We start from the raw sequence: 288,358 nt of genomic DNA on the forward strand, positions 1-288,358 counted from the left end.
CAAATGCAGCAAAAGGGTAAGGTTTCAGAGAGGGGAATGATTCAAGGCAGCCTAAGCAGCAAGGAGTATTATATCCAATATTTCCCAGTGTAATGGCGAGTGGCTTATTTAAATTACTTATTCAAAGTGCAAATCACTGGCAAACATCCCACGGCAGGTTTGCTGAGTGTTTTAGCTGCAGGAGAAACTCATCTCTTTGGTGATTCCAGACCAGCAAGCAGAAGATGTAAAAAGATAACTTTCATTATTACAACAGAATGTTTTTTCATAGCAGTTGTTACCCCATTTGGAAAATACTGCTTGATATCCTGTAATCCCTCTGCATCTGTCATTTCAGTTTATTAGTTCCCTGAGTATATTCAAAGCTGTAAATGGAGAAACTGAGCTGTCCAGGTTTCAAATTGAAGATGGGAGCCAACTGACAAAAATACCATGTAGCTGTTTCAGTTTAATAATCCCACATGGACAGACGATGCATCTACTATTCCTTCAGAAGCTTATTCCCCAAACTTGGTTATCATGCAGATGGTAAAATCTATTCTTTGAGGGTCAGGATTAAAGCCAATGGAAAGTACAATGTAATTCATTGAGGAAAAATAGCTATTACTGCTACCTGGAAGGTAATATCTATTTCCAATACAAAACACCGTATATTTTATGACAGCTAACATTTTCCAAAACCTTCCTAAGAACCTAAACTTTAAAAATAATCTAATTTCAGACACTGTACAGAAGCAGCAATCAAGTACAGTTCGATATAACCACAAATGTTTTCCAGGCTATGTAATCCAAACAAGCAGATGCCCCACATGAAGAGCATTATCTCTCCTTTGAATCCAAACTGCCCCAGTACCCAAAGCAGGACTTACACACCCAGTCTGTCAAAACCGAAAAGGGAATGAAGATCTTCTGCACATGCCAAAGCTTCCCCAGCACAAGAAATCAAACACCTTCCCCACCCAGACTTCACAAGGACTCAGCATAGATGGAGTGATGCCTATGTCCTGTGGAAGGTCCTGGCATCCTTACAGTAGCCAGAGAAGTGGATGTATCTGCTGAGGCTTGCTGTTGTGAGGTATAAATCAAGCAATGCCATTGATCTAACAGCTGCACTAGAAAAAAATACAGGCACCTCTATGGCATCTCTACAGCATGCCAGAGAGAGCATATGTAAAAATTGGCTAATGGTCTAAAACCAGAAAAATATTATCCCAGCATGTCTTAGAATAAGTTCATAATATTTATTACTTTGGAAATTATTAATTCATACAGCTGGTGCACTTTATTTTTACTGGGAAGAAAAGGCATTTAATTTAACCCTAGCATTAAGATATACTTGCTAAATGTAGCAGTAGTGCATTGTCAAAGACAAATTAATTTAAACATGAGGCTGACTCTATAAAACATCAGAATCACCCTTCCAAAGCAAAAAATATTTTAAGGACATTTAGGTCTTTACAAATAATTAGTCAGTGACTTAAAACATCTTCTCTTGGTCACAATAAAATGCAATTCTCTCGCTCAGCTACATTTCCACTATTTATATACCTGCAAAACAGGCACAAGCCAAACAAAGTTCCACTTTTTGGTATTCCCCTCATCTACAGAACTGGTTAATACTCAGTTTTACCTGGAGGCATTTGCAGTCTTAAGAAGGGGCATAGTGAGCTAAAAGAGGTATAACATGCCCATGGAAGCAAACTGTGATTATCATAGGAAAAGTCACAGGGCAATAATCATTAAAAATTGAATTAACAAGGCATTCTGCATTTCCTCCATAGAGTTTTCTCTGAGGAAGGATTTAAGGGATGCTATGGATTCAGGAGCTCAACAAATACATTGGAGTGTTGTGGCAAACCTTCTAAAGCACATGCTGACCCACACATTGGCATGGTATCACACCAAGGCAGGCATGTAGCACTCGTCAGCAAGGAACAGTACAACACAAGACAAAGCTTTGAAGTCTTCCTCAAAATCTGGACCTTGGTCAATTTGTCCAGGTAAACCAAACACTGCTTTGAGCAGCAGGACAGGGAGATCCTCCATACAGGCTACCATCAGGCATACTTGCCTCCTAGACTGTCACAAGGAGCTCAGTTTGGACAACAGACCAGTACTTTGTCAGGTCTCAGCAGGGACAGGTGGAGGCATTAATGTGGGTTTTCTCTTACAGTACAGCATAGCATTAATCTGAACACTCATTCCCACTAGCAGGGCTAGTTTAGAGTCCGCCAGCTTTTTTTGTGGATTCTTTGTACAATCCAGCTTTTTCCCAAAGTTAATGCACTCCACAAAGACCTTTTTGACTAGAAGGTATTGCGGTTTTAATCTAAACTCTCTGTAGAGGGACACATGCTATCAATATCTTTGAGCAACTCTCCACTGCAGTCAGCAGGGAATTCTGCTCAGAAAAATCAATGGGACAGTCAAGCCTATGGTTGTTGGGACTTTGTTTCACATATTGTGTGTTACAGATTTTAAATGAATACTGGCATTGGTCCTTAGAAAAATTAATGAAAAAATAAATGAAAAGGAGAAAAAGATGACAAAATACTTGATGCAGTCAAAAGGCTGGTAAGGGCAAAGACAGTAGCATATTGTGCTGCTAGAATATTAGATGTAGAACCTTGATAATGTCATAAAATAACTTTGCTGTAAGCCTGGCAGGTGTTTGTGGGATCTATCTACATCATTTGACTATTTATTGCAGAAGCAGCCAAAAAAGCAGAGTAGGGCTACCACTCAGAAGTGAAGGACTACAAAAACCTGCCCAAAGGCAGGATGTTCAACAGCATGTTAAATCCTTCAAGCACATCTTTACCACTAAAAGGAAAGGGACTAGCTCTCCTAAATACTTAGTATTAACTATTAGGTGCAAAAAACCGTAGGAGAGTGCAGAAGCTTTGTCAACATGTACCAGCCCCACTAGCTACAAAAAAGATCCAGTTTTACTAGCTAAGAAGCCACCCCCACCTCTCCAATCTTTAATGGAGTTGTGATTAATTGCACCAAAGTGGATCTGGACCAGTCCTTTCAATGCAACACTATTGATTTACTCCTGCAGCACGAGTAGCCCACCAGATTTTGACATTGAAATATGATCTCCTTTAATGACACCATCTCTTAGTAATAACTTCCAGCTTTCTCTGTTATTCATTCTGGGATTTAGATTTAATTTGGGTGCTGTTATGTTGCATATACTTTTATTGTGCTCTGTTTACAAAACGATTCTTGCAATTAATTACGGTAATGAGATCATGGCTAAAAGACTCAGAATCAGAATGCTGATTAGATAATTAATGATTGGTTGTTGTTTGTAGCATTTTATTGAATATACACTCCAGGTTGGTCTCTCCCCTTTCCTTTTTTGGTCTTTCTTGCCTGCCTTGTAATAGGTAATTGAATAAATGATTAGTGGGAAAGTAGATTACATGAATCATATTTAACCCCTCGGCACTTAGACAGGAATCCAGAGTAATATAATGTGAGGAATATAAGAAATCAATTTCTTTGGTATTTTCATTGTAGTAATTACAGGCTGAAAATAGTTTTAAATCAGACATTAGTTCAAAATTGGCAGATAGGCTGGACCTGACATAAGGAACGCCTCTGCAGGAGCAAGTGATGTTAGAATAGCTGTCTGCCAACAAGGACAGGACTGATGATACTGCAAAGGGGCTGGCCAGGACACAGCAATCTTGACCATGAAACCTAGTGTGGCCAATTTTGGAGTCAAATGGCTGACCATGGAAAAAACACTTCCTTTCAGGGCCTGGAATGGAGACAAGAGATCAGGTCATCCTTCCCCTGCTCTCAGTAAGTTCCTGTGAAACCCTTCAGCCAAGCCAAAGCCCTATCTCTCTTCAGGGCCAAGCCATACCACAGACAACAACATACTACCACTATGAGCTGGACAACCAACTGGTGCAGCCAAATTCCAGACTGACTAAAAGTCACACATCAAAATACCATTGACTCTATCTGGTTTGCTTTCAAAAGACTATAAATAGAGGCATAAAGTCAAAGGTGAGCACTTTATATGTGCATGCTATGATACAGTCTAATTAAGAGAGCTCCCACTGACTTCAATCTCAGCAATTCCAAGAGTCAGACCCCCAGATCTCCAGTCAGCATACAGAAAATGAGGAATCTATTCAGGCCAGTGAAGAAAAGGTCCTTCCAGCTGTCTTCCCTTGACCAAGCACAGGAGAAAGTCTGTTCTGTGTCTTAGCAGAAGTAGGGACCTCATGGCAAAAACCAGTCAGTATTTAGATAATTGATCAAATTTCATATGTAAAAACTGGTCAAGTTAAAGTTGCTGGGCAGCCTTAATTACTGCCTTCTTGGCTTGTTTCTTTCCTCAAGTCCAAAAGCTCTTTCTCAAGTATTTAATTAAAAAGGTTTTTTTCAGAGCTTTGTTGAAGTGTTTAGGTTTTCTTAACTAACAGAAAAGAATGAGCAAGAAAAGCTAGTGCAGTCTACTCTCAGCTTCTAATGTTGCCAACCAGATGAAATACAGAATAAGTATCACCCATCATGACTGATAAGTTACATTTATTCATGGGGACCAAGGTAACTCTAAAATATAAGTTATATTGTCAGAAAAGGAATTATGGTAGTTTCCAACCATTCTATAGAAAAAAACATCAAGCCATGATCAACATCTAACTGTCCCAAAATGACTTCCATATAATTTTTTACCCTAATAAAGTAACCTAGTATTCCCAGCAAAACAGGATGCACAAGACCAGATACAACATTTGAGTCTGGTCCTGCAGTTGCAGGCAGTTTCAACATTGTGTCATGTAGAAGAGGTCTTTTTCCCTGAAAAAAAATGTCTTTTTCCTGTGCCTAATCCCAGAATAGGCCCATCTCAGGCCTGAAGATGCAGAATTTTCTCCCAGTGCTTTGGCCTAAGAAAAAAACATGTCACTGCCCTGCAAAGGACAAGATCATCTCAAGACATCACCTTTTCACTCTTCTTTCTGACCTTAAGCAGTCCTTGAACCGCAGCTTATCATACAAAACAGATGTAAGCATTTAAACAATTATTTCCCTGCCTTAGGACCTGTGCAATTGTGTCCAGATGTGCAGACTTTTCTAAAATCCTTCTGAAGGGTGCAGAACCTGCTTGTGCTCAGCCTCCTGGGAAAACCCAGGCTTTCACATACCTGTTTCATATGTGAAAGCCTTTGAAAGTCACACTTCAGCCCCAGGTGCTGGGAAGTAGACCACCTTGCTCATAGTAGTTCAGATGTCAGCCTTCACAGGTGAGGTGGAAACAAGCATAAGCTTCAAAAGGATGCAAAAACACAGACTTCAGAAGCGTGCCTTTGACACATATCACTATTTTACCAGTCACATGACAGATTGCGAGATTCACTCAGATAAGTTTCATGCATTAACATCCATCTGAACCTGGCTATCCTGCAATCAGCATTATTCCACTACCAAGTCAAACCACCCAGATTACAGCAGATGACATACCAGCCTATTCTGAACACACCGTCACATTGATTTAATGAATGAAGATGAATTATCTTTCCTCTATCTACTACCAAAGACACAGGCCTCCATAGATAAATTCTTGCAAGACAGACCTATTCACTCATGGAAGAACAGATTAAGCTATCATATGCCCAAGGCACATAACTTTCTCATTATCTTCCTGTATTTCTTCAGCTGTCAGTTCAGTAGTTTTCCAATGAAACACAGATATCTCACAATTCATTTTCAGAAGACAAAGAAACCTAGTAGGGAGGAAAGTGGACGAGATTTCTCTCCACCCACCACCAAAAAAAACATTACCAACTGACTATGATAGCCATACGTTTGAGGAAGTTACATATTAGGCACAATTTTCTTCTACACAGCATGATCATAGATAATTAACATACATGATTGCTAAGAACACAATGACAACCCCTGGCTAGAACCTGACTTTGCAAGAATCACATTCAAATCAGGGGGTAGGAGGGTCACAATCTGTTCTGATTATATCATATGTTCTAGATGCTTCCAATATGCTTAAGACAAGGAACAGGATTGCTACTAATACAACACAAGCTTTTTCATAAACTTCAGAAGCCGGTTGTCTTGCAGTAAAATCAAAGTCTAGCAATGCTGCTGGTTTGTGTGAGCACAGTCAACAACAAAGTTGCTTAAGATGCTTTTTGTTAACCTGTGTACAGCACCTAACACCTGATCAGTCGCTGTTTTAAGATCTTAAGGGATTAGCAGCTATGTTGAATGAGAAAACTCATAGAAAGGATTTTTATTACAAGTATGTCCTGCAGTTACACTTATACACCAGCCTGTGGCAGCCCTCAGGCTGCTGGCAGCTTGCCTGCACTCTTAACAGACATTTATCTTGTACTCCTGCAAAGCAGTTTTTTGCATACAAGGTTTAAATGCCTTCTACAGTTCCCAACTAAGAGCTAGACCCCTGCAGCTTAACTCACCTTCTATGACCAAGGTCTGAATGAACTGCACAGCAAGCCAGAATTCAGTTTAAGTAGTTTTATTTTGAAGTTTCTGGCTGTTCCTCATTTCATGCAATACCTGCTTGAAGACTACAAGGGAAGCCACTGCTGCTTTGGAGAAGGGAAAAGCAAGATTATTAAAGCACTCTATCTCTGGCCCCTCATTCATACAATGAAATTCAAGAGGCCCATTGTCAAAAATACAGCATCTTCCTGAAAATTCACAGCATGGACACCAAATTCAGAAATATACTGGTGCCACAGAACAAAGCCTGAGCTGCAGGTAGCACAAGTGCTGTTGTACCCTCACAGCAGCACCAAGAAGCTCAGCTTCTCCAAGAAAGCAGCAGCTTCAATCTGCACTCCTTCCCAAATATCAGCTCAGCATGTACCACCGGTTATTTCCCAACACATCACTAATGCACAAAATAAAGTTCAAGTTCCTGATGCAAGTGCTGATATGACAGTTTGAGGCAACCATTAGAACTTGTTACATTAATAATGGACAGGCATTAGGTTGTTGTATATTTTAAACATGTTTTAAAACTTCAGAATAGTGAGGAAGCAAGTTTTGTCATAATTTTACTCTTGATAGCATTGACGACCTTGCAAGAGAGGGCAGGTCCTTCACCAGTCCAGGCAGCAAACAAGATAGATCAGAAAAGACAGTTACAGTTGAACTCTTGCTGAAGGTCCCAGAGGATAAGTTGAAACTCAAGTAGGTGCTGCACTTGACTCCTTTTCCAGCCTTAACTATACACAGCAAACACTTCAGAAAACTTGGGATTGTTGTCCAAACAGATGTACAGGCAGGTTAGGGACCCTGGACAGCACAACCAAGTGAGCTATATCAAATGGCCTCATACAATTTCTACACCAGCCTTCATTCAGCTTCTACTTCTTGAGGTCAAGAACCCAAGGTCATATTAATGTTCATTTGATATTTGCCTTATTGGGTCACATTTGCCATGTTAATTGTAGAACAGTCTAGTACAAATTATAGTATCTAACTTTATTCCAACTCTGAGCCGCAGCTTATTTTTTTTTTAAATCATGAGAAGCCAGTGACCCTTGAATTGTATCATGGTACAGAAAAGCTGTCAGCTTTGCAGTGGGCATTTAAGCAAGTGTCGCTTTTAGGGTGCATATTGTCAGCAGTGCCAAAGCTACCTTATTTAAGCAATAATCACTGATCAAAAGTTGCCTCTTGAATAAATAGCTCAGAGAAACTAAGATGAAATATTCAAGTTCCAGTGTCCTCTTCTGCAAGAGATTAGAAATGCAAAAATTTCAACAGGAAGAAATGGAAACCTTCCAACTCTGAAACAGCCTGTTGGGCAAACCAAAGGCCAGTTGCTTGCTCTAGTTACGAATCCAGTTCCTGCACACTCTGGATGCCCCTGAACTGCTAACCACAGCACACATATGGTCCAGGCTTGCAATTGAGGATCAAAATACCTTTTAACTCACCATATCCAGAATTCCCTCTAGACCAAAACAAGTGCATTTAATTTCATCAGGAAGAAGACATCCTCGCTTCTGCTTAAGACAGATATTTCACAGCAAGCAGTTTCAGTCAGCCTCCATTTTGGAAAACCACATGAGTGTTTGGGTCAACTATTGAACAATTAGAGTAAGAGTGTCAGTCCATTGAATTGCCAAACCAATATTTACCTCAGGCAAACCTCCTACACCAAGGTCAACTTCTCACTTCACTAAGAAGTATATTGTACAGTTACCACCAGCTCTGAAATTTCCCTCAAGTTGGAGTATATAGTTGTGCAAAACCCATGAGCATTCTCATCATCTGAGATGAAAGTTACTGAATATTTTGCCCTGGAGCCAGACTGCAAAGTGCTATAGAAGCAAGAAAAAATCATAAGCTTGACAGGAGGAAATACTTGCAACTAGTTTTTTTATAAAGAACGCTGTACATCAGACACCATGATAGCAACTTCTGTTTTTCTTGGCCACAAAGCAAGGAACCCAATACCACCCAAACACGCATTCAACTTCCACAAAGCAGTGAAAACACCTGCCATACATAGACATATACACCAACTTCAGTCATACTACTGCTTAACTACCTGTTCTCTCCTGAGTTGTCCCCATGTGACTTTGGTCCCTTGATGGACAGTTAAATGTAATATAAACAGAGCAAGTAGAGCCAGACAGTTATATTAAACTGAAAAGCAGGACTTCAGTTGAAGGAAGTTATTCCCCATCCACATATGCCAGGTGAATGTGTCAAGTTTGCTTGACAAATATGACATGATTAATTTTTTTATTACTGGGCATCTGAGATGGAAATCATACTCCTTTCTCATACCTTTTATATGCCCAGATCTAAATAGAAGAGATTAAGTTAGGTGGTCATTTGACACAGGACTCAGACTTCACACTCATAGGCCATGAGGCATCTTCCATCTGTGCCATGTTTGACTGTGATCAGCTGTGATCAGCTAACTCCCAAATTGGTATTTCTTAGTTCGATTAAAAAGATACAAGTTAGTACTCAATAACATGCTACAGGAATTAAATGCTTTTTAAAATTATTTAATTTAAAAAACATAGAATTTTAAACCATATTTATACTATCAGATACAGCACTAGTATGAGGAAGAAAAAAATCTGTAGTCCCTAGGACCAGTACCAAATGGTGAGACCATAAAAATCAACTGGACATTACAGCTTTATGTTAAGGGACATTAATCAGTCAATTATTTTTTCATTAGGGCAGCTTCTATAAATTAGTGTCTGAAATAATTCCTTTGTACAAAAGACTATGGAAACATTACCAGCAAGGAAAGTGAAATTGCCAAAGAAAAACCCAGGCATAACTTTAGTTTCTTGAAGTTAAACCTGTGAAGGGGTTGGGTTTTCCAGCATTAACAAGCACTGCAGTGAAGTGAAGATTTCCTTAGATACTGCACATTACACACTTAAGGCACCAAAAATCACTTTTAAGTAGTCTTACATAGCTCCTATATGTTGCCTTTTTAAATCCTTCAGGTACAGCCATACTTGTCTTTTGCAAGTTTCAGAGAAGTTTCCATTTGGAAAGCCTTAATTTCAACTCTAAACTCAACAGCTATGGAGACAATAAGTCTTCAGATGTATGTGAAAGTTGCCTTCTGTGCCCATCACTCCTGTTTAACATATATATGCATAGTTAAGCAGAAAAAGTCCATCCCTGCTGTAGTACAACCTCCACACATCCTATCATACCACTGGTGAGACAAGTAAATTCTTAAACCTTGCATTTGGCCAAGAAAAATTTTTCCCTACTGGGGAACTATGGGCCCCATCCTTCCCATGTATATACCCTCACCCTCCCCACCCAGGAGCATATAACTCATGGAGCAGTTTAAAGCACTTACCAATTATTGTCAGTATGGCACAAGTCCTTAGGGATCCTAGCAAGGAAGTACCTCATCACACACACTGCATAAAAAGAGCAAGGAATCAATCTCTAGAGACTTAATCCAAATGCCTTTATCCACATCTAGATGGAGATCTTGACGTATACAGATTAAAAATAGAATAAAATGAAGTGAAAGTGTTAAGCAGTATTGAACAGACTTCAAAAATAGCACACAAGTGGCAAAAGGAAAGCCCTTCAGTTCTGTGCAACTGTATCTGTGAGAAACTATTTGCACTATTTTGTTTAGGAAAGATCATACATGAAGTCCGGGTGGCAGTCTCTGTTTTACACATAATAAAAACCAGGAAAGTGAAAGTTAGCATACAGACCATCAAGGATTTAAACAGTCCTTACAGGCTTATAAGTATGAGCACATGCACCTTAAGACTCCTTGGTTCTGCACTCAAAAGCTAGCTCACAAATAGAACATGACTGAAGTCTCTAGGTCATATCACAATGTGATAAACAGACTGAATCACTGATATCTGTAAGTTTCTGGGAGCAAAAACATACATCATATAAATTAATCACATCAAGTGTTACTGACAGACCACATTTCTTTTTCACTCACTGTAGAACCAGGTCTATTTTCTGCTATTTCTTGCATATGCTTATTTCTATGCATCTGAAACAGCCTCAAACATGTCAGCAAAATTACCCACAGCATGAAGTTCAGCATATGCTTAAACAGAGAAACAAAACTTGATCAATATGTTAGCAGCTGTGCATAGAAGCAGCCTGCACTGAACAGGCATATAGCTTTCACCTGTACCTAGCAGGCAAAGCTTAACTAACCCAGCTGAGACAGTCAGGTTTCAGACTATCTAAGGAAGACCCAAAGTTAGTTTAACAATTTTAACTATTTTCTGAAACAGCAATTACCACAGGGAGCCCCAGTAACCACCCTCTCCCCTCTCCAGTATCCCAGGGAAAGAAAGCTACTACATAAAAAGAAACACATACATAGGGTGAAGAGTGGCGCAGGAAGAAAAAGCTACAATACTCCTCAGGGATAAACTGAAAAGAGAGAAAAAGTCTCTACTTCTTACTAGAGTAAGAAAAAAGGTTTCTTCAGCTCCCAAAACTGAGAATCATAGAATGGTTTGGATTTGAAAGGACCTTAAAGATCATCTAGTTCCAGCCCCCCTGCCATGGGCAGGGACACCTTCCACTAGACCAGGTTGCTCAAAGCCCCGTCCAACCTGGCCTTGAACACTCCCAGGGAGGGGGCAGCCACAGCTTCTCTGGGCAACCTGTTCCAGTGTCTCACCATCCTAACAGTAAAGAATTTCTTCCTTACATCTAATCTGAATCTACCTTCTTTCAACTTAAAACCATTACCCCTCATCCTATCATTACACTCCCTGATAAAGAGTCCCTCCCCATCTTTCCTGCAGGCCCCCTTTAGGTACTATAAGGCCACTATAAAGTCTGCCTGGAACCTTCTCTTCTCTGGGCTGAACAACTGCAACTCTCTCAGCCTGTCCTCATAAGGGAGGTGCTCCAGCCCCCTGATCACCTTCATGGTCCTCCTCTGGACCCACTTATAGTTGGGGCCCCAGAGCTGGGCACAGTACTCCAGGTGGGGTCTCACAAGAGCAGAGCAGAGGGGGAGAATCCCCTCCCTTGACCTGCTGGCCACACTTCTCTTGATGCAGCCCAGGATACTGTTGGCTTTCTGGGCTGTGAGTGCACATTGCTGGCTCACAGTCAGTTTTCCATCCACTAATACCCCAAGTCCTTCTCCACAGGGCTGCTCTCAATCCACTCATCGCCCAGCCTGTATTTGTGCTTGGGATTGCCCCGACCCACGTGCAGGACCTTGCACTTGGCCTTGTTGAACTTCATGAGGTTTGCACAAGCTCACCTCTCAAGCCTGTCCAGGTCCCTCTGGATGGCACATCCCTGCCCTCCAGCGTGTTGACCGCACCACACAGCTTGGTGTTGTTGGCAAACTTGCTGAGGGTGCACTTGATCCCACTGTCCATGTCTCCAACAAAGATGTTAAATAAACAGCGCTGGTCCCAACACCGACCCCTGAGGAGCTCATCACCACTCTCCACGTGGACACTGAGCTGTTAGCTGCAAGTCTTTGAGTGCAACCATCCAGTCAATTCCTTATCCACCAAGTGGTCCACCTATCAAATCCATGTCTCTCCAATTTAGAGACAAGGATATCGTGTGGGACAGCGTCAAATTCTTTGCACAAGTCCAGGTAGATGACGTCAGTTTCTCTTCGCTTATCCACCAAGGTTGCAACCCCACCAAATTTGTCAGGCATAATTTGCCCTTAGTGCAACCATGTTGGCTGTCACCAATCACCTCCTTATTTTCCATGTGCCCTCGCATAGTTTCCAGGAGGATCGTCTCCATGATCTTGCTGGGCACAGAGGTGAGTCTGACTGGCCTGTAGTTCCCTGAGTCTTCTTTTTTTCACTTTTTAAAAATGGGAGTTATGTTTCCCCTTTTCCAGTGAGGGAAAGGGGAAACATCCCCTTTCATCAGACTTCCAGGACCACTGAATCATGATGGATAGTGACTTATCTACTTCATCCACCAGTGCCCTCAGGACCCATGGATGGATCTCATCAGGTCCCATGGACTTGTGCACCTTCAGTTTCCTTAGATGGTCTCAAACCTGATCTTCTCCAACAGTGGGCAGTTCTTCCTTCTCCCAGTCCTCACCTTTATCTTCTGTGTCTTGGGCGGCTTGGCTGGAGCCCTTGCCAGTGAAGACTGAGGCAAAAAAGTCATTGAGTACCTCAGCCTTCTCCATATCCTGGGTGACCAATTCTCCCTTTTCCTTCCAGAGAGGACCCACATTTTCCCTAGTTTTCCTTTTATCATCAATGTACTGTAAAAGCTTTTCTTGTTGCCCTTGACATCCCTGGCCAGATTTAATTCTATCAGGGTTTTCGCCTTCCTAACCTGATCCCTGGCTACCCAGACAGTTTCTCTGTACTCCTCCCAGGCTACCTGTCCTTGCTTCCACCCTGTGTAGGCTTCTTTTTTGTGTTTGAGCTTGTCCAGGAGCTCCTTGTTCATCCATTCAGGCCTCCTTGCAGTCTTACCTGACTTCCTCTTTGCCAGGATGCATCGCTCCTGAGCTTGGAGGAGGTGATCCTTGAATATTAACCAGCTCTTTTGGGCCCCTCTTTCCTCTAGGGCCTTATCCCATGCTACTCTGCCAAGCAGATCCCTGAAGAGGCCAAAACCTGCTCTCCTGAAGTCCAAGGTAGCAAGTTTGCTGTGCTCCCTCCTTGCTGCCCTAAGGATCCTGAACTCCACCATTTCATGGTCATTGCAGCCAAGGCTGTCCTTGAGGTTCGCACTCCCCACCAGCACCTCCTTGTTGGTAAAAACAAGGTCCAGTATAGCACCTCTCCTCATTGGCTCCTCTGTCACTTGGAGAAGGAAATTGTCATCAACACATTCCAGAAACCTCCTGGATTGCTTATGCCCTGCTGTGTTGTCCCACCAACAGATATCGGCATGGCTGAAGTCCCCCATGAGGACCAGGGCTTGTGCACATGAGGCTGCTCCTATCTGTCTATAGCAGGCCTCATCCACTCAGTCTTCCAGGTCAGGTGGCCTGTAGCAGCTCCCCACTATAACATTCCCCTGCGCTTCCTTTAATCCTGACCCTCTCAGCTCTCAGTTGACTCCTCATCCATCCCCAGGCAGAGCTCCATGTACTCCAGCTGGTCATTGACATGGAGGGCGACACCCTCTCCTTGTCTCCCCTGCCTGTCTTTCCTAAAGAGCCTGTATCCTTCCATTCCAGCACTCCGGAATCCTTATTCTCTACATGTTTTAAACACGCTGTAGTTACAGAGCTCACCTACACAGCTGAGAAGCCCCAAGCTACTCATGAACAAGGGCTGCTTATGGAAAAGGCACAATTATTTAGTTGACAAGAAAAGAAACCAAAGGGCTTAGTAACATGACTGCCACCAACCAGAGATGACTTGTAAAGGTCTCCATACTGCCTAAAACCACAATAAGATACCATCCACAGCTCATAAGCATCTCTGTAGGCTTTCAGACCCCTAGCTCACTGCTTCCTAGCCCGTTATTTTTAATAAAACAAATATTTCTTACCACAAATCTTGAGTTGAAAACACATCACCTTTCCAGAATAAACTACAGCCTACCCCTTCCAACTCCCTTACCAACAGTCCAACTCCATCTCACAGGCAAAAAATCCCTCCACATGCAGACCTTATAGCAATCGTGTCTAACTGCTGCTTGGTCACAGGTGGGGAAAGATCTATTGCTTGGGTGCATAATGGAGGCTCTTTTTTGTTCCTTATAGAACAGTTGTAGAATAAAAGGTGGTTTGTTGCTATTTTTGTATACAGTGTTGGGGTAGGTCATGTTTATCAGCTTTTTCAACGTATTGAAGAAAATGCTGGTTTAATTTGAAGCCTTTGGATTTCAGCACTTTGATTTTATTCTTTTGGTTTTATTTATCTTGTGTTAGTTTATGATACAAAAGACTGAAGCTGGTTCGGTATTTCTTGTGGAAAAGGCATTGTAGGCATATCTAGCAGTGTGGTTTCATGGATGCATTCCAAATGTATGTTATGTTATTAACTGATACCAGTCTTTGATTACAGAGGAAAAGAGGCTACTCTTAATCATGGCTTATAATATTTCTAATACTTCTAGCTGTTTTACTTACCTTTTTTTAATTTCTTGCTCATGCCTGCAAGAGGCTTACAGAAGCTATTGATAGCTTATTAATAATTTATAAAGTGAATGTTTTTTCAGAGGACTGAATTTATGTTTGCTTAAAATAAAAGTAATAACTGACTAAACTTGTTTTCAAACACAGTCTCTGAAACATCTCAGTTCCTTTAATATTTCCTTTTATAATTCTAGTTTCCTAGCTGAGAATATTATAGAAGGTATTAATTGAGATTTTAATGAAGGCTGATATTTTCCAATGCAGGGAAATTAATGGACAGGAAAAAAAGATTCTAAAACTTGGCTTTATCCGGCACTATGGAAGGAGATTGCTCTGACTGTAGGCGGTGTTATGTTTAAAAACATAATTTTAATTGTTTTCTTGAAGGTTTTAAATTTCCTTAGCCTAGATGATGGTCTTAATAGTGTTTTAAATGGATTAGAAGGATTAATGATAATTAACTGGGGAAAATTTTAGTACTATTTTAACCTTTTGAAAGGATCAGTCTGAGCATCTCCAGATCTACATGGGCAAGCTGTAGACAACAATTTGGTACTAAATCAGGATTTTTTAATTACATTTGTGTTTAGAAAAAGTACTGGAGGGGATTTAAGTCCAGGTAACAGCTTTCTGCTCTATAGCATACTTGCTATATACATGTTGCTCAATTTCTAGTTTGACCAGAGTAGCAGGATAAAAAAAAGCTTTCAGTAGCTAGTGATGCATGTGGTTTCTTAGTTACAGTATCTCTGGTTCTTTTACGTTCTAACATTAAATAGGATTCTTTTGGAATGCAAAAGTGAGAGGGACTGAGACTGTTGGGCAGCTCTTGGTTGACTCCCTTCTACTTGAATGAGAATTCCACTTCTAGTAGCCTAAAAATGATGCTTTGCCAAATGCTGTATCTCTAACCTGGCGTGTCAGTGCAATGTGATTTCCAGTTTGCTGGCAGCCCATCTTGCTCAGAGTAGTTGTAAACAGTGATGCTGGTATTTTTATTGGCTAATTTTACAAGCTGGCATCTGCTGTCAGCAGCTTCATGTAAACACACTCCTGCCATAGCATCTGTTCTGCTGCATATTGCCCTTACCCTAGCACTCGCGTGGAGCTGGGGAGGGAGTGATGAAGCTCTCTTCTGAAGAGATATGTGTTGAAAAATGGGAGCTGAATAAGGGGCTCAGACCTTGTCCTGGGACTGAATTTCTGGAAATGGACTACTTGAGTCAATTCAAGGACACATTTTTCTAAAAGGCTTTGAAGCCTCCACTTAAGAGTCTGACCCTGCTTGGTGTGTGAGCAAGCACACTCCTAATGTGAAATCAGGAAAAGTGACAATGATCAGAAGAGTAGACTTTTGTATAGAGTGGAAGATGATTTTTTTGTGAATAAAACTTGACTGAGATGACAGGACTGAGTTTCTAGCCAAACGCAACTAAGCTAAAACTTATCTCGTGGAACCCAGACATAACCTAGATGGGTATGAGTATCAGGAGGGAACAGATCTCAGTCAAAGCAAGGATTGTTGTGCAAGGAGCTGGGTATACACATGGAGACAAACCTTTGGTCTCAACGGAGAAGGTAAAAGGTAACTATGACCTGCAGTTTGCCAATGGATTATCAAGCTATCTATGTATAGCTACATATATTAAGAGCAGAGCAAATCAGTGACAATGCCACAGCAAGTCTGTCTTGCTTTGGTATCTGGGCAAAGAAAGAACAGACCTAAGCAAAACCTGCATAACTGCATTCAGTGTAGTATGTTATGAGGTATTACCATGCTTAAGTGACCGCATGTGTCTTCTACTGCTTCTAGTGTAAACATAGTTGCTTTGTTTGAGTGCCTAGGATTTTTTCTGTGCTTGTCATCATTAGCTTTCCTTCCAGCAGAGCACTGAATCAGATAGGGATGGTAGAGAAAAAATGACAGAAGCTGGCTTTGTATTTTTATAGGGAGGTGTTGAGGTTTTTTGGTTTTAGAAGTTCATGTAAGGTCTTGGATCAGTTCTAGGAAAAAGGTCAATTGCAGAGTGGAGAGAGTTGTATTGCTTTATAATCATGGCCTAGGAAGCAGGAGTCTCTTCTCCCATGTTCAACAGTGTTCAAGTGAGATCTTATGGCTGGTCAATTTTCTCCACTCAGTATATTTTCCTGCCTCCAGTGTTTGTGGGGGGATGACACCCAAATACTGAGAAAGCAGCTACTAATCAAAAAATAAACTAAAGCTGCTTCTCCTGGAGCTGTGGGCATACCTGCAGCAGCCTCTTATCCATGGATGTTGACATGATGTGAATGTGCTCCCACCTTCCAGATTAGGGGCTAACCCAGAACATGTACGTAATGTGTAGATGCCCAGTTCCTGGGGTGGTGGTTGTAAAGAGAATTAATGGGATGGATTTTGCTGCAAACAAAATGGGGAGTGGTATGGAGGAAATGAATTCACAACACCCACCAGCAACAAAGCAGCAGAGAACAGAAGTGTCAGCTGCTATCTTGTGCAATGATCAGCCCCCTTGGATAGCATTTTAGTAAATACTCACCTTTGGTGCAGATGCTTGTGCTGGCCAGGGGATAATGCATGTTGAAAATTCCTGCCTTTCTCCTGGATGCTTCTCTGCAGCTCTGAGGCGCTCATATTTTCTGTATAACTGCCCTTTGGTTAGGGGACTTGTCCAGAAAGGAGGGACTGTGGATTTAATGCTTTCCTCAAAACACAGAGAAAGTTTATTATTTAGTACTGAAATGTTTGTTTGGCATGGAATACTTCTATCTGAATTGGTCCAGAAAGATGAAACATGTAAATGACTGGTCAACTAGTTAGGTTAGCAAGACAGAGAGGTAGATTTGCACCTCCTCCTGACTGGACTCTTCCCTTCCCTGTAAATGCTTTTTTAATCTTTTTTTTTTTTTTTTTTTAATTCTGTGGGCAGAGTCATGTACGTCCCTTGAAATATGACAAGTTAGCTTGCCATATTTAAACACAACTTGCTTGTTAGTGTCAGTGGTTCTGAGCATGTGCAGAAACAACTTGTAGCCCCACAAAAATATGATGTTGTTTTAATGTTACATTGAGATGTGTAAGGGGTCTGAATACTGTGAATATGAAATGGGAGTGAAAATACTGACTCTTGATTTCACTTCTTTAAATACACTGATCTGCAGAGGACAATGTGTGTCTAAGATGGGATATGTTTTAAGATGGTTGTTGTTCCATGACTAGTTCTTGGGTATGGATAATGCATTGATCAAAAGCCATACTAAGGCTGAGTCTTCAGTAAATCTTTATGTAAATGGCCTGATAATGACTTCTGTTCACCTTGCTTATTTTATTATTCACTTCCCTATGTAGCTTCACTGTCTAAAGAAGCTAAGCAATCAGTGCATCTGTAATGGTTTTATTAAAGTTTAAATGTTTATACCAGGCTCGGTATTTCTTGAAGTAAATGTCTTTGGGTGACTATTGTATTCTGGGTAAAATGTCTATTATGTGCCCTAGACCAGAGACCCATTATAAGTTCACATTATGAAGTATTCTGCCCTAGGCTATAGTTGTAATCTGATTGCCACTCCTTTCTTGACTTGCTGTGCATGTGCCCCCATCTCCTTCACCTCCTGATTGAATGAAATTGTAATCACCTACTCTTCTGTTTAGCTGGGGGCAGAATTAAAGGCAGAAAACAGAGGCAGCCAGAAGTGTCTGGGAGGGCACACGTGGGAAGGCAGAACCTACCAAAGGGCAAATTGAGTGGAGATTAAGCAAAGGTGCCACAGCCCAGAAGGTCTTACGAGAGACAGAAAGGGGAATGAAGTTTAGAGAGCAAGGAGGAGAAACTATAAAAGGCGAAATAACTGGTAACAAGCTGCCAGTTCTCATTTATAACCATGTCATGATGCATGGTGTGTTTACATCCCAGTACTGTCCAGTACACTGGTAATACTTCAGTGAAATCTGAGGAATACAAACACACTGTCTGAGCATGCAGAGATGAGGTTAGAAAATTCAATGTCCAACTGGAATTGGATTTGGCAAGTGATGTCAAAGGTAATGAGAAGGGTCTTCTATGAGGAGATGGGTGACAAGTAGGCATGGCCAATGGTTATGTTAAAAGGCACTCCTGCTTGAAAGAGAAGGCAAAGGGTGTCCGGCAGGAGAAGGGGTGAACTCAGAAGAATAGGGAGGTGAAGCACACCAGTGTTTGCAAGCATTGGATTTGGCTTGTCTGGTTTCCAGGATACTGCTTGGTTCTTAAACCACACTGCCAATGAAGAGTAATGCAAAAATACTACTGTGATAGCCATGGTGCAAGAGCCAGGCTGGATGGTGATCCCCTTGAGCCTCACCTCAGGTGTAATGCTGACCCTTTAAAGCATGTCTTCGTTAACAGAAGGCTTTACTTGCACCTCATTTGGGATCCTGTAACTGAGCATTGAGTAAAGTGATATTCTCAACTGAGAAGTAGCTTCCTCAGGATCACTCAGGGTGGCTGTGTCAGAAGCAAAACTTTTATCAATGCAGCTGAGTCTTGTAGCTTGATTGCAATACCACCTAACTGGTCCGGCTCTTCTGGTATGGAAGGAACAGTTTTCCCTAGTAATGAGCAGAAGTCTGTCTGGAAGGCTTGACTCTCTATGATAGCTACACCCTCAATTTAAGAAGTTTGTGTATAAAAGGTGGCTGCTGGATTTTTTGCCTTTTCTTTCCATTTTTCAAAATCTAGCACAGGTAAGCCTTTTGAGTAGTATTTTGTTTGTAACTCTTGGATGGGATAGGGGAAGAAACACTAAGCTAAGAGTGACAGTGGGAAACTCATGGATTATATGTCACTGGGCAATATTTGCGACACTATTTGTCACATGAGGCAGTCTGTCCCAGAAATCTGGCCCTGATCCTACTTTGTCACTCTGTTGTTTAAAATTACTTACCAAAGCACATGACAAAAAAAAATATTTATACTTGCTGAAGCACTTCTCTGAGTAGACACTGGAGTTTTGCAAGCTAAGTATTTCTGAGGTTGGAACACAAGGCCTACCTAAAGGCACAACTTGAACACTGCAAGGGAAGGAGAGAAATAAATATGCTCCTGCATTTCAAAACCAGTTGCAATTAGCTGATGGAAAGGACTCAAAAGACTATAGCTGTGATCCAGATGCCATCTTACAAGAACATAAATGAATGTGTTGGCAGCTGAAATTGCTAAGCATTTGCAAGTATTTGAGATATGAAGTGACTGACAATGATGTGATTTATTTAGGAAATCATTAGGGGTTGGTTAAAATAGAGAAGTCTCTATCAAGCAGCTCTGCGTGGAGCAGCGAGACGAGATGAAATGGATTTGCCTTCCTCAAACAAAAGAACAGTCACAGTTGGCCTTGGTGTGGAATACAGGGCAGTAGCTTGAGTTAGCAAAACCAGTCTGTCAATAATCAAAGAAATTCAGGGTAGCCATCCAGACTGCTCTTAGAAATTAAAGAAGGCATTATTGACCTTATGAAACATAGTTCAGAAAGGAACTGAGTTCTGGACAGTACTGTATGCAGGAGATTAATGTACTTCACTATTAAATGATACACTAATATAGTGATTTTCATCATTATATCCATTATTGTGTTTGTACCTTGAAAGAATGCGCATTTAATGAGTGAAGTGCTGAATGTGAACCCTTGAACTACAGTAATGTTCACATTTGCTAGTGTGGATCCTGATCCAAAATGACATGCTGGAAAAGGAAAAGTGAGAATGAAAAGCAAATGGATGTTCTAATAGCTTTTGAGCTTGATTCAGGTCCACCACACACTTTCTGTGTGACCTTGAGCAAGTTACTCAAGGGCTAGGTTTTCACAAAGCACTCTGGTACTTGCAAATGTACCCAAGTCACTTGCTAGAGCTTGTGCAGTGTCTGCTAAAGCTCATGACTGAACATCCTGATGAGATAAGCCAGTTCCTTTTAATATCTGCTGATTCTTACTCTGATACAAGAATAAGATAATTTCATTAATATTTTAGAATCATAGAATCATAGAATCATTCAGGTTGGAAAAGACCCTTGGGATCATCGAGTCCAACCATCAGCCCTACTCTGTGAAGTTCTCCCCTGCACCATATGCCCCAACATCTCATCTAAACAACCCTTAATCACATCCAGGGATGGTGACTCCACCACCTCCCTGGGCAGCCTATTCCACTGTCTAACCACTCTTTCTGTGAAAAATTTTTTTCTAAGATGTTTTAAGAACATTGTCCCTGATCTAGAGGAGCCATAATCAATTCAGTAATTTTTATCTGGATCTTTAACATCTCCTTTGCTTCTGTCTGTACAAGGTGTAGTAACACTCCTCTTCCTCAGAGGGGTGGGTTGGGAAGTCTCAAGAGCATGAGGTGCTGAGATATTGCAGTTAGTGGATGCATGTAAATAGCTTACGATGAGAAATGTGGGAGCGAGTCCATTATTAAATTTATACAGGGCTAACAGTGTAATCAAATTAGCCTTTGCACTTTCTCCTGTGCTCCACTTTCTGCATTAGAAAATCTCCATAAATCTCTGCAAAGCCATTTCATTTGTTCCCTTTAATGCTCTCCTCTGGTGTGATGCTAAGAAACACCAGAATACTTGCTAAGTAGTGGATGGGCTGCAAGTACTGCCAGCTGTATCTGCTGCTGCTCTTGGTGCTCACAAGCGTGTGTTTCCATGTCTGACCTGTACTATTTTATGATCAGTCTAATCCAGATTGGCATGTGAAGTGATATACATCAAGCCTGCCGAGCCAGGGACCATTCCTTTGCTTGCAGATGGTGGGTTTTTAAACACGTGAGATCTGGCTCCATGGGGTTGCTACAGGGCAGTGAGAGAGGGAAGTAGTGACACAGCATTTGCAAATGGGAGAGTGTGCTGCCAGATTGGGGGCCTTTGGAAGAACTGTTACCAGGACCAAGGGCTGGTGATGAAGTGCTCCAAAATAAAATTCCAGGCTGAAATGTCATGCGTTCTCTAAGCCTTTTCTGACTGAAACAATTATTCACATGTTTTTCCCATGGATTTTCATGGCATTGGATCTAATTTCAGGCTGTAAACGAAGTGAGCAGATTTTCCTAAGTGCACAGTTGCCAGCAGCTCCTGTGTTTTGTGGGGGTGGCAAAAGACAAATCGGTGCTGAGACCATACAAGTGGCTGGGTTGTGAACTTGCACAGGCAATGCTTTATTTACCACTTGCTCATTTTTCTTCATGCAAATGCTGGTTCGTTGGTTAACATCTTTCTCTGCACTGAAGTATGAAGATTTCAGCAGTGGCTGAGGGGCACAATCACTGATATACCGCGTCTGGCCAAAGGGTGGCCCACCTGCACTTGATGTTTAACTTCCCTGTCCCTGCCGGCTCTTGGTACGGATTTTTCAGTTTGCTGGGGCTCTGACTATTGCTTTCTACAGTCCTACGCAGGCTGCTGTGGTGTTTGTTGAACACAGCCATTTTGTGTTAAAATTGTAGTTGCGTTCATGGTACAAATCCAAATATATCTACTATGCAAAGCTGCTTAGCTGGTCCCAGATTGCTTTTGCTTTTAATATGCATTTAGTTTTTGAATAGAAGGTAATTCTTCTGCTTCAAAGGCTTGTGGAGAAAAAACAAAAACTAATTACTAAATTTCATGAGGTTGTTCCTTAAAGGTGTCATCTTCTCTGACTCTTTTGAAAGAAAAGGACTTTTCAAAGGGAAATGGAAATGCTTATATGCCTAACTAATTAAACAGTTTGTTGCATTACAGTGGGGCTTCTATTCCATTATTGCAATGAAGACATGGCTTTAGTGGGACTGTTTACACTTAAATTTAAAGTATGAAATTGAATCTTTTCTCAGATGGTGGCCCTATTGAATATGGAGATGCAGTAAACATTATGCCCTTACACTTCAGTAAAGGATAATGATAGAGGGAGTGGATTTGGTTAACAGTTTTTGGTTCCTGAAATAATCTGAAGGATGGGATAGACTCATTTATTGTTCAAGTGTATCCTGTTGATGATAGGATAAACAGCACGCTAACAAAATGAATTGGCAATGCAAAATTAGAAGCCAGTCAGAACGCAGAAATTATATGAAGGGAACTGTATACACGGGAGAGAAATAGAATTAAACTTGGAAAAATGACCTTTTGCATATCTAAGTGAAATAATCCAAAATGCACTAACTCAAAAGATGTCTGGTTTAATAAATAGTTTAAAATATGTGTAATAGCTGACAGCAAATTAGATATGAAGTGGCAAGTTACATGAGGCAAAGCTATCATTTCAGTTTCAGACACTATATGCAAAAGTATTTTAGAGATAGTTGATTATTATGGCTTTAGTATGATTACACTTCTGGGCAAACTGTTATGAGGGAGATGTTGGGAAAACTGGAGGGAGTTTTAGTAATACTGTTATACTCCACACTTTGTAGGAATGACTCATGAGAAAAAGATATAAAGGATGAAATACAGACCTTAACTGAGAGATGATTAAGAGGGAATACTGTTTGCATAGGTGAAAAGGCATAAACATAACGAGCAGAAAATAATTAATGAGATGCAGGAAGAAAAATTTGAAACTAGCACAAAATACAGGCTGGATATGGGGAGAAATGGCACGAGCCTGAGATGGTTTAGGTTCCTGAATAGTTTGTGACCCACACCGTGTGATTTTTGCAATGAATTTACTCAAAGATATACTCTTTGGGAGATAGGAAGGGAGCCCATCAGATTGTCCAGCTTCTCTCTGATTACCCATCAAGCCTACCAAGAATGCTGTAGCACTTTATTTCTGTCCTCTCTAAGAGCCCACTGGGTGCACTGATGAGGCAAAAGGCAGGAGAGAATTGCCTGCTGCAGATTACTAATAATATTGGTGGCAAAACCAGGAGGGGAGTTGGAGAAGACTGAGCCCCCAGCAAATAGGATCCACTAGACAATGCATAAAGTTGCAGTACCCTCCATTTGGGGATAAGGCAATAACCCTTTTATAAGGCTGCTTTTAGTTTTTTAACAGTACTAGATGTCCTGGGAGATGAGGTTGGGACACTCTTCCTGTGTCACAATCAGGGTGGAGAACAAACCACATGTCTTGGAATAAGAGCTGATTTTCTGCGGGAAAAAAAGGCAGCTAGGATGACACCTAGAGCATGGTGGCTATTCTTAAATACCTTATGAATCATATGAAACTCATCTCAGTGTTTCCTAGAAAATTAAGATGTCACTAACATATCATCTGAAATGCCTCTAAATTATAAGCCTGGCAGTCCAAACAGCGGTTAATGACTGTCAAATAGCAGCTGAAAATCGGGAGCAAACAGTTTGACGTGAGATTGTGGTAAGAGACTTGTCTAGCTCCAGCAGTCTTGCCCCTTCGCCAGCCGAGGCTCCCATCCAGCTTGGCATTTTACTTGTTCTTTGCCATCTGATCCTTTTTACTATGCTAGCAGGGTGCTGTTTCTGGTGACGTTTTCCTGCGTTGCCCTGATTTCTGGGTGGCAAAACTTACCACTGCTTCTGCAGATGGCAAATCCCTAGAAATGAGTATACTACATGGTGCCACTCCCATCTTAAATCTGATGCAGGCTTGGGGTGAGATGTTCTCAGCTGTGATTTATCCCAGCTGAGGTTCTGGCCATGCAGCTTCATGCAGGGGTGGTCTGAGGGCAAACCTTAGTGCCTTTTGAACTACAGACTAGTAGGATATTTAAATAGTGAAGATCTGATGCGCTGCTGTAAACAGATGCACGCCATTCTTTTCATTTGGCTGGCAACTTTACTGACGTACCTCATATTGTAAAGCAAAGCCCCTTCCTTGTCCTCCTGGTGGCAGTAAAAATGTTGAATAGCTCAAGGTAGAAAACCCTCTTGCAAAAGGAGCAAACACTTTTGAAAATAATATGCATGTACAGCTCAGGACTATGTTTATATTTTGGCAGTAGCTGAGGTTTGTATATGGTGCAGTGGCACAGAGAAACACATTGTCCATCTACTTATGAATAAAAAATGAGCAATGGTGGTGTAGAGAGCTGTGTTAGTGGCAGTTCCCCAACTGAAGACTACTTGTCCTCTTAAAATTGTCTTTGGCGATTTTGTAATTTTAATTGCGTCTTGTTTGAAGCCCTGGTCCAGAGCCCTGGAGAGCTTTTTGCAGGTGCTCAATCTTCAGTTATTGCTTTTATAATATAAATGAACGGGCCAAAATCTTGACAGTGGGGTGCAATGGAGGAGGCAGCACCAGGTGACAAGGGTTTTTGTCAACCTTGACTTGCTGCTTGTGCACCTGCAAAGCTGGGTGTTTGCCTTTATTGGCTTACCCAGAGGTAGTCTCCTTAGGGGAGTAACTGATGCGGGTGACTAAACCTCCAAGAATTTCTGATACTTTGAGGTTTTTTTTTTTTTTTTTTTTTTTTAGGAAGATGAAGCGGGGTAAAAAAAAACCTTAGTGAAAACTTGTAGAGAAACTAGTCGTCAGTGCTGGATTCAAAGCTGTGCTCTGGTGGTGACCTGAGGTAAAATACACCTAGAAATCATCTTTCTATTGGCTCCATTAGGGAGTTTCTGGCATCTTTGCTTCCCTGGCTGGAGACGAGCCTTCCCCTCAGGCTTACCCGCCCCGGGAAATCGCGGCTTCCCGGCTCTGCGGGCTGTGTGTGTGGGGTGGTAGTTTTGGGGACCGTGACCCGTGGCGGCTGCGGGCAGCACTGGGGCTCCCCGGCCCCCCTCAGCGAGCTCCCCGGGGCCCGAGGGACGCCTCACAGGAACAGCGCTGCCGCCCGCTCTCCCCCGCGGGCAGCGCGGGTCTGAGGGGGCTTTCCCGCAGGGCGGCCATTTTAGGTGCGGTCCCCGCTGCGCCCCGGGGGGCCCTGAGCCGCGGCGGGCGCCGTGCCCCGCACGGGATGGCGGCGGCGGCGGCGGCGGGTCCGCCCCGTCGGGGGCGTCTCCGCGGCGGCGCGGGGCCGCCTCCCCCATCCCCGCCCCCCGGCTCCCCAGTCGCGTCGGTGGCTGGACGGGAGCGGAGCTGAGCTGAGCAGCGCTGCCCGCCCGCCCCGTCCCGTCCTGAGCCGACCCGAGCGGGCAGCGCCGGGGGGGAGCCGCCGCCCCATGCGCTGAGGGGCGGCGGGATGGGGCCGTGGGGCGCTGGCGGCTGGGCCGGCCGCGCCGGGGCCCCGGCTCCCGGTTGGACGTGCCTCCTGCCGTTGCTGCTGTGCGCCGCGCTCCGGAGCCTGCTAGCCAGCCCCGGCAGCGAGGGTGAGCGGGGGACAGGGCGGCCGGGCCGTCGGGGCAGCGCCCGCCGAGGAAGGGGGGCGGCCGGCCCGGCGGTGCGCTGCTTCGGGTCATCCGACTCCATTCTGGAACGTTTTGAGGAGGTGGAGGGGGGGGCTCTGCCTGCGGAGAGGCGGATGCTGCGCTGGGGCAGCGGCCGGCATTGGCCGGTGAGGCTGGGGGGGTCCCGGGCAAGGGAGGCGGCAGCGCTGCCTCGGGGCGCGGGCGGGCTTGCACGGGTGGGTTTGCACAGATGCCTTGGCACGGGCGCGTTTGGCAGTGGGTTGGGTGGGTTTTTTTTGGGGGGGGGCGGGGTGGGGTGGGTTGGTGTTGCACGGGTGGGTTTGCTAGCGGTTTGCACCAGGGGAGTTGCACAGGTGCGTTGGCGCGGGTGGGTTTGCCAGGCACCGCGCCGGGCGGGTTGTACCGGCTGTAAATGCGGGGCTTTGCACGGGGGAGTTTGCACGGGTGGGGGGGGGCGGTCTTGCGGGGGTGCGCGGGGCGGGAGCGGCGCCGGCCGGGGCTCGGCGGGGCCGGGGCGGGCTGGGGAGGCTCCGGGGGGGAGCCCTGCAAGCGCTGGCCGCAGTGCGCTTACTTCGTGGCTTAAAATATATCTATATAAAAAGGAGGGGAAGCGGCGGAGGTGCTGGTATTTAACCCGCAGCGGAGCGCGGCCGCTGGGGACGGATTTTTTTATACGTTTAATCTCGGTGAGACCAACAGCCAAAAAACATGTGTCCAGGCTTCTTGTCTCTCAGGGTACTTCCAGACTTTCAAACCGAACTGTTTTTTTCTCTATACGTGGTGTGGGCACTGCTTGGGGCTTTTTATTATTATTTTTGGATCCGCGGGCAGGCTGTAATGTGAAAGCGATGGGTGGAGAGAAGTTCAGCATCTGAAGGGGATGCTGGCGGCTCGTTCCAGGCTGGCTTCGTGATGCACCGTAATTATTTGTGAAACTCCTTTAGAGGGAGGAGGTGTGCAGGGTTGGTGAAGGAAAACAGTACTAGAATTTCAAAGATGTGGCCCGAGGTAACTAGCTAGCTGTAATTTATTTTGGAGAGCGAGAATAATGTGAATCGCAGTTCTCTTAAAAAAAAAAAAAAAAGTGCAGAGGAAGGGGAAAATACTGAGCCTTTGTGTGTGAAGATATCTGATGTTCAGGAAGGTTTGGGGGGGTGATGGAAGCGGCTTTGGCTTTGCCTTGGTTAGATAACGGTGGGCCCGATCCTTCTGCCCCACGCGATTTCGGATGGTTTCACCCGTGGGAGCGGTGCTGGGGAGGTGGTGTGGCGGCTTTCGGGGGGCCTTCCCGGTTACCCTCCCGGCGCTCGGCAGTCCCCCTGTCCTGGGCCAGGGGCCGGCGGCCACTCGGAGCCCCGGCTCGGTGAACCTCGCCCGTTCTTGGAAAACCGGGACAGATGGTGCTGAGGGGAATCAACGGGACCGTTCGCCGAGCGTGAGCGGGCGGCTGCAGAGTAGGACTTCTACCCGATAGGAGACGGTGCTGGAAAGGTTTAATGAAGCTGCCGAGCAAACGGGTTCAGTGGCTTCTTTACAGGGAGGTGTCAGGGCAGTATTACAGTAATGATGAGCAGCGTGAACGCTTGCTTCGTGGTCTCCCTCCCCCTACTTTTCAGACTGCTTCTCTCTAATTTCTGTCTCTTCGGTAAATGTAAAGCTCAAAGACTGCTGGTAGGAGGGGTCTGACTGTGGACCTGAACTTATTCAATAACCGCTGTCTCTCGCTGCTCCGAGATTTATTTGTAAACAAGCATTATTTGACAAGTGCTCCTCGCAGCATGTCTCCTTTGGCAATTACTACGGAACAGCTCCGCTTCTGGGAGCGGCTCACCCTGCAGTCTGCCAAGCCTGATGCGTGAGAAACCTCAGCCGCTGAAGTCCGCATGCCGCTGACACTTGTCACCGGTTTGGGTTTGAAAAGTTCAGTTTGGCTGCGTCGGGGCTCCGATGGGAGAGATCCTCCCCTGGGGTTAGTTGTCATATTCAGCTGGTTGGGAACTTTGCTTTACTTGGATGGAGGTAGCCATCTTAGACCTGTGAATAAAATTTTCAAAAGTTGGTGGTATTGGTTTTTCTGGGTTTTGTTTTTTATTACCCCTCATCCTAATCACTATGGTTAAACAACTAGCCGATACCCTGTGCTGTGTAGGTGACACTTATGTGACACATATGTAGTTGCATAGAGGATAACAAATTCTCATAATTACTTTTTTTAACCCTGCATCACATTTTTTTTTTATTTCTCTAAATCTTACTGTAATACAGTGACTTCGTAGGATAAGATATATGCAGTTGTTAATTCACAGTTCCTGATTTTCCGTTTTACCTTCTAGTGGAGGGGCACTTAGGGGAAAATGCTTTTAAAATCTAGGTTAAGATTTGGAGGGGAGAAAAGGTAAATTCAGTGTTTGGGTTCCTTAGCATGGAAATAGCTTTTTACAAGGCCATCTGAGTTTCAGGAGCACCTGCCATTTTTATGGGGAAGTATTGAGTGCCTAGCCTGCATCACAGACCTGGTCACCTTCATAGATATCTCCAGTTACGGATTGAAGGATATAAATTGGGAAAATGGATTATTTTTTTCTCCAGATTTTGCTGTAATAGGAAAATAAAGCAGATTTTTATTTCAAGCACCTTTTCTCAGTTTATATATTAAAAGCAAAATATGTAGTGAAGGATGAAGGCTCAATGTTATTTCATGCATTTTCAAGTATTATTTAGCAGAGTTCATTGATTAGAACCAGAGATTTCCTTCTTCCCTTTGACTACTTTTACAAATTCAGAAATTGGTTACACAGAAAATATTCCAAAGAGTGCACTGAAAGTATTACACAATTTTGAAGTGCTGGTATTTCAGAAGTGCGTTATTACTTTAAAACCATTCCTTATGACGATAGGGTGTGAGAAGCAGCCCTGCAGTATGTGACTGGGATTCCTGCACCTCCTTGAGTTTAAAAATGCCTGTGTTTTTAATCTTTCTGTTGTAAGTACTAGAGTTTGGGAAGTGGCTTATATAAATTATTTACGTAAAACACAGAATGAATGAAGAAATTGTTTAAAGGACCCCCCTCCTCCACCCTGAACTTCATGATTTGTTATGCATCACCTGTGGGTTGGGATTGGTTTGCAGATCTCATTCTGATGTCACCCAGGTGACCTTAAAAAGTGTCATGCCAGCAAATTATTAAAACAGTGGAGTATATTACATCTGTTTACTTGTAACAAAGTAACTCCACAACATACTTGTGTAATGGTCATTAAATACAAAGTATATTTCATTTTAGGGCTTTTCAGCAGAAGTAAGTGCTGATGAGGCAGTGCTGTAACAACAAAGTATGTTGTTACACAAATCAAAAGAAATACACAAATAGACAAAGATAAGAAAGACAAAATTAGTCTGACTTTGTAATGTGTTGTATTTAAGACAAGAAGGATATTCTTTAGTTAAAACTCTTGCATTCGGTCCTCTTAATTCTTCCAGGTTTTTTTGAAGCTTGGGTTATCTTAATGTATCATTTTTAATTTGAATGGATGAATAAATGAGTACAATTAAAGGGGTGGGTCTGGTGCAGGCAGAAATAAAGGAAGGTTGTAATTTGCAGATTATTCATGCTAGAGCCTGGAATAAGCCTACCTGTTCTCAGTGCGTTGACTTCTGTGTGTGTTGTTTCATACTGACATATAATTTCTGTGTTATGGCGCACTGGATAAATGCATATTTAGGTATAACATCACAATGTTTATCTTTAATCAGTGAATGAAGTCTTTTTCAAGAAGGGTTTTTTGTATATGTAGTAGAAGCAGGTGTCAAAATAGTCTTAATTTTCATATCAGTGTATTTCAATTAGTCTAATGGTTTGGGTAAAAATACACATGATCAGAACATTTTGCTTATTAGGTTGCTCCTAGCTTGGCTTCGTATGCCATGCATTCACACAGCTATTGCATTTTGTGTAATTCTGTAGGTATTGAGTACTGCTAGCATGTACATACCTGGTGTACGCAGAATGGGAAAGTTTGGACACATTTCAGTTTGCTCACAGTGCTTTCTAAGGAGGCTTTGAGGAGTTATCTGTTCTTTACTTCATGTATTGGAATGGTTTTCGGTGTGCTTTCCGTGATAGCAGAGTGTAGCCTCAGTGCCCTGTGTTTATTTTACTCACAGGAGTAATCCCATTAACTTTTAAATTTACTGCAGTGGAATTACTGGTATGAGGAAGGACAGATCATGTCTAATGGTCTTTTTGGGATCAGTCTGATGTGTGATGTATGGCTTTTCAAGAGGTTTAGAATGACTCAATCATGGTTTTAAAATGGAAACTATTATCGTTTTGACAGTAAAACAACATTTGAAACGCAGCACTTTTAAGTCTATGACTAAAAGCATTGCTGCCTAATGACACATTTTAAAAAAGGGAAATAAACAATAGCAAAGATTGACTCCAAGATAGTATCTGTTTCCTTTCGAAGCTTGTCTTAAAAATTGTAATAAATAGTGGAAAACAGGCAAACTGTCTTAAACTGAACCGCTGACAGACTGTCTGCTTATAGTATTGTAAATCTCGACACCATAATTTGGTGTATAAAGCAGCTATTTGCACATCAATTTACAGATGGGTAAACTGGCTGGTACCATGGGAGAAAGGGAAGAGTTAGTGGGCTTGTCTGACAGCTGCTTCCCCCTCCACCATGAACTCTCCCACCGTTACCTCACTTTTTAGCTCCAGTATACAGTCCATCTCCACGTCTGTTGTTCTCTTTCTGTTAAGAAAAGAATCTTGTCCATAAAGAAATGTTTATTCTTTGCACTAAAATACAAAGTGTTTTGCAGCAGGCTCTGGCAGGGAAGGTGGGAACAGGATTTTGTAAAATCTGGCAGAAATTGCAAAGCCAGGACAGTTTATCATGTGTTGCCTTGACCTCTGATTCGTTGGTTTTATGCTTTATTGTTCTGAGGATTTCTGTGCCGCTTCTGCGAGAATCCTTGTTTCCAGCACGTGCTGAGTGAGCGCAGAGCCCTTGACCTGGGAAAGTCCAGCTGAGATTGCTCAGCTGAACGATGGTGTTGGACCCTGTTGACTTTATGGTCTTAGATCCCCACAGTCTTTCTGACTTGGAGATATGTTTTTAGTGGTTTGTTCTGTAAGTGTACAGCTATGTATATTCTTGAATAGATGAGCTTTAAACATCGCTCAGGGATGTCAGGGAAGTGAGACCCTGCCCCAAAATAAAAAGAAAAAAAATTTTGGCAATTTTTTTTAATATTCTTCCTTTTTAGGAAATAAATCTAAATCTATATGTGGCTCAAGGGCAAAATGAGATGTAAAAAACCTAAATGCACACAGATCGGTCACTTTGTAGAAGCACTGAATTTCTTAGTTAAGTGCTCATTTCTGTGGAGGAACGAGTGTTCAGTGCAGCTCTTCAGCAGATAGTTGGCCTACTAACCATTAAAAAGGTTTTAAAAAAATGGAATATTGTGCTTATAGTAAAACATCTAAACACAGAATTGAAATATCTGTCATAAGTGCACCTTTCTCACTGACCATAAGTGCTGGGGAGATGGGGCCTCATTTCAACCAGGATGAACTTGAGCTAGGTATTTTTCTTTACTGAGAGAATGTTGCAGAAATACTGTGTTAATGATTGCATTGGAATGAACAACTTGTTTTATAACTTACTCTTTACTGAACTCATTTTCTTTGATCTCTGCTGTAAAATTGCTGCATATTTCAAAAGGTGGTAGAGAATCCTTTTTTCCTTTGAAAATATATTTTATTCTTAAGATGCCTCTGATTTTTGGCACAGGTAGAACAGAGATGGATATTCCTCTGTGTTCACCTCGTGCCTGTCCCTCACTCTGCTCTGCAACCAGTTGGACATTGAGGTGACAGGTTTTGCTGAGGTGAAAGCATTTGCTGCCCCAGTTGCTTTGAGAGGCAGCTGTATTGGCAAACTTGAGCACTAGCCTTCAGTAGCTTAGGTCTCTCTAGTGATCTGTTACCCTTTTAGTTGTCTCTTTGACCTAGTATATCTCTTACAGTCTCAGTTTTGGTATTTGCTGTGGCTTTGGTCAGTGCAGTATCTGAGCCTCTCCAAAGGTTTAATGTACTTATCTTCTTGGAGGTAGAAAGCAATTATTCTTGTCTTCTGTGAGGAAGCTAGTCAAGAGGGGACAGTTGGGAGGAGATGTAAGCACTGTGATTTGCAATACTTATGGATTTGGGAGGTGATGAGTGACTGTTTGCAGAGGTCCAGCAGCACGTTGCCTGCTATGGGCAAGGGTGCTGGGCCCTGCAGGCTGCCCTAGGCTGTGTGTATGAGTATAGCCTTCCTGCTTCTGCCTTGTAAAGAGGACTAAAGATGCTTTGGGCCAGAATCATTGCCATGGGAGCGTTCAGTGCATGCTGTGACTGTCTCACTGGGGGTGTTGGTAGTGGGAAACACTCTCCTTTTCTCTCCCTCTTCCCTGGTGTTTTAAGTTGTGCAAGAGGTATGTTAGGAGGACTTTGACCATGTAGAGCTGCTCAGGTGACCACTAGCTGGAAGGATGAGATGCCTCCTGGAGAAGGTGATGTAGCATGTACTATCACAGCAGATCGGGGAATACCTGCATGAGCTGGTCTGGCATCGCTGAGGGAGAAGGTGACTCCTGCCCCTTGTCTTCCCCCGGCAAGCTCCTGAGCATCACTGGGGGTTCAGCTGGCGTGCTCCTGAGCAAACTGTGCCTTGGGGGTGTGCATGGAGACAAAACGTTCCCCTGCAAAAGTTGAGAGCTTCTAGGTTTAGGTGGCTGTGTAGCAGGTATTGAGCCTGTAGGAGAGAGGGTAGGACCCTGGGCTTGCAGGCTTTCATGCCAGCTACTTCATTTTGGTGCAGGGGGCAGTACTGAAGTGTCTTGCTGAGGTATTAGCTCCTGGGTTCTCTAACCTGGATCACTTAAATGTTAGAAGGAGGTCAGAACAACCAGTTGGAACTTTTTAATTCCCTGAGGGATGGAGAAACACCTGGAGGAAATTAATTATTTAGCATCAGTAATGTGCATTTCATGATGTTGCTGGGTGGACTTCATAACTTTAACTGTTTCGCATGTCCCAAAACAGTGAAACTGCTTGTGGAAATTATTTACATACTTGCCTTTGTAAGTTGATTTCTTAAAAAAACCCAGTCATTTTGGTTTATCCATCTTTGCCTTACTAATGTTCACATGCAATTTCTTCCTAAAATGTGTTGGCAATGTGCTGTTCCCACTAGCAACCTCCACCCCCTTCTCTCAACAGAAATAGAAAGGATAAACTGTCAACCCCCCTGAAAAGCCAATAGATCATCTTAAACATATTTTTGCTCCCGAATGCTATCTAAGCATTATGTCAGTTCCTTTTTTTTCTGCTTGAGTGAACTCAGTGGCAGCAGAGTAGTCATTATTGTCAACAGGAAGGCTTTATTGGTGCTGGACAGTGAGGTCTTGCAAGTCCAGTGGTAGTGAAAGCTGGCAGGCTTGACACTCTGTGTGTCTGTGCCAAGTTTCCTTCCTTTTGTTGAGTTCAGTTATATGCGTAACAGAATTTAATCTCCATGTCTTTTAGGATACCTTTTAGGAATGGAGACCATATTGCTTTTAGTTGGCAATGCTCTGATTTAGGGAAGAAGGTGAGATTTTATCTCAGCACTGCCAGCAGGTGTTTTGATTGCATTGGGAAGCTGTTCGGATTTTAGGGCTTGACTTTGTGTGTGCAGAATAAGGTGCTTGCTTTAAGTAGGGTCTTGAAGAAACTGTCTGCCTCCTTCAACGGCTTGCAGATGTCTTGGCAGTGGTTGGAGACCCTGGGTCTGCATGCAGCACTGGTATTTTGTTTCTCCACGCAGGCTGGTTTTCAAGTTGCTGGTTGCAGATGCTGGTTGTATCTTGCCTTCAGTGGAAGCTTCTTTTTCATTCTTAATGGCAGGGTGATACTTGCCCAGATGGTTTCCCCAAAAGATTTGTGCTGCAGCCAGCTTGGAGATCTGCTATTGTGTTGGTACAGCATTGTTTCCAGTGGATATTATGAGTGAGGCTGGAAGCATTTTACTGACTTTCTTCACAGGGAATAAATTATTTTCAATTAAATGATGATTTTTGGTGGGAATGGAAGTGTTTGCCATTAAAGAAAAGAGGCAAGCCATACTGGAGTTTTTAAGTTTCCAGGCACTTTGGTGTCAAGCTAATAATCTCCTGACCACTTCTGCTTTTAAGTTATGTATGGTGGGAAGACCAAACAGCTGCCTCTTGTCTTGATTGCAAATCCTTGTAAGGAAAAAATCTGCAGTTTCCTATTTGTCTTAGTGGGTCTGGTTATCGAAGTGAGCTCTGGGTCCCACTCCCTGGTGCTATGGCTGGTGGTGTGCCTGCAGGGAAAAAAATGCAGCCAACCCAAAGAACTTTGTCAAAGGGCCATATCACACCCCTCGTAAACAGTGTGTTCAGACAAATTACAGATGTAATGCAGAAATTACTGGGTAAAATTCTCTGGCTGATGTTATGATTGCAGTTGTCCATCTGGCCTTAAAAACCTATGAATCTGTGATGCAGATTCTAGCATTTTGGCTCTTGCTATAAAAGGGAATCATGAGAAAACTTGGAGCAGAATGAAGCCAACATAATAAAATATAAATTTGCAGTTAATACTAGTTTGCGAGTTCATTAAGTAGTGTATATTTTCTTCCTCCAGTGGGCTATAAATAATAGGTACTGCTACAGCTTGCACTCTGCTGTAGCTTGTTTCTACCAGTGGAAATGTTTCAGAGCTTCTTGCCTGTGTTTTGTCCCAACTCAGTGTAGCTAATTAATTAAAAACATCTGCTCCCTGATGACTTTGATTTCTTTCAAGAGTTTATTTTCTTAATTTGTTTTTGCTTTCTTGGATTATTTTTGACTGTCACTTGTTAAAGTGCTTTGGATTTATACTTTTTGAAGAAATACTTGGCACAACAGGGAAAACAGTTGGAGAATGAATGGTAACAATACTTCAATAAAACCAGTGAAGATTTATGAAGCAGGAAAACTTCGACTCATGATGATGAAGAGTCCTCTGCAGTCAGTATGTCTTGGTAGTGCTGTGAACTCCGGGAGTGCAGGAGGAAGGATGGGGAGGTATGCCCTGTAAGGGGGAACCAACTCCGTTAATGATGATGTGTTTGGCAGCTCTGCCCCCTGCCTCGGGCAGAGGGAAAGAAGGAGGAGAGCAGAGGCGTGAAGCTTGGTGGAAAGTCTGTGATGCTATTCAGAAGACCTCCCGATGAGGGTTCCGTCCAAAGCACTGCTGTTGCACCTTGTCGTGAGTGCACCTTGACCCCCATCCAGCAGAGGGTTTCACCTCATGCTTAATTGGCGGTGTGCGAGTACTCCCATGAGCAGTTTCTTAGAAGTACTTTAAATGTAGTTGCTCCCTCAAGCGCTGAGTGTTGGGTCAGAGCTGGGTTTACCTTGATGTAGCGCCGACCCTCCTGTGGGTGGCGATGTCCTGTGGAGTGCTGTCTGCAGGAGGAGACTTGAGGAGGATGTAGGAGCACGATTCACACTTTTTTGTATATGGGAGTTCAGATTTAGGCTACCCAAAACAATGTTCAGATTCCTGTTCAATTTGTAACAAATACATTAAAGCAGAGTTTTGTTTCAGTTGTTTAAAACAAAGCATTTTGATTCAAATGTTACTGTTTAAAAATGTGCTACTTTAGAAATCAGGTGAGGTTTTAAAATATTTATGCAGGCTTTAAGGAAGGTTTATTTACTCCTGTTTGTTTTGTGATGGAAACTGTAGTTATGGGGTATTGATTTGGTCAAAGAGGATGTTCTTTTCCTCCTGCTTTAGGTGTATTTCAGTGAAATAAAAAAAAGATTCATATGGCTTTACAGCTTCATGGCATAAACCCCATCAGCTTTTGCTATCCTGACCATTTTGCCTGTTCTGGAGTGATTTATCAGGATAAACTATACTAGTGTGCCCTGTGGTAAACCTTAGCTTACAAATGGTGCTGCTGAAGAGCAGGACTACTCTGGTGTATAAGGATCTATTGGAAGTCAGCTCAAAGACCATACCAACCCAGAAGAGTTCAGTCTTTTGTGTGCCTGCAGGGACTTTGCCCTGGTGTGAGCAATGAAGGTTTTTCTGGAAGATCCTTGGATACCAAAATGGCAGGAGGACATGTGGCTGGTAGGATCAGAAGTGGTCAGTGTTTTAGCCTGTTGGTGGGGTTGTTTTGGGTTTTTTTTAGCTTGTTTTTTTTTTCCCCATCTGAAATTGGAGAGAAGAAGATGAAGCTGCTCCAGCTGCTCCTGCTTCAGACCTGAGCCAGAGGAGCCATCTTGCTTCAGTGGTATGACCAAAAAAAAATCCATGGATCAGTGGCTTCTACTTCAGGCATGGTACCATCATGACAGACCTGCCCTGCTGTTGCCTGGGCAAGCTAATGCTGCCACATGGCACTGTTTTAGATGGCTGTGTCAGATGGGGTGCTCTGCTGTGTGGGCAGCAATGTTGGTTTAAGTCAATGTTAAATACCATCGGTCCTGACATTTCTTGTGCTGTGCTTCCTTCCAGCCACAATCCCTGTGTAGCCATGGTGAAGCCGCTAAATGCTGGTTATATGAACGTGACAGGGACATTTGAGTAAAAAGCCATATCTAGTCTCCCTGTCAGATTCCTGAGTGAAAAAACACTGTTAATTCACCAGCTAGAGTTCAGGGCAAAGGTTTCAATCACTTCTGGTTTCATTCTAACTTGATTGCTCACCTTTAGTAACCAGCCTGTCTGAGAACAAGAGTGTATGCAAATTCCCCGAGCTATTATTCTTTATTAAAAAAAAAAAAAAAGCTGTGGTATGACTTTAGACTTAATCATCATTTATCCTACCCTGAAGGCATGGAAGTTAATGATGATATAGATCTGTGGTTTTGTGTTCCCCTTGACTGAGCATTAGAAATAATTAGGGCTTGTGGGATGGATGCACTGATGGTGGAGATGAGCAGAAAACATTTTTGAATGTGTGTATGTACCTCTTCCAAGTTTGCTGGCAAAGATACAGGCGCTAAGTGCGTGCTTATGGGCTCTGAGGTTTCTTGCTTGTTCGTTGAGACTTAGCTAGCTGGTGCTGAAGGAGAAGTGGGAATAAATGAGTTCTGTTATTTTGGAGGCTTTTAAGATTATGGGCCAAGCAGAGTTGCTAGCGATTTCTGGAGATATTTCTTCAGCAGAGTAAGCTCTCCTGCATCCCAGGTGCTGCTCAGTACAGCTCTGGATTATGCCTGTGCAGTATCTACAGCACTGGGGCTAGTCTAGGAGTCCCAAGCTATACAGGAGATGGCACTAGACCTCTTGAAGTACAGAAACCTTAAGCATATAGTTGGAGGTTTTCCTGAATTACCTCCTTCAGTAACCTGAGTGTTTGGGTTAGTTGGTTATTAGACAGCCATGGCCAAATGCGTGCTGATGCTCATCACAGGTTGGATGGGGAGGAACTGGTTCTGCTCTGGAGAAGACTTCTGGTCTCTGTCTTGCTGTGGGTCAAAAAAAAAAAAGACAGTTTTGAGGTTTTTTTATTCAGGTGCAAAAAAGCTTCATCTCTTTCCAGGTAGGCATGTGGTGAGTTATGGAAGCTCTTTTTGGGATCTGATTGGGATGGTGGCAGCTCTTCTAGAAAGTCTCTGCTAAGGTACCTACTTACCTGCTGTTTGCCCACTGTTTCTTTCCCAACCTGGCCAATCTGCAGTTTTTTTATAAAAGCCATTTCAGCAAAAATAATGTTCCTGTCAGGTTGGAAGGTGGTGGGAAGAGAGGTGGTGCCAAGCCTGTATGGACTTGTGTAGTGGGACTGTGTGCTGGTGGCATCTGTGGCAGTGCAGGATGGGAAGGCTGCCTCAGGGAGTGTCCCGAAAGTGTTGGAACTGTCACCCTGCATGGGGAGCTCTTGCAGCTGGGCCATTGGAGGGGCCACCCCCTTGGAGAGGGGATGCTGGGGCTCTGGCCTGGTTTGAGGCTGAATTGGGGTGGGGTAGGGACCTGGCTGTGGTGCAAGTAAATGGCAAGTGTACTGGAAATGACTGGGTAGGGTGCTGACGGGGAAGGTGCAGGTACTTGTATCTAGATGGAGCAGTAGTAATATGTGTTTATACCAGAATTTGGGGATTCTCAAACCAAAACATTTCAGTCCTTGCTGGCAATTTAGAATAACTGCTGGCTAAATATATTCCTCAGAGCAGACTCATGTAGTGCAGTATTTTAGAAGATACACTGTGAAAACAGTTCTGGGCAGAAACTCATGGGGCAACCAGAGTCTGCTGTGCCTTAGCTGCCCCTCAGAGCTGTCTGAGCTGTGCTGGGAGCCCCGCTGGTCTCCAGAACAGCCCAGGCACAAGGAGAACTTAAAGTCACTTGTCACTTTTTGTCTTCCTGGCATGTGAATTTTGGGTTACTGTGTGGTGCCTGTCAAAAGGTGTATCCTGTCCTCTCCTATTTATTTTGCTCTATGCAGAATTATACTAAGGGAGGAATTGAGTCTTTTCTAACTGGAGATTTAGTATTCAGCTCTGCTGGCTGACTCACCGGTAGGAAAATTCCCACTGACTTGAGTTAGAATTGAATGGGTTGTATTATCTTTTCATATGCTGAAAATTATTTTGAAATTGAAGTTAATAACAGCAATTTAAAAATTGTCATTGATAGAAAGATAATACAATATTTAGTTGTATCGTGTTCTTTTTATGATCTGATGTTCGAATAAAAGCACTTTTTCTGCTTTTTCCTTAATTAGCATGTCACAAAGAAGTTTGTGGCATCAAACACACCATCTAATTATATTCATTAGTAGCATCTTCAGGACAAGTTTTAATTAAGTTGTACAATGTAGATCAATACTTCTTTTGCATCCATTGCAACTTACGACAGGAATATACTGTTCTGCACAGTTTAATTACAGTGATTGTAATAGAAGAAATTTTAGTAAATCTGCCATTTTGGCAACAGCACTCCTGTCTCTTGCTTTTTAAAATAGTGTACAGTTATAATAGGAGATGTTATTTATGTGTCCTATTTTGAAGAATATTTTAAGATCACTCTTTTATCCCATTAAAAAGAAAACACAGTGTAGTTCAGGGTACTAGTGCTTGACTTCAGCTGGAGCAGGAGAAATTAATGAGCATTTACATGAAGACTTCAGTAGGGAAAAGGCTGGCCATCACGAGGTGACATATCTAGTGGTAGATGATAGCAATACTTTTATTTTGCTTAGACTGTGGGGTGGAAAGCCACCTAATTGTATGTTTACTTACTGTGAATATAGTTCAGTGTAGTCTCTGAGTATTGCTTCCACCAAATGTCCTGTAGTTCAGCGGCATTGCCAGCTCCCAACTGTTTTCTGTTTTGGCAGGAAAAAACAATCCAGGCATGAAAACTGAGGTACCAAATGTTTTTGCTCAACATCATGAAAATGTACTTGACCGGACAGAACACTTATGTACCTTATAGTGTCCTGCATTAATACTTGAATACATTGTGAAAATATCTGGATAGACAAATCTTTTTTTTTTTTTAAGATAAGTGTTTGATGTCAGAGCTGAGAACTGATTTTTTTCTTGTACCTCAGCATTGCATTTTTGCATTTTGGGCTGGTTTTGTGTACAAGAGACTACCGTAGTCAGCCTTCAGTACAGTACAATGATTAAGACCAAACTGGCTCAGAGAACTTTGTCCTTTCAAACTAAATATGTTGTTTAATCGTCTTTTGCTTTTTAAATGTCCCTTAAGATTTTAAAGGAGCATCCCTTTGAGTATAGTGTACTTCTGGGTTTTCTTACTGTGCCTCTGTAAATAGTGTAATCCTGATATGAGGTACTCAGTTCGCAGCATTTATGATTTTGTCTGCAGTGCCCTGCAGTGGGGTGACCTGGGCTGGTGTAAGGAAGGATCTGTATGACTCCTAAGTGTTTGCACTGGTGGATTTGGCTGTGCAGAGACAGCAAAGCAGCCTGATATGAGTACCAAGGGTGAGGGCTGTGATACTCAGATCCTTTATACTTGTGCATGCAACCCGTTTCTTTCTCTTCTCTAGCAATCTTTAAGTACCTACATGGTTTCATTTCTAAAGGAGTGAACACAAAGCCTCCTCCACCTGTTTCAAGCTAGTTCTTGGGCTAGATCATCACAGGTTGGAAAGTCTTGAAAGTCCAATTGTGAAAACTTTCAGTGGGATTTTTAAAGAGCACGTAGGGTGGAGATCAGGAATTAAAGACCCAGGGAAATTGCTTCCTTTTCAGGAAAGACACGAGTACAAAAAAGGTATTATGCAGACAAATATACTGTGATAAGTGAGTGTTGTAATCTGCAGAGAAGGAAGTGTGCTTTTAAAATAGAAGAAAGTTCCTACTAGGGATTTTGGATGGCAACTGTTGATTCAGAGACAAGCTTTTAACTTGGAGATTTAAAGCCTTGGGTACAGGAGGTGAAAGCTCAGCGCTAGAACTTGCTATAATTTTTCTTAACTGAATTAAAGTGTATGTAGGTTTAATTACTTCACACTTTTTACTCAGTATTTCAGGTAATATGAGGGGAAAAAATGTCGTAAGCTTGGTAATAGGTTTTTGCTGTTTAATGTAAATTGTTGATTGCTTATGTGACAAAGCTACTCCAAATTTTTTTTTTTTGGCGGGGGGGAGAAGATCCCTTGGCTATCTTATAATGAAGTTGTCAAAATCTTGTGGAAAAATGTGGGAGAGGGAGAAAATAATAGATTCCTGATAACAGTAATATTTGCACATAAAATACTTTAAAAATTGAATTCATGATAATCAAGAAACGCTGCACGTTGTTTCTTGTTTCATTTTTGTCTTAAAGGCCTGATTATGCTAAAAAGATATGCCACCTTAGAAGAAATGTGTATAAACATGCATAGATGTTTGAGTGTGTATCTATATACTGTATGTCTTACATATACACATAAACACGGTGTCCATTATGTATTTATCCCCCCTAAAAGACCAGATCCCAAGAACATGAAGTATCTGGATCTTACAGAAGTTTAATGCATTTCCAACTTGGTTTCAGTGTCAGATCTCAAAGGAATAAAGTAATGCACACATAGAATTGTTTTCAGTGTATGACCTCATTGTTAGAGGAGTTATTGCATTGTTATTCTGATTTAAAAAAATCCAACTTCCTTGGTTAATTATAAACAGCCTGTTTACCATAGCCACCCAAGCCTTGAAATATTTACTGAAGTTTGTAATCCATCCATCTTCTTTAACAGCTTTTTTCCTCTTATTTCAGTGAATTTACTGGACTCACGCACAGTAATGGGGGATCTAGGATGGATAGCCTACCCAAAAAATGGGGTAAGTCTCTGTTGTTGTTTGCTTTTTCTCTCACAAATTATACTAATCGTTTCCATTCGGAAAGTAGACTACTGGGTTTAAAAACTCCCTGGAGTGATTTGTCGGCAATGGAGGGAAAAATATAAATAAAACAATAAGCTGTGACTGGAAAAATGGAGCTTGTGTGGCTAGGGGATTGATTTATTTATGCAGTAGAGCCAGCCACAAGTATTAAAACAAAAAATCATGAGTCAGCCCCCTTACTCCTCCCTTCACCAAGAAAATCCATGAGGTTATTTAAACTTTTTTTTAAATAATGAATTCCTGCTCTTCTTGAGCCTTTGGGGTAAATGTAAAACACAATTTTCTGGAAGTTTTCTTCTGAAACACAGGGTCTGGGACATTGTTGTTAGCTTTAAATGAACAGGGCTGTTCTGAAATACTTCTCAGGCTCATGATAAAATTCTGGGAGCTTATAACACTGAAACAGGAGCTGAGTTTTAAGCATCTTGAAGAGCCTCTGTCCCTTACCATTACCTATACTGACAACTGAGAGAACCTGGCCTCCTAATGTGATACCTGAAATAAGTGCTGCTCGCGTCATGTGAGCAATCATTGCTGTGACTTTTGGTCTTTGGTTTGACTGGGGCATCCTCGATGCTGTACTGTAACAGAGCTTTGGTACAGTCTCAAAAGGTTGACTTCTGCATGGTGCTGAGTATTCCTGTCAGTTCTCAGGAGCCATGAGGTGAGAAAGCATCCCAAGACAGAAATGCTGCATGACTGAGCCCTCCAACAGAGCAGCTCTCAGGAATGTGTTATTCCAGGGTTTTAGTCCCCAGCTAAAATGGGCTGCAGAATTGTCTTGGACTCCAGTTGGATTGTCATAAAAATGGTGGCAATGTTTCTATAAAATGCATCCAACCCTGCATATATATATTACACAGTGAATTAAAATCTGGTTTTCCATATAATCTGTGTGGATGAAAAGTTGGAGAAACGGCAGCCACACTCAGACAAGCTGCGTGTTTGCAGGCACTGGTTATGGCAGGGATGTAAAAGCTGCATGGGGAGCTGAGTTTATCCTCAGCTCAGTTCCAGATCTAATCCTGTTGCGGTCAGAGCCTATAGTAATACTTTTTATTTATTGATTTGAAGCCGAGAACTAAACTTGCTCCCCTTGCGTGTGTGGGCATCAATAACTAGTGCCACATGTGCTGGCAGAGCAGTGTGGTGGTGCCATGGGATACCATAAAGATCCCAATGTCTACTTATCAATGGAAGATTTTTCCTTTTTGAACAGCTCTTGGTATTTTTCCTGTGGTATAAAGCACAGTTGCTATATATCCCAATGTCCTTACAGGAACGTCAATAGAAAAATAACTAAGCCTGAGGAGTTCAGAAGACTTCTGACTCTGTATATGTAGATGAGTAAATGAAAAGCTAAATATCTTATGCGTAGGCCTCAGTTGTCTTTTTGTAATTTAGAGAGACCTTTCTATATTTACAAGCTCAGTTTCCAAACAGCATCTGGAAGTGCACTCATGAATGCCATATTAATGGTTACCGACTCAATAAGGAGAATTTTTTCCTTACATTAACTTCCACAAATAAAAAGTGAATCAGGCAGTTGGTTTTTGAATTTCCAGAAGTCTCCTCTTAATATTCTTTGTTTTCATGGGACATCATAAAATTTTGGGAGGTTAGTCCAATTGTCTCTCTTCTGGCCTAATATTTTCAGTATTTTACAAGTACTGAAAAGAGTCTTGCCAGACATACTTCTCAAACTGCTTTTTCTGCTCTGCAGTCATACTCTGTTTGCTTAATTTTTTTAAAAGGTCTACCTTGTATAAATATTTTAAGTAACTCTCACTTAAAGATTTGAATTTGGAGAAGGGAGCTTTAATTGAGATACGCAAGCTGTTTTCTGAGGTACCCTCATACAAATTTGTCTCAGGATGTCCTCTTAGGGAAAATTTTGGAAGGTCTATGTATCTGTCTGCACAGTCCCCCATCAAGGAAAGGAGCAGAAATGTCATAATGCGTCACACTTTGCAACACTACAGTGTGTAGATAAAGACCATGTGCTGAAGTAAGCTTTTTTGATGCAGTGTATTTTATTTTTATTGCTATTAACAGTCCCCTATAGAGTCTAATCACTTTTCAAGTACTTGGTAGAAATTTCAATGGTGATACAGTTCCAACTGAAGATATGTTAGCTTTTGAAGCAGCCTTCAACTCTTCTAGTGTTGCTGCTTCTCCACTTGATTTTTATTATGAATCTTAAGGAAACTTAGTATTTTTTCTAGAACCACATCTGCTAGAAGTAGGAGATTGCATAGCTGCTGTTAAAGAAAGCAAGTGTTTAGTCTTTGTAGTTGTATGGGAATGCTTGGGAGAAGTTATCCGTATATCACAAAGGCTCAAGGTGGTAGGTTTTGAAACCAGATCTCCATTTATTTAAAAAAATCCCAACAAAACAAAAAACCCCACAAAACCCCACCAAAACAATGGGGGTGAGAGGTCCAGTCAAGCTAAATGAGCTTGCTTTTGGCAGATCCTTTGTAGGTGTCATAGTATAAATTTTTATTATAGCTGTGTGCCATGGTAATTTTTGTGTATTAAAACTTTAAGACATTCCATGTTCCAGGGAGGTCTGTCCAGCTGCCCTCATTTAGCCTGTTGCTCACCTTATTTCTACTGAACACAATGTGAAAATGTAATCTAAGTTGGGAAATGAAAACCGCTGTATATGAGGAGACTGACCCTCCAGTCTAGAGACGCATTAGGCTTAGAGGTAGACCTGTTTCATGTCTGTAATTCCAAATACAGCACCGTAGCTGCTTTAGTCCCCACAAGATCAGACCTTGGTCCACTGATGTAGCATGCACCAGCTCATCTTGTGAGTAGTGGGTTTTAGGGGAAGGGAGAGGAGCGCTTTAGCCAGGGGTTGCCTCTGCAGAGCTTCAGCTAGGTGCTTATTTGGTACAGGTTTTGGTGGTGACCCATATCCTTGCACCCTGGCTGTCCTTCATTTCCCCCATGCATATAGATGGTAAGAAAAATTCCCCTCTTCTTTCACATGGACTTTTGAGGGACCAGTGAAAATGAAATGATGTGACTGAAATATGCAGTGGCCAAGAAGGGGTTGAAACAATGTCTCCTGCTATGAAGAACTGGTTGTTGCGCAGGAAGAGGTGCTGCCTTCTTTTTGCTGCTTTGCTCTGAAGGATTCATGAATCGTGGTAGTGTAGCTTCCAGGCTGCCCCGGGGAGGCCTTCCCTGGCTGTGCAGGTTCAGCAGCTTGCAGCAGTTGTGCAGTCAGCTCCTAAACCTGCAGTTAAATCTGTCGGAGCATGAGCAAAGTCCTTGTGAGGTCTGCATGGCCATGGAGCTTGGAAAAGGGACTCTCTCCCTGCCAGTGGAGTGTGGTCAGCATGGAAATGCTGCCGCTTTTGCAGCTCAAGTCAGGAATTGATCCTGTGCTACATGCCAAAGGGACAGTTTGGACTTTGTTTTGCAGCTCATGTAAGTTTTTCTTTAACCTGAAGGAGGTTATTGGAATTACCAGAGGCTATATCAGAAAAGTCTGGTCCCTCTTGTCCTGTAGGAAGCCCTCCAAGCACATCAACAAAAACAGTCAGGTTTTTTATTAAAGCCTATGCTTGTACAGCAGGTTTGCAAAGTCTTTTACCTCTGGACTGATTCCTGGGGTGCTGCTTAGGATTGCCCAAACTGGGCACATCAGAGGTTTATGCGTGCATTATATATGACTGTGACGCCAACTAGCTTTCACCTACAGAAACTGCCTGCACGTGCCTGTGCTAAACATGTATTTTTATCATATGGAAACTCACAGAAGTAGGAAAAATGGTAAGTGCTGTAAGAGAAATAGCTGGGTCAGGTCAGACAGTGTTTCTAGGCTGTATTGCCTCCTCTCCTCCCTTGATTTGGCAGGAGATTGTATGATATATTTTGATGCCCTGCAAAGTTCTAACAGGGGGAGAAGCTACAAAGAGCTCCCTGTAAACCTGTGACTTTTCAGTCTTGTTTGGTCTGGCCAAGTAAAAAGCCAGCCACTTTTAACAATATCCAGATAATTGCAAAAGTTGTTGATTAAAATAAATGCTTTCTTTTAGCTGGCTTGATTTATTCAGCGATTATGTCTGATTTTTGTTTCAGTGGCTATAATAGCGCTGATTTACTTTTTTCAGACCCTTCTTCCTTTTAGGGTTTATTTTAAAACTTAATTTTGTTGTGGCTTAGAAGCACTCTTTTTCTGTCCAAATTGGAGCACTCACACCTGCTTTTGTGTAACGGGTCCTCTCCCATCTCCTCCACTTCCCATTGATTTCCCTGACCTTCCTGTGGCACAGAACAGGAAGCCTCTGTGGCCCTTGGGGTATTGACTGTGTGCTGTGGCTCATTGCACAGCTCCATGTACTGGGATTTTTTTCTTTTTCAGTTCAGACAGGAAAATAAACATGTACTAAGGAGCCTGGTCCTATGGAGATGTTCATAATTCATAATTGGAGAAAATGAGCTACATAACATCTTGCATGCGAATGGCAAGAGGGAAAGCAATTGCCCCTGCTTTTGGTGGTTAATAAGGCCAAATACCAAATGTCAGGGGGGTAAATTCAGCAAGGTGCTTTTCATTTATGTAGGACATTGGTTTGTTTTTTCTTTTCTTTTTTTTTTTTTTTTCCCCGAGCAGCATTTCTGGCTCATTCTTTTGAGGACAGGTATCCTAGGGTGCCTCTTTGAAGTTAAAAATAACAGTGGTTTAGATTACTCAGCATGGTTTGTGAATAGATTCATGTTGCTCTCTGTTGATCTTAGTTCAGATAGAGATTTCATACAGGAATCCTGGATTGGAGGCAGTGTTTGCCCTCAGGGATAGAAATAAAATAAAGAGGGAGGGATAGGGGGTAGTGAAAGGAGGATTCTTGGCACCATTGAGCTGTGTCATGTAGCTATGATTATAATTGGCGTTTTCAGGGCAGTACTTTTGGCAGCCTGTGGGGTTTTTTCTTTTTTCCTGCAAATGCTGCTGCTTGGCTGTGACCAGTGTAGAAGAGGAATCAGGGGGATATGCTGATGTGGTTTAACCCCAGCTGGCAACTAAGCACCACACAGCTGCTTGCTCACTCCCCCTCAGTGAGATGGAGAAGAAAATCAGAATGGTAAAAGTGAGAAAATTTGTGTGTTGAGATAAAGACAGTTTAATAGGTAAAGCAAAAGCTGCATGTGCAAGAAAGCAAAACAAAGAATTCATTCACCACTTCCCATCAGCAGGCAGGTGTCCAGCCACCTCCAGGAAAGCAGGGCTCCATCACACGTGACCATTACATGAAGACAAACACTATGACTCCAAATGTCCCCCCTTCCTCCTTATTGCCCTAGCTTTTATTGCTGAGCATGACGTCATATGGTCTGGGATATCCCTTTGGCCAGTTGGGGTCAGATGTCCCGGCTGTGTCCCCTCCCAACTTCTTGTGCATCCTCAGCCCACTTGCTGGTGGGGTGGTGTGAGGAGCAGAAAAGGCCTTGAGCTGTGTAAGCACTGCTCAGCAGTAAGGAAAACATCCCTGTATTTTCAACACTGTTTCCAGCACAAATCCAAAGCTACATGCAAGCTACTATGAAGAAAATTAACTCTGTCCCAGCCAAAACCATCACATAGGCTAACATGACAAGAATGCAATTCATACTGCAGCAGGGAGCATGATGGAAATAAGTAATACCTGAGCAGATGAAAAAATGTATTAATGACACCCTAAAAACCTGCAGTTCAGATGCTTTATGTGTACATGCTTTTGTGCATGCACAGGTTAGTAAGAAACAGACTGCACATCTAAGTATTTGAAGTAAATTGAGTAATCCAAAACTGTACTTAAAATTTTCCATTATATACTGAATAAAGGAATTTTACATTAATAATCTATGGGATGATGTGTTCAATAGATTTGAAATATATGGGGGATTGGTTTTCCCCTAGGATTCCTTAAGGTAAAATGCGGTATCTGTATATATGTAAACTTCTGTCCTCTGTGACTCTCCCCCTGGTTCTTCATGTGCTTTCATGGTCATTGTTGCTCATATCCCATGGGGCCATGATGATGTGTTTTCTTTTGGTTATGCTGCCTGTTTTAGTGTGCCAGAGTGATTCATGCACGCTTGTATTGTACAACATAATTGTAATAAAATAACTTGAGCTTTGGGTCTGAAAAGACACCAGAGGTTAATAATGCAGTTGTGCAGGACCCTTGTAGTAACTGAACTAAACTGTTTTAAATCAGTGCTGAGTTCATGTTTCAAAATCTGAAAGCCCTAGAGTGAGACTGAAGGTGCTGGAGTTAATGGGAGTAGGGCCACTGACATGAGAGCTGAATTTGGCCAGCCAACTACAGTTTAAATTGGTGGATTTCCCTGGTGAGTTGGTGGCCTTGCCAGTGCTTGTAGAGCTGCATTTGTTTCACATCACTTGAATATATCAGTCAAAATCTAAAGAGATCAGCTCTGCAGTGGAGAGATGTGTCTTGTTTAATGTTGGACTAGGTGATCTTCAAGGTCTTTTCCAACCTAGATGATTCTGTGATTCTGTGGAAAGGCTGGTGGAGTTGGATGTATCATAGAGTATTGCACTGGCCCACAACCACCTTGAGGGATGCAGAGAAGAAAGGAATAACCTCTTGCCCAGGTCTGCAATGGGTAGGATGAGAAAAACAGGATTCGTTTGCTAAGCTGATTCAGGTTAAATCTGACTGAAAGTACTTTCTATTGGTGTGTCTTTGGGGCAGCTGTGGGGTTTCTTTCACAGGAGGTTTCTGACAGTGGGTCAGACCATCATCTCCATTACTCTGGACAAGCAGAGTTCATCTCTTCTGGGGGAACAAACCAGGTGATCTGTTCTGGCCTCTTCCAGCCCTAGATCTGAAGCCCTGCTGTCTGAAAGCTTGTTCTGACTCTGTCTAGGGTGAGATCTGTTTTTGTTTCTCTGAGATATCTTTTTTTTTTTTAATCTTGCCCTGCTTAAAGCCACATCACTGTTACTCATTTGACACCCTGTATTTAAGATCCACTCCTCTGATACTTGCAGCGTATTAGCTATGGTATGTAGCTGCTTTTAAACCAGAGTATCTCATGCTAGGCAACAGTTCTCATTGAATAGCCTCCCCATTTTATTCATGTCCTTTCTTATATCTTTCCTATCTGAAGTTAAATCTTCTCACTCTATTTGAGAATGCTCTTAAACTTGTTGTCCTGGACTCACAGCTAGCTGCCCTTTGGTTTGTACGCTGTTGACATGAATCAAGCCTTTATTTGGGAGCAGCATCTGGCGAGGCGTAGGTCTTATTAAAAGGAGATCTAAAATGCCTAGAGTACTCTAAGGTACTGTAAAATAAATTAATGCTAGTAAGATTAACCGTAAAGCAAATCTTTATCTCAGCTAGAACTGTATTATTGGAATAACATATTACTATCCTGGTCTTGAAAATCCGCCACAGAAAAAATAAAGGCTGATCCTTCAGTATATCATTTTGTAAATACAGTTGTCAGCATTAGGTTCCTCCACACAGGCTCATTGGGCAAACAATAATCTCCTTTCATGCTGAAAAGTCTTTTTTTTTTTTTTTTTCCTCTAGCGTCTAGGAATTACGTTTGGGGATAAAAGAGCTTTGAAGAGCTTTATCTTCTAAACCCATTGTTTTCTCTGTTACTTTTGTGCCGATTTCAGAAATATTGGTATCCAGTAGTTAAGAACTGTACAATTAAAATGTATAAATGTAGTGCTGCCATGGAGAATCTGAAACTTTGCAGAACAAAATATTACCATTACAGAATGCATATGCAACAGCCCAGGGTTTATACAATGTGCATTAGGATTTTATAGCTTGTATCAATGAATTTTTGTAGTATATTACTACTTCATATGCTAAATATATGCATCAGTGGGCTACTTATCACTTAATTGCATAATCCTTTTATAAGACTTAAAATGCATTGCCCTTGCTCTTGCACCATTTGCTGGCATATATTTTTCTTCAGGTTAATGGCTTTTTTGGGTAACTATATTCAAGAATGCAGTCCTGTTTGGTTTTCTTCTCGTGTAACTCATTCAGGAAAGTCAGCTCAAAAACCATGACATAAAATTAATGCTGACTTCAGAAAGGGAAATGCATGGTAGGTTTGTCTAGAAGGAGAAAATTTTAAATGCAAAATTCCTGAAAATAGTGTTAAGATGGAAGCTGCTATTTTGTCTTTGACCAGTGGTTGCCTTGTGTATTGCACAGTGAATGAAGGCAATAAAAATTAGAGGGCTTTTTTGAAGACCCGTCACCTAGTTTAATTAAAACCAGTAAGGGATATCTTTTTGATTGACTGCTGTTTTACTGCAAAGTCCTGATATGTGGCTATTCAAGAAATAGTTCAGCAGCTGAACATCTAGGACTGTTAGAACAAACTTTCATCCATTTTTTCAAGTTATTAATGGAAATGGTTCAGGATTTTCAGAGACTGAAAATGGTGGCATCGTGTTCTCTGTTTGCTTGTCCTGGTCTCAAAATCAGGGTGTTTTTCAGCTGCTGAAGGATATGTGCATACAAAAGGAGAGGGTAGGACTGGGTTTTTGGCTATTGAAAGAAAATGCCAATATTTTAGTTGGAAGCTTTTTTTGCCTCAAAATATTTTGGTTTTATGGTCTTAATTTATCTTAAGATGTCATCATTTGGAGGGAAAAAGCATGCAGAGCTATATGATTTACTACATTTGACTAAAGCAGGCAGTAATCACAAGGTCTGTTGGTTTAATATTGAAAATATTGTGGCAAAACAGATCAGAGATTAAGTACCAGGAGTACATATGGATGCAAACACATCCTTTTGAGGGTTGTGTGTTAACTCTTCTCCAAAGAGAAGTGGTAGCTCCTCTCATCAGTTTTTAGGCTCTTCCCAACGTGAATGATGAAGCATTGTTGAAGGGGAACATGGGTGACACCTCACTATCAGTCATCTCTGCGTTACCACTGTGACGCTGTATGATGCCAAGCTGCCATGATTGATTGTCTGTACCCCGTGGGCTGAACAGTGAGTATAAAAGAATTGCAGAACATGGTTTGGCTGCTGCTTCCTCTGCCTGGTCAGAGGGTTTGGGGGGAAAAAAAACCCAAACACCAAAACACCCTCAAAAAAATAAAGATCCTGCCATCCTGGGGGAAGTTGTGAGTATTTTGGGGAGAGAGAATTTATTTTTTTAATGTACAATGGGAAATTACTGTTCTTTATTTCTATTTCAAGATGGTTTACTGAAAACACATCAGTGATGTAGTAGTGATTTAGAGGTAGGAGTGAAGTGACGCTTGCATGTTAGTTTGATCCTCACCTACCCCTGTATGATCTTAGTTACGAGTAGTCCATGGACGAGTTACCAGATAGCTGTGAGGGGGTCAGGATCAGGCCCTGGGGGTTGGTAGGAAGCAAGCCCTCCAAGAAGAGTGGGGGCTGTGCATCAGCATGTTGATGAAAGAGGAGGACAGGAATTGCCTGCTGAGCTGGGTGCTTCTGGGGCAGCTCCCAGGAAGAGGGGTGGTGATGGCGAGTAGTAGAGATTGCTAATGGCTTTCTAAAAACTGCATCTGTCAGACCAGGCTGAAACACCTCCAGCACAGCCCTTGATTTGCCTGTTGCTGCTTTCCAAGTAGGAAGGTATTATTAGATACCTGGTTCTTGACAAAATGCTCTGATAAGCATTTAACTTGTGTATTCTTGCTTATTTCTCTTTTGTGTTCATTATTCCAGCAAGTGCCAGGTCACTGCTTTGATTATATTAAATTTTTGATTTAACAAAATGAACAGTAGACAAAAATCAACTTACTCTACTTTAAGCAGATGTGTTTAAATTGTTAGGAAAGTTATCCATTCTAAAGCCTGGTTTCACTTTAAGTCTGTGCATCTTACTGCTGATTTTGGTGTATATGAACTACCTATGTACTGAAGCACAGAAAATAGCATCCTGTAGATCTTTCAGCACATTAACTGTGCTGAAATAAGATAATCCAGAAGCTTGTGAAGATGTGTGCTTTCTGTGGTTAATTATCCTCTTTGGCATGCTTTCTTGTAGTATCAAAGATGAGAACTTTTGGCTCTGAAGCAGGAGAAGGATTGAACCTTTATTCTGCAAAAATTCTCATTTGACTTCAGCAAAAATATTTTGGGGCAAGTAACCTGGCCCTCATCTTCAAAGGTCTTCCTATAACAGCAAGGATTCTTCCTGTAATATTGACAGTCCATAATGTTGTACAGAAGATGCAGTTGGCAGGAGAAGATATCACAGAGTATTTCTTAATGCAATTTGAGATGTTGGTGTACACCGTTAATCCCTTTGCAGTTCTGTTCTAGTTGCAAGGAAGAGCTGCAGGCGTGGCGGTGGTGGTGGTGTTCAAGTTAGCCCCTTCCCTGCCTTGCCTTTGGCTGTGCACTAGACCAAGAACTAGTGAGGACAGAGTGGGAGGGAACATGATAACTTTGTATTTTAAATTTCTAGTTATTGAAAGTGATGTTTCAGAATTAATTGATTTTTTTAGGTGCTTGAGTTTCTCTGTGATGCAGATGTGCCGCTCATAGGGAGCAGTCCTGCTGGGATGATATCTCCAAGACCCAACTGTACCCAGCAAATACCAAATGGGGTGGAAAAATTGCCTGTTTCTGAAAAGGAGAACTTAGACCTGTTATTTTTTTCCTCCAGCTGCTTACAAAAACTAGCACCTTCTGCCTGTGCTGGCAGCCTTTTTCATTGGGACCTCAACTTCTTTTTGGGGGGGGGGGCGGGGTTGGTGGTGTATGTCTTTGCATATTCAGCCTGCAAATGGCAGTTACAGGACTGATGATGTGATTCTTCTTGTTTTCTGCTGGAGCCTGGAGGTCATTCCTGAAGTTTGTCACTTGAAGTTGAGGGCCATCAAAACAACTTCTGCTCTGTATGATGTCTGCTCAGCATTGCTTGCTCCTGATTTAGTAGTAAAGGATAGCAAAAATGTGGCCTTTAGTCTTCTGTTCAGAAACCTTGAGGGCGTGTTCAGTTTTGTTTTGTTTTACCTTTATTTTCTTCAAAAATTGGGAAGATTCACACTTGAGAGCTTGCCTTTGTTTCAAACCTCCAAACTGTTTGACTGGGCAGCTGTTGGAGCTCCTCGCAAGACATAATTTTAAATCCTGTTACAAATTGTAGGGCATTCACTGACTGTTTTAGTTGATTGCAATGCAAATAATAAACCCATAAATTGTGGCCAGTGTTGTGATTACAAATCATTACAATAATGCCAGATTATTCAGTTTCTTGCAAATCCTTCTAGACTACACAATTAAAGTTATAACCACAAGTATAATCCTGTGAGATAAAGTCATTTCATTACACAATCTCCTTCTGGTTTACTGTTTGCTTTATTTTGATGCCAGATTGAATAACTGAATATTCCTGTGTATTTAACTTCAATGGCAGCATGTATGCGTTTTGTGTGTCTGCTAATTCTGGAGTTTATTTTACATTCTTAAAAATATGGCTACTGATTAATACAATAGTTGGGGAAAGCCCTGATGATTTCAGTTCTAGCACTGGAAAAAACAACCTAAAAAAGATGAAATTTTAGAAAAGAATTGCTAGTTATGTCAATCATTATAGATGTCTTGTCAGATGATCAGAAAATGAGTTGCAGGCATTGATATGTGGGTTAGGTGATGGGGTGGGTGACCACAAGCAGGTCAGTGCCTCCCTGCAAAAGCGGTGGCTGCAGTCACTGCTGCAGAATTACAGCGAGGCAGAGTACAGATGCTGAACAGGAACGAAATTAATAGTTCGCTTGGAAACAGATTTCAGACCAAATCAAACCTTTTTTGTAGAGTTTCAGATATCCATCTCCTTTCTTGTGTGGTACTTGTCTTCTCCTGATGTTGGATGTCATGATGCTTCCAGTGCAAGGGAAACTGCGGTGGGCTAAGTAGTGACTTGTGCTCATCGGCCAGAGGCCAGTGACTCAGTGTGTCAGAGTAATTCTGATAAATACCCAGACTGAGATAATCAAAACCCGTCAGGGGATTTGGTTGTTGCCCTACTTAATAATTTTAATGATAATTGAATATCTGTGCTGACTATGCAGGCTGTAAACTCAGGTTCCCAAGCCCTCTATATTCAATTTCAAAATGCTGCCTATTCAGAGTCTGGCATATTTAACTCAGAGGAGTGGTCTTGATGTAGACAGGGAGTACAGACCAGCAGGAGCTACTGTGTTGTTTGCAGTTGCAGTAACTAAGTCTGGCAGAGCCTGTTTCTCAGAGCCCTATAAGTGTACTGAACTGGCAAATGTCTTTAGCCCCCAGGGGATTTGGTTATGATGCTGCCTATATAATGTTTGTAAAAGGCTTTTGCTGTGGAGGTGTTGGAGAGAAAGCAGGGAATCAAGCAGTCCTTGCTCAGTGTTTGCAAAGCTATTGTGTTTGATGCCATTAGCCCAGGTAAACCTTTTGGACTCCTCTCTTCTCTGCCCTTTCTGAGCACAGCGCTACTCCTGAGGTTTTCTGCTTGCCGGGTTAGCTTCTCAGGTGCTAACCTGGGTGTTTTCCCCCAACCCTGCTGTTTGCAGAGGCTGACCTCGCTGAAGCTGGATGTGCACAAGTCTCTGCATCTCTCCAGGTGTTGCAGAGGGTCTTTGGCAGAAGCCAGAATCTGTGTTTTTTGTATGAGGGCCTTTTCCCAGATGAATTCCCTGGTGCATCTGTCCTTGCTGGAAGACCACATAGTGTCCCCATTGATCAAGGATAAAGCAAGCAACTGGGACCCAAAATGGGTGCTAGTGCCATATGTGTCCTGTTTTCTTGAACGGGGAATGAGTCTAAGTTAGCAGCAGCGTCTTGATTGTTGCTTTTAAAAAAAACAGGCTGTCCCTTTTTTCTCACTTTTGTTTTGTCTGTTCAAAAATAAAGCAGCAAAGAGAGAAAATAGTGGAAACAATATTTTCATACACGATGCTGTGACCAAAGCTATTATTTGGCAAATTTCCTTTCTTCTCTGCTCTGCACAGTTTTAAATCTGAGAACTGAACTAGTTTACTCCCATATTACAGTAAATACATAAGTAATCAAAATGATATTAAGAAAGGAAGTTGGGCAACTGCCTGCTGTTCAAATATGTTAATTGCAAATCATTGCCATTCTAGACATGCTGTTTCTTATTGAGTTATAGTTTCCTTGCTGGTGAAGTAAAACAATCAATTGGAAAAAAGCACAATATTACAGTATTTGCTAGTTCTCGTTATTTAAAAATAAGAGCAGATTTGTGAATGTGAGCTGAAGTTAATGGTGGTGTAGCTTCATAGGATTTAAGGCCTATGGGTCTGTTAACATTATGTAGTTGAATCTCCTGTGGTACATATAGTGTAGAAACTTGTTCAGGGGTCCTTGCAGCAGGTCTGTAACCTTGATTTAACCTATAGTGCATCTTCTGGAGAGAGATTTCTTCTTTGATTCAGTCTTCCTCTTATGGTGAGTCCACCTTTTGTAGCGTGTGCCAACAGTAAACTGTCCTTGTTATAAGAAAAACTAATCTTTCTAGCTTGAATTGGTCAAACTTCAGTTCTCAGTCAATGGATCTTGCTATGCCTCTTCTTGCTAACTTTACAGATATGTACTAGTCATCTCTTTCTTTCTCCTTCCCACACCCTGTTTCAGGCAAATAGAGTCCACAAGCAAATTAGCCACATCACAGCCTTCTCTTCAAATCTTTTTACAGATTTTTGTGGTGTAGGTTTTTGATCTCTCAAGTAGCTGTGGGCTCTCTTTTCTGGGATCTTTACAGTTTGTCCTAGCGGAAGTGTTGCCATTTGAAATGAAAGTGGTTTTTCTCGAAGTGGTCTTAGTAAAGTGTTGCATTATATTTTTGTTTGCTCTGTGAGGCAAATGGATCAGGAGAAGAAAATCATCCTTGTGATGGAAGCCAGGTAGAAGGGGGGAATCTTAGTGGCTGCTCAGCTGGATGCTGTGGCAGGGAGATGTTGGGGTGCAGTGCCAGATGTAGCTATGACCAGAAACTGTGTGCTGGATCTGTGCTATGCAGTTGACTTGGATGCTTGGTTATTTGGTAAGGGGAGTCCGTGGGAGATGGACGTGCTACTACATGAGTGCCTCATGTACATAGTCTTTGATGGGAAGACAGGTTCCTGTTACAGGGGAAGATACGATGCTGCAGCCTCTTAAAGCCCTAGGAAAGGTAGGATTCAGTCCTGGCTCAGCATCAACTGTAGTGCAAGTAAAGGCTTCATGCCTGCAAAGCCAAAAACCTTGCAGCATCTCAGGGTTCTGCATCCCTGAGTGGGGGAGACTGCATGGAAATCACCTATATGCTTGGATGGCCTGTCTCTGATTCAGTCCACACAAATATGAAAATTCCCCTTTCGTGAGTATGAGTGATAGAGTTCTTTGGGTCTAGTCCTATGTTGCTTGCAACCATGGCAAGGGGAAGTTATGAAGATGCAACAACACATTTTTGTGTCTTTCTAAATGGCTTATTCCTTTACTTAATATGAAATTTCTTTCACTGCTTACTGTTTTAAGTTTCTTTGTGGACAATAATTTATGGATGAGAGCACACATTATTAGAAAGTTTTATGTATTGTGCACTATGGGGGCAACTTTTCAACATCAGAGTGCCATTTTTTTCAGGTGCCTAACTTCCAGTGGATGGGTATGTGTTTTGGTAAGAAGAACAATGCCAATTAGCCACATAACTTGTAGAAGTGCTGTTTCCTATGCTAGTTAGTTCTTCCTCTGAGAATTGTACTTTTTATTTTTTAAAGTGTATTCATTCATCCTTTTCCTTTCAAACTTCAACACTTTGTGAAACACACATCCAGTTGCACTGGAAATCTGAAGCTGAAGAGACAAAGATTGAAAGCGGGTGGATTTCATGGTTTAACTGCTAAATAATGATGAAACTGGGTTTGTAACTTCGTGTTTGTGTGAAGTGGTCAATCAGTCCATTTTATAGAGTGAGTGTAAGACCTAGAATAGGGGTGGATAAATAATCATCTGTAGTTTCTGTGCTGAGTAGTGCCTTTCTTCCTGAGGACTCCTGAAGATTATTTAAAACTTTTTTTACCAGAAATTGAGGCCACAGATGAGGACTATCTTGCCTAGTAGTAAAGTGCTGTTGCTGCGGTTCGGCTGTGTTATGTCCATAAACTGCACAAAACTGAGAGAAGCTTGCATTCTGTGATGGGCCTCCTGTGAAAGTGTCTCTTTTATACACAAGTCCAAGGGAGGTCTTTGCTCATGATTTTCTGACTGGCCCTGGGCTGGTGGGGGAGAAGAATCGCTGAAAGGAAACACCAAAGGCTGGAGCTGCACAGGATGGCAGATCAGAGTGTGTGTGGTGGCCAAACCCAACAGGTCCATCACCACCTGTGATGGACAGACTGTGGCTCTGTGCACTTCTCTTCATTTCCCATTTTAACCTGAATCTTGTGCTGCTGGAGGAAGGGTTGGTTGATGGCAGTCTCTTCTCATAAAGAAACATAGGCCCTTTCCATGTCTCTGTTTTTACCTATTCCTTCTACTCTACTGCTCCAAGTTCTAACCCACCATTAATCCCAGTATACCCTGGATGGAAAATAACAGTAGTATGAGTTTGTAGCTTAATTGAGCAGGCAAAGACCTAACAATAGACCAATTCCTTCCTTTTCTGCTTCAACTTTTTAAAATAGTTTTTACTCTGAGGAAATGTATGTCCTCCAGCATTTCTGTGTTCTTCCCCTCTGTGATTCAAGGACATGGGCCTGGAACCAGACCCTTATAACTTGGTGAGAGGAACATATATGAACCTTTAATATCTATATATTCAATCTCTACTCCCACATGACATAGGCATGTTGGTGCTAGTTTTAAGCCACTTTTCTTAGGTGATGGATACATGTGGCTTGCTATGGGCTAGGCTGCCTGAGCAGATATTTTCTTCTGAAACTTCTCCAGATGCCCCTTGAAGGTTTCAAATGATGGAGGTTTAACTCCTGTGGCCAGTTCTCCCTATGGTTGATCCCCCACCCTGCCACTTAAAATAACTAAGTTATCTTACCTTCTCTTCAAAAGTGTTTAGTTTCAATTCCTGGATATTTTGTTGGTTAGATGAAAAGCAATCTAATAACAGAAATTTTCTCTTCATGTAGGTGTTACAGTATTACCATCAAGTTAACACATGGTTTACCTCTTGGTTAAGTAAATAACTTGAGATTTTTCAGTTCCTTCTGAAAACTTCAACAGCTTTTCTAGACTTCGCATTGTCGCAGCTGGTTGCTGAAGCAGCATTTATTTTTGCATTGCAGGCAGCTCAGTATTTAGCGCATGACTGTATTTGCTTTCCTAGCCGTGACATGCTGACGTTCAGTTGGTTCTTCAGTGGTTGTCAGATGCCCGAAGAGAGTGTGGAGTAGCAGGAGGCGAGGCGAGGAAAAATAGCTGAAGTATGGAACATCTCCAGAAATATATCCATTCTGAGATGGTTAGGATATAGGACAGCCATTGTAAACAAATAAGCACTTCCATGTTTATTCAATTCCAGATTTAAAGAAACATAAAGGTCCAGGTTGCATCTTTGTCTGACAGATTTATGTCCTTATAATTCTGGTGCCATATTTAAATAGTAACATAAGCCTGACGCAGTGGGAATTAAATCCCATAGAATAAAAAGTAACTAGAAGTTTCATTATGTTGTGGAATAAGCATAACAAGCAATCCACATGTATAATTTATTACCTATAGTGGGTAAGTACTTAACAACAGTCATAATAAACTCATTCTGTTCATTCACTTTTAGATCTTAGCATACTGATTCAGACCTTAACTGAAAGTGAATATACAATCAATGTGAGGCTTTTTATGCTGGTTTAATAATGTAGGCCTGTGAGGATCTTTAATTAAATAATTATTCTTTGTTCAGTCAGGATAGATTGCTTCACTATAGGGATTGCAGGAGAACATGCAAAATCCGTCCCAAACTGATCATGTTTTAGCTGCTTACTGTAATCCTATGTAAGTGATAGTCTTTGTCACACAAAGCAACAAGAGCAACTGAAAACCAGGAAAAAAATGTAGTCAGATATTAAAAATGCAATGCCTAATTCTGAGGTGATCAAAGAAAAGCATGCCAAGACCCAATTTGGTGGTGCTGTGAATAAAGTTACAGCTGTCTGTCAAATGGGAAAACTTAGTTTTCTACAGGGTTCAGCTTCAACAGCTTGCTTTGGTTTTGGTGACAGCTGTAAGGTGGTCAGAGCTTCTACGGAATCAGAAAATCTGGGTTTTGGTTTTCTTACTGGTAACCTCATGTATTCAAGAGGTGACAAATGGAGCTGTTAAAAGGTGCAATAAATTGCATGGTGTATGTGCCTGCTGTGCACACCAGTTCGCATAAGAGAGTCTGCACAGGCAGAGCAGCCTTCTCATTTCTCTGAGTGTACTAGAAAGGTAAAAAATCTGTTTGGCATGGGGGCTGCTGCTTGTAGCATCGCACAAAGCTGACTTCAGATGGCCCCTGCTGCCACGGCATGTCATTAATGCAGTTCACAGCCACTGGACAGAGAGGACTTCAGTCTTTATTAGGGGAATATAATCATTTAAGCCTGAATAAGCTCCAAAGCGCTAATGTGGCTGTTTGGCCAACAGAAATGAGATGTAAATTTGTGCTGAATAGCCACTGATTACAGAAAGATGATTAATGCAAGATTTAAAATTGATTTATGGATGCAGTTGTCAAGGCCTGAGACATGAATGTAATATTATCTCTATGAAAAGCTTTGGGTAGATTAGAGACCAGGGAGCAGGGGCAAAATAATGCATTTGCTGGAGGGGCTGATATGGTGTATGGGCCATCAATAATCTTATCAAATTTGGTACATGCCTGGGAGATTAGGCTTTGCCAGTGCAGCACATGGGTAATTGTATCACTTTGCCTGAAATACTAGGAAACTGAGAAGTTTAATCTGTTCTAATTTTATTAAATGCACTTTTTGATCAAGTGTTTTTTTTCCTTTTACTGGAAACTTAAAAAATGTTGCCACTTTCATGAAATTATAGATAGCCAATGACAAGGATAAAGATTAAGGATTTAGTTTAGTTTTTGCAAATTTTCACTGTTGTGTGCATTAAAAATAAGACAAATGCTTTGTGTTCTTCCAATTGTAGTGAACAGTTAGAAGCCCCAAATAAACTGATTGATTTAAGTATTAGAACAATGTTAAAGTAACAAGGAAAACTTCCTTTCTTGCTGCTTTTGAAAATTGTTCTGTGACTCTCTTGGTATCATCAGATGATGAGTAACATGAACAATATCCCAAAAGCGTTGAAAATCCAGGCAGTTGGTTATACACCTAAAATGTATGTCATACTGTGAGTCCTTCTGAAAATCTGGCCCTGTTGGTCTTCCAGTGTTAAACTGTGTGGTGTCAACACTGTTTGTTATGGCATTTGTTAATGTAACACCCATTGCAGAACAATTTCAACAGTGAAAAATGATTTAATGGTATTGTGTTTCTTCATTGCTTCTTTCATGCTCATCTCTCTTACCCTCAATTGCTGGACTGCGGTTTGAAATGGATGTTTTAATTCAGATGTACAGAGAATTTCAAACCTTGAAAAAAAACAAAAAAGAAATAGAATTGGAGGTGGGGAGGCAGGGTTTGCAAATAACACATTGCTTTGTTCTGGTAAGGGGTCAGAGCAGTCTCTGATTAGGCATGCTGGAGATGGGCTGATGCTCCTTTTCATTTCAGTTGCACTAACCTCCAGCTGGGTACTCCTTCCATTTGGATTCTGGTCCTGACATCTTTCATTGATCACGCAAATGATCAAAGTCTGAGCAAAACTTCTGTCCCATTTTCATCTTTTTCTATTGCATCTTGGTGTGCAGCACTGAAAAGTCTAGGTGACTTTGTCCTGATGTTTCTTCAGTTTTTCAACAGCTTGAGTTGTGCAGGTCTCTGAACAGACAATATATTTCATTGTAAGCATGTACTACAAATAATTTTCAAGGTTTTAATTGCTCTTCTTTCTAACAGGCTTGCTTGGGTGACACTTAGTTTAGCAAATTGCTGCTCGTGTTTTGAGATGCTATCTCAGCTTTCCAGAAATCTGCTTTGTTTCTTGTCACTAGTGCAGAGCAATCCAGGAATTGTCAGAACTTTTGCATTATGTTGCACCAAGGCAGTTTTGCTGAGATGTTTCCTGCACAGCCTGTTGCAGAAATAGAAGGTGTGGCAGCAAACTTTACATGCATATTACAAATATAAAAGAATATCGAAGAATTGTTCAAGTAGCAAATTCAAATGTTTAAAGAATAGGAACTGATGATTATGAAGTTCTCCAGGTAACTTTAAGTGACTCTAATATGTCTTCACATCTAGCACTTCTTGAGAGGAGCAGTCATGCTTTGTCTCACAGTTTCAGCATGGATCTTTCCTGTTTGGTGTTTTTCCTCAGCTCTGAGCAGTGTGACGGTGTGAGAACCTTACTTGGCATTACTCTGTGAAGGATGATTTCTAGCAGTCCTGACTGTCCACGGGACTTTGAAAGTTTGACCTGAGTGGAATTAAAAAAGATCCAAACCACTGTAAGATACGGAAGTATCCACCAGATGCTTAAGTTCTCACTTCTAAAAATTGCATTTGCTGCTGATAAATTGTTCTGAGTATTGGACTTTTTCAGTGACTTTTTAAGTCTGCTTTCTGCTAGGCAGGTATCACATGTGGGATAGCAGGGAATATGTGAACGTTTGGTTCATATAAAGATGGAAGAAAATAATGTTCACTAGTCAGATGTGGCATGTCTTAAAAAGCTGCTTTAAACTTCCAGTTCATACCTCTTTGCAATTTACTTCCCCTACTTATGTATTAGTTTATGAAAAATGATCCTCAGCTTCTGGCTGGGAAACTTCCTGTAATGAGTGAGGAAACTCGTATTTACTTCAGGTAATTAACTTCAGGATATTCTGAGGCTGTGTTAACTGGCCTATGCAGCTTAGTAGCCAGAGTAAAGTGGCGTTGTAAAAAACAGCAGGAAACTGCAATCGAGTAGTAAAGTGAGAAGTGTAGCCCAAAAGTTGTGGTATTCTTATTTGGTTTTATTTATTTTCCTAGTTGGACAAATTGAGGGGAATGTGCCAAACCACCAGAAAACGTTAAGTTCCTTCTTTGGAAACTCAGCTTTTTTAATTAAATTCATTAGACCAGATTTCTGCCTGAGTAGGGAGATTAATCAGATCCTCTCTATCCTCTGTGTCTGTTATCCATTATGTTTTTTGCTTGACTAGTAACTGCTGTCAGCAGGAATGTATGTCTGTATGTATAAATGTCTTGGTTGTAAAATCACCATCCAAATGAGGCTTGAGTCTTGGGTGGGGCAAGTATCAGATGTATGGAAATGGTAAGATCCCTGGCAGTTGCAACTGCTTCTAGTATTTAAAGGTTGTAGTAAACACTGGGCCGAATATTGTTTGTTTTGAACTCGCTGCAGTTTCCTTTTGACATTGGCTCCTGTCCTTTAAATAAGCTCCAAAACCCCCAAAACAGGCTGAGGCTGTGTAGGAATCTCATCACCTTTTGAATTATAAAAGTGGATGTTGGTATTGGAAAAGAAAAGTTTGTCTGTACAAGTAATAAGGGTGGTGGTGGTGTTTTGGTAGCCAATTTAAAAAAGTGTGTTTGAGGTTGACAGAACTAGTTTGGGTTACTCTAGAAAAGTTTTCATAATAATTGCTTTTTTTCCCTGCCCTCTACTTTGTTTATGTTCAGGAAGAGAAGATGGTAAACACATGGTTTGGGAGGCTGTCAAAATCACTGGTTTCCCTTTTAATGAAATTTTTTTTTTTTTTGTCCCCTCCCCTCCTTTCTTAACTTGATCCAAGTACATGACTTGCTTTGGTTTCCTGATTATTTTTTATTTCAAATTTGTGATTTACTGGAAAAAGTTACATGGCTGTGGTTGGTGTTCTTCCACTGTCTGGTGGGTGCAGGGCAGGAGGGGGGATGCAGGGGGCTGTCCCAGTGAGCAAACATCCTGCCCTGAAGCAGAATTTGAACTTAAAGTCTGAGTTGTCACACTGACACAAATGCTTAAAAATTGTTGCCTAAGAGACAGAATCCAGTGACCTGGCAGTGGTGGAGGAGAGCTGGGCAAAGCTGTTTTGCCTTCCGTTCTGTCTGGATGTGGCAGGTAGTAGACACCATTTATCCAGTAGGTCTTGAGCTGCTTGCCTTGTGTCCGCTCTGCTCCTGCCACTGCTCCTCCATTGGGCAGAGCAGACTTGCAGCATTGTGTCAGGTTACTGCATTTTTTCTTCTGCTTGAGAGTGGTTTGGATTGTTGTCCCTTGCTGCTAGAGGGGACTAGACTTCCCATGTGGAAATGGAGCCATCAGGTGCTGGTAGACTCTGCCATGATCAGTAGATCACATAGGTTATACGTATATGTCTTGCCCATGCCAGTGTTAGAAATAGAACTGTTTTGCTCCTGCCAATCCTGAGATCAGCATCACTTTAGAGGGGGCTGCAAATAAGGTACTTAAAGACTTTTGGGTACTTTCTATTTTGTGTTCTTGTTCTTTGAGCAGGAAAGACCCTTTTAATGAAGACTGAAACACCCCCAGCAAAAGCAAAGATTCTCCTTTAATCATATGGCTCCAGAGCCAAAAATCTGAGCAATGCCGTGCATTGCAGGGTGTGTTGATAAATCTGGCAATATTGGTGGCAGGCTTTGAAGTAGTTGAATTTTGGGACGGGCATGTCCTGTAAGTGGTGTTTTGCAACAGGGAAGATGGTGACACAGTCAGCCTTATTTTACAGCAAGCACAGCCCTGCAAAACCTTCTGCAGTGCAGAAAAAGATGCGTAGTGCTCTGCCTGGCTTTCACTAGAGATTTAGCCTTACGTGACCTCACTGAAGTCATTGAAACTGCGCAGAGGAGAGCCTGCTTCTTATTTGCTTTGACTTTGTAGTATGATAGCAGGTGGAAAGCTGGCAGGCAGAAGAAAGAAAGAAAAAAAAAAAAAAACAAAACCGAAAAACAAAACACCCAAGTGTTTGGGTTTTGTGATGGGAGGAGAGCACAAAGGGAGGGAAGGAGCAGGTTGTGAGATTAAGTTGAGTAGCAGGAGGGAATGTGTGTGGGAGCTGAGCTGGAGGCTATTGATTGACAGCCAGGTCTTAACATCAGCTGCATAAAAGGAAATCGAAGAGACTGCCCAAATATTACCAGGATGAAAGGCAGGATAAATAGCACAGAGATGAATGCCGGGCTGGTCTGCCCTTCTGGAAGGGCGGCAGGTCTCTGCTTTTAACTTGGCATAGGAATTGCATAGCCCCATGCTGCGCGCTCCTCTGCACCAGTGTGTGCTTGTGTGCTGAGTTTGACAGCAGGATTTTGGGGTAAAATTACACTCCTCTGTCTGTGGGCAAAGCATGTGAAGTATCTCAGATGCTTCCATACATTCAAAGCCTGGATCTGAGATCTGTGCCAGACTTGCCTTTCTCCAAAAGAAAAAAAGGTGAAAATACCTAAATCCTTTTCTGATTTTACATCTCTGTGCCAGCAGATACCTGAATTAACATGCATATCTTGCAGAGCTCAAAGTGGTGGGGTGGGAAATTAAATGGGAGAGGATGAGGCTTCTTGTACCCAGGGAGTCTGTGAAATAAGGAGTGGGAACAGAGGCAGGTTGCACAGTCCTTGGAGAGAGAGAGTCCTGCTGGGCAGGTTCCAGGTAAGTCTTAGGAGCCCCCTTGCTTAATGCTTTTAAGCCCCCTTTCCCTCTTAAGACTCCTAGGATTTTGCTAAATGCCTTGTTTCTCTTTCAGCAGTGGTAGGATGTGTGGAATTAAGAAAGAGGCTTGAAGCTTCCACACCATCTTTAATGGCTGCTAAAGAGTGAGTCAGTTACTGAAGACCAGTAACAAAAATTCTCCTTGCAAAAAACTCCCCAAACCAAATAAACAAAAGCTCTGAAATTTCCTCCCCCCCCGCCCCCCGTCAGTATTTGGTTTTGGGGCAGCAGCCTTTCACTGTGCTGTGATAGCAAATTGCAGTCCTGGAATCCCAGAGATTAGAAACAAGCCTGAGTAGCAGACAGCTGGTGAATGTGTTTTAAAATTGTCTGTTTAACCCAAGGCTGCTCCACTGAATGCTTTTCTAGCTCTTATATTTTTAGTTAGATGTGTGATATCTTTGGCCTTTCTATAGGCAGACAGCCTGCATGAATTGCATGTTTCCTATTGATGGAGCAGAGTGCAGTCTTTAGCGTCTGTTAACTCACCAGCAGTAGTGTACTGGAAATTTCTGATTCAGAAATAGGTCTTCTATAAATGATTGAACATCAGGCCGTTGAAATGCATTTGTGTTTTTCTTCTTAGCGCTATTAAAGACAGAGAAAACATTTAGCACCAAATTAATGGTTGCATTTTTGTTTTAATCCTGCAGATGGGGTTGATTTATATCTCAAAAATATGTGCTGCAGAGAGAAATTATAATATTACACAATTTTTCAGTTGTACTTAATTTTTTTTTTAATGCCAATATTTTCAGCTAGATGCTGTCTCTTTAATGTGGTGAGTTTTCTTTTTCAGTAACCATAAGGTGCTGCATTTCATCCTCTAGTTTGTATTCCGTTGTTGGTTGAAATCCTTGTCTGAGGTCTAGAGTGCCTGGGAAGCTGGGACCAGGCAGAAGGTGCAGGAGCTCTTACCCCCATCCCCTGCTCGTGGAGGGATGTAAAAGTGGAAGGGTGGCAGGCTGCCTGCAGTCCCTGGGGGGAGGCAGACCCCGCTGAAGAGAAAGAAATGGTACACTCCTACATGCAGATAGGAGAGAAGATGGGATTAAATGACAGAGCAGAGATTTTGCACAGTAGTGGCCGGTTTGATAAAATCTGGTTGCTTTTTCCTTGAGGATTATACAGAGATAAGCAGCTTTAGCTCATTAGCACCTCCCTTTCCTCTTGCTCTCTGATGGCTTTAGGTTTGATGGCAGGTGGTGATGGCAGGACTTGCTGTGATCCGGGGTGCAGTGCTTGGAAGTGCAGCACATCCTGAAGCCTGAGATGTTAGGTCATGTGCCATTTCTTGCAGCTGAGATTAGACTCTAGCTCAGTTGATGTATTTATGCTTGGACCTTCCTCTTCATGGTGTTTAGTGCTCTCAGTGGATGAAAGCAATCATTGGAATCAATGGATTTAGTTTTTGAAAAAAATGAGCTTTCTTATACTCTCACTAACACAACTCCTGGAGCAGCAATGGAAATGAGCTTAACTTCATAACTCTGGAGAGCATGATGGTCGGGTCTTTGAAAATTGATCTGGCAAGTATTGAAAAAGAGAAGTGATGTGTTTTTATATGCCTTCAAGTTAGGTCACTAATGATATTACAGCAACATCACAGTCATTGCCAACGTCAGTTCTCTGAAAGAAATACACATTAGATGCTCCCTAAATGTTGTACAGAGTTACACTTGTACCTTGTGGTCATCCATACACATCCCCACTTGCTGAAACTGGTCTGAGCAATCTCCAGCCCTCAAATGCATTTCACCACCTCCTGCTGGAGGTTAACACTTCTCTTTATCTGCTGGTTGATGCGTGTAATTGTTCAAGAGATCCTCTGACCTTCAGCCAGAAAAAGCAAAGGTTTAACGTCATTAAGATCTTTCCTGGGCTATATTGGGATGTGCTTACCTGTCTCTCAGGCTGATTTGGCAGGGACCTCTGCCTGGTTCAGGGGAAGTGGAGGGATACCCTCTCTTTTCATCAAATAGAGAATCACCACTGTGATAAAAATAAGACTTTGCATTTGTATAATGTAATGTTAAATGAATCCACGTGGAAGCATGGATGTACATCATGTTTAGCACTTAAATTAACCACAGTAGTTGAAGAATGGTGTTTTTCTGCTTTTTAATTTCATGTAGCTAAACCCACCCTATTTATTGGAATGTAAAGAAAAAGAAACTAGGTGCAGATTTGTGCTATCTTGCATACTTCTCCTGTGTGTTTTCTCAATGGCTCTGCTCTTCATAACTGTTAATTGCCTCTCCTCAAAGTTAGGCATAAATGCTGCACAGATCTGCCTAGCTTTTACTGCAGGCATACCTCCAGCTTACTCTGTGGCACTACCAGGAAGGGGGAATTGACAAGTACATGTTAACCACGGTAGGGTCATGGCCTCTTTAACCCCAGGGACACAAAAAGGGTTTAGAAATGAAAATACTGCTTAGCATGACAAAAATGTCTTCAGGTTATGTTCCTCACTCGGAAGACTGTGGTGGTACGTGTGAACCTCGCGCATCGCAGCGGTCATGTCTTGCTGAAATTGAAGAAGTCCCCATTTTCACATCCCAGGTCAGGGAGGAAAGGAAATGCTTTTCTGCTGGTGGCATTTATAACTTATTTTGGACTGTAGCATCAGGTTATGTTTTCATGCCACTTGCTGCCATTTTAATTTAAAATTTAAGAACAGCATTTCCTCTGAAAAAACTTCATCGTTATGTTGGCTCTGAGGGTGTTCCCTGTCAGCTCTGCAATAATGACATCTGGGTTGAGAAGGCTCTCAACTTCATCTCAGGCTGTATTTCCAATGAAAAAAACCCTGACCTTTGGCCTTAGATATGCAGCTTGGAATATAGCTATTGCCTTGTACCGGAGCACCTTTAATTTATGCTCTGTGCGTTTGCTTTGTGCTGTGTCTGCAGCCGTGACTAGATGCAGGCAGCAATGCTGAGCAGAGGATGGAAGAGGCTTTGGGAATTAAGCCCTTGCAGATGAGCAAGTGTGTGGCCAAAATGAAATGAAGAAACAGTTACTACAATTACCACAAACAGCTGTGAGAAGTTATCTGGAGCACTGCTTAAAAACCTGTGTAGCACACAAACAGTTTGAGATTTGCGGATCCCTGTAACCTTTATTGGAAGTAATCTTCTCTTTGCATGAGCAGGAATTCCTCTGACTAGCATGCTTGGGGAGAGCAAAGGCCCATTTATTTCATATATCACTACTGATTTTCTGGCAGGCTGTTTGGTGGGGGAGAATAGCTTGGAGAAATGTGGTTGTCCTTATTGTGGTGGGCAGTGATTTGAGGAGGTAGTAGAAAGGAGCCTGGGGGAGTGGGGACAGATGGACTGTAAATAGCTTTTTTTCTCCTGTGTGGATGAATTGGAAAAGGTCAGCTCATGCCCCCATCTGCTTTTGTTCCCTAACAAAGTACTAGTGGACAAACCCAGCAGTGTGTTTTCCCACTTCTGAAATGTCTGAAACAAAAGGTTTTAATTAGCATCCTTTTGTATTTCTAAATGTCCTTTTATCTGACTTTAACAGGAATGTATCAAGCCTCTGATATGGAAAACTTTGACAGTTAAAACATCTTTTTCCCCTAAAAGTCCTCATGAAACTCTGAAGCCTAAGGTGCTCTTAGATGGGGAAACTAAGATTTTGCGGGAGCTGTAACTCTTAAAGTAATACTTTTCCTTTTTATACAGTGGGAAGAGATTGGTGAGGTGGATGAAAACTATGCTCCGATACACACATACCAAGTATGCAAGGTAATGGAACAGAATCAGAACAACTGGCTTCTGACCAGCTGGATCTCTAATGAAGGGGCATCCCGCATCTTCATTGAGCTCAAATTCACCCTGAGGGACTGTAACAGCCTTCCAGGAGGACTTGGAACTTGCAAAGAGACTTTTAACATGTATTACTTCGAATCAGATGATGAAGATGGGAGGAACATCAAAGAAAACCAATACATTAAGATCGATACCATCGCTGCTGATGAAAGCTTCACAGAGTTAGACCTTGGCGACAGAGTTATGAAGCTAAACACAGAGGTGAGAGATGTTGGGCCCCTAACAAAAAAGGGATTTTACCTTGCTTTCCAGGACGTGGGTGCCTGTATTGCCTTGGTCTCTGTGCGTGTGTACTACAAGAAATGCCCATCGGTGATCCGCAACCTGGCGCGCTTTCCTGACACCATCACAGGAGCGGATTCCTCGCAGCTGCTAGAGGTGTCAGGCATCTGCATCAACCACTCTGTGACCGACGAGGCACCGAAGATGCACTGCAGTGCTGAGGGGGAATGGCTGGTGCCCATCGGGAAGTGCTTGTGCAAGGCAGGGTATGAGGAGAAGAACAACACCTGCCAAGGTAAGAGTTTGCAGGAAGGGTGCTGTGCTGAGGCTGCCAAGATGATGTGCAGTCTTGGCTTTCTTTTCTTCCATGTCCTTCATAACAGGTTGAATTGACAATGGTAGGTTGGGTTCTTACTTCCATTAAGGTCCTTTGGATGACTGTGACAGCTTGGAGAGAGGCCTTGGCTGGGTGTAGTGGAACTTGACAGCTACGTACAGGTCCTTCTGGTGCTTACAGGGCAGAGCACAAGGAGAATCTAGCATGCCACTATTATCTTTGGAGCACTGTTCTGTTGGGTCCATGAGATGATTGCAATCTTATCTGCTACTTAAAACTTAACATTAGTTTTCCTCAGTATCAGAGTTTTCTTATGAATTTTAGAAGCTTGGTTTCTTTTTTCTGGACTGTACCAGGGAATGTTTGAAGTTAATCTCCCTATGCAAAATGCTTTTTGCTTCTGTATTTAAAGGAGTATGTTTTTCTCTCTTTATCACTCTATGGAGGGGGTGGGAATTTGATGTGGTGTGAGTTGATTGATTTTCATCTCTGGTAAATAGTTTAACACAAAGCTGCTCAGCTGTTCAGAGTTAAACCTAAAGCCCCACTGATAAAAATGCTTCCATATGCGCTGAAGTTTTCACACAAGTATCTGATCAGCATAGGCCTCCTGAATCATTAGGGGCCTTGTGCAAGTATCTGAAGCTTAAGACCTAAAAAAGAATACCTCAAAAGACCTGCAACATACTCGTAGGAGTGTATAATCTCATTTTATGGTTTGTTGTATTATATACTTGTTCATAAAATTTCCCCTTCCGTTGTAAATACGTAACAGGTAACTTAAAGCCAATTTGTACATCGAAGGGGAAAGAAAAAAAGATTTCAATGCAATTTGCTTTTTGCAAAATTTATTATATGTTATCATCAGTCCTGTCTTAATTGCCTTGTACTTGCAGCCATTTAGTAATAGATAAACTGTGGGGTAGGCAGAGGGATTCTGCTCCAACCGAAGCTGGTGTTGCATTTTCTCTTCACCTCACTCCAGGCACTTGTTATTTGGTGTTTGTAGTGTGGTGCAAAGGATAGATCAGTGCATATCCAAAGCAAACTGTGGCCTTGATCCTTTAGTCCTCAGTCACACACTGTGCCCCTGAAGAGTACATAGTTCAAGTCTCTTCAACAGTTGACTTGGAGAGAAAATGTAGTTATGTTTGTATTTGGAGAAACTTCTAGTAAACAGAACATGGAGTATGCTTTTTGACCAGAATAGTCTTCTTTTGCTGTAGATGTAATCAATACAGCAAAATCTGACTTGGTTTTACTTCTCCTGTGCTAATAAAGATACTTCTCCCATTTAGAGGGGAGGAAGAGTTGGATTTGATGTTTGATACTGCACAAAGGAGCTAAAATCAACATTAGCCCAAGCTGAGGAAATGTAGACTGTCACAGATGAGGGGTGTGGGTCAGAGAGATCAGCAAGGATCTGCTTCATTATGTCTAAAAGTACCATATCCCAAAATAACATGCCCTGGTTGGGTGCTATGTCTAGATGCTGACTTCAGTCACTGTAAGAATTTTTGGAAGAAAGGGATACATCCATTGGTCACTTTTCAAATCCTGCCCTCCCGTGCTGCATGAGCAGCATGGGATATCTCAAAGCACTCTTAAAGATCTCAAAACCAAACAGAAACCAAAACACCAAAAAAAAACCCCACCCCAAACCAAAAAACTGAAGTGGTTTAAACTAGAAACCTGAGACTATCTTTGAAGAGCCTACTGTGCCTGTAGAGTAGTTGGACCTCTGGTAGTGCTGAGATAGCAATCTGGGGTGTGCTTTCAGAAGACCTTAGTGATTTGAGGCTCTCCTTTCCATTTTGGGGTGTGAGTTGGTTTTTTAAATATATTTTTCTTAGTCAATTGAGAGGACAGCGTCTGGCCCCACAACTTATGACTGTGTTGACTAGGACTGTGATCCTGTTTTGGAAGCATGAAGATGCTTTGTGGTGGTGTACCCTTGCCCTTCTGCCACAAGGCATACCCACATAAACTACTCCCATACTTCACCTACAGCCTGCACCCTTGGCAGGAGTTTATCACTACTTACTCTAGAGCTGTTAAAGCCATAATTCTTGTTTGTAGAAAGCCCTAAATTCCATCACCAAATCAACGGGACGTTGGGATCTGAGTGCTGATGGCAAAGTCTGTTTGAGGGCCCCATTTGGATGTCCTGTGCTTGGCCTGGGTCATCGTGCCAAGCTTCGAGATGCTCAGTTGATAGATGTTCAGCCTTAGGCCATTCAGGAGGTCTGCATTAAGTATGCATGGATGGTTTGGATATTGTTATATTCACAAGGATGAGATTTTTTTTCTAGGACAGTAAAGTTAAACTTTGCAGCCTGTAAGCGGAATAAGTAACACCAGGAAAGGTCCTATGTGCTTGTAGATGCTGCTTTTTTTTTTTCCCCCCCAGATCCTGACAGGTGTTTAGGAAATGCACTCTGTGCTCCTGGCTGACATAATGATGGTCTTGGCAGTCTGCAAAGTAGCTTTGACAAACACTTAAATAACTTCTGACCTTTGGTTTGCAAATCACTTGAGTGCATCTTGCAAGTGGTCCCCCTGCTTGCTTTCACTTAAGCATAAGTAGGTTATTAGTGACCATGCTTTGGGAAGCATTTTCAACCCAGAAGAGCCAGGCTTTGTTTATTAAAATTTTTCCTGCAATGATGACATTTTCCAAGCTCTAGTGTCACGTCTGGACTGAGCAGACTACACTTTCTTATTAGAGGTGATGTAAATCCCAGTCACTCTCACAAACATATGGGAACTATTGAAATCCCTTCTGCCTACAAATCATTAATTGGCAACGATGTTCTGAATTCATCATCTTGTCAGCAGGGTTCCTGCTTGAAGAAGGCACTGGCAGTAACAGCTGAGCAATTTCTCTCACCTGGGACACTGAGGCTGTAAATATGACATGGTCTAATCTCCTTATATAATGTGCTTGCTCTCTCAATTAATATAGGCAGCTAGGTAGCAGTTACTGTAAAGAACTCATACTACTTGGATTTTTACACCTCCTTTGGCAACATGGCCCATTTATCAGCAACTGCTATGGGACAGCTAGAGGTAAATTGTGACTGTTTTGGGACATGTTTATAAAGGACCAGTGTTAAGGTTCATTATTCACAAGAATAAATTGCTGTACTAGTTAATAAGAGAAATGAAAGCAGTTGCTCTGTGAATTTCTACGCTGGTTTCCAGAGCAGTGATTTGGTGCCACTAAAGGACGGATGGTTATTGGCTTTGTCACGGTTCAGCTGGTGCTGTCTGAACGGGTCCTTGAGGAAAATGCCCAGTTTCAAGTCCGTTTGGCCAATTTCAAGTCTCCTAATGGTGGCGTCCTCCTTAGCAGGCAGTACTCAACCAAAGTTGAGGGCCAGATCCTAAAATGCTGTAAAACTTGGTGTAGCACCATTAAAGTCTCTGTCTTTACCCATTTAGGGGTTTGGCCGAACAATTTCTTATCTGCACCAGTCTGTGCTTTCCTTCTTCCTGCATAGGTGAGTTTCATTGTAACTTCAATTTTAGTTGCTTACTGTATACAGCAGGGCTCATCATTGGGTTTGCGTAGAAAATGAATAAAGTCATTGTGAAAAGGGCACCTTCTGGCACTTCTCTTTGTATTCATCCTCACCTTTAGCCCAATATGTTCTCAGTGAGAAGCAAGATGTGCTTATTTTTATGTCTTCAAAGGCTCTGGAGCCCATGCTACTGAAAGGGAGGGGATGTTGACATGTGAAGCTAATGATACGCAAATACACTTGCAGTGGTGACTTGCTAGTGACCAGGGGGCTGCAGGGTGGTAACTGCGGGTGTAATTGATTTGCAGAGCCTGATTTTTTTTTTCAGCTACTTTTAGAGCTGAATCATAAATTAATTAAATATTTGAGTTTAAAAAAGAGAAAATAAAAACTGCACTGAATGAGAGCCAAGCTGAAAAGGCGAGTAATGAGTTCAGTAGGTCGCAAGGCTCACCTCTACAAGAATCTATGCATGTGGCTACCTGAAGAGACATCAAAAGCAGTACAGCTGGTTTTAGCCAGCTATGAGGTATGGACAAGATTACAGATGTTAGAGGTGGACAAAATAATGGAGGAAAACTCAGTGAAATCTTTCTTCACCTTTGCCACCTTCTGAAGAAGAACTTTGAAACTGAGGGCTGGGGGAGAATAGGTTGTGGTATGGTTTTTCTGGCTTTAGGAATTTAGGAATTGCTGCCAGAGGAAATACTTGAATATTTTTTTCATAAACCAGCTCTAGAATGTTCAAGCCCTTCTGCTGTCTTAAATACTGATGTTTGTTTGATTGTTCTTCCCTCAATCAACTCTGCTGAACATACCTCAATGCATTTACAAAACAATAATTTATTTTTGCTGATTGTTTATTACTTGTGTTGCGATTCAGCTGAGCTCTTGCCAAGAGAAATGAGAATTTCTTACAGAAGACAAAGGTTGTGGAAGAACCTCATGTTCACAGCTCTTTTATTCTGGATATAATTAAAACTAATTAAACATAGGTAGCTAACTTATGTGGATCAGAAGTTCACCTGCTGAATTAGTTCTCGGGTGATTTTGTTGCTGGCTGATTGGGGGTGAAGCAGAGTTACTCATCTTCTGAGAGCAATGCAATCAGTACAAATGTTTGAAAGCACGTTCCCAGAGCAGTGATTTGCCCCCCTGTTGATCAGCTATTGGAAGGATATTTGGAGGCAGGTTTAGGGTTTTTTGTGGGTTTTTTTGGGGGGTTTTTTTTGTTTGTTTTTTTTATCTGTGCAGGAGCAGACTGGCAGAGGTAGTGACCCTCAGCTGGTGGGTAGCAGAAGGCACTGTCTGTGGAGGGTTGAAAGGCAACTGAGGGCTTGCAAAGGTGGTGATTGCAGAGCCATACTTGATGACTATTGTGTTTCTGTGTCTGCACAGCAGCTACCCCAGAGGCCTGACTTGTGAATGAAACATATAGCTGATACAACAATAAAAACCCCTGCATTTTTAACAAATTCACTGTGCGTGGTTTCCTCAGGTGACTCAGTGCTTCAGCTCAGCCGTTGCCTTACCTGTCCCCTTATTTCTAGGAAATGGAAACATGCTGCTGCACAGGTAACCTTATTTTGGAGCTTGAGCTTTTGCTCCGAAGCAGCCAGCGTTTCTGTTTTTGCATCTGATGTAGGCACAGGAGGGGGGCAACTTTTTGTCAACCCACTCCACAACTTGCTTGCCTGCCTCTTCACCTCGGGTCAGCTAAATTCTCACTCTAAACTCCTTGTTATGGATGCTAGAAAGACAGCATACTGCTAAATCCTGCCTGTCTGTGGGAGACTTTCCAGCTGGGACTCATGTGAATAAGACAAGTGTGCTTCTACCCTTGTGGTGGAGTGGAAAGCAAGGAAAGTCCAGGAATAAAAAAAAAAAAAAAATCTCTTTTTAATTGTTCTACTGGGACGTGATTACATGGCAAGAAAAACATTGATGGAAATACTCAGTATATAGAGAATACTGAATTTGGAAATACAGTTGCCCCTCCAGGGAGTTCTGTGCCCATCATTCATACTTCTCATGTGTTTTTCTGATTAAAAATCAAATTGACTAGGAGTATAGCATAGTAGGTGTTTATATAATTATGAGCTGAAGTGCCTAGTTAATTTTAATTAGGCACAAAACCAACCAGTGTCAGAATAGCTGAATTTTTGGCCACACAGTGTGTATTATCTTTTCAAATGTAAAGAAAATCACTTGAATGATACATTCCAGCAAAAGACAGTTGTCACTGGAGGGGAAATAGGTCTTATTCTGTAGAGGTGTGTGTGCATGTATATATTTAGGTGTCTTGTTCTGCAGTTGAAATAATTAACAAGAGCAGGGAAATGTTTTCCACAAATCAAAACTGTGTTGCAACAGGATTGATTAAATATTACTCTCTTTTTTTGTTTTATTTTGCATGTGTATTTGCCTTCATTATAGGAGGCATGGTATCTGTGTATGTGCAATATATCGTGCTTTGCTAATGAGTTGTAACCTTCTGCACTGCCTTGTATGCTTGTAACCCCGGTGGCTCTGAAGATCTTTCCTCATTCTGCAGCGATGCTTTTAGGCCATTACTTTGACCAACTTAACCTTACTGTTCTTTGCAGTGTGGCTGCTGTGCAGTCACCTTCCAGAAGGACAGTTAAAGAGTACTTTACTACCCCCCCCCCGCCCCCCCCCCCCAAAGTATAGTTTGAGCAGTGCAAATAAAATAATGTTTAGAAGTGGCTCTGAAAGCGTAACCTGTGAAGGTCATGTTTGCTTCTTAGCCATAAGATATTTTGGGGCAGATCATAGGGTATGCTTTTTAGTCTGGTCCTAGATAACTGGTATGAGCATTATTGAATATGGGGTATCCATTGGTAGCTTAGGGAATTTCTTAAATTATGGTGTGGGAGAGGTGTTGCAGGAGAAAAGGAGTGTTAGCCATGGTGCCATTAGGTTCTTTTGACTGCCACCTTTGACTTTGAATTGCTTGGAAACAGCTCGCTTATTAATTGTGGTTTTTAGAAACAATTACGTACTTTGGAGAAATACTGAAGATAAAGTACATAAATGCTGGTTGGCAATGCAGTGAATTTAATTGTCTTGATTTAAGATACGGTTGTCCCCAGCTGCTCGCTCTGTCCCATTGCTGGAAGCTGCTGCTGGCTCTTCAGAACTGGATAGTCTGCCCGTGAGCTGATGTGACCAATGGAGGACTTGTCTTGATGCTCCAGCATGGGGACAAATAAGATGTGGGCACTATCCCTGGATGGTGATCTTTAGCAGAAGGGTGGCTGCAACCTTTCGAACTGCCAAGGGTCTGCCAGAGCTCGTTTGTCAGACCCCTTGTTCCGCCTAATTTATATGGGGTATTAAAATGAAGTTGTACTATTGTGTTTTGTTCATAATTCAGGTTTTCAGTTTTGTGTTTCTTATGTAGAAACATTTAGCAGTAGTTAATGATGTGTTGACTTTTCAATAACAAGCTTTCTCTCTGCATGCTTTACATCTTGACCATTTTAACTTACTTTGGGTTAATATTGAGGTTGAAATCCAGTCTCCACAGAAGGATGCTACAACTGTGCCTTCTATGAACAGATTTGCAGCTTTTTATTTAATTTCTTTAGCTGCATAAATTTGTATCCAGTATAAGGTAAGCGTTCAGTAGACTGCAATAAGAGTGAAGAGACTGCAACACAGGTGCCTGCAGAAAGAGGTGAATCTGCTCTTCCTGTCAACAGAGATGCCCATTTATTTTGCTGGAAGTTTGCTAATTTTCAATCACTGAAGAAGTTAATCTAGTATAGACACTTTGTCCATGAACACCAGGTGGTAAAGGTTGTATTGAGCATGATACTGATGTGCTTCCATTTCTGATTGCCCTCAGGGTGGCTATGGAACAAACTCAAAGAGCAAGGCTAGGTGTTACATAAACCCCAAACCATGTATCCAAAACAGGTTGAAGAAAAAAAGATACAATACTAGGCTTACAGATGTCCCCTATTACTTTCGTATACCTGTTTTATAAAGGTATGTCCTTAAAAAAACAGCTGAGGCTTGAAGAATTGGGAGTTAAGATGACAACTTTCTTGTCACTGTAAATGACAGTCAATCAAGTTAAGGCCAAGGAAATTCCATGTCTCCGTGTCTTCCCCCCCCACTCTGAAAATCCAGGCTCTAAGAGCAGCAGATCAGTGGCATTATCAGGACAAATCCACTAGATGGGAGGTGAAACAAGGCTGTCCCTGCCTGCATGGCTCACAGAACTGCCTGAGGTTATGTTCTTGGAAGCAGGGTGGGTGGGGGAGGATACACATCAGCAGAGCATCTGCATCTTCAGCCTGGCATCCTTGTACAGCCACCACCTGTGGTGGTGGTGGGCTCAGCTCCCGTGGTAGGTTTGCCTGGCCAGCGTGGCACAGGAGGCAGCGTCTGCTTGGGATGTGACCCATTCTTGCAGTGAGACTTCATGGTGTGTCCTGAGTCAAGTTCTCATGGTACGCTTGGAGTGGCTTGTTTTGAGTTTCCCTGGCAGTTCAGACCTGACTGTTTCAGTGTGAGGAAAGAAATAGTTAATACAGACTACTAAAACCATTTTCAGGTCATACAAAGGGCTTTTGGATCTTGAAAGATCTACTTTATGAAGTAGATCAGAGTCGCTATTCCCCATTTAACAAATGGCAGCCTTGTGCCAGAGGCTGAGTTGTTCAGTGCCAGCCAGAGGTTAGGGCCTGAACCAGGGCTCCGAATGTTGGTCCTGTGCTTGATCCCATGTGCTCTTTTTATGGTCTTAGACTAACCTAAAACCCTTGTAAGATAATTCATCTCCAGGTGGATTAATTGGGAAATGACAAACGTTCCTCTAGAGCTGAAATTTGGACAGAAGTTGTCTTTGCAAAAGGCTTGCTTTTGTACTTCAATTAGATGCTTTCCTTCAAAAAAAGGTTTGGCCTGGAGGTGCATTTTCTGAGCAGCACTCTCATGTCAACTGGAGCCTCTGCCTAGTGTGGGAGCTATGCCAAGGAGTCCATCTCTACCCGAAGGTCCCTTCTGCTGCCAGAGCCTCAGCATTATTGAGTACCAGACCCTCTGTGTATAGATAAAAAAGCATCCCTTGCTCCAGAAGACTCTCCAGTCCCTCTGCACGTGTGTGACTAGTATTACTTGAACAAAGTGAGCATGCCTAGGGAGCCAGCATGATCTTTATTGAACTCTGGAGTCACGGTTAGCATACACCAGGTGAAATGGCTGCCTCCTGCGTGGTCATAAGGGTCGCTCTGCTACAGTACTAATTCCCCAAATAATGCATTAGAGATCTTACACTGTATCGGACAGTCTGTCAGCCCATTGCAATGGTGACAGAGGTCACAGCGTTGCCTTCAAAACCTGCCTGGAAAGGAAGCTTTTTAATTACTGCAGAGTCAAAGGAAAAGCTGCTCCCTACAATCGTGGGGAATGTGCTAATTTGGTATTCAGCTGAAGCAGACTGTGGGTTGCAGCTTCCCAGCTCAGAGCCGCTTTGCATATAGCCTGCAACCCAGACAGAGCCAGGACCATGGACTTCATTACTGCTGGGGCTCTGTGTGCGTTCGAGAAGCGCCAGCGATGATGGGATCTTGGGATAGGAGCCAGCGTTTTATTAGTATAAATCCAAGGCAATTGGGCATGTTAATTACTGGAACAAATCCACAGCAGGGAGAAAAGGGTTCAGGATAAAGGGGAGGTGCCATGGTTAATTGCCAAGATCCACGGATGCCCTGTGACCCTGTGCTGGTGGCATTTCCTGAATTGCAATAGTTGACTTGCAGCAGATTAAGTATTATCTCTCCAGGAAGAAACCTCTAGAGCAAAGGTCTGCAGAGGGAATTTGAGGTAAAAACTGCTAAAGGCTCACAGAGTATTGTGTCAAAACCAGTCATGGGACCCTCCAATACCAAGTCAGATGCTGCTCAGGGCTTTTGAATGCATGTGAGTGTGCTGGTAAGCATACAGATGATGGGATTTCGCTCTTCCTGTCCCACCTGGTTTTGGGACTGCTTTTTGCCCAAGCACTTGATGCTTTCGGTGCCAGAGCAGGTGATCGGCAAGAGACTCATTCTAGAAGTGAAATGCACGGAAATGGCTACACGGAAAAGGCAGGTGTTTGTCTTGCAAAACAATCTTTCCCTCTCTGCCTACCCAAAGTCCTCAGGCTCAAATAAAAGCTTTACTCCCCTTCCCATGCACAAGGCTGGCCTGTATTATTTATTTATTTATAAAGCCTTTTTTTTTTTTTCAGAAGAGCTTTTACATTATTTTTCTTTGCTCTCACAGTTCAAGCATGATTTAATATGTCAAAACTAGTTTGCTTATCTGGCCTTGATTGTCTTGCATACTTCCACTAAAACAGGGCAGTCATCCTTCCAGGCATGCTGCTGCCCAGACAAATGAAGTGTCACAGCAGCTAGGACCTGCTGTCGTGTTGTGACAGCAGTAGCATCTTCCGACAAAGCCGGCAGCAGGCAATTTAGACGGGGGTAATGCCTACAGACACAGCTTGGGTCAGAGCAGTGTGGGCCCACACAGGCAGATGCAGAGACAAGCTTATGCTTGAGAGACTTAATCGATCATTCATGTGTAAAGGCATTTCAGTCCAGATTGAGAGTCTAGCTAGCACCAGAGAAAGAAACCATCCTGTTGGTGCCTGTGCTGGCGAGCCTGGCAGAAACTGTACTTGGAGCCCTTGCTGCAAGGTAGTGCTGCCAGACTAATACATCTGGGTGCAGGTTTCCTGGCAGGAGTGAGTTGCAGTGTGATCTTGTGCTTTCTGTTGTCAGTGGGGATTTTATCATTGATTTTGGTGTGAGGGAGATGATAATCCTTTATAATATATTCTTAATAACTAAATGATTTCCTGGCCTAGATCTTTATTAAGTTTTGCACTGACTGCCAGCAGAGCACAGCCTATAGGGTAGAAATTTAGTTCATAATAATTGATGTAACTCAGACCTATTTCTCCGTAAATGGTCTGATTCTGATCTCCAAACCTCCCAAGTATCAGAGTTTCTGTCTCTTTGTGGTTGTTACTTTCTCATGTCATGCAGGGGGACACAGGCTAAAGTTCATCCATGTGTTTTCTGCACTGCGCTCCATTGAAGAGAGTAGGGAAGAAGTTTTGAGTCATTCCTCTTACTACAGTTTAAAATGGCATGTCAGGCCTTTGAGCCTGCTTGCAGGACTTGGTGCATCATAGGAAGCCTTCCCTAAGCTGCTGCTGTGGTGCTGTGAGCTCAACTGAGTCTTGCTCTGCACTCGACATCCTCATCGTTGATGTCTTTGGGCTCTTGCCTCCTGGATGTGTCAGTATCATGATACTCAGCAGTCAGGTCAGACATCTGGTGCTTTTTTGCTAGTGTGCTATATGGGGTTTTCAGTCTCTGGTGTGTGGGATGGCTGCCAGCTGGAAATCTGGTGACTGGGGACAAGTGAAATGATTGTGTAAGTATGTCATTGACTCAGCTCTGAACATGGCTAATGGCATTGACAAGAGCTGTGTCATCCTGATGGTGAAGGCGATGGTGCACTGGCTCTGAAATGTAGCATGTTAAGTGCACTGGTAGATGGGGGGCAGTGCCTCCTGCCAGACCCTGCCCTTCCAAAATATTGTAGGGTACTGTTTGGTTTGGTGGCCTCCCAGCAATTCCCAGGGCAGAAGGGTGCTTGGAGAGAGCCAAAAAGTCTGGTTTTGGGTTTTCTTTCTGCAAGATAAGACTATGCTGGATCAGCTGTTGTTACATAAAGCAGTTGGGCAGTGCTAACCTGAAAACTTGATCCCATGACTATGTAAACTTACAGTTGAATGTATGCTCTTACAAAAGGTGTTTATCAAGATGCTTGTGCATGATGCCTTCTGTATCTTTGGTCATGCCTATATGTGTAAGTAGTTTGCTGCACTTTGTGCATGCTGTGCACACGACTGAGAACACAGTGTTTCTGATGTGGCATGTGTGTTTAATACCATGTGTAGCTTCAGCTAACAGGAAGATGAGTATTTTACAAGAAAAGACCAGACCAAACTAGAGTCAGTGTTTTCAGGTGGAGGCATTTGCTTTTAGGTTGGTCGCATAAAAATATTAGCTTAAAGTTCCAGTGTTCATTTTCAGCAAGACTGTTGTAAAGCGTTTTGCCACTCTGATCAAGGAGAACGCTAGGCTGTGCAACAGTTGTACTGCAGTTATGTCCATGGGACACCTGAGTCTTCAGAGGCATTGTGGGATTTAGTCAGAGGCATGTTGTCACTGCCTGCGTGCTGCTTGCAGATGGGTGAGGGCCAGTGGAAAGTCAAGCTAGTCCATTTCTCATTGTGCAGTCCCCTTCTGTGTTTTGCATTGTGTATGTGTATGAAAACAGTGTGGGCTGTGAATACAGAGAAACAAAAATATTCTTTCTGAAAGTTTATTGAGCAAAGGCTTCTGGTTTAACAAATTCAAATTTTACATGTTCCAAAGACTGATTTCCAGATGCCATTGGGAAAAGTGTCGGGCCACATTCAAATTAGCCTTATTGTTCTATAATATCTTACTGGAGTACAAGGTTAATTAGTACCATAGGCAATATGCATTATTCATCACAGTAATCAGGCTTTTCTGTTGGGCTGTTGTATGTTACAAATGTTTTCCTTTCTAATAACAAATCCTTGATATATTATTTTCATATTTAATTCTACCAAATCATATTTATGATATATAAATTATGTGGGCACTCTGATGCTGATGGAAAACATTTCAGTTGTCAAAAGCACTGTAATTTTAATGTTTAACTCCTGGCTTGCTTGGGCATAGACCTCCAGGACCATGGGAGGTACAAGATGATTTTATTAACATCCATCTTCAATCTGACTCAAACTGGGGATAGCACTAGTGATGTCAGTTTTACATCAGTAGTGTTTTCAATGCGATTTACCAGGAGTATCTCATTGCAGGTGTGAAGTGCTGAGGTCATGTTGCTGCTATGGCACTGTGGCTACTTGCAATATCCTAGCATAGATTTCAATCATCTCCAGTCCCACCCAGAGGGTTGCAGCTGGGGAAGGCTATTTCTAGCAGGTCTCTGTCAAGCACAAGGGCTAAATATGAGGTGCCCTTGACTACCCCCCACTGCCAGGGTCTCTGCTTTCCTGCAGGGTCCCAGGCACTGCAAGCAGGAAGATGCAGGCTGACGGGTTTGCCCAAGGTCTAGTGAATAGTGACTTTTAGTTGCAAAGGCTGTTTGTGGTGCAGAGGGTTTGGCCTTTCTTTCTCAGTTCAAGAAACCAGCACTACTTCATCCTCAGCCAGTAATGAGTCCACTAGAGAAGAGTCATGTAGGAGAAAGATTTACAAAGTGCTGTGATTCATCTGATCCTTCCTTTCCCTAAAGGCAAGCACTTTCACCCCTGAGATCTTGCTGCCTTCCTTGTCCAGCATTCTGGAGGCTGAGTCATGCCCATATCCTGAGATTATGGTGGTGCGGGTGCCTATAGCTTCCAGAGCAGCACGTGGAAAATACGGTGAGCTGCAGTGATCCCTCTCTGCCACAGTGCCTACTTAAAGAATAATATTAATCTGAAAGATCTTTGAGAGGTCTTTCATTGTTGCTTTCCAGCTCTGACATTTTGCCCTGGCTGTCTTCTGGAGGAGTTTTCCAGCCTTCTGTCAGCTGTACACACATGTATTAAGTGCGTAGATAAGAGGGAAGACTGAGACACAAAGGCTGGGTGACTTGTTGAAGGTTCCACAAACCAGTTTTGATGGAATTGGGAGGCTCGGGCATCCTGTTTCTGCCACTCTTGCTTCAAGATCATTAGCAATTCCTCTAATCTGTCTTGCTCTCCTGAGAAGAATTTAGGCATACACTTGCTTTCTAACATAAGATGGTGTAGCCTCCTTGCTCAGCTGGACATGTCTTGCAAAGTGATGCTGTGCTGTCAGGGCCTGGGAGAGTAACTTGCACTGACATGGCTGGAGGATAAATATGGCAGAATTTCACCTTAAATAGCCAGTGGCAACAAATCCACTGCACTACACCAGCCTTGAAACGATGGCGAGGAATGCTCGAGATTCCTTTGCGTTGAAATCAGTAAGTAACTATTTCCTGGCATCCCTGACTCACTTCCCTTCTGCCCCTCATGTTTTGTATGTGCATTGTTTTCCCTTGCGGAGTTTCCCTTTAGGAGGAGCAGAGCACTTGACTTAGGTGACTGCTACGCTGCTTGCTGCCTCCTGGCTGGGACAGAGAGGAATTTCAGGGGCACAATTTTTGCAGTCTAACGCTGAACACAATGTTGGTTTTGTGTCCGATAACAGAATTGAACACGTGCTTTCAAAGTGAGTACTCTGCTGTGTCTGGGGCTTTCTGGGGCAGTTTGGAAACAGCTTTTCAGCAAGAACAGGCGGGTGGATAAATGCCTAAATTACACTTGTCTATCAAACAACTGGCAAATGTCTCTGGTCCTTGATTTAGGTGCTATTGTGATATAAACAAATGAGCAGTCACAGGAATGTAAAGAGGTGATGATGAGTATTATTCTTTTCCCCTGATTATTACCCACTGCTTTAAAACAAATAGCTGAGATGCCTTTCAGGAGACCTCTGCTCTTGCATGAAACTGCATTTGTAGAGTAATTTGGATTGCTTCAGGTTAGAACAGAAGGGTACACACACAGTGTTTGCTTAAAAGTTGATTATAGGCAGCAGAATAATAAGCAAATTGTACCTAAAACATAATTATGTAAATCAACAAAAGTGGAATGGCTTTGTCAGCTTAGTCTTTAAGAGTCTCATCAATAACTTATGAGCTTCAGTAAATGCACAGTGCTTGTATTCTACTTTGTTGCACATTGTTATGACATAAAGGCAAAGGAATTTAATTTTTTTAAGAATTCCTTGGGACAAAAAAAAAATTCACAGCAATCACTGGTGTGTCTAGTATTGTGTTGTAGATCAGTGTGGTTGAAAGTATTAATGAGAGAAAATCTGTGGATGCTGCGTCCATAGATATCTGAAATAGCTTGTAGGGGCAAAGACTAGACTCTGTAGCTGATAAATAATAGAAGAGCTTTGCTCCTCTATTCCCCTCCCTTTTCTTAGGTTTACATGACATGAAGTGCTACTTGGAAAAATAGCACGGTATTCAGTCTGTATGGGAATATAACAAAAGCCATCGTTGTTCCAGAGAAGAAATATATTTCTGTTATATTTTGATTTTTGAAGTAGTTGGTCTATAGGTATGAGTCTGATGGGGAGAAAAGACTGTTAATTGCCACAACTGTGGCATGGGTGGAAAGAGAGCCATTAAAAATACAAACAGCACATGTACCTGATGGCCCCACTGAAGGAAGGGGAGGTCTGTCCCACCAAGCAGCTGCTCAGAAGGGAGCTGGGGTTGGAGTACGATACACCAGGCAAGCTACTGACATGATGTTTGGCATGCATTGTGGTGACTTTGTGGTATCTTTTTCTGATACTTTTATTCCATAAATGTTTTACATCTACTTATTAAAGGAGGATGTGGTGCTGACGCTAGGTGGGACTGACCCATGATTTTCTGAATATAACCCCATAAGCTCAGGTTTATTCTTTTTTTTTTTTAGTGCTAGCAATTAATTTTTTTTCCTCTAGTGACAGCAGGTGATTAACTTCTCCTAGATGCTTTAAAAACCACCATGTTTAAAAATGTTTTGAATCTTAATTTCTTGGAGAAGAAGAATCAGGTCCTACTTTAAATAGATTGTTTATGTTTTGTAAAAGGCAATAAAGGAAATGCCATTTTAAAGACCAGGAAATCATAGAACAACATTATGTTAGTAGCACTAACACGTGGCTCACATGGCCTTTCCAAAACCAGCGGTCCTGGCTGACCGGGTTGGTCCTGACAGATTGGAAATTGGCCAGTGTGACACCCATATATAAGAAGGGTCGGAAGGATGATCCAGGAAATTACAGGCCTGTCAGCTTGACTTCGGTGCCTGGGAAGCTGATGGAGCAGCTCATCCTGAGTACCATCATACAACACATGTGGGACAACCAGATGATCAGGCCCAGTCAGCATGAGTTTATGAAAGGCAGGTCCTGTTTGACAAACATGATCTCCTTCTATGACAGGGTGAGCTGCTTATTGGATGAGGGAAAGGCTGTGGATGTTGTTTACCTTGACTTCAGTAAGGCCTTTGACACCGTTTCCCACAGCATTCTCCTGGCAAAACTGGCTGCTTGTGGCTTGGATGGGCACACGCTTTGCTGGGTAAAAAACTGGCTGGATGGCCGGGCCCAAAGAGTTGTGGTGAACGGAGTTAAATCCAGTTGGCGGCCGGTCACGAGTGGTGTCCCCCAGGGCTTGGTTTTGGGGCCACTCCTGTTTAACATCTTTATTGATGATCTAGATGAGGGGATCGAGAGCACCCTCAGGAAGTTTGCAGATGACACCAAGTTGGGTGGGAGTGTTGATCAGCTCGAGGGTAGGGAGGCTCTGCAGAGAGACCTGGACAGGCTGGAGCGATGGGCTAAGGCCAACTGTAGGAGTTTCAATAAGGCCAAATGCTGGGTGCTGCACTTGGGCCACAACAACCCCCAGCAGCGCTACAGGCTTGGGGAGGAGTGGCTGGAGAGCTGCCAGTCAGAGAGGGACCTGGGGGTGTTGATTGACAGCCGGCTGAACATGAGCCAGCAGTGTGTCCAGGTGGCCAAGAAGGCCAATGGCATCCTGGCTTGTATCAGAAATAGCGTGGCCAGCAGGGACAGGGAAGGGATCTTACCCCTGTACTCGGCACTGGTGAGGCCGCACCTCAGTTCCTTTGTTCAGTTTTGGGCCCCTCACTACAAAAAGGACATTGAATTACTCAAGCCTGTCCAGAGAAGGGCAACGAAGCTGGTGAAGGGTCTGGAGCTCATGTCGTACGAGGAGCGGCTGAGGGAACTGGGGTTGTTTAGTCTGGAGAAGAGGAGGCTGAGGGGAGACCTCATCACCCTCTACAACTACCTGAAAGGAGGTTGCAGAGAGCTGGGGATGAGTCTCTTTAACCAAGTAACAAGTGATAGGACAAGAGGGAATGGCCTCAAGTTGCTCCAGGGAAGGTTTAGACTGGATATTAGGAAGCATTTCTTTACAGAAGGGGTTGTTAGGTGTTGGAATGGGCTGCCCAGGGAGGTGGTGGAGTCCCCATCCCTGGAGGTGTTTAAGAGTCGGGTTGACATAGCGCTGAGGGACATGGTGTAGTTGGGAACTGTCAGTGTTAGGTTAATGGTTGGACTAGGTGATCTTCAAGGTCTTTTCCAACCTAGATGATTCTGTGATTCTGAGTTTTGTAATTGATGATGAAGAAAAAGGGCTGAGCTGTCAGTCTCAGTTGTGCTTCTTGTATACTTGCCTTTTTGGGCTGGGATTCCCAGGGATTTTCTCACAGGATCAAATATCTGTTGTACATAGGTGCTGTCATTATTCTTATTTTGGTGATGAGGAAGCAAAGCAAAAAAAGAAATTGCCAAAATCATGTATCATTCAGTTGAAAATCAGGCTTCCCAGTCTTGTACTCGTTAAACCACATGTCCATGCAGATACAATGACTGTTATTTCTTCTCATTAGTAAGTGTAGGCATGTATCTACTATATTTTAGCTGATCTTAAGTGACTTGCTGTTCTGTCAATAGTTAGTTTCAGTGATGTGATTTGTAGTTTACAGTTGAGGGGTTTTTTTCCACACATTTAGGCCAAGATTTCCACTGTAGCTCAGGCACTTTATTGCATTTTTGTATTGCATGTTCTCACAGTCTACAGGATGTTCTCAACTAGGTTAGAAAAGCTAGAAACAGGAGAACATCATTGATGTATGAGTATTTCATGTTTAATGTCTTAAGCTGTTGAGGAAATAGGCGATATTTAACATGTTACATAAATTCTACTACAAATTACGTGGTATTACTAAACTGTGTGTATCTTACCTTCTAGAAAAGGCTGGATTAAATACTTTGCTCTGTCATGACTTACTAAAAAGAATGATTTGCAGCCTTTTCTCTTTTGCTGAAGCACCAGGTTCTAAATACATGTTCCAATGTTTGATTTAAAATAGCATGCCACAGTGGATGGTGTTTCTACTGTGATGGTTTAATCCCTGCCAGGGTCTGAGACCACGTGGCCGCTGCCTCTCCCCCACAAAGGGAGTGAAATACAAAGCCCCGAGACTGAGATAAGGAAAGGTTTAATACAGCAGTGCAACAGCAACACAGCAAACAACAACAATAACAATAAGAGTAACAGTAATAACAGTGAACAGAGCAAGGTATATACCGATACAGCAGTGAGAGAACCGGCTGCGCCAACCCCACGCGATCACCGATTCTTCCCGCGCTGGCGCCAGGATGTGACGTCAGCATGATATATGAATAACCCGGCTAGAGCTTCCCCCCCACTGCTGGGGAAACTTAACCCTATGCTGGCTAAACCAGGACACTACATACTTAATTACGTCTTGCAAAGAGAGTGAAAGCAGATCAGTGCCTTAGAAAGGAACATGCCTGTTTTGCATCCTGTGGCAACAGGATTAGATCTCCTCCTCTCCAGTAAAAATGAAAACAAAAGCTCTTACTGTCTTCATGCAAAACTGGCAATCTACTGTTCAGACAAAACCCCTCAGATTTGCAGCTTCTGCAGTCAAAAAATTATCAAGCCAAAACATACAAGTGCAAAGTTTCCAATAAATGATGATTGATTAGTGTGTAGAAGCGAAGCCTGGTGTGAGCTTTCAGTCCTTTCAGTTGCACTGTTTTATAACAGAATGCTATCAGGATATTTCATTGTACACAGAAAGGCAAGGGAATAGTAAAATATATGTGCTAGAATTCCCCTGTGAGGGTGAGTTCCTTGAATTTATCAAGCTTGCTGGTGTGCCTCCAGAAATTTTCCCCAAAATGATGACTAGTTCTTTAATTACACTTAGAGCTGTGTTGGTGGTGGTGTTTGAAACTACAGATTGAATTTAGTAATGTAAGTGTCATCTGGTGAAATAAAAATGCCGAGTTTTTTAATAAGGTCTCAATTTAATGTTTTTAAATGCTCTGAAGAAATTTAATGCTAAACCAACTGATATAAATCTGCTGGGCTCCTCTGTAATTGTCTCAAGCATGTACCTCTCTTCAAGGGAACTTGGCTCGCACTAATTTCAAAGATGTTTACTGCCTTCATGAATTTGATGGACTTTCACTTTTATTGTTAAAACTTGTTAACATCAAAGGTGACCAGGCAACTGAAGTGGCAGTGTTATATAGTACTAACTGCCCTATATTTTTTGTAAAGTACCACAGAGAAGCCCTGGTCTTTCTGTTATGCTCTAGGTGCCTAGAACCTGTCTGAAAGAGTTTGTAGGTTTGATTCTTACTGTCTTTTAAGTCTTGCAAGTGGGTGTTTGGCCCGTGTTTGGGGGACTTGTCTGTGTAACAGACTGTGCCTTTATTTTTTCATCTTGTAAATGGAGGTGTATCAGGGCCACTGCTTGATCTTGCTGTTGTAAGGCATTGAGAAATGAAGCTTTGTAGCTGCATCAGCCTGGCACACTGAGGTTTCATGCAGTGCTAAATGGAGTAGAAATATGCCATTGTTTTCATTATTACATTTGTTTATTTCTAAATAAGCTCCAGTCTTTTTTTCCTGTGGCACTTTGTTCTCCCTTTTTTGTTTTTTTTAGCCAAACATACTTTTTGCAACAAGTGATCAAGTTGATACGTTTCAGGTGAGAAAGGGAGAGCATTACTTGAGTTCTAATATATATTAAACATGCTGGATTGGCATTCCTTCTTATGGAAGTCTTGGTGGCATCTTCATTAAGTTGAAGTTCATTCAACTTCTGTGGACATGTCATGATTTAGGCTGGTGCAAAGTGACTCCAGATGAACTCCCTTCCATGCTTAGTTACCTTGTATGGGACAGCTGAAAAGACCTTGTCCCCGGGGGTCAGGATGGAGCTGCCTGCCTGTCAGTGAGTGTATTTAGCCATCCTAATAGTAAATATTGTGGTTGAGAGGCAGTGGTATTCACAGGGGAGCTGAATCACTGCAGTTGCTTCAGAGCAACAAAGAGCGGAAACTGTACCAGCCTTGAAGATGAATCGGTGCTGTGGTCATTAAAAAGATATACATTTCCCATGTTTCACGTAGGAGTCAGCATTGTTTTCCCTGGGGATTTTCATCAGTCTGTAAATAAAAGATGCTGATGGTTTCCTTGGGGAGCAGCTTAAGGTCTGAGAACGTTGCCATCAGATACTCCTCATTAGGCAGTGGCTGGCATAGGGGAAGGCGAGTAGGGTGCTGAGTGTTGGCGCTTTTCCTCTCCCTGGCTGAGTCACCCCTTCCCTTTTCACGGCTTGGTGTCCCACGGTCTAGCTGAGATGAGGGAATACCTGTGGATCAGCATCTCCAGGCATTTGGGGGGGGTGGAGGGGAGAAGGTTTCTTGGGGACTCAGTGCTGTGTGAAGTTAGAGAAGTTCAAATAAATACTGTGTCTCTTAGCATGGGACAGGGAGCCTGCGTATTTGCAAGTATGGGGCTGGTGGAACATGGATGCTCCTGGGTACCACGGTGCAGTTAATGAGCACTGCTGCGTTTCTTCCATCAGTATGTGAGCAGCTTGGCAAGTAGGCCAGGGAAGATGAGGGGCAGCTCGTGAGCCCAGTCGCTGTCCTGCTCTTTAATTATTACTGTTTTCAAATCCCTTTCAGTATTCACAGCTCAATTTATGTGCTAATTGGCCCTTTTAATAATCAAAAGATAGAGACTACAGAAGTCGGGGTGTGCATTCTCCCGGCAGTGCCGCTGCATAGCTGTGATAAATTATCTGTGGCAAATGTTCTATTGCCTCGTGGCGCTTGGCCTCTATCAACTGGCACGTTTTCTGCTGGGTCTGGTGGCCTCCAATGTGAAAGCTGGTCCAGGAAGGAAAAAAGCTGAGGAGAGAGTGGCTACCGAGTGCTGTGGTGCTACTGAAGCCAGGGGGATGCTAAAGCACAGAGGTGGATGCTGCTTCAGGGGGGTGTTTCTGCTGCTGGGGGTGATGACAGAGGAGTGGAGACCATGCAGCTCCTTCCCCAGATGGTGGGTGAGGAACTTGGTGAAGAGTGCATGTTGAAGTGAATTATCCATAGCTTCTAAGGTACAAAAATAGGATTCTTTGTTTTTACCACCTCCTTTGGCTTCCTGTGTCTGCCTCCTGCTCCTGTCCCCCATGAGATCTGAGGTGGAGCGAAACCCAGCTTCCTCAGTGTGCCTGGCTCTTCCCTCTGCCATCGCATACACCATGGCATTTTGCTGGAGCTGCTCGAAATGCAGCTATAATTATCAAGTACATATCTGCTCTCATTCCCTCCCACTCACCCTCTGGTACGTTGTGCTGGGCCCTGCTTTTCATTGCAAACCCCCTCTTCGTTCTGAGTGCTCCCACCTCCCCTCTCCCTCCTCCTCACTGCTCCTGGGTGTGGGAGAAGCCCCCTCCCCTAGGGCACTTCCCATGTTCTTCCAGGCCCACGAGTGAGGAAGCTTTTCTGTGGTATCCGTGTTGGGAAGGGGCAATGTACATGGATGTAGGTTGCCTTCTGCCCTGGGGTGCAGTTTGCAGTGTCCCCAAGGGTCCCTTGCAAGTGGAGTCATCACCTTGGTGGGGGGGGGGAACACGGACACAACAGGCAGTTTTGCTCTGATGTAGCCATGTGTGCAAGAAAAAAGGAGATGTAACACCCTTCCTGCCCCCGACAGCGTCCCAGGCAGCTCGGATGGGTGGAGTGGCAGGACCTGGCATCTGGGCTCCTGTTACCAGCTGAGTGAGTGGAACTGGAATAAACACCAGCCTACCCGCTGCTGGGGAGGGTGCACGTAGCAGGCTGAGTTCCAGGGGGTGATGGGGGAAAGGGACAGCTTGAATTGGGTGAGGGATGCCTTTATGTTATAAAGCATGTGAGTTTGCTTTTCCTAGAGCTTTCTCACAGGTGCACATGAGAGCAAGGAGTGTGGGTATCTGAGCCTTTGAGGATGCCATGTCCTCTGCTTTTTACAAGAAAATGACACTTAATGATTTTGCCTCATTGCTAGTTTGCTTCTGAACTGCTTTTTTTTGGACTATCACAGAGTTGGTAAACCTTTTTCCATGGAGGTGGCTTATGATGTTTGTCCTGCTTATCTGGAGTTGAGAACTACCCATTTGTACCTTTGGAAAAGTCAAGTAATTTTGGTGCTTTAGCTTCAGGAAATATTACCGTGTTGCTAAGAGACTTTTTCCCTCCTGGGTGTTTTCCTTCTACTAATAATTGGTCAGTCTCCAAGGCCAGCCCTTTAGAGAGAAATCATACTGTGCATTAATTTCTTTTTAATCAGTTCTTTGACATCATTGGCAAGAGATGTTCACCATGAAAGAAATAAGAAAACCTTCTTTTTGCTCTTTATGGTAATAAAATTGGTAAAAGAGCCTTGAAGTAGAAACGGTTTTCTTAATTTCTTGGTAAGTTTGTGGAAAGTGAAGTGGAGGTTATCTGATTTGTTAACAGGGCTTGGAAAAATCCCTTGGGAGATGCTGCTATCCATTATGGCTGCGTGTCTGTGCAGAAATAAGAGTCTACAAAAATAACCAGATGCACCTAGTACATTGAAAACAACAGTCATGATACTGCTTCGAATAATACGCTACTGAGGGATCTTGCTAGAGGTGAAATAAGATATAATGGGAGAATCAAATGTGTTGAAAACTGGGAAATAGATAGGTGTAACGCGTAATTACTTAGAAATATCTTTTAGTTTATCTTCACAGGCTTCAATGAATCAGAATTTTATGGTCTTTTTCTAAAAGCAGTAGTTTTCCTTTTTTTTTGTTTTCACAGAAAGTAATGAACTTGAACACAAGCTGATTTGTTTTAAGCAAGCTTCTACCCTGTTAACTAGGAACATAAAGAATTTGTGCTGAAAATGTTATGATCCCCAGTTGTGTATAGCTCACGGTTTTCATGTTAACCTGTCCTTTGGCTTTATCTGTTTTCTGGTGGGAGGGGAAGATCTTTGCATCCCTAAAAATGAGCAGTACTTAGTAGAACAAAACCAATAAATTACTAGAAAGCAGTATTTGTCAAAAGTGATCAGGAAACAGAGTTCAGTGGGTTTTTCCAGCTCTCCCTGGAGACAGATGGATATAGTGGGTGGCTGGGGCAGGTCTGGTGTGTGAGTCAAGCAGCTGAAAGGGAGATGTCTTGGCAACATCCACTCTTGGGGAGTGATGTAGCTTGAGACATGGGCTTAGACTTGTTTAATATAGGCTCATCCTGGAAAAGAGTAAATTTCAGGCTATACGTATTGCTTTGGGTTTTGGAAAAAAATGTGGAAAAAGCCTTGGGGTTTAGCAACCTGTGAGGCTTTCTCTCACATAATCTTTTCATGTTGGCTGTTTCACGAAATGCAATTTATGGAACGGCATGGTTTTAGGGGGTTGGTATTTGTTTTCAGTTGATGGGTCCCAGTTTGTCTCAAGCCAAGAGTGACCAGATGTAATTACCATATGGTGGCCATATATAGATAGTTATGGGAATGTGGGGAAAAGAGGGAGAGATGAGGAAATGGGTATAGTGTTGACTGTGTGTTGTTGCTTCTTGCAGTTATCGGTATCACAATATTGCAAATGTATGCATGCAGAAATTGTGCAGTTTGCTTGAAAAACATGAATTATAAATCCTACTTATTTGTTGAATTCTTTGATTTGCCTCACAGATTTTGAGCCTTTAGTTTTCATTTTCAAGCTTTGCTTGGCAAATGTGAAGCCTGCAAACCTAATTAGAAAAAGAAGGATGGAGGTTGTGATTCTAATGGGTCATTTAACATAAAATAGCAAATATGATGAAAATAAGAGACCTGGCAAGAGTGGCAGGAAAACATAAACAAACCTTTTGCAGCTGATACTACTTGCTCAATGCTCCAGCTGAGGGGCTTGCTCCAGAAATAACTGGGTTATGTTTTCTTACTTGAATTTGCTACTAGGTGAGAGGAGATTAATATAATAAAACTCATTTGGATTTAACATTTCAGTGCTTTGCATCTAATGTCTTTTTCATCAGAGGGGTGAACAACTGTACCCATCTGAAGATCAACCTCGCTGTCTGCATCCGTAATAGTCTCTGAGAGGACTTGAAATAATAGAGGTGAGTTTTGGGAATATGTACTACTTTTACCTAGGCTATATGAATTCTCCACTGGAGAAAAACAAACATTAGTCCCCAGTGCTGCTGTCACTTCTCTCTCACAGCAAATTAAGATATTATCCATAGTGTAGTAAATTATTTAAGATCAATGCACTTGGCAAGTTCTTATCTCGTCCAGTAGGCTGAAGATGAAAAATTATACAGCATGTTTCCAAATGAAGTGTTGCATATGTGATAAATAGTCATTAAATTGTGCCTCATGATGACATCATACCTAATAATACATTAGGGGTGTTTGTATCTGTGCAGCTCCCAAGAGTTAGTTATTTTGTCAGCTAGTACTGCCTCATGAAAATGGCAGATTTTTTTCACCAGGGCCAGGCAACTAGCCATGAAGAAGAAACTAAAGCGAACGAGTTAGTGGGAAATGTGGTGCTGCAAGGCCAGTGTAGGCAAAGTGAATACTTGGAAGTTGTAGAGAACCTTGAGGCTGATTTTTTTCTCTTCATCTTGCTGATAGTATCAAATGACCAAAGTGAAAAGCAAATGTTCAGCTTTAAAAACTATGGGGAACAACAGACATTTTCTAAATGGGGGCATGCACCTACAAGTTGAGCACAGGCTTAATGCTTGTATACTGATGTGCCTAGAAAGAAGATTTTAGCTTTTTTGATTTATATTTGTTAGCTACCCAGTCACTAATGGTGTCTATATGAAACTCCAAACTCAGTCCAGGTTAGAAGCTGCTCATGAAAAGTTGAAAGCTGCACCCAGCTGTAGTACTATTATTTACACATTGAGTTATACTTCATATATCTCACTATTGGTATTAATCCACAAGCAGTCAGTGTACCTATTTGTATCATATGTGGCATATATCATATATGTCTCAACTGGTTTAGCCTTATTTTAGAAGTGTTCTTCTGTTTCCTATGAATGATAGTGCTGAACACTTCATTATTTTGGGGAGCGATGAGCATGTGTGAATTACAGCAATCTTGCCTGGCCTTCCTTTGCAGCAGTTCCAATTCTTGACATAACTGATAGTTTTTTCTTGTAGCTGTAGCTTTGCCTTGAGCTCTGTTATGTAAATGTTTGAGCACTTTCTCTCCTTCCTTCTTAAAAAGTTCAGCTTTAAGACTTTATACTGGGGTGGAGGTGGTCTCTGATCCCCCTTCTCAAAGCTCACCTCTGGCAGCCCCTGGAGATGCAGACTGCTCAAGATGTCTGCAGCACAGCCTCTTCCTGCACCATCTGCATGATGGTGCACTGCAGGGATGGGGGCTCCAGGCACCTCCTTAGCTTGAAACCCTGTCCCTCATCACAGTCTTTCCTTTGGTGAGAGTTGTTTGTAAAGTTTTCTCAAAAAAATCTACCCAAGGTAGTTTCTGCTTTTTGTGTTTTCCTGAACACAGGTATTAAGGTGGTTGTATCCACTGGATATTGTGTGAATGATGTTCTTAAGTTTAAATAGGCTCATAACCTACTTGAAATCCTGAAGATGCTGATGCAGGCTGGATCCAGTACTGAACTGGCAAAGGTGAAAGTGTGGAATAAAGATGAAGCAGAAGTTTTGACATTGGTACATCCTTGCTTGCTGCCCAAACAATCTGTTTGTATGTGTCCAAAAGCCTTTTAGGCAGTGAAAATTATCCAGCAGTAGAGTATGGCCAGAAAAAGTCTGAGTAAAGAATGCTTTAAAATGGGAATTTCTTATGATAAAGAAACACTTGTCTTGATTAAAGCAAGAATATCAGTTGAAAACATTTGTGACTTTGACCTTCACCTCTGGACTCAGTTTACTGTGTAGAGTGTTTCAGCTGCCTAAATTCTTTGCATTCTGTCACTACAAAGGGTGCTGGATGCCTCAGTACTCTTGGAGGCTACCCAAATTGGTCTTAGACTGTTTTGAGACTGGTTGCAGTGTGACCTGGAGAGATCCCCTGCAGTAGATTATCCTTCTAAGAGGAATGCAGCAGGTTTTACTGAAGCATCCTGCTGGGATGAAGGAGAATGAGAAGCGTGCAGTACTCACTGATGAGCAGAAGGACTGTGAGGTGATGAGGAACCATGCTTGTGGCACAGGCAGCATTGGGGACCATGGTGCTTGCAGGAGTGGGCATGACTAACCAGCAGATGCTTCTGGCCATTTCTGTGCCGGGGGTTTTTCTAGCTGCTTCTCCACCACTGTGAATTAATTTGGAGAATTGCTGTCTGTCATGATTTTACTCAAAAGAAGTAGCTGATAATTGTGTTAAATTGATCCTGCAAACAGTGGGGAATGATGGTCAGTTTTTTCCATCTTCCCACCTTCACAGTCCCAGGACGTGTGTTTCTGTGAGGACTTCCTGAAGCCCTGAGAGTTGTCGCCCAAAATACCTCAGTGCATCTGTGAATTGAGGATTTAACAATTTTGCATGCTTTTTGATGTCGTTGGAAGGTTTTCTTCTTGATGGCTCTGCTGTTGGCTGCTCTGTCCCCGGACAGCCCCTTGTTTTAGGTGATGAAGCCTCCCAAGCAGATGATGTGCTTTTGGGCTTCTGTTTTCTGTGGGGTTGCAGGGCAGAGACCCTCCTCGGAAGGGAAGGGCCGGGCCATCTGAGAGCCTCCCCAAACTCTTCAAGTAGGTACTTGATGGTTTTATGGTGAAAGTAATTAGGAATTAGTGTGTCTGAAGTGTGTGGTGGTTGTGTCACTGGCCATTAGCAATCACCTCATCTATTTGCTCTGAACTCACCTTATCAATGTGTGAATGCAAAAGCTGATCTATTTATTGAGTCTTCCTTGCTTTAGCTGTGTAATTCAGTCATCCTTATAAAACACTGTTAGTCTAACTCCAGCAACATGCTTTTGCTCTCTCTCAGGGTTTTTGAGTGTTTCTATGCGGAAGAAAGGGTAAAAAAGAAGGGGAGGGTGTGGGAGCTGAACCACAGTTGCAAGCCAAACAGGAGAAGTACGTTTTGAGGAGGAACTTTTAGGGTGAGAGGTGGGATGCTCTCAAGTGGCTCATTCAGAAACCAGTGGAAATCTACCTTTTTGATGCTGTTAAGTATTTTTGGTTGGAATTTAAGGACTGTAGGGAGAAAACATAAGAGTGAGAAATAGTGGCTGGTATGGTGGGAGTTAAGAAGGTTTTTGTAAAGGAGCTTTTATAAACCAAAGGAAAGTCACTACCTAAGAATAAAGCAAGGATAACTGTTTTACCTGTTAAAACATTTTATTTTGTTACCCATGGCTGGATTTAGTTCATTGCAGTAGTGTTTTTAAGTACAGCCTTATAGGAATATTACAGCTACCACCCAGTTTAGGTAGCACACCTACTTTCTGGCTGTATTGCTGACAGTAAAGAAAACAGTGTTTTCATCATGCTTGTTCTAGGTTAGTGTGGAAATTGTTTGCATACTTCAGTGCTAGCAATACAACTATAAACTGTGTTCAGAAAACATGACCTTGAAATATCCTTAGTTTTACCCCTTTTTGCATGTTTAGTGTGCACTACTAATCTTTCTTTCCCTAAAACTCTGTTTTAGGGAAACGACATATAAGACTCAAGGAGCAGTCATAGATATTGCCATATTCTTCTGCTTCCCGTGTGTCTATTTTCTATTGCAATGCTTGAAGTGTGTTAGGATATTGTATTATTTTTCATGTTGTAATTGGTTTCTCTCTGGGTGGATGTGGTTTTTTTTTGTGCTTATGTATTATAATCCTGTGTCTTTGTTCTGAAAGTGTAGTGCAATGATTCATGGTGTTTTGAGAAGGAATTGAAGCCTTATATCTGTTCATATATTTGAATTTCATGCATGGTGTTTTGAGAGAAATTACAGTTGACCCAAACTTTTGAGAGCTTTTTAGGATCCCAGCTGGAGTTCTTCCATGTGACTGGTCTCCCAGCAGAAGCCGGATTCCCATAATCAGAAAATTGGAGCTGTTTTCAGGTCCTTATGTTGGCCTCTAAAAGACATAGTTACCAGCTTTTGCAAATCGTACCTCTCTTCCAATTCAGCCCATAAAACATCAATGTTTCTTCCTATATTCTTTTCTGGCTAGAAATTAACCTGTGCAGGATTGATGGCAGAAAATGTTGTTCTCTCTCCCTGCACCCAAAGGAAGCTGAGAAGGGAGGAGGTTTCCAAATCAGAAGCCAGGTTTTAGAAACTTCTCAGTATCTTGTAATGCTCATGGAATTGGAGAGCTTGTGTCAGGATGTGCGTTAGGCCTTTGAAGACCGGCTGTAACTGCACTGTGTTGCAGGGAGCTCTTAAAATACCTGGCCAGAGGTTTATATTGTTAGTATTAAGTCAATTCTGTGCTTAGGAAACGTGGGCTGGGACTGTATGTGTGGATCTTATCACTGTACTTGGATGCTGTGACTGTCTGAACAGCTAAAGTCTGTGCTGGGTACTCAGAGCCCCTTGTCTTGCCCATTAAATTCAGTAAAAGTGAAGGTGTTCTCGCTTTTCAACAAAGGGAACCTAAGCCATCTTGTTCCTTGCCAGATTGGTTAGGGAAGGGGGAATGATTAGGTGAATGAGGGGAGAGGAGAGAGGAAGATCTTTATTTCTGTGGCTACTTGCACAGAGTTTCCACATGCTGAAATGCAGCCAGAATTCAAATAAAAATGAAGTAGTGCTGGTTTGGAAAAAGAATAAAGTTCTGATCTTTTTCCACTGTTGTGACAAGCAACTGGAGGAATAGCTGAAGTATTCAGAAGAAATGTTGATGCACCATCAGGACAAAACATTAAACATTAGTTCTTGAGTCGCCAACACCCATGTTTTGACTGCTGTGCAATTGCCCTGATGGTCAGACTTAGTATTCAAGTAAGTAGAAGTTGCTAGAGCACAAGATCTTTTTCTACTTGGGTCACTTACGTAGGTGCCCAAATAAGCGTTGAGAAGACTAATTTCAAGTGAGCCTTGCAAAAGGCAGCACTGAGGGCAAGATTGTATCAACCTCTGAAAGTTCAGTCTTGATCTGGAGACTTACAGCTCGAATGTGTGGTTGAGAGCACGTTTTTAGGAAGATGCACAGCCTGATTTCTGAGGACTAACTAGAAAGTGCAGGGGATTAATGTAAACTTGAGGAAGGCATTGCAGTATGCTGTGAACATATCCATCTCTGCGCAGAGTAGAGGCTGGGAAGTTTAAAGCAGTGCTTCTGACCTTGGGCAAGACTCTTTTTCCACCTGTTTCCCACCTTTTTGTCAGTTCAGCCTGCTTTTACTGTCTTTTGGGGCAAAGCATACCAAATGGCACGGATATTTCCTAACCTTATATGGGGCATATCAGTACTGCTATATTACACATAACAGTATGCATGGCACTTGATTTTTGCATACCCATCTGTTTGCCCTTACTAATGCTAGCTATCAGCTGAGAGTCCAAGAGCATTTCTGCCTTATCCTGAGCATTTGCATCCATTAAAGTATTAATGATAAGAAGGGAAGGGCGATGAGCAGTTGGAAAACGAGATTTGCAATTAGTAGTAGGTGAACCAACTGAGCCTGGAATTTGCTGAAGCTCCTGGGAGATGGTTAGACCTGTTCTCATGCACATGCTCCCCATGCAGCAGCACACAAACACTGGGGTGCCGCATGGGCAGCCCGGGTGGCTAATATTTATTGAAAATGAACAGCCTGTGAAATTGCTGTGAAAACATTGCATTGTGGAAAGGCTGTGGAGAGACCTGAGGGCAGCTGTTGGGACGAGACATCACAGATGCTCCTTTGGAAATGAGTGATTTGCTGCTGAAGAGCAGCTTGGCTCGTTTGTGGAGCGTGCCCTTGGCACTACCCAAACAGGGAAATCCACTGTGCTGGCTGCTTGTGTTGTAGCAGGATAGGGTTGACAAGTTAAGTGCTTCCCTTGGAGTTTTTACAATAGGACTTTCAAATGCTGCCCGACAACACTGAATTGGTGAGCTGATAGCACTGCTTACTGCATTATGGAAAGCCACGATGCTGTGCATTTATTTTCTGCCTGTCTGGCCTTAATCCTGAATTTTACATTATTTATAGATCAAAATCAGGGGAGGAGGAGGAAGGAAGGATTTGAACTTCTTCAGATTCTAGTGCAGTCCAGAAATTTGCCCTGGTTCAATAATTTAAAAAAGGTGTACACAAACACAAAAGCAATACTTTGCAACTGAGCATTTTATGACTCCATATTAAAGCCTGAGCTGAGCTGGGAATCAAAGACTTTTTTTCCTAATACAAGCAGTTATCTTCTTGAGATGCTCAGGTTTGAGAGTTTATAAGTCCAGCCATTAACTGCATTAAGAGTTAAGGGAAGAATGTTAGCAGCAGATCTTGAAAGACTCCCGCGTCTCATCAGGCTCACTGCTGGGATGCAGTGTGTTTTCTTCCAGGTTCATGTGCTGCTGAATGTGTCCACACTCCAGCTCAGAGTTTGGTGATGGAGCAGGTAGCTGTGCTGATCTGAGCTATGGCCACATTGCCGGCCTGTGGTGTAGCATATTCTGGAGTCTGTTGGCAGGTGGGGTCAAATACAAAAATGGATGTAGGCAGCTGAAAAGGGATTTAGATGGTCTTCTAGGGCTGAAATTACAAATCCCTACCCCACGCTCTCTCCATGAAACAGTGTCATACTCTGGAGGTACGAGACCTTGTTAGGTACCTCTGATTTGAACGGAAAAAAATTTAGGGCCCCTGCGGTTATTCCTGTATGGAGCAAGTTTGTGACATTATTATGCTGCTGAGATATGGAGACCACCAACACCAGCAGACCAGTCTCCTCATATAAAAATGGGAATGTGCTTTTGCCACCCATACCCCTGGAAGTCCTCCTGGTGCCTGGGGGGAGACAGGGATGCTCCTCATAGCTGAAGGGTTTGTCTTCTTCCTGACAGAAGGTTGGGAAGTGCTGCTTTGGGGGCATGATTGAAGGAATTTGGATTCTCTAATTGTGTTTCTCTCCTTAGATTGTTGGGATTTCTTATCTGTTTAAACTTGACTGGTTGTGTTAGGTTTGTTCTGTAAATAGCTCGTTCTCCTGTACTGTTGTTGCACAGTTAAAAAGTTAAATAGAGTTAAATAGCAAGTCACTCCAAATTGTAGGACTGTGGGAATTGGTAGAATTACGGGTAGTTGTAATATCTTTTAAAGCGGGTCTGCTATACCAATGCAGACTTTTTTCTCTTTTATTTTGACATGAGAGGTTTTTCTGGAAATGTTTAGGTTTTTCTGGCCATCTTGTAACTGTGCAGGAGGCATCAGGCATCATTTTTGCCTGTCCTTGGAAAAAGTCTACATCAGTAAAAGCACTTTGTAGGTAACTAATAACCTTCAGATACCTGGAGCTAGGAAGTGCCATAGAAAGTCTGCAGCTGAGCTGTTGGATGGAAAAATAGTTTGCTTTTAAATTAAAAAAAAAAAGTGTTTTACCTTTTATAGAACTCTTTCTCATTTATTTAGGTCATCTTTAATGGGGCGGGGGAAGCTATTACCCCTGCTATCTTCATGCTGCTTGTGATTTATTTTCAACTTAAGTATCATGCTGGCATCACACAGGACATTTATGGTTCTGAACCAAGATGCCTCCCTCCCTGCTTGGTGGTAATGCCCTATCAACTCCAAATGGCAATTAATGCTGTTTCCCCAAAATGACTTCTGCAAAAATAAAGTGTAATTGGAAAGTAGTTGCCCATTACAGTGATTTATCTTGTCAGTGACTGATTTGTTATTTAACTCTAAAACATTTTATTGATGTCTTTGGAAAGTGACTACGTGACCTAAGTAAAAATGTTAAACTTATTAATCATGGTATGTTTTCTCTGCTGAGTTTACCACATACATGAATTATGCAGCTTGTAAAATAGGCTGTTTATTATTCTAAGAAAATACAGTGCTGTACTACAGGCAGCACAAAGTTTTAATTTTATTAGTGTTAAAAATAAAAATGTTTAATGGATAAAAAGGTTAAGTGCAAGTTCTTGCTTCATTTTTTATAGGGTCCCTTTGAAGATGAAGGTGCTGTGTCCATAGTGAATAGTATTGTTGCTGTTAATTTCCAGAACCTGAAGTTCTTACTAAGTTGCAACTGAGAGGAGAATCACCTTTTTCCTCCGAAAACACCAGGGGTGATGGATTGCAACAGTTTAGGCCTTTCTGGGCCTTATAGATTCCAAAATATCTACAAATTTATTATCTTTAATATAAGAAAATAGCCTTTATTATCTATTGGATTCCATTACATTTCTGGTGGAAAACAGTATGACTAATGATGCTAGGTCCCCTCTTTGCTGCAAGAGTAATAACTGTGAAGGTTGGTTTTGAAAGCATAAATGCCAGTCTTGGCTGAGTTGTGGTGTTTCTCACAGAAGTGGATAGAGTTGAAGAAAAAGATCTGGAATATTTCTGTAGAAGAAAGTAAGAAAAGGAGAGGGAGTGCAGCTGTGCTCGTGATGAATTGGTTGAGATGTCAGAAATGAGCAAAAAGGCATTGCAGATCCTTGGAGGAAGAGTGGCTGTATTAAAGAGGAGGACCTGGAGGATAATGTCTTTCTTGAGTCTCTGCTGTCCAAGATTGTGTTGAGCTACCTGCAAAGAGGAGTCAACTCAACTTGAAATAAATTTTCCCTTCAACTGGAGTGTTTTCTGGGACTAATGGGGAAAGATGAGCTTGAACCAATTCATTTTGTACATAGTAGTGCTTTGTGTGAGTCTCTCCTTTGCAATTCATCCTTCTCGTGAGAGCTCTTCACATATGAGAACTGTGCTGCGGGCTGTCTCAGGACAGGCACCTTGACCAAACTGAGGGACGAAAGTCAAAATGCAGGTGGTGAAAGCATCAAACCTCTCCTCCTTGGACCAAGCCACCTGGGAACTGAATACTTGGTCACTCACTGAAACCAGCCAGGCAGAATCATGCTTTTTTAGCAGAAATCCTGTCATAAAAAAAATTAGAGCAAAGTTCTTGATACTGGTTAAAAGCAAACCCCATGGTTACAAAATGGCTTAATTTTTCCGTGCAGTAAGGGGTCCTCCCAACACTTCACTTGCTGCATTGCAGGAGGAGTGAACATCACGCCATACCAGAGTGAGATTTTTTTGATTTCCAAGTCTGATGGGGATATCTGAGAACAAACAGAAACTTTGACATAATCAAATTGGTATTTATTACTCACCTCTTTATGTGCTCCATCACTGGAGGATCTGAGCAGCTTATTTACAAGACTGTCCACATCCTCTTTCTCCCGCCAGTCCCCTGTGTCATTGCAGTAATAAAAAGATGCTCTGATTTGGGTCTTGAAGACATATGTGTGTTAATATCCTGTTGAATAAAAATGCAGCTCTATAGAACTTTTTCTAATTTCCTTCTATCTGTAATGCACAAGGCATATTATATGAACTCATTGTATTTTATTACCTTACTCTTTTTAATTTTTATTTTATTCATAACAAAAACATAAGATGAGCAGAAAAGATGAAGATCAAATACAAGACTGGCAACAGATACAGAACTTTTAACATGAAATAGGAAATTTCATGCTATTAATATTCAGTTGCAGTGGAAGAAGGTAGGGTGAGTTGATCAGGGGGGAGAGAAATCAAAAAGATGTGGGAAGAGCACTGGACTTGGAAGGAACTCTTCTGCCTGAAAGTCTGGATCATGGGACTGTCCTCAAAGCAGCAAAATAGCTGGGAGTGATGAACTTTATCAACATTTATCTTCACTATGGAAATCCTTTATACTGTTTCTTAACTGGGATAACAGACGAATAAACCTTGTGCTTTTTAAGAAAAAAGCACTTGAGGAATTTGGCCTCTTGGCCTCCTGTCCCACTGCAGATCTGGGAGAGTGAGGTTATTGCTGGACAAGATTCACAAACTACCTTGTGTCATTCCTCACCCATAAATAATATTCCAGATGAGATGTGCTCTGCACAGGGCATGCATATGAAACTGTCAGCTTGTACTTGGTCCAAGCAGGTGCCAATCTATGATGTAGCTGAATGAGGGGAAGCCAAGCTGTATCACAGCTTGAACATTTACATCGGGATAGGCTTGGACCAGGGCATAGCTATTTTTTGTCTGAGGGAAATCTGTGAATGCCTGATGAGGAAGTAAAATATTTTGGTTTTGCAACATACTGCAATTTGTGAGTTGGATAGCAATGATGTAAAATAACAAGAGACACAGTCTCCAAATTCCTGCTTCTCTTCGAGTTGTGATATGATCCTTGAGTGCAAACTTCAGGGTGATCTGGTAGCAGCAGGAAAGACTGCAACATATTATTACTCACATATCTGTGCATCTAGTGACACTTGCAGAGTCTTTTGACAGGAGGCCCTTAATCCTCGGTCCCGAAGTCTACATCTTAAATGGTAACCATTAAAATTAAGGGATTTGAGTTTTTTTAAAGTAAGCTTGTCTTGTTTGATTCAGAGCTGTTGCTCAAGATGTTTCAGGTGGTTACTGATGGCTGTTGTAGCTTCTGGCATTTAACATTGGCCAGGTCATGGCTGAGGAAGTCTTTTCCTGTTGTCTGTCTGGCTGTAATGTGTCTGTGTGGTTTTGCCCCATCAGGGGCTCTCAGAAGCCCATGCTCCCAGCTCTGCAGGGCTCCTTGTGGTCTTGTGGTCGCCTTGTCAGCAGTGCATGGTCCTGATTGACTTGGTTCAAACGAGCCCTTGCCCCGGTGCTCTTGCTTTGCTAAGGCTTTTGAAGTCAAAGTCAAGCAGTAGATGCACAGTGGCAGTGTGTGGTGGTTTAGCCCCCGCCGGGGTCTAAGACCACGCGGCCGCTACCCCTCCCCTACAAAGGGAGTGAAATACAAAGTCCCAAGACTGAAATAAGGAAAGGTTTAATACAACAATGCAATAGCAACACAACAAACAACAACAATAACAATAACAGTAATAGTGATAGCAATGAACAGAGCAAAATAGCTACCAAATACAGCAGTTTGAAGCACGATGTACAAAACCACGAGTGTGCGCCAGGAAAAATGTGACCTGCCAGGATGTGACATCCGCATGGTATCTGAATAACCCGGCTAGAGCTCCCCCCCACTGCTGGGGAAACTTAACCCTATCCTGGTTAAACCAGGACACAGTGGAAGACTGAAGGACGTTGAGATGGGTGCTTTTCACAGACTATTTGCTGTGCTCTAAACCACTTTTGTACTGTAGTAGTTCATTTCATTAGCTTGGCACTCCCTGTCTAAATATAAAAAATGCATGCTGAAAAATCGATTACTGTCACTTGTCAGTGTGCCTCATTTACCCTGCCTCAAATGCCTGGGGATAATTGGCAACAATAGAAAAGTTAGCAGCCTCTGACTGTGAGCAAGGTTGTGAAGGCACAAAACAGGGTCTCCTATCGTGACATTGTCATGACAGCTTTGTAGGGATTTTGAAGCTGGGTTTGGAGGGGTGGTGCCCAGTGCAATCTTATTCTTGCTCAGATAAGCCTTCCTTCTCTGAATTGCTCTCTGGGATAGACCACCACCTTTTCCCAGCTCTGCAAACCTGTCTGTAAACAGCTTTCTATGAAAAACGGTTCAAAGAACTGGAAGTGCTGCTCAGGGAAAAGGCCTTCTTGGGGCTCATAGCTCTGAAATAAGTCCATTGTCTAAATTTTGAAGTTGGTTCCTCAGCTTGAGCTTGTGTTGAAACTTGGATGGAGTCCTGTGGAGATCCAGTATATAAAGTTTTCCTGAGGGGGAAGTAAGCCCTGCGAGTCCATGCTTCTTGGGAAATACTGGAGAGTTGGGGGTACTTGGATTGTACTACAGCCTTTCTGTTTGGAGATGTGGCTTTAGGATAACTCCAGGCAAAGATTATAAACTCTCTAGAGTGCCTTGTATTTTAATCTTCCTAATCTATAATACTTTCAGACTCTGCATATTGATTGCTTGCTTTTTTTCTCTGGTGATGTTAAAAATAATTACCAAAATGAAAACCTTAGTGCTGGGCATCTCTGCTGCTTTGATATGTATTTTTATTCCTGGTTAATCAGCAGTAAGTCTCAGGGATTCAGTGGGTGGTCCTCCGTATCATCAGTTAATACAGCTCTGTGTATTAAACACAAACCTTGATGTCTTAAAGTATATTACTTGATGGAGCAGCTGAGGTTTTGCCCTGTCATTTTGAATGATATTCCATAATATTATTTAATGTGATGTTAACTTTCAACAGGGGCATGACTAAACACTAGAAATTAAATTTTTTGACATTTGTCTGTTCATTATGGTTGATGTGCAGTTTGGCATCCTTTTTTAAGTAACACTGCATCTAGCACTGATAACATGCTTGGAACATAATGAGTTGTTGAAAGATTATAGCGATGGAAAGGTCAAATAATCATTTAAACATGGTTAAAAAATAATTCTTGAAAACACTGTTGGACTGCTTCTTCATTTGATTTAGTTAAAATCTTTAAAGAAAACTCCCATAGTTCCGTTTTCCTGAGATAAATACAACAGAAATAGATAGCGCAGAGGAAGAAGAAAACCTCTTATGTTTTAATATCATTCTAAAGAAATAAAACTAAGCATCCTGATTTGATAGGGAGACACTCTCTGAACATATTTTGCAAGTGTGTTTGTTGCTCAGTGCAAATTAATTACTAATTGCCTGTTATGTGATGTGTTGAAATTAGCTCTTCCTCATCATGGCTTGAGACATCTTTGCCTCCCACTTCTTAAGGAGGTCAGGGCTTCGGCCTCCTCTGGAATCCCAAATGAGGTTTGTCAGTCAAGCGTAGCAAAATCTAATCTCATCCAGAGAAAAAGAAGAAAACAGACCAGAAAATGATCTGATTTTCCGATTTCATGGCCAAGGTTACCCCGGGAAGTGCTGAAAGTGGCATTTAAAGCCCGTAACTAAGGTGGCATGCCAAACTAAGCACTAATAACAGATCAACCGTGTGGAAAGATATCGTTTTAACAATTTTACAGTTTCTAAGTGTGAAAATTGTAGTGTGGGCAAGCTCCTGGAATCTGTGGCAATTGGTTCAAAGAGATGGAATTGATGCTTAGTGAGAAAACATTTTCGGCCCCTGTAACTCTTAAACACCGATGAGGTCAGCTCCTGCTTTTGCTGTTCAAACATAAGGCTGAACAGCTTCATTAAAGAAACTTTTTTTTTTTTCTCAGAGAATATAAAAAGCAACGCCATCACATAGAAGGGGGTTGGCGGCTTGATAGGTTGGTGTTATCAGTGTGATCTTGTGCTGTACAGACCTAAAAGAAAAAGAACTAGGTGGCTGCACTTAAAACATGATGCATTTTTGCTTGTTGTAAGTGCTGTTCTGCTTTTGCTTCTCAGACCCACATGCTTCTCACGCACATACATATGTGTGTGCTCCCCTCCCTTGAGTTATGTCTGCACAGCTTTACTCACTGAAAATACCTTCCTGATGCAATATGTTAGGCACAATGCATACATGTCTCAGGGATGGGGACTGTGAGATGATGTGTATCAGAAAGGTGTTGAAGGAGCAGATTGAAAGCAAGTGTATGATTTGCACTGGAGGTAGTAGATGTCTTGGAAGAATAATCTGTTGAATGAGTTTGTACATCAAAGGGGTGGCTACTGTCTAGCCTCTAGCCAGATTTTAAACCAGCCAAAGGCCACTAAACATCTCCTACAAATAAATTATCAGCCAACCTTCCAATCTCAGCATGGTGAAATGCTCATGCTGTGGACTGGATGTAGCGAGGGCTCCAATCTCCTTGTAAAACTGTGTTGCTAGACCTCTCTCCTCTGATTGGCCTTGACAGTGGAGTTGGCACTTGCCATCTTATGCAGCAAATGCCCAGGAACTGCCCCAGGCACTTGTGTGGTGACAGACCCACCCCACCAACGATGGCCAGGCAGCCAAGGCCCGGCAGCTGGAGGAGGCTTTGCTAGGACTGGAGGAGCTTTGCAGAGCTCCTTGTGGCCCTTAGGGAAACACTGCTGGGAGGAGAGTTGTCTACAGCAAGCGGAGATGTTCTCACCTCCTGTGGCTTCAGGGTATGCCTGAACTTGGATGAAGGCATTTTGGGCCAGGGTGCAGCAGCGCTGCGGGTTGATGGGCTGTCTCTACAAGGCACTGGGTGAGAAACAGCCATCGGTATTAGGTAGGTCCCAGAAGTGATGATTACAGTAGTCCTTTCTGTGAATGTCAGAGACCTCTGAGATGATGCCTCCTACTGGCTAATCTGGTATCAGTGTCTTTGCAGCTGAGGTAGTTTGAGTGCCTAAATGAGGCTCCAGGGATCAAGCTTTAAGTACCTCTTAATTTGTGGCTGTTGATCAGCTGGAATTAGTGAGGCCTGGGAATTTACCCCTGTTGCTTTTGAGTTAGGAGTGGGAATTTTAAGCCTTATCTATTTGACAGCATATTTATAACCTGTCATTGAAAAGAGTTTGTCCTGGCCTGTGCGAAGCACATCTACGGGACTCTTCAGGGCCAGTGTAATTTTTGTGAAGACTTTGTCGTGGGTTTTTTTTTTCCTCTGTATTTCTACCATGTAAGCCTTGCGTATCTTCTGTGCATCTTTTTCTTCTAGCCAGTTTTAACTCTTGCCTTTTAAAAGTGAAGATTCTGATGTGATAGCACTAGAGAGGCAAAATGTGTCGGTAGTTGGCTGAGCTGCAATAAGCTATTTTTGCACAAATTTCTGCTCTCACCTCATGTTGATGTCAGCATGTCATGTTTCCAGAACCAGAAGTCTAAAGCGGCTTATATTTAACACTCTCTCCAGAGAGAGACTGGAGCCTGGCATGCTCACGCAGAGTAATGAGCTCTCGTGTTTCAAGGACAACCCAAGAAGATGTCTTGGCAGCCCATGCCCTGTACCACATTGTACCATGGGCTGCCTGATGCAGACGATGAGCATTTGGGCAGGTGAAACCCTCGCTCGGTGGGTGGGAGTGAACCAGGGGGGTGCTCTGGCACAGGCTTCTGCAGTGGCTTCTCAGCCTGGCAGCAAGCACTCAGAGCTCCCTGACTTGGCCTAAAGATTATGAGTCAGTATTTATCTTTTTTTTTTTTTTTGGGGGGGGGGGGGAACCTTAGAAAGCATCAGAGGACTGAAGAGCAGAGAGAACTTCCACTGTTCTCATGCTAGTCCTTGTCCACCATAAGCACAAAGTCATATAATCCTGCCCATTAACTCATTTTAACATCTTTACTGTACCACCTGCTCCAAATAAGCTGAAGATCTGGTTGAAGCTCACTTGGAAGCAAAAAGCTGAATTTTAGACTTCCTCTATAGGGAGGACTTCTGGTGAAATGAAAGAAAACAGAGGGAAATGCTGATTCAGTTCTTTCTGTAGAGCCCTGTACCACTAGCCTCTCTGTTTTGAAATAATTATGAACCATGTGTTGCCCCTACCAGCATGCCAAAAAGGAGAAGACTTTTATGGAGAAATTGTGCATATGCAGTTCTTAAGCCTCTGCTCTCAGGGGCCATGCTACCTGCTTGAAATGGGGAAAATAAAGCAGTCCCACAGTGTGTCTTTGCAGCGCATCCCTACCAGCTCCTCCAGGCATGCTGAAGCATTGAGAAGGCTTGAGAGACTGAAAAAAGCAATCTCCCTCTGAGGAGTGGCCTGGCAGTTTCTGACGTTGGTAGCAGCAGCACCCTGCTGCCAGTGACTGTGATGTGGTAAGGCATTGGGCCCTGGCTGGGATTTTTAGGATTTTTTTTTTGGGTTGGGTGGTTTTTTTTCTTTGTGGTGTTTTTTTTTTTTTTCTTTTTTTCTTTGCAACACAAGGGAATTGAATGTATTTGCAATCAGGCTATATTGTAGTTGTAATCTATGGCAATTGTGGACATGGATTTGTCACATCCTCCATATTTATCATCTTAAACAAAAAAATTGTTTAGAGCTGTCTCAGTCTAAAAATGCTAGAAAGGCTGTTGTCATTTCAATGGGTTTGGCTTCAGAAATATGTTGTCTGCATGGGTAATTAAAACCACATCCACTGGCATGTACTGCAAGCTTTTTTCTGATGCCCAGAATGCACAATATGTATTTACCTACAAAACTCTGTTTTATAACACAGTTTATAAACTTTAATTCTTCATTCATGTGCTTTACTGCATCAGCCATGTTTCTAGCAGCCAGAGATATTTGAACTCCTACCTGTCTACCTCCTAAATGAGCAGGTGTGACCTCATACATTTGAAGTGACACATGGAAGATATTTCTGGGTTTATCGGTAATAGAGAGCACGAATTGCTTACTTTTCTTACCTAATCTTTTTGGGTTGGGGGGGAGGAGAGTTGGGGATGGGTATCACCATACTCAGTGGTTCACTCCTACGTGCCTGAGTCCCAGATGTCACTGCTGGCTGACTGCTGGTATCTCTGCAGGTGGCAGAGGCAGCTGTTACAGGCTAATGTGTGTTAACTTGTGTTTTTATATCCCTATCCAGCTTCCAAACCCTAAGGGATGGTGAAATGGGGAGTGAATGACTGGAGCAGGAAGAGGCTCGAGGGGCAGCCTTGGAAGAAGGCACAGCCCTTGCCGGGGGTGGAGAAGGGTGGGGGGAAATTATGTTATTTCTGCTAGACATCATTGGACTGTGGTTCTCTCACAGAGGCTTTGAAAAAAGGACGGAGCCCGGGCTGCCTGCTCCCTTCTTCTCCAGTGAAGCAGCAGCGCAGCGCCTTCTAAGTCTCTGGACTTTGGTTTACAGCCAGGCAAGTTAGTTCCTCCAGGTTGTCTCCTCTTCTGAAACAGTGGCTAATCCACTAAATAATGAGCCTCTCTTTTTAAAAAAACTTTCAAACGATGAAGCATTAGCTCCTAAACCACCTAGGGAAGGCAGCATCTTTGTGTGTCTATTAAGCCATATACTCTCAAATTCAATATAGCAACAGAAAAAGACAGGGTGAACATTAATTAAGAAGTCCACTGATAATAAGAACTGATTCCTCTATAGAAACGATCTGTGCTTGAAATAGTTTGATTTTAAAGCTAAGTGGCAAAAGCTAAACCTTAAATATTCTAAAAATAAGGGTATTTTAAGGGCAGACAAATAGTATGATGGATTCTTTAATTTGTGCATCACTGCCTTTTATCTCAAGAGTCGGTACCCAAATAATATTCCCTCCTGAAGATTTTGTCTGGGAACATCCTCTTCCCACATCGGCAAGAGGACTGCCTGACCTTTTCCTCTAAGTTACTCAAATGAATGGAGTGACCACGCAAAGGAATATTTTAAAAAACACCAAAACAGCCCACAAACCCCCACCCCCCAAAAGACCCCGACATGTCTGGGTTGTGGATGGATGTGTGTTTGGGTATGTGTGTGTGTATATATATGTATGAAGCTATCTGATATGCGTTTTAGAGATGACATTTGAATAATGTTTCATAACTAGGCAAGGAGATTAAGATCTAAATATAAGTACTTGGCTGATAAACAGGTATTGTGTAGCAGTGCTCTGCAGTGACAGTACGGATTTAGTACTGTGGATGGAGGAGTGGGATTTCAGACCTGAGGTCAAGACCTGGTCGATTCCCATATTGGGCTATGTTCTGTTCTCTTGGCCATGTCTGCAAGCCCAGCTAGCAGAGGACTTCCCCAGGCTAAGAAAGCAAAATCCACCAATCTCAATTTAGATTGACTTGGCTAGCAGAGGGGATGAATATTGTTGGTAGATGTTAGCTGGCTTGCACAAAAATTACTAATCGTTAATTTGCCCTGGTATCTTTGCTGCAGTTTGTCCAGTTGTAGCAGAGTCAATTGGAGGATGCCGTGTTGTTTGTGATGAAAAAGGTTAATTTATGCATTGTAAGTTATTCTTATGATTTGGCTTTGTTTCAGTCCTTGCCTCACTCTCCCTTCTGATCTGTTCCCCAGAGGGATTTTGACCAGAAGCCCCAGATGCTGCTTATAAATTAACCTAAATGAGCAGCCATGGCGCTGTATGGGATAAAGGCAGCTAAATGTTTTGAGGGTATATAAAGTATGTGCGTCATCAGCAAAACTCATTGCTGTGAACATTGTTATTAGAGTGGCTACGAAGTGTTCTCCATGAATGTTTCTGAATGAAATTAAAAACATTTAAAATTCCTTCATAACTTTGACTAAGATAACCTTTTGTGGAGTGAAAGTGTCTGGGTTTTGGACAACAAGTGGAAATTATTTAAATGTATTAATTATTCAGCAATTCTTAAGGAAAGATCATTTAGAAAAAATAGTTTCCAATGGAAACTTTTGAGCAACCATAATTAAGAGGTGCATCTCAGTACTTTGCTGTAATGGAATCCAGATGATGAGTAACTGGAGTGTGTCCGAGTTCCCCCAGAGCCCATTGCTCCTCTTGGCAAAATAAACTCACAGGTTCTAGTAACTGTTTAGTAAAAGTCTAGCAACTTTACAGATGTGTTGGAGACCATTTATACCTGCCTTTTCTCCACATGGAGAGCCCTTCTGTGTTAAGCAGGTCCTTTTTTTCCATGCGTTTCTCCATGAAAAGTTGTCAAGCTGAGTTACTTGTTGTACCAAAGTCAGGAACAAAAAGCAGGAGATAAAACCTTTTCCTCTTCCAGCACAGCCAGATACAGAAAGCTGTAACTAACATCTTGATGGGAAAGGAATGGGATCTGTTACATATATTTTAATATGTGCATATATATACCTGTATGTACATTTGCGCATTTGTGTGGGTATTCAGATTTTTAAAGGGAGGAATCCTGAAGGTGAAATGAACGCTGGAGATAAATAGAACTTTTTTTTTCCCCTCTTCCATGGGACTAGCTGAGTCTGTCTTAGTTAATATAAATCTGTGTTATGAGGACACAAGTCTGAAAGCAATGCTTTTGCTTTGTGGAGTCAGCGTCGTACATACAGGAGTAATTGAAACCTCAATTGACACCCGAATCCTATATTCCAAAACTCAAAGGAAAAAAAGAGAGAAAATAAAAATATTTTTTTAATAGTCTCTGCATGAAAATGCTTCATCAGCTCTCCTTTACATCCCAAAGATACAGGATTCATGTTTCTGGTGTTACAAAGGAAACGTTTTTTCCAGCCCACAGCAGAGAGTGATTGCTGCTTTCAAGTTCATGGGGTCAGTAGCTAGCATCTTCCCAGGTATGAACAGCATCGAAGGAGCCTCTGGGGTGTGACCATATGGGGAATATCCAAGTCCTGAGGCTCATAGATGTGCAGGAAGCATGGAGGCTCCAGCTTGCCTTGAGACACAGGCACGTCTGCTTTCTCTTGAAAGGTAAATGTGTTTATCTCAAAAGCGGAGTTGTCTTGTAGAGCAGCATACACTAATGGCCAGGAGGTCTGACCTACTCGGTAGGACCCTATTCAGTGCACATGTGATACAGAGATGGCCTCTATATTGGCATTCTGACTGGGAGCAGAACTACATTGACTTAAGGGATTAAACCAACCCTTCTCATTGCATTTCTCTAATGAGAGCTAGCCAAAACCAGAGGTCTTGGGTTGTTGGCTTTGTTTTATTGTCTCTGCTCTTGTCTCTCCCTGGTGTGCAGCTGTAGATAAGCGCAGCCCCTGCAGGTCCTATCATGGAGAAATCAAATCTGCAGGTGATGTTTCGGACCTGGCATTATTATTTGCAGCAAAACCATACAATGAACCCAAAATGGCTTGTGCTCAGCTGTTGTAGGCAGCAGCCCCTGCCTTGCCAGACTTGGTAGCATCTCCAGACGTTGTGAGCCACCATGTTACAGACTGCTAACTGCCATGTGAATGTTGATTGCCATAGTTGTCATTATTAATCGTGTCTCAGATTTTGTGATTTCCATTCCTGTGAGCATCCCTTTCCATTTCACTCCCCAGAAATTAGAGTAGGAAGTTTTGGAAGGGTTTTGGCTTTGCTTCCAGTGATAGGCTGGATATGGTACAATGTGAAAGTAGCCTTTCTGCATTGTAGAGGAGTGCACTTCTAGCAGCATGCTGGAGTCACAGGGGATAAATCACTGCATAACTTGCCCCCACCTGGAAGGCTTGCCTTCAGTCAGGTAACTGGATTTGCCTTGAAAACGTCGAGAAAATTCAACTGTGATGGTTTTAAACTCCACAAAGCAAATCTGTGCATCTACAGGAGAACTCTCCTGCTTCATTCACCTAGAAGCAAGGTTGAAAGTTATTAAAAAGAGTCAGAAATGCATTTGACATCTGTGGCACAAACACACACAATTCTTCATCTTGGGGGAGGGAGGACCTTCAGGTAATGGGATTTAGGAAGTTTCTCTCCTCTTTAAGACCTTGTTAGGTGATGTGATTGCCTTGCCACCTAGTAACAGGCCAATAAGGAGACTTTTGATGGCTGTCACTCAGCAAGGGAAGTGAATGAAGTTAGATGATGGTGATAAATTGCTTGCCACATTGGCTGCAGAAGGGGTTAGGACAGGGCAATTGTCTGCCTGAAGCGATGCGGAGCAGGTGCACTCGCACCTTAGCTGAGTAATGGGAAGTGCATTATATTAGACTTAATCTGTACATGCATGTACGAACGAGTGCTGCAAGGTATTGTGGGGTTGTTATTGTCATAAAATCCTTAAAAAGCACAGAAAAAAACGGGTACTAGACAGGAATATGTTAATTTCTCTGGCAAGGTCGGTACAGCTCCAGAGAGCAGGATTGCTGTGTTAACTGGCACCAGCAAGTTCCTGGCCCTACATTCTTTTTCTCCCTTTAATAATTTTTCCCCAGTTTTCTCTATGCAAAGTTCTTTTTGCCCTCCTCCAGCAAATACCCCACACCTTTCTGTCATGACTTTCATTCTCTCTTATTTCTTCCTTTCTGCAGTTGCTCCTTGCCTGTTGACTTTTGCCCTGGTCACATCAAGGGAGGAGATGCTGGGCAGCATTTCTCAGGATGGGGTGATGCTGCAGGGGATATACCCTATAGGAAGGGGTATATCTTTAGGGATGTGAAGTTCATATAGTGGAGCAAAGTTCACCAGGAAGGGGAAGGGTCCAGAAAAGTGGTGCAACGGTGTAAAGGGAATATATTCAAACTTTTCCAAAGGGAACTATTCTGGGGGCTGGAGTTGGAGGATCAGCTAAACTTTTCCTGACCAAATCTCTCATCGGTAGGATTTTATTTGCTTCCCTGCTTTCATTGCTGGACAAGGCCAAGAGCAGATGCTTCCCTAGGTCCCAAGTTACTGGGATGCGGTAAGTGGGGTCTTTGAGCTACATCCATACCACACTCGAGATGAGCTGGGCAAACCCTGTCCTTGCTTTGGGTGGTGTCTGTAATTCAAAGAATGTACATGTTTGTTTGTTTTTGATTCAGTTTTGAGCTGAGTTAATCCTGGGTCAAATGAAATTATAGTGCAAGTCCTAAACCAGCAAATCTTCTTCCAGACTTTCATGCTGACTCCTTAGAAGTAGCCACTCAGCTGTGTGCATTGCTGTGTAGCTATGCAAGTCCAGCTAATTTTGTTTTCCTAACTAAATCCTTGTTGGTTGTTTTGAATTTTTAGAGTGAGATTTCCAAGAGGAGAAGCAAACTAAAGTTAGGTTTCTAGACCTGTATGCAGGCATGTAAGTGAAAGATGTGGAGTAAAACCTCTATCTCATTGAAGCTAATGGTGAGCCTTCAGTCACTCCTTATTTTCTGGGAGGGCTTATTAATTCCCTTGAAGTGGCTGGGCACTAACACTTATAGCACAAGACAAAAATCCCACACGTTTCTTGCCTAAGTGTAGGACGTTTGAAAGCAGCCAGTGATACTGGGAGTGATTTGGACTTGGGTTACCAAATTGTTAAAGATTGAGCTTTTAAATACATTTAGGTGTTTCATGACTGGACATGCAGGACTTCTGAAAATCCAATTCTGGCTTAGGAAGTTTTCACCCAACATCTTGCTGTTAGAGTAAATGAATGTCTGTGAAGAGTGCTAAGTATATGTTAAATTGGTGCTGCCTTGTTTTTAGAGGCCAATGTTGCCATCTTCCCCCTAGGAGGGAGCGAGCTCTGGTAGCAGTTCAGAAACATCCCCTTGCTGAATCCAGAGTGATCCAGAGAACTTGGCTGGACTTGGTAATGGAACAACAACAAAAAAGCCTGCTTAAGCAGTATCCTTTATTAAATCTGAATTTGTATCATGGGATGAAAAATGTCTCTCTTCATAAAGAGTATACTTTATGAATCAATTCTCTGTGATGGTGGTTGATGGAGGCTTTATACAGAGTGTATGCTTGGGAATTTAACTTGGCTACAGGTGCAGCTGCGAAATTTCTGGCCAGCAGCAGAAATCTCCTCGTGTCTATCTTTCATTAAATCATTGCAGCAACGCTTACCTGCCTTTGTACTTCAGCAGCAAATGCTTGCATAAAAGGGAGATGACAAATACAATTCTCCCCCACAGGTTACTTTTAAGAAATACTAATTGCTTGTAAAGCTAGAGGTAAATAATGGAGAAGGTGAAAACAGAAGGGGGAGGGAGTCTGCGATCCAAATACCTGCATGGCGGGAGGTTGAGCTGAAGGCACTCTTGGATCAAAAGTAATCGCACTGCTGTGGAAGCCATAGGTAAACACCCAGTGTCCTGATAAAAAATGTTGTCACTGCACAACAAAACCAGTAGGATTTTGTATGCATATGCCTTGCTAGGACTGTCACTTGCCTAATGCCCCTCATCTTCTCACTTAATCTGAGTGCCAGTGGGTCAGATCCTGCTTCTGGGGCTCACGCAGGTGTTGTGGAGTGCAGAGACTCCAGCATTGCTGGGGACTGCAGGCAGAGAAGCCCGTTCTGCAGTTAGTGCTACATGTCTCTTGAGATGTACCTTGCGAATAGTCAGTTGATATAGTAACACAATCAAACAGTCAAGAATTTAAAAATTGTTTGGCTTCTGAATTACAAATTGCAGTGAAATTTTTTTTTAGAGCAGGTGTTGTTATGGTGTGAGAAGAGCTGGCTGGAGCGACAGCATGAAATCTTCTAGTGCATGTGTAGACCAGCACGATTTCCCATGCATATGGATGAAAAGAGAGGAACTATTTGTATTTTCCCCAATAGGCTCTACCAATGTCTGACATATTACCGCAGGTCTTCCAGCAGAATAACAGAGACAACAATAGTTTTCCTCTGTGGTCTCATCGACTCTCTCTAAGAGTTCTGGCTTGGTATTAACAAGTAAACAATGTTTGTTTCTGCTAGATTGCCTTATGCTACAGAGATAAAATAAAATTACCAGGAAGAGAAGATTTTATAAACGAGTTACTGTGGGGTTTTTTTTGCTTTCTGAAAACAGCCCAAACCAAATGCTGCGAACTGAAAGGAACGAGGGGAGAAGTCACTGAAGGAGGAGGTGGTTGGATATATATTTATTGCATTTGTAGGAGTACATTATTGCTGATTCAATGAAATAAGAAAATTGTTTAGGCTTGCCTGAATGAGCATTACTTTATCTAATCAACCTTTTCTAAATTGGTCTTAATGTACTTCTATAAATACATTATTTCCAAACCCCGGGTTGTGTGGGCAGCATCAATTCTGCTCTGCTGTGGCACTGAAATGTGCCCACCCTTTTATTCCATGTTGGAAGGCATTATACTCATCTCTTTTTTTTGTGTTTTTAATCCCCGTCCCCCCCCCACCACCACCACCCAAGAGGGGCATTAGGAAGTTGGTTGGAAGGATAATGGATCATGTGTGGCTGAGTGGGATGGGTTATTTAGTGGTGGGGTGCCAGCTTCTCTGTAGGCAGGCTGCTGAGCGCAAGCCTGGGCTGCTGTATGTGTAGGCCTGATTTTGATGACCCTCTGGTAGCCTTCTCATGTCCTTTGAGCCAAGAGGACTCTGCATCTTTGTGCCCATGAGTTGCTTTTCCAGGGGCGTGGGAAGCCAAAGTATTTGGGCATTGAAGTACTGAGAAGACTCTGTGACTTGGGACTCTTCAGATTGCTGACAGGCTTGATCTTGGGGTTTTTAGGAGATAACTTCCAAAATGTGACCCAGAAGGCTGATTTCATGAGGAAAAAGAAGGATGCACTGCCAGAGCTTAGTATGACCTCAGGCAAAGGAGCTGCAGTGGTATTGATTTGGGTCCAGAAAAGGGATGAGCCTCAGTCAAACTCAGAAGTGAGCCGTGTGGACTTTGCCCCAAGGGGCTGGGATCAGGGGCTAAGCTCTCCTCCTTGTGCTAGCAGGGCAAGGAAGTTTCTGGCTAACCAAATAAAGGAGGGTTTGAGTGCAGGCTGGTGGTTTATGCCTTTTCTAGCAGAGCATGCAACTTCTCCTTGCTCCTCCTGGAAACTAATTGTGTTGTTAAGCTGAAATGATACATCTCAAGGTCTTCATGCATGGATCATGAAAAAGCTAAGTAGCATTACAGGGCTGGGAAGCAATAAAGCATGGATTCGTGGGAAAAAAAACCCTCAACAACCCCTGTCAGTTTTGCCTTTGATAAGCAGTTAATTTAGCTCAGAATTGGCAGAATTCCCTGTACTTTGTGTAGGGAATTTCTAGGTTATGCTGTGAACATCAGAGTAATATTTGGTTATCTGAGACAACTGACAAGTGTTGGAGCATGACAGCTATTGGGAAAGCAAATTCCAAAGACAGGTTGAATCTGAATATATTATACTGTAAAGGCTGCTATAGGTGTGTATTATGGCAGAACAAAAAGCAGGATTGTTTTAGTTAATGATAGTAGAGGCTCTGTCTACATTAGCAGGTGGGATGATGCATTGGGGATGGATTCATAGGGTGAAGTAGCATGTTGTGCACCTTGTAAGGCCTCTGCTTTGCACTGTCTGTGGCTTGGCCCCTTGGAAAACCCTTAAGCACTCAGGTGTACTCCCAGGGCACGTCTTCAGGTTGAGTTTCATCCCCCCACAAATCCATTTTGCACAGTTGGTATTGTGTGCTGAGGGATGATAAGTTGGGATAATTGAGAGGTTCATTTCAAAAATACCCTTCTGAACCAAATGTTCAATATAAGTACATTTATGTTGTATTTTGCAGCATTTACTTTGTTCACACTTGCCTTATTTAAGCAGCTGTCCATTTTGGCACCAAAACATGGTACAGTCAATAGCTTTGCTAACCCTGCACCTGTAAACAAGGGTGTCTTTTCTCCATCAAACAGCGACTTTTCACTGTGCTCTTATGAAATACACAGCACTGTTACAGGACTCTGTTTTGAAAAGCCTGTTGTGAGTGTACAGTTCAGCTAGCCAACAGGTCTGTCCAAAAGAGAGACCTTTAGCAAACAAAAATGAGTGCTATGAAGAGAGGCAGTGAAAGAAGCCCAAAATATGTTTCTCTCATCTGAGGAGGGTTTAGGAGACCTTTATTGTCCATTCTGTGATGTCCTGATGTTGGTATGGAGGTATCCTAATGAAGCAATATGGAGAAGATTATTTTATATAAAATTGTTATGTGGGGGAATGTGTGCGGACTGACATGTATTTTTGTGACAATAAGCAGGATTTTGGTTCATAACCAGCACTCTAGCAGGGTGCTTCCCACCGCACTGTAAGACCTCAAGGAGTTGTGTCCTAGGGGTGCGCAAGCAATCGCATTTGATGCTCGGTGGTTGGAGAGCAGCCCCAGGTAAGACTGTAGGTGACAAGGTATCTTTGCATACAACAGCTCCACTGGTTGGGGAGCTCAGCCCTAAAAACCCCAAAGTTAACATAAAATCAAATCTGTAACTTGGAAACTGCAGCTGAGGAGCTCATGACTATTCATTTTAGGTGTTAAAATGTCTGTGGGGTTGGGGATTAGAAGGGGAGATGCTGCAAGGTAAGGTTTCTCTGGGGCAAACTGGCATGTAGGGAGGTGTTAGCTATTACACTGGGGGGCTTTGCAGAAGAGCAGGCTTAAGAAATCTGACAACAAACAGACCATATTTGATCCCCGCAAGGCGATATGAGGAGTTTAATGCATAGCCTTCTGCAAATGCAAAAACGTCATCATTTATAACCTTTTAAGCAGTAATCTCATTGAAGGGAAATAACAGATAGCAATCTGGTTATTTATTTATTTGACATACTTTAAAAAAGATGAGAGCTACTTTTTACATTTGTTAATCTTCAGAATGACATACAGCTCTACGAGTAAGCCACACATAAGTTTCATAGACCGTGGCAGTATATTTTGGGTTTTTTTAAGAGCTGTTGGGTAAATCCAGAGACTAGCAGATAATATACTCAGCTTGAAAATGATAAGCACGGAGATATGAAAGCCGTTCCTTTCCCTGCTGTTGAAATGGGAAGATTAGTGGAAATGTCATGGCTTAGAATTCATGAAGCAATGTTTCCCTAATCAGCCATCGGAGTAAATTGCCAGAATACAGTATATTTGTATTTATTTCTTTTATATGAAAAGACTCTGTCTAAAGGCGTGCTGAAACAGGTGTTATAAATATATGTAGAAACCATTATATATAATCTTCTGCTTTATAAGACTTGTCTCCTAATTGTGTTAGGTCTGTGATTAGCTACTATAAAATAGCTTGGCATACAACTTGGTAAATACTTGCCATAACATTCTCTGCAGGAGCGGCCTGCCAAAACACAGTGCTGCTGGCTGCCCATTTACCCTGCCTCGGGGTATGGCCCACGTATGTCTGGTGGTGCTGTGTCCTTTGGCTCTGGAGTAAGTAGGAGATAAAGGTTTGCTTCGCTTTGAAAGAGGTTTTGGCAGTGCCTGCAAATAATTTGCTGCTTCCAGGTGCAAGAGGTGACATCTGGGTGGACGTGTCCGTATTGTTTCTGTTGTTCTTGGGAGACGTATCTATGCTAGAAAATGCCAGATTTAGGAAGAGTGGGGGGTAGAATTCGCATAAGCATGTGCTATACATATAAATATAAAAATATATATACACACACACATGTGCCCTGCTGCTCCTCAGCTGGAGGTTTCTGCTCCTTCAGGTCTGGACACTAATTAGAATGAGTGAATTAGCAAAAACCGTGGCAAATTATTTAAACTAATGAGCTTGCTTCACTGAAGCAGGTGAGGGAGAGTTCACTCCCAACTCCTCTGCTGGCAGATCTGGAGGGGCAGTAACTTTTGACTAGGAAAGTGTTTGGGGTGAATAAACCTTCCCCCATTAGAGCCAGGTACAGGAAAGGAAATGGGTGCCCTCAGCTCTTCCTGGGATGGGATGAGCTTTGTGCTTCCCTGTTCTGCAAAGGAAGCAGACTGGAAAATAGCTCTGCTTACTCCTGAAGATGCTGTGTGAGCAGAGAGAGGAGGATGCTCCCTTGTGAAGGGAGCTCACAAGGTAAGTAGGAGATGAGGGACATAAAGCAGAAAGAGCACAAAACCTGATGGGACAACACAGGATACCTCCCCAGTTAGTGACCTTGTAATGGGAAACCCACAGGCCCAATATGTGTGCCAAAAAATATCGCATGCTATTTGGAGGTTATATTACCTTTTTTTATCCAGTATGGACAAAATTCATGTTCTCTGATCTGGGTTGAGATTTATAGCAGTGCACGATATTAGTACTTTTCTCATTACAGCGCTGTGGTGGTAGGAGACTTCCATGCATCCCTCTTGCTGCTAGAAGGCTGACAGGGTGTGCTTATGCCTGCACATTTATTAGCAAGGGTTATTAATTTCTTTTGGATGCAAAACTAAAATTGGTGTCCCTTGGCTTTTTCCTTACTGAAAATGGCTTTTTAAATATGTAAGAATCAGAAATCTTTTTTTTTTTTAAGTACCTGGGTCCTTTCCTGAGCTGATCATTCACGTGATCATTTGTCATTAGGCACAGCGGGCAGGAGGTTAATTGTAATTGTGTGGTCACCTGGACTATTGTGTGATTTGAAGCAGGGTTTCTCTGCTGTGTCAGGTCCAACAGTATATTATTTGAAAATGTTAGTGCCAGGTTGCTCTTTAAATCTGCCAGGGAACTGAGGAAGAAGTGATTTAAGCCTTCGATTTAGTGCTCTCTTCTTGCTGTCCGCTTCAGGCCACTTTACTAGTGATAGCAGAATGTTAGCAGAATTAAAATACAGATTTTTTTTAAATAAAATAAAATCAAAAGTAGCAACTGAGAAGGTGGAACCCTTCATCTTGGTAACTTAATACCATGTATCTTTGTTGACAACTCTATATGTAAATCACTAATTATTCTAAACTATTCAGTTCCCCTCCAGGAAATCCAGACTTCAACATTAAAGGCTAGCTGTAAGGAATTGAAAGCCTTGTGCCAATTCCCCACAGGTTTTATTAAGCTGCAGAGAAAACCCAAGGGTTTTTTTCATCATGAATAACAGTGATAGAGGGGTCAGCAATTTACCTACATCAGTGGAGATTACTGGGTTTGGGGCCGTAATTGTAAGCACTTCACAGCTTCAGTAATACATATTTTCTACCTCGGTGGAGCAGCAAGGGAAGGAGGGCATGACTGGCTCTGCTTGACCGAGATCTTCTTTCATCACTTTAGGCCAGATGTGGTGTCCAGGAATGCTGTGAAGGCGCACAACTGATTGGGGATGTCTGCCTTAGATGGTTTTTGACATAGGCTTTTTCCCAGCCTTTTCTTTTTTGGGATGGCAGGTCATTTACAGACCTGCCTGGTGGCTGGGACTGGATTTGGTGGCTTCAACACTGTCTGATCCAACTCTCGGGCTTGCAATTTGGTAGTGCTGCGAGACCGAGCTGCAGATTGCTTAGTCTGCATATGTGATAATGGTACATACCCTCCCATAGCCATGGGATGGCCAGCTCTCTTACCCATCAATGCGTTTGAATGGCACCTGGGTGGTCCTGTGTGAGCTGGGGGGTGCCTGGGTGCAGAATGAGGGTTGTGGGTCTCCTGTGTTTTGGACTATGAAAACTCTTTGGGCTGCATGGCCTTTGAAAGGAGAGGGCAGGAAGAAGATGAGTGTCTACAGCCTGGTGTAGAGGTGGCATGAGCAGGTGTCTTGCATCCTGGAGGAGGAGAAGGCAAGCCCTTGCCTGGTCATGCTGCCTGTAGGCAGCACTGGTGTGGCTGATGCTGTGTGGAGGCCCTGTAGTGACTTTGGCATGTGCTGAAAGGTAAGGTCTGGCTAAAACCCCACTACTTAACACCATTGTTCTTGATTTTGAGTTATACATTCACTTTTGCTTTTAAACCCCTCTTGAGGAGTCTTGCAGAGATGCAGGAATCACCCGATTGGTTAGAATCCCTTTGTTAGCTTCATTCACCAGCCAGTTACCATGTATTTCTAAACTCTTACTTATTTCTATACTCATTTTCTGTTGTTTCATCCTTGTAGCTAATTCTTATGTGTTTCACTGTAACCCATCCATGTGCTTCTGGTCCAAAGTTCTTTTCGAGGAGAGACAAGCTGAAGGCTTCTAAATTCAGGGCTCCATAAGCAGAGCATGTTCTTACATTTTTCCTGGAAGAGACAGCTTCATCACCACCTGCTTCATTCCTCAGGCTGGAAAAGGGCAGCCCTGGAAGCAAAGCTTCCTATTTAGATTTCTTCTTAAATCTATTTCTCAGAGGCAAAGGAGAGCTTTTTTTTCCCCCCCATCTCTTTTTGAAAAAGAAATAAGACCAACCAAAAATCTTTCTGTGAATGTGTGAACAGTGATCCTGATGCCTTCTCCAACACTGGCCTTTTGTCTTCTTTCTTCTTTGCCTTCTATTTATACTATTCTTGGCCACCTTTCTTGAAGGAGCTATTGATTAAAGGATGCAAACTGCCTCAGATACTGCATCTCAAGCTACTCTTTTTCTCAAGTTGCTCGGTATGTGAAGAACATCCATTTTTGTACTGCAGTGCAGCTTTACCCAGATACCTGGTCTCTCCAGCTCTCTCCTTTTTTTATATTTTACTTTTTTCCATTTGCCCTCCCATCCTGCTAAATGGACATCTTGTCAAATCCTGTTTGCACAGACTGACAGCTATAGAGGTCTTGGAGAAAAAGCCAGATCCCTGCACATACACCCTAACAAACAGAATCAAAATGTCAAGGCACAAGTGAAATATATCACTGTGCTTCCCTGTCAGATTTTGCTAATATCACCTGGATAAATTGACAGAGGAACACCTGCAGCAAGTTAACCTATTTTTATTAGCACTTGTTTCACATATTTGTGTTTGGTTATGAATATAGGGACTGCTGGGGAGAAAGCTTTCAATTATTTCCTGGCAGGATGAAATGCCCCCTGTTCTTCACGCCGAAAGACAGTTGGGGCAGTAAGTCGCTTTCAAATAGCACAGCAATTAATAAAGAAAGAAAAAATAATTTCACAGTCTGTTGTTAAATTAGCAATTCTTCAGAGTGTCTGGAGTTCCTGGCAGAATTAATATGCACTCTGAAGCCTTGGGCAGCCTTGGTGCATATCATTTACCCAGCAGCTGTAAGAGCAAAATGCAGAGATGAGGAGAGGTCCTCGATTGCAAAGGAAATAGTAGAATTCAGCAGCCTTGTTCACAAATAATCAAGAAACATTTGGATTACATCCTTCATTCTTTGAAGACAAAAGTAGCAGAAACAGTGGCTGGAAAATGATGTGTTAAGTAACACGGGGGAAAAAAAAAGACAGGGAGCAACATACATTTGAGCTGGAAGAAGAAAGTATACAATAAAAGTGTAATAAATTTCGCTTGTATTGAAAGGGAATATTTTATAGCAGCTTTCTGCAAATTGAATGCATCTACATAAATAATGTAGCGACACATTTAATTGCAACTATTTATTTTTAACTTTAGCTGGATGACGAGATAATTTCTGTGCAGAATAATGAACCTTGTGTTTTTGCCACTTGTGCAACTTCTAAAAAAAATAAATTGTGAATCGTATTTGGGCTAAGTGTCAGAGCCTCAGAAGTTCCTAGCTACTCTCTAGTGCATCTGCAAAGAAACCAGCATCCAGAAGTGCATCCATATGGAATGAATGCTGGATACTGGGGAGGCCTAGAGATGACAGGGAAGAAAATATTACCAGTCCCTACTTGAGTCGAGAAACTCCCATTTCGTTTTTCAGTGCAAAGCGTATGATTTCAACTGGAAGAGTAAATACTGGGCTTCTTATATTTACCTTCTGCTGGCTGAGCTGTTGGTATTTGTATTTTCAGGTTTTCTTCTTGAAAAGGCTAGAAACCTCTTTTCTTTCTCTGTTTTTTTTTGACAAGACTGAGTTGTTAGATTCTCCTGCAGTCTCTACATATCAGGGCTGCTGAGAGGACAAGCAGCATCCTCCCATGCCACCCTTGCCCACTGGGTATCACAGGATAGATGCCACAATACTTGACAAGGCTTTGAAAACAAGGTGTGGAAGGGGAGCTGTGGGATGGTGAACTGTTGGGGGTGGTTGTGTATGAACCATAAAATGAGCAGGCTGCAGTCTTTTCTTGCAAGGCATAGGTACACCATACCGATGGTGCAATGCCCTTGTGTCCACACCAGTTGCTTAACTTCCTTCCCTCTTGTTGTCTTCCAGTCTTCCCTTGAACAAATCAGATGTGAATGGTTTCTCTAAAGCAGAAATGTTCCATTTTCTTCCCCAAACCGCCTTAGAAAGACTGTTCAAGTTGATGTGATGCAAGGGTGCAAAGATGTAGCAGAAATTACAAATAAAGACAGTGCGAGGTTTCCAGGGCAAACAGGCTTGTGCGGGCAATACTTATTTCTTTGGATGTAGCTGGAGAGCCAGCTAAGCTACACGTGAGCAACAGTATCCCCTTATAATACTTTGAAAATTAAATCTCCATAAATCAAGCTTTGGCAGCTCATAAACCTTAAATAAAAAGCCTGTGAGAATGGCCAGCATTGCTGCTGCAAAGTGTGTTTCAGGCTAGTACTTTATTGTATGGGGAAATAGTTTTGGTGGGAAGGAGGTTGTACTGGGGCTTCATGTAGTAAAAGGGAAGGCAGAGTTGGCTTTGCTTTACATTTTGCTTCACAGCTGAATTTCTGGAGCACTTGCATAAGTCAAGCAGCTATTTTGGGGGAAAGAACAAAGCCTTTGAGAAGAAGCAGTGGACAGGGGTGCTAGCAGGACATATCCCTCCCAAGAGTAGAATGCTTTTGTCCCAGAAAAGTACTGTTTGTAGTCTGGCAAAATATCTTCTTGGGATATAACTGCTTTTTTCTTTTTTTTTTTTTTTTTCTCTGGGGTTTTGGTGTTTTTCTGTCTGGTCTGGAGTCACAGCAGTTCTAGCTAGTTTATGGCAAGGATGGTCCAACTCCAGCATCCAAAAGCAGTGAGGCTACCCACCCAAATAGTATTGAGATTGGCTCCAAAATCAGGAGGTTTGAAATGTGAAGTTGTATTGATTTATCTTGAGTTTGAGCATGTTTGTTCATATGCAGCAAGTTTTCCTCCTGAAATGGGAGAGATTGTACTGAAATAAATTCTCTTGTTGTTGCAGGGCTGCAGGATTGGAGCTCAAAGAGAAGCTCCCAATATTGTCAGGCTGCCATGGGAAGAGCAGACAATGCCTCAGGTTGCCCTTTGTTGAGCTCATTCCTAAAGAGGAGCTGTTTGGTTGAGTTACTCCACAAGGCAAATGAACTGTGAAGTGTTGCAGCGTTCATCTGACCCAAAGGAGTAGTTTAGTCAACTTAACTTTTACTTCTGGTTAATGAAACTGAAATCATGATCTGCATGTGATGGGATAACTGCTTGATGTTTCTGCACTTTGTTGTGTGTGTGTGTAGCTTGCTCAGCTTTCCTTGTTAAATTTCTCAGGGTCTTAATACTTGTCACATCCTTCTTGCACACATCCTTTGATTTGTTGCCTCCTCACTAAAGCATCTCATGGTATGCATATCAGGGCAGAATTTAGCTCGACAAGACTTGAATCTGTAACTCCAACCAGTGTGCTCCAGTGCAAAAGCCCACAAGCTTCTGTGGAAGGAGGCATGACTGAAGGGAGATGTTCCCCAAAAGACATGTCCGAAACATGTTCATTCTTTCTGTTTGCCTCTAAGCGACCTGCCTGCTGCAGAATTGGCTAGCATCACCTGTATCTTAAACTTGCAAAAAAACCCCCACTTTACCTGAGTCACTCTTATGTGCATAAACCCATTTAGCACACTTAGTCCAGGCAACTCTGGATACATTCTACCTATCTTTTTTTGGTTGGGACTGTAAAAGATCCATCTCCGTCGCCCTCTGATGGAATTTGAATAGATGTGTCTGGAGTGACATATGTTCAGCCATAAATTACAGAGGAACAATTTTAAAATAAATTGTCTGCAGCCAGTCCTACCAAATTTACCTCCTGAGACAGATGATCATAAAGCTAGAAGCAAACAAGCCCTTAAACATTTGAGGCAGGATTTGAAAGGATCCTTTTGTGTAGATGTTAACATCACTGTATGTTGTGGGATGCTGCCTATTTTGGACCAAAATAGTCAGCAGAGGAAAGGCTGATTTTATTTCACCTAGAAATCTTGTCCACACAAATGAAGTTGCACAAGGTTGAGCCAACCAGAAGAAATATTTTAAGCATTTTTACTTCTCTTTACTGCCTGCATATGTGCAGTCTATTAGTTCAGGCTAAAACCTTTAAATGTTGATAGAGTAAACACACATGACATCATCAAAATAAATCCTCCCAAATGTCATCTTTCTTAACCACAATAGTTGCAATTGTCCAAACCACAGCATAATTAGAGAATCTTTCTTTCTTTGCTGGCTGGGCTCCAGATCTCTATGGCAGACTGAACCAGAAGACCCTTTTGCTGTGGTATTGTGCCAGCAAACACGTGGCTTTGAAGAATCCTATTTTCCAGAAGATTTTGCCGACTGGTCTTTGCATTACCATCCACAATACGTGTATATAGACCTGACCATAGCAGGGTTTTGGCTGCATAATTTTCAAGTTTGATCCTGTCCTCCTGTTGCCATTAGGGATGATGCTTGTTATTGCTATTCAGTCAATGCTGCTATCAAACTCGAGGGATTTCTGCAGCTTGTCCATCAATCCTCCCTTCGCTTAGCACACAATGCAGTTTGAATGTTTAAGTTACCATTCATATAACAAAGAATAACGTGGGGTGCGTGTCTTTTTGTGCAGAAACCCCCAAAACACACGCTTGTGCCTCTTGGATTACGTGCAGAGCCAAGCATCTCAAGTTATGTTTACGAGTGTGCAGAAAACAAATGTCTCTCTGCTGTCTTCTGTATCTTAAATCGTATTTTTCCCTTAGATGCAGCATTGTAAATCATCGCTTCCTCTGTTTAAGAGAGTAAAATGATTTCAGTTTGTCTTCATTAAAAGAAAAAAAGACAGTAATTTAAGCGTAATTTAAGTGCATCTTCGTCTCACACCTCGGAGAACAAAGAAAAGACACACAGATAGATTTTTATAGACATAGGGATTTACGGAGATAGATATTTTATAGCTATAATAGGCAGAGAGGCTGTAGCAACAGGATGTGGGCTGCCTTTTTTTATTGTAAGCCAGATAGTTAGGGCTCAGTAAGACCAACCTGGATCTGTCCGTTGTAGCTAGAGAGTGAGGAGGACCTGAGCTGAGAGCTGAAGGAGCCCTTGTACATGCTTCCAAGAGCATGCAGCTGCTGGTCACAGAAATTTTGGGTTTGCTAGGAAATGACACTTCATCCCAGGCAGTGCTTTCTCTAGAAATATACCAGTTTCTCCCAGGGTTTTTTTGGACAGGAAAGTTTGGGGAAAAAACCCGACAAAACTGAAGCATACTCAGCTAGCCCTGCTGTCGATGCAGCTAGTGGGAGCATGCTCGCGCAGTGCTGAGTGCTTTTGAAAAATCTGTTTCACCTAAGAACATTTATTTTCCATAGCTTGCTTTCCTTCTGCAAAATCAAACCCAAATGATAGCGCGGGTTTGCATATATGCCAGGATAAATCTCCTTCCCTGCTTTTCCATCACACTGCTGAGAGTTTAGGCTTGACTTAGGTTTTGCCTCATTGATTGCTTCAAAATTGTCTTTAGAGCAAAGTTGGAATGTGCAGAAATATAGCCCATTAAGATCTTAATGTAATCATGAGCATTTTCAAATGCATTGTGTTCTAGGTATTTTTATGGCTTGCAAATGTATCTGACTTGGCAATTTGATGAATTTGTCAGAGTGATGCCATGTGATGAAGTTTTATACTGTTTGGAAGAAACACATTAATGTCATTAATGGCCGTTAATTCTTAGTTTTCCAGCAACTACGGTCATGTCATAAATTGCTGTGTGACAATTTAGTGAGTCACATGGTAGAAAAAGTGGTATTTCAAAGGGAGGAACTGAAAGTACTAATTTATTTATATTCTAGTTTTCAAGGTTGTTTTGATATTCGGAGCTAGAGCTGATTTCAATGTGGAGTGGAGGTAAGTCAGCCTGAATTAGTGTGAGGTTGGATGGAACAGCATCAAAAGAGACAATGTTTTCTTAGAACAAAAAAAAGCTTAAAAGAGTATTTCCCACTTGAGATGCATGAATCTACTTACATCCAAAGTAAGGGCTGAGTCTCTTTTTTCAAGGTGCAAAGCCCTTGGATGTCCCACTTACCTAGCAAGCTCCAGGAACCCATTTAAAAGGACCTTTAGCAGGTCCTGGGCTGCAGCATTGGGTACTGGAGTTGCTGAAGAATGCTGGCAAGTCCACTGGATTATTACAGTGTTTTATTAGTGGGTATTTATTTAATTCCCTTCAAATCCCCAAGGCGTGCTTCAGGAAGCTACATAGCACTATTGCAGATAGAGAGACCAACCCTAAAGGAGATATAATCAGGGCATTTTACACATTTTTCTATAGCTTTATAGCTTTGGCAGCAATTTCGGTCTCGGCCTGCAGTTCAAGGAGAGCTGTTAGGGAGGGCAGGATTAGCTCTTGGGAGCCTGCTTGTGAATTCTGAAGTAGGATGCTTGATGGTGAGTTGCTGTAGTTCTTGAAATACTTTTCAGAAGAGCATGGAAATCATCTGTTTATATTGATTGGGAGATATGAAGACCGTCTGCTGTGTTTTTTGGCTTTTTTTCTTGTAAGTAAAAGTGTGTGTCAGGAGCACAAGCTGAGGCTTGGAGACGCTCAGCAGTTTAATTGATTCCACATTGTAAAGACTGTATCTCACTAAACCTTTCTTTAGGTTTTGGATGCATCTAAGAGGCAGCCACCCCACTTCTCAGTGCAAACGCTTCAAGGCATGGCAGCTCCAGAGACTAGAACAGCGGTTAGTTGGTTTGTAGCTTGGTTTTGCTCAAATCCTTCAACTCTCGAGGCATATTCCCTGCGCTGGAGCCATGTGCTAATGAAGGCAGAGCTGATGAGCTACAGAGTTGCTCTAATTTCTGCTGAACACACACACACAAAAACCACGTCTTGCTTGTTTTTCAGCTTGGTGTGAATTATGGGTCTGTCCATGGGGCAGGGTTCTACACTGCAGTTGCACCTAAAAGCTGTGGTAATTTGAGCTGTGTGTCCCTACCCAAAGGAGCTTGCAGTCTGAGAAGGCAAATGGGACTAAAGGATGGGAAGAAGAAGCAAAAGGGGTTTGCAGTTAGGGGGTGAAACCTCAATTTCAGCCAGATAACCTGTGCTCTGTCTAGGCTAGGCATCTTTACCCTCACTAATTTTTGTTAGATTTTGTCTGTTAGCTTTATTTACGGATTAGCAGCACTGCCTTATGAGTAATACTTGTGGTTTCTGATTACTGTGGAGTCTAATTTGGTGCTCTGCAAGGGAGACAGTGTAATTCCTGTTTGAGTTTTATTTTCTGGGATGTATGAAAGGTCGTTTTGCTGATCCTAAGCACTTAAGTACTGTGAACTTATCATCCCAGCATCGCGAGAGTATGAAGGGAGTAATAGGTTGGACCTTTTTCATATCTCCTGGGGTTTCAAGGCTTGTGGGGTCATGTTTCCTAGCTTTTCTCTCTCCAGGGACAAAAACTGGAATTCTCACTAATATTAATTGGGTGGTTTTACCAATGTGGCCATGCATGTGCCTGTGGATACAGAGAGTCTCAGAGGTGGTCCTTACTTCCAGAACTTGTTGCCTGGGGTCGGTGTGCATAGAAGGCGTGGGGCCACCAGAGAGGAGAGGAGCCAAGGCAAGCCCTGCCTGTTAGATACAGCCTTCAGCAGAAGCACAGGGATGGTTACAGGGATACAGCTGTGAATCATTTGATGCTAAGGCTTGCAGAAAATAATCTGTCAAGTAGTCCCAGCTGTTTGATTTTACTGGCTTGTTCTGCCTGCTTTCCTCCCCCCACCCCGTCACTGGTACTCACTCTCTCTAGTACTGATATAGCACCTAAAGTTCAGGACATTGTTTGAAGAGGCCAGTTTTCACTGCAAGAGGACCAGTGATTCCTTCTATCCATGTTCAAAGAACCAGTTTCTATCAGCACGGCTCTCATGGGCTTCTATCTGCAAGGTACGAAGCCAATTTCTAATCCGACTGCTGCCAGTTTAAGGGATCAGCTCACACCATTGCTGTCCTGAGAGGCTCTTGCTGTTGTCCTTCATTGCAGCCATCTCTCTCTGGCCTGTCCTGAAGTGTGCAAGGAGGTGGCTGCACAGATGTCAGTGCTCCATGCCCACAACATTTTGTGGTTGCTACTAAAAATAAAAAGAGTCAAATTAATTTGCTAACAATGGATGGGCTACTAACAGAAACATACCCCACTCATACCTAACACCACCAGGTTGTTGATGACATATTTGCTGTGCCTAGAAGTACTCTTTTTTTTTTCTAGCAACCAGTTTCACTTAAAGACTGTTTTTACACGTCTGTTAATCAGTTAAGGACATATCAGTTTTAATATTAGAAAGAAAGAAGCCGATCTCATCAACAGCTTAAAACTTAATTTATTTTCAGCTGTCTTGCAGCAGATTATGGGGAGTCTTAGGCTCATCTTATTTCTCTTCCATTTTCCATCCCTTTGAAAAGAGAGATAGTACCATTATGTGTGTGACTGTGCTGTGCTAGTTCTATGTATCCTTTCAAGAGCTGTCAAATTAGAAATACTGAGATAAAAATATAAGAAGACTAAAATAAGATTTAATTAGAAATTAGACCCCAGACACCCATGTAATTTTAAATAAAGTCATGTATACTTCATGAAGAGATTATAAGGTTGACAGAAGAGGAGCGGTAAGATAACCAAAACCCAAGGTGTGTGCAAGGTAAGCTGTTTGTGGCCCTGTTCTGCTCTGAATCCAATTTCCAAAGTATCTGAGACATTGCCACCAGTGGCAGAAAAATGTCAGGGTACCAGCCCCTGCTTTTGGCTGTTGAGCCAAAAGACTGTGTCCATTCAGCTACCATGATACCTGGTCTGCAGTGTGGATGTGTTCCTGGGTCAGCTCTCCACCTAACAGCATCAATTTCATCACAGCATCCCTTTTTATTAGAGGGTTGCTGCTTGAGCCACCTCACCAGCTATCCTCTCCTTTGTGTCATGTACAAAGCAAACAGAGGAAAGGGTCAGAGAAAAGTGTTATAACAGATACTAGTTATGCCTGAAACACCCATGCAGCTACCGCTGCTTCAGCTTCTGAGCGTGGTAGTGCAAGCATTCCATCAGGAGTGGTCCCCAAGCTGCTGGTCGTGAGAAGCTAGAAGGCTGTGCTGGAGGAACCCTACAAATCCCCCTCTGTCCTCCCCAAAGCATCTGTTGCGGAGGTGTGGACTCGGCACACTACCACTCGCTGTGCTAATACTTGCATTTTTTTCTGTCCTCCCTTTTTTTGCATATCACATCTCCTGTCCCTGAATTCTTCCATTCTAACCGACACAAGAGTATTTCACTTAGATATGACAACATGGTGCTCTGCTGGCTGTTTGTTATGAGGACTTACGTTGAAATCTTCAATATAATTTAATTCTCTTCAATATTCCTCCTTATATCTTTTGGATAAAGAAGGAACTTGCTTGACCCATGGGAGCCTGCGGATTATACAAAAATTGTTCTAGTTCAGTTTTATTTCATGTCTCATTAAAACATGGGTTATTGGCATTGTACATCTGTTGGCTCCATACTTATTCATGAAGACCAAACATTCCCTTTGAGTGGAGCTACGTATCATACCGTCATTAACAAGCTGCACCTCGTTGAAAATCTGTCAAGGAAAACTGACTTATTTTGTATTTGCTGCTTTGCACAAAATAGAAGCACGGTAAACTCTTGTGCTGTAATGATTTTCTGTCTGTCTTGATGGGACATAATGAGATAAATTCAAGTCCTTTTTTGAAGGCTAATTACATCGAGTACACCCTAGATGTGGGCTGCCCTCGTTAAATGTTGTGCATTTTTGTGCTTTCATTTCCGTATCTCTATTGTCTGTGTGTGCAAGTGAGTTTGATTTGGCTTTGAAATACAAATTGTAGGCAAGAGAGGGGCCGTTTGGTGGTCTCCTCTCCCATAAGACTTTCCAGAGATTGTGTAACAAGTCCTTGATGTAGGTAGGGCAGCATTTGAAGTGGCTGTGAAGTAAATAGAATAACTTAACTCTGTGCTAGAAACTGAGGAATGTGCCATAAAGCATGAGGGCAGCTCGTGGCAAGTCTGCTAACAGCCATCAAGAATATATTCAGCACTAGGTCTGTTCACCAGTCCTGGTTTATGGACACAAAGCAGATGAATTGCGTCCTGCAGAGCTCACAGCCTAGATATGGAGCACTGGTTGGATGATGAACAATTTTGGAAATTGGGTTTTTAAAAGCTGTAAATCCCTCCAATCCTACTAGTTGTTCTCTGCCTGTCTTGTGGGAAGAAAAGGGAGCTGGGGGAAGGTATGGGAGGGTGCCCGGTTTGTGGAGGTCAGCAGGGACGTGAGAGATGAGCATCCCCTAGAGTAGGATGGAGAGGCTGCAGAGGCATGATGGAGACCTGACAGCCTGTGGTGGGCTTGGGAAGTGCTTTGGGGTTGCATGGCACCTGCTGTGACTGGAGATGGGGCCTGGGGGAGGTCTATGGGATGCTTTTGAATCACACCCCTTCTGATGCATGCATGCTGATTACAGCAAAGACTTACTGGTTGGCTCTAGTAGTTAGGATTTAATGTGCAAGTGTCTCACCTTTGGTGAAGAAGCTTGTGACATGGAAGGGAAAATGTCAAGAGAGTTTCTCTGGAACTGCAGGAAGCAGAGTCAACTTTAGGGGTAGTTGTCCTAATTGGTCCATCAGAGGAAAAGGGATCACCAGTAAAAACCCTATATTTTATCTAAGGTGAAGATTAATTCTGTCATCACTGACTGAATTTTAGAACACGACCTTAATGCTGTGATTGTTTGGGACATTCCTGGTGGGATAATATTAATGCTTTTGCTGTGAGCTCATTTTCTTTGCAAGCTAATTACAACTGGGGAAGTTTGAATGCAGATGGAAAGGCTCTGGGATTTCCAGGTAATTTCTGTAAGTCTGATACCAGACCTGTGTGCATGGTTGATGTCATACTGAGCAGAATTATTTTAGAGCATCTCTGAAGGATAAAAAGTAGCAATACTCTGGAGTTCCTTTAACTGTCTCCATGTCTGTGCTTTTTGAGACAGACAGAATATCAAGTTTTCCTCCTTTTGCTAACAGTGGGTTTGTAATTCTACATATAACGGTACGATTATAGGGCCAGCTGGTTTTTTTCTAAAGCCAGGGTGCATATGTGCAAACCTGTGGCTGTAACTGATCCTGGCTGAGTGTGTGTGTGCAGGTGAAGTGCAGAGTGCTTTGGTTAGGTGAAAGAGCTCTTGTTTCAGGAGGCTGGGAGGCTGAAAACAAGATATTACTGTATTCACTTCAAATTATTTAAAAAAAAACCCAACCAAAAAAAAACACAAACAAAAAAACCCCCAAACAAACAAAAAACCAAGCTACCCTTAGCCTTGTATTTGTGAGAACAAAAGTAGCTCTTGTATCAAGTCTTTGTGCCTTGTCATGCATATATATTAGAGCTGGGAGGAGTATCTTGTATGGCGAGCATGCCTGATTCAGGCCATACCCTGAGCAGTCTGTCTTATATGGAGCACTTTAAAATTCATCACAGGTTTGCAGGGGAAAAGACCCTAGGGAAGTAGCCTTATCACAATGTCTTAAAGCTGTCGATCTTGAGATCCCCTCCACCACCATGTTGCTATTTGTTTGCTGAGGCATTGATTTCTGGGTGTAGAACATCTTAAACAAAAACCATGAGATGTATTTTACCTGTTTTTCTAAGATTGAATGGAAAAAAAAACCCAAACACAATAATGTTTTCTAAAGCAGAGCCCCAAAAATGTTGTCGCTAATGCATTCAACAAGGAAAATAAATACCCAGCAAAAGCAGATGCTAGGGGGGAAAAATAAAAAGTCAACGGCTTCTCATTCTCTTTTCATGCAAATATTTAAGTATGTACTGTCTATTAGTGGCATAGACTGTTTTAAAATATGCAAACCAAATAGCTCATGAGTGTCTGTTATCTAGCTGAAGATACAGGTTTTTTTAAAAGGAAATGTGAAGAGATTTTATGATGGGAGAGCTTAGCCTGTGGTTCTTCTTTTTACAGTATGCAGACCTGGGTTCTTCAAAGCTTCACCCCACAGTCCATCCTGCAGCAAATGTCCCCCTCACAGCTACACGCTTGATGAAGCATCCACATCTTGCCTGTGTGAAGAACACTATTTTAGGAAGGAATCAGACCCACCTACAATGGCCTGTACAAGTAAGCATGTGCTTATAGGGTTTTTAATCCTTTCGAGCTGTTCCTGTACTGTGACTAGACATTATGATCCTAATTAATGTGCTTTTACAGGCTCTGGGCTGGAGTCTGAACAAGTCTTGATACACTTGTAATGTTGCTGGCTTTGTCCACCATACCCCGGGTTACCCAGGAACAGACTTTTTGAAGCCTTTTGCTTCAAAAGCTGGCATTAAACCTAGGAAGCATTTTTGTAACAAACAGATGCTCCATCTCTCGCTGTCTGCTCATGGGCAGACTCAGCCAGCAGCATGGCATTCAGATATCCACATAGGTGTGTGCATGGGTACTGGTGTGGAGCACGCGCATATGTGGAGGAAACAATGGGTAGCGCTTATCAGCAGTAGGCATGGGTAGAGCCTACATGGTCCTGCTAAGTATCATTTCTTAGGTCATTTTTGGTAAACAGTCAGGGAGAGAGCCCTACCTTTCCAAGCTGCCTGGTGATGGTTGTTCTTCAGGGTAGCCTCAAAACTGCAATGGAAACTGCTTCTCCAAACCTGCAGCAAAAATGTAGAGCTTATCCCCTTGGTGTAGGGGGAGGGTAGTATAACAAGCAAATTGGGTCCCAGGTGGAGTCAGCGGAATGAGGATCACTATTTTTGCTCATTTCCTGCCATCTGTGAGCTATCCTGACAGCTGTACCTTGAAAATTTCTTCTTCAGTTTATGTTTCAGATACTTAGGGTCACAATTTGCATGCCCCCAGCTAGTCCCATAGAGTGTAGCACAGACCACAGGTTTTTGCTGAGCTGGGTCCGTCATGATCCAAATGCAATTTTTGCAGTGGAAAAGTGTTTAAAAAGAACAGAAGAGATGCTGAACTACTGGGGTAGGAGCAGGTAGAGCTTCCAAGTAACTGAAGTGTTAGAGGAAAAAGTAGGTTTAGGAGTCCCTGCACACTCAGAGTCACTGGGCAGTGGTGCAGAGGTGGCTTCCATAGCATCTCCGTGCATCATGCAGGCATGGCAGTGGCTTTTTGTGCCTTCGTCCCAGTGAATACAGATGTCCTTCCTAGCTTCACAAGTTTTCATTTCAAAAAGAGAAAGAAAAAGTCTGTTCCTGTTGGAGAGATGCTCTCGCAAAGGAAATTGCCCTTGGCAGGTCTCTGCTTTCCTGCAGGAGGGACTCAGAGCAGAATCGGGGCCCTTGAACTCTGCGCTTGCTTTTCACCAGCTGAAGGAGCATGAAGCACATGGCTGTTGGAAGGTATGCTGCAGGGAAGGAGAAGACAGCCTTAGGCAGCATGCCAGTAGCTGGTGCTGTAGGATCAAAGTGTGGGGGGAGAGTCATGCAAGTGCTTCTCAGTTTATTAATAGATATGCTGGTGTCTCTTGGAGTGGTAGCTAGGGTGGGTTATAGTATGAAAAACTTTGATACCAGGGCTTCTTGATGTCCATTTTGATTCTCAGCCTGACTTAAAAAATGTAAGTAAATGGGAGAGATGATGAGGTCTAGTGTGGTATTGGGAAATGGGAAGGGAGAGGAGTACTATGAGCTCTGGAAACACACATAAAATCAGCTTTTCTATGCAGGAAGAAACAAAGTCAGGGACTGATACAGTTATGCCAGACTGCAGTGTCTGCAGTGCCTCCTGCCCACCACCGGTGCTGTTGCTCTCTGCCCCTTCTCAGGATAGAGGGGTACACATCCAGTCTGTCCTGCTGGTGCGTTAGCACAGGGCAGGAGCTGCCATCCTGAGGAAGAGCTTTATGCATGCCTGTGACCTGAGCGTAGGGCAGGATTTTCAGAGAGGCACAAGCAAGCTTGGTGACCAGTTCATGTTAAAAAGAAACAAAATTCGAGTGCCTGTCTACCCCAGGTTTCTGGTGGAATTTGAATCCTGTAGCTAAAGGCTGTAACTTCTGACCATGGGATTTTTTTTATGTTTGTTTGGGTTTGTTATGCTTATTTGGGTTTTTTTAAAGTTTGTTTGGGAGTTTTAATGTTTGGGTAGTTTTGGTTTTGTTTTGTTGGGTTGGGTTTTTTTTGTTGTTTTTGTTTTAATTGAAAGCTTACTATAAGCTATTTTAAAGTGCAGGCATGGTGCCTGAAGCTGTATTAGAATATGGCTTGACAGGGTACCAAGTGCTTCTGGGACAGATGAGCGGTTTAATGCTGACCAAGGCACTCCTCAGCTTCTGTTGCCCACTGCAAACCCCAGTGCAGCAGTTGAGGGTTTTGCAGCATCTTTGCTGGCATTCATGTTTATTACCCCAAAAGCAGAGGGGATCATCTGAGCCTTCTCCATGTGCTTCAGTCACCCTTGCTTGCCCTACGCATCCTTTCTTGGGATTTTGTCCTAATCCAGCTATATTTGTACTGAAGGTGATGAGGAGGGCCCATGTGCTACCCTAGCTCAGCTGCAGGGGTAGTAAATTTTGGCAGGGCCAGTAAAGAGTAGGTAGTGACACTAATGTTTTAAACCAGTCCAGTTAGATCTGGAAGGGAACATCTCATCGTGAACTGAAACACAAGTGAGATAGACTTGAGTCATGACTGGTAGGAAAATATTGCAAGTTTTTGGTATGTTTTTATTATTTATTACTGTAGCAGTTAATAATATTCATAGGATTCCCTCATCTTGAAATCCAGTTAATTTTAGAGAATACATCAATGTCCGTTTTCAGCTCTGCACCTGCAAAGTCCCCTTGCCAGTGGGTATAGCTATAAAATCACATTTTCCTAATTTAAAGTGAATGCATTTCAGTCCCAAGCTGCATGAGTCTCCCCAACACTACCAGCATCACTACAGAAAACTAACTGCTATACCACTATCAACTGCTCAGTTAAGTACAGTGGAGGGGGGAAATATATTTTTATAATTTTTATTTCATTTTTCTAGTTCCTTGAGCATATTTTATAAGTAATGATTGGTAATTTTGAAATTAATAGTGCTGTGATGCAGTCTGAAATAATTATTGAACTCAGACAAAAGAAATGTTTGGTCTTGATGGACATTTGAGAATTCTCTTAATATTATTATCTATCTTTCAGAAAGTAACTGTGCTTTATTTCTTCTTAACTAAGTAATCCTAGCTTCAGTTCCTTGCACAACATCACTTTAATATGAAAACCTACTTACACCCTTTTTTTTTCCCCTCCCGTCTCTGACAAGTAACCCTGTTGCTGTTCAGAATATCGGGGAAATATTTTTAATAGCATGACACATGGGACAAAGTGAAGATTTTATAGTATTTAGCGTAATATTTTACTGGCAAAAAGTTTACAGTTCACTTTATTTTGAGTGTGTACATGTTTATATTTGTTTCTTCAGGGTAATTTCTCTCTTGGGTTATATTTTTAAAGTATGTGTATCAGCAAACAACAGGTTTGCTGTCCATCAAGAAAAATACCAGTGTCTGTCTTCAGAAAGTATTTGCGCTTGTGATGCAGAAGGGGTGAATCTTTCCTGCTTAGGGTATAAAGTAGCAAATTAAAAAAAAAAAAAAAAATTAAAAAAAAACAGTAAACCAATACCTTTGTCCTTGACAAAAGAAGGTTAGAAATTAAAACAGACCTTCTTAACAGACGTAGGGCCCCTCTCTTCTGAAGGTAAACCACCTTTTTGTTCTTACAACTGTGATTTATCAAAGTTTACCCAAGTGCGGCTTCAGGATTCTTCAAGTAGGTCTTGTTGGATATCTGTAGACTATGAAAAACCTTTCTCTGAGCCCCTGCGAGAATGCTAATTTTATAGGTTATGAAGTCCCACTAGCTTCAAAGCGCTTCCACTGAAGTTGATGTTTTTAAGCCTTCAAGAAGAGCAGCTGACTCTTCTGTCCAAAGCAAGTAAAAACCTCTGGTGACTTTACAAAAGTAATAATTTATCCCCCGTTAAAGACACATTGTCCAGTAAGTGTTTCTTGTGCCTGAGTTCTTTATTTTCTCCTAGAGTACTGGTAGCAGTAAAAGGGCATTCATCCAGTGAAAGAAAAAATAGGGCAATTTAACAGGTAAAAAAAACATATAAAAAACCCCTTGAGTGCAATATATATAGCTCCACATAGCTCTAGTGATGAATTTCATAGTTTCCATTATATCGGTAGGAGTATGACAGTGCAGAAAATACTTTTGACTTGTGCTGTACCTTGGTGTCATTAGCTAAGTAGTGCTGGGTCCCTGCATCGCAGATTGTGAGCAGCTCGCTTACTGTTCGTAGTGATCTGAAGCGATCACAGAACAAAACAAATCTTATCTGCCGTTTCCTAAACTAACTTAGCTTTTGTCTTCAACTGCTTTTCCCCTGAAGAAAAAAAATATATCAGGATTATTTATTTCCTCTGGCAGTGAGTTTCTCACTGAATCAGAACAGCTTGAGTGGAAATCATGACAGTGTTTTATCAGTGTTACCAATTTTATAGACTTAAAAAGGGGAATAGGAAAGGGAAATAAAGGAAAATGCTTCTGGTTTATAAAGTAATTTAGTTTTTGCAACACTGCCCGTTTTAAATAACGGATCGAGTTTAATTATCACAACAAAACGAGGAGATGACAGCCTAAGACAGGCTGTTAAATTCATATGGATTTCTAGCTGGTGAAGCTACCTGTTGAGCTCTTTTCAAGGAACTGCTCATGGGTTTTGACAGCTTCATTCAAACTGAAGGGGAGTGTGTTACCTTCCTTCCTCTACCTCCCTTGGAAAAAACCCAGTCTTTGCTGTATGGCTTCTGGTGGTGCTATGACTAAAGTCCATCCTGGCTTGATTTGATAAATTTCCCCTTTCTTCCTCATTCATTTAGCATTCCCTAAGTATGTAACATGTGAATCTCTTGCATAAGATTCCTGCTTTTCCTTTCACATTGTCTTCAGGGTGTATCTGCAGCTTGCCTTTCATCTTCCACACAAGCCTGCTAAAAACAAAAAGCTTGCAGCACCTTCTGCAAGTAAGCAGTCTTGAAGATGTCTCCAGGTGAGCTTTGCTTGCCCAGCCATGGCCTTTTCCAGCAGGACAAAGGAAAACAGCTTGCCTTTTGCAGGAGCTGCTCCTCCTTGGATAGCCTTGCCAGCACCACGCTGGCATCCTGAGCAGGGAGGCTTGGTAAAATAAGCAAGCACGGTGTGGCTAACCAACCGTGCTAGAGCTTGGCAGGGACCAAGAAGGCTGCTGTTGAGTAGCCAGATATGGCCATGTTTCCAGTGGCCCGTGTAGATCACCATCTGCTTTGGGCTACATTGAGCATCTCACTTAGGTGTGATTTGGATGCCCAAGCTTAGGTTTCACTGTTGCCAAATAGCTGATGGGGAGAGGAGGGTGCATGCAGAGGAAAGATTCAGGGTCTGAGTTGAGTACCTAAGCAGCATGAATACCCCAGTGCGTGTCTGTTTTTTAGGACCTAGGGCTAGTTATGGAGTAAAGAGGGGGAATCTTGCCCCTGGTGAAGCTGATGGTGACTTGGGCAGAGCAAAGATTTACAGCTCCCTTCACAGGAAGAGCAAGGAGAGCACCAGAGGCAATGCCCTGGGCTGGAGTGCTCCTCCTGTTGGGTTTGAGACAGCCCCATGTCTTGCCCTCCCATACAGGTGGCTGCATCCCAACACAGACTCCTTGAGGTGAGGTGGGAGTGCTCAAAACAAATCCCTGTTTTCCCAGTTCTTTGGGTGCTGCTACAAACGGTCCTGTACTTTTTGGCACGTGAGCAATGGGGCATCTCTTTTCAGCCTAGAGAGTAGTAGAGAGCAGGATGACTGATAATACTGTTTTTACCATGTGTTTTTCTCACTTTACAAACCAGGACCCCCCTCTGCTCCTCGGAGTGCCATCTCAAATGTTAACGAGACTAGTGTCTTTCTGGAATGGATTCCCCCTGCTGATACTGGTGGAAGGAAAGATGTGTCTTATTATATTGCATGCAAGAAGTGCAACTCACACTCAGGTCTGTGTGAGGCGTGTGGCGGTCATGTCAGGTACCTCCCCCAGCAAACCGGCCTGAAAAACACCTCTGTCATGATGGTGGATCTGCTTGCTCATACAAACTATACCTTTGAAATTGAGGCAGTGAATGGAGTGTCCGACCAGAACCCCGGAGCCCGGCAGTTTGTGTCTGTAAATGTAACCACAAACCAGGCAGGTAAGTGGATCTTCAACCTGGGGAAATGTCTGGGGTGGGAGCCCAAGCCAGTCAGACCTGGTGCCGACCTCCCTTTGAAATGGGTGGAAGTCCACAGCATGGAGGGCTGGACTGTGGCCTCTTCAAATATGGGGGTTGGGGGGTGGGTGGTTGTGTCTCATAGCTTATAATTACTGCAGTCTTCAATATGTTTCCTTCCAGCAGGACACACTTTTAGGATTTGTGGCTTTTTCCTTTCACACTAAGCTACTTGGAGATCCCTCCACTTCTTTGCACTAAACAAGAAAGAAAAAAAAAAAAGTGGCCTCTCCTGCTGGGAAAGGGAAATTTCTAAGAGTTCGTTTTCATTCCAAATGCCAGTGGTTAAAACGTCCTAACTTTGCAAACAGTTACCCTAGGAAGATGGTTTTGAGTGACTTTAGGAAATTGAATTCCTCTTCTGCACTGTGATGCTAAAGTGACTGGATTCAGGCTGGTGAGATACGGTACATTGTCACTGCTTCTCCAACAAGGTAGGGCTGACACATACTGTGTCCTTGGTTTTGCACCGTACAGGCAGAGATCATGTAAACTAGTTTGTTCCTTTGTTCAGGGCTCAGATCTGTCTGCCCTTCATTTGCCCAGCAATTGAAAAGAGCTGTCACCTTGGACACAGGCACAAAGTTGCTGTTGTACCCTGTCATTTGGAGGTGTGATAGGAGGCAAAAACATGATCACATCTCCTTCCATGCACATCAACACACCAGGCACATCACACGGCTTCTGTAAGCCATGGAGACTTTTCTGTCCTTCTCTTGTCCCTCATGCTTTGTGTTTTAGGGTCTCTCCCTTTGCCTACCTGGCTTGCTTCCTGCCACCTAATCCAGGACTCCCCAGTGGCATGTGTCTGCTGTGGAGCCCTTCCAGGAATGTGAACCGGTGGCATTTGGGACTGTAAGGACTGTGCTGCCAGATCACCAGAGCCACCCCTTGCCTTCTCCTTACAGACAAGGCCTAGCCAGGAGACCTGGTGTGGTATGCAGCGTAACAGCTAGATGGAGATTGGCAGATCCTCACTGCAGAGCAGAAGAATGCTAGCTGGAGCAGGGCTGGATTTCATTCCTGCTACCCAGGTGTACATGCGTGGGCTTGGCAGCCAGCAGCAAGAGAGTGCAATTGTATTGCACTTCATCAGATACCTGTCCTGGTAATTAGACTGGATTGTTGAAGTGTTGGACAAATTGTTCGGCTATATCTCAAGGAGAGGAAATAAAGGCATGCCGAGGTTGTTGCTGGTGGATGTGGCAGGAAATCTTCTGGAGAAGCATCAGTGGATGGCAGTATGCCACCTGTTGAAGGCACCTGTTTAATGCAGATCAGTGGGTGTCATGGTCCTAATGCTGTTTACTGTTTTCCCATTGTGAAGGCTGCTGCCAGTAACTCTGTTGTTGGAAAAAGTATATTTTCCTGTTAGTGGGTTTGCGTTAGTATTTCATTGCTGACATTGGATTTTCCCTGACGTGCGGAGCTAAATCCACATAAACCTCAGTAAATGTAGCTGCACAAGAGGAGATGATACATTGCTGATCAGTGCAGACTGTGAGGAAATGGTCCTGATTTGTGAGTTATGTCCCAAACTCCCCATAGTTGCAGCAAGATTTATCCGTGTAGCTGCCTTCTTGTGTATCAGGCCAAGAATAACCCCCTTGCACAGTTATCACCTCCAGCCTTGTATTGAAAGGTCCGTTATAGGAAATGGTAGACCTGTGATGAACGTGGCTCATGCTAAGGACAAGTGGGTAAGTGTAGCTTCTGGGCAGTCTCACTGTTTACCCTGGTGGATCCGCAGTCAATGGATCAAGCCATAACTGTTTAATTCGCTGTGTGGTGTTGAAATTACATCTGTATGCTCTCATGTTTGATTCAACAGGAGGTTGAATCAAACCCCTGTCCAAAGTAAGGAGTGGTGACTGTATTTTGTTGTCTCTCTAGCTGGTTCCACCACTCGTTCAGGAGGAGAACCAGGCCTATCTGCTGGAGCTCTAACATCAAACGTGCTTCCCAGTAATGTGCTCTTTTGGCACTCCCAGGGGTGATCATCAGTTTGTACATGCCAGAAATAAAGCGGCCGTAGAGGAGGACTTTGCAAATCAGACTAGCTGTGAAGTGTGGAAGGTGGATATCTGTTTTCTTAAGGTGCCTCTGAAAAATGTCCTTTGGGGCAAGTAGTGGAGGTGTGCGGGTGGAGTGGTCCATACCTGGCCATGCCCAAAGTTGCTGGATATCTCTGAAAAAGCCTCACCTTCAGCTATCCTCTTCATATAAGAACAGGCAGGGCACATGGGGTTCCAGGGAGTCTCAGTCCACTTGTCTTCACCCTGAAATTACCACCAGGAGTTGCAGCTCTGGGGCCTCATCCTTCCCTCACACAGGTTTTCTGATGGTATGATTATATTTTCATGAAGGCTGATGTAATGAAGTTGAGTCACTAAAGGTAGTGACACAAGGTCAACTGCAGCAGTAGGAGAACTCCTGCTACAAGAACTGCTGGCTGCAGAAAATGAAAAAATTGCATGCTGTGGGATAGGTCTGCCTGCTGGAGTCCTGCTAGCAAGTATTCACTAACCCAGCACTGCAGAGAAATGCCAGGGTCTGTTTTGTTGGTTTGGCTTTTGTCCATCCCAAAAAGCCTATGCTAATTTTGGGACTGCAGAGAATGAGCAGGCAGCAGGGTGCTGGGTGCACCACCTCCTCTGTCCATGGGAGCTTTTGACAGCAGAAACTACCTCTTGTTAGGGCTCTTGAAAGGATTGTTTCCTGAAAAAAATGTGTTTTTCTCCAAAATAATTTGACCCCGTTCCTCTCTCCCCAGTTTAAAATAATGAGAAAAAGAATTGGCACTAGCAATCAGTCTGGCAGTTTTAGACTGATGTAATTTTCCCCTGAACTTTTGAAATCAGATTTGGAAATATAGCAAGGAAACAGTAATGTTTTGTGCACAAGAAGAGGTAGATCAGCTAATCTCAGCTAGTGAGCTCAGCGTGCTTCTGCTCCCTGAGTCCCTGGGGACCTGATGGTGTTTGGGATGGGACTGAGCCATGTAGGACACAGTGGCTTTAGGCTCTGCATACAGAACTAGTTCCCTCGTCACTCTCTTTCAATCCTCAAACCTCTGTTGCTTCTGTGGGATTTTGCAGATGTTTTCTGCTGGGAAACACGTATCTAGAAAGGGTGAGCAATGCCACAGGCCAAGGGAGGTAGAAAGTGTGCTGGTCTCCATCGTGACTATCCCAGAGCTGCTGCAGGGCAAACGGAGGACCTTATTCACTTTGTAGGCACATGGGTTGGCCAAAGTGTGGTTCTCCCCTATGGGATTGCAGCAAAATACGTGCCCAAGGGACTTTCCAGCACAGATGGCAGGGAGTCATTTGTAATGTACTCTTATGGCGCATTAAAAAGTGTGCCTCATGCACGTGGGCTGGAGCCCAGTGAATAATTCGTAAGTGGCAATGATAGGATTGGGTTAGCCATCCTTTTCTTGTTCATGGTTTTGCTCAAGTTTTCATATGTTTGAGACTGCCACCTATTTAGATGGTTTCCAGAGACCAGTCTGTGTGTGCTGCTAATATTGAAGTTTGCTTTTCAAGTGACAACTGCGTGACGTTTTTTTTTCTCAGCGATTTCACCAAGCCAGATGATTAAGTAATGTTGTCACTCCAGACAGAGATGTGCATCTCCCTTGAGGTCTTTTGTCTTATCTGCCCTGTATACAGAAAGCACCTACCTTGACATCTCGGTCAGAGACTTGTGTCTCATAATGGGTCCGTAGGGGGCAAGCAGTTGTGATTCATGGTTGTCTGTGTGCCTCTTGTATCATCGTAGGAGCACACTGGGAAGACGCATAGTTTAAAACCTTTCTAGGCTTAAAACCTACCAATAATATTCACTTTAAGCCAGCCTAAACAGCTGAGCAATTTTCTTTGCTTTTTGTTTCCAGCATCTCCCACGCTGGGCATGGCTTCAGGCACCGAGCTGGCCTGAAAGTGGGGGGTGTGAGAGTGGGGCAGTTCTCCTGCTGGCATCCCAAATGCCACAGATTCCTTTACACTTAAAGACCTTCTCTGTGTGTGTTTTCAGATAAACCCCCTGACTGTTTTCTGTTTGGAAAGTCGGAGGCCAATGTTCAGTTCCCTTCTGTGACCTGTATGATATTTTTGAGCCTCTTAGGGGAGAAGGGGAAGAAAGATACAGACTTCCTAACTTGCTTTCTAACTTCTTTCTTTCTGCTTGCTAACAAAGGAGGAGTTAATGTGTCTAATACCTCAAGGAGTCTGCATGCCCAAGGCCAAACCAGAGATACAAGTTGCATCCTGTGGTGCAGCAGTGCTATTTAAGCAAACATGTTGGAGGACAGGACCTGGCAACCCATATTGCTGCTTGGGAGGCACGGCTAGGTTCTTGCTTGACCAAAAAAACCACTAGATGCTTGGAGCAGCTGGAAAGCTCTTGGAGCAGAAGGGTGTGCTGAGAGCAGTGATTCTCACTCTGATTGTGCAGGTTGGGATGTTGCAATGGTGGGGAGCAAGGGAGAAGGTGTTTTCCTTAGCATTCAGGAGGTACCAGTCTTTGAAAAGCAGCCAAGGGCGATTCGGAAAGGGAAACCTGCAATGTAGAGCTTATTGCAATCTTATGTTAGCAGCTGCACGCTCTTAAAACAGATAGACTGCAGCCCTGTACAGTCTGGCAAGAAAACATCAGAAAATGAGGTGAGAAGATGGCTCTGCTCAGAAACATGTTTTCAGAGGCTGACTTCAGGAATGGACGGGTTCGAGTCCTGGAAAGTTCAGGGTCCGATTCTTTCAACTTTCAAGTCTCACAAGCGTATTTAGTTTGGTTTGAGTGGGGCACAGCTTGCTTATTTTCTTCAGGGATAACAAAAAATTTCTGAGAGGATGCTCCAGTAGATGCAGCATGTTGCAAGCATCTCACATGAGAAGCCAGACTGGTTTTGCAGCTCTACTTTTCAACCAGTACTGCTGACCTAGGGCCTGCAAAAGCTTAAGCAGATGCTTATTTTTGGACAACTCCCTTTCCACAGCCAGGGTGGTGAGCAGGACTTGCCTGTAAAAACATCCATTGTAACAGTACTTGACCCACTGAGCTGCATCATCTTCCCAGCAATGGTCAGTAGTGGATACCATAGAAGGGGTATGAGCATGAAGCAGACACATACTGATGCTTCCTTAGAGCGCTTTCCCACCTCTGGGGACAACCTCTTTGTGCTTTGTAGCCCTTAATGGATTTTTCTCTCATGAATTTGTCTAATCGTTTTATGAACTCTGAGAAAATTTTAGCAGCTGCAGGCAATCCTATATGAATTCAGTATGTCTGATAGTTTAAGCTGTGCTTTAGATTCATGTTGGTCAGAGAGGAGCTATTAGTGGCATAAATAGAGGGTTTAAGGCTTGCAATTGCCCATCTATTTGGAAAGCGCTGTCATTTAGAGATGCCGCACTAGCTTCCAGTGTGTTAACACAGGTATTGCAGAATTACCCTAGATCGATGTACTCTTAAAAGCAAAGTGTAATCTCCCATACCAGGATGGGCAAATACCGAGGTATTTTAATAAGCAGAGGTAAACTAGGACTGCCTTGAAGACCATTTAAACCTCGGTGCACCCTGCACCGTAGCATGTGGCAGCATGGCTACACCTTGCAGCAGGATCCTTCTGGCTGCGGACACTCATCCTGTGCAGGGGAGATATCAAGCTGCCAGTGAGGGTTCAGGTAGGAAGAGAGAATAATTTCATTTGTAAAGTCCCATACATATGCTGGTGACTGGCTTCAAGAAGTATTTTGGTTTATTTTTGAAGTGTGGTCACATGTAATCAGAGAATGCAATCACAGGTAGTTAAAAAACAAACACTCTGGCAGATCAAAGTAAAACCTGAAAAACAGTGTTACACAGAATGTTTATTGTTTGAAATTTTTTGTGATGGCCACATTTATTCTAAATGCAAAATCTTCATCCACTGTCCTATTCCAGAGTTGTGAGTTCACCCCAGCCCAGATGGCTAGGTGTCTGCTACCAAATGAATTATGGATCAGCTGAATATTTTACAGTTTTATTTATAACTCCCCAGTTGGTAATTGCTACCTTTTCATAGTTTATTATAAGTCTTTTTGTTATACTTGGACTATTAGAAATACATACTTGAATATTGAAAGAATTCTTTGGAATATGAAAAAAAATCCCCAAAATTACAATATGACTTTTAGTTAGAGGTCATTTTTATTCAAGTATATGAGACAACCCTGTTGTTGATATATGAGAACATTAAAAGATGAAATGAAAAGCATTTTCCTGCATCTACAGACAGACCTTTCAATTTTGACATGAAATTAAAATGTCTTATTTATAGATGAAAATAAAAATAGTAAGAAATAGTCATCCCCATCCACCCTCCTCCTGTCAAAGGGAAAGAGACAGGCGCTGAGGTTCTCATGATGAGATTCAACCAATGACGTCTATTGCATGTTGTGCAGTAGGGAGCAGGTTTTACCATCTCCCAGTGGCAGCAAGACAAATATCTTTATGGTAAAGTGATTAGTCTCCTTCAAAGCATGCTACTTGTGAGGCAGTTGCATGAGCTATGAAAAACAAATGCCAGGTTACACCTAGGGAAAATTTATCCATGGATTACACCTGGATGATGCCATGCAGCTGGGTACGAGAGAGCAAGAGCTGCCCAGAATACCCTGCTTGAGGTACTGCAGCCAGCAGGACTGACACTGATTCCTCCCTGACATCCCAGAGCCACTGGGATCACTGCCATCAAGGTAGGCTTAGGCTTGGAGTAAAGTAGCAGAGATTGGGCAGCCTGAATCTAGATTTTTAGAGGTGTATGGAGAGCAAATATTGATATTTTCCAAAAAGCATAAAGCAGGATGTGCTGCAATCAGATGTGGTAAGGGCTTCACAAGGTCAGAGCTGTAAGAAACTTCTGTTTTTGCAAAGCACCACTGCTGTTACTTTGCATGAGTGATAGTGCTGGTTTAAAATTTTATTTCCCATTTTGCTGGCATATTTTTAAAGGATTGCCAAGTAATCTTATATTAATCTAATTCTAATCACCTTAAAACATAGTCTTTGGGGCCAAGGAGTCTCTTTGTATTGTGCTGAGCACAGTACTTGGCAGAGAGCAAAAGTAAAGCATCTAAAATGGTTTCACTGCCCAGATGACATCAATGTATAGATTTTTTTTTTTTTCCATGAATGCAGCTTCTGAATTTTACTGCTAATAAAATCCTCTTCAGCTCTTTAGTCTCAGTCTGCAAGCTGATAATTCCTTTGTCTGATATGTTATTTCTCTGATTTTAGCATTAAAGGTAGTTTTACATTTTTAACGCCCTGCATAGATGATACTTCTGAGAGTGCTCTTAAGACACCAGGACTCAAAAATAGCCAAAAAAAGAATGTAAAATTACTTCCAGTGCTGTTAGAGAAATAGCAGGGGACTCATAGGCATTTAATAAATGTCCCACTTGCTCTCTGGCTGCAGCTTCTTTACAGTACCAAGTAAGCTCCTTATAGTAATCTCCCTCAAAAATTAAATACAACAGTGGCCAGGGTAGTTTGAAACATTTTTTTTCAGTAATTGTGCATTATGTGCATTGTGCTATAGAAACACTGCTCAGGGTATAGCGACTTCAGAGGGCATTTCTCCTTTCCCATGCAACTATCAAGCTGATAATATGAGTTTGAACGAGCATGCAGGTGTAAGTACGCACTTGGCAGCATGAACATGTTTGTGTGTGTATGAACATGCAGGGGACATGCCAGGCAGAAGACGGAGGTTACCAACCCTTGTTTTCTTTGGATATCTGTGACAGATTTGTAAAGCTCACAGGGTTCAGCTGCCTTTCACTCTTGCTGCTCTCATAGCAAATTGCATACTAGCCAGGACCGGGTTCAAAGAGGGTGGTGCTCTGTGCTGCAAGGCCACGCGATGGTTTTCTGGCCCTATTTTCCTCCTGCCTGCTTTCTTTTGCCTTGAGCCTGACCTCTCCTTAATACACAGTGTGTAATTTACCTGTTTATTTGTTCATTTGGCCAGACTTTTTTCCCCTTGGTTGATGATTTGCCTGGTGGCTGCAGGATGAGCTTCTGCATCTCGCAAAGGATTTTGCTGTGTCCATACTGAGCTCCAGCTCACAATGTACATGAGTAACAGGTTCCTGATTAGTATTTTACAGTATCAGGCTGAAATGCTTTTCTCCCCTGGATTGCTTATTATTGGAGAGAGGTGTGTTTCAGCAAGGCTTGGAAGGTTTCTCTACATCTTCTACTGTGGTTGCTGTTACAGTGCACTTCACCAGCAAACCTCTTGCTTGTTCCTCAAAAGACACCTGAAATGCTACTGCTGGCACTTGTATTTCTTGCAAAGGGTTAAGGTAATAGCAGTAATAGGGCTGGCTAGTGCTTTATCCCAGCTTACTGCCCCTCCTGTCCTTGCTGGGGGAGGACAATGACTGGAGACCCAAGAGCAGTTCCGAGGAGACAGACAGCCCAGCAATAAACCGTATTTCTTCCACAGCAGCTGGACCAAAGTTCAGCTACATGCAAAAACTACAAAAAGCTCAAGAGTTGGAAGGCTTTGATTAAAACACACTTCAGATGTGCTCATTTACCGATGTGGTGGAACGCTTTCTGCGTCTCCTGGTCTTGGAGGAACAGTCCTGATCAAAGCGAGTAACTAATGGGATTTCCGGCTAGGTCAGTACAATAGAAATCACTGGAAGGAAAGCATTATTATTTATTTATTTTCCTGCATCTTCAGGCTTGATAATTTTTAAGAATATGGGGTCTGATCAAAATGCCCTCTATGAATCAATGCAGGACACCCACTGGCTATGGCAGCGCTGGGCAGGGGTTTTTCTTCTGCAGTGCAGCAAGCCAGGATGATGCATTGCTCTTTGCTGAGAGGTGCCAAGCACGCTGGCCTGATCCTGTAAGTGCTTCGGCTCGGGCAAGCCTTGGACAGAACGCTGCTCCACGAAAATTGATGAAAAAATTTGCAAACTCTGTTACGCGTTTGACATAAGGGTGATGGGCAAGCCAAGGAGTAGAAGGGGCATTTACTCCTGACCCCTTAGCTCTGCAGGGCCTTTGACAGAGAAGTACGAAGATGTCTCAAAAGCAAATTTGCAGAATTAGGTGGAAAATGCCAGTGGAGGGCACCAGCACCTGCTCACTGCCTTCCTGGGAATACATATCACAGTTGCCCACTGTGCTGCTTCATCCTGCTGTGCAAAACTTGTGCATTTTTGCTCTGTGCCCCTAAACGGGATGAAAGGAAGCAATGTTGAATCAGGTAAAAGCAGAAAACTGGACTTGCCCTCCCTTCTTAGGTTTGCAAGGGTTTACGGGACCCTGCATGCAATTCTTTCATAGCTTCTTCCCAACTCTCTGCAGTCTGCCTCAATCCAAGGAGTGAAAGTGGTGCTCAGCCAAGTAGATTATTAATTGTGCAGTCTCCTGAGTTGTCTTTCACACAGTTCAGCATTAGTGTGGCTTGTTACAGGGGGCTGATCTGCACTGCACTGTTACCCTGTCATGTCCAGGGCTCTGCCTTCCCTGCAGTGGGTTCCTGCCTTGGATCATTAAACCACGCAGCTCCGTGGCTCTGCCTTGTTCTCCTGAGGGGTGGCACCAGGAGCGTGAAATCGTTCGCTGACCTTGCCAGAGACTTATGGTGTGAGCCTCTAAACACCTGGCCATGCAAGGACAGTTTCCACAGAGAGGTGCTCTCACCCAGTTCAGTAAACTGGAAGACGATTGTCGCAGAAATGTCTAGGTTATTTAATTTATTGTACATCTCTTTGTACCAGGTGCAGCTCAGTCCCTGCAAGGAGATGGAAAGGAGCTGGAGGATGACTGGGCAAGGATGCACATGAGGGCACAGACCCATCTCCGCCTTTTCCAAAACTGCAGACAGCAACTAGCAAAGCAGGGTGTGCGTGAAGGACAAAGTGCCCTGTGCTTTCCACAGAGGTGATGCATCAAACCCTCTGCTACATGTTGGCTGAGGCTTCAAGGAGGACTTCTGCCAGAGTCAGATAGCCTTGTAGGGCTTTGAGTGCTATTTGCAACCCCTGCAGAACATCTCTATAAAACAAAACAAATCACCATAAAGTAGTCAGGCAGTTGATAAGTATTGCTTGTGCTCAAATAACAATTGTGCATCTGTTGTGGCCTCACACTGTTCCTGTATCTTTTGATATTAGTCAACGCATGACGACTGCTATTTTAAATTCAGCTTGTACAGCGTCCAGTTCTTCATTTAGGACAAAATATGGAAGGGAAATACATGGTCATTATGCAGATGAATGCAAGTAGATAAATGCAAGTTGGCTCAGCTTTCTTGTATCGAGGGTGCCTAATGTCAGTAAATTGCTATTTCATTGCCTACAACTTTCATCAGGGAGGTTTTTCAGGCATCTGCTTTGTTGATGGGGAAACTGAGGCACGAAGGTGCAGTGTGACTGGCTAGAGGGCACACCAGGACTGGAACTCCTCTTGCTGCTCCTCTCTCCCTGCTGAGCCCTTCCCCTAGGGCTGGAGCCCTGAGCTGCATTGGAGATGTTTCCTAACCCGTTTGCCAAACTGACTATGAGTAGATAAGAGAGGCTTGTCAGAGTCCACTAGAGATAGACTGATGGGTGGATTTTGGGTTTGTTGTTGTTGGGTTTTTTTCTGAATTGGTTTCAGTATTACTGTGGTTTCAATTTCACTGCCGCATGAAGAATAGAAATGTCAGTCAACAGTATATTTATCCAAAGTGTTTAGTGAGCTAAAGTATGCTGAATAGCTAGGGGAGAAGTGTGGCATGGGGTCGGTCTCTTGTTCCCAAGTCTTAATTGCTATGGTGACAGTTCCCTTTTTCCCTCTTTCACACCATCAGTCAGGAAAGACAATCTTTGATCCAAGTCCAGCTGAGTGCAAGGTATTGCCTGCAATACATTTAGTTGTTGAACTGTGCTTTGGCTGCTAAAGCCAGAGCCGTTAATAACAGGACAGTGTCCATTCCAAGTGGTTGCAAATTCTAGTGTCCAGGCGATTAAATGTAACTAAAATCCCAATCCTTTTGACTTTCTGTCCAGCAGGAGAGCAATTACTACCTCTTCAGTAAATAAGTTGGGCTTTATTTGGCCTTTGACAGTTACAGTATTTAGAGTGACTTGGCAACTATTCACTGATGAGGTTCCAAAAAAAGCACTTAACGAAATCAAGCGATAGCAGGATAGCAGTAATGAAGTGCTAAAGACGCTGACACTTTGTTTATCCTCTTGAGAGTTTAGCAGAGATTTCAGTGGCTCCTCCCGGTTTCTCTGCCTCCCTTAACTTTTGAATCTGGATCATGAGACAGCATCTACCAGGGGCTGGTGAGGGGCCTGCCTCCCAGCCAGGGGCATCGACGCACAGGGCTGTGTCAGGCTGTCCTACCCTGGGATGCAACGGTCTGAGGTCACGCAGCCTCAGCTTCCCAATCCCAATGGCTGAGCTCCACGTAGGTGCCTGAGGCGCTGTGCTGGTGGTTTGATGGGAGAATATCCAAATATCTGAAGTAGGGGGCTGTTGGGTCTCCTGCCTCTGTGCCTCTGGCTCCAACTACTCTGCCTCGTAGAGGTAATGATGTACTTCTGGGGACAGGGCACACATGTGGCTCCTAAACCATTGGACCCTGGAAGGTCTATGCCCTTTTCCATAGCAGGAGAGATTTGGTGCCACATGTGGAGCAGTGCTCTGGTATGCACAGCAGCCACCTTCTCCCTTTGCCAGGTGGGTGCTTGAAAACTTTAGAGATGCCTCGAGTCAGACGTTTTTATAGCTGCCATTTGGCTGAATCTAGGAGTGTTTTCCTCCCTGAGAGAAGCAGCAGCTATTTTTCACAGACCAAATGAAGCCACCTGTTGGGTTAACAGGGCTTGGTTCAGTCCCTGGGCAGCCCTACACAACCTTTAGGGCCCAAAGGAGTCTTTGAAGTACCATTGAATTTCATTGTTAATGTCTCAGTCATTTGCCCTGAATGGAAGAGGGTATTTTTTTTTCACTTGCAGGCATGAATAAACTCTCTAGGTTGCAGGAAATAATCCCTCTTAAAGGAGAGTTAAAAGCACTGTCTTTTAATATAAGCTGGGAGGAAGCAAGAAAAAGGAAACTCGGTGCAGAGCTGTGCCTAGGACTGCTCCAGCTCTTCTCAAAAGCACTGAATTTTGTTCAGTGATTAGAAACAGAATAAATCAGATGAAAGGAAAGGAGCTGATGACAGGGTGATACATGTGTCAGAGAAGGGGAGGGAACGGCAAAGGAAAAGCACATAATGCGGGTGACTTTAATTACGTGGAAGGTGGGAAGATTGACTTCCCTATCCTGAGCGGGGTGTGTGAGAAGATACATTAGTCTATATTCTATCAGGGGTTGATGAGGGCTTCTCGAAGATGTTAGTAGTTACTTGCAAGAAAAAAGGTGCACTCGCTGGCAGTATTTATGAGAGCTTTAATTACATTTCACAGACTGAGTTCCAATTAGAAGGGAAGGGGGGGAAAAAAGAGGAAAGAAAAGATATACAGCATGTGTTTAAAAGCATGGTGATAAATCTATGACTAAGGATAATGGTAAACAAGGTAGCTGTACATTATGGCATCATTTGCACACTTATATTTTTAAGTGTTTATTCTAACTTCCCTCCCCCCCCATCACAAGCAAAATGCTCATCAAGGGGTCAAACACAGGCCTCCGTTACTCATCTTCCAAGAGGGAAGGCAAAGATCATTTGCAATTGCTGTGGTACAAGGCTATTACTTTTTTTTTTTTGCCAAATCATTAACTGTGTCATAAAACAGCACTCCAGAAAAGGCAGACAGAGACAGATCACAACATTTGTCTCTGTGCTCGCATGAACAGTGGAAAAATATTGCTATCATTAGTGCATCCTTTCACATTATGTTTAGTGCTGCAGGTTCCCACACTTAGAATCACAGAATGGTTAGGATTGGGTTTGTATTATCTTTGTTATGTTCTCACCTAAGCAGCTTCTTACCCAGATGAGCATGATGTCTGTTTATTTTAATGTCAGGAGGTAACACTGAAAGGAAAGATGTATAAACTGCTCAGCACTGGCTTAATTCTCTTCCCACTGTAGTCAACCAGGGACTTTGCCATTTACTTCACGGCAAGGATGGTACCTCCGTGTCTGAGTGGCTTTGGCACAACTCTCTTATTGCATCCCTTTCATGTGCCTCAGAAAGAAGCTTTTCTGTTGTCTTTACTTGTGGTGTAAGCTGTTTGCCAGTATCTCCGGAGGTGATGCAGGTAAGAGATGTGTTTTGTCTAATGACATCGGCATTGGGGGCACTGGGAATACCTTGGATCTTGCAGTATTGTTAATTAAAGTAAAGGTAAGTCTGCAAACAGTTCATGACAAACACTGAAATTCTGGCTGGAGAATAGCAGGAATTAGCTAGTGAGATTGCTTTCATTTCGGATAACATCATTCCTCCCACTGATTAATAAAAGGGCTAACAACATTTCTTAATAGTGGTGAAATGGCTATAGTGAAACCCTGGCAGTACTTCAGCAAATGGAAATTTTTGCATCTGTAATTCCGTGATCACACTTGGAAAGTTAAAATGGATCAAAGGAGAAAACTCCCTTTTCTTTGGTTATGTTGAAACCAAAATCCTTGTTTATTTAAAAGTAGCGATGTCAGGAGTAAGGTATGATGGAGCATAATTGCAAAATTCTTATTTGGTAATTAGTATCTTGCAGCCATCTTAATGCTATTAAGAAACAGGCGTAATTGCATGTAGGATGTGTATATTTATCACGGGAGCTGGCACTTCAGACCATTAGGAAGTATCTGTAGCTTTGCTGTATGCTGCATGTAGATTAATCTAGTTTAGGAGACTTCAGAGCCTGTCAGAGAGATGCTCCCATCATCCAAGCGGTGGTACCATCAAGTGGTAGGGGAGTGTTTGGAGAGGCACCAGATGTTTCCCATAGCCCTGCTACAATAACATTGTGGGTCCCTGATATTTATGCATTTCCAGAGATTTCCCTGTTGCTGGCTGCAGTATTCACGACTGCCTGTTCTATATAGACACGTAAAATAAAAAAAAAATGGTGAGTGCCAGGAGGGAGGGGCATTCATCTCCATTTGAGCTCTGTTGCACAGGATATTTCTGAACATGGACCTGCTCGAGCAGTTCCAGAGGAGGCCACAGAGATGATCAGGGGCTGGAGCACCTCCCTTATGAGGACAGGCTGAGAGAGTTGGGGTTGTTCAGCCTGAAGAAGAGAAGGCTCTGGGGAGACCTTATAAGTGGCCTTCCAGTACCTAAAGTGGGCCTACAGGAAAGCTGGGGAGGGACCCTTTATCAGGGAGTGTAGTGATAGGATGAGGGGTAACGGTTTTAAACTGAAAGAGGGTAGATTTAGATTAGACGTAAGGAAGAAATTCTTTACTGTGAGGGTGGTGAGACACTGGAACAGGTTGCCCAGAGAAGCTGTGACTGCCCCCTCCCTGGAAGTGTTCAAGGCCAGGTTGGACGGGGCTTTGAGCAACCTGGTCTAGTGGAAGGTGTCCCTGCCCATGGCAGGGGGGTTGGAACTAGATGATCTTTAAGGTCCCTTCCAACCCAAACCATTCTATGAGTGTATGAAACCTGGACTCCTGGGAGCTTCTGGGAAGAGGCTTGCCTATGACATAACCCTAGACACATATCACAGGCACAGGGCTCTGCAGCCCTAAATGAAAAAATTGTTGTTGGGGATTAACCATATTCTCTTGTCAGCCCATCAAAGAAAGTATAGATAGAAGCAGCTTATTGCAGAAATAAGCAAGACTGAAAGTCATGGCTAGGAATAAGACAGGAATAACTTGCCAGGGGAAGAGGATTTTCAATAAAAGATCATCAGAAGCAGCTCAGCACTTAAGGCTTTTTAATTAAATGTATTTGGGAAAGGATGGACAAGAAGGATCTCAGGGGAGAGATTGTTTCAGATACAGGACTAAAGCTACTGCCACACAGATGAGGTTGTACACTCTTCAGCAGAACATGTTAACTGTGAACCCTGCGGTGCTTTGTGAGGGACGTGAAGGTCCCTTCCGCATGGTTTGCAGGCTGCAAGAGAGAGTGAAGTGATTTTTCCAGTGGTCACCCAACAAACAGTTCAGCAGCAGGACCGGGAAGAGACCAAAAATCACCAGGGTCTGGTGGCACTGTGCTTCGCTGGAGTCAAGGTTGAGCCATAAAGTTAACTTAGTTTGTTTGTGTCATCCCCCTCTGCCCCATATTTCTTGACTACTTTTTAGTGCTTTGCACAGGAATACAGGGTTAGGGATTGGATCTTCGTGTACATCTGAGTCCTTCCTGATGAGAACTGCTGAACAGTACAAGACCATAGGTAGGATCTTTTCCAAAGTGGAAGACTAAAGTTTTTCTGTCTTAATGTAGGTCCAAGTGGTCTTCTGTTTCATTCATTGAAACAAAATTCAGTACTAATTCAGTACCTGGAGGGATATATTTTGCTTCCCCTTTCCTTAGTGGATCAAATTCTTGTCTTAGTTGTATGGAAGCTACTTCTGATGAAGTTGGTGAGTAGTCTCTCATGCAGACAAATGCAAGGTATGGCCTGATGTCTCAGGTAGATTTGATCTTCCCACTTTTTCATCTGGATGTCTTCACAGATGCTGCTTGTGTTTCTGTTTGGGCTCTAGAAATCTTGGCTCTAAACGTAAATTTTTCCCCAGGGTGTTCAGAAAGCAAGATTCTCTGGTGCATGAAAGTATAATTATTTGATTTTCATTCTTTTAACAATTCACTGTCTTACAAAACCGCTTCTTTTTTCCCACAATTTTCTGAAAATCCCTTTGCCCGGGTCATTTAGTATATAGTCATAGTACATGATTTGACATGCCTTACTGAGGAAAAGATGAAGCAGAGAGCATCAGATTTATTATTGGGTCAGTGACTGAGATATTTTTTGAGTTCCCAGAGCTTTATCATAGTGACCATCCTGGGTCTTGTCAGTAAAGAGATGATCTTGAGAATTAGATCACTGAGATTATAATATACTGCTGTGTTAGACAAGATTCGTGGTTGATAGAGGATATGGCATTTAATGGCCCTTTTAAATGTCACATCCAGGCTTTAAAGGCCATAGTCTCAGAATAAACAAAAGAGAACGCAGCTAGCTCCAGCAGCTTTAGAATGAGCAGCGCCCCAGTAATGCCTGTGGGAACTCATGGTCCATATTATGAAGCAGTTACAAGACTAAGTGGCCACTGGAAACCATGCAAGGATGATAGTGGTGTCTTGCTTGAGTTATGAGATAAGATGTGCCTATGCGGTCAGCATGCCTTTTATTTAGCAGGAAAAAGAAGTAAGTAATATGAAGTTCTTATCAGAGCGATGCACAAAAAGTTAGGCATTAATGGCTCGAGTAATTTTGGTTGGAGTACAATAAATAAAGTGATTGTGTACTACATGAAGTAATGTATGACTCTGCAAGCAGTTGCTTGGCAGCTGTATGACTGGATGTTTTTTTTTTTTTTCTTAGCTATGTAACATTTTGAGTGGATGATAACACTGGGAAAAATGTATTTCCACTTTTCTCAGATGCATACATCACTGGTAGGAAAAGGCGCATGGGAGGGTAATCTATGGAGCTGAATTCTGTACCCTTAGTGCTGTATAATATAAAAATGTGTGTGGACAGTTTGCTCTGATCAGATGTGAAAGTTCAGTATCTTCAGGCTTTTTAAAATCAGGTGGTTTTATAATTTTTATAGACTGATAAATGTTGCCAAATTGCTTGAAAATTCACTGATAGTCTTCAAGGGACGTTCAACTTTAAAAAACACAGTTGAAGCATACATCCTTACTTAAGGCTTTTCTTGTGTTTTTTTTCTGGATGACTCATGGAAGTGTGCATGTGTGTATGTCTATATTTAAAAGTGTCCTTTTCTGTTTTGTTTTTCAGGTTCTCAGCAAGTAACTGTTGTGTTGATTTTTTTTTTTGTTACTTTTTGTCCTCAGTACTAATTTCTAGAACAAACTTCAGTTATCTCTTAAAATTATTTTTTTTTTAACCAAGTTTACCCCCTTTTTCGAATTGTACCCTTTGTTTACCCAAGCAGACATCACTATTAGATATGGCTGTGGTTTTGTAATTAAGGACACAGGGCCAGATGGGCAGTACTCAAGCAAGTCACTGCATGGTGAATTTTGGTAATCTGCCCCCAGGGGTGAATCATTATTGATTTAAAGGAAGATGAAAACTCAGTGGTGTTTTGTGGGAGGGCTAAATTATCTCTTCTGGCCTTAAAATCTAGGGATATTGATTTAAAATTGATTATCTTGGTTTACTTGCTGCCTATAAATTTGCAAACTCAAGTTAAATGAGCATAAAACATGTTCAGGTTGAGTCCAGTGTATTTGTACAGAGTTTTAACTAAATCATTTTAAAGATTGCTCTTTTTATTAAGCCCGCTTAACTGTGTGTAGCGCTCTGAGTACTTCTCATTTTTGGGGGGAGCAGTCTAGCAACATTTGAATACTGCACTGTAATTGAATCCTGGTGCAAACCTGTCTTTTTTGTTCTTGCATTCACTGCAGTGACCTTGATAATGTGAATGCGTCACCTTTTGCTACTCCTTGGAAGGCAGTCCTGTAAAAACAGGATCAATTACGTGCATTGCTAGGATCCTGTTTTCAATACTGCTGAATTAAAAACAGTTAGAGATAGTTAATGGGCTTTCCCCTTGTATGGAAGAGGGGGGGAATAAACAAAGGAGAATAAAAGCTGAATTGTTTGAGAGGAGGTAATCTCTGTTTTGTTTCTGCCATAGATTAGGGATGATCAATTATCATGTCAGAAGGCGGAGAAGCTAATACACCCCAGAATCTACATGTAGTTATTTAATCATCCTGCCTGATGCATAACATTCATCATTCACATTTTTAATGCCACTTACTGTTATCATCTCACATTTATGCAGGGCACATTTAAGGAGAGAAAAGTCATCCTGATAGGCAACGTCCTGGGGAATAGAATAGTGGAGAAACCCATAGGGTTCAATTTCTGGCTCTTCAGTCTAAGTAGCTTGAGCCCTGGCCTCATGCAGAAACTTGTACACGTCTGATCTTGAGATGACAGCCCTGTAGATGACTCAAGTCATCATCTGAAGAAAAACTTTAATGAACTCCCACCTGTACTGGGTGAGTGGCCCTCAGTGGTGCTGTAAACTGCTTTTTTCCAAGAGCAAGTGGGAGCTAACATCATCACAGACCTGTGAAGGATGCAGGCAAATGCCTCTGAGCAGCTGGTATTTATGAAGTAAGGTCTAGTAGCCACCAGATCCTGTCACCTGCCTTGTTTGGACTACTTTCAGCCATCTTCAAGGTGCAATTTCAGCCAGCCACTGGATGAGGTGAGCACTTGCAGCATGAAGGTTGTTCAAGGGGGAGTCATAAACATGCAGGGTGATATCAAACAGAGAAGTGTTTTATGTATTGCATGTGTGGAGACATGCGTACACGTATTTTATTTCCTCGCTAAACTTTTTGATGGTCTAGTCCACAAACTGAATAAAGATGAAGGAGAGAGAATTGGGCACTTGCTTAGGTCTATTCAAGATGGTCCAAGTTGGAGAAGAGAGGCAAGAAACTCCTCTGAAGGAGGAACCCCCAGTGACTGATCATGTTGAAATCCCCTTTTCTAGCAGTTACAAAGCTAAGAGGTGGTGAGTGATCAAGGAGAACTTGCCAAAACCATATCTTTAGCCCTATTTGTAGTGGTCGTGAACCAAAAGAGGAATCTGGATGCAGTAAGACTTGTCTTGCCTCCATCTTTCTATAATGAGGTCTTGGGAGTGTTGGATGAGATGATGTCACCAAAGCCTCAAGATATATTTGAAAGTGTAGCTTCACAAATGCTTACTCTGAAGCAGTAGGTTGCTTGATTCCTAGAAGCCTCCTCTTAGCCATGTCTAGGAATAGTGAAGCCACTGTTTTTGTTTCACAGCCAGGAGGTGGATGGATCTAAAATGTGGATTTGTGGCACAATTTTTCCCCCCCGATGCTACAGAGAATGGCAGTATTGGAAGTACAAGCCAAAAAGACAGAAAATTCCCACTCTGCTATCCTGTGTGTGTAAGTGTCACCTAATTTTTGATTAGTCCTACCCACAAATCAGTGAAAAATGCTGTTGCGGGGGTGGCAGCCACCGACCAGTGTAGATTGCGTGTTGCAGACAGAAAATTCTCTGACCACAGTTCTGATGCTGAGGAGAAGCTAAAGACATGTCCATTTATCCATGACATGCGCAGCTACAATTTAAAACATCTGAAATCTCTGTTGGTACCATTTAATTTCTGGATGACAGTCCCACCCTTGGATGCTCAGGGTGTTTTCCTGTAGCATTGCCCCAACCTCCAGAGCCTGTGGCGACCCAGCTGACTAGGCAAGTGCTTGGGACATACCCTGTCAGAAGTAGAGGGGGAAAATTGGACTAGAGGGTCCCTGTACAGTCTGTAAATTGGGTTTTCATGTCAGAAGTGTTCTGGAGGGTTCTTGAGTTTGTCTCTAAATCCTTTTCAACACCTTTGGAAATCAACTGGACTGGAAAAGTCTGCCATATTGTGTCAGAAGAAAGTCTATATTTGCTTCCTGCAGGAAGGTAATGCCTCTGCAGGGCGGGAGAGTCAAGAGACATGCTTTCATATGCAGCTACATTTATCCCATTGAAAACACTGATGCTCATCCTGGGCTTTGTGTTGCTCAGTTGTGATCTCTGCAGTTTCGCTTCAGCTAACCAATTTTACACAGCACTCATCTTTAAGCACACAACTAGTACTTCTGCTTGGAAACAGAAGTTGGAGAGAGTTATTAAATTAAGAAAATAAGCCTTTACTGTAAATTTCCCCATAATTTTCCTTTTTGTTACTCATGTAAGGTTTTTGTTCCATGTTTGAGCTCAGCGTGGTGTCGCCAAGTTGCTTGTGATTTAAATAGAAGAAGCTGACTGCCAGAAGTAATGCTTGCAGGTATTCCTTCTTTTCTTTTATTTGCCTTACAGCAGTGCCTGCAGGCCAAAGCAAAGATTGTGCTGGCAGCATCTGAATAGTTAGTTCCTGCCCCTCAAGTCAAAATAGATAAAGGAATTATCATTATCTTCATTGCACAGATAACAGCAGGGAAAGATGAAGTGACTTGCCCATGGTCATGCTACAAGTCTCTGGCAGAGCCAGAAAGCAAAGTATTATTTCCTCTGGTCTGATGCTTTTATCCCAGTGCCATCCTTTTGTGCAACTAGCTGCTTTCAACAGTTTAGATTTTTTTCCTTAACGTCTCTTGGCACAGATGTGCAGGCTGGTAAATGGCATGAAATATATGTCTCCCAGATCTCTGCCTTTCGAGATCCTTTTTATTTTTATCACTCACCTTATGATGCCCAGCTGCCTTTGTAGAGCCGTGTGTCTGGAAGGATCTCAGGATGTGCTCATCTAACCTGCTTTAAAACCTCCAAAGACACAGATGCCGCAGGTTCACTGGGTGATTTTTCCTGGTGCTTCATTATTTTTGTCCTTAGAAAGCTGTTCCTAAATTTAATTCTGTGCTTGTCTTGCTCCAGAGACAGTAGCCTTTTACTTATTTGGAGACTTATGTTCTCTTTCAGTCTCTTTTTCCCTGGGACTGAACAGCTCTGCTTCTTTCAGTCTCTGTTCGTAGCTTTCTCAACTTGTGCTTGTTTTCCAATTCCCTCTTGGATTCCCTCAAAATGCGCTGTTTTTCCCAACATTTGAAATGGGGCACAGTACGGAGCCGCCAGCTCCCTCAATCACTTTTTCCTTCTCCCCAAGGACCTGATAAATCACTTCTCTGCCTCCTGGGAAGCCCCAGGTCGAAGCTGCAGCTCTTCTTCCTTCCAAAGGACATTGCAGGCTCCCATGTTTCACACTGCAAAGGTTACCTCTTAGGAAGCTGAAGGTACCCAAATTTCCCTTGGTAATATCAAAAGATGTTTTCCCAGGCACCTGTAGTGCACTTTGATCTGTGCAGAATTTGCTAGTTAGCTTCATTTCAATGCTTGGAACCTGAGATTTTAGGGTAAACGGTACCTAGGGTTACACTTAACTGCTGAAAAACTGGGCAGGATGTCTCGGTTGGCAGCAAGGATGAGATCTGTTAGATTTTGTCCCTGTTTGTCTGCCATTTCCCTTAAAAACAGTGATAGCTTGGGCAGCGTTTGCCCTGATCCAGAAAAGCAACTGTCAGTTTGAAACCTAAGACAGGGTGGGAGTGGGTTTATGGATCACAGGTGTATATATAACCACAGGTGTATAAACCTTTCCATTTCAGCTCTAGTCACTTTGCGGTTTTACTATTCTAGGGTTTTGTTCTAATATAACCTGTTTGATATATTATTTTCTTCTAAATAATTTTATTTCAAGCCTTCTGGACTTCATTGGGGAACTTGGTTATGGAAAAGGTCTGGACCATGATTCTGCAAAGCTGTGGCCAGGTCAGGGTCCTGTCAATGGTGGTGCCCTTGAGCTTTTCTCCCATTTATGAAAGAGACGTGAGAGAAGAACCGTGGTGGTAGGAGGGACCAAGTACCATAGGAAATTCAAAACTACCTACCACGGGAGTTAAGGACTTAGCCCGTTCTTCCCTCTGACCTGCTGCACCTCTTCAGTAGCTTTTCTTCAAGTGGAAACATAAGGAAGTTATTTGGCTGCCTCTGATTTCACTGGAGTGTTCAGTAATTTGGATTTAATATTAGAATTCATCAGCAAGACTGATTGGTGTATCATGCAAAGTGGCAGGATTGGCAGAGAAGGAAATTTCCCACACAGTTTAAAAATGGTCCATGGATTCACCGGGTTTAGAGTTTGATAGCAGCTGGAAGAAGGATGCAGCAAGTCTTGTATGAAGAAAGAAACCAATATAGGAATTAAGAAGGTGAATCATGGCAGGGAGCAGGAACATGCACATTTTATGCATTTTATTCAGTATCTATGGTTTTGTTCTTAATGGTGTGTGGTTTTTAAAAGGAAGCTTTTTCTTAAATGCAAATAAGATACTAGATTACTAATGATAGGAGAGGCACTGGTAAGTGTGTTGGAAGCTAACCTGATAAATGCACTCAATAATGAGGATTCTACTGCAAAATGCTGAGCCCTGTGGCTACAATCCAGCAAAGTGCTGAAAGCAGTGGTAGCACTCATGCGCTTAAAGTTAAGCATTTTCCCAAAGCACTTTGATGAATCAGAGCTGGAGTCCTTATCACCTTGCTAGGAGTGAATTTATAATAAGAATCTTGTGAGTCAAGAGTATTTATTCTTAGGCTTCACAACTAAACCACTAATGGAATACAGGGAAATTACAGCTCTTCTGTGGTATGAAGGAATCTGGCTCTGGTCTTAACCACAAATTGTTCCACAGCTTTGAGAAAAACTTAGTATCTTGATTTCCAGAGGCCCTAGAAAAAACAAAACCAGATATTGCAATTCCCTGCACCCTATAGGAAGATATTTCTTCACACCTCACTTCCCTGCTCCAGCAACCATTCATCTCAGGTATGCCTCAGACCTACTAGAGACAGCAGAGAACCCTTTTCCCTGAGCCCAGGCAAACCGTGATGCCTTAATGTCTCCCTCTCCCTTCCTGGGAGCTGAATAAATTACAGCCCAACAGAAACTGTCTGTGCAGACTCAGGGCTGATGCTGCTATAAGTACAAATGAATGTATCCTAGGCCTGGCAATAGGAAAGAAGTTTTCCAAACAGTGAATTATGTCCATGGCCAGTCTTGCTGGGCCAATTTTTAAAATTTATTTCTTTTTAAATAGTCTGTAGCTTTATGAAGGGGACTTTGCACCACAGTGTCTGTGACTCTGGCTTTGAAGTCCCTGCAAAATACAGGTGAGTGTTTGCAAGTATGCAGGTTTCAAAGGCAAAAAATTACCTTGATTGATGTTACAGAGCACCGTGCCCTTTGTAGCCTTCGTTGTATAGACAGTCCTTAAAATACTCACACACCGATGTTCCTGATAAGGCATTGAATGTGTGTGTTGAGTGAACAAACTGAAAGTAATACTTCCCGTCCCTCGAGATGAGTGTGCTCAGTCTTGTACGGTTGTTTGTGATAAGTCTTCTCAGAAATCACAAAAGAAATTAAAATAGCAGCGTACAGAGGATTTATTGACAGCTGAAATGCCAGGACATTTCTTATTTCCCTACATCCCAACAGTGGGCATTTCCAGTGGTGACCATGTTAGTTAGCTCATGCTGTCTGGAGATAAAAATACTGCTAATGCCATTATTCTCATTTACAACTTCTACGATTGGGGGGTGTGTGGGGTGTGTTCCTGTCACCGGCAATTTTCTCTTGTGATACCTAGTCATGTTTTCCTAAAGCCCCGTGCCTGCAAGTCAGCTTCCGTTATTTAAGAGTACACGTCTCGCATACATGACTGTCAGGAGCCAAAAGCATATCTGTACAACTCTGTAAGCAGAAGGCAAATGGCAAGAATACAATTTATTTTTTGAAATCATGAGCATTTAAGAGTCTTCCCCAAGATTATTTGTTGTTTGGAGATGGTGGTGATCTGTGCTAGATTCCATTAAATATTCTGGATCTGTTGTACATGGGGTGGTGCGCACATGAGGAATGACCAAGTCACCTTGCTCCAAACGCTCTATAGTTTAGTGGCCAGATTCTGTGATGTCTTTCGGCTCTGCTAATAATCCTGTCGCAACTGCAACGTATGATAGCTGTGTCACGGTGCAGCTTCGTTATGCTAAATTTTTTAGAAGTTATTTGCTTTTTTTGTGGCAAAAGCAGTGATTTTTGGAAACATTTGTGCAGTCAGCAACAGGGTATACAGTAATACTGCTCTCTTGCTGTTTGTTCTTTTAATACCATTTTATAGGAGTAGCTAAATATCATGGAGCATTCATCAAAAGATTTGTGGCAAGAAGCAGTAGGTCCTTATGGGTGGATCAGTTAATGTTAGCTGGTCACTGTGAAACAGAAGATACTTGGCTTCCCTTGGTTTTTCTCTGCTGTTTCTCTCCTTGCAAACTCCTCCAGGAGATGCTCAGAGGAAAGGTGGCCTTCAATTAGGTGAATTTAGTGTGCATGCACCCCTCCTTCCCCCAGGTTGTGCTAGCACAGTGAAATTACAGCAAGAGCAGGGTATTGGGACACAGTAAATCTTGAAGCCTAAGACCACACTGGTGCACTGCAGTCCCAGTCTCAACCAGGCATATCTCCTGAGCTGTTACACAGATCAGAAGAAAGAGATTAACTGTTATCCCTGTGCTGATGCAAATTGCATGCAGATTACTTCTGTTATCTCTCTAATGTGAGTATGAATTGAAGTTTTCTTCCTGTTTTGTATCTTCCAGCCATGAGCACTTCTGTGTAGTGGGGCTGCTGGTAATTAAAAGCATTGGGTTAGTAGTGTCCACAAATACACAGCATCTGTTCTGCTCTCTTTGCCATTAGCAAAGGTACTTTTCTGGTATCTTAGGTCCAAGATTTAGAAGTCTAGAGAAATTATCTGAGGAAGGCTTTGTCAAAGTAAGAACAGGCTCTCCAAGAGAATTAGGCAGCAATTTGGGTTTCACCTTGAATGAACCCAATGCTGTGTCCGGCTAGGAGGCAGCAAGGTCTGGGAGCACCTTGACTCTGTGACCAGCTTGGGCTTCAAGTCATGTCATGCTGCTGAGCTCAAGAGGCTGTGCTTAATCTTTTAAGGACTGGGGTGGGAACCACCTGAAAGATCACTCCTTTTCATATGAGATAAATCTGGTTGCTTGGGACTCATGTTACAAAAATGGGGCCCTGCCTTCTGTCCGGGCCACTGAGTATTTGAATTGGGTTCCTCTCTCTTGTGTGACCTCTTTCATTTGAAGGCACACATCAAGGCATCTCAGGTTTCAGAGGCATTCAAAATGGAGTTGGGTAATAAAGACTGTAAATTGGTCTAAGACCTGGCATTTACCTCAGGCGTTCATCTTGGGAGGTGGAAAATGTGAAGAAACACTGTATATTCGTTGCCAAGGAAATGTGAAGATTGTGTTCTCGTTTTGATATTTGATGTGTGAAAAGGACCAGCATGAAGTCCCCATCTACTCAAGAGATACCTTGAAAAATAATTCGAAAGAAGATTATCTCCATATATGAACCATGTTTTAGGATTGGGCTCGTATTTGGTAAGGTGTGTAGATTTAATTCTGGGGCTAAAATTTACCCCCTTGCACTATTTAGGGCCTGTTCGTCATTGAAATCGCATGTATGATCTCAGATAGAATTGAAAGGCATTTAATGCTACATAGTCTAAGGACCTTTTATTCCCTGGACTCAATTTTCAGAAGCACTTACAAGCACCTGCAAATTGAGGTCTAACCTGTTTGGCTAACTAGGCAAGCATGGTTTGCAACTACTTGTCCTCAAGGGACAAAGAGTTTTGAAACCCATTATCAGACAAACTGGGGTACACTCTGGGATATTAAAAATTGCAGTAGAAAAGTCAAGTTATGACTTAAATGCTAAGTTCTGACCCAGGCATAATATCCACAGTAAAAGTACTCTTAGGGGAGCCATTAGGTGTGGAGCTTTTCTAAAAGTATATAGTTTCTTTACAGAAGTGCAAAGAGGTAATACAGTGAAGATGTGGGCTTTTTCCTACTCAGAATAGTGTTTCTGTTTTAACTAATGTATGTATCTTGTTTAAAATTAATCTACTGTTTGAAGCCACCTGCAATTTCACATGCCTTTAGCGTGACTCGGTGAATAATGCAGGTCTTGCTCTAAACTCTGAAGTCACCAAAGGCCTGAGAAAAAAATTCGATAATGTCATTAATTAGAAACTGAGTGAAAAATTGCAGTATACCAGGCTTTTGAAGTGGAACCAGAATTACTTGTCTTGTGGTTACTCTTCTGATACAGGTTTCATTTTCTTCAATTAAATCTGGCTTTATGAGTGCATTAATGATAGCATAACTATTTGGTTATACGATGACAGGTGAAGGTATTGATTTAATCACAAGCATGAATTTGACTTTTAAATATTCTGGCATAAATTCAGACTGAAAAAGAAACATGGCATCACACGGAGGGAGAAACCCCAAGGTATATTGTAAGGTCTTAAGTGTTAGATCCCGAACACTTGCACATTACAGGAATGTAATCACAGTAAAATAAATTGCAAATGCATGAAAAACACATGAAAATCCATGGCATAGATGTCTATAAAAGGTGATGTCTGTATCTATAGACATCTGTGTCATAGATGTCTATAATGGCAGCCAGGGCACAGATGGTAGCAGCAGGATCCTCCTTTTTGATGCCTTAGTTGTCTTTGGAGAGGGACCTGAAGTCCTGATACCTGGAGAGCCAAAGGAAGGAGAGGTGCCAGTCTGCCGGTGTAAACCAGCTTCTCTTCCTGGGCTACTCTGGGTTGCTCCAAGTGAGGATCTCTCCTGGCAGAAGTTAAAGCTGGATTGAAGGTCCTGGGCTTGGTTTTTGCACCAAGGGTGAAGGGAGCTAGTTTTGTTTGGTTTGGCTTGGTTTGTTTTTTTGATCAGAAGTAGAAAACTTCATTGGCTGTGGGGCTAAGGGTGAGGTGGGGAGCCATTAACTGTTGTTTCTGCCAGAGTGAAAAATACCAAGGCAAAAGTAATTGGGCTGGAGAGAGCATTAGATAGACCATGAGATGTAGAAACTGGATTATTTGTTTTATCTTGGTGGAGTGGTCATTCACCTGATAACATTAGTTTCACTTAAAATATAATTAACATTTTATTCCACTAAGCATCATTGTATGCTAGATGTTAGTGGGACACAGCACAGTATGTTGTAAATACGGGGTTTGGTGCCCAGATGGCTAATTCAGTGCTAATGTCATTATCAAATGTTACAGAGGAAGAATGTCCTAAAAGGTCTATTCCTCATGAAATCATCTCCTGTAGTTATTCAGATGTGACTAATAATGCATCTTCTGCAGAAACTTTAATTTATTTATTTGGTATGTCCCCTTATTCTTCTTAAGAAATGTTAGGAATAGAACCAAAAAAAAAGTAGAATCATTTTTCTGTGCTTTTATTTGTTTTCTGATTAATTTTAGTCTCAGGAAAGCAAAAATGTACATTAGCAATTTCACACCTTGTTACATCTTCTGTTTGCTTTCATCACACGCATGGCTGTTTTCATGAATGGCAAACATAAACATAAATGATGTAATATCCCTCTTTGATTTTGAGTGTCTTGCTGAGAAATTAATGCATATGTGCAGATTACTTGTAAAGAAACATGAGAACAATTCACAATGTACATGCACTGTTTGTAGTGTTAAGACATGGATCTGAACAAGACTTCTGCCTGTTTACATATGAAACATGGGAGATTACAACTTTATGTAGCTTGTCTCTTACGGCATTTATTTTTTTACATGTTGTACTCCAAATGGAAGTGCTCCATGACTTGGCTTCGTTCTATTAAGAGGATGCTGCCCTTGCAGAAGCAGTGACCTCTGAAAAGCAAGTCTCAAGTAATCCTTTTATTTTCCTGAGATCATGTAGCACAGTATCCAGTTGCAGGCTTTTAAGGTGGAATGATTGCAGACTTTGTCTGCTTGCCTAGATTGGATTACGTTTTGTTTGACAAAGAAAACTCTAAAATACTTATACCTTCCTTCCTTCAGTTCAGAGCATTGTAATCTCTGTGCATTGAGGATGCAGAGTAGTTGCCCTATCATCCCAGCACCACTGGGATTTATTGAATTTACTTAATTGGCCTTTATCTCATGGTTACACTTTAACGCTTCTTTTGAAGGAGATTCAAAAAGGATACAGTTACTCCTTTTCTAATTTACTTTGAGAGTTGTGTTACTCATTTTCTTATCTTCCCTCCTTTTCCCGGTAGAGCAGGGCATTCTGCAGAGCCACAATTGAACATGTTAAGAGACGTGCACAGTGAGAGATTTAAGTCCATGAAGCTGTTAACTAGCCAGGCTTTTTACACACTGCTTTTTAAAGAGCATGCTCTGTTTCAGGCAAGTAGGAAGTTTGACCAGCACTTTTGGATGGCTGATGGTGCATTTTGTGTTGTAATCTGCTGATGCACGTGAAGGAGAGCTGAACCCTGAACCTCCCAGTGAAAGATTTTGCAGCAGAGTTCAGGAGTGCTTGCATTGTTCTCTTGTTTTTAAAGTACTTGTGAGCCTTGGTCCTATAAACACTTCAGGAAACCTCATAAAGTGGATGAAAAGTCCCTTATTTGGTCAGGCGATCTTGACACTTAGAATTGCCTTCCTGAGAGGCATTTGATACTGGGGAAGGCTGAGGTGTCTCCCCTTGCTGCACTTCTCAAGTTTGCTTTTACTGATAGGAGTTTTAAAAGGCTTAATGCTCAGCTCTGACTTTCTCCATCCTGCCAGAACTCTGCTGCCAGCTCTGCAAGCCTGACATAGCTGTTGCAGGGATTTGGGTGCACTGGAGGACAGTCCCAGGGGGACATGGGTCTCTTTTTCTGAGTACTTTGGTGTCTCCATCTCCTATATATAGCATCCAAGTGGCTCACGATAAGAAATGATCAGTATCATCTATTTAACTATGGTTGCATAATCATCTGTTATTTGACACCACCACCCCACAGTGAGACTTGTTTTCTGATGCCTCTGAAAACCATGTAGCTCCCTTTGTGTTAGAAGGGAAGTTCATCTTATTTTAATGAAATTCACTACTTGCTGTGTCTTCTCTGGGCTAACACATCTGACCATACACATGTCCACGGACCGCATATCTCACATGAACAACTCAACTTGCTGTGCACATGCATGCACAATACATATTTAGGCACCTGGATTAATTAATGGAAAGTCCTATACTGGATTAGCAGTTTGAGCCTACGTTGTTATTTGCTTTCAGGTAGCCCAAAAAATTGTGGAGGACATCAGCCGAGGTTAAGGTGGCTTCTGCAGATGAAAAATTGTTGGTGATCACTGTGCAGCGCCTACATAAATAACATGATCATCATTCAAATTAAGATGGTTTTTACTTGCTCAGTGGACTAGTTGGAGTAGTTGTGAAGTAGATGCACAGCTAGAAACCGAGTGTTGTCTGTGCAGCTTGATGCCAGCTCTCCAGCAGAAAACAATATGGAAATAGCCAACACCTTTCAGGATCCTTCAAGAGCCAGGTGGAGGAGAGATTAGTAAACAGGAATGAGAAAAACTGGGTCTGAAAAGAGACTGAGATGTGGGAGCTTGCTTTAAAAGAGAAGCTTGCTGCTAGCCTTCAGTCCAGGGATAATTGTCTGGAGCTCTTCCCTTACTCTTTTTGGCTGAAGATCAGACCTGGCAAAACTAATTTGTTTGTTGTCTTTATTTTACTTAATGGGTTTGGGTTTTTTAGTATTGTGAAAATTGGCTAGTCCTGCATATAGGAAAAGTCTTTTTTTTTTTTTTAATAGTTCCAAATACATTTTGGAAGATAAAATGTGGTCATTTTCTACTTCTCTTTGCATTCAATTCCCCATATGGCCACAAAGGTCTTTGCCGTGGGTCTCCCCAGTTCTCTGTAATCCTTGCTGAGAGCTGGCCTGTCCAAAGGGTGAGTCAAAGGCCCTCGGTCAGGCATGGGCTGGTTTTTCCTCTAGAGAAGTTGCTCTTGGCCCTATGAATTAGAGACTATGAATTTCTTCTGTCCCCTTTTCACTCAGTGTTGTTTCCTAATCTCTGGCATAAAATACCTGGGGTGTTTGAGTTGCATTGCCCATAGCAACTTTTGCTACGGAGCTGGTGGGGATGGTAACAACCACAACTTGAAAAGTCTCTGCAGATATCAAACTGAAAACAAAGGATCAAACCTGTTTCTGATGAACATATCTGCTGCAAAGGGCAGATAACCTTTCAGGGCTGCATCTTAAAATAATAAGCAGAGCTGGTATGGCTGCTTTCATGCTGCGGCTTCCCCAAGCACACTGCAAACTTCCAAACCGTGATTGCCATTAAAATCTTTACGGTTGCCATTTGCAAGGAATTAGCATCACTATGCGAGCTGTAACACCCCAGTGATATTTACGTAGAGCAATTGAATTATAAAGCTTGTAAAGGCCTGGCTGCCCTGTTCCTTGCTTCTGGAAGGAGGGGGCTGAAAGATGCCTAGGCTTTAACTACTGTACAAGCCAAAAAATAAATAGTTAAGGAGCCCATGTAATCTAAGGTCTTCTGAAAAATACATACCTTCAAAGCAGCTGAAAGAAAGCAATATGTAATCAATATGTAATTCTGATAACATAGCCCCCTGACACATTTGGAAAGGCAGGGTGTGGGGTTGATGTGTTTGAAAAGTGCTTGAAAAGACAAGGGTGATGTGTGTAAGCTGCTGATGGTAGTTCTTATGTTGTTACTTTGTTGAGGTGGGTGATGCTGGTCAGATCCTCAGCTGCTGAAAATCTGTGAGTCCAGCTGTTAAAAATGGGTAAATACCACCGAGGTGAAAACAGACCCCACTGATCTGCAGTAGCTGAGGATTGCCTTGCGTTTGAGGATGCACTGACAAATTAGACTTTGGCAGGGGCAGGCTGTCTTACTAACCGTGGGTTTTGTCTGTTCTGTTTTTCTTCTGTCTTGCAGCACCTTCTCCAGTCAGTAGTGTGAAAAAAGGGAAGATAACTAAAAATAGCATCTCCCTTTCCTGGCAGGAGCCAGATCGACCCAACGGCATCATCCTGGAATACGAAATCAAATATTTTGAAAAGGTGTGACAAACTGATTGCTGAGCATCCCAAGTACCTTCTCCTTACTGTCCTTTTCTTTTAGTTATAATTATTTGAGTCATGGAAGAGAATGGAGTGATTTTATGCATAAATCAATGTCAGATTGATTTTGCAGTAAATGAATAGGAAGACCTGAAATGAGGGTGTTGTTTTCCATTAGTGTGCCACTTCTCTTGAACAAATACATTAAATCTGCGTGTCAGATTCCTCTCTGGCCTTATCACATTAAGATAGAGCCTGCTCATTTGTTAAAAGTGGGAGGAGCTGGGGATCAAGTGTCCATCTCCTCCGGGAAACATCAGGCTATCCCTTGCCTTTGGCATTTCAATTTCTCACTTGATTTTTGCATCCACAGTGTAAGGAGAGGAGAAGGATTTTGCAGAGAGATTGCATGTGCTCTGACTTGAAGAAGGGCATCGTGGCTTAAAAAGTTACCTGGGTTTTCCAGCTCTTGGTCTAATGGAAAATGCTCTCTCTTCCTACAAAACTTGCCTCTCCTAGTCTTCATTTTAAATGGTGACTTGTTCTCTTCCTGCAAAATTAATGCAGTTTCAGTGAAAACGATAACAAATGCACTTTGTCTAAATAACATCTTTTGAGTGATGCAGCCTTAGATCTTTGGAAATCCTAGATTTCCAAAAATCAGATTTGCAAGATTTGACTGAACAGCAGTTTCTTGCCGTAGCTGGGATTGTAAGGTATTCTTTTTTCTTCTGAAACAGACAGGCTTTCTACATGAAAACAAGAGGGAAATAATAAAACTGAATCACAATTCACTTTTTGGGGGGAGTTGAATTTCTATTTTAAGGAAGATCTTCCATTAGTTCTGTTGATGACCCAGGTGAAAACACTCAACATGGACCAGGACTGGTCCTTAGTCCTCTCTTCTTTCTCTGACCATTGGAGGGACCTACTCAAGCAGCCCGTGCAAACAGGGGAAAGAATTTCAGAAATACTCTGCATCAGGATAAAATCAACATTATTTTTGCAGATGAGGGAGCTTGGGAAAGGGCACAAGATGAGTGAGTGGCTTAAATAGGCCTGGGGTTTTCAAAAAGATTAAAGCACAAAGCAAGAATCATGATATGCTATCACTAAAAATAATCCATTACTGATTCTTTTATTAACTTGTTTGAACAACTGTTGTGGCACATTGAATCCTTACTGTGAAGTGGCCTGGGAAGATTAGCCTTTAGGAACCTTGATAATGAACAAATAATTACAGAAAAAAAATCCATATATTCATTCATTTTACTTCAGTTTGTTTTCAAACAAGCTGGGGAAGGGTGGGCTTAAAATGTTGTATTTGTGGTCTGGAACTAGTTTCAAATAGCTTCAGTAAATTGGTCTTCAATGCAAGTCCTTTATGGGGAGGTAGCTACAAGCAGCCTGAGTTTATGCTGTCTTAATTTATTTCTTTCAGATTGATAGTGAAGCTTAGCGTTTTCTGTAGGAAATCTCAAGTGTTTAAACGGGCAGAAGTCAGCAGCGTATTGAAAACCTAATTGGGCTGACATGCAAGCAAAGATGTGACCTAATATTCACTTAATGCTTTTTAACCAGTCATTGAGTTAGATTTGGGATGTCGTCCTTAATCCTTTTTGTTTGTTGCTACTGTCATTTATATTATCTTATTTTTCAGCCCTTTATAAGGGTAAATTTGCAGCATTCATTTCGAGGGATGAGAATGATCTAGTTTAAATATTTTGGAAAACTTAGTTTTGTCAGATTACATTACTTTAAGAGAAATCACTCATTTAACAAGAAAAAAAAAGGCGCCCCTCTCTCTCTATATATATATATACACACATTTCTCCAAGACAGTCTTAGGTACCTACAGGCTTTAATGAGAAGAATCTGTAATCCTACATTTGGAGATTCCCAGGGCCTTATCCAGGCATACTACTGTCTATGGAAAGTTGCCCATTAAATTAAAAAAAAAAAAAAAAAAGAAAAAAGAAAAATCAGTTCAGATGCTAAGAGCTATGCAGAAATCTTGGTGGGGAATTACTAAGAACTCCTATTTACGTCATAATAATTTGGATCTGAGAGGATATGGTGAATAAGAAGCAGTTTCCAAGTTTGTAGACCTTAATTTATGAGCTCTTGTCTAGATTGTGTTACAGTAAATAATTCTAAGAGTAATTACCAAGCATTTGAGTGAAATTTTAATCAAAGAACTGAAACTCTTTCACATTAGCAACTGATGTAAATGAAGATTTATTTCAGCAATTTTTCTTGAAGTTCATTGCTTCAGAAGAACAATGCAAAATTAGGTATTTTCCTGGAGTTCTGGTTTACTATTCCCTTCTCAAGTTCTAATTCGTGGTTCTAGAAATGCCAGCATAAAGTTGTACGATGTACAATGTATATTACTCTCTTTTAGACCTAATTACATTACTGGGTAGTCATTTTGGTATAAATTAAAATCCTTTCTAAGGTGATGGGATTTTTTTCTTCTTCCCCATGCCTTGCGATTGACCTCTACGATGAACCTTTCCATTGCCCCACTCCATGTATATCCCCAGCAATGGAAAGCTGCTCCTACTGTAGATGCCAGTTTGTCCCTGTATTGTCATTTATATGTGGAAAGTCACTCTGCTCTGTTTCATACCTCCTAGAGTCATTGATTATAAAAGAGAAATCAAATCTCACATTTTGTACTGAAGAAAGGGCCTGGGGGGGGGGGTGGGGGGGGCGTGGGGAAGGGATCCTCAAAAATGCATATTTTAGTCATTCTTTGTAACATTGCTGTGGGGGTTGCTAAGAGTCTGTCTTCTCTGAGAGCCACTATTTGTGTGTGTGAACTTTGTGTTTTGTTGGGGGGGGTTGGGAAAAGGACCAGGAGACGAGCTACACCATCATCAAATCCAAAGAGACGACGATTACTGCAGATGGCTTGAAACCAGGCTCAGCGTACGTCTTCCAGATCCGAGCCCGGACAGCTGCAGGCTACGGTGGCTTCAGCCGAAGATTTGAGTTTGAAACCAGTCCAGTGTGTAAGTCCTTTTAATTACTGTCAGCCCATGTCTCTGGAATAGTTGCCAGAAATAAGTCAGGCGATCAGCAACTTCGCAGAGAGCTGTTCCTTGTCCTGGCCTCATCCTTTGACTTTGGAAACATCAGGCATGTCATGACCATGCACTAGACAGGCTAACACACCTGTCCTTGCTTCCTCAACTCACATGGTGAGGTGGGAGGTGAAGTCAGGAGGTCTTCAGGCTCCAGAAATTCATAGCATTCCCTGCTTAGAAAAATACTGTATTTATGAGAGCTGATGCAAGAGAGGACAAGGGCTCTCCTCTCAGCAGGGATAGAGGGGGTGAGACCTGCTCCTCCACACCTCTTAATGGCTGTTTGCAGAGGATGCTGAGCTCTCTTAAATATCTGCGTGTGGTGAAAAAACCCCTGAAATGGTGCTTCTCTGCAAGGGGAAGAATTGAACCAGTGTCTTTTTGGTGTAAGTTCCTGTCAAGTTGAAAGATGGTTTCTGTTGGCTGCCAATGCCACAGCCTCGAGGAAAGGAATTTGACTTGTGATCAGAAATGGGAAAAATGTGCACTGCAGGCACAGGACCTTTGCTTAACCTGTTACAAATTTGTGGGTTTTGAAATATTTTTTTTTTTTTTTTAATGAATCTGATCATTCAGGTCTGGATTCTGGAGCAGATTCTGTAGCAGGGTGAACTCCCAAGGCACGCAGAGGCTGCTCTTTCCCCTGTGTTCAGGCATAGCTGTGGGGAAATTCTTTTTGTCCCGATTACCAGATTTTTGCAGAGGTGTTAAAGGTAATTTTCTCCCTCAGAAAATATGTCCTATCTATTTCAGTTTGTACAACTGTCATTTATTAATTTTTTATATCATTTGCATGGAAGATAAATTTTGTGGTGGAAACACACTTTCATTCCTGTGGGAAAGAGCCTATTTTCTGGATGCCTTCCTTGGAAACTTAAATTCATCAATACTCTGATTACTGCTACTCCATTTCAAATTCATCATCTTTGAGAAGAAGATGCCAAGTTGTTTTTTCAATGCATGCTACTTTTGAAGCCATAATAGATTTTAAAAGAATCATTATACATGTGCAGATGTAGCTGTGGAGCCAGTGATTGAACTAATACAGTGCAAATTACATCACGATGCAAACATTAATGCAATAAGAATGGTCTATTTAATGTATTTCTTATTGTATTAGCCATTAATCGTGCCCTATATGTAGCAACAAAATCATGTTATGCCAAAAATTATTCTATATTATACTAAGGAATTTTTCTTGCAGTTGAAAAGTTTCTAGTTTAGAGTCATTTGAGTAATAGTGTTCCAGGCTATTAATAAATAATACATTAAGTATATGCACATTTGATCCAGTGCCGTTGGTACCTACTATCCTGGTCCAAAAATAATGGCACTTCCATAAAGACCGTCATGTAAGTAAGTACCTGTGTTAATCAGGATTTTTTTGAGGACATCACATCATAATATCTTTAAACACTTTAAACCCATTAAGTCATTTTGTCACACCTGCACCTCAGTCTTTTTAGCATTTTAAAGGCAGAGGAGTAGGTCCTTCTCTGATACTAAGGAGCTACCAGTGTAGTCAGAGGAATACCTATTGCATGGTCCCCAGTTTCAGAGCTGGGAACTGTTCTGTTGAACTTGAGCTCTGGCTGAAGCAGGACTTAACCAGATGTTTAAATGCTTGGTACAACTGAAATACAACATAAGCATCAGTATCTTGCAAAATGCAGCTCTGTTTGACATCTAAAACCTTTTAAAAAGCAATTTATTTTTTTTACCAGGACCCTATATAAATTCACTATTAGTGCCAGGAGTGCGACCAGACTCCCACTGCTTTCTTGCATGTCCCAGAGAATCTGAAATCAAGCACAGATCGAAATCTCACTGCTACATTGGAGTTAAGATCTGAACCTCTTGTTAGAGACCAAGCAAATTATTTTGATTCAAGCACAAATGAAAACCTTTCATTGACTGTTGTGAGAATTAAAAACAGCCTCCAAAATAATTTGGACCAAACAGCAGGTTTTGTTTCCAGTTTGCAAGGTTTCTGTAAAGTTATTTTTAATACACTTGGAGGAAAAACAAAACAACAGCCTGAGAAATGCAGTGAAAGGAGAAGCCATAACTTGTTTTGGAATTTTCTTTTTCCAAATTTTGGGGTTTTTTTTTTTACATACTGCTGCCTGCATGTGCAATTCTGCAAAGCACCGTGATGCAGCCAGGGCTACATTTTTCAGCGGAAGGTTTTTATTTGGGTGGAAGCTGTTGCTGGGTATCCACTTGCTGCTGTCCTCCTTCCCAGATTCCATTGAGCTTGTCTAGCCATGATAAAACTAACCTTGCCAAAAGCTGGTTTTCAGCTGGATTGGTGAGCTAATCCAGCTGGTCAGCTGGATAAGAGTAGGAACACGTCACCAAGTTGAGGAAGGGTAACGCAAGTCTCCCTCATGGCTTTAAATGACAGCAAGGTCCCACCTTGGTGTATGAATTCAGGCTTTTTAGCTGCTATAGATCACAGCAGGATTCATCCCATTTCCCCATCCCTCGAGCTGTGCAAAAAACCACCAGTCATGGCTTAATGTTCTCCTTTAAATGTTTTACTTTTTAATTATTTTGTCAAGAAAGCAATAAAGCATCATCTTAAGGAGCCTCCATAAATTCGTGAGGCTAATAAAATCTCTGGATGATGGCACGGGTTTGGAGCAGTTAACATTAAATATTTAATGTATCGCGGCCAATCCTTCTGAAATCATTTACGTTGCCGTAGCAGGTCTGCACCACTCGCTGTTGAGCACGGGCGAGCTCCCGTATGAAGAGCTACTTGAAACCCATTGCAGATCAATGTTTAATGCCATACCTTGTCGTCTTTCTTTTCTTTTAACAATTAATATGGGACTATATTCAGTTATTTTATAGCCTCCATAAAGTTAATCCTGTGCTAAGGACCCCTTTTTACTTCAATCATTTAGTTAAAGGCTTCTTTAGCATGCAATCGATTCCTGCTGCTCCCCGGGGTGGATGAAGCTTCATCCGGGGCTGGCACGAGGGTAGGCACTATAATGAGGTTTTTCCCTGCACAGCAGCAACACGTAGGGAGCTGGTTTGGCAGGGAGGAGGCCAGATTTGTATTCTGGGGTGGTTAAATATATGCAGCTAAATAAGCTGGCAGTGGAGAGGGCAGGGTGTGGAAGCTTTGGTTTCTGCTTGGGGAGCCCTACATGCAAACCACTGGGGAGAGATGGGGTCCTTCCCCTGCAGTGCAAGGCAGGTAAACAAGATACAAATGGTGTTAGCATTTCCATTTTACAGGCTGCAGGAGCTTGCTCACCTGCTCTTGCTTAGCCTGTGGCAAAACCCAGTTCTTGAACAGCTTTCCTGACCTTTCTGCTGGCATCTTTATCGCAGGACTCGTCTCCTGCCTTTTGTCAGGAGGGCTCTTTACAAGGCGTGGGCAGGGAGAGTTCTGCTTCCCTTGGCTGAGAAAAAGACCAACCAATGTATGTGTCATAGCAAATTCCTGTTTTACAGAGGGCACCTTCTGGCCATGTCACACACACGAGGATTTAGTTTTTAATTGTTTATAGCTTTGCAAAGTGCAGGTAGTGCTGTTTATCTCGGAGATCCTGCTTATGTCTCTTAACAATAACATTCCATAAATGTTCTCTCTGCAAATGGGAACCTGTTGGGTTTTCATCTTTTATCTCTGTGATTTCTAATGCAGCTAACCCAGGAAGACAAACTTGAGTTTGCAAACTCAAAGGCTGTGTTCTGCAACACTTTGGTTTCTGAATTCAGTGATGAGATGTGATTTTTGTTGGGTTTTTGGCTTGGTTTTGCATGTGTGTTTGGTTTCCTTCCACCCATTTCCTTTCCAAACTAGAAACAGACAGCAAATGAGGAAAACACAAACTGTAAAAGAAGAAACAAGCTGGTAAGACTTGAAACCTTGTTGGCAGCCTCACTAGAAAGATTCATGTGAGTGCTGACTGTCATTTTAACCTTAATCTCCATTTTCTGTTTCTCATCTCAGCAGTAGCTGCGTCCAGCGACCAGAGCCAGATTCCTATAATTGTTGTGTCTGTAACAGTGGGAGTCATTCTGCTGGCTGTTGTTATCGGTTTCCTTCTCAGTGGAAGGTAAGAGAAGAAGCTGTGTATTTATACTTTTCCAACTTCTGTAATAACTTTTATCTGACCAGCTGATTAGCGCGATTTAGGCGAAAGCAGCATGTGAACAAAGCTGTCGAGTGGTAGCACTGTAAAACAGCACAAGGGTGGGCTGATTGATCTGTTTGGACAGGCAGGAATGGCAAAGGCTCACTGACAGATGTAGTTCACTTCCCAATGATTTTCATCTCTGTATAGACTAGCCCTGATTATTCGACTTGATTCTCACAGGAGTGTTTTCACATTCCTTTAAAAATAAGCGAAACATGTTATTACAGGTAAAATATCCCAAAGCCCATATGTTTGCACTCAGAGCTTGCAATGGGCTTTGCTCACAGAGAAAACTTGACTTCAGGAAAACACTTGCAAAGAAAAAGAGAAGGAACCCAGCCGAATGGCCAGACACCCCAAGTTTCGGTCAGGTCTGGATTTCATACTTCATGTGTAGGATGGTAATGTGTTCCCCACACACTCATAAATTATACAGAGAGTTCCCCCCGTGGAGGGAGACACTCAGCTTCAAACCATCAAGCGATCCCATTGACTGCTCATGTGCTTAAACATAGGCAAGTGATGAAAGCCTGGGCTATACCGTCTTTGACAACTCTAATGGAAGTTGATGGAACTTGTTGGTGAACAAGGGATTGTGGTATTGGGGGAAAATCTGGCTTGTATCAGCATCAGTTTGTACTGCAGCACTAAATTTGTGTAGCAGCCAGCACACAAGGCACTTTTTTTATATACTACACGTGTATTAATACATTTTTCTAATGGTAGTAGTCAAACCGTGCAACATCTTTCATGCAAAGCAATATGAGGTGCATCTATTGATAAGGCTGAATTTGGTTTCAGTTCAAAGTAAACATTTATGCTTCTAAGGTACCCATCAGCCCACTGCTGCTTTCATGATACAGGTCTGTCTTAAGCTCAGGTCTAGCAACGAGGCTGTAAATTACAGGATATTGTAAGTGTTAAGAGCAGTTATAAGATACTCAGAGAGGAACTGCTCTGATACTGAACATATTGGCTGAGGGTCTTATTTCCCAGAGGATGTAGGGTATCAGTCTGCGAATGCAGCGTGGTGAAATCCAGCCAGGCTGAGCAGCTCTGTCCCCAGGCATAAGGCATCCATGGAAGGACACAGTTATTTCCTGTCTTAAAAGGTAAGTGTGCTGCCAGACTGCTCTCCACTCAAGGACAGAGACTGACAGTTTCTTCCAGCTCAGCTGTTTGAGGTCCTGTCATCTGCTTTGAGTGACTTGTTGGGCTTAAAAATGGGAAGGTAAATGCTTCTGCCTGCATGAGAAGCATTCAGCCGTGTGGGGGGTGAATGGCTACAGGCCATTCACACCAGGGGCTACTACATGTAGCCAAAAAGACTTTGCTCTGAACACTGTAGGCAGGAGTTCAAGTCTCTCCTTAAAGGCTGGAGGTTTTGAGTCAGATCCCTCGTCAAACAGAGCAGGGGGATGTGGACCTTGGTCTCTCCCAGCCTGGATGTGTGCCTGTATTGATGCAAACAGGAGGGTGCACGTGTGGCCGTAGGGAAGCTACGGATGTAGCCTGACAGCTCTGCAAGGAGGAGTCTGGGGGCGTGAATCACACATGGAGGGACATATATCCCTCTGTGGCCATAAGGAATCACAACTGTGTGGTAACCAGCAGCTCTTGGTCTTCCCAGTCACTGGCAAGTGCTTGGGACCCCTGTGGAGAGGGCATGCCCTTGCAGGTCTCCTTTTTGCCGCTACCCTCTCTGATCTAAGCAAGCAGTTGCAAAGCCTGCACCATTTGTCAGCAATTCTTGTTAATTATGTCCTTCAGTCCTTTGCTTCCAGGATGTGCTTCCTTTTGGCTCTTTGTCTCTTAGCATGTTTATAAAAGCCCTTGTCTCCTTTAGCTAGAGTTTTATCGCTGCCTCTGCTGCTGCCTTAATCCTCCTACCTTGTACTCACACCTCTCTCCTCAGGGTAGCTTCAGGTTCCTGGGAGCTTCTCCACAGTGCCACACTGGACGTATGGGGAGGGGCAGGCACAGGGGACTGAGCTCTTGGTCCATTTTTATCTTTTCAACCCTTCCCCTAAATTGGAAAGAACCCAGTCCTTCAGCTGGAGTTGGTGGAGAAACCTCCAGCACCAGGTTTTGCTCCATCATTAGAGAATTGGCTTCAAAACCTCCACCACCAGGGTTTGGTCCATCGTTAAAGAATTGGCTTCAAAACCACAGAACTTCTCAGCCACTTTGAGTTCCCCTGAATTTTAAAGCCCATGTAAGTGCGTTGAGTGACTCATGAGAACAGAAAAATAAACTCCAGAAGCCCAGAAAGCTGACAGCCAATTTGAGATTAAAGCAAAACAAAAGGAATTGCTCCTGTTTGGAAGAAGCAGAGATGCCACTGAAATGTGTCACTCACGCTGCTTTGCCTTGGATATGATTTCGAGACAATTCGTGGAGTGACTCTCCTGCTGTGACACTGCAGGGATGATAAACACATTCCAGGTTGTGGGATAATCACTTTCAGAAGTTGTTAACCTGTTTCTGGAAGACGCTTTCCTGTATGTTTGGAGTGGTTATGTTGTTCTGGTGCCTAGTTCCAGGGGATGAAATTTCCTTTCCTAATTCTTTCCCGTACTTGCTTTTAGAAAAACAGACATTTTAAATTCCAGGAGTTGCGCCAGCTGGAATCACCACTGCTTTTCACACCGAGCAAGCTGTGCAAAGCCCAGGACCTGTCTTTTCTGCTAATGTAGGAGAGCAGATACTGCCCAGTAACAAAGCTGAGGAGAAAACTCCTCTTGCTCTGCAGCACTAAGGATGTAGCCTTGCCAGCTCCTGCAAACAGACTCCTCATTGCTGTCTCCGTGCTGCTCCCAGGCTTCCTGGGAGGCCCTGGACACCTCAGAATTAGGATATTCCTCCCTAGGATGCTGTATGGCATCTGTCTGTGCATATTCTCTCAAGTGCTGGGCTGAAGCAAACAGGGGCTTGAGAGCAGTCCTGCAGTGAGAAGGGGATGTCCTCCTACTCTTGGCAGCTTGGAAAGTAGTTTCCCAGCCATAGAACTCAGGAGTTTGCTGGGCTCTGCAGGCTTTTTATTTTCCACTAGGTCCCCAGAGGCAGAAGTTTCTACACCTCTTCTCCTTTTTTTGCTTTCAAGTATCTGCAGTTTTCTCGCGTCTTTTGAACAAATGTAAGCAAAAGCTTGGCATTTCCTGTTGGCAGCTTGGCGCTAAACCAAAGTTCAGCTGAACCGTAGTCACGGTGGCATTTCTACGTGCCAGAGTCCCTCTGTGGAAACGCGCCTTGTGTCTGAAGCTGGAGGTTCCTGGGAATTTGAAACTAACTGCACTTTGCCCTAAACAATTAAGCTGCATTTCAGAGCTGATTTATTTGCAGATGCTCCAGAAAACTCTTCCTGTAAATAATGTGTCCTCTGACCAAGGTCATAAATAGCAAGCAAAATAGCTGATCACTTTTTAAAGTTATCCCACTCTTTGCATCAGGGACATATTAATAATATAACGATCAGGATTACAAATCAAAGAGATTCACTAAATCAGACTGTAGTTGTCTCAGCAAAAAAAGAGGAGGGGATTGAAAATCTATTATTAAACCAGCTACAAGCATTGAATTAAAGAATATGGAGTTGTTATTATCTTTGTTTTGTTAGGATTATGTGTTCTTGAAAGCACAATGCATTTTACAGATAGAGCAAGGCTGTAAATTTTGCTTTCCTAGCAATGCTTGAATTAGATGCCACTTGGTATTGTTGTTCCTGATTGAAGTATATATTAATCTAAAATCATTACAGACTTTTGTTTTACAGTCTGTGTTGGACAGTGCCAGGCACAAAGATCTTCGTGCTCTGTCTTGCAAGGAGCAATAAGGTGCTGCAGTTGTGGCATCAGCCCCTTTCCTCCTACAAATGGAGGTTAGAAGCCAGGTTTGCATCGGCCTGGGAAGGAGACCCGCTGATCCAGAGCAGTTCCCCCTCTTTTGTCCTTCAAACCAACTGTTGTTTGCAAAACTGACGGGATCTTAGGGTGAGCGTTAAGAGACTGATGATCCCTCTGTTCCCCCAAGCATTTGAGCTTTGTAGTGCTAAACAAAGGCATGGGCTTTTACAGAGTAAAACGGCGATGCTATTAGGTCTATGCTGTGCATGTTGCAAAAGCTGCCCAAAATAACCAAGTGTACTGTGCATCTGCGTTTATAGCCAGCTACCCATTATGGATGACCTTTGCATCTCGGGTGATCTTCCAAAGAAGGGGAAGGAGCTTTTTATAGAACTTAAAAAAAATACAGATTTGAAGCATCAAAAAACTGCCCCTCGCCCTGCGTTGAGCAAATATAGAAAGTCTCTTTCTGGCGAGGAACTAGCATTCAAGAGACAAAGCAAAGACAAATCTTGCCACCTGGGTATTGGCAATTAGAGGCTTCTGCACCAGAGTATCCATCCTTGACCTGAGCTGATTCAGACTTTTAAATATCAGCCCCTGCGGTGGCAGAGGGCTACTTTCTGGACACAAATATGTGCATCTTGTTAAAAAGTGACTTTCAGGGAGTAGAGAGGGTGAAAGGATTGTGGTGTATATCCTAGGTCCTGAGCCAGCATTTACAACCTTCCATGATGTGAAAGGTCAAAATGGATGTGGATGACTTTTTTTCCGCAGCCCCCGCCCCCCCATCCTATTTTCCAAGATGTGTCAGGGCTTAAAATAGTTTGCTTTTTCAATATTTCCGTAGGAAATGGGAGAAGGTTTGTAGATAACATTTTTCATAGAGAGAATTTTTCCAGCATGAGTCACAATTTTTGTTAGTTGTTACTTTTTAAAGGACTTTTATCTCTACATTCTTTCCTGCTCTTCCTTCTTCCTACAGGACATTGTCTCCCGTGATTTGTAGCCACTTTTATGATGCTGCCTACTGCCAAATATTCCCCACGATTCACCTGACAAGAGGAAGGATTTTGTTGGAGAAGCTGTTGCTCTGCCAAGTCAAAATTCCTATCCACCAAGAGCAGGCAGGGTCAGGTCCTGCTTCTGTTTGGGTCAAGGTTTTTACTACCTTTGTCATGTTAATGGCCTCTTTGCTCTTTGGTGGTACATTTTCCCAGAGAGGCACGTTAGCAGCATCAGTATATAGGATCCCTCTCAAAAAAAAAAAAAAAAGAAAAAAAAAAAAAAAGTGGTCCGGTGAAAAAAAAGGGCTCCTGTCCATCCCTTCTGCACAGGGTGATGCCTTCCCAGGGCCAGTGTGGAAATCTGCGGCCCATAGTCCCTATTGCTAGCATCCTGCCTAGATCAGCTTGGCAAATTTGGCTGCTGCAACACCTTTTTTCTTTTTTATTCTCAACACTTTTTGGCTTAGGACTTCTATGCAAACACACTGGGCTCTGTAAGCCAGTCTGAGCTGAGGCAGTTTCGAGGAGGGTTTAGGGACCTAGGCTAATCTGCCTTCAGATGACTTTGGCCCAGACAGGAGGTGAAAGTTGACCAAATCTGTAATTAAGCTCCAAGCCCATGAGGCATTGCCCTTGAAAGCATAATTTCCGAGATACTCTGGTAGCAGCCAGGGGAATGGGGCAGGAGGACCATGATGAACAGATAAGCGATTCATGTAAGCTTTGTCTGAACAGGTGAAATGGAAATGTGGGGCAGTGCAGCAGTCAGTGATGAAAGCTCCTTGCCTTCATTCAGATGATGCATTTGATGGCATCGTGCATCCACTTTGAGAAGGGAACTGGGCTGCCCTTCAAGCTGAAAATGGAGCCTGACTTCAGTGGTAGCAGCTCCAGGCTCCTGCTGAGCACTGGTGAAAGCCCCATGTGTTCGTACTGTTTTAAAGTGAGGTTTTACAGTGTCTTGTCTTGGCTGTAGAATAGATAGAGGATGAAGAAGAAAATCAGACTGTTACCCTCTGCACTTCTGAATATGTGGATGTTTCACCTTGCTTTGAATGCTAGAAGTAGGAAGCATGACCTTTCCTGGAGGCACACCATGTTGCGACACCTGGCCTCTTACCTAGAAAAAAGATTATCTGTACTTTCTTACAGCTTAGACATAACAAAGTGTAAGGCCAGAGGTCTTTCCAAGTGCAGTTCCTTTCCCTGGAAGTGTTGCTCTCCTTCCCCATAGTGATTGCATAAGTATCATCTGCCTGGGCTTCTGCATTCTCGGTTATTCTGGAGCAGCACAGAGATGTGCTTTAACGTGTGAACTAGGTATGGCTCATCAGGAAGAGGAGGTGTGACTCCTTAAACATTCTTGTAGTTGTGGGCAAAGTAGGAATATATTCCTAGCAGCTCACAGTGTGTAATGCTGCTCCTCTGATGTTTGAAGCAAGCACATTAACTCACAAGGTGCTAGGTGTAGTGCCGCCTCCTGATGGGGACATACAGGAAGCAATCATTGCCATCGCTCAAGGCTGTGTGAAGGATTAGAAAAATCTTCACAGGCACCCTCAAGTATTTCAGTCTCTAATTGCAAGACTCTGAAGAACATCCCATTAGAGCAGCTTATTAAAAGCAACAAACGAGGCTTTCATTTATCATGACTCCAAGTCTTCAACTTATAACTCTTAAAAACCGCAGCTCTATACAGCAGAGCCTCTCTGAGATCTATCTAGCCACTAGAAATGTAGTTTAATTCCAAATGCTCTCTGGGTCATCTGCAGACTTGTGGTAAATTAATTACATTGATTGCAGGCACAGTTGTTGGGGCCTATCATAGATATACATTTCATTAACAAAGCATGTAGCCCAGGGTTTGAAACAATGCCAAGGGTGTTGATAAGTCCTCCTAGCATAGGTTTATTAAAGTTTGCTCTCTGGACAGCTGGGTTTGCAAACCACACAGGCATTGCAGGGTCACCTTTGCTAGAACTGGAGGACTGTCAGCTTTGTGTGCCTGAGATAACCGAAAGTGGTAGAGTTGGTCTAGCCAAGAAGCGAGGCAGTGCCAACAGGCCATGTAAGTGCAGGAGGTGCCGCTGCAGCTCCAGGCTCCTCTACGTTGCCTCTGCCTATCTGCAGCCCTTTCCTTGAAGCCAGGGCTCAAAGCAGAAGTCACACCTTGTTTCAAGCCAGCTTGGCTTTTGGAGACCTCAGTGCCTTGTTCTTTCCCAGCAAAGGGGATTTAACGCTGCAGGTGTTTTCTCAATAACCTTCACTGTTATGTGGACATGTCATTTGTTAACCTGCAGCAGATCGGAGGGCTCCTAACCTCCCGCTGGAGCCAGGGGCAGCCTCCACAAGCTGCTCTTGTTGTCTTCTGGTTGATTCAGTGAGGCTGGAGGAGACTTTGCAGATAATTTTGATGTATGCAGTGCTCAGTTCAACTCTGACTGCTCCCCGATACAGGTCAGCTTGCTGGCTAAAGATCTTAAAACCCCAGAGAGTTCCAGGCGTATTTCATTGAGCGGCGATCTCTTATCCTGCCACAGCATTTGATCTCATCTGGAACGCATTTGCTTTCAGCAACTCAGTTGCTAGACTGAGAAAGCCCTGCGTGGAGTGAGGAGATGAGGAAATTCTGCCCCTCCTAGAAGCCACCAGCACCCATATGTGGTGGCCATGAGGGCATGATGGGTTTGCTGGAGTTTAACATCCAGTTTTATCTGCCTCAAGATTTTTATAATCTGAAGTTTATCTGACAAATCAAGCCATCCTTTTAACACAAGCGGTAATAAATCTTCCTTTGTAATAAATCTTCCTTTGTCCTAACTGTTCAGGCCTAGTAGTCCATTCACTTACCTATCCAAGTGCTCCTGGGACTGGAAAGTGAATTTTGTTGTCTGCTGAATCAGTTTAGTTTGTTTCTAAGAGGTTTAGATTTCCCCTAATGTTACACCTCAGAGTATTTTGATCGTAAATGCACAGTGTTATGTAATGGGTGTGCAGCAGTAAGTCTGCATTGAGGCCTATTTCCCTTGTACTTGAGCGTTTTGTTTTTTTCCTCCCCGTAAAGGGAACAAGTGAGATCTGAAGCGTTCTGCATTCAGTGCAGGGAACTGATTTAGTCTCAGAGCAGCCCAGTTGCTGATGAGGTGCTCAAAGAGTTTTCTTTGTTTAAGTAAACAGCCAGCTCTTTCCATTTTAAAGAAGTGGTTGCTTTGTAGATTAATTGAACTGTTGTTTCAAAAACCTTGACTTTGCATGCTGAAGGGTGTAGGAAGGTCTGGTGACAGCAACTGTTACAAAATGCCCAGGGTGGGGGGAAAGGGCCTCCTAGCTAAAATGTAAGCTAAGTCTTCACAGCCATAGTGATCTTCTGAAGACGTAGCAGTTCCCTGCACTCAAATCCTCAAAGTTAAACCAAGAAGACAACAAAATTGTCTCAAAATATATAATGCTTGGATTCCCTTCGTGCACATTTGGGTTTTGGACCTCTGGTGCTAACTTGTACCAATGTAAAGGTTTAGTGAAGGCTGAGCTGCTCCCGTATTAGTATGACTGCACAAGCTGGAGCATTATGAAAATACAAAATACTGTCAATTATAGTAAAAAAATATTGGCATCGTTGTTTAGAAAATGTTAGCAAGTTGTTTTGCTGTTGCAAAAGGAGCTTAGAGAGACATTCTTCACCAGTTCTAATTTAAGTAAGCACATAATCCAATATATAATTCTGTAAATCATTGCATGCCTGAAGTTATTTTGCATCATAATTTAAGGTGGTGCAGTTGCAGAATATTAATTTGTCTAAATAGGCTATTTTAATGTGTTTAGGCACTGTAAGTTATACTTTATAAAAATCTGGTGGGCATGATTTTTTTTCAAGAACAATGTGTTATGATGATTTGAGGAGAAATGATGAGTGAGATCTTCAGCTGACTTTAACCAGAGTATGTCTGCACCATTGGGCATCTGCTCGTATGTTGTACTGAAGTTTTTAATGTTGTTTCTTCTGCAATACGTTCTTTTTCAGGATCAATTACCTTAATAGATTTGGTAACAAAAATTATCCATGCAAGTTTTCTGAGAAGGATAAAGGGCAATTATTGAGGTGCAGCCAGCCTTGGGTTACGGACTGATGCTAGGCAAACCCATGCTCTGGTTAGTCTAGAGTAATGGCTTGGCAGCCTTCAAAAGCAAGCTGTGGACACGTGCAGTACCTTTCGACTCACCATATTTTGAGTTTATTTAGGCTGAATGCTCTCACACGACTCATAAGGTCCTGCTTCTGCAAATACGTAATGCGCACTGATGCAAGGAGACCCAGAAAGGGTTGTGTTGGTTGAGTACATGCATAAGGGTCTGAAAAAGCAGAGCTGGAATTCATCCAGTGCTTTGTTTTTTTAAAGGAAATTGTAACTCTACCACACACACACTTGTGGAAAAAGTCACTTTGCCTGCTCCAAGGCAGGTGCTTAAGTTTAAGCACATGGGTGGCCCCATTAATCCTAATGGTGGTACTCAAGTACGGGAAACACATGGTTAATTGTTTTGCAGGACCAGGATCTATACCTCGCCCTCAGGCACTTTTCCCCAACAGTAGCACATGCCATGAAATTCTTGCAGCTCAGGGTGTTAAGGTCCAAATAATAACTGAAATAAGAAGAAAGAAGTGCATATAAAAATGTTGAGAATGTTTTTGCACCATGGCAGGGCGGTGGGATTATTCCTTATCCTGGGCCTTTTTGTTTGCTTTTCAGTTGCTGCGATCATGGCTGTGGGTGGGCTTCTTCTCTGCGTGCTGTTGCCTATCCGAGCCTAACATGGTCAGTGTTCCCACCCGTGCTGGCTCCTACTTCGTGTCCTCCCTTCATGTTTTCTGTGCACAGTCTGCCTTTCCCTCCCTTTCTTGTATTGGCCTGAAAATCACTTTCTCATCTGATCTCTGCACCCAGCTTGTCTATCTCAACAACTGAAAATCACGTGACCCGAAGCAGAGTGTGTCTCCAGCAAGAGCAGGGGTCCCAGGGGGGAAAAAACCCTCATATGTTATGCTGTGGTCGATCCAGACACCGCACCAGCAATGTCATATGTCATAATAAAACATCACATATGCTGGACTCTTCATCAAATTCTGCTTCTTGTCACCAAAAGGGGCGAGGGGAGGTAATTTGTCCCCAGAAATGAGGCAGGGGGTGGCAAGAGTGGAAAGGTATTTAGTGGCATATAATGTGCATGTCAGTGAAATGGACTGTATGTCATCAACATACATGTCAATGTATGACATACACGGCAATGACATGATGCTGTTTGCCAACGATATGCTCCAGCAGCGTTGGACATATCTCTGCGGGCTTCGAGAGCTGCGTGTCCATGCTGCATGCTGCCCCATTCTGCCACCATCTGGGCTGCCTCACCAGTTTCTGCTCTCTTGTACTCTCCCCTCTAACTTTGCTAACTAATCAAAGGAAGGGTGATTTTAATTTCTGTTGGTTTGACTGGATGCGGGTTGAGTTGCTCCCTTGAGGGAATGTGTTTTAAGTCCCTGAATTGACTGTAATCTGTGCAGGCAGAGATCTTCCTGAGCCTCCTAGGAGAGTCATGAGATCACCATCCCCATCAGATAGCTGCCTGAGACCATAGGAGCACTGAGACGTCCCACGTGCATTGTTAAACTGGGAAGGTTTTGCAGCATAGCTGGGCAGGAGGTGTGAAACTCTTCTACTGTGTTTTCTGGGGGATGCTGGGTCTTTGCATGGTGGTAGCTGGGTCATGGTGCAGTCCCTGGCTGTGGGGCACAGCAGTCACCAAGGTGGACCACTTTGGGGTCTTCTGGTGCTGTACTTTGGCTCTGACAGAGGCCTGGACCAAGGAGGAGTTTGCAAATGCAAATCCTAAAGGCCCTAAGGCAAAGGCTTTTTTCTTTTTCCTGTTGGAGCATTTTGAAATTAGTTTTCATGATTTTTGAGTGCTTAAGAGCAATTTTAGCAAGCAAGGATGCTCAGCTCAAAGTGTTTGGCTGCAAAATGTTCTTCTGGTACATGCGGTCATTCTGTGAGCCACTGGTTTGGCAATGATTGTGCTAAAAGAAAACCTCCCGGTACTTCTGTTGTCTGTCATGCCTGTGCCACCAGTGCATGAGCAGTCCCTCACTGGGAGTCTCAACAGGGCCCCCAACCAGAGAGTGGCAGCAATGGGAAATACCTCTCAGAGGAGACCAGGAATGGGCTGGATGGCTATGAAAAAAAGACATGCATAGGGAAAACTTGGCTGACCTGGAACATACACTCTGCAAGTTTCCTCCTAAGCTGCAGAGAGACTAATGTGTCAGCAAGCTGGGAGGGGGAAATGGGAGAAGTGACTTCAAGGCATGGATGACGTCGGCATTGCTGTGGGAATGCATGACAACCTCTTTAGAGAGATTTATGGAGATCCCTTCAGAGGGAGCTTCCTGCAAGAGGGGGAAACGGTATCTTGTTTAAATTATTTTTAATTGTTCTGGCAGTGGTTTAGGAAAGCAGGGAGTCATTCAGTGGGAAGGCAAGGGAAAGACTAAAGGCTAAAAATACCACCACTGGAATTGTGAAACTTCCTTTGTAAGGCATCCAAGTTAATCAGAGGTCAAAGGCAGGGTCGCACCGTGTAGAGGGGGACAGCAGTGGCTGGGAAAGAAGCTGAGAAGACAGTGAGCCTGCAGCCCTTAGGAAGGGAACCTGCCCTGATTCCTCTCAGACCAGTTGTCTACTGTATCTTTGAATGATGTCTACTGTATCTTTGAGATGAAGGTCTTAGCTTGTCATCTCAAGACCTTTTACTGCTCTTTTGATCCTGTTTTCCAAATTACAGGACTTTGAGAATAGATGGAGGAGTTGAATGAGTCAGATTCCCAGCCTGCGTGGGTTGCTCCAAGTTGCTCCAGGTGGAAGTTTGGTCCATGTCATTATAGACATCAAAGAAGCAGCAGGAAAGTGAACAGAAAAATGGGAAACAACCTGCAGTATAAAAGCTGTTTGTTTTACACCAGTATCTTGAGTATTCCCTGGTTTTGTGATACTGAATATATTCTAGGATTGCAAGCAGCAAAGGCGAATGCTGAACATGGACCAACATCGTTAGAGGTAGACCTTTGCCTCTGGCTCTTAGTATTGGTGGTGTTTATCCAGGATAAAACTGTTTGCTGAACAAGTTATTGTCTCCATACATGAGCTGAGGCAACAGGATCTTGGCCAGAGGGACAAATCCATGTTTGTTTGTTCCTCTGGGTGAAACACAGTCCTGCCCTGCAACAGCCTTATTGCTTTAACATCTTGGAATAAATAGTCTAAAATGAGCACTAACCCCTTGTACACAGCAACCTTGTGATCCTCGCAAACCTCCTGTAAAATGACAGCTCAAGATGGGTTGGATGTGTTCCTTAACTTATTGTAAAAGAAGTGCTTCTGAGTGAAGGTCTCACCCCTGAAAAGCAAGTAGTATTTTGTTTCTATTTCAGAGAAGCGCATGGAGTTCACTTATCTCATATTTAAGAGATTAAATACATGTATAAATCTCTGCAGGACTGTGACGGGAGATTGCATGTTGCTTCAGGGCACAAGCTGTTTGATGGTACTGACTGCACCTAACAAGGTGAGGTACTTTTCCTCATTGGGGATGCCTAAATGCTGCCCCCATGTGCATTTCCAGTAACACCTTGGCTGTGTGCTGAATTGCTTTGGCCTATGCCTACAAAAAAAAATTATAAAGACTCCCACATCACTGCTAGGGCTTTGATGTCCAAGGTCCAGCTCCACAGTACCCTCCCTGGCTGTGTCCTGCCTGGGTTGTGACCAGAGTGGTGACCCCCAATAGGGAGATGGAAACTCCTTCCCTTGGGCATTCTGTGGTTTTTGGGGATGCCTCTGGTGGCCGAGAGGCCCCACCCCACTCAGCAAGGGCACTCCAAAGCACAGGGTCAGATGCAGAGTATCTCCATCAGTCCAGGGAGAGCATGCATCTTCCTGCCTTGTTTCTGGAAGGATTTTTCTCCATGAATTGGCTTCTGCCATGCGAGGCAGCGGGCATTGGTTTCCCAGCTGGGTTCTTCATCTTTCTACCTGTCCGTTTTATATTTTATAAACCTATATAGGGATCATTTTACAACTTCACTTTTATAATCTGCCCCATAAATATTTTACGAGCTGCCTGCCAATCTGCAAGTAGTTTTTAAATAAGACATGATGCCTTAAGAATATTTAAAGTCTCACTTTTTTTTTTTTCCTCTGGTACTTTTATTGAAAAACACAGAGCTGTGCAAGGAGGACATCTGCTTTCTAGATACAGAAACTGGGACAAATCCACAACAGGAGTAAATGAGTTGAGATTCAGGTGTGCTGCTGAATTGCATTAACTCTTTGGCTGAGTGTCTCCAGCTCAGTGGGAGATGAAGCAAGCATCAGAATCTTTATGCTTTTGCTGTACGTGATATAGAAAAGATATAGGAAATCTATGGTTTGTACAATGACAATAAACTAGAGAATGAGTCTTCCATCAGGAGACTTTTGACTTGCAGCTTTTCCAATAAATACTAAGAGCAAATGCACATGCAGAAATGGATTATTTCACAGACAAGTGGAAGCTTTTTCTTCTCCCCAAATATATTGCAGAGCCACACTATTTAGATACTTTTATCTGCCAGTAAGATTCACAGAGTGAATCGGGACTATTAACCTGAAATAGCAGATTTTTATGGGATTTAGTTGGGGAAGACCAGATCAAAAATTGCTTGTGTGTGTTAGTTAAAGCATCTGAAGGTCAAGAAGGGAAGAAGTGTGGTTTAGCCCCAGTAAGCGTGTACATGGCTTGTTTCTCTAAGTAGTTTAAGAAAGTGAGTGTGAAGGGCACAAGTGATTGCATCAGGCAGGTTTTGCAGCAAGCTCTGCTAGTAACGCCCAACTGTTGCTTGACAGTTGCAGTCCACTAGCTGCCATTTCACTTTGGCATGTCTTGTTGAGGTGTGTTTTAATGATGCTTTGGGGTTCCCAGAGCCTTATTTCATATACTAATGTGACGTGCTGCTGTATGTGTTACCCAGCTTGAGAGAGGGGGACAACTGGAGCCAATGGGTTTGCATTGACCCTTTGAGTGTGTCCCTGGGCAGTAAAAAATAGACTGTTGTGCATCAAGGTGTGCTTGGATCACTGGACACAAGCGATGGCATGTTCCCCGTTTCTCCCTCTTCCCTCTTTAAGGTTGAAGAATTGGGATATGTGGGTAGTAAAAGAAGGGGAAAAAAAGAAGCTTAGAAAAGCTTATTTATAGTGAAGTACTCCAAACCTGAGGAGGAGATGAGAGCATTTGCTCTAAAAGGCGAACAGAAGAAATCTTGTGTATGTGCATTTGGTAGAAGGACGAATTGAAACATTTGTGTATTTTTAAGAGGAAAATTGAGTTATATGCCTCAATCCAGAAAATGACTACTGCGGAAAACTGATGTAACTTTTGACAACTTGCACCAGATAAAATTGGGGTTGCCAGAAGTGGGAATTGGTGCTCATATCTCTAGTGTATATACTTAAAGGGGGAGACAGTATGATGAAGAAGGAGAGGACTCCATTTTCACCCAGGAGTTGTGAACACCAAAACACTCTTTGAATTGACCCTTACTCCCAGGATCTCCACGTATACTTAGTGCTTAGTTTTTGAGTTAATCAGGCAGGACCCCATCTCAAGAAACGGCACTGCTGCTGCTAGAGCAAAGTGATGAGCAGCAACACGTGGATGACTGAGCTGTGTCTCTGGGTACCTCGTTGCTGCTCTCATGAGCTTTGCATTCAGAGCATGATGGTCTCAGTTGGTCACTGCTGATGAAATCGCACCCTGCATGGATGGCCTGGCTGTTTATCCAGTGTGACCCATTTATCTCCCTGCCTGTGTCCCCGGACAACCTGTCAGCCTCCCCCCTTGTCTTCTGCACCTTGTCTTGATTCATTTCCCTGTGCTTGCACAACCTTTGCAGTCTCGTTTTTTTTCTCCTCTCCCCTTGGCACAGGTCTCCCCTTCTCCCTAAGGTAAGCTCGTGTGCCTACTTTGCTTTCCCATAGTAACCCCGGGAGCTCCTGTTGCCTTTTCCCTCCTCGACCCTTCAGTGCTCAGCTCTGCTGTGACCAGTTCAGAGGTGGTGCGTGTGTCACGTTGTGTTGGGGCTTTTTTTGTAATCATGATTGTTTCAGAAATCCACTGCCAAAATCCTATAGCCGAAAGGCTGCTTGGCCCCTTGCATCCAGGCAGACAGCAGTTCCCTGTAATAGGACTTCATGCTGAGGGCATGTTTCATGCAGATGCCTATTACTGCCTCCTCCTAATTGCAGTTTTGTTTCTGCTAATCGTATGCTCCTCCTTGCTGTGAGTGATGCTGGAGTGCTTGTATCCCCCTATCTCAAAAATCATGGGCAATGGGAGTGAAGACTCCCAAGTTTCTCAGCTTTAAGTGGCTTCTTGGTAACCTGAGGCTTTCTTTGATGCATGCCAACTAGTGATCCCACAGCACGCTGGCTGGCTTGCAGGTGTCTGTTGCAGGTTTTTCGTTCTACCAAGCAGTGTCCTTCTGTCTCACGTCCATGCGGTTTGCTTTAAGGATGATCCAGTTCCTGTATCCACTTATCACATCAGGTCCTTGGAAAGACTGGCATATATATATGTGCATCATACGTACCTCATCCTGTATTTTTAAATGTATATATATGTGTGTATATAGCAGTTCTTCTTGCCTATACAGTTACCCTGTGGCTTCCTACGTGATTATCTGAAGTAAAGCAGGTCTCAGAAATGCCACCACAGCAGCCAGTTAATGCTAATGCAATGTCACCTAGAGAACCAATGAGAAGAATGAGAGATGAGTGAGGGAAGAGCAGCCAAAGACTAATAGGAGAATGTCCTGGGGGAGATGCGACTCCCATATGGCTGTGGTTGCAACTCCATGGTAGGATTCAGCAGCATCCTTGCACTGCCTGGTGCTAACGTGGGAGCAAGATAGATCAGGCAGTGACTGCGTGCCTTCTTCCATCTTTACTGTTGCTGGGCAAAGGGGATTGCATGAATGGTAGCTCCCCTGTGTAAAGACTGGAGATGTGCAGGAAACCCCATCAGAGCAAGGAATACATAGGACACCCTTGAAGGCAATGAGGCAACAGGGTTTGGTTTTTTTAAGCCGTTATTTTCCATGTGTATAAGGTGTTAATGTTTACATGAGGCTGTTTTCTAAAGTATCAAAATTTAAAGTTCCGTGCAAATGCCCAGTGGATGAAGATGAGCATGCAATACATACAACATGGTGCCTGCAAAAGCTCTGCGGTCCAGGAGATCTTGCTTCTGCAATTCTAATGTTTCATCCCATTTCCCTTCCATTGTCTTCCTGTTCTTGCTTTTTTTTTTTTTTTGTCCTAATAATAGCTGAATTAGATGTATGGTAGAGTGGAGTTGTTCAGAAACATCTGTGGGATTTGGAAACACAAGTCCAATTGAAAAATCAGTGGGCCTTGGGCCCTGAATCCCATTAGGGAAATTGCAAGTAGTTTGATGAGCTAAAACTGGGACAGCAGCAACACAACCACTAGAGAGGTTGGATTCATTGCTGCTCTGGGTTTTTGTGCTTTGTGTGATATGAAGTAAAGAGTGGGGTTCTGCAATAGCAAAGACAAAAACACTCTCTGCTTTTTTTCCAGGCGATGTGGCTATAGCAAGGCTAAACAAGATCCAGAAGAAGAAAAGATGCATTTTCATAACGGCCACAGTGAGTAAAGATCGAACATGTATATGTGTGTTTTTGGCTCTCCTTGGTAATGAGAAATACAACTGAGAGGGTTTCTTTTTTAAAAAAAAAAAAAAATCTGGTTTTGCTGGTAATTCACAAAAGAATTGTTTGTTCTGTTATTCAGTCAGTCCCCACACACACCTACTCTAAGTCCATGGAGAACTGAATGTTTGAACGGTCCTTATATGTGCCTAGCTATTCCCACCTGTACATTTGCAGCTGATCTCTCTAGCAAGCCATTTTGTTCTGTTCCTGTCTTTGCTGTGTGACCCGAGGTGCTATTAATTTTGCCCGGTCAGCACATAACGACTCTACATTTTTGTGGTTTGGACATGTCAGTGCAGAATACCTGTTTGAAATCCTTGCTCCGCCCCAGCCAGCCATGAGGACCAGGCCCACAGCTACTCTTTGCCTTGGATGCCTCTGCAGAGGCGTGAGGAATAACGCCTACTTCTTGCTCCTAGGAAGCTTTCAGAAATGCTGTGTTAATGCCCTTACATACAAAAAACCTCTGCGGTGATGCTAGAAAGCACATCTCAGGGTTATTATCAGTCCTTTTGTACATCCAAAGTCAGCATTTGAAAAGCCTTCCTTCATCAAGTGCTGTGGGATCTAGGGATGGATAACAGCGAGGTGTCTTTTGGGGTGGAAAAGGCAAACGCATCTTGAGTGAAAGTCAGATTTCCATTAGTGCTATGTAATGAAGGCAGCAGGAAGCAAATCAATCAAGAGCCACAGTGTAATGTAGCTGTCTTATTAGACTGATGAGCAGTTCTTCATGTGAGTAGCCTTAATGATTGTCAAAACAAACTTATGATATTCATAATGAAAATACTTTTTCCCCTCTCAAGTCCTGGAGAAAAAGCCTGCTATTGATTATATTTATACTGGTACAACCCACAGTCTTTGTACTGCAAATATTCAGTTCATTTAAATCTCAGTAACTCCATCTGAAATAATGTGATCGATTGATTAGCTAATATGTGACTGGTAGGGCATAATTTATTGCAGGTCTCCATCAACCCCCATCCATCCAACTTGATTTGCAGGTTGTTCCCTTAACATTTTGCTTTTTGTACTTTTCCTCCTGGCATACCCTTTCCAGATTCAGAAAGGGATCCTTTTGCACCAGACCCCGGAACAGCCTGTTATACAGCACCGAGAAGGATTTTTAGCTGCGCATTGTTCTAACTGAGCACTATCGTGTGCTTTTCTAAATACAATGAAGTTGCACATATGTATAAACTAAATGTCATTTTCCAAGAATGCTATTCATTTTTCCCAAAGAAATAGGTTTCCCTGCTGCAGCATTTTCCAGCAAAGCAGAGTGGAAGGGGCAGGAGTGTGTATTGTCCATCTTCTTTCATGCCATGTGCCGTTAACGCTCTTAATTTGTGTTTGCAGTTAAGCTGCCTGGAGTGAGGACCTACATTGACCCCCACACCTATGAAGACCCTAATCAAGCCGTCCATGAGTTTGCTAAGGAAATTGAAGCTTCATGCATAACCATTGAAAGAGTTATCGGAGCTGGTATGGAGATGCATTTCGCGATCCTTAGCAGCCTGGAGGGTTGGCTTTCTTAACACAAGAGATCTGGGAAGGGCTATGAAATATTTGTGCGGTTAGGTACCTTGCAAGTGATGGGGAGCATGTTCCAGCTGAAGTTTGGGACAAACCTGTCACTGAGGTTTTGAAATTCAGGGACTGAACTGAAAATTACAGAAAATGGTCACGTTTGGACCAAGCTAGGGGAAATGAGTCAACTTTCAGGTTGTTTTCTACATTTTAATCTTTTTCTCCTCCCCCATTAAGGTGAGTCTCGAAGCAAAAATTAAGAATAAGAAGTCATCTGGGAGAGAAAAAAGCACAAACCAAAGTCTAATGCTTGTAATTTCCTTGGTGAAAAGAAGAAACTCCTATTTTCTTTCCAGTAAAGCTGTTTGTTTGGACTTGCATCCAACCTTAGGAATATTTTCTATCCTCTGAAATGGTGTTTTTGGCAGTAATTTATTGTTCACCAGGAAAAAAAAAAAATCCATTTGAGTTACCTTTTAAAAAAGGTGGTCATAAAATTGCAAAGGGTTTATAGTCTATAAAAATATATGTTGCTGTGAAAGGCTAACAGCATTCCATCTATTTAACTTACCAAAGGAAGGTTAAGAAGCAAGTAGCTTGTGTTTTACAGCTATCTACGCAGGGCGATGATACAGGATGTGACAGCACTCTTTCATCTAGTAGATAAAAACATGAAATGAGGAAAAAGCCCCGTAGAATGTGGAGCATAGCTCTTTAAATATAGGAAAATTGTATTTTTCTTCCTAGTTTTCTTGTGCTTATGAATTACTTGGTTTGTGGTACGCCAGCTATTTGAGATGGTGATCACTGTGAAGTTCATCTTCCCACATCCGTGAATGCAGGACAGCCCTGCCTGCTTTTGATCAGCTATCTATAGGGGCTGGGCTGCACACTGTAGACAGATGCATGCCATGCATTCCTTCGATGTGCTGTTATCCCATTCTTTATGATTTTTCTCTGAAGGTGAATTTGGGGAAGTCTGCAGTGGGCGGCTGAAGCTGCAGGGAAAGCGTGAGTTTCCAGTGGCTATCAAAACCCTGAAGGTGGGCTACACAGAGAAGCAGAGGCGAGATTTCTTGGGAGAAGCAAGTATCATGGGGCAGTTTGACCACCCCAACATCATCCACCTGGAAGGCGTCGTCACAAAAAGTAGGTACAAGTTGCTGTAGACTGCTGGCCTTGAACTCTGGCTGCTGGGAGAGTTGGTTAGGGGAGGAAGACTTGGGTAACTCACATTTTGACTAGCCTTTCATAATTTCTCAAAAAACAGTGAATCCACTTGCCTGAAATGTCACGCTTTGTAGGTCCAATCAGGAACAGGTTCCCCAACATTGTAAAAGGGATTTGTGCCCGAAGGATTTCAGCATTCTTCCAACTAGAATGGATGGATAAGGGCTAAAATGATAAAAAAACCATTAATTCCCTCTGTAAACCTTGCCTCAGGTAGGCATAATATGCAGGGGCTAAGAGAAAACCCCTCTTCAAAGTCCCAAAATTAAATGAGACAGAAATAGGAGATGATATGCCTGGCCAGCCTCAGGCAGTGGGCGGGTGATGGAGAGGACAGTAAACCTGGGATGTCAGTGCTGGTGAAGTGTGTTGCCTGACTTCTGGCTTGCAAGTAGTTTAGCAGCACCTCCACTTGCAAAATGCAAGAGCATTTTTAACACAATGGCGCCAAGCCACCCGCTAAGTTTTTCGAGCAGGCTCACTTCTTATTCCTGCCTTTATTTGTTTACTTTTGAAACCACATGAGCCTCAGGGTGAGCAAAGATGTGCCAAGAAGTGGGAAGCGATTTCCCTGGCAGGGAAACAGGGAGGATTTTGCTACCAAGAGTCTGAAAAAAAAACAACCCACAACCCCTGATGATTTCCAGCCACCATATTTTGAGAAACCACTGAAGCAAAGCCCACGGGAGGGTAGCACAGAGCCTTGTGATCACTCGTACAGGATGTGAGCAAGGACAGAAGTTAGAAGTTTTGCCTTCCAGAAGCAGGGAAGAATGGGAGTGTAGCTGAAGACGCCAGGACTGTGTAAAACCACAATTAAGGCAAGCTCCCTCTGGGATCTGCTAGTGATGCCCATGGTAATAGTTGCCCCTAGTGCTGGCATAGAGATTATGAGAGGGATTGAGGGTTTGGGGAAAATGTGAAATGACTGGCAGAACATCCCAGCATGAGAGTTATTGAGGTCTTGACTGCTCAGATAGCAAAATAACCTTCCATAATTTTCCCAGCCCAGTTCTCCAAATTACTGTATGTCCTAAAGATAAGGGCAGAGGAAGGGACAGCACATCTGAATGTGCCCAGCTCAAGCCTGTCTGGCCATTGGTGCTGTGCTGAGGCTGTGGGAAAGGTGCAAAGGTGGTGTTACTCTTCCATTTTAAAGCCTTGGAGGATCTACATTATTTGCATCAAGGATTTTTTTTGTTGAAAACAACTTCTCCTTTAAGATATATTTTAAGTGTTTCAGAAGTTTTTGATAGCTGAAGAAGCACCAGCCTCACAAGAGTTTCATCCTTCTTGTCTTCATGATTGGTAATGTCACAGTTTAGCTACTGCCATTCAAATGCTGAGTTCTGGGCCATGTGGCTGCTGTTAGTACCATTTGTCATTCATCAGAGGCGGTGTCTCCAAAATAGTTCTTTTTCAGAGCTTCAGTAGAGAGTGTACAGAGATGCTAGCTGGTTGTCCTATTCATATCCTTATAACCTACTCAAAATCAATGCTATTTTGCAATCCACAGCCTTTACTTGCATTTTTCCTTGAAATTGCATTTCCTAAAACTTTTAAGAAAAGGAAAAAATAACCAAGAAAGGTTTCTCCCAAAAATTGAATAAATATCAAAATCTCTCAGGGTCACCTTGTGTAGTCCTTAATACATAAAATCTCCCATTTCTAGCCCTGCAGTGATGTGTGGGATATTGGGCAGGAAGTCAGTGACGATAAAAGCTGCTGCTGACACAGGGGCTTGAGTCCTTCTGGCTGCCAGAGCCTCAGGGGATGGGTGGGAATCCCACTTTTAGAGAGGATGTGCCTCCCTAGCAAGCTGCCTTTTATATAAAGTGGCTACTCCAAAGGCTGCAGAAATGCCGGGAGCTTTGCTTCTAAATTGGACTTGGAGTGACTGGAGTTTGGATGCAGGGAGGTACATGCACCCTGAGCTCCTCATTAGCTCAATAAATGCTTGTTTACTGCACTCAAAATTTTTTCCATTGGGTATCTGGACCATCTTCCCAGCTTTTTTCTTTTATTTTAAATGGACCAAAACAACCTTCATGAACCCCAAACTACACTGCTATCTCAAAGTATTGTTTAACTTCTTTTTCCCTCCAGTGTTTTAGTCACTGGCCTATCGTAGATTCAGATCTTTAGGGTAAAATGTCTTTGCTGTATCATAATTTACTTTGGAAGTAAATTAAGTTAAATTGAATTAGGCCATTTTTAATTTTGAATTAGAATATCAGCACAGGGGCTTAATACCATTTAACTAATCTAGTTCAAGTGCACACCTTAGTTAATTTGGTTTAATTGTCTTCATTGTCCCCGTGCAGACAAGCCCTTAGCTATTTCTGCTTTACAAAGGTAACGATGGTCCTGTTTTCATTCACATCCCGTTTGGTTGCACTGATGGTGTGCACATTGCATTAGTACATTCAGAGGAACGACATCTACCGACATTTTATGTCTCCGTCAAGCCAGCGGGAGGGAGCCCTGCTGACAGGGAGAATCAGCCCAGTGCTTTAGAAGGGCCAATGTTTACTTTTAATTTACTTTGTTTAAAGTTACTCTATTTGTGTCTTTATTTCCATACTCTTGGATATGGGGCTAATTTATTCCATGATTACTGTCAACCTGCAGCAGTCAGATAATGAAACATAAGTGCCAGAAATCTTATTTTCTTTTCTCTAATGGCCACCAAAGACGGAAGTCTGAAGGAGGTCCCCCAGGGCGGTGGCGTAACAAGACATCAGTCTCTGCTGCAACACTGCCTTGAAGTGTCAGAGATAAGGGACCCCATGCTACAGTCAGGGCTTTAGTGTTTAAAAACAAAAAACTAAAAAAGAAATTGAGATATACCTGGGATTTTCCTTCCCTGTGTAACCACTAATGTGTTTGCCAACCTATAGCAACATCACCCAAGATCTCTTCTCCCTCCTGCATGCAGTCCATGTTGTGTGTAGACAGACAGCTGTCATCCTTGAAGATGAGACCCATTATTTTGTTCAGGGCTCAGTGATATTTTTCATGGCCCCGAGGTGCCTTTCTCATATCAAAAATAATACTTTTGGCAAGCTTTGAGCTCAAGCAGTAGCTGTGATATGAACTTAAAAGAACTGAAGCAGTGCAGGTCCCTCATGCTGCAAAGGTAGTATCTGCACAACAATGAGTGTTTTGATTGACAAGTTCACAATTATCTTTATTATGTAGATAATTAAGCAGTAAATTAGGCAAATATTTAAGGTAATGGGAAAGTGGGAAGATTAAGATCAATCTAAGTGGTAGAACATGCGCTGATTTTTTAGGAGCATTTACCTTCATGTGCATGTTATGACACACAGCAGCTCTCGTTGATCATTTGTATGAAAGACATTTATAATGCACTTTACAAATAATTGACAGCTCCTCTTTTGTCTGTGCTTCATGCTAGCTAATGGAAATTGATTTAAATAAAAAATAATTTACATGTTCTTATAAGATTTCATTGAATTTACAAGGGCTGGAGCACACCACATTAATTATTGCTATGTCATTGTGGCAAGCTAGCGAGAAATTAGATATAAAAACCAAGCAAAAACTATATATAATTACCATTAAAATGACTCGGGCTTGAAAATTAATCAAATGGATTTGGAAAAACATTATTATTCCTGTCAACAATAGGAGACCAGGTCTTTTGTTAAGAACTTTTATTTTGATTTCCACTCACACTCATTCCATACTTCACTTGCTTTTGTTCTGCAGCATAAATATGCCTTTTCTTACTTCCAGATGTGTTTACAAGGGTAGTCACATGGAATTCCTTGAATTACAAGAGATATAATCCCATCCTTGCCTTGTCTTGGTTTTGGTGGCTACCAAGCTCAGATAGATACTTCAGATCATCCTAGTTGCTCCTGTTGGGCTTCCATTGTTACTTCAAAGTGTTGAAGCTATAGGGATGAGCACGAAGAGGTTGCTGTGTGCAGTTTAGCCTCTGCAAGCTTTCAGCTTGTTCACAGAGATGAGAAGGTTGTCTGTAGGTTGTCTGGGTTCAGCTTGCAACCTCTTCCTCAAACATTATCTAAACACTCTAGGGCTTGGTACCCTACCATAATATGGGATTACTTTTTCATCCCCCCCTCCTTGATTTCTCTATTTCTACATTACTTCTGGCAAAAACTCTTATCATCCTGCTGGGACAGCAGTGTCTTGATGTATATTTACTGTTACATGGCTGTATATTCACATTCAGCTGCAGTATGAAAAGACTTTATTACTGTTCATGTTTCTTAAATAAATTGCTAACGAACTCATGCACTTTTTCCAGGCAAACCAGTAATGATAGTGACTGAATACATGGAGAATGGTTCTCTGGATACATTTTTAAAGGTAACACTTAGATCCCTTTTCCAGAGGGACCTTGGTTTGGGTCAGAGTTTTTCCATGAAACGTGAGAGCTAGAGAAGGGAGGATAAGGGAAGTGGTTAGAAATGTGGTATGGCAACATGGGGAAGAGTCCCTGCCCCCACATATTCACATGTGGACCTCTGCAGGCAGGATTTCCATGCAACTTGGTGCCATTCAGTTGGCTGACTTGGAGATAGCCCACTCCGGTGCCTTTATACACATAACTACATGTGTTCACTCCCAGTCACAGTCTCTTTATCAGTCACCAGTGGAAGTAGCTTGCTCCTCGATCTCCAGTTAAAAGAACTACATTTCCTTAGCTTTTTCTCTAGAGATCCTAATCCAAACAGTGAAACTTTGAAAACCTTCGTGGTCAGAGCATGAGAGTAATGAATTATTAATTTCCCTGGTTTTCTTCCCTGGAGACTTGCCTTTGCATTTTTATTCATGCACACGCAACGCTGAGGGTGCAGAGACTCTCAACTGATCAAATGTCTCCTTCCTTTTGTAGAAGAACGATGGGCAGTTCACGGTCATTCAGCTGGTTGGGATGCTGCGAGGCATCGCGTCAGGAATGAAGTACCTGTCTGACATGGGTTATGTACACAGAGATCTGGCCGCCAGGAATATCCTAATCAACAGCAACTTAGTCTGCAAGGTGTCAGACTTTGGCCTCTCCAGAGTCCTAGAAGATGACCCCGAAGCAGCGTACACAACCAGGGTGAGTTATAAGGATACCAAACTGATTGAGCTCAAGAAAAATGTATTCCCTGCCACATTTTGGTGTTCAGGCTCTCTAGCAAAGAGGTTTCTACAAATCCAGAGCCTTTAAACTGTGCATGAGACTTTGGCTAGGTGTTACCAGTTAATCGTTATCAGAATAATTTTGCAAATGCCTGTAGTTTTGTAGTGGGGATGGCCAAATAAGGCAGAACTTAACTAATAACTTTTAAGTTCATGTTGGGCACCTGAGTCAAATAGCAAACTGCAAAGGTGATGTGTTCCCAGCTCTATTCTGTCCTCTTTGGTGAATACCAAAGGTAGGAAAGAGCAAGTGCTTTGCTTAGGCACCCATGCAAAGATGGAAGCCACAGTCTTCTGGACAATATGACCCTTTTAAAACATTGGTAAACCTGCAGTGCTCATTGCAAATGACACACATTGCCCTCAATGTTACCCTGTTGAGGGTAATTTCTCCCAACCTGAGAAAGAGCTGCTCCAGCCTTAGTGCTCAGTGCTTTTCCATCCTTGATCCATCCTTTCAGGGCATCAGCCCACCCACTCCAGCGCAAGGCCATGTGGCCCCAGCGCTGCAGAGAGGGGATGGACAGGACCCATCCTCAGCAGTGCAGGCTTGGACAGAGCCTCCAATATTCATATCAGTGATTGGCACACCTGGGCATGTCTCATTAGCGTGTTTTTCCAAGGGTATTGTTTTACGGGTGGTGGGAACTCTCTGGGTCACGTTCACAGTTGCTGCAGAGATCTGGGAAAGGCCTTTCAGCTCTTGGCAGTCATGGCCACACAATGGGACTTGGCGCATGGCTGGACCAGAGTCTCCCTGCAGGCTGGCGGGCTCTCGGCCAGCCCTGCTGCAGCTACAGTGTGCTGCCATGTGCTAATTGGTACTGCTGAGAATCTGGCCCCTCATTTAAGGCATGCGCTGATAAGCCTGTGAATAAATAATTATTGGAAGAAGGGACTTTTTATAATTTGCTTTGAAAATGTGTTCCAAATTCTGCCTTTTTTCCAATAACAAACACTGTTAGGGGACATTCAGGGAGACCTTCCAATATTTAGCTCAACACTGAGAGGAGGAAGGGACTTCACAGTAAAATGTATTTTGATATAAATCAAGGGAGACAGCTCTTTAAACCCAATGAGAAAAGTATTCCTTGATACAGACTCCCCTTTCCCTCCCCTCTTCCTTCTCAGAGCTGGTCTGAAGTTTGATTTCTAAAATGGTAGAAAGGGGAAAAGGAAAGAGCAAAGCACATTTGACAGCTGTGGCATCATTTTCAGTCCCACAGCAGAGGCCAAGCAGGCTGGTCTTTGCACACACAGATTTCTGTGCCCGCTACACAGATGTCTCTGCAGGATCAGGACCGCATTTAAAAAAAAAAAAAAAAAAAAAAAAAAGGCATTACTTCCGCAGCAATTTGCATGAAGCCCTCATTAGATCAAAGTCTTCCTCGGCTTCAGAGCTGTCTGTTCCTCCCCCGCTTGCTCTCAGAAACGGAGAAACTGTATTCCCCTACCAACCCGTGCAACATAATTGAGATGTTGATCCTATACATGTCCCAGCATTCAAACAGCATTCAAACAACAAACCTTCAGGACAGCCAATTAGTAGGCAGCCTACAAATGCTTATGGGCTGAGATAATGTGGAAAGGGGCCCCATGCTGTCAAACAGATTTACTTTAAAATTCGATGTCTCTTTCTAGAGAGAAAATAACATCCCTCGGTGCTCTAAGAAGTGCTGTTTCGTCCTCTTTTGCGTGTCCTCCTCTGCAATCTGGTTTTGGGGTTTTTTTAATCTTATCTTTTCCTTCTAGGGGGGGAAGATCCCCATCCGATGGACAGCACCCGAAGCGATCTCCTTCCGCAAATTCACGTCAGCCAGTGATGTCTGGAGTTACGGCATTGTGATGTGGGAGGTGATGTTCTACGGCGAGAGGCCTTACTGGGAAATGACAAACCAAGATGTAAGCACGTGTGAGAGCTGCCGCGTGATGGGACTTTGAGGGCTCAGCGTTCATTCTGCAATCAGAGAGGCAGGATGGGGACAACAAGAGGAGAGCCACTGTAAAAATGGCTTTGCTCCCCCATTTTGCCAGACAAAAACAAGCCTCTCGTTTAATGCTCTTTTTTTGTAGCAGCAGCCCAGAACAGGCTGTGCGCAGAGGGAAATGTGTCTGCTTCCCCCAGCAGACCACTGGAGCTTCACTAATGCTGTTAGAGCTGGAGCCTGTCCCTCCTCTGCTTAATGACAGAGGTCTGCCAGGGGATAGATGCTGATAAACTGGCAGCATTTCAATTGTGTGTTCAAACCCCTACTGACACGTAAAGCAGAAACGCAAGAAGAGTCATGGTAAGGGCTTTGTTTCCCTGCACAAAAGCTGGGTGATTTGATCTAATGACAGCAGTCCAGAGAGCTGCGTCTCAGTTGCCCTTGCGTTGCTGATCTCGAGAGCATAGTTTTGCTCCTGTTATGAACATCTTATAAGTCTGTGCTAACGCAGACTCTCATGGTTCATTTGTACATGGTTCATTCGAGTTGTGTCACCTTGCTCCTGGGCCCCAGTGCCTCCTCGAGTCTCTGACCCCAAGGCCACCCTCTGAAGCATCTCCAGCAGGGAGATGCCTGGGGACACTGTCTCCCTCCTGACTGCAGCTCTGATCCCAGCCTGTGTAAGGATCTTCTGATCCTACTGCAGGGCTACCTCTTAACCCTGAGCTCACCATAAACATCTGTCCTTGTCTAAGGTTAAAAAATTCTAAGCCTGGGATTGCCAGATTTTCTAGGCCCCTCCTTCCTCTTCATATCTCTGAGAACCATGATGTGTGGAGGTCTCTGAGGGTGCCAGCTAGTGCATGAGGTCAGGGTCACAGTGAGGCACGCGGGACTCCCAAATCAGCTCTGCGATGGGTGGGGAAAACACACCACTCTGTGTGTGACAAATGGAGTCATTCGTCATCCCTCCCACTTCACCTCTGCAGCCCTGCCACCTTCTGAGATGCTCCTGCTGGTTGGGCAAAACAAGCAGGTCCTTGCTCAACCATAGGTTTCCTCTGGTCACACCACTTGATGTTTTATTCTTTTTTCTTCTTTGAGCAGCATCCCTGTCCCTGTGACTTTCTGCTGTTTCGCTGGCAGCAAAGGCACTGGCGAAGCATTCTGTTTCTCCTGTGTTTTGTCTGAGGGCCTTTGCCATCAGCGGATGTTACTACCTGTCACGCTGAGCTGCTGTCTCATCTTGCTTCAAGTTCAGGAGTGGAAACGAGCGGTACCTTTGAGATGGTCACGCCATGCTTCTTGCCAGGGAGACGAGTGCGTTGTTTGGGATGAATGCCCCACCGCTTCTGCATTGCTGAAGCTGTCACGTTTGCAGGGAGTTTGGTAAAGCAGCATGTATCTACGCAGGGATTTATCTCAATCAAATACAGAGACTTTCTTCCATAGCCTGTGCAGAGAATGCAGCAATCGAGAGCCAAGCTTTTTCAGTCACACTGAGCCCCGTAACTATCTTTAATGCTGACACACCAACATAGCACAGATGTTGTTCAGTAAATGCCAGGCTAAGATTCAGGCTGGTGCCAGTGAAATAACGCTCTGTGGCCAGGGCAGTCCCTTGTCTAGATCATAACGCTATGAACATCCACACTTTGCAGAACTGTTCCAAAAAGCCCAAATGCCTTCAAGCACTGCGGGGCACAGAGTGAATTTCACACTTGTCTGAGAAGAAGTGGATGGGGGACTATTTATGAGTGTCAGTTCCTCCTCAGGCTTTGCTTGCATTACCTCTCTGCGTATGTGCAGGTGGCAAGTGCCTGGATGGTGGTGGCCTAGGAAACTTAGTTCAGTGCTGTGGCATGTTTCTCATGCGATTTATGCCTTCCTCCTTCACCTTCTGAAGGCCTCCTCTTCTTCCTTCCTCCCCTGCTTGTGTCGGCAGAATTAGTGGTGTTAGATATAGCACTGGCTTTCATGTGGAGGACCGGGGGACTCTGCTCACATGAATTTCAGACTCGGTTGCACAAGAGTTTCTTGTTGAATGGCTTGTAATTTAAGTACATTGTTTGCAAGCACAGTTGGTGATGAGCAAAATGATTCTCACCATCTTACAGGTAGATTGCTTTAAAGGAGGTGCCGTGCTGTAGGGCAGGCAGTGTTTTAACTGCAAAGGCTACAAACCATGTTTTAAAGTCATGCTGGTTTCTGGATGGCCTTCTAAAAAATATGCTTTGACTTGACCACAAGATAAGGCTTTGATGCAGGAATTGTTGAGAGGAATTTTGTGACCTGTGTTACACAGGTTGAAAAGCTAAATGATCACAGTGGTTGTTTTTTAGTCTGCAGACTGGTGGTTTTACAAAAACACAGATCTAAAAGTGTTGCTTTGGTTTACTGTAACAGACTATCCTAAATAGTCCTCTCCCAAACATCCAGTTCAGTCACCCCAATCCATAAGTGACTAGCACCTGTCCAGAAGAGGAGGAACAGGGACAAAAATGTCTCCTTATAGGTGCAAATTTTAGCTCTTCAAGTCTTTCAAAGCAGTGCACATCAATGCATGGAACAGCGAATGTGCCATTTTCTTATTTTTGAAGTACTGTGGTGGCCACAAGTGACTCGGTCTTTGTTGTTTTGTTCTTTTGCTTCTCTTATTGCCAGACCCCCGAGGCACCTTCAGATGCAAGAGTGTATTTCAGCATCCTAGCTCCTCGCAGTATTTTGATACCATTTACATTGTACCACCAGAACGAATGACATCCTGTAAATTGAGTTAACACTATTGATTGTGATATTACTGCCAGGAATATCAAACATGCATAACCCCATTGCAGATGTAGTTCAGATATTCTGAGCTGGTGCCAGATGGTCTGATCCCCTTCTTGCTACTATTTTATTTCTGCTATGGCTGGAGGATGATCCGTTACTGGTATAAATACAGACACAGCAAATAATGTTCTCGTGGCTGTGCCACACTGAGGCTTTTTTCATATGTCAGCTGCAAATTTGGAATCAGTGACCAGCTGAAAAGCATGATGTGAAGAATAGACAGTGCAGATAGCATAGTGTGATGGGGCTGGTTTTTGATGCTGCAAGCAAAAGCCAGGCTGTAGAAGATTGCTTTGCAAGCGCAGGTTGGGTGGAAAGAGGTGTAACTGCCCCACCGACAGATGAAATCTTAGAGGGGTGCTAAAAGACGGCAGGTCTTGTGGGCCAGATCTTCAGATGTGCTTGCTACCCTTGGAGAAGATTACAAAGCCTCAGCTAACTACTTCTCCGATATGTATGTCCTCAGGGAGTTTGAGGTTCCCTCTGCTGCTGCTCAGCCAGCCTGGCTCATTCCTGAGGCTCTTCCACTTGGCAAAAAGCCCTGTGATGGAGCATGATTTGAAAGAGATCCATGCAGTCCTGAATTTCGGAGCCTTCTGAAATGCAATGCCAGCCTGACACGACTCTTCCTGTACTGCTCACATAGGGACTAAAGATCAAAAAAACAACTTCCATGCTAACCACAGGGCCTTCTTTTTAAACACAGGATGTTTTTAAATTGTGAGACGGTGCCTAGAATGAATGGCATCTGAGGCAGTCCTTGGAGTCCAACAGTGAGGCACTGTGGTTTTCCACATAGCAAATAGCTGTTTCCAGCTCCTTTTGGTCAAGGAGTCTTGGGAATACAGGGTGTGAAGATGAGCTGCTGGGACTCTCTTGGCATGGTCGCAGACCCTTGTGGCTTGAAATGTGAGCTGCATTCTCCTGAAAATTGTAATGGTTCATAATGGGAACTGCTGGGCTTGGAGCCCTTCTGTAAATCTGCCCCAAACTGGGAAAAACAAGTTCCTTTCCTCAATTCTGCCCTCATTTATTAATTTCTGCTATTTGAGAGGGCAGGCAGCACATGTGCATGCCACTTATTTTAGATGTAGAACCATGGATGGTTTGTATTTGAAATCAGTGCAACAGCCCTCCCCTGGTTTTAATTTACATACTCTTCGGCTGACATTTTAAATTCCTGGCAGAAATGTGGCCATACTAAGAAACGTCTAGACCCAGACAGTATTGAATGATATATGAGATGGTTGTTTTGCCTCTGCCTTGAATCCATCCATCAATTAGCATTCAAAGTCTCTTTTAAAATACAGTCAGACTTCTATTACTGTAATACAAATTTGTGGTCTAGCACATGCCTTTTCATTTAAAAAGAAGCCAACATCTGAATAAACAAAATCACTGCACCCCAAGAAGATGCCAGAAAGCCTCGTAGTTACTTTTCATGGACTTAAGGTAGGCTCCGAGAGTTTCCTGGTATATAACCTACAGACCTCAGCTGAGCTTTGAACAAGTGCAACCTGGCCATCTGACCCCCCGGTTGCAGCAGTGCCTTGGCTTTCTAGATTCATTTTGCAGTGACCAAAAATTAAGTCATTCAACTCATCCTGTAGAAAATACAAAAGATAGTGGGGTTTACTTGGTTTGCCTCTTGTGTGGAGAGTTGGGGGTGTGTGGGATTTTACGTGAGCATATTGCTACTCCCAAAGTTCTCTGTTTAAGTCAATTTGCATTTGGGAAAAAAGCGAGAGGAGGAAAAGCAACCCATCAGGCTCATGTTTTGTCTCCTGCAGGTGATTAAAGCTGTGGAGGAAGGCTATCGCCTGCCAAGTCCCATGGACTGCCCTGCTGCTCTCTACCAGCTAATGCTCGACTGCTGGCAGAAAGACCGCAACAGCAGGCCCAAGTTTGACGAAATTGTCAGCATGTTGGACAAGCTCATCCGTAACCCAAGCAGCTTGAAGACGTTGGTTAATGCATCGAGCAGGTACAAATTCAGGCCAGAGCCATTTCTCAGAGTGAGATCCTTGTCTGAATACCTGCTCCCCGGGTTGAATTACCACTTACTATTTAGCCTGCCTGTGTCCACGAGTGGATGTTCCTCCAGCTTCATTAAGCCCAGGGGAGTTCTCCCAAATCAACTTTTTCTGTTGAAATTGGCAGGCAGGTGAGGAATTCAGTTACTCTATAAATGCAGTGCTGCTGCCACAAAGAAAATTACTGTGGCCTGTCTTTCAGAAATGGGAGTTTCAGCAGTATTTATAGGTCTATGATAAAGCTACCTGTGCTCTACCCCAAGGTTAGAGAGGGCGAGACTTGAGTGCATGAAGTAGATAGTAAATGCTGCTCGAATTATCAGCCTATTGACTTTATCGTGGTAATATAAATGAAGAGTGTCTCTTGGGGAAACTCTTAGGATGTGCAAAGCTCATGGATGTCCAAGTGCATCCTCCCACAACTGTTCCCAGGTGTGCTAGCCGCCACCACCTGTTCTGACAGTCTTGGTAGTCACAAGAGGATTTCTGTGGTTCCCAAAGAGCTGTACACAAACCATTTGCTAAAACCACATTGAGTGAATAGAGCAGCCAATGTGCAATTAAACATGAATCTGAATAGCTGCATGGCTACAAGTAAGGTAAATATGGTCAAGAAATAAAGCTGCACTTGGGGAAAAAAGAGATTAATAATTTTTTAGTGAGTTTTAATATTGGAGTCTCCACCATACTGGAGTCTTGGAGAGGCTTTTTCTTTTTCACTGTAAGCCACAAGTATTACTTCTAAGCCATCTGTGTTGCTCATCACTCAGTCCCTTGCAAGGTCATGAAGAAGTGATGAATATAAATCATTGCTGCTTCATTGATGGCAGTGGAGTTCCCATGTTAACACTGGAAGAGGCCCTTCAGAAAAACTTATTCTCAGAGGAGAAAAAAGTCATTTTCCTTGGACAGGAATGAGAGGGATGTAAGATGAGGTTAGACTGGTGGTGTGGACCAAAGCAGGTGTACTGTTGTGAGCTTAGACCCAACCATCTCCACACCTTCCAAGTGAGTCTTGCACAGCTGCATGTGGCCCACCTCACCTGTTGCAGCTGGACCTCACATCCCTGTCCTGGCCAGTCCCAATGCATGGCATCTCATGCACTGGAAGAGAAGAAACATGAAATATCTGTTAATTTTTAAATACAAGATAGATCTAATTCCTCAGACTATTTTACATTTACCATCTGAAGAAGAAATTACTCTTATTAGCAATTAGATGTAATGTCAGTCCCAGCAAACCTGCAGGAAAAAGTTTATGATAGCATAAAATATGTGATATTTCTCTTTTATTTTCAGTTCAGAACAGTCATTTTCCAGGCCCGTTATGCGGTGGTTCATGCACTCTTTTATACCAAACTGTTGTGCCAGAAAAAAGGAAAATAGGCAGCAAACAATTTCCTTGAGCTGCTAAGCAATTTGCTGATGATTTATTCCACGACAGGTCCATGCAATTCCAAACATCTCTTTTTCAGAGCTGCTGTGGGTATTTTCTGTGTGGATGGAGCACCTGAACAGCCAGGCTTTGGGACTGTGTTTCTATAATCATAGATTGCCATGCCCAGACCATAGTAATTCCAAATGAATCATAATTTCAGCATACAGCAGCTGTAAAGGATTTTTTTATATATGTAATGTATTCTTTATGGAAATTCTCATTAATGCAAATAAGGGAGGAAGTCACTCTCTACATTACAGCGTGTGCATATCAGTAGGTACCTCCTGACATTAGTGATGAAAATCCACTTCTCATTATGATTACTTAGGAGTTTTGAATTCCTCATGTGTATAAAATGTTATGGGAAGCCATTATGTTCTTGGTACTGCAAGTATTCACATTTTATTGGACCCTTCAGCATTGCTATTAAATAAACAAATAATACTAATGTGCTCATAAAATACATGAAGATTCCTGAAGTGCTATAATAATATAATATCCCAGCTCTCCTTCCAGTTGAAAGTCTTTTAACTGTAATTCTCACCGTCAGAGGATGACCCAGAAAACGTTTTTTTACCTGTGGGTAATAATCTTTATGCAAGGCTTATGTTAGCTGTGTGTCCTGGTTTACAAAGCAGGGGACGAGTCTAGTTTCTTTCCTGGCTGACCTTGGACAAGCCCCCTTTACTCTCTACATCATTAGTAGGGTGGTGGACCTGTACGCAGCACGGGTCACTTGTGCCAGGTACTGACTGTATCGGTGTTTCTGGCGTGGTAAAGGGTTATTATTTGCCTGAATTGCTGCTTCTGTGCGTGGCATAACCAAGCAGGTAGCAGTTGCTGTGGGGAGGTCTGGAGCAAGGGTGGGGGAGCAGGAGGCTACCTCTGGCTTCAGGGCTGGAGCATGGTTGGAGCATTGCTGCTCTCTGCAGGGCTTGTCGGAGGCTGCCCGCATCCGAAATCCCCACCCAACTCTACGGGAGCAACCCCTGAAGTGTTAACAGCAGCCCGCCATTGATGGCCGACGCTGCTGGGAAATGTAATTTGGGTTTCAGCTTCCAGGCTGTCTTAAGTTAATTATGAGCTTTAAAGGAGGAGGAGGAGGAGGAGGAAAACAGAGCGGGAGGAGTGAAGCCAAAGACTTTGAAGTAAGAGTGACTGGAGGAGCCTGATAGAAGAGGAGCCTGTTTGTGGGCGAGAGGTAACGGGGATGGATTATAGTCCTCTCCTCCTCTTTCTGCTTGCAGTGAGGACCGGAAATGGCAGGAACTAACTCAAAAGCGGGTGAAGTTGCAGGTGAAGTGTTGTGTTTGATACATTGTATATTAAGCCTTCTGGGAGGATTTAGGCTGTAGCAATCACTGAAAATGCAACAGAAAAAATCATCTTTACCATATGAAAATGCAGGCAACTGAGTCACGTTGGGTACATCATGATACTGATTCTGTTTGCTTCTCTGTTTTTGCTTGTCTTTAGAGTATCAAATCTGTTGGTAGAGCACAGTCCAGTCGGGAGCGGTGCTTACAGATCAGTGGGTGAATGGCTGGAAGCCATCAAAATGGGCCGATACACAGAGATCTTCATGGAGAACGGATACAGTTCTATGGATGCTGTGGCTCAGGTGACCCTAGAGTGAGTACTGCTCAGATCATTTTCACCTCATTTGTTGGAATTGCAGAGGGGGAGAAGGTAAATCGTTCAAAAATAAGTAGGAACCAGGCTGCAGAAAGAGAAACCATTACCCTTTGTTTGCAGTAAACAATTTCTCTTTTAACAGCTGTATTGATGATAACAAGTTCAGGCAAGACTAAAACTTAGTCACAGCCAGTACTTTGGCTCCTTTACTCACAGAAATTAATGCTTGAGTTTGAATACTTGCCAGACCGTCCTCTCGACGTGATAGCAGATGATTTTTTGGGGTTACAGACAAATAAAAAATCCACCCTACTAGTAAATATATAGGAACTAGAGTCCCTGCTGAGGTATACTGGCTTTACGCAGGATTAGCTGGTTTCACAGTTGATTTAAACATAACCAAGTGGACAGTCAAGCCCAGTAAGGCGTGGAAATAGTATTCAGCGTTACAGAAATAAGCATACGTACAGCTGATGCCAGCGGAAGAGCACCAGCAAACCAACAGCTCAGGGGACAGGCTTCCTGGCCAAGACTCTTCCTTCTGAATGTGCCCTTGGTTTTTGCACATGGGTATGACTGCAGTTAGGGTGACAGCGCTCAAATGACTTGGTAAATGCCTCGGGGCTGCTGGTTTGTTATGCTCCACCTTTAATTGCTTGCCTTGCTTGTGTAATTACACCTGTACTTTCCTCCTGCCACTTACTCAAACTCGCCCCAAAGCCTGCCTTTCTAGCTGGGTTAATTGGAACTTAGTTTACTGCAGGCATTAAGGCAGAATAGGAAGGATTATGCGCCGTGCTGTTTTGGAGAAGGTTGTGGCTCCTCCAACCACATGCAGATCGCCAGTGCACATACAGAATCCATGCCGATGGTTAGGCATAAAATAAGAAAAATCCCCACACCCCATAGAACCGCTGCATTTCTTCTGTCCGCCACAGGGCTTGCTGTGGAGCCCACCGTACAGAGTAGGAGGTCCTTTGCACATGGTGCAGGTGGGTAACATCTCATGGAGTTCAGTTTTGCATTACATGCATGGAGGGAGTGCAGAAGCATATCTGCTGTCACTCAGATTTTATTTGCTCCACTCACATCACCAATATTTGTTCCTTACACCTGGATTCCTCCAGTCTATCTTCAGGCATTCATGTGAAAACCCTGAGCTCTCTAGCAACTGTCAAGGGAGTCAGGGTGCATGGATTTCTACCTAGATCCCTTTTTGGGTGCTTGAGACTCTTACATGTGGTTTCCCAGCCTAATCCTGTAATTATGTGCCATGTTACTTTGGCTTTTGAGGGTTCCACGTTTCCTTATCTACTCATCTGATATGGCAGTGCCCAGAAACACCAGGCTTCAGAGCTCCATTTAGACTGGTGATCTACAAACTTTGATCAAGGAAGAGGTCCATCCCCAGGCTGGTCAGAGTCCACACAGCAGAAAGACCTAGCCAGAGGGCGAGTGGGAAGAGGAGGGATAGGATGAGGCAGTAATTTAAAAGAAAAGAAAAACATTGCAGCATTCGCCTCTACTGTGCCACCTTAATCTTACAACCAGAGCAAGTTTTGGTAGAAAATGCAGATTGTCTAAAATACATCATTGACTTGTTGCCGTTAGGCTGAATTACTCTCATACCAAAGAAGAAAATGAGGTTTCACTAAAGCTTCCAGTTTATTCCTCTTTAGAATTTTATGCAATTTCAAGAGCTCTAAAAGAAATGCTCAGAAGTAAAATACTTTGCTTTGGGTCCAAGAAAATATTGAGTTTAAGCCTGAATTAATGGTCATTTCGACAGTAAATTAGCAGTTCACTTAATCCTGTAGCTTTAAACAGTCTTAGCATCCCTCTGTGCTGACAGTCATAGCATCCCATCCCGCTGACAAAACTATTCCTAACCTCCCATTTTCTAGAGTGCAACATTTCAGATTGTGAAATTATCTCCTTAATTTGACTTAAAAATTTAAATGCTTCCCTATATTTACTTTTCGGTATTCCAGAAATTTCAAAAGTATCCCCAAAATCTTTTCAGGCTACCCAAAAAGTACTTCAAAATGGTTTTTCCAATTGGCAGTGAACCAAGAAATCCATTATCTGTACAGTTCTAGCCAGAAAGGCAAGTTGACTTAAAAGTCTTTAAATAAGATTATAGCTGCCAGAGATGCTCTGACTCTCACCAGCTGCAAACCGTCTCTAAGGCCCCCTCCAGCAGGTCCCAGTATGTTCTCTATAGCACAAATGTCATCCTACTCTGGTCCTCCACTGGCCCCAGTGGAGACAACATGTCTGAGCTGCTCAGCTTCAGCTTTCTTCCAGGCTTTTACAGCAGCAGAGCAGTGCAGAGGAGCTGATGCCTGGGGAGCTTCTGGGTTTTGTTTGTTGGGGTTTTTTTAAGCTGAAAGGAGACGTTTCATTAATCCATCTTGCATTTCAGCTCAAACTGAAAAATGTTTGAAACTAACTTCAACTACTTAGTTATCCATGCCAGAAAATAAATTCCCCCCACCAGCTGCCTTGGACAGAGATGCTTGCATGAGTCAGGCTTGGCTCTTGAACAGCTTAGCCTGTGCACCTTTGCGTTACAGGGGTGGCTTAGCAAGAAGTCTTGACTCCACTCAGGTCTATTTTTGGGAAAACTGTGGAAGGTTTGTTAAAAAGCCAACCAGCCATCCAAATCACGACTTCTCTTGTCCCTCTCAGACATATTAAAAAAGGATAAAAGATCAGATTCTCAACTGTTAAAAAAGGAGAAACCATCATAGTGGCTTAAGAGGAAAGGTGTCCCATGTTGAAGACCTGAACCACGTGCTCAGGCTGATGTAAACTGGCAGATTGCCCTTAAAATCAACAAAGTAAAAGAGAGAAATGGTTCCTTGGTGGGCTCAGCTGAGACTCTCATGGGTTCTCCAGAAAATAAACACTGGAACAAGCAAAGTTCTTTAAAGGTTAGTATATTGGGGATTTTGGTTTTCTGGAGGATTTAGGTATTTTCCTTTCTGTAAAAGGGAACAACAAAACATTTTGTACTCTGCAAAGGAGAATTCAAGTTAAATGTTCCTTATCATTTTTAATAGAGGTAACTGTTCAGTATATTCCAGAGCTGGGACTTGGGGGGATCAGGTGAAAAGATGATCTGAACATCTGAAAGTAGCTTGCTTTCCCCAAATGACATCAGTAAAACATTCTTTACAATTTAAGAGGTTGCCTTCAAATACCGTCTAAAATGATCTTCCCCAAATTTAAACTGCGTAGGAGACAGATGTGGAAATTAGATGGAGAAAGGAGAACTGGATAATCGCTGCCAGAAAAGACAGGAAAAAAAAATATGATGAATGTAAAGAATTCCTCAAATCTACTGAAGAAAAATTACTAGCGCTGTAGGAGGGGTTGGCCATAACGCTGACGGGACTGGTGATTGTGGACACCCAGCTTCTGGCCTCTTTACAGGACCTGGTTGAGATGGTAGATGTTCAGCATTCTTTTTAAATCCCCCCCACCCCTGGCATGCAAAGCAAAATCCCGATTGCCACCTTGCTTCTTTCAAACTGATGGCTTGATGCATTTATTCCAGAAAAGAGTAGTATTACTGACAAATTTCTGAAAGCAAAAGATTAAAAAGCTAAAACCGGTGAATATCGCCCCAAGTCCTGAGCTCTGCCTGCTTAAGCAAAGACCTGAAAAATGTATGTGTTCAAACAAAGAGTGATTTCTACATTTAGCTCTAATTCTTGCAAAGGGACGAATCACCTTGTGAAAAGTGGAGCCTCACCCTCCACCCCCTCTTTCCAACTGGATATCAGACTTGAAGGCAACCTTTCCAGTGGACCAGACCTGCTCTTTAAACTTGTGGACCACCTAGTGACTTTGAGTGTGTCTGGAGCACTTTCAATCCACTGCAAGAATAACTTTACCAGGACAATACTCAAGAATAGATAGATCCATGACATGAGTTTCAGTCTTACACTTGACTGAACCAATTACTAACCGTGTGGACTACATACTTCTACCTTTTGAAAGATCTGTACACACTGAATCTCAGGACACACTGTTGTTTGTTATTAGATGAAGAGCTCTGAATATTTGTAATAATATGTGCTGTGTTGCTTTGCATTGTATATTTTTTCTTCTAAAATAAAATAAATTATTTATTGAAAAGTTATACTGGATGAAGAGCATTTAAGAATTCACCTGCTCTAGATGCTTATTCTTAACCTGAAATCTCAGTCCTGAGATTGTGGTACTGCGTCTGCTTTTGAACAAACCAATTCTCATCTCATAATCAAGTAGGATGGGAATAATGAACAAGAGCAGATGAACTCTTAAAAGAATTTTTTTTAAGTCCTCATTTCATGCGAAACTCCCTATCAGGTGGATTCCTTTCTCTTTAGCATCTTCTAAAGGTCTTTGAGGTGGTTCTTCTTTCCCCTCATTCAAACTGACAACTAAGTCACTCTGTGAGTAGTCCCAGTCTGCACAGGCAATTGTAGAGTTACACCATGTGAAGAAGAGTGGTGAAATCTGGCGTGGACGGGAGATGAAATACAAAATATCTGTGGTAGGTTGACAGCTGCCGACCATGGAGATCTTTCAGGAACCTGGCCCTTTTGCTTGCATGACTAACCGGCTGGTGAGGGGGGTTGTATCTTATGTGGCAATCCAGTCCTAGTCTACACTGTGTTTGACAAACTGCTCCATGGTGTATAAGTAGTTCTGTTTGTAAATAAAATGTTTTAAATATACAACGTGGAGACCGTGAATTCAACCCTTGCAAATGGAGGATATTGCAGGGAAGGGGATACTGTGTTGTCCCTGGCACACTGCAGTTGGGCTTTCATGCAAGGAGGTGGTAAGAGAGCAGCATGCGTGCAGCTGTATACAGGCTGTTTGGGATGAACCAACACCAATTTTGTCCTTTATTTCTTTGGCTTTTTAGTCAACTTACATCAGCCTCTTAGTACTGTGTTGGCAAGTGATTTAAATTCCTGCCAGTTTCCATTTTCAGCCCTATGTGAATGAAAGAGAAGTGAAAAGGGGAGACTTCTCTCTGAAACAAGAATAAAAGTTGTCTCATTGCTGGAGAGGTCAAACATTTTGAAGCAGGGAGACTCCACAGCACACAGGTGCATGTATCTCCACGGCCTCGGGGAGCACCCATGCCGCTGCCGCAGCAGCACACCCAAAACTCAACGCCTGGGGTTGGGTCACTTGCATGGCAAGGTGCAGCCTGGATCCTGATCGCAAGTGTCGTTTGCCCCCAGGTCTTAGTTGTGCCTTTTCTTGCAGGGAATTGCACATTTCTATTGCAAAACCCCAGTAGATACCCACACACATCTCCTCTGCAGAGCTGAGCCCCGTGAAATTAACAGTTGGATGTGGTAACATGAGCCAGGCAGCTCTGGACTGGAGCTTGAGAACAGTTGTTTTGCAGCCCTTTGGCACAGAAGTTGATTTTTTTCGTTCCAAAACCAGCTGGTTTGTGCACCCAATTTTGTTTAAAATTGGCTTCTGCCTTATGCTACTTTTAAGTTCTTCAGCACTGGATGCACGGGAGCGTGCAACGTGCTGTAAGTCGTGCTTGAAAAATGAGAATTAAAGCTCCTGCATTCTCTAGGCAGTTTTTGAAAAGTTCTGTTGCTGGCTTTGCAACGCATGAGGTGGCTTTTGAATAAAGCTGCTGATTTTATACTAGGTGAGCATTTGGCTCAGGAACTGTTGTCTTCTGGTTCATCTTTGTGGAGGTGGAAGGCCTCATGGTAGTGTTTTTTCCCATCTCTGAGGAGTCCCCAGGTTTTTGGCTGGTGGCTCTCCACATTCAAGAGGGTTTGATATTCAAAAAAAATAGACTGGATCCCCTGGTGAGCAGCTAATGGATTGAAACCAGAAACTTCTTTTTCTTCTTTCTCTCTTGTAAATCAATGAGGCACTCCTCAAGGATATTGAGTTAAGGGGATACTATAAGGGGGGGAAAAGCTGTGTAGTGAGTAGGGGTTTTTTTATTAGACTGATGGAGCTGCATGTGAAACACCAAAACGTACATACCTTTCTCATAGTTTCAGGCTATTTGTTTCTGCATAACATGCAAGAGTGTCAGAAATGATACATCTATGAAATATGTTGTGGTGGATTTTCAAAAGAGCTCAGCTTGCACTTTAGATACCTGGAGAAAAAAAAAAAAAAAAGCTGAATTTTCTAAAAGTGCCAGCAGAGCAGCACTCAGCAGGGGGAAGATGGATGTTGGCTCCTTTAAAAATCAGGTCCTATACTGGGATTTTTGGGGGGGGGGTTTGATCTTTGGTGTGAACTTCCAACTGTGCTGTGTACATAAAATAAATTGCATGTAACAATAGCATTACTACATTTTCCTTCATTATTAAGATGGCTTGCTGAACTAGTTTCACAATTCAGTGAAGGCAGAAATGAAAGTGTGTCCCCCTGAGAAGGTAGACATCTTTTACAGATGTTGTAGCCTTTTCTGTGCCAGGTAAGGAGCGATGCTGATGTGTCTCATTGACCTCCCTTGCTTCATGCCCCTTACGTTGTGATTTCCCCTATGCATTGGCAAGATGCATCGCCAAAAAAGGGTACAGTAACGAAATGAAGTGTTTAGCCTAGAGCAGAAAATCTGGTATTTTCCAAATCAAAAGGTTGGAAGCATGACAATCCTTGGAGAACAACAGAACAACAGTTTGGCTTCAACCAGCTTCTGTGTTAACGTGTCAACCTTCACTCGGGATCGTTTTTTATTCAAAACAATGTTCCTCTATGTAATTTTTGGACATGACGGTTGGTTGTATTCTCACAGGAGTCTCTGTCCAGAATGTGAAGCTCCCAAGAGAGGTACACCTCCATGGGTAGCTCACACAACACTATGTGGAAGTGTTCTGGTGGTCGTTGCACATGTTCACCTGCAGTCCGGCATACAGCCGTGCTGTGAGCTGCAGGCCAGGTTTGCAGTATGTCTCAGGTGATGGTTGGGCTCCCAGGTGTTGCTGGCGATCCTCAGCCTTTGCATGTGCCAGCCCCACCAGTGTGGTTTCCAAAAAGCACCTACATGTTCAAGGAGGTCACATCCCGCTGGCTTTCAGTGGAGAGCTTTCTCCTAACAGACTTGCACACAGGGTGTCCGCAGCTCTGGGATTCACACATGTATTGTCAAGACCGTAGATCCCTACGGTCCAGCCTGGAGGTAGAAACAAGGGGCTAACATTTCTCTAGTGGAAGTCTTCAGACTAACCACCATGTCTCCTCTAAGTTGAACTGCTTCGCTAACAGTCTCTGTGTCTTGTGTTGGAAACACAAATGCACCTGTCTTGATGTTTCCTCTGAGCTTTTTTCCTACGATTTCTGTGTTAATGCTTTTCTTCCTAGAAGGAAATCCCTACAATTATACTCTGCCATAACCCATGACCTTACCTGGCTTTAGATGTATCATTGAATCTAATCACCCAAGGTCCCACTGTAGTATCTCCAGGGGCTGGACAGCTTGTTACTCTCCTGTCTTTGGATGGGATAAATTGTCCCCTGGAGGTGCCTCTTTCACACCATCAACATGAACCTTGATGATTACCTTCACCTATACACCTAAATTTTAGAAGGCTGAGCTTCTGAGAAAACAATCTTTCCTCCTAATCCTGCATATCTTATTTGCAGTTTTCCTGTCATGGCAGCCCAGTAGACAGACTCAAAACAAATGCTCTTGGCTTGTAGAATTCACCCCCCAAAAAAATCAAATGTGGGTTTACGGGAAGATGTGCAAAGGCCCAGAGGGGAGCTGCATTGCCAATTCCTGTTGACTTTAGGGGGGACATCGAGGTGGTGGCCATGCTCAAGGCTTTTGCCATTCAGCGCTTTGTGGGAGCTGGCTCTAGGATTACGGGTTGTGTATCTTTGGTTTTGCCTAGTCCGAAGAGGAAGGAAGCATGGGTTGACCTCGCTCCTCACAGCTTGTATCCGAGATCAAATACCAGCCTCTTCCAGGAGAAGAGGAAACTGCAACGTAGGCTTTCTTACATTTTTCTTGTAAATAGGACTTTTCATGCCCAACAGGGTCCTTGGCCAAAGGTGATGCTGACACTTTGCTGTCCAGCTTTTCTCCTTGGCCAGCAAGATGATCTCAGTCGAATCATGTCATCTCTCTGAGATGCTGTCAGCCATTAAAATTTTTTTTAAAAAATTGGGGAAAATTAAACTTGCCAACTAAACTTGGCTTTGGGAGCCACCAGTGGTAGGAGGTAGGCGCTGGCAGCAGCATCGGCGTGTGTGGTGTGCGTGGCGGCGTGTGCCTGAGCGATCCCTGGAACCAACGTCTGCTTTCTCCCACAGGGATTTGAGGCGGCTGGGAGTGACACTTGTTGGTCACCAGAAGAAGATAATGAACAGCCTTCAGGAGATGAAGGTCCAGTTGGTGAATGGGATGGTGCCATTGTAACTCGGTTTTAAAGTCGCTTCCTCAAGTGGGTCGGTCCTGCACTTTGTACACTAGCCCTGAGACTTATTTTGACTAAAAAAAAAAGAAAAGATAAAAAGGGAAATTCAGTGGTTTCTATAACTGAAGAACGTTGGCCTCTGCCACAGTGTTTCTAAAGCAGTGTTTGACTAAAGTTTTCCTTTTCTTCCTATTTGTGTCCTCATTTTCATGAAGTAAATGTAAGATGCATGGAACATGGAAATGAATCTGCTGTATGTGAGGTTAACCCGTCTCTTAAGCTTCAGCGACGATGACAACAAGCCTTCCCACCACACGTTGTCTGTACATGGAAGATATATATATATATATATAGCACCTTTATATACTGAATTACAGCAGCACATGGTAATGCTTCCAAGGACTGACTTGAGCGGAGGAGTTTTGTAGCCATTCATGGGCTCCCAAAAGCTGCGGTTTACTGAAGTTTAACTTCGAGTCTTACTTGTCTACAAAAGTGTATTGAAGAGCAATATGATTAGATTATTTCTTGATAGATATTTTGTTTTGTAAATTTAAAGAAAAGAAAAAAATGCTGTTACACAGCATTAAGTTATAGAGACTAGTGTATAAACATGTTGCTTGCTCCATGGCAAATACAATACAGGGTGTATATTTTTTTCCTCCCTTTGTGTTACCAAGGTCTTTTCATTTGCTCTTCTGGGAGGGTAATACATGACGAAGATGTATATACTGTACAGTTTGCTACACATCAGGTACAAGATTGGGGCTCTTTCCTTGGTTGTTTTTTTTTTTTTTTTTGTCCTCCTTTTTCACTTTGTTTTTTCCTCCTTTTGTGTTACTGCTATGCTTTGTATTTTTGCTGCTGTTTGCTTTGAGCAACATATAAAGCCTTCAGGAATTTTGATTACTTATATGAGGTAGAAGGAGTCTGCTTAAATAAAAGATGTCATCCCCTCTTCCTTCCCAGCGCGGACTGGAGATGTCCAGAAAAAGAAAAGTAAAACATCTGGTTCTCAGTGGCCTCCAGTGACAATGTGGCATTGGTTTTCATGAGTCCTGCTCAAAGATAGCGTGGGATTGCCTGCACACTAGCATTTCAGCCTGGTAGCCCAGGAGAGAAACCATGAGGTGGTTTTAGCTGGAAGGGATTTTGCTGTTCCTCTTCTCATTACTGGGATTAAGTCCTGGGGTGCAGTGTGGAGGCGAGCCCGTGGTCATCTAGCATGGAGATTTTGCAGTTTTTCCCCCAAAGTGGTGGTGGTGGGATTATTTTGGGAGTTGTGCTGTCCCAGGTTTTCTCTGGGCATTTTCAGCTTGGGTATGGACCTGGCCACTTAGGGGCAGAGTGCAGAGAGGAGGGAAAAGCAGAGCAGCCCAACGTGGTAACAGCAGTGGCATCCCATGGGCAAGAAGGTCCCATCCATCTGGGGCTGGCATGGCTCAGGTCAGCACCATAAAATCTAACGGCTGCTGTTTTCAGAGGGACCTGAAGGCAACCCAATCCCCTGGGAATCCAACCAAGAAGCAGTTTGGGGCTGTCATCCTCCTTTTGTTGTAGATAGGATTAATCAGTGCAGTTAATTTGGTATTCATAAGTTGGGCTTTGTCTTTGTGAAGGCTTTGGTAAAGATAAGGATTTTTAAATGGCTCAGCAGATGGCAAGTGTTTGCTGCTTTTGTAGATAATATTGCTTCCGTAGAGGTTGGGGTAGCATCTTGTAGCATCCTTCCTTGGTGATAACGTCATCACACTGACTTGCTGCAGAGCTGAGCCTGAGGAGGTCATCCAGTGCCAGAAGTGTGTCCCTCACATCTTGGAGAAGCAGGTGTCAAATGCCACCTTCAGCTGTTTCAAAGATCTTTCCTCCAAGCCTTTGGATGAGATTTGATGCAAGGAATGGTTTCTAAAGAAAAGGGAAAGGTCTAGGAGAAGAGGGTGGGGGTTTCTTTTTTTTAGCAGCAGGGCTTGCTTGCTTTCATTAGGGCTTCTTCAGGCAATATTTGCCTGTTTTGAAATGGCCTTCTCTGCAAGCTGCTACCAAGCTCCTCAGGAATCAGGAGAAATAGGAGGGAGAGGAGCCGCGGCGAGGTCTGACAAATCTTAACGGTGTGATTTCTCATCCTGTTGTTTCATTTTGGCAGTCACTGCACCACAAAAGGGCGGGGGGAGGGGGAAAATCAAGACATAACAATTGCAGCGTATAAAAGAGATTTGTCATATAATAAATAAGATTATTAGAGCTGTCAGCAGAACAGTCTTGGGATTATTTGTGCCTCCCTGCCTGCAGTGCTTGGGAAAATAACCCGTAGGAAGACAGAAACAACTCGTTCTGTCGGGAGGAATTGTTTGGTTGCTGCCTGCGTCCATCGGCCTCACTGATGGAGATGCTATTAGCAAACATGGAGCACTTTCTGCCTGTCATCTCTGCTCGTTTCTTACCTGTTGGCTCTGCGGGAGGAGTTGGGTTTGGTCTTTTTTTCATGGACTTTTAACAGCAAAAACCCATTTTCACCATTTGTGGGGTTTTAAAGGCATATGCGGTATGGCTGAGATGCATACCAGATGCTGGAGTAACCTTCAAAATTATAAACTAGTGGAAAACAAATTGTTCTTAAACCAGACTGCATTTGTAAATAGGACACCTCTCCTCAGTTCCTCCAATAAATAAATAAATAACCTTTTATATTTATTTCAAGAGCTGTTCTTGCTACAGATCTCTGTATAATAGGCTTTGTCTCAGAGCTAAAAATAAAATAAAATGGTGTTTTAACAAGTAGGGTCCAAAAGTTACAGCTTCTATGTCCACAAGCAAATTCCAGAGACAATGGAGGGTTTTGGTTCCCATCCAAGAACTGCAAGTACTCTGTATTTTAGGCATGATCATATATATCAGGGTGCAGCAGAACAAGATGACCAGCAATATTTTACTGGTTATGCTCTTTGTAAGGGCTGTAGGTGGATTTCCTGCCTATGTAAGTCCAAGCACTTTGCTTTTCCAGCTCACTACTGCTGCAGCTGGTCCAACGAGTACTTTTTTCCCAGTATATTTTGCTGCTAATTGCAAGGAAGGTATTTCAAAGGATCTGAAAGGTGAAAAGGCTCTTTTCGATACAGTTTTTCATTTTGGGAGAAGGAAGTGTCCCCAGGTGTGGCTTGTGTAGATTGAGTCCCTTTCATTGTGTAGCTACCATTTGGAAAAATTGCCTGAGCATAAAAAAGGAAGTTTAAAATTTTATTTATTCTTTCTGTATGTTAACGGCAAGAAGAACAAAACATGAAGGTAATTTTTTTTTTCTCTATTCAGTGTTGAATATAATGTAGAAAGTCCCAGTGGTCAAGAAATTGTGACTCCTTGGACTGCTTGGTCTTGAAATTAGTCATTAAAGCATATGTAAGATACATCAGTAGCAGTCTTAAGAGTAACGCTTAGTTTCCAATTCTTTATTGTAATTCCTTAGGGCAGGTAGGGTGGGAGCTGGAGCATCCAGCGCTGCCAGAGCTGCAGCATCCGTCTCAGCTCCTCGCATCGGCGTTTTAACTCATAGGAGACTGTAGCATTGCTGTATTTATTCCTCCCATTCCTCCCCCACCTCCTTGAATGCTCTCTGTGCATTTTGTTTGTGTACATGGTTTTTTTTGTAGTGTAAGATATGAAATTTTCTATTTTTTCATAAAAATAAAAATGTTTGACTAACAGTGACATCCAGTTGTGGATCACACACATGCGTACCCCCTCAGCTTTCCACGAAATGTCAGGCTTTTCCCCCTTCGAAAGGAAATAAATTCTCTTTGTTTTTTCTCCTAAACACGGACTTGGTGCTAATCTTGTGGTCCCTGGGGGAGAGAGGGGCCTCTGGAACAAGGGAGAAGTGTAGACCCCGCTTGAAGGCATCCTATCTTGTTACAGGCTGTTCCCCCTTTCCCCTGTTTTTATTTTTTGGGGAAAAATCTGCTTTTTAGTCAAACTGACCGAGGCCCAGGGCAGCCCCTGGCCACTCCATTCCCCCATCCCTCAGAAATGCCAATTTTTGTGATTTTTTTTTTTTTTCCCCAAGGACTGATTTTCTCTGATTTTTTTTTGGAGGGGGGGACCCCAGCAGGCCTATGGCCAGCCAAAGCACCTGCCACCACATCCCCAACCCATTCCTCCCCTGCCCTGTGGATCTGGGAGCAACCTCATGCTGCAAAAGGCCACAGGCCAGCATTAAAGAGGTGAGAAAAGCCACGGGTGAGAAAGGCTGAGAAGCGAGGGGGAGAAGATCGGCCTGGGAAAGGTCTACCAGAGGTGGTGGTGGGCAGCCAGCATCTTTTGGCTCCTGCGAGATGCCCACTGCTGGGGGACAGAGGAAGGAGGGAGCTGCAGATGAGGGTGCTGGCTCTCCCTGCATCACGGGACACCGCAGTAGATGATGGATGGTACACTCGTACCCTGGCCAGGAAAGGCACGGTAGGCTGGGATGGCAGAGGAACACCGCTTTATATGTTAAAGGGAGCACAAGGTCAACTGGGTTGGGAGACTGAGGTTGTCAGCAACTCAGATAAAATCTCTCTGGATTGACGTGCCAGTCCCTGTGCAGTGTTTTATTATTCAGCCCAGGGTTGTCTGCTGCTGGACCATGATGGCAACAGACACTGGGAGGGATCAGAGGGGCTCTGAGGACAAGGGGAAAAGCAATAGTAACTTGCCCCATGTAGGCAACATCCTAGATGGCTTCATAGAGGCAGAGAGCCTGCTAAGGGGAAAACACAAAAATGGGGAAACTTCTTAAAAGAAGCTAAAAGCAAAATAGCTTTGGAGGCAATGGGGAGACATTGGACAGCTGAGGCTTTGCTCATGGGAAGGTTCATCACCTCTAGCAGCTTCAATGCAAAAAAAAATGAAAGAAGGAAAGTGAAAATCTTGAACAAGGGTGTTTAACAAGGTCTCCCTGTTTTCAGCTGCTGTAGAAATAAGGATGGTGCCCTCATGAAGACACATCCATGAGAGCGGCTGCCTCCTGTCGCTGTTCCTCAGCCAACAAGAGCAGGAGGGAGAAGGGGATTAGGATGCAAATAGACAAAACTTGCTACTGCTACCAGTAAAGATGAGAGCTGGCTGCAAACTCCTTCCATAATGTTCTGTTTCAAGTGAGAACTAAGGAATTAGGCAATTTCCTTGAGCCTTTGTGCCCACCCTGGCTTGGGACCAGTCCTTAATCAAATCTCGAATCAGGGTTTGCTTATTATTTTCTGCTGCTGGGCTCAATGTGAGAAGAGACACTTGTGCTCTGTTACCGCCAACTAATAAATTTACCTGCTCAGAAAGGTAAGGTGCTTTACCTGCAAAGCAGGTCCTTAAGCATGTGCTTGGCTTAATTTTTGGGTGGTTCTTCTACACAGCCTCCAGCTGGACCCTTCAATAAATGCACAGCTGCATCTCCAGTCGTGAACGCCAGCTCTCGAGGTTGTTTAACAAGCTGGGAACAGGGTAATAATATTCTCTGCACCACTCTTGTTTTCAGTAAACTCAAAACAAACTGCAAAGCAAGATGACCCCAGTGCTGGTGACATTGCAGGGCAGTGAAACAGCACCTCTGTCTTATTTTTCGTATCAAATAACCTAAAAATGGGGCTTGGGGCTCTGAACACCCCCCATCTCTGCCAGCTCATCAGGGTTTGAGCCTGTATTGCCAGCATCCCCAGAGGATGCTGTGGCCCCAGGGCAGGAGCAGTGGGGAGGCTGCTCCCCATCATCCCGTGAAGTTGAGCTGTCGTTCAGAAAGCAATGCAAGATTTATGAAGCCGTGGGGAGAAAGAGCAAGGGACTCTTCATGTATTTTTCATGGGCTGAACTGCATAAATAGCATGCAAAGCATAAACTGTGACCAGATACTTCCACAAAAAAAGGGACCAGTGAGCAGAAGAAGAGATGAAAGAATGAGATAGATTTATTCAAGTCAACAGGGCCTGTTCAAAGTCACCCTCCAGTGCACTAGGGAAGAGCCGAAACAGCACGGCCTGATCCCAGGGTGATTCATCTTTGCCGATGAGGAGGGAGACGGACCTCGAGGACTGGAGAAGGGCACATATCGTACCTGCTTGGTAAAATGGATGGGTGGGAGGGGAGAGACCGCCTAATCTGCAGTGCCTTAGATATGGTGTGAGACTTAGGGAGCTGCTAGGACAAATGATGGCACTGGCAGCCAGGTCGGTCCAGAGAGTGAACCAACATCGATGCATCACAGAAACAGCTCAAAATGGGGTAAGACAGGAAAAAAAGGGCTACGCTGGGGAAAACTCAATGCAGGGATGTAGGTGGGAGTGCTGCAGAGGTGGCGTTCCTTGTGGCAGTCCCCTCAGCAGGTGCATGTGTGCTTCCAAGTGTACATTTTTAATAACACATCCGCTGCCAGAGCTCAAACCTCATGTACATGAAGATGGTATCAATGAAGCAATCCCAGGCTGAGCTCAGGTAGGAAATGGGAGCTGGAGCAGTATGGCCAGCAAAAGGCTTTGCTCATTTTGCACCCTCGAGAGCAAACCAGGATGTGCTTGCAGTTATTGCACACCAAAGGGTCTCTGGGGAAAAAGCCTTGGAGAAACTGGGCAGGGGGTGATGCTCACTGAAGATACACATTGCTTCTATAACAAGACTGCCAGTTGGAGCTTTTGGGGCAAGTCCTTTAGGACCCACGGGATTCTAGTGGCCACAGACCCCGGCATTACAGTGATGTTGATAACCCATTAATGTATGGCTCATTATTTTCCTCCCAGAAAGGCCTATGAGCCAGTCTCAGAGGAGAACAAGGCACACACATAGGTAATTTTCTTACCCCATCATTTCCTCACCTCCATCTGGGGTCAGCTCAGCTATTCGTAGCATCAGCTATTAGTAATATTCAGCAAATAAAATACAGTAAAAGAAAGAAGATGCTTTCTTACACTGATGTGCTGCTTTGATAACCTATTAGCTCTAACTAGGATTTTTTTGACCACAAAACTCTTTGAGCTCCACCATAAGTGGCAGGCAGGTGCATTTGTGCTGGTGAAGATGACTTATTTCTCTCAAAGCTTATTTTTTTAACTACAAAACCAAAAGAAAAGATCTTCTGAGCTGAAAAAAAAAAAGCAGCAAAACTGTGAGATAGGCTGCAAGCCGTCTTCTTGGTTTGCTCCCAATAAAGGCCATATTTATTACAAGAAAATTGAAATCCTATCGATTTCTCTTCTGAGGCGCCGTGTTTCAAGCTTGACATTTAAACACGAAACTCCGGGCTCCAAAGTTTAATCATTTACTCCTCAGGAAATACAGTGTGTGGAGCTGCTGAGCAAAAGGGCGTGCGAGGTAAAAATGATATTTTATTGGAAAAAGAAAGAAGAAGATAGGGAAATGATATGTTCATTTAAAAAAGAAGATAGGGAACAACCTCTCCCACCCGGTGGGAAAAATGCCAGCAAAGAGGCGTCCTGTGGTCCCTTTCCATGAGATGTGGAGGAGCTCAGGAACACTGGGTTTGCTAACATCTTTCAAATGACATCAAATCCATGGTTGAACGCAGATATTGTAGGAGGAGGGGAAAGGAGGCATATGTGTATCGGTGGATGTGTATGGATGAGTATGGATGGATGGATATGGATGCACATGCATGCAGAAGCACCAGGTGATAAACTCTTAATTAAGACAAGGATTAGGGCATGACTGATAAATGGTGAAAGGCAGCAAATAGCCTGGGAGTGGGACTGGATCGGGCTGAAAAGGGGTGTGTTTGGGCCAGGTGGGGAGGATAAGTTAGGATGCCCCTCGGGAGGGCAGCGCTGGGGGTGCAGCATCCCAAAACAACATGAATAGTTACTTCAGGGCACAGAAATCAGCCCTGTGATAACTTCATCCCTCTCCCAGCCCTAAGAGCTGTGGGTCATTGCACTGCCTTCCTATTTTATGCAGCAGCTGGAGACACACCGAACCCTTGGCCCCTGCGCTTTGCATCCCGGGGGGGCTCCAGCCAGGGGCAAAGCCCTCATGCATTACCCATCCCTCCCTAACACCCCCAAATCAGGTGATTTCTCCATCAGGGAAGGCAATTAGCATTCAGGTGCTGTTGTTAGCATAATCAGAGGGGCAAAAGGTTGACAGCGATAGCTGCAAAGCCAGGGCCTGGGTCAGAAATGTAATGGAGAAATAAATTAACGGCAGGAGAGTGCATTCAGATCCAGACTGTAGCTGCAGCGGGTATAGGGACAGAAAAGAGCCCTGTCTCCTGCTAGTTTATCATCCACACTCTGGTGATCCTCATGGCTGTAGCCAATAAGCAGCAGATAAACAGCCTGGCTTCTCCAGCAAAGGTGGCATCCCTGTAATGACTGGCTGATACCCCTGGGTACCACCCAGAGGTGCTGCGAGTCCTCTTGGCACCGCATCCTATTTGTTTAAAGCCAGACCTCTTCCTTCAAATAATCAGCTTATTGTGGGTGCCTTCATGGGTGTTGCTGCTGGGGTTTGTCATGGGGGGGATTTAAGGGCCACAGGGTTTTGCAAGCTGCTGGCCGGGGTTGTGCACACACCAAAACCGCTGAAAAGGGGAAAAAAAGAGATAGTCTGATGGCTTGAAGTGGATTTGGGTATAAAAATAAGACGAAAACCACCAGCTAATCGTCCTGGTGACTCCTCCATCCCTGTAAATTTGGAAAGCCTGAGTACAGCTGAGTATTGGGAAGGAAAGGACCAGGTTGTGGCCCTTTCCTTGCAGCCATGGTGCTGCAGCGGGAGGCTGTGCGACATGGCATAGCTCCCTTTGAAACCAGGCTCCCCTTGAGCAAAAAAGAACCCAAAACAGGAAAGAAAGGCAAAAGGCCTATTCTCTTGGAGAAAAAATGCCAGGAAACTGAGTAGTGAGCTGATACGCCTCCATCAGTGATGGCACTGTATGGGCATCTGGTCCTCTGAGATGGCAGGGGACAGTTATCCCAGTGTATGCGCTTTTTTTTGGTGATGACATTATTTGCCTATTCAAGGAGAGAAGGTATCTTATTTTCTAACAGAAAGATGAAAAGGACAGCAACTAAAAACCTGTGCTTCAGGTTAGTTTCTACTCTGTGGAAACATCCCACTGATGAAGCAGTGAGTTTGTAGGAGCTGATAAATCAGGAGTCAAATGGAAAATGAGGTTTCTTTCGGTTCCCCTGGACCTGTGATTTTATTTGACTTTAGTTTCATTTGAAGCTGACCCTTGGCAAAGTCCTTTTATATTCCCTGGGAAAGTTTACCATAGGGCACTGCAACGTCCACAGCTTTGGCAAGTGACAGCATGGAGGGAGGTTGTAGAAATATATAAGAGAATATTTAAAAACATGTTAAAATATATATATAAGAAAAATATAAAAATTACAATACATATATTAAAATATATATATAAAAGAGTCTTTATCAAATCAAAGCTCTAAAAACGTTATCTTCTGCTTCCCCTGAACAAGGGAAAGTGAAATAATCTCTCCAGGCCTGCCACACTGAGGACTTACTTATATTTGTGTGTGTATCTGAGTGATGCAAAAAGGGAGACGAACTTGTGCTAATAAGCAGCTACTCAATATGCCTTGATGAGTGAATATATTCAGAGCCTATAGAGAGCAAAGTGTTTGCTGCAGCGAGAATGGGAGATGATTCCCCTCCTGTGAATTTGCCTAAGTACAGAATAAACATCTATTTTCTTTCTGCTTTCCCCCTTTTTCTAAAGCCCAGCTGTCTGTTAATGCATATAATGACGGTCCCGCCAGGGACCAAGCCTGAATTCCCATTCATATGCAAAAATCACAAGTGAGAAACTTTAGATTTGGCCCAGATAATGTCATGTGCTTCTCCCAGTGAAGGAAATTCCAGCTTGCTATATTTTTCCTGCTCAGTGCATGCCAGATGTCTTAAAAAAGGGGGCATGATTATTCCTCTGTGTGGAGCCAGAGCCGGTGACAAGGGAAAGATGCTCCTGGCACCCCTGGAACATGCCACCTCTGCGCAGGAGCTTGGAGTGAGGGAAAGCCTTGTTCACACAGCCGTGTTCATGCTGAACACCAAACCTCTCGTGAGTGTGCCGTGTTGACCCTGTGAAAGGCAACGGGCATGTCATGGCGGGATGATTTAGGGAGCCCTTCAAATACTCCGAAAGATATTTGCTTTTTCCTTGCGGCCAGAGCCCAAGCAGTGTGTGCAAAGGGAGTGAGTTGCTGCTGTGTGGCCCAAAGTTGTAGAATATAAACTGGCCATCAGGGAATATTACGGTATCTTTAAAAAGTGGAGCAGCAGCCCTCCAGCATCACAGGGTAAGCGGTGCCCTGTTCATGCTGGCCAGGCGATAGCTGGCCTTCCTCTGGCACCTTACAGACAGCAGGAGAGGGGGGGGAAAAAAAAGGACTGAATATGACAGCAAAGAGGCTCAGGCAACTGGGAAAAATCAGGTATTTGTGCAAAACCAGCTCCTGGGTATTCTTTTTCAGGTGGACCACTCTGCTTGCATGCCAGTCAATGCTGGCTCTCTGAAGCCCAGCCTCAAGCCACTCTCCTAGAGCCACAAAATGTTCACACTAAGGAAAGTGGAGGCTTAGGAAGCTCCTTTTAGGTTTCACCAGCCCATTTTACTTTTAAAGGAGGCTCTCTTGACATGGTAAGAGAGATTGTGCTGAGAAGAAAGAGGACGATGCTTTGCAGCAAAGCTGTGCTGGAGGCAGAGCACTAGAGCAAGTGCTGGGGCTCATCCCTGGGTGGTGGGGATGGGGAATGATCTCATTTTGGGGAGAAATAGCTATAAACAGCATGATTGTTACTGGAAACCCAAAACCTCAGGTTACTCCTCCTTTGGGAGGCTCAGGCATCACCACGGGCTTATTTTGGGGGGCTGGGTGGGTTACGTGTGGAGGGCAAGTAATTTTTCAGGCTGGATACTTGCCTTGGGACTGTGAGCTTCAGAGAGAGGAAGTGATTTAAGAGGAGAGCAGGCAAATTTGAGGGTTTTTCTTTTTTCCCAAGGAAGAGGAAGAGTCAGGAGAATATTTCCTCCCCATTGTCTCAAGATGAATGGGGGCTTCGCAGCAATGAGGCAGCGGCGGTCTGTTAAGAGACTGGGGGATTTGGGCTGGCGGGGGTTTTATGCTGAGCCTCACAGCTGGTGCAGGTGCATTTCCAGCCATAAGAAGCAATAACAGTCCCGGTGGAAACATTCGGCTGCGGTAAAAGCAGACAGAAATCTATTATCTATGTGAATGCAATGTCAATATTTACAGAGGGAGGTCAAAGAAGAGAGCTCTGCTCGGGAAATGTCAGCTCCAGAGGAGGAGGAGGCATTAGCAACATTTGCATTCATGCCAGAGCAATCCTTGCAAGGCTGGGGACTATTGAGGAGGTTTTGTGACTTCCAGGCCTATTTACCCCATCATCTGGCACTGTTGCATTGTCTACTGCAGTAGTTTTGGGCACTTCTGCACTGCCTGGAAGCAATGCTGAATGCTTCCTCCTTCTTGGAGGATGCAAGCGTGGATGTGGGTGTTCATCCAGTCATGGTGGCTGCAGGCAGGTTTCCCTATCTGCCATTAATAGGGGCTTTTCCAGAGAGGGAAAGACAAGAGGGTGCAAAAGAAACAAAAATGGCATGAAGTGAAGCCTGCGGGGTCCAAAAAAGCCCCCGTGTAGAGCCAGGTTGGTACCCACCACTGATTTTTCACGAGGGCCCAGTGTTCAGCGGTATATACATGCGCACGGCCAAACGGATGGGCAACCACCCAGCAAGGCAGAGCCAGGGATGTAAATGGGCAGCAGACACCCCTTTCCACTTGCCTGCGCACTGGGTGCTGTGCCCACCTTGGACTGGACTCAAAGGCAGGAGATTTGGGGAGCTGAAGGGGTTGAAAGTGGGAAAAGCTCCGCCGTAGTGCTGAGCTCAGGGGACAGGGCAGCCCTGTGGGGTGCAGAGTGTTCCGTGTACCTGGGGTGGCAAAGGACATCTCTGTGGCACAGAGAGAGTAATTTCAGGTTTTCCAGCTCCCTTCCAGATTAGATGTTATTGTATTTGAGGGGGATATTTTCGAGATGTTTCTTTGCTGGCCATTTCGCTTGTAACAGTTTTATAAATAAAACAAAATTGGTAACAATCTTTGGCACATTTATGCCACTTGGTATTTAAAGCCAGGTGATGTGGATTTATTCTGCACGGGATCTCGACATTTCCTTTGTCTGCCACGTCACTCAGCTGCATTGGGTTGATATTAATAACGATTAGGAAAAATAACACTGTGTTTCTAACACCTGAGCACAGAGAAAGATATCACCGTGGGGCATCTCTGTGTGTGTGTGTGTGTGTGTGCGCGCGCGTGTGTGCATGTGTGTGTGTGCGCGCACATGGAGGGATTTCCTGCAGCCAACAGAATATCCAGCGTCTTCACTGAGAAAATAAAGCCCCACTAGCAATGTCCCTCATTTCTAGAGGGTCTGCAAACACCTGGCCTGAGTCCCAGCTTGCCCCAGCCGCCCTGGCAAGAGCAAAGCTTCTTTAGGTCTCGCAATTTCTACTCCCACCTCGGAATTCCCCGCCTGTCCCACTCCCGCGGGTGTCCGGCTGCCGCCCGCCGTGCCGTGCCCCCTCCAGCCGCCAGGGGGCGACGCCGTGCGGGGCAGGTGCGTGGGGGCCCCGCGGCTTCACGCTCCATCCCCCATCGCGGCCGCCAGGGGGCGCTGCGCCGCGGAACCGGGGCGGGAAGCGCCGCGGCGGCGGGGCCGGGGCCGGGGCCAGCGGGGTCCCGGCTCCCGGGTCTCTGGCCAGCGGGGCCCTGCCGGGTCTCTGCCCTGCCGCGGCTGCTCCCGGGGCCGCCGCCGCGTCTCCCCGCCGGGGCGGAGCGGACACCGGCGCCCCCGGGCGTGCTTCGGGCCGGGCCCCGGCTGCGACCGCGCCGGGCCCGGGTGTCCCGTCTCCCCGGGGCTCCCCCGGGGCGGCTCCGGCCGCAGCCGGCGGGCGGGAACCGGGCGTGACGCCGTTTCCCCGCCGCCCCGGCGGCCTCGGGGTCCCGGGACGGGGCCGGGCGAGGGGAACGGGGGACACGGTGCAAAGCGGGGCCGTTTCCTCCCTTCGCCCCCGTCGCTGGCGCGGGAGCGCCGGCACCGGCCGCTGCCCGCTCGGTGCTGCCCGGAGTTCGGTCCGTGCCCTGCCCGCAGGTAGTGGCCGGGCTGTGGGTGCGGGTCCCGGCCCCCGCCGCGGGCAGCGCGGTGCTACCCCCGCCCCGCCGGGGCCGGGCCCCGCTCTCGGCCGGAGACTCTCCCCGGACCCGCTGCCCGCCGGGTTTCCCGGCCGCGGGAGCTGCTGCCGCTGCGCTGCCTGCGCTGGGCTCCTGCTCCGCGTCCCCGCCGGGGCCGGCCCGCCGCGGCAGCCGGTTCGTTCTCCTCTGCCCCCCCCCCCGGTGCGGGACCCCGCGGGGGCCCGGCTGGGGCCCGGTGACTTTCGCGGCGGGTTTCGGCACCGACCCCCTGGGGTCCCCTCTCGGGGTCAGCAGCTGCAGCTCGGCCGGTGGGGCTGGGGGTCCCCGGCAGCTCCCGATTCCCACCGCGGGATCAGCCTCTGCTCGGTCACGCCAGCCGCTCCCGCCCCTGGCTCCCACCCGCGTCCCCCGGGGGAGGAGGGGACCCGGCGGGGCTGGGGGTCTCCCAGGGCAGCTGTGACCCCTCCTGACACCGGGATCCCTCCTCCCAGCTGGTTTCTTCTCCCCAGCTCTTTTCCAGAGCAGCTCCCGGCAGGACAAACCCTCCCAGCCCGGGGGTGGCTCTGCCCGAGCCAGGGAGAGCTTGAACTGGTGAGTGTGGGAGCTGCTGCTGGGGCAAACTGGTTTCCACCGGGGTTCAGCCCTGCCGGGTGTCACCCTGGCAGGCGATGCCCGACGGCCGGAGCCAGCAGTGTCACATGCTGCCATGGCCGGGCCTTGGGGTGGCTCTGGGCCCTGCATGAAGCCCTGCTTTTACTGAAATCCTTCTTTTTCAGCTCAAAATGTGCTGCAGTGGGAGCAGAGCATCTCTCCCTATGCAGGGCCAGATGGATGGAGGAGCCCCAGCCACGCTGGGAGCCACTCGTGCCTGAGAGACCCCCGTGGGGCGTGGAGCCCCCATGAAGAAGCTCGGCTGCCTGCGCTGCTCCTGGCTGGGGACAGCCCTGCCTGCCCTGGGATGCTGCAGGGACTTTGCGGCTCTAGCTTGGTTGTGGCTTCAGGTCGGTTGTTTCTGCCCCCGTTGGTTGCAGGTCCACCTCGTGGATGATTCCAGTTTAGTTTGGGCTCCAGTTTGTTTGCAGGTCCAGTGTGTGGATGGCTCCAGCTCAGTTCAGCTCCAGTTCAATTTCGCCTCCAGCTCGGTCAGGACTCCCATTTGTTTCTGCTTTGGTTTGTTTCAGGTGGAGCTTGTAGATGGCTCCGGCTCATTTCAGCAGCGGCTCCAGTTAATTTCTGCTTGTTCAAACAATCTTGACTTCCGACAAGGTCATAAATCAATCACTGTCATAACTTGTATAGGAATATGAACTGTCATAATTGTACATTGGTTAAATATGGACTAATGAGTTAATGACTATTCCAGCTGTTGTACACACTGTGAATAAAGATAGTCTGAAAGGTGCCTTTCCCCCTCCCCCCCCCCCCCCCCGGGAGTATCTGTCTCAGATGTTGAGCTGGGCCTGGTGCACGCTGGGGACCAACACGACCAGATGCTCATCTCCGGTGGGAGTCCCCCCAAACCAACCCCCCCGCACCACTGGCCCTCCTGACCCCTGGGTTTGACCCCACAAACAGCCGCCTCGGGCTCCGTTTCTGAGCCCCAACACGCGGGGCTCCGTCCCCGCTCCAACCCTGCGCCCAGCCCCGGGAGCCCGTTCCCAGCCCCAAACGCGCAGGACTCGGGGAACGCCCGGCCCGGTCCGTGCTGCTGAGCCCCAACACCGGCCCCAGGACCCGGGGCTCGAGTCCCACAGAGCCCGGCCGAGCCCCGACCCCCCAGCCCCGGGTGTGGTGTCGGGGCCGGCGCCGGGAGCCCCGGGCGGGGTTCGGGATCCGGCCGGGGAGACCCGCAGGGGGGCCCGTCCCCGTGTGGCCGTGGGCGAGGCCGGGGGCGCCGGGCTCCGGCCCTCCGGGCTTTATTCCGCGGCGCCCCGAGCGCCGCCTGCTCCTCCGCGGAGCCACCTGCACACCCGCCCCGGCACGACACCCCCCGGTCCTCTCCCTGCTGCCCGGCCTCGGCCCCGCCGCTCCCAGCCCGGCTCCGCCGGGCCCTGCGGCGCTGCCGCTCCCCCCACTCCTCACCTGGGGCGGGCGGACACGGCCCCGCCGGGGCTCGCGGCTCGGGACCGGCCCAGGCCGCCCTGCCCGTGGGGCCGCCGCCGACACCCGCGGGGAAGGGGGGAAGGCGGCGCCAAGACGCCCCCGGCCCCGCCGCTGGCCCGCGCGGGGGGCGGAGGCTCCTCGGGGCGGGCCCGGCGGGCGGGGAGGGGTCAGGGGGCGGGGCGTCCCATCGGCCGCTGGGTCCCAGCGCCCGCCCGCCCGCCGCCGGCAGCACGGAGGACGCTGCGGGCAGACCCCGCTGCCGCTGGGGCCACCGACCCGGCCGCTCGCTCCGCCCCACGCAGGTGGCCCCGGGCAAGCACGGCGGCGGGAGACCTTCAGCGCCCGAGGGGCCGCCCGGGACCGAGACCCACCCGGAGGCGGGAGGAGAACGGAGGCTCGGCCCCCGTCTGCCCCCCGCTAAGCCCGGCTCACCGGCCCCCGGCCCGCCCGGGGCTTCTGGGTCTCCCCGAGGAGGGAGCGGGGTCCCCGAGGGCAGGGCGGGCCGGCATCCTCCCCCCGGGGCTCCCCGCTCCAGAGCATCCCTGTCCGGTCTGTACCGCAGGGTGAGAGACATCTGGCTCTGCTTGGGTGAGGGCTCCGTTTCGGCCCCTTGCTGCTCTCGGGCCGGCAGCCCCGGAGCTCGGACATCAGCGGGTCAGAGTGGGAGCAGGCCAGAGCCCCCAGGCCACCCCGGTGTCCATCCTCACGTCACCTGTCCCACCCGAGGTGTCCCTCAGCTCACCTGTTCTGCTGCAGCCACGGGGCAGACGACCCCGTCTCCCCCTGAGCCCCTCAAGTTCAGCCGTTCCTGGAGCTGGGACGAGTCTCCACAGCCTCTCCGTCAGGGAAGAGCTGCCGGGGACAGGAGTTGGCGGGAGAGCTGCCTGTCCCATCTCTGTCCTCTTGACACCACGGGTGGGGTCCGGAGGTAGACAGTTTTCTGCCAGTCCTTGCAGCTACAGCAAATGTTTCCCATAGGTCAGCCCTGAGATAATATCTTACACCTTTTGCCCTTATTATTATTTTGGAAAGGGAATGTTTTCCACTTTGGTATGCTCTAAGGATTCCTTCTGACTCTTAACTAGGCAATGGAAAAGGGATATGTCTCTGAAGACAGAACAAAAGCTGCAGCTACAAAAGTTCTATTTAACACAAAACCATTTTCACTAAGAATTAGAAGAACTAAGATATAAATAAGATGCATTATTCTGCACAGTACTGCAGAATTATTTCCCAGAAGCAGGCAGAGGAATTGACTTGACTAAACTTGAAGGCTGACTCCTCTGCTTGGGAACCAAGACGAGCATTCCTGTTGCCACCAGCTTGGATTGGGGCTGAGGATCTCCCTTCTCTGACCCCTGTCTCTCCACTGTGATAGAGTCCTTCAGAGCTAGGAGGGCTTTTGTCTTTGCAAGCCCGCTCTGGCTTTGGGAAGGCCTATTAGTTCCATTTTTTCCAGAATGGACACTGAAGTGACAAGCATGTTTAAATACAAAGTCTGCTACAGTGCAACTGCAGAATGGGAAAAAATCCATCCGAGTAGTGATCTCTCCTCGTAAAGGCAGGGTAACCCCCCTGTGTGGTGGGGTGAATATTTACTAAGTGATGGCAGTTTCATACTTAGAAGACTGAAGCTCCACAGACAACAGCATAAAATATTTGAAGTGTTGACCCTACAGTCCTATAACACTGGGAGATGGGCATTCAAGTAATATGGAATCACTTCTAGTTTGGGGTCATTTCTTATATCAAAACTAATGGATACTTGTACCCAGGAGAGATTTTAAGTTGGTCTCTCCATGTTTGGTTCTGTAGATCACAGCAGTGTAGGCTCCTCAAACTAATGCACAGAGCAGAGAACTAAATACTCTCATAATTGTTATTTTAGATCTGTATGAGCCATGTGAGAAGCTGTACAAATTCCAGTAATAAGGTATCTTGCTCCAAGAAATACATATGTGATTGAATGGCTTTTTAGCTAGTAAATGAACACGAGCTGTGGATCTCACCCATCACTTTGAAGAGTACCTTAAATCCTGAGGGCATTAGCTTTACAATGTAATCTGTTCCTTTAGGTTTCCTTAACTAAGATTTAATAGGAAATGAAATGAAATGAAATGAAACAAAATTAAATGAAAGGACAAGAAATGGGATGTTTTCTCAGCTGGTCTAAAGGTCTCTCCACCTGACAGTTCACTGTCTGCACTGCTTTTTTTCCAGCTGGGGATTATGCCCATTTTATCTATTTGAAGACAAAAATGTCTATACATAGATAACAGAAGTCTGCATGTGTTTGTGTGCATGCAGACACATACATCTACATGTGAATAAATGCATACAGGCACATACGTTTTCTGAAAGATAATAGAAAACTTTTTGATTTACATCACAAAATAGACCTTTGCTCAACTGTGACAGGTGGAGGAGTGGTGGCGTCTTAGTCCAGCTGAGAACCTGACCCTGGAAAGCAGCTCTGAGGACACCACAGTCTCTGCTCTCCTTGCAGCAACTAGACTTCTCAGCTATTTCTCAGATTTTTTCTTCTCTACTACTTTTATCTGTCAGTAACAAGAGAAAGGTGACCCACAAGGTACTTCAAAAGGAAAAGGTAAAGCATGTGACAGACTCATTCTGCCTGCGCACCCTGACATCCTCCTCCCTGTCTGAGCTCATCACCAAACAGAAAGACCTCAGCTGCTTTCTCAGAGTTCACTGTTCACTCATACACCTTCGGGAAGGGCATAAAAGCATCTCTACTTTCAAACTCTTTACTTCTATGTACCTTGTGGACAGCTAAACTCCGGGTTTCTCTTTAGACAGCCTTCATGGATCTTTTTACTCTTCCTCTATATGAAGTTACAAAGGAGCTGAGTATCAAAAAGGACCGTTTTCTTTCACTCCTTATCTAGTCTTACACTCACTGACTATATTCAGCTTTGAATCAGCCTCTGCTCCTCACTGTTTGCTTGGACTTACTGTCTAGCTCCTGGCAGAGTGGACAGAGGGCCTTACCATTCAGTGTTCAACCATACCAGCAGCTCTTCCAGGGGAAAGTGATGATCAACCTCCAGTTTCCCCCATGGTTGAACAGATTGGCTCCATGGGCCATCAGAGAGAATCACACCAACTTCTCGTTTTCTGTGTGCCACAAGAACCACTGAGGAAGTTAAGGGGTTTCGTGGCGTCTGCCAGAGCATCCCTGCTGCGGTCCTCTGCAGACATACAAAAGCTCTGAGGAGACATCATCCTCCATCAGCTGCACTGCTCTGATGCAAGCCTTAATGCAGAGATCAGACCTGAATTCTTGGCGGCCCAATGCAATTCTTCGGTCTCAACTCATGGTGGCAGCTGAAGACCTTATTGTCCCCAGATGTCTCACCAGGCTTCCTGGGGAAGTTGTTACATACAACAGGAGTGGCAGAGTATGACATGTATCCTTGCGCTTAGCTCCCAATTCAAATCCACCTTCACGGGGAGTTCAAGCTGTGATACACAGGAGCAGCTGAGATGTAGATTCCCCTCTGTTGAGGCTCTCCTGAGAACATCTGTCAAAGCCCCTACTTGCTGGAGCCTGATTTACTTGTGGAAGCTGTGCATTAACAAGACCATTTCAAAGCTTTCCTCTTTACTCAGATCAGTCATGTCTGCAATAAAATTTCTTTCCAGTCCATGGTTGTGTAGCAGTCTTCAGCAGAAGGTTCAGCTGTCCTCCCCTAACTTGAAGTCTTTACACTGTTTACTTGATCCTGTATGGTGCTTCAGGTGCCCAGATTCCACTGAAAGCAATTACAGAAATGAATGCTTAAATGCCCACTGGAAACAATGAGTGTACTGAACACATAAAACTGCTGGAGAGCTCAAGGGGAAATTTTTGTTTCACATCCTAACTGGATTCTAGGGATCTTCTGTTGGAAATGCCAATTATTGATTTTCCTAGTGGCTTAGCACAGCTTGGCCAGCTTTGGATTCAGTCTTATGTTGGCATGTGAGTATTAGAAAGCCAAAGGGATAATTTCTCTGCAATCTTTTTCTCTGGCTAAACAAAGCACATTTCCCTAGGTTCTCTGTTAGATCAAGACCATCTCCCACACAGCAGTGCAGGTTTAAAAGGTCAGCCACCTTTAAATAAGCCCTAATTGACACTTACTTCCCAGAATGAGGGCTATTAAAGGTCAAGCTACAGTTCCCAAGGCAGTCAGTGACCTAATTCTAAACATCATTAATTCATTTCACTCTGAAAAATAACACTGGCATTTCGAAAAGCCCGCTACCTTAAGGGATGTTGCTGCTGGTTTTCTGGAGGTTGGCCGTGTTGGATTCCTTTGCCAAGAACTCAGGTCATCTCCCACAACTGCTCCTCATATGATGCTGATCTCCAGCATCTTGTTTGTTCCACTACTCATCTCTGGCCCGCTACGTGCTGGGAGCATCCTTTCAAGGGAGGGAGCACAACTCCTCTTCTTCCCACCCTGCTGCAGGTCAGTGAGAGTTTATCCACTTCCCAGTTGCATTCCTCCACCTATTCTCAAAAGGTTGGCAATTTCTCACTCAGACTGGTGGGTTGGAGCAGCTCCTGCTCTGCTCCAACATATGCTGGAAATGTTTAGGCTCAGGTAAGGGTTATGGGCAATGACTCACCTGACCGTAGACTGCACAAAGGACACTGTTATGCACAAGTCTTTTCTCTGGCACTTGGCTCCTCTTTTCTCTTATCCTCTCTGTTGTCCTGGGAAGGTGCAGGGCAGCTGCTTTGGGTCCATGCCTGAGTCATCCTGCTGTCTGAGCAGAGGTAGCCAAATGTGCTGCCTGAGCATAAAAGCTGTAGTGATCCTCCTGTCCCAACTCCACACGAGTCTCCTCTGCAAGCTCATACAGCAAATGCTCAGACCCTAGCATAGTCAAGAAGTGACCTTCTATCTGGTAACATATCCCTCCAGCCCTGGGGACAGACATCCCCTGAGTTCAGTCCCCCAAGGGATTGTTAGCCCAGATCTTACTGAACAGCTATCCTTGACTAGATCCATTTACCAAAGAACAATAGCCTAAAACATTTTAGTAGCAAATTTAAAGAACAAATGAAATTATATTTCCAGACAGGAGAACACTGAATTTAAATATTTTTTAACTGCTCAAAAGAAGTTTGTTTATAGCTGACATCTCTTCTGTGATACAACACTTGTTCCATTCAGGATGAAATCATGGGGATGGGAAGGGTAAATGTTGTGACTTTCTGAGCCTGTATCTCATCTGCTGGAACAGGGCCCTTCTACGCTGCAGGCTGTCACCACAACTGAGGCGCCTGATGCTCCTCCCTGTCTGTGGCAGTGCCAATCTAACACCACTGAGAGCCTGAGAGGAACAGAAAAAGAAGTGGGTGACAAGGGGAGGCAAAGAGACATCAGGATCATCTACCAGAAGCAGATAGCACCAGTGGCAGAGCTGGGGAACAGAGAAGAGAGTGCTTATCTCCCACAAGAACCTACGCATGCTCCCATCAGGCCTTCCACCACCCACCTTTTCTTCTGCAACTAGAGGAAAGGCTTTGGGAAAGCTGTCTCCCTCCTTTTGAAACAAGACACTAGTAGCACTGATATGATAAGAGCCATCTGTCAAGGTAATTTGCGTCAATTCACTTTCCATGGCTTTGAAAAAGAAAGTTACATTTCTCTTGGGGTTACTTTGATACGTGCAGGTACAAAACCAGACCAAGAGATTGCAGATACCATGTATTGAAGTAGTGTCCTCCAGCAAGAAGTTCATCATGAACACTGGTTGAGCCACCTAGTGAAATCAAGGATCCATAAAGGACAGCTTTGTATTCAGATGTTCAAAGGCAAAAGGATGTTTGTTAGGCAAAGTAATAAGGCACAGCTACTGTATGTGCTTTGCAATCTTTCATATCAGGCATTTATGTGTTTCTGCTGAGAGCCAGGAGCTCAGCAGTGTTTGTAGCAGCTAGTTCATTCTTTTCACTCAATTGCTGGTGCACCGCTGGGGCTTAGCAACAGGGAACACCATCATTTTAGTTGACCCACGTGTCAGCTTCAAAATTGGTAACCTAAGTCTTCAGAGAGAAAGAAAGAGAGAGGAAGAGGAGTAAAGGAGAAGGTAAGAAAATCCACTTTTGTATCCCTATTATTCAGCCAAGATCATATTCATTTTGGTCTTGTGCCCTGCCCGAGAGGGAAAGAAACTGTTGCTGGAAAAGAGGATATGGGTGTCCTAAGGAGCAGAAGAGATAAAAGAGACCCTCCATGAAAGAGATTTCCCAGCTTGCTTCTTACCCCAGTTATTAACTCGCAGGACAAGACACCTCTGTGTACGTTAAGAACAGCATCACCAGCTCAGACCAAAGATCTCCTCTGCTGGGGCCCTGAGCCCATGGGTAGGGAAGAGATGTCAGAGGAAGAGAAGGTTAAAGCTGGGGTTGCAGGTCTGTATGCTAATTTGGATACTAACAGTCCAGGATTAGCAAGCATGTTTTCTGCACGGCTGCATGAATGAGGTTTACCGTAATACACCAAAATAAGACTCTACGCCAAGAGGCTCACCATCAGTGATGAATGGTTGCAGCTGTGTATTAATCTAGGTCTGGTAAAAACAGGCAGAGGGCTACCTATAAAGATTTTTTCCAAGGATTGCTATTGATATTATTTATCAGTTTAATAGCATGTTATAGGAAGACATCTGGTTTAGGCTCCTCTTAACTTTCAGTTCAGTAATGCACCAAGCAGTGGGTGTTGTTAAGAAATTCAGCATTCTCACTCCTGTGGGAGAGGCTATGCATCAGTAAGGTACTTACAGGTTACCAATTCCAGTTCAAGCTTCCAGTAAATAAGCCTCAGCCTTCTGCTGTGCATCAGAGTAATGAAAAGGCAGGCATTGCAGCTCGATTCCCACTTTTTTTCTTTCTTCTTTTGACTTAAAGAAATGTCAGCCTACTCTTGACACATTTGAAATATTTGCACTGTGGGTTGCAAGACCTGTTTCAGGACTTGCTAGAAGACATATTTCATGTTCTTATTTAATTTATTTTTTTCTTTTTTTTTCCCCGTATTATGGGATAAACTGTTCACTAATGGCTTGCTTCAGTGTTTCAGACTGTATTGTATAAAACACTGATTTTAGTCATACAAGGTAACAGCCAAGTTACAACTGTCTCTTTTTAATATTAGCAAGGCTATCCAAGTGAGAACAAAACTCAATAAAGATCCTCTTCCCAAGTCTCCCACTATTATTCCCACTTCACTCGACTCCATTTTTCTTTTTCAGAGTTCATTTCTAAAATAAACCCAAAAAGCAAGTTCCAGCCATATCTATGCATTGAGAAGCTGCTCACTCTCTGATGTCCTCCATTTATTTTACTGGAATGACTCAGAATAAAGTGATTTATACAGGGAAAACACCACCCTCAGACCTCACCTGTTAATGTCCTTTTTTTTTTTTTTTATTCCCCTCATGCCACAGTTAGGGAGGCTGTGGCAGATCTTTTCACGTAAAGGTATTTTCTGTCAGGGAACCCAGGGGCAACGTGGTTGCCTTTCCAGGAGCTCGGACTGGGATGGTGTATGTTGCTGGCCCTGCCTTGCTCCAGCTGCTGCCCTCAGCCAGGGGAACTGATGCCTGCATCAGCAGCAAATTTAGGAACTGCCAGAACAGCACCTGACCATGTTCAGAACACCCTCCTTTTGTCTCCAATCACATGAATTGAATCAGAAAACTGTTTTTTCCCCAGCAGTCTGGTTTTTGGGCTATTTACAAACCCTGGGGCAATCCTGCCCCTCCCAAGCTGGCACAGACCCCGAGGGCAGAGGCGGTCTCACCAGCACGAGGATTTGTTTTTCTCCTGACACAGCTCAAGCAGGTTCCCAAGGGGCATTAACAGAGCTGAGGAAGATGCTGCTGGCACTGGGCGAGGAGGTGCAGCCCCTCAGAGCCCCTGGGCTGCCAGAAGCCAGCAGGCAGGGCTGGTGGGGACAGATGTGGTGTGGGACTAAAGAGCTGCTGGTACCCCAGCTGACCCCAGGCTGAGATCGGGTCTCTGCACCTGCCTCAAGAGCTGGCACACGTGTCACCATGCCCTAAGCAGATGTCTGACAGTGGTGAAGCTCTGTAGCGTGGGCAAACCTCAGCTGCTTCCACTGTCTACAAGACGTTTCTCGCCCTTGATATTTACCTTAAGGATGCTTTGAGAGGATGAGCTGTCAACACTTGGCTCCATCACATTGGTTGGGCTGGTCCTTGCAAGATAAATGTACTTTGATCAGAGAAACTACCTGTTGTTTTTTTTTTTTTTTTTCTCATCGCTGCAAACCCCCATGGCTGCACGTGCCCCCTTTGTGTTTTTCTTGTTTTCAGCCTGGGCCACCACCAGCACCAACACCTTGGAAGAGGAAAGACAGAAATGCTGTCAGAGGAATCTCTTTCCTCAAGGCAGCATAAATAGCACCCTGTGCCACTGCAGGGTGCTCACCCCTGTCACATTACTGCCTTGTCAGCATCCAGAAAGGGATTACAGAAGTCTGAAATATGTCCAGAGGCATGTGAAGAAAAGGAAATGCAGCTATTTTAAATGTGTAGGACCATTGTAAAATACAGCACATTTGAGAAGATCCTCAAAGTGCTCCAAGCTTATTTTAACTAAAAACTTATTTAACTTATTTTAACTAAGGAAAAGTGATTTTTAGAACTAACAATTTTACTGGAAAACTCATGAAAACTCCTCTCCAGCTGAGCATTACATAAAGAGAGTGTAAACAGTTAAGGCTGCAATCTGCACAGTCACAAATAGCGCAGTATCTGATATACTTACAGATGTTAGACTGAAGGTGAGGATTCATAAAGAATACCATTTAAGAAAAAAGGATGTGTTGGTGTGCGGCAAAATGCACTCCTTCCTGTGTTGACGTTTTGGCTGAAAACAGGCTAACAATGTGGATTTCTTTATACTACCCCCAAATCAGAAATGCTTCTGTTCTTTCAGCTCGTTGTCCCACCACCAACTTTAACTTTTACAATATGCTTAATTTCACTCTTTTACTCTTTTTTTTTTTTTTTTTTTTTTAACAGTGGAGAAAGAGCTGAACTCATGTTTTTCCCAGGAGCTTGTTGAAGGGATCTGCTTGTGCCAGCAGAGCTTTTCTCACATCTGCAGAACTTGCTAACCAGTCATAGTCTGCCTCTAGGTATACCTCAGTATCTCTCTCTACTTTGCTCTCCCTGGGCTTTGTTTCCAGCAAAAAGGCTTTAAATAGCTCAGAGTGGTACGGCACATTAGAAGAGGAATGAATACACTACATCTCTGGCAGAGAGGCAACTGCATCATGTGAAGGAGACTCTCTTCCAGGCTTGCTGAGGAAAGACACACACCTGGTCATCACGAAGTGGCACTTTAGTGAGGTGCCCACCATGCTTTCTCTCTCTGATGCATACCAATACTGCACAACTGGGTAGAGAGCAGGGAGGCGAACCTGTATTTTTTCAGTGCTGTTTGAGTTGTCAGTGCTTCAGGATTTGTCTCTGTGGCTAACCAGCAAGGCTGCCTCCAAGAAGTGGGAAGATGCCACTGACCAGAAACAATAGGAGCACAGCCCTTGTTCCCAGTGAATCTCTTTGTCAGCAAAGAGCACCAGAGAAGTGAGGTGACTTTCAATGGACCAAGCCAAATGCACTAGTTCTGCAGCACGAGGCAACGATTTATCTGTAGAGGAGGCATCTCCAAAGCCAAGCAGCAGCTGATTTCTAGAGAGGTGCTGGTTCCTCACCAGCAGCTTCCTTATCTGCAAATCACACGAGGCAGCTGCAGAGCCATCCTAAGGATTCAAGAGCACTTGCTCACCAAGAGGAGACACTTTGGCTCTCTTCTACACCTTCTTAAAAAACTGCCAAGACCTGTGTGAAAATATCAGGTGTTACCTTGAATTACTGTTAGTACAGAGATGCTCCATGCATCTCTCCAAACTGAAGTGTACATTTTAAAGTCCTCTTAATGTGCATGACCCTTAGGAAGAAGAAGATACAAATCAAGAACTGCAAAGCTTCAGTTCCTAAACCAGCATACCTAATGTAACCTGGATTGTATGACACCTGCATGCGTAAATTATTATTGCAAATTAACAATTTTAATTCTAGGAACAGGTGGATTACAGTACTCTTCACCTTTATTTTTCAGCTTGCCTGTACTCATTCCTAAACAAAAGTGTCATGGGTAATTCTGTAGGTACTACACTAAATGACATGATTAAAAGGAAAAAGGTATATAATAAGATAGGTACTTAATTGTACAGTATACTTTAATGAAATAATTATTATTCATAAATTTAATCAGCCTGTGAAGTAATTTGCCTCCAAGGCACCTGATTAAAATAATGGCAATGAATTCTTTGCACAGCAAGACAGGTACTCAGGACCCAACAGCTTTCAATGAAAAAGACTCCCTGGTGCATACACCCAGCACCTCTGACAGCGTGTCCACCTCAGCTAAGGCCAACAGTACTGATCCACGAGGCGAGCTCCAAGAGGGTTTTAATGCAATCATTTGGTTTAGGTACTCGGCACTTGAAGCTGGCTGTGCTGTGGTCCTTCTAAGAGAAGGAAAACATCCTTCCCAGAGGACTGAGGGCTTCTGCCCAATTGTGGGATGGACTGGATAGCAACTTTGGAAAAGTGGAGACACAGCACTGGTCAGGTCTGCTCGAAGGGTAACAGGGCTGCAGTGAAGAGAATCAAGAACCAGATGTTACCTTGAGCTTGGACATCACTTCTTATTCTCATTCCTCATGTTGTGCTGAGCGTAGAAAAGTTTTTCATCCCAAGAGGACTTTAATGAACCTCAGTCATCTCCAGGAAGCTTTTCTTACTGAAGGTTTCTACTCTTTTGCTCATTTGTATGTCCCCCCAGCCTGGGATATCCCAAGAGCAATGACTAGTTTACACTTCTCAGTCCTGCTTAAGACAACAGGGTGTTGCAAGGGCTGATCTAAGAGAGGCAGCCTTTATATGCACTGCTGCCATACAAGAGGCTTGTAGCGAAAACACTATCAGGAGCTAAATTTATTTAGCTCAGATAAGAACTGTGCCATAAGTGATCTTCCCACGTTAACTACAACATCTCTTATCTACTGACCTTTCAAAACAGGGAGACTTTGCCAGGCAAAAGTTTATTTCCTGACATAATTTTCTCAATTGCCTTTTTCCATTTTCAGACTCACAATATTTTTAGCCTTATCTAGCACTAATCACACCTTCTACACAGAGATATCATCAATAAGAGATAAGAATGGCTAACAATTATTTTTTCCTTTTCTTTCAAATGTGAGGCAGGTAATTTCCTGCTGCCGAGTCCTGCAGAGCAGGACTAAAGACCCAGTCTGAGCCTTCCAAAGGAGTGAAAGGGAAATTAAGCTAGCACAAGAGGCAGCTTTCTCTTAGTGTCTAGTGAAAAGTCCACTCATACCTCTGTATTTCACAGGCACAAGCAGATGGCAAAGCTCCAGCTGAGTCACTGCTTCTCTAAAAAGGCTCAGAAGCAGAGTACTGGTATCTCCAGCTGCCCAAAGTCACCTCTGCAGGTAAACCTGAGCTGGTAAGACCTGGCCATGCTCTGGTTCTGCCAGATTTAGCCCGACACCAAGGTTGTGTCCGACTCCTTAAAACTCTGGGCTTAATTCTCACTCCAGCTTAGACACCTCATGATCTCCAGCTACCTTGATGCAGATACCATCCACTGCCTGATTTACCAATAAATCAGAAAAGCCTATAAATCCTTATTCACCTTACTTTCCAAACAAGGCTGAGGTGGTTTTTTTCCCCCTAAACCTGTTGTAAGTCTGGGGAGGCTTTTCTATTTCTTCTTTGGTTTGGGGATCTGTATAATACTGAGAGATTGTATGACTCACACGTGCAGCGATTTTTAACACTTACCCCAAGAGATCCAGGAAAGGTTCATCTCAGAAAGTCTTGCAGCAAGTGCTTAGCTTTGTCAATGGGAACAAAGACCCCACAAATTTGCCCACAAATCAGCAAGATAAATAGTGTAGCCTTTCCAGTCCTCATTGGCAAGATACTTACAGAGCCAGCCAACTGCTTCAAGGATAGAGAAGTTTTCCTGGCATGAGCATGGGGCCCTACCAGAGCTCTACAGGCAAAAACCTACATTTAATCATTTTAGGATGCTCCAAGATGCAATGAAAATGTTACAGTTGAATGTCAGACCATCAAAAAGTCAACACTCAGCCCTTGAATACTGGTGCTGGTAGAAATCTGAAAAATGGGGTTGTCCCAGAGCATTTTGCTGGCTAGAGAGCAGCATGCCAAGGTCCAGCTGGGCAGACAGCACAACTGGGAACACACATCACACCTGCACGCTGCAAGCATCTTCTAAGCCAAAAGAGCTCAAATGCTAACTGTGGTGTGGGAGCACGGGAAAGGTCGTGGGGAAAATCAACCAAATGACATGGCTGCTTTGATATTAAATTTATGATTTGATAGTACTTTCTATGGTTTGGAAAAAGAGAGTGTGCTGTAATGGGTGAGAAAATTTCCCTTTCTGAAATTCAATACTCGTCTTCCTTTCTCAATTTCACCACTGTATTTAACATGGGAAAACACAGTGCTACATCAGATCTCCTGATCAATATTTCCTTTTGTACCAGTGAATTTCCAAAGGTAGCTGAAACCAACTAGAGCAGGAGGTTAGACTCTGGTGTAACTAGTTCTACCCTCTTTAAAAGTCATTAAGAAATCCCACCCTATGTTTTAATGTAAGTCAGGACTGATAAAAAGAAATGCACCTGGAAAGCAAGCTCGTTTAAAATGCCCATGTCCCCGTGTCTTGACTTGTATCTTGATGCATAAAGAATTTGACAAGGCCCATCATATTGCTTTTCTCCATCTCTCTAGTGTTCATCTGCTGGCCATAGCTTCTGATTTACACTGGTCTGAAGTCAAGATCATGTTGGTGAAGTTTTGGCCACCTGCAAGCAAAAAGCAGAAGAAAAATGTACTTGTTTGTGAAATATTCATCTGAGGTTTGAAACTCAGGATTAAGTTCTTGGCTATCCTACAGAATCCCCAAGAGATGGCTGGGCAACCAACTCAGTTCTGAGCCCTGGAGCTGGTCTCCTTTTCCTGTCTTATACAAGTCCTGGCAGGTCTCATGCCTCATGTGTGTGGATCTCCCAAACAAACAATACATAAAGATCTTGCACGCTTGAAGTCTCCTTGATTCTCCTTAAAGCAATGTCTGTTGTTTAACTCAGTGAAACACTACAGCATCCAAGTCCCCAAGTAGCTCAGTCGCTGCTCTAAAACACATTGCTGGAGAGCGTGACCTCTAAAAATGAAGCCAAGAGAATGAGATGTAAAGCTCTGGGTATCAGGTTTATACCAGAACACAGATCAGAGTTATTGTCCAGAAAAAGCTGATGGGAATCTGATTATATTTCACTATTATGCCTGTATATTGTCCCTTTGCTTTAGCAATTTGTCTGTTAAGCAACCTCCTCAAGTAGATTGCCTTCTCCCATCCATCTTCACTGTATCCCAGCAGCAAGATGCATGGTTTAGTGGTGAGGATCCAACATCATTTGCACTCTTTCCCCACTCTACCTTTATGCATCACCTCCATTACCCATTTGTCATTCACTTCGATGTGATGCTTTCCATCAAAGGCTTTCCCAAACCAAATGGAGAGTGAAGAGTACTAATGCTCTTGATGCGGAGCCTCCTGTTTTGATGCATTTTTTTCAATTTGCACTGGAAATTGTTCTCTCTGACCATCCATTTGTTTTCTTTGCTGGAAAAGCAGAGAAGCAGCCTCATATCATGTTCTGAAGGGGCAAAAACCAGATCGAGCTTAAAGTCACTTCAGTTTTGTTTCTTTCCCAGGTGTGTGCCAGGTTTGTGCTGAATAACTAATCTGATTTTCCATCCACAGATCACACAAAGAAATTTCTAAAGCCTCATCATGAACCTGGATGTTCAGATCATCCTTGGTTTATTTTCAGATCCTAGAGTCTGTGTTTGAATCTTTTGCTTGTTTTGGAAATTTCAGCCCAAGGAACAAAACAAGGGCAAGTGGCTCCAAGTTTAGAAGATAAAAGTAACTGTCTCTTGAAATGATCCCACCACAAAAGTGTTGTTATTTCCATCCTGGGAGATATTTTTAAATGTCAAAAAGCTGTTTTGACTTAGTTTGAAATACAGAAACTCTATCCTTGACAACCAGGTGTCAGATGCCACCACACTTACCATAGGAATCAGGGCTGGAAGGAGCATCAGGAACCCACACAGTCTGTCGTACAGGCTTTACGCTTGTTTGTGCAAAGTGGTTGTAACGCTACCTCCAGATCAAATCCCAAATTCAGAATATCTCTTCTTACCCAAGATAGGAATTCCTTGTTTTGGGCACATCGCCATAACAATTATCACAATTTGCACTGGAGCAGCAAAGAAAGGGCAAATGAGGGCTCACAGCAAGAGTACTTCATTAACACTTGGGAAGATTAACTGTATCCTTCCACCAAAAATGTGCAATTCCAGCAGCAACCTAGAAGCAACAACCAGGAATATCAGGCAGATGGGAACTGAGGGAACCCAAAGTCACAGCAAGACAAGTACTAATGAACAGGGATGCTGTGCACCCTCCGCTGGGATAGCACTGTGAACAGTGGGTTGTTTCCCCTGCTATCTTGTGAGCTACATACCTAGCACAGCAAAGCAACCAGAAACTCAGTTTCACATATTTGATGACCCGCTTTATGTTTGCTTTGTGCCCCTGGGGCAAAGTTGAGCAGACAGTGCCTGCCTCTGCAGCTACCTCCATGATATAGGGCCTGATGGGGAATAAGTTGCAAACACTGTTGAAACACATGCAGAAACGTGTCCATCTCTAGACGGATCCTGCAGATGAAGGTGAAGATGGAATAAAAGATGTCTGAATTAGGGAAAGGTTTTTTCTCTGCACAAGATCATCGAGTCCTATGTACATTCATAAAAGGCTCACCTTTCCTCCTTCATGCAGACACAGCCAACATATCATCCTGACCTTCCTTCTTTCCCCTTGTTTTGCCAGTGCTGAGTGTCCTTCTCTGGATAATGAGGCTATTCCAGAGGCTGGAAGACTTCCTTAAGACAGAGAGTCTCATGGTTTATGCTGGTGTAAAGAAAAAAACTAAAAAAGAAAGCAAATTTCCTTATCAGCAGCCTTCCATTAAGCAGGAGCTTGTGCATGGGTGATGGAGGGGAACGCTCCTGGGAAGAAAATAGATTTCAGTGTCAAGATTGCAAAGGGTTATTAATATAAACAAAGGACATAAACTACAATGATTGCTGAAAATGATGAAAAATATCTCAGCAGTATCCTCATGTTGCTTGCTTGCCATTTGAGAGTTTAAAGGACAGAATCATCACGTGGATCCAAGAGGCTTCCTGGAAACACTCCTGTTTGCTTTCAAGTGTGCATTTATTCTCCTGACTGTGGGATGCATAACTGACCTGCTGTATTTAGCAGCTGTGGTTATCAGAGCAGCCTCCTTCTAGGTAGGGAGTGCAGCAAATACAGTTGCCTCAATATTGTTCACATTTTGAGGGGAGGGAAAAGGTTTTGGTTGAAGTTGTAGACTGGTCAGTAGAAAGAAATAGCAAAGGATGTGACTTCTTCCTTAGTAGCCCTTAATTTCTCTATTCTAGAAAAATTCTTTTCTTCTTTCCCCTTTCCACCACCCTCTCCATCCTTGGAAGGCTAACTACATTTAAATTTAAAATTGAGAATCAAGTTTACCTCTCCTATCTTAGAAGATGAACATATGTGCCTAGAATTGCCTTTGATTAATAACATTAAGAAAGGAGAAGAAAATAAATGGTAGAAGCCACCAAAAATCTGATTTCTATGATGGCACCTGGCAATGAAACATGTCAGAAGATATATGCTCTGAGACTGGATTGGTCTGAATGACAATGAGAAAAAAGTGTGCAGGGGTTGCTAAGTAGACTTGTTCTGTGCTGGGTGAGAGTGTAATACCTTGCTACATCAAGCAAGCACAACCACAGGTTCAGTTGTTTAGACAGTGCTATTTTGTTTAATACATTTCTGTCTTTCTCAGACTGAAACAAGTGAAAACCATGCTTGATACCCATGGCTATTCTACGTGAAATGATATTAGCAGAGCATTAGCAGGTACATTTTAAACAGTGAAGCTGATGAGAGAGTCAAATCCTGAAGATGCACAACCCTTCCTTTCAACACTTAAGTTTCTCTTCATGTATTTGCCTATTATGGTTTTGCATCATTGCATACCTACTGATTTCGTGATGGTACATTCATGCTGACGCTACAGTCACCCACATATTTCACAAGTATCTTCTAACTATGGAGACATGGTAGCAAAACAGGAATCCTGTAAACAACTACAGGATAAAACTGTTGAGGTGCCTTGCACTGCTCTGCATATACCCTAACTGTCATGATTAATGAAGAAAAATACAAGATCCCTGGAGACCTGAACTCTTTTTCACAGGAAGTGCCACTTTGTGGCACCGATAAATCACTCCCCAATCTCCCTCTCCACACCCTAAAGCTCCACATTGTCTCTTGTGCCAGGGGATTTCCTGACACTCTTCATTGGCAGTGCCTAATGCAAGAACCTACTGAAGTGATGGGAACCTCTAGAGCCTACAGTCATAAAAATAATCATCTCTGAGCAACACTGCATGCCCTGCATCAGTCTTGTCCAGGCAGTGTATAACCAGCACCTTCAGTTTTTCAGCTTTGCTCGCTGTTGGTTTTTTGATAGGAAAAGCCAGGTGTCAGGGAGCAACAAGATCCAGGAGCCAAGGGTGACCATGGCACAGGCCGAGTAGTGACCTCACTAATCAGGGAGCAGTCCCACAGCACCCGAACAGGGTGGGCAGAGCAGGGAGCTGGCAGCAGGGTCCTCTAGTAAGCAAGGCAAAGCAAAGTCACGAATCAATCCTGTGGTCCTTTCAGGGAATCCAGACAGGAGCAGCAGCAGACAAGTCAAAAAAAAACAAACAAAAAGAAACCTCCAAAAAACAGGACTAAAGACAAGTACACCCACAGCATCTCCCATGCATAGGCTTCAAGTCCTGAGCTTAAATGCAGCTCCTGGAGCCATGGGCAGAGCCAGAGGGTGGGAGTCCCAGGTGAGGCTGGTCAAGCCAGTTAGGCCCTGTTAGCGTACAGCAGGGTTGCCTGCTGCCTATCTACTTTTAATTTAAACAGACAATATATATATAGCTTGTACATTGGACAAAAGGAGGCTGGTATGGAGACACAGTTCATGGCAAAGCCTGTGATGCGGATATCTTTCCAATGACAGAAGCACTGTAGCACCACAATAGCCTGAAATGTCAGTGATGCTTTGAAGCACACAGCAGTAGAACCAATCTTCCTCAGATTCCCCAAAAACTCCTACTGGCGAAATTGTACCACAAATCCAGAGTTGTTCTGCGTAACAAGGAAAACAACCACAGGGATGGATGTCAGCCACTGAGCAGAGTGAGGAACAGAACACAAACTGCAACAGTAATGGCAATGAATACCAGCAGAGTGTGTCTGCTCTCCAGCCATTGTAAGTTTAAGGATGACCTATCAAGTACCCAGTTGATGTGCAGTGGTGTTTTTTTTCTCCTTATTAAAGAGTAGCTGCTTTTCTCCCAGTCAGTGGGAGACCATTCCACAATGGAATAGTTGTCCTATTTCAAGGGAAAAGTATTCAGAACAAAACTTGTGATTACGTGTATGCATTTTGTTTGTATCTGTTATACTTGTTCAAATGCAGAGGGAACTTCCATGCTGTTGGAAGAGTACTTTGGAAGCTGCTTTCCACAAGTTTATCTCCCACTGAATTGGCACAGAGAAATCTCAGGCCAGAAATTAAGAGTCTGAGCAAATCTGAGAGCCTGTTTCAGCTTCCCCTGTAGCAGACAGGAGCTGGTGAGAGCAATCATAAGAGGAGGAGCTAATCTGGGAGGTAGGCTCAGTTCCCAGACTCTTATAGGCTGACACTAGGGAGGAGTCAGATACAGTTTGCAACTTTGCACAGCAGAGGTGATGACGGTATAAAGCAAGGCACTTCCCATGACGGTGCAGTTAGCCATTCTGGGAGGATGTTTATGGCATACTCTTGTTAATGTATGGGCCCTATGACATGCAAAGGGATGCTAAGAGAGTCCCAGGGCTATGTACCACAGAAAATTTGTGCAGCCCTCAGATACAAGTGTGCAAGAATATAACCCCTGTTAGGGTTTCAGACCCTTATTTCAGCTCCCCCAAGACACTTCAAAGGTGTTCAATCAGCAGTTCCCCCTCACCATGATCAAATCACCGCTGTGACACATTTAATTTTATTCTTTTTGACAAAAAGCCTATTATGCATGTATTGTTCCAAGCAATGAGGAAGAGAAAACAACCCTGTGCTCAATGGTGCAGGTCAAGACTTGGGTAGCCATTGATTTAACATCTCTTACAAGGTCCTGGAAAGGATTGTCTGGCTATGGGACTAAATGTGTGGCTTATTGGGTTTTCAGCCATTATGCAGTCTTTTCCTTCACTGCAGTACAGCAGAGAAAGTCCCCATTCCCACCACCCTTACAGTCATTTGGGCCTGGAGGGCAGTCTATCAAATGCGTACACAACCACAGCAAGCTCAGTGTGCATACAGCAATCTGCTAGAATGGCATTGCACCCAATGGCAGGTAGATTTTGGCCTTGTGGCTCCACGCCAGCATGGATTACTTCCAGTCACTTACATGCTGGTGGCCCACGCTGTACAGAGGCTCAAGGAACCACACTCCTGTTCCTATTCTGGGAGCCAAGCCTCAGGCTGTAGTACCATCTGTCTGTTGACCATCTGAAATGATTGCAGGAGGTCTTCCATGGGCCAGATATGGATTAGAGCTAACTGCTTTCTTCCAGAGTATTTCTGGTCCTACGGGAGGTCTCTCAGTGCTGCACAAAAGAAAACATCAGTGACCACAGTACCTGGCAAAGTAGAGGCACAGAGAATCACCAGCAGCAAATGTATGAACTCAGGTTTTCTGAGTCTCAGGCCTGCACATGAGCCATTAAGCCAAGCAGAGACAATCTGAATACATTCAAGGAAGATTCCTTCCCCTTTAAACACAGTTAGTGTTTGAGAACAGACAGAAAATGAACACAGTAATCATTCTGCCACAACTATCAGGCGTTACTGACATCAAGGCCTTCGCTAACCACTCTAATTCCTGAAATAGCTACAAGAAAATGGGGTCAGTAAAGTGCCAATTGTTCATTTAAATTACAGGGATGGAATCCAGGCTCTAACAATATTTGCAGAAACAAGCTTCAAAGGAACACAGGTGGCAATAATTAATTCCCAATTTCCTCCTTTTGCACAGACTGACCTGGATGAAGAAAAATTGTCTGAAACATGAAAGAATACAAAATTGTTTCTTCAAAAGCACCTCTGATGAGGTAAACTGTACCAGGAGAAAGGAGCAATTCTGCTCATTCTGCCCACATACAAGAAGCTGATGACCTTTTGCTTCATTAGTCTGAATCACATCCAGCATGGATAATACTGAAGGACTGTTTACTGGAGGAAGGCTGTCATGTCTGCACACAACTTTTCCAAAGATGAAATAGGAATTAGAAACTGAAAGCAAGCAAAGAGGTCTTTGTTGAGATGACATGACTTTACAGTGGTAAGACTGGAAGATTTACCAAGCTATGTGGCAATACCATCCGTTTTTATTCGCTCATCCACACAACTAGAATGGTGATACTTAATTCATCATTTAAATGCTTTTACCTCACACAAGTGATTTTCAGATGGTGGCAGGCAATTCATTCCATGCTGGATAGCTTCATCACCAAGATTCACCTCAAGTTACATCATTTCTTCTCTTGTTCTCTAGAAGGTGCATTAGTTCTGCAGTTAAAAGAAAAGCAGAATCTCAAGGAGCAGCCAATCTGAGAGCTACAGCAATCGTTTGGGCAACTTTTACTCACTGTGAGCCAACAGGAGATATCCTGTAGATGACTGTACATAAGCAATGAACCTCCTTATGCTTTTCAGAGTTGGTGGGTTAACTCACTATGTGTGGAGAAGGTTGTGAATGACCCAGTGCAAATACTTTAGGACAGAAACATAAATTCTTCTATGCTTAAAAAAAAAATGTTCAAGGCCTCCAACTCTTACCACAACTCACAAAATACTCACAGTAGTAATAAGTGACTTACAGCACATGAAGGGCCATAAAAACCTTGCTTTCTATCATAACTGCACCTCCTGAAAATGCTGTAATCGAAAAAGCAGTGGTCAGTAAGCAAGTGCCAAACAGGCATGAGCTACTGAACATTCATTTCATTTAGAAGCCCTGTGCTTTGGCTTCCTCTTAAATTAATTTAATTTAGAAGTCACATCAATAACTGTGCCAGCATCAAAATACCTATGGGCTGAGACTCTGCAAACAGCCATTCCATCATGTCAGAGTTTCTTCTCTCTGGAAACTCTGGCTACTAATTAGCTGCAACATTTCTGACAATGGACCATAATTCACCAAGGTCCTTTGTAAGTGCCTGTTTTCTCAGAGTTAGTGTATTTTCAAGGCTTAAAAGAAAAGAGACTCCTTTACTGATTCTCCATCTTGGCAGTAGTTTGCCTTATCTTGCACTAGCTGTATTTTGCCAGGTGTGTGATACAGTAAAAATTTATATTAAAGAGATGATGGTGGTGTTTAAGTCAGTATTTCATTTTGGAAACATTTGCTGTCAATTAGGCAAGTTAGCACATACTCTAGGATAGATTCTCAGTTGGAATACATAGTAAGGTAGTGTACTTCCCTGTAAGTTGATTGTGCTATACTGATTACTGCAGCTGAGGCCATGGATTTCAGCAAGAGCAAGCTGATTTGCACTGGCAGAGAACTGATCTCATTTTATAAAAATTTGCTAACAGTCCTGTGTGCTCTAGGATTCACTAGGGTGCCTGGTACTTCTTGGTCCCATTATAATTCAGGTGAGTGTACCCATCAACTTCTGTACAGCGTATATTCCGAATGGGGCACTGCCATGCTCAATCTGGCCAAACCTAACATTTAGGGTCCACCTCCCTTTCCCCAGTGGAATAACCATCTTTTAGTAGCACCCTTTCCATCAGCTCTCAAAGGGACATGGGTGCTATGCAACTCTAATACATTTGGAAATCTTGCCCTTAGATAGTAAGACCTCTTGACTTCTAAACAGAAGTTTTTAAACCACCCAAATGTTAAAAGAGTTACATCTCCATCTCAAAACATGATTACCCTTAAAGGTGGTTTTCAAACAATTGGTCCTCCAAAAGCTGTCTGGTTTTGTTTGGTATTAACAATCTACCCAGGAGATATGGATCCTTCGCAATGAAGCTCTTCCTTCTAGCGTTTAAGCTGTATTTACATTAATGACACTTCCTACTTATTAAACTTGAGAGTTCTCACTAATCACTGTTTACAAACATTGTTGCAGTCAGGCACTTAGCAATGTAAAGTTTTGTTCAAATTACATACTACCTTCTTCTCTGAAATGCCAAAATCACTGCTGAAAGAGACTTCCCAGGACACTTAACACTTTTCAAAATGCTGCCTTTAACCAAAGTAGGGAGAGAATTTTTTTGTTTTGTATTAAACACTCCCCTCAGGATTATTCCAGTAAAAGTTACATGTATCAGAGCTGCAAGAGTTGGGTGACTTCTCAAGGGAAGGCAAGCTGGGAGATGAGGGTGGCCACAACACAAGCGGGGCAGTGACCCCACTGACTGGGCACAGCTCTGTAGTGTCTTTGCTGGGCAGCTCAGGCAGAGTGGTAGCAGCAACAGCTTCTATCGATAGTTCAGCAACCATAAGGGAAAGTAACAAGTCAGGTCCACTGTGAACCCAGGAAACCTGAGCAACAATCTGGGAACAGAACTGGAACAGGTACACCTACAACTTTGTTCAGGCTAAGACTGAAGGTCTGGGCTTAAGATTGAATGGAGCTTCTGGCCAGTGAGCAGACAGTGAGGGTGAAGGACCCTGGTGAGGTCTCTTAGGGTAGTTAGAGTCCATTGGTGCACTTTGGACTCTGACAAAATGTGAAAGAATACAGATTTTAATTACAGCATGACCAATCACACAGTATGAACAACAGATTCAAATGAGTCTTAGCAATTATTTTCTGTAGGCTGAAATACAGCTGCAGAAAATACCTGCTTAGTAATTTAGAAAGATGGAAAAAATCAGTCTTGTTTGCGAACAGTGCTGTACAAAAGTTTAAAGGGGTTAAATTAATCAAATAAATTATTAATTACAGTTAGCTTATCCATTAGTGTTATGGTAGCATCTAAACGCACCAGCGAGCATCAAGGCTCTTTGCATTGGTCCCAGGAGGGACTTTGCAAAGTACAAACACAGTCCTATAGGGACTAGGAGAAAGGACCTCCTCCAATTGAATGTCCCACCAGCAGTCTCCCAGGGTCAAACTACTCTTCTCCTTACCTGGCCCAGTAAATTATTATTCTCTACAAGTGAGAACATTCCTCCAGTAAGAATGACTGTGACTGTTGCTTAGCAAGATCCTGCAACCCTGAGGTTAGGCACATCCTGGAAAGTGAAGAGCAGAAGGACAAGGGGAAGAACATTTTGGGCAAGATCACAGCTGAACTGAGCCCATTTGCTTCTTCTGTAAAGAATTTAACCACTGAATAGGAGCCCTAATGAGGGGGGGTGGGTGGGGTGTGTTGTGTGTGTTGCTTTTTCCCCTGAATATACTTCAAAAGAAAATAATTCCTTTTGGAATAGATGGAACAAGCATTTCTCTTCCAAACAGTGAATATGAGGAGTAAACAGATGTCCCCTAGAAGCAGTAAGTCACCCAAGCCCTATAAAGGTTGGATTCACAGGTTGATGGTTATCTCCCTTTCTGATATTCCTGCCCCTATGCACCCAATATATGCAAGCAGGTGATGGGATCATGGATTGAGCCCATGGAAAGAGGGAATACAGATCTCAAAGTGAGCATTACCATGCTCAGCCTGGAAGAACTTAGATCAGTAGCTCAGAGTTTCAATGACAGAGCAAGGACCAGAGTGTGGGTCCCACAAGTCACAGTCCAGTGCCTGATTCACTGGATCACAACCCAGATTGCTTAAAAAAAGCCTTAAAATATATGTAGCATGAAGCTTTTACCTATTACTCTATGAGGATCAATAGGACAATTCCATTCTGCAGAACTATGTTCTACTAAAACTCAAAAGACTGATTAGAACAAAAGTTTCAATAGTATATTTTTGTGATACCATTTATTATCTCACATGGTTTGACACAGTGTAGTATATTGCACCTATAAATCAGTTGCAGCAAATTATTTAATGATGCATTAACTGTGGAATTTCACATATATTATACTTCTTTAGCCAATGTTGAATGCTTTTTCAACAGCTTAATCCATCCCAGAAGTACTGAAGCAGGCATATTCATCCATCATCAGAGTGCACATAGTCTTCTCTTTGCTCTTTTTATTTTATTAAAGCCCTTGATCTACAAGCATGGCATTAAATAATTTCCCAGAGCTTTTCTGCACGATATTCCCACCACCATCCTCACTCTTCTATCATAAAAAAATCTTTTCATTCTCTATTAGATTCTTGCTATCCTCTGACACAGCTTAAGCCTGACATTGACTTGGGCCACATTGCTGAGAACTCATAGATGACACCACAACTATATGTATGAAGATATTATAACAAATTACTTTTACATTACAGAAATTAAGTATTCAATTTGATGAGAAAGTTTGAAAATACAAGCAGTGAGTCTACCTACAAGACGACAGAGAGGAGGAAATGTACAAAAAAGTATGATTATAGAAGAAGAGATTTTTAATTTTTTTTAACTTTCAAGGTATTCCTTGCTAGAGATTCATCTGACACCCTTGAGGCATCCAGAGTTGGAACAGAAAAGGCTTTTTGAATTGCTTTTTAAGAATACCAGACATAGAAATAACCTTCTTCAGTTTTATGATATGGCACTGAACCCAAGTATCACTTTCACAGATAGAAACCTAGTAGTTTTACTCTTCAGCACTACTTTTGGCACCTGCGTAAGAGGATGAGCACTCTGGTCCTTCATGGAGTTCTAGCTGTGCACCTCAACAAGTTCCTCCATTTGGGGAAAATGCTTACAACCTTTAGCTGTTAGGGTCATGCATGATCACCTTACCAAGCATCTTCCATCCCCTCCAGCTGCTGCATAAAATGGCTTCAATCCTGGAAAGCAACGTGGAGAGTGATGATGGATCTCCCTTCTCCCACTTGTCACTGCTTAGCATAGAAAGACAGAATAACTCACTTCTTGTGGCTATTCCTCTTGGAAGTTGTCCCTCCTCTCCGCTCACTCATGGAGATAAATGCTGCCATGGCAGAACATAGCTTTAAGGCAACTCCTTTGTACTATATGCAATGTTAGCGTTGCATTTCATTCTATAACATTGATTTTAAAAGCTTCAGTTGGTACCTCTTCTACTACAATGTTCATTCTCATTTCACTACGTGCTTTTTCTTCTACCTATTCTTTGTGTCCTCTCTGTGGCAGCAATTTATGCAGATCCTGCCAGTTCAATCTTCTTTATGCAGAGTAATGGTGGCACAAAGAGTTGGATCATGTTGCTTTTTCTTTTTCTTCTTTAGAAATGAAGCACAAATCTCTGAAGCATTGTTCTTGGGTCTGGATATCCTTCTTAGACCAAACCTTAGGATACTGAGTTTGATAAATGGAAACACTTTGGAAAGTCAGTGTGGTCTCTAGGAGAGGAAATTTGGCTAGAACTCTGGAGGCAATGAGGAAACCAAAAGCCTGTAATTCAACAGCATACAGGGAGAAAAGGTCACCCCAGCTGCCTTTCCTCACAGCTGCTGCAGAAAGAAGGCAGGAGGAGAAGACCAGATTTCTTAAGACACAAAACCTCTCCTTTCAGAGGAATCAGGAGGATGTTTCCAGCCAGTATGCTATACTAGCACCTAACACTGAACTGAGTTACAGCTGCAGATTTCTTATGTCACCTGTACAGCACAGGCACACAAACACATGCGTAAGACGTAGGAAGTAATGTTGCACTATTGTAGCAACAATGTGGGAAAGGTCAGCAAGAGACCTTATAGGAAGGGAAAGTGACTCATACTGGCACTCTTATGCCACATACTCGCAAGTACTAAGATGTGTGTGTGCAAACAATCCGTTCAGCACTCAGGCACTAAGAGGCTTTTTTTCCATGGTCATCATTCTCACAATGACACGAGGGACACTGGCTATCCCGTCCACCTTAACATTTTAGGATGATGACCACATGTTGGTTGTTAACATGCTTTTTTTTTTTTTTAACCCTGAAGAAACTGGCAGTGATCCCACCATTAATCCATCTCATCTTTCAGGCTGATATAAAGTCAAGAAAATTTCCAAAGACAAAATATTTCTTAAGGAAACAGTTGCCCTCTTACAACCACTTCTCCCAAATGCACATATTTCAGTGAGTAATATCTCAAGGGGACAGAGCTTACTTTTTTGTGCTGAAAACAACACAGGTTACAATATTGCTTCTGGAGCCCCTTGATACTCAAGCACATTCCTGAACATAAACAGGAAATAATTCAAGGCTCATAGTTTAGAATCACCTTGTTAAAACCATTAGTTGAAGTTGGTTTATGCAAATAACCCTTCCTGCCCCACAAAGGATTATGTTTTGCACCTTTCCACATGCTCCTATCTTATCTAATAAAGTCATTTCTAACCTGACAATTCGGGTATTCATCTCAGCTAAGCATATTTTGCAATGTGTCACTGAACTGGTAATCCATCTCCTCCTTTCCTTATCACTGGGTATGGAACATTTAATAATTGACACTTTATACAGTCAGTATTAAATCATTTTGGCAGAACTCTTCATTTATTGGTCTCAAGACAATCCTTTTTTTCCCCTTCCCTGTGCAAGGGGTGAAGGAGTAGGGAGAAAGAAGCAGCCAATCTGTACCACTGAGAGTAATGGGATTTTTCCAGTGAGAGGGTGGAAGAAAGAGTGGAACTTTTTCTATTCTTGGGTGGAGTCTCAAAAAATAAGCAGTAGCAAAATCCTGGCCTGACCTCAGTAAATGCAAGGTACTATCTGCAGTTCAGTGCTGCAATTTACTTCCTCTAGCCAAGGGTCAGCAAATTCCAGGCTGACTCAGACCTTTCCATTACATGTATCAATGCACTAAGCCTTTGTGCACGGGCAAAGAGATAAAGAGCAGAGCTATGTAGAAAAGAGAGGAACACAAGAGCTGAAATTAGGGGCTTGGTACAGTTTTCTGAACCTCCTGCCACTGTCCCTAGCATGCCAGGCCAGGGAGCTCCAGACTATGTCCCTCCACCACTATGGCTGCTGTGTTTGCTGCTGCTGTCAGGGTGCCCTTGGTACTAGAGACATTGCCTCCCTCCCTGCGCTGGCAGAAGCACTGGTTCACGTCTCATTAGCTGCACGAGGCCAGTTGCTTTCTCTCCAGTTACAGTTGTGCACGCTGTGTATCTGTTTCTATTCCTGTCCTCGCACCTTTTTCCCTCTGATCTCTCTGGGCTGACAAGTAAATTTCTTTCACTGCCCATGTAAGTTCTGCCCTCCCCATCCTCTCTTTCCTTCACAAGCCCATGGTCTCCTTGCACATCTCTCCCTGCATTTGCCCTAAGAAGTAAATATCTGCTAGGGGTGACTGGCATCACACCCTGCACCCACGGCATCTCTGTCCTGGCTAGGCAGCAGGTGCCCAAACCATGCAGTTCCTGGCTCTCTACATAGACAAGTGCATCATCACCTTCTGAATGGGAAGTTCAGGGGACACCTCTGAAAATGGCATTGTGTCTAAAAGCAGGAGGATCTATTTGTTGGGCACCTGCCTGGCCTCAGCACCTGCTTGCCACTGGGAGTCAGTTTGGGATGTTCCCTCGCTGATCATTCCCTTTTAATGTCCTCTGTTTGCTGAAAGGCATGGAGATTATTATTGGGAAACTTACCATTTGAGTCATCTCTCTCCCTAATAAAATTGGCTTTATAGTTTTGTAAACAGGAAGATTTATTTTCCCCTCAAGATAAATATTGATAAACCTACTTCAGTCAATATTTACCATTTGGTTTTGGGAAGAAGGAAAACAGTCTAGCCCAAAGTTTAATAGAGTTTGATATCTGTTTTTTATCTACACTACAAACACAATATCATACTGCTGCCTTGGCAGACAAAGCAAAATTAGTTTTTATTTATATTACTGAAACGCTATGGTACACTTTGTAGTAGGAGAAGGATGGGAGCCTAGGGCTTGTGCACCAGATATAGCCACATTTTTTACAGCCAGCAGCTTTATGTTGGTTTTGGTTTTTGGGGGGGAGAATACTGAGGTGTGGGTTAGATACACTTCTATTATAAAAGGCTGCATCTCCATAACACAGAGGCTCTCTTCTCACTCCTGCAGGAGTAGATGTTTCACAAGCACCCTAAATACAACAAGACTCGCTTATGAAGCTCTTCACCATGCTGTGTGAAAACATGTGCATTAATTTGACCTGACATAAATTCGTAATTCCTGACACCTAGAAAATTAACATATTACCTTATTAAATGTTGCTCACTCACAAATATGTAGACCAGCTGTTTCCTCCCTCCATTATCGAACTGTAGCAAGCACTTTCTAGAGGAAAATTAAAAGTAATGATTACAATCAATTTTAAAAAATTCAATTTAAATTCTCCTGCTACACAGGGAGCTACAGTATATTTTCAAGAATGTTGTGTTCTATTTATTTTTAAAGTTCCTATGCATTATGTTGAACCCCCTATAGATAAAATATCCTCCTTCAAAAGCACAGGTTTGTTTACTTTGGAGAATGTGCATACATCTAAGCAGAAAAAGAAAACCTGACTGGAAAAATACAGGACTCTTCTCATCCTAAAACTATCTGACATTGTGGTGAAATGTAAACACAAGCATTTCCTCAGGCAGCTAAGTGGATGATGACTAAACACTCCAAAAGATGGCTGAAATTCAGGCATCCCCTAAACCTATCTGTGAGCTCTAATCAAGTCATAAGAGAATTTGGAAAATTCATGCCATTTCAACCAACATCAAGCAATCACACACTTTTGCCAGTTCTGGCAATTTTTCACAGTTCAACATGAAATACTCTAACTTTCCCTGCACATAAAATGCCTTTAGATATGGCTCACACCGAACTGCACCCAAAGAACATTTTCAGTATAGACATGGGATGAAAATTACTCCCTTGCAGGGTTATCGATGCAGGCAGGCAGCAGGTGTCATTCCCTCCTCCCCCCCGCCTTATTTTTTCCTGCCTTTTAAAATATTGATTTTTAATGGTTACTTTTCCTTTGTTTGTTAGCAGCTTTGATTGTAGAAAGCAGAAACCATGTCTTGATAAATACGTATTCTGCATGAGTGCTTTACCTGGCAGAACAAATCGCTAGCATTGGAGCCAGCATGCAAATCTTGATTTATGACCACTGTCAATGCTTGCCAAGTGATGTCTCTGATGAAGGGAGCCAGAACAACCTTTGTTTGCTGTTCTGATTTAGACACATCCTTCCTTCCCCTTGCAACTTTTCTTTTGCCTGCATGTGTGCGTCAGCGTGTGTTGACTAAGATTTGTGTTCCATTTTCTTACTTGGTTTCTATCACATAGTGATTGCCGCTGGTCCAAAGTGCTGACATCTTTTGCTGGGTGCTATTCTCCCACTCACTTGACGCTTAGGTGACCTTAGCTTCATTGGTATTCAGTCAGTGTCAGAGATGTGCTTGCTTCAGCTGCTTGGGCCTTGGTGAGCAGGTGGAGAAATGACCGGTTGAAAATGAGTTGTTAAGACCACTACAGCAAAAAGATTGATGCAATTAATTTTTCATTATGTACAGTGTCTGTGGATTGTAATCAGCTTGGATTGTTCTTCCTCTGAGGCACAAATAAAATGCAAATGGTTTTTGAATGAAAGGAAATGTTCTTTATGAGGTACTGTGCTATTCAGAGCAGCAAAATGGCTTGAAATAAATGGGGATTATGAGGAATGTTTTATGAATCCACCTAGGAGAACTTAATATAAGTTTCACGCAGGGAAAATCACAGGTGAGTTTCCCATCAGATGAACATATTACTGCTCAAGCAACTGGAAATAAGAAAGAGCTGAGGCTTTAAGCCTTATTTAATAATACTACTACCTATCTCTTTCCATGAAGAGATGTCAATGCACTTTATGGAGAAGGTACTCATCTTACAGATGGGTTTAAATTAAGTATGTTTTCCAAGCCCTCCTTTCTATAGCAAGGAGCAGAAGGCATGTCTACTGTGCCCTGGTAAGCACTTTACCTTTTGGTGATACATCAGATCACAGCAGTGATCAGGGCAGTTCTGAACAAGCCTATTCACACTGCAAAGCATTCAATCAGACAGAACAGTTGTATTGTAAAGTTCTTCAGAAGCTTGGCCACAAAGTTGGCAAACAAATACTCTCCATACCAGGAACACAGTACTTAAAGATTGCTTTATAACACACATACCTTTCAGAAGCATAGCTCCAGCCTTACAGAGCAGGCACCAGCTTGGGTGTAGGGCACCTATATCAGCTACTAATTGGTCCCACACCTCAGGATAAATGAAATATTTCTCACCTGGGACAGCAGACCCAGGACTCAGCCCACCAATATTCTTTCTAATAGAGGAAGGTGGAGTTTGGCTGTGGGAGAAAGGCTGTTGATTCTGGTAGCAATTCTGAATGCCTGTGTGTCTCCTAGAGTTTGCATGGTGCTAGTCAGATGGGGATTTAGAGAATAGGGTGGTAGATCTGGAAACAAAACAAAAATTAATTCCATGTTTCCCCCAAAACAGAGTGAGAGTGAGATCTTGGTAGGAAGAAATGGGTAGTTTCTCAGCAGTTAACTACAAGCGTGTGAAAGCTGAAGAGAAAAGAAGTGGGAGGGAACGCGATGAGGTTTTACTGCTTGCAAAACACAAATGGCTTTGTCATCAAAGGAATTGCCACCAGCACTGAGACAGGGGTTTTGCTAAATTTCCACTGTATTTCATGCAGTGGGTTCTTCCTTCTGGGTACTGCTATAATGCATGCACATTTTTTGACTTTTAAGGCAGTGTAAACTACCAGATAAAGCGCTGAAGGGACCATATGTCTGTGGCAGTCAGTTGAGAGAGTTGCATTACCAACTCCCTGGTATGGGAAATCCTAACAAACACTGCCACTCCCTCTTCAGAAGTATGAAGTGACTGGCTCCCAAAAACCCTACACCAGCATGTGTGCTTAAAATCATTAATCAAATCTTGGTGACACCAGTGAGCCATGCAACTTCATTCACAGCTTGGGGACTATTTTCCTCCCCTGTAGCTTTCTAAGAATTAAGCTAGACTGTCAGGCTAGAAGATGAAGACTCTGACAGCTACATGCACCAGCAGCTCCTGCTGGAGGAGCCCAAGTTGTGTGTGTCATTGCTCAGGTCAAATGTAACTGGCAGTAGGTGCTCATGTGTGCAGCAGGGGTTGTAACTGTTCAGCACTGACCGAGAGGTCTGCTCCACTGAAGTCAGAGGTAATTTTGTTGACAAGATTCACAGAAGGGCTACATCAAAGATGAGTGACTTGGAAAATCACAGCACAATTTTTCCCTGGTTCACTTTAAGGCAATACTGTTGGGTTGTTCTGCATGTTTGGGGTTGCTTTTTTACAGTGCATATCAGTTTAAATCTGAGTATTTCATTTCAGATGATTATGGCAGAGGCTAGCGTTTATCTGAAATCTGATGTTTGTGTTTCACAATAAAAGTAGAAACATTTAAATCCACAAATACGTTCCATGCTTTGCTTTCCTTGTTTGCATTCTCAAGTCTTGACAAAAATCCATGGATATCAGCTGATACCAGTAAGCACATTTTCATGAGATCTTAATGCCTTTTAACAGAATGATTACCTTTGAAAGATCTCACTCAGTAGATTACACTTATTTGGACTCAGTGTTAGCCTTATGCAGCTCTTGTTAAAGTTCAAACATCATCTAGGAGACAAATTATATCAAGGACATTCTAGCACAATGAAGCCCTCTTCCAGTTTAGAACCTTTGCAAGTCAACACAGCATAACATATAGACCAAAACATCTTGAGCAAAAATGTAAATACATGCATTTGGCTCACACAGTACACATTTTCTAGCGACTGAAGACACATTATATTCAACAACTCAAAACTATTTCATGTCCTCCAAAGAATGTGTATGGCAAAGTCAGTTCACTGCTAAAAAAGATGTACTTACTGTGCAGATTAGAAATGAAAAAGAGATGGACAGTCAGAATCTGGATTGCTTTGTGTTTTAAACTGAAATTGCACACAGAATTTTCCATGATGCCCTTGCAGGATATATGGCATTTTTCTAAATAGGAAGAAATGAATGCTCAGGAAAGAATAGAGGCAATATGAACCAAATTAAATCCTTAATGGTTGGGAAATTGGAAAGAAAGACTGTCAGCCAGCCTAGGTCAAGTCAGGGCTGTGAAGTGTAACGTAGTCCCACCTTTGCCCCGCAAAACCATCAGTCTATCATCAAGGTCATTGGCCTTTTCTTCATGGTATGATTGTTAATGTGTTGGGGTTTTTTTTAGCACATCTCTAACCTCATCTGAACTCTTTTCCTTGCCTTCACTCTCCTCTCCTCATTTTCTTTTATGCTCTCAATTTGCCCTTCAAAACCTCATTTTACTGTGTTTCTGGCCATAGCTGGAGAGACTTAGAAGATTTTTTTTCCTTGATCTACATTTTCATTATGGGCTTCTTAAAAATGAATCTTTTTTGTCACAGTCTCTTCTCGCTTGATATCAACCTAGAGCAAACATGCCAACATATATAAAAGCTGTATATCTGAAAAGCTAAAGAGTTAAAGGCTAGAAGCCCTTCAGGACAGGGAGGATATTTTTCTGCAGACTGGAAAATTCCTGTGTTGCTGCAATATTTTTTGAGTCCACAAATTATAAAGCAAACATTTCACATTTACGTAGGTTTGATTTTAAAGGAAATGGCATGTTATGCTGAAAGAAATAAATGAGCCTTGGCCTGCCTCTTGGTAACCTTTGTAGTTTATATGAAAACTTCCTGACTGACTGTATGTAAAATGATGTTAAGTGGCATAAGTGTTTGTTTATTTTTAAGGATCTAACTGCAGAACAAGCATCTGTGAAATTTATTGCTGTCTCTAATGCAAAAAACTCTACATGTTTTTGGATTGTTTTGGAGAGTGGACAGTAGCAGATGCCTGTCTATGAGGATAAGATCAAAGCAAGATCAGAGTGGTATTTCCCAGGTACACTGAAGCTTACAGTAAGCCATAAGGCCTCTTGAATGGGATGTGGTGATGGGGACTAGCACTCTCAGGTGATTTTTCTATTTTTCCTGAATTTATTCAGTCACTTTTTGAATCTTTGTAAGCTCTTAGCATCCACACCATGCTATGGTGACGAGTTGCACAGATGTTGTGGAATGTTGTATGAGAAAGTGTTTGAGCATGTTGTATGAGAAAGTGTTTCCTTATATTTGGTTTGAACATGCTCACCCATTACATTGCTCCTCTTCCAAAACTTGTTCTGTACCACTGATCAAATTGTAGAACTTTTCCTGCACGCTAGATTTCAAAGACTGCTATACCGTGACAAAAAAATCCAAGCTTCAAGACAATGCTGAGCTCCTGCTACATGCCTGGGTTCTTGATATATACTAATGGTATTTCTGATGGGGGTTGGCAAATTTGTTCTCAGATGTTGATATGCCAACAGATGTTCCTGAAACACATAGAATATGTTTAAGCGTCTTGTCCTGATCTGAAAGTGTCTGCAGCATAAAGCACAAAGAGAAATGATGCTGTCTGTGTGACAGCCAATTGCTGGCAGTTTTAAAAGAGAACATCTACATTCATATTTCTACTTTATTGCTCTGTGTGTATTTGTGACCCTCCAATGCAATAAAAAGAAAATTAAACCCTCAATGTCACAACCCATAAACTAATTTTGCTAACAAAGAACAGAAAAGGAGGGGTTCAAGAGGAGCAGAATTTCTCTTTCCATTCCTAGGAAGCAGCCAAGCAGCCATGTGGTATTGCCCTGACCTTTCTTTAGCCATTTGTTCCTCTCTGCTTCTCCCTTGGATGTGTTTCTGTGTCACTTAGCAGTCGCATAAATAATGTCAAGAGGCTTTATGTGATGGAAAGCTGCAGTGAGCCATGAGCCATTACAGCTTTAATTAGGTACACAAACTAAACCCAGCAGTAATATGTCTGGGGTACCATGAATGTCACAATCACAAGTCCTTTCTTGGTGAGGGCAAAACGATGTTAGGAGGCATAAGGAAAGCTACTATTTATTATAGAAGCAGGTTTTGCTTTCACTGGTTCTATTTCAATTGGCAGATATCCCCTCTGTTGAACAAAGACTTCAGGGTATTCTTCTCTCCATCCTGCCTTTGCTCACCTGCCAGTTTTTAAGGGCTATTGTTTTCTAAGAGGATATGGTGAGTAATGCTCACAACCAGCTGAGGTACTACCTTGAGGCAAACATGGCATAACTATCTGAGCAACTCAGGCAGCATTCTCAACATAGGAAATACTTTGGAAGAGTTTCTGGATTTCTGAATAATTTAGAGCTGGTCTAAGATTCTTTGAACCTTGAAGATATTTCAGGCTACCCTGAAAAGTGCTCAGCTAGGCCCCACTCTGCTCTCAATGAAATAGTAAGCTCGTTTCATCCTGTGTTCACTTCTGGCAGATGACAGCTATTTTTGAAAGCATGGCTCTGTAGCATAGCTTTTAAAGAAGCACATCTTTAAAGAATAGGGATTAGGGTTACAAAAAGTCTTTGGGCCAGCTGCCTTCCCTGTCATGTGCCTGGGAAGCTGCAGGCCAAACAATTTTGAAGACAACCTATCAGAAGGCAACATAAGTAATCAGAAGGCAATGATGCAAGTGAGGACAATTCAAATGCTTTCATGAAATGTCCAGTTCTTGAAAGTCTGCTTGTAGCAAAATTATTTCATAAGTGTGGCTAATACTAACACAAACCTAATAGTCCCCAGTAGAAGCAGTTGCAAAACAATTTCCCTGACATCCTTATAAGCACTTTCATAATTATTGATATTTCACAGAAAATTTGTAAGCTACAATATTTTAGAGCTGGTTAAAGACACAGGGTTTCCGACTTCTATGGAAGTTATAGCCCTACTTTTTTAGCTTGAAAAACACTGTAGTTATTCCGGTGTTTGTTATAGCTATTTGAATATCCTGACAGACCTAAGTGAATTGACTTGAAACCTCATGACTCACCTTAGAATAACTAATGTTTCTTATCAGCCAGCTTTAATTCACATTTATCTTGTGCGTTTTGACCAGTCATTAATTTCTGCAGTTGAGAGAGACAGGTAAAGTTACAATTTTTTTCCCTTCATTTTCCTGGTCAGTTTCCTTCAGTTGTGTGTAAGGGACTTGCTAGCTGAGTTTTCTGTAAAGCTTTCCACACAGAGTATTTCTGTCCATCTCTGCTCCTCTGAAACTTGTCATGAGTATTTAGTGATACATAGAAAGGATGTTAAGAACTGCTGCAGGAGGGCTAGGTGCATAAAGTAGGAAGAGAGACTCTATGACTTTCACTATGGTGTGCATCAGTCCACAAGAGGCCAGGTTGTAAAATACATTTTTCAGAGTGGGAATTTAATAACCTTATGACCATGGTATGCAGCACATGTTTAGCAATACTTTAAACAGGACAACTGCACAAATCAGCAGGTTTCAGTGAAACAGTTTTGCATGGATAAAAATACTCCAGTTGAAACTGTTTGGAGGAAGGAAGGCAAAGTTTTTCTGACAGATGACAAAAGCATTACATGAATTGACAACTGAGTATTTGGAAACACCAAAAAAGACTATGCTTAGAAGCAACCATCTCTTTAATAAAGTATCAGAACTTAAGCTCTTCTTGTTTTCTTCCTTTGCAGAAAGATCAAAAGTTAATTTAATTTTGGAATTTTCTCTGAGGTTACTCAACAGATACACAATGTACTAATTTGGGTGTGCTTTCTGTATTAAAGGATCAACAATTTACTGTTCAGTGCAATCTCAAAGGATGTCCATGTCTTACCTAATTCTGGCAAATTTCCTGCCACTTCCATATTTTATATTAAAGAAAGTTCTGATTAAGAAAGGTAATTCAAACATGTACAAATAAGCATATGCCAAACATTAAGCATTTGTCTAGTTCTAATACAATCAATGCTAAACTTGGGTTTCAGAGTATAATCAAAATCTGATTTGAATGTAAAAAAAATACCTGGTCTTTAACAGGACTTCTTAGTCTCTTGTATTAGTTCTGCTCAAAAACTGAATATGGATTTATACACAACAAAGCAACAGATCTTGGATCCTGATATCAGTGAGACAACACTATGTGTGATAAACCGCATGCTGAAAGAATTTGCATGCTGCACCCCTGGTTTTAGCTGCTCTTCTCAGCTTTGGCTGTGACAAAGCTGCACTCTAGTGGAATTGAAGCAGAAACACATGCCCTGGGCTGACGACTCTGTATCTCCTCAGCCCCTTTGCTTGCCTACAGCTCTGCAGAGATGTTTCAGGTGCCTGACAGATTTACAGGCCTGGAGGTCACTTAGAAGATACTCCAGACTGCGATCATCCCAAATGACATGCCTGTGGTATGATTAAGAGAGAAGTTTGCACACCGTTTTTATGGTATGACTACTCACCTCACTGGATTAAAGAGCAAAGGCACTCACAAACTATGCTGCAGAGTCCCTAAATCTGTGCAACATCATTAAATCACCAGAACATCTGGGGTTATCAAGATTATGGACAGGTTATTTTCCCAAAACATCTCAGCTCTGCAGCCCCCACTGTTTCTAGTGACCACTAGTGTCTCATTATTTATTTCACAGATTTTAAGTGCCTTAATAGGACCTGAGTTCTTTATAATATCTGTCCCAAGAGCACCTGACCTTCAAGCTGGTTAAATCAGCATTGATACACAAAAGTCAAGTAGTAGAGCCAAAGCTGGAGTTATTGCCAGTAACCGAGTTAAAGTGAGGCTAAGATCAGTCCCTGTTATTTAAACAACACAAGATGTGCCTTGGATAATGTCCAAATCTCACCTGACAAGAAAATAGACTGGAACTAAAGGGCTTTTGGTTCCTACATATAGCCAATAGCCACCAGAAGGAACCCATTCGTGTCATGTTAACTTCGCTTGTGTGAACTGTATGTTCTGAACCAAAGCCAAAGGTGAAATTATAGCATAAGAGAACCAATGTACCATACAAATGACACAGGAATTAGTAGAGAGTTATCAAAAAACACAGGAGGGAGCAAATTTGGCAGCTGAATATTACTTACATTGAAATCTATTTGGCTTTACAGATCCACATACCACTGTAAGCTCTGCTGTCATCTTCTGTTACAGAGGCCAGTATGGACATGCTGCTACCGAGTAGGTCTGGACTCTGGATTGTTGTGCCACAGAGCATGGTAGGCAATACGTGAGGATCCCAAAGAAGCTTCTGTTCTCAGATTAAAGAGATGCTTGTGAACACTTCTACACAATGGAAATTAACTTTGTTTCATTCTCCAAAATGAATGTAAAATTTCAGTAGCATTTGACAAATGTTCTTGGTCTGAAAAGTAGAAGTGAGGCAATATTTATTTTTGGCATCTTTAAAAATTAAATACTTAAAGACTTTGTGAAGTAACTTTTTGGTTACTCATTATCTTAATTTCATTTTTGAAGATTGATAAAATAGTCAGGACAAAATATATGAACCAGAAATTGATTGACCACTGTTTCTGTAGAAGTACTCAGTCTAAAGGTTCCAGAGTTTGTGGCCTGTGCCGTGTTTGTATTGCTGGTAGGCCCTCACCTTTTAGATGAAAAGTGCATGAGGCAAGTCATGGTTACATCTCAGATATACCCTTGGTGTGTGCAGAGCAGAGGGCCTTTGAATCTTTCCTATTACCTGTCTGTACAGCACAAAGCACAGGGGAACTGTGAACTTGGTTTGATGATCTAGGATTCACACTAGTACTGCCAATAACAAAGAAATATTCACTGTCTGTATCTCAAGACCACATTTTGTGCTTAACATTTTAACCCACACACCGAATTGCAGATTTTGTGATAGAGGCAGCACTTCAAGATGCTCATTTCAAAAATACAAAGATAGCTTAAAAGCTGTTCACAACTGATTTAGAAAAGAAAGAAACACACAAGGGACTGTATTTCCATGATAGCCGTGCCTTCATCTTGACCGTCAGCAATGTGATTCTGTCACAAGCTTTCTTTGCAAAACATCAGAATAGCTCCCTTTGCAGAGGAAATGTTAGCTACCTCTATTTGAAGCAGCACCAAGGGAATGTGTTCTTGTAACTTCAGTTTCCAGAATGAGAAGCTACGCTTGAGCTCTTTTGCTTGCACTAAAGAACGAAAGTGATTTAAAATCTTCTGTTTTGGAGAAGACTCTCTTTTTGTGCTTAATATTCCATGGTCTTGATCATTACCTCTTCTTTTAAAAAAAACCCCAACAACCCACAACAGATCTCTTTTTTTCCCTATTACCATAAAGCTGTAGACCATACATCTTCAGTCAGGTGCATGAATAAAACATTCTGAAGCAATCCTTCCATGTTCCTTGTCCTGTTTTGGTCGCTGTTCAAGCTGTTGGCTTCAGGCAATAATTTGTTAATGTAGGTGTGTCATGTTTTCTTGTGACTGCACAGGCTGGAAGAGTGACTGAATAAAGGGGAGAGGAAATTCCAAGGCTGTAACAGAGCCAGGCCTAAAGGTAGGGCTGTGGACTAACAGGGAGTATCATCTTACAGCCATGCTTATAGAAAGAGATTTTTTTACCTTCAGAGAAGGGAGAAGACTTATTTCAGTAATTGATTGAAACACAGTAATGTATTCAGTAAAGGCAACAGTAATAATAGGACTAAGGCTGTAGTTTCATGTTTGTCTTATGCTCTTCTAAACATAGGCAGTTCCACTACCCTCTCATACTACCTTCCCATGGCTAGGTAGTCAGGCAGAGCAAGGAACAGATCTGGCACTGTGACAGCAGCACCCTACTCAATTTGTCTTAATGAGTCCATAAAATCACAGTCCAAGATACAAAGATGTGCACTTTTCCTGAGGTTTCTGGAAGGCTGAAACCTCAAGAAGGGTTTAGAGATTACAGATGGATCTCCAAATGTTGATGCTCTCCTAAATCATAGGTCTCTGTTGCTCATTTACTCCAAAATCTGGCATCAGCACACTTTGAATCAGGCCCTAAAATTCTACTTTAATATTTTTGTAGTGAGCTTTGAGAGGCAGACGTTTGCCACTTGCAGGAAGGAAAACTGTTGAAAAAAAAATAGGGGGAGAAATAGAGGGAAAATATCAGATACTCACATTTAAATAAAGCTTATTTTGCAGATGCTAGGGTTAAGGTGCACAACAATCAATACAGCTGACATGTTTTCCTCTAATTGTCATCCTTGTTGTTCTTTTATATCAAGCCCACATGCTATGAGGAGTAGTGAAGAGACAATTTCATATCTACTAATTATTATCATGATGTTATTAATTTAGACTAAGGATAATAATAAGATAGGGCGTGTGTAGAAAGAACTCATTATAAAATTAATTGCTCTGATTAGGGTCAACACATAAGATAAGGTTTATAAAGCATTTCAGAAACAATTAGTTTTGATGGTTATTTGGCATCCTAAGACATGTAAATCTAGAGCATGTATTTTACATTTCTCTCCCCTCCCCATTCATATGCTAAGTCCTCTGATAAACGCTGCTTGTTCAAAAGAAAATTGAAATCAGTGGATTGAAGCAAAGCTGCATAATGAGGTATTATTGATATATTCTGTAAATGCTTCAATTATTCCTGCCTTCGGTTTTGAAATTATTTCAGAGAAACAAAAAATAAATAAAAAAATCGCTTTTTACAAAGTCAATTTTAATTTCTCCATTGCATTTGTGGTTGTTGTCTTTCCCCTTAATAGACATGGAAAGGGCTTGATTATAGTTATCTTTCTGAATATACAGTTGCTCTTTGTAATTCCTTTCTCTTGACTCTCAAGGGCTCTCTCACAGAATGGTGCCCCTCAGTTATGTGAAGCACCTGTTCCCAATTCATCTCTGTAAATGAAACTTAACATGGCTTTGTCTCCTTGCATCTTAAATGCACTTTCTTCTTTTCTTTCTTTCTCTCCCCTGCATTCTTAAAGAAAACGACTGACAGAAGGAGCTAGCAGAAATATCCTTAACATAAAAGAGTGATTGTGGATTCAGGATGTTCTTCATCACAAAGGTCTGCAGCAGTCTACATTCCTTCCTAATGCAGTTGAGTTTTGGCACTTGATTTCAATGTGATCACACTCGGTCAATCCTCACAGCTTTCAAAGATCCTATCCTAAATACTGCAAAGAGACAGCTTAGCTAAGCTAACTGCTGCTGGCCCAACAGCGGTCTGATTGTTGTCTGCCACAACACATGGGCTCTCAGAGGATCATCAATGTAGCTGCCCTCACACTAGATATATCCATTTTGGTTTTGCTCATGTCCTTTTCTTGCTGTCCAGTCACTCAGACTAACAATGGAAACAATTCATTCCTCTATCCAACAAATGAGATGAGAAGTCCTCAGGCATTTTTTTAAAAGAAGCAACTATCATTATCTTCATCTTTGCAGATGGGGAAACTGAGGCCCTGAGGTGCATAACTAATGTACTCAAAAGACCGAAGTGCTGCTGGGATACAGCCTATTTCTCCAGAGCCCTGGCACAGAAAGAACATTAGGGAGCCGTGGGTACATGAGCACAGCATATCTAGCTTCCTGGATTCAAGTCCCTGAGAAACACAGGAGGGTGCAATTAGGAAGGCAACCAGAGCTTACTGAAGTCAGTGGAAATCTTTCCAATTATTTGAACAGGAATCTGGCACAAGCCCCTGATGAATCCTCTGGGGCTGCCTGTTGCCTGCTCTGCATGGCTCATTAACATCAAAATTCATTTTGAGCACTTAGCTCCTCAACTGACAGGTTTGCAGGTATCTGTGCTTATCTTTCCATTGCAAGCAGCAGTGAACAGAGACAGGATGAAGAAAAGAGTATAAGAGGGGAGAGATCAGCCATAGCAAGTCACAAGAGGAAGCAGCTTACAGGAGTGGCAGGACCTCTTGTTCCCTTTTGCCTCACCTCCAGAAGCTTGGCAGAAACCTGACAGCTTTGTGGCAGTTCGTAGAGCAAACACCATTTCTCAGCTTATTTTCTATTGAAAAGACGAGCAGCTTGATACTGTGATTGATTGATGCTCCTAGTGAGTCAATACTCAGATCACCTGCGGTAAATCCCAGGAGCAGTGCCAAAACTGCCATGAGTGACTATGTCTGAGCACAGTGCCAAATTCTCCTTCCCCTCCCACACAAGAAACACAACAAGCCCATGGAGCTGGGGTGAGTTGACATCAGCACACCAGAACCTAGAAGCTAGCTCATTTCAGTCTCTGAGACATCATGATTGGATATACAGCTCCAGGGGAAAGGCCTAGGAAAAGCCACACATCTTCTAGAAGAGAAAATAGCACAGACAGGAGTTTTGGAGAGCTGCAGTAATGCAGTACACTACGCCGGGTGATATGCCACTCAGACAATGCCCTGTATCAGAGCAAGCCAGGCTATTTCGTGAGTCTAGTATAATGACCAAAAAAAAAAAAAAAAACCAGATTATACAACAGCAGGCAGTCCTGCCGCTCAATACCAAGTAATAAAAATCAATTGAATGATCAATAGACATTTCTGTCCACCAGGGCTTTGAAGATTCTGCTGTCATGCTCTCTGTTATAATTAGCACTTGATGAACTTAAAATGTTTAATGACTGTGAAATTGCATTCCTATAGAGCCAATGCACATCTGGAATAACAGCATGCAATTCAGGGGTCTATGGAGTCCCACACCATTAAACACAGAACTTCAGACAGCTTTCACTGTGAAAATGGAGCAGGCTCTTTGACATGCTAACATCAGCTCTGGTCCACTTGCTTTTCAAATCACTGGCATAGCAGACAAACTTCAAAGAGCTCAGGATACACTTTAAAGCAACTACAGCATTTGCTTGTTTAGAAATGAATGTACTCTCCTGGCAGTAGATGAAGAGAGGCAGACCACCCTTACCTCAATTTCACCTTCATAGTCAGAATGAAGGCAGAATGGGGTATATCACTCTATATACCTATATATATACATAGGGAGGGAGAAAAACTCATTGACCAATGGGTATAAAATAAGCTGCTTTGTGATATAGATTAGAAAATAGAAACTTTTGTGGGGAGAAAAAGGAGAAAATGCATTGCAAATGAGATTGACTCCAACCGACAGTTTTGCAAGGCTTAGAATGCAATGGAGATGTACAGGAAGGTAACTGTTTTTTTCTCCAGAATCAGTATTTTTCACCGTAAGCTTTTTTGCCTTGCACACTAAATGAAAACAACACTCTCTTGCCTGAGCTGGGGGCACACACTTGAAAAAGAAAGATGAATTAGCAAAGACAAGACAAAGGGCAAGGAGAGGCTCATGTTTTCCTTCCTAAGTTCAGCAGAAACTTGGTCATGGGCTATTTAGAACTGATCCCTTCATAGGGCCAGGATAACCTGGACTAATGTTTCTAGCTGTGCTATTCATTCTCCTCCTGGAAACCAAAACCCCAAAAGAGAAGATCCATTGTATCAGATGGCCATTTTCAAAGAGCATACACACAAGGTAGATCAGATGGTGTCATCAACCTTGCTTTAAGGGCTAATGCCAAGAGTATGAATGTGACTTTCAGAAGATGTTCACCCTGAGAGGCTGGTGGTCTCAGAATGAGGACCCACAATATGGGAACACTGCGTGGCAGGTCAAACTGGCCTAAGCTGCCTTTCATTCTACGTAGAAGTCTAAAAAAAAAAAAAAAAAAAAAGAAGGCCTGCAAATGGATTTTGTCCTTCTAGGGCTTTTCTGTGCCCTAGTATCATGCTACGCAGATATTAAAAAAAGCTGAGGCAGAGTATCAATCAAAATTATCTCCTTTAATGCTGTCTCCTCAATTATGGAATAAAATTATCTTCTGTCTCCTTGCACCTGCCACCATTGGTCTCAGAGTCCAAGGCCACACAAACATAAGCCTAAATATTTGTAAATATCACGATTTCACTCTGACTACATGTGTGTCTGCACAGAAATTCAATAGGATAGCTGTTTTAAATCTCATACTTGATTGCTTCAATTTTTAAAAGACTCTATGGAAGGCTTGTCATGAGTTTATTGTGAAGAAAGAAAAGTAAAACTGTTAGCATTATGCTAGCATTCATCATGTGGACAAGGTTAATGCATGGTAAGATATGAGGGCTGGACATGAATCTATAGGGCTTGATCTCAGAATTCAAGCTGAGCTGCTTAAAGGTTTGTCTATGCTAACATCACTGCTAGAATTAGCCAAGTCACTCCTGTTTCCAATCTGCAAGGTCTGAAAGCTAACATTCTCTGCCACATAAAAATGCGATGAAGATCATACATTTCTGAAACAGAACAGTATCTCATATTTAAAGAAACTTGCAAAAATATGCATGAATATGAATTAAAAACCAACAAAAAAATCCCTTCATATACTACATGAGAATTACCAGTGTGTATTTTCTGTCTGCTTTTTGTAAGGTGTATGTAGAACCTTTTAAAGCTAGGGGTTAAACATTCGACCTTTACTTTGAGCTTTCCCACCTCTGAAGTGTTTCCATAGATACTTTATATAAGACAACCTGACCTTTGAAGGGTGCTCTATTGAGTTTTCAAATACTACCTGATTGTAACACTTTATCCCTAACCTGTTCTTGGCTTCTGCTTCCTATTACTATGATGAATCTCTAGTTTTCAATCTGTAAGGGCAAGGTCTTTGTTTTTTTCTTCAAACTTTAGTAGCACAGCACTGGATCCAGCCTTTGCTTCACCAATTCTTTGATCATCTGAGTTCTCACAACAGAACTGCAGCAAAACCATAAGCAATAGAAAAGCTTTGTGAATTCAAGTCCCTACTGCTCTTAAACAGCCCCCCATCCCCCTTTTTTTACTCTTTTTCCAGAATAAGTGTAGTGTAATTAGCTGATGTTTGCTACTTCAGCCATAACAGGTAGCAAGACAGCCTGAAGATATGGCACATCTTTGCTTGGCTATTCCTCAACCTGTTACATGGGTAGCAAAGGCCACACCAAATTCCTACCCTGTCCTAAAAGCATATCCCAGAACACAGCCTAGAACATTAGTTACTGATCTACTGCACCTGGGTTGTTATATTAATCTAAAATGACTGGATTATAGTTTATATTTCAGGGAAATATCCCAAGTTACGAGAGCTGGAGAAGCTGGGCCATTGACCTCAAAGACGACATGATAATTTATATCAGCCAGAGTAGCAGCTTGGTGGAGCTTTGCTGATTTAAACCAGTGGAGGATTTCACCCATTATCCCTGGAAACGTTCCACAAAAATACAGTGTTCCCTCTAGTCCCTCTTATCATTGTCTTAAGCAATTACTGCACTACATTCCCAAGAAAGGATATAGCAATATATATTTTAATCTCAAGGTGACTTACTGCCTGTTTTTCCATAACAACAGACGACTGCTTTACTTCAATAGCTTTTATTAGTGGTGAAAAAAGAAAAGGTAGTGATCAGATTTTGTAATTGAATAGAGAAGGTAATTTGCACTCCAGTCTTCTTGGAAATGAGGCTTTTTATTAGAAAAAGGAAAAGGTCTGAAAGGAATAACTGTCTTTCATGCATTGTGGTACATAAAAAAAAAGCCAGAGAATAGTGGGGGCTGTCAACTTTCTTCCCTTGTGTACTTTTTTCCTGGAGAGAAAACCAGAGCTAAATCCTGGCCAGAACTCTGTGGCACTGTCCAGTTACTTGGCTTACTATCTCTCAAGGGTCCTGAATGTGTGCAGCCCTTGTAGTTACAGGCCTTGTCTTGGACTGATGATACCAGAAACAGCACAGAGGAAGAGAGGGATTAGGTTCTGGAAGTGTGTGAAGACAGTGTGAAGACCTGCATCATGTTCCAGGCTGTACCTAAGGAGACATCCTCTCCACATCCTACCTGCCACCAGCCCACAGGGCCAGCATTGCAGAAGTTATAGAAATGGACAGTAAATACATCCTTCGTTGCTGACATATTTGAGGCAGGGGTATTGTTCCTGCAAAAATCAGATGTCATGAAAAATGAGCACTGTGTACTCTAGCTACAGCTCAGGTGTCTGTCTGAAGAAGTAGAGAGACTCAATTTTAAATAAAAGGCTTTGAATTAAAAATAGTGTTAAGAACTTCATGAATGAGACTGAAATCGGTGTCTCAGAGAGCTATGCTTCCACTTCAGTAGACTGGAAGGTGGTTGAAAGCCCAAACTTTTGTTTTACAAAATATAAAGTAACAGTTTTGACACCTTTTGGTAAAGTTTCTAGATAAAGCAAAAAAGCCTGCTTACAAGTCAAATTTACATTTCCATTTCATTATGAAATAGCAATTTCTTTTCGTTTGCTTATTAAAATCCAGAATGAAACACAAATGGAAGGTGAAAATGTCAGATTTATTTTGGATTTATTCAAGAGAAAAAATAAAAGAATAGCCAAACTGCAGAAGCAGTTGAAAATGAAGACTCCACTGTCAGAAAAAATCCTGCTTATCTCCTTATTGAGGAACAAAAGTAAGAACAGTGATATTTTTCATAGACTTTTTAAAAAAAAGAAACTGAAATACTGTTTTATGACTGCATTTTATTCAATGGGATGGATTTTCTCACTCACTCAGACTTTTCTCTGCCTGCAGGCCATGCCACATGCCTGGAGAAAACAGGCAATGCCACTGATACTAGCGAAGAACCCACTGAAGCACAGAGTTGTGAACTGTTGAACCAGCCTTGACAGGAGCTCAAAAGAAGATGATGACTTGTTGCCTGGAGAGGCCCTACATAGTTGTGTAAGATGGGGATGGCAGGATCAGCTGTGATTTCAGATTTGAATATGTCCTGAGTCTCAAACAATCAAAAGCTGCATGACTGTAGCAGAAGAAAAAAATTCTTAAGCAACAACTTCTCATTTGGAAATCCTGGGTCACATCCTCTACGGAGACAGTCAGCTTCTTGAGATTAACAGAGCCCAGGATCAGGCCACCTGGACTTTTTGTTCATGTTTTCAGAGCATGGGAAATTCAGCAGCAGCAGCCATCATCAGGTGCAGCTGAACAAGTACATATTAAACACCATTTCTGTATATATGAAGTTTTACAGTTCAAAATCACTTCGGGAATCTTCAAGAGGGGAAGGGAAGATGAACTGTAGATTTTAATAAACTGGTGTGTTTTTCGTTTCTGCCTCTACCTTGTTTGGTTGCTGAGTATATGGCAAGAATAAATGAAGATAGATAACCTAGGGGTAAAATAACTGCATTGCAAAAACAGTTCAAGCCAAGCTTTATTTTTCAATTGGCTAAAGAAGAAGCTTCTTAAACTTAGTATGACCTAGAAACTGCACGTTCCCCAACAGTCCCAACAGCCCTAATTAGTTGAAGAAACTGAGCGTTTTACCACATAACCTTCAAATCATCTCTTTGAATTCACTCTTTGCCTCTAAATTTCACTGGTTTCCCAAGTGTTTCCTTGTCTCATTTCATACAGCTAATGAAACAACTCAATCAAGGAGCAGGTTTTTATATGTGAGCAGATTCTGTCTGCATTCTAAAGGGCTGAAATTTGAAATAGATTACCACTCTTTGATTTGTTCCTTAAAGTAAAATGAGTGTCAGCACCACATCCTCTGTCTGACCTACAAATGGTTTTTGTTAGGTACCTCACCTCCCTATTTACTCAGAATACTTTCACATTTCAGGGGGAGAAGAGTTTGCGCATGGGAATCCAAAGTGTTTTGTCTCTCATGTATGGCTGCTTTTTGAAATGTGTAACCCCTCTCCAGCTTTACCTTTTGAGATGGGGTATTTTGCTCTGTATCCTGGGAAAGATCTTGTGAACAGAACACACTTCATAAGTTGTCACGGCACTGATGTTGCCAGACCTGGCACATACATATAGAAATAAAATTTTATCCAGAGCAGAGGGTGATGGGGGCATCCTGTTCACCAAAGGCCTCTCTTCCTTTTTTTCTTCCGACAGCTGTTCGGAAATTGTCTTTCAGTGACCCTTACCCCAACCTTCCAGGAATAGACCTCTAGCCCAAGACATCTAACCCAAATTGACCAAAGTAGTGTGATCCCATTCCAAAGTTTTGGAAATTAACCCACACAGAGGAAGTCTGGAATTTGTGCAACATTTCTAGAGCTTCTTCTGCCTTTCTCCTTGTTTTCTTTCACTAACTTATTTTCACTATGACTAAGTAGGACAAATACAGTTGAAATTGCTATTAGAGTTATCGCCATTGGCAAATCCTCTACTAGGGAAGAAACTGTTAGAATTTAATCCATTTGAAATATCAAGTCAATAGAATTCAGATGATTAAAGTGTTCACATCCTATAGGTACCTGATGACCTTCAAAATTTGGGGTCTAGTTGACTCAGTCAGCTACACCAGAATCCTCAATGTGGTCACTGTGTGCCTCTTTTTCTCACTTTGAACTGATCGTAGTTAAAAGCAGGCACTTAGTCAAGAGATTTGTAAGCTTATCTAATCAGTGTTTCGAGGACAGCTGGTAAGCAAAAGAAAATGAAGTCAACTAGTCTGTAAAAGAATTTTTTAATACTACTTTTTTCTAAAAATATTCAAGTAAAAGCTTTCTTAAAATATGAAAAAAATATTACTAGATTTTCACTAAAAAACCCAAATCTGTTCCTGCTAGAGAAGTTGTGGGTTTTTGAGAATAACTGAAGATCATTGTGTGTGTGTAAGCATTTCAGTGAAAAAATTTGGCCAGCCCCAACAGTCTCCTAGAGAACTTCTTTGTCTTACTGTTACTCACGTGGTGATAAGTACATAATGGGGTAAAGAAATTACTTATTGGCCAAGGCTCTTATCTGCTTGCTTTCTAAACAAGCACACATTGTATATTTGATGGCTATAAAAACAATAACAAGAATTCAAGCTCATTAATGCCAAGGCACAATGAAGAGAACAAAGGAAAACTAAAAGGGAAGAGATGAAAGAAAGCAGGGCATAAAAATCTCACCTCAAGAACCAGCTGGGAATTTTCCACTGGGAGGATTTCTTGATGCAAAATAACTTTCACAAAAATCCAAATTCCATTTTTTACAGTAAATATTTCAACTCTGCAGTGGGGGAAATTGCAATGAAGCTACATGATTTCAACATTTTTCAACATTTTCAAATTCTACTTTAGGTCAAAGACAAATGCTCAAAGATTGGAATATCCCTTAGGAGAAAAAAAGAAGTCATCCAGATTTGCTTGCTCACTTTGACCTTCCTGTGTAAGCTTTTATTTTGACAACCAAATTCCCATCAGATGGAAGCAAACCCAATGGTTCAGAGTCAACTGTGGTGTCATTTGGCTTGAAGCTTTGACAACTTCTGGTTTTCTGGCTGTTCTTGGAGGAATGTTATTCAGAGGAAGTTTGCTCCAGGTTGCAATGTCTTTCAGACGCATTTCCTTTTCACGTTAACTGAGGACACAAACAGAAACCAACACCATCGATAAATGACCTATCCCTGTTCTGTACCATGTTCTGACTTCTCACAATGGGGTAACAGAGGAGGTTATTTGCTGGGCCTGTCCAGTATCACATAAACATATCATATACCTCTTCTGCTACAACTGTTATTCCTTTCCTAAGAGCTGCTCATTCTCTTCATGTGCAAAATTTCACAGCTGCTTGAAAATGTGCTTATGTTTCTGACGATATTTTTGCCTAGTAAGAGATCCACTCACACAACTTGGAACTTTGCGAAAAATGCAACTGATTCCAGTTTTGTGTCAAAGTCCAGTATTGTGCACCTTCCATGACCATTATATTGAAGGATTAGCATTATATTGAAGAATTAGCATTATCTGGAATAATTAGAAAAGTAACATTTATAATTATCAGACACTTTATTTACATATCTAACAACCAAACTCTCTTGGAGACCTAGCTCTAACTCAGCAGCTCCTCAATGCTGAGTTGATGTTCTACCAGATGGTTAATTAACAGTGCACAAGACGGTTCCGGTTCCGCAGGCCAATGAACTGGTTATACAACTCCAGTGCTCACCTTTCTGTTACCTGGTACTGGTAAATTTAAGCAAACCAAAAATATTTCTTTCAAGACTGTTTCATCAAGAGAAAAATTTACCCTGCAGAAACTTTCTCACCTATTTAAAATGTATCTGTAGCATAAAGCATGACTGGTTCAGGGCACACAGCAACGCAGCTCTGTTTCACTCTCATTCTAACTCAAACCAGGCTTTGCCTACCTGGGCTTCTGCAAAATGAACCGGGCTTGTCCTCACCCCGAGGTGTTCAGCCCAGGGCCGGGAGCTAGAAGCTGGTATTCCTTCAGGCTGCAAGAGCAGTGCTGGAGCTGGTGGACTGCTTGCACCACCTAGTGATGCCTGCGGGCTTGCACAGCTCCTCCTCCCTGACTGAAGCAAAAGTGAATGCTGGCTCAGGATGTTAAGAGATTTCTGAAGGGAAAAAGGGAAAAACAACACTTAAAACACAAATACTGTTACAATGACTAACGTTCTCTCCTCAGCATCACTATTTTTTAACTGACTTATCCTCTGACACACAATGTAACACTAAGTTAAGTACATCTGCATCACATTTGTATGGATATCAGCTGAACTACACAGAGTTTACAGGGGACAAGAGAGTGGTACTGGACTGAACTGGAGAAAACAGGATGGAATGGGGAGTGTCAACAACATTTACACATGCATTTTTCTGTAAATCCAAAGTTTTCAGACAAAACAATTCTAGAGGGTCATTTATAGTCCCCAGAAACAACACCTTCTACATTAAAGAAACTTTTCTGTGCAAAAACATTTTCACCACTTTCTTCATGCTCATCTATGAAGTAACCTTTCTCTAGAGATTTTCCAGGATCCAGTTCACTGCAAGGAGGAAGCTATGTCTACTTGGATATGTGACTTTGCAAAGAGCTAAAGAGCAGCAGTAGCTAGGGGATAGAAGGCTGTTCTCATTTGTATTGGGTTTGCATGGCATGTTTTGGTAGCAGGGAAGCTACAGGGGTGGCTTCTGTGAGAAGCTGCTCAAAGCTTCCCCTATGTCCAATGGAGCCAATGCCAGCTGGCTCCAAGACAGACCCACCGCTGGCCAAGGCCAAGCCGATCAGCGATGGTGGTGGCGCCTCTGGGGTAATCTGTAAGAAGAGGGAAAAACCCTACACAATGGCAACTGCAGCTGAGAGAGAGGAGAATATGTGAAACAACTTTGCAGACACCAAGGTCAGTGAAGAAGGAAGGGGAGGAGCCCCAGGCACTGGAGCAGAAATTCCCCTGCAGCCCGTGGTGCAGACCCTGGTGATGCAGACTGTGCCCCTCAGCCCATGGAGGTCCATGGTAGAGCAGATCTCCACCTGCAGCCTGTGGAAGACCCCACGCTGGAGTGGGGGTGCCCAAAGGAGGCTGTGACCCTGTGGGAAGCCCATGATGGAGCAGGCTCCTGGCAGGACCTGTGGACCTATGGAGAGAGGAGCCCATGCTGGAGCAGGTTTGCTGACAGGACTTGTGACCCCATGGGGGACTCACGCTGGAGCTGTCTGTTCCTGAAGGACTGTAACCCATGGGAGGGACCCACGCTTGGAGCAGTTCATGAAGAACTGCAGCCCATGGGAAGGACTCACGTTGGAGAAGTTCGTGCAGAACTGTCTCCTGTGGGAGGAACCCCATGCTAGAGCAGGGGAAGAGTGTAAAGAGACCTCCCCCTGAGGAGGAAGGAGCAGCAGAGACAACGTGTGATGAACAGTCCACAACCCCCATCCCCTGCCCACCTGCAACACTGGGGAGGGGAAGAAGGTAGAGAAAATTTGGAGTGAAGTTGAGCCCCAGAAAAAGGGAGGGGTAGGGTGAAGGTGTTTTAAGATTTAGTTGTCATTTCTCATTACCCTACTCTGATTTGATTGGTAATAAATCAATTTTCCCCAAGTCAAGTCTGTTTTGCCCATGACAGTAGCTGCTGAGTATCTCTCTGTCCTTATCTCAACCCACGAGCCTTTCGTTGTATTTTCTCTCCCCTGTCCCACTGAGGAGGGGAGTGATAGAGCAGCTTTGGTGGACACCTGGCTGTTGTGGTTTAAGCCCAGCTGGCAATTAAGCACCACACAGCTGCCCGTTCACTCCCCTCCCTCCAGTGGGATGGGGGAAAGAATCAGGAAAAAAAAGTAAAACTCATGGGTTAAGATAAAGACAGTTTAATAGGGCAGAAAAGGAAGGGAAAATAGTAAAAATAGTAGTAATAATAATAGAATATACAAAATGAGTGATGCACAGTACAATTGCTCACCGACCGATGCCCAGCCAATCCCCAAGCTGTGGTGTCCCCCAACCAACTCCCTCCAGTTTATATACTGGGCATGATGTCATATAGCATGGGATACCTCTTCTGCTCGTTTGGGTCAGCTGTCTCCTTGCTGTTTCCCCTCCCAGCTTCTTGTGCACCCCCAGCCTCTGCTGGCAGGGCAGCATGAGAAGCTGGAAAGTCCTTGACTTAGTATAAGCATAAGCACTGCTTAGCAACAACTAAAACATCAGTGTGTTATCAACGTTATTCTCATCCTAAATTCAAAACACAGCACTACACCAGCTACTAGAAAGAAAATTAACTTTATTCCAGCCAAAACCAGGACACTGGCATCTAGCCAGAGTCAACCCAGCACACCACTGAAGCAAAATTCAAAAGATCACTAACTTAATTTGGCCCAGGAATTCATACTTACATTGCTATACACTTTTGTGGGAAGAGCAGTACTTTATAAAAGGCAGGTTTTGGTGAGTTGTTTTAATTAGAAGTGGGACACGGGAGTCACAAATCTTAGGATCTGTGCTGTAAATTACTAAGCACTTATTTTAACTTGAATTGTATTGCCCATCTCAGTGGACCTTTGCATAAAATAGGGGTAATTCTTAACTGCATTGTCAGAGTATTTCCAGGCTTTGCTGGATAATGCTTGAAAAAGATGTAGAAAATTCTGTAACATAGGAATTATGGGGACTAGAATTAAAATAGTACAAGAGAAAGAGAAGATTTGTGTAAAAAAACATTTCTCTAGTTCTGCCATGGGAAGCAGGGAAGCTACTCACATAAAAATGAGCTTACAGGCTCCTGGTGACTTCATGGGGATTCTCATTCTTTCTGTCGAGTTTGAGGGCAGTGAAGATGGGAGGATATGTGAGCAGAAGTGAGGTGCACTCTTTTCTTCCTGGTACTGTGTTAAACCCAGGTTGAATTCGTGTTCCCAGAGATTAACTCAAGTACCTACCCGCAGTCCAATCTTTTATTACATTTATCCAAAGAGGTCTCACCTGAAGAGTTAAGCTGCTGAGTGACATCTATATATGAGCTGATATATGCACTTTTGGAGTCTGCATCAGTCTAGTAAAGAGCCACAGGAGTTTTGTTGCACTTTGGGCTATGAAGATACACATTGCCTTTTCTCTGCCTGAGCATTTCTCTGATGCCTAGTCACTTAATTCCATTAGCAATTAATATTAGGCACTCTCCCATCTGTGGCTGCAAAAATGAAAATGCTATTACTTCAGGCAAGCCATAGGTAATTGGGTCTGAATAGGGGTGGGGGGAGGGCATGTGTTGGGGGGTGGATTTTCTGGTCTTTGTTTTACTTGATGGTCTTTTCTGCTCTTAATTTCTTTGGTTCTGGCATTTAAAAGGGCAAGCCAGTTGAGCTTTAAATCAATCCTTTTTTTATTATTAACTTGCAAATCCATTAAGGATTTCATATGTTATTTGCTTTTCAGTGAGGGCATTATTAAGAATTAAACTTAAACCCCAAAAGAGCAGACTTTTCAGGATCCTCCAGCAAACACAAAACCAGACAATATTAACACTACTCGGCTTCTCTTAATACAAAGCCATTCCATTGCTGTGTTTCAAACTAATTGAATGTTTATCTGAAAGCCTTCATTATGCTAATATCGATAGGATC

At 43.1% G+C, this 288,358-nt stretch overlaps 1 protein-coding gene across 13 annotated transcripts; it reads left to right on the forward strand.

Moving 5' to 3' along the window:
* The first annotated feature begins 25,576 nt into the window (after positions 1-25,576).
* Positions 25,577-235,354, forward strand: EPHA5 (EPH receptor A5). Of its 13 annotated transcripts, XM_074866985.1 has the most exons (18): positions 25,577-25,842; positions 41,178-41,242; positions 67,773-68,436; positions 133,545-133,700; positions 139,471-139,806; positions 170,496-170,620; positions 173,478-173,637; positions 177,686-177,791; positions 187,470-187,535; positions 194,409-194,476; positions 195,902-196,027; positions 197,036-197,221; positions 201,603-201,664; positions 202,194-202,403; positions 204,239-204,388; positions 209,037-209,230; positions 212,194-212,349; positions 220,666-224,477. In XM_074866985.1, exons 1-18 carry the CDS (start codon positions 25,716-25,718, stop codon positions 220,769-220,771), a joined length of 3,063 nt encoding a protein of 1,020 aa, XP_074723086.1. In that variant the 5' UTR covers positions 25,577-25,715; the 3' UTR covers positions 220,772-224,477. The 13 variants fall into 13 exon arrangements, with proteins under 13 accessions (XP_074723086.1, XP_074723073.1, XP_074723074.1 ...); XM_074866972.1 differs by lacking the exons at positions 187,470-187,535; positions 220,666-224,477 and adding an exon at positions 234,757-235,354; XM_074866973.1 differs by lacking the exons at positions 187,470-187,535; positions 220,666-224,477 and adding an exon at positions 234,757-235,354 and having other exon boundaries at positions 177,689-177,791.
* Positions 235,355-288,358: the final 53,004 nt, after the last annotated feature.

Source organism: Strix uralensis, chromosome 4 (assembly GCF_047716275.1).
Source record: "Strix uralensis isolate ZFMK-TIS-50842 chromosome 4, bStrUra1, whole genome shotgun sequence".
Classification (NCBI taxonomy): domain Eukaryota; kingdom Metazoa; phylum Chordata; class Aves; order Strigiformes; family Strigidae; genus Strix; species Strix uralensis.

What these genes read in the sequence shown, in the direction of transcription:
- EPHA5 (XM_074866985.1), top strand. Translation starts at nt 25,716, where the DNA reads ATGGGGCCGTGGGGCGCTGGCGGCTGGGCCGGCCGCGCCGGGGCCCCG. An exon ending in GGAAGGCGTCGTCACAAAAA is followed by an intron (nt 197,222 to 201,602) that starts GTAGGTACAAGT and finishes CACTTTTTCCAG; the next exon opens with GCAAACCAGTAATGATAGTG. An exon ending in TTGGTTAATGCATCGAGCAG is followed by an intron (nt 209,231 to 212,193) that starts GTACAAATTCAG and finishes GCTTGTCTTTAG; the next exon opens with AGTATCAAATCTGTTGGTAG.